This window comes from Durio zibethinus, chromosome 4, assembly GCF_047325235.1.
Source record: "Durio zibethinus cultivar Kanyao isolate XHJ-2024 chromosome 4, ASM4732523v1, whole genome shotgun sequence".
Classification (NCBI taxonomy): Eukaryota; Viridiplantae; Streptophyta; class Magnoliopsida; order Malvales; family Malvaceae; genus Durio; species Durio zibethinus.
This window is the reverse complement of record NC_143165.1, coordinates 6,709,633-6,991,110: the sequence shown is the minus strand read 5'-3', so window position 1 is coordinate 6,991,110 and position 281,478 is coordinate 6,709,633. Positions and strand designations below refer to the sequence as shown.

Sequence of the window (281,478 nt, the reverse complement as noted above, 5' to 3'; positions counted from 1 at the left end):
ATTATAATTAATAATACAAATCGAAACAAAATGAAAAATCGATATATATTTAGACCTTTAAAACAAACATCTATTTTGATAAAAAAAAAATTGAGTATTTCTTTAAAATAAACTTAAAATAATTTTCAATTTTGATTGGGTCGGCTCAAATATGTTGTGGGACTTTTTCCAATTACCTTCGATTGGTCCAATTGGGTTTCACTTTAAGCTAATTTTTCTCAAGTCCAATTTTTATTAATCTAAAAAAGTCCAATCTAAATTTGATTTTGGGTCATAAAGTTTAGAGAGCCGAATTTATCATGTAATCCAAATTCAATTTAAGGCCCAATATCATCAAACCCAAAAATTCAACAAAGGGAATACATTTTTACTAATTTCTTTCCTTTCTTTATTATTTGCTTATTTTTCTATTTATTAAATTTTTTCCTCCCTCCTCGATTTCTTTTTCTTTTTCTTTTTCTTTCACTTCCGTTTTTTCCTTTCCCTCCCAGTTGTCGTGCATTTAATGCACTATACCCATCTTGTCAACCCCTGCCAGAGTCTCTGACACTTAGCCTAATTTTGCAGCTTATATTCTAGGACTAGAAAGTCACTGCCGATGCGCCAAAGTCTTCCTCAATCCAATAAAATATGAGATTTGAGTTCCAAGTTAGCTTTATAAACTAAGCTCTCAAACACTGGAAAATGGAGGACAAAACTTGCAACATTGGAATCCATCATTGCCATTATCGTCAACCTAGCTCCAACACTGTCATAGCGTAAAACCACAGCCGGCGGACTTCCATGTCACCATTGCCTCTGAATCTACTACGGCCATATCATCACCAAAAAAACAAACTACAGCTACCCAAAAAACAATAACTGAAACCCATATCCGAGGCCTATCTCACCCAAGACTCAGCAAATGACCAAAAATACCTAGCAAAAAATATATATATTCAATCAACCACATTCCCAAAAGGAACTAGCACAAAAGAAAAATCGAAAATAAGAAAATTTAAATCTAGGTTATTTGGGATTTTTTTGGTAAATTGGTTGAAGAATGGTGTTTAGGAGATTGAGAAGATTGTCTTGGGATTCTTTTGAAAATTTTTAAGGTTGTCAAAATCTTGAAAATTTTAAAATTTTCGATGAATAGGTAAAATTTTTTTTGTCACTGAAATCAAGAAAACCGATCAAAAACTGGAAAACTTTCAGTTTTTCAGCTCCAGTTGAAATTTATGATGACGACATGGCGACAGCCGATCGAAAATTGGGTTTGGGATTTTTTCCGTTGAAGGATTCGATTTTTTATAGAGAGAGTCTAGGAGGAGAGAGTCTAGGAGGAGAGAGATAGGAGAAGAAGGATAATTAAAAATAAAAATAGATTTACACCATTTATAGTCTAATAAAAACGACAACGATTGGCATCTCTACCCACGCTCCACGGTCGATCTATGCTTCGAGCCAAACCCGTTTGAAAGTTTTTTCTTTCCTTTTTTGATATTTTTTCTTTTTGTTATTTTTTATTTAATTATTTAAAATTAAGTAAAATGAATAAACAATCGTTTTGGAAAAAAAAGTAATACTTTTAATAAAAATATAAAAATCAAAATATATAATAATTTTTAGTAAAATTAATAAAATAAAAAAAATTAAATCTTTTTTAAAAAATAGTTATTAAGAAAAATTCAAAGAGTTCTATTTTCCTTAATTATTATAAGTAAAAATATTTTTGAAATTTACAAAGTGTTAAGATAATTCAAGAAATCATTTTTGCTAAAAATAAAAATGTTTAGAAACTATAAACAACAAATCATTGATTATTGGGATAAATCTTTTAGAAAGTAAATTTTAGGAAAATTGAATTTTTTTTAAATTATTTCAAGTGAAAACAAATTTTTTAATTTCACTAAAGAGTTAGAATAATTTAAGAATCATTTTTTCTAGAATAAAGATTTTTTAAGAACACAATAAATAAATAAATAATTATTTGGTTAAACATTATAAAATATAATTTTAAGGAAAATTGAAAGAGTTTAATTTTCTTTAATTATTATAAAAAATATTTTTAAATTTTCCCAAAGAGTTAAGATAATCTAAAAATTTTTACCAAACAAGGATTTTTTAAAAAACAATCAAAAGAAAAATATAAATAATAAATTATTATTTTATAAATCTTTTAAAGATGGAAACATTTAAAAAATTGAAAGAATCTTAGTTTTCTTAATTATTACAAAGAAAATTATTTTTTGGACTTCACCTAAAAACTGGGATTAATTGTAAAATCAATTTTAAAAATAAAATTTTTGTTTGGATAATAACAAAATAATAAATAATTATAAATATTTGCAAAAAAATAAATAAAATATTTGCAATTAGTTTATAATTGTTTAAATCATACATGCAATTAAAAATATCTCATGTTGAAAATTTGAGAATATTCAATTTTTTAAAAAATTTTCTGAATAAAGATATTTATTATAAATTTTGTCAAAACGTAGGAAAATTTATAGAATGACTAAATTAATAAAATTTTACAAAATAAAAAAAATTTTGTTAATAAATTTTTAGGGAATTAATTTTAAATATAAAAAATTACCATATTATCAAAATAAAAGGATAATGCATGTTTAATTGATACCATTCATCGAACATGCTTTGTTAAGGTGCTAATATTTTTTTTTATAATCGTACTCTTGAATCTACTTTAATTTCATAGATCAAAATATCATTTTAGTAAATCTTAATTAATTTTAAAGGTTTCATTAAAAAATGATCTTTTAAGTGATCAATTACACATAGTTAAAAAAGATTTGTGGTAACTTTGAAACTTTCTTCAAGTTTAGCAATTGAGTTCCCTTAAATAAAAAATCATTATAGTAGCTTGATAACTCCATTAAAAACGCTTGAGAGTTAGGCAAAAAAATTTTAAACATATGTTATCCAAACTTTAATTTTATGATCTTTCCAATATTTAATTTTAATTCTTTTTAAAAAATAAAAATTCAAAAAAAATTGATAGTTTTACTTAGTTTTTGTTATTTTTATGATTATTTTTTTTTATTTATTTTATATTATTGAAAGTAAATTGTGAAATGTTTAGATTATGGACATTATTTTAATTAATTATTGTTATCTTCCCTCACACATGTATACATTTGTATTTATGCATGAGCTTTATACCCCAACTCTCAAATCTACGCTTTCGTGAGATTTTAATGTCTCATCTTAAATTAGCGAAATACTTTTATTCAGATTAAATTATTTTCGTTTGCAATTCATTATGAATAAAGATCAAAAGTGTAGACATCCTATTTTATTCAAGGTGTTTTTAATATTTTTTAGTTTTGAGTCTCGAAATTTCATTAATAAATTCGGATTTTAATTCGGTTTTACACTAGCTCATTTAAACTTGAACTTGCTATTTAGGCTGTTTATTTGATTTGGGATTTTGGTCTTAAACCCACATTAAATATTTGATTTATTTTTTTATTTTATAATTTATTTTTAGAAAATTAGAAAAAGTCCAAAAATTGAAAAATTAAAAAGTATATTGGATAAGGCCAAAATGGATAAGATGGGAATTGAAGATAGAATTGTTTTGGGATTGAATCCCATTTCAAACCGAAATCTGAATGAGTTGTGATTGATTTAGAGTTCTTGAGAGAATTGAACTAATGGAATATAAAACTCTACAGTTATGTGAAAAAGTATAAGGGGGGAAGAGAGACTCGGCAAAATAAAAAGGAACTCAAGAGTAAGTAACAAAGAAAATCATAGAAAATTTTGAGTGACATGGTTTCGGCTTGAGTTAGTATTTGGAGATTTTAGTTGATTCATCAAAAATGAAAAGAGGGTTTGGCAGGATAGGCTTTTGAAGGTTTGGTCAGAGATCAAAATTGAAAGGGATAAATATGTTGGAAAGTAAATTTTAGGAAAATTGAAAAAATTCAATTTTCTTAAATTATTTCAAGTGAAAATAATTTTTTAGATTACACTAAAGAGTTGAAATAATTTGAAAATCATATTTTCGTGAATAAAAAATTTTTTAGAACCCAATAAAGAAATAGTGAATAAATAATTATTTGGTTAAACATTATAAAATATAATGTTAAGGAAAATTGAAAGAGTTTAATTTTCTTTAAATATTATAAAAAAATATTTTTAGATTTCACTAAAAAGTTGAGATAATCTAAAAGTTTTTACCAAACAAAGATTTTTTAAAACAATCAAAAGAAAAATATAAATAATAAAGTATTGTTTGATAAATCTTTTAAAGATGGAAATTTTTAAAAAATTGTAAGAATCTTAGTTTTCTTAATTATTATGAAAAAATTTATTTTTTGGATTTCACCTAAAAATTTGGATTAATCCTAAAATCAATTTTACAAATAAAATTTTTGTTTGGATAATAACAAAATAATAAATTATTATAAAAATTTGTAAAAAAAATAAATAAATAAAATACTTGTAATTAGTTTATGATTGTTTAAATCATACATGCAAATAAATATATCTCATGTTGAAATTTTGAAAATGGTCAATTTTCCTAAAAACTTTTTGAATAAAATATTTATTATAAATTTCGTCAAAATATTGAAAATTTTATAAAACGAGTAAATTAATAAATTTTTACAAAATAAAAAATGTTTTTTCATAAACAAAATTTTAAGGAATTAATTCTAAATATAAAAAATTGCCATATTATCAAAATAAAAGGATAACGTATGTTTAATTGATACCATTCATTGAACAGACTTTGTTAAAGTGTTAGTGCATTTTTTTCTTGTAACCGTATGTTAGTGCATTTTTTTCTTGTAACCGTACTTCTGAACTCAATTTTGATTTTGCAGATTAAAACATCTTTTAGTAAATTTTAATTAATTTTAAAGGTTTCATTAAAAGATAATTTTTAGATGAACAATTATACCTAGCTAAAAAAAATTGGTGGCGATTCCAAAATTTTCTTCAAGTCTAACAATTGAGTCCTCTCAAGCAAAAAATTATTATAACAGTTTGGCAACTCTATTGGAGATATTTGAGAGTCAAGCCCAAAAAATTAAACATGTGTTATCCAAACTTTAATTTTATGGTTTTTTCAATATTTAATTTTAATTTTTTTTAAAAAAATAAAAATTCAAATTCAAAAAAAGAAAATCAACAGTTTTATTTAGTTTTTGTTATTTTTATGATTAATTATGTTTTTTGTTTATTTATTTTATATTATTGAAAATAAATTGTGAAAGGTTTAGATTATGGACATTATTTTAATTTAATTAATTGCTATTATGTTCCCTCACGCACATGTATATTTGCATTCATGTATGAGTTTTATATTTCAACTCCCAAATCTATGCTTTCGTGAGATTTTAATGCCTCATCTTGGGTTAGTGAAATACTTTAAATCAGATTGAATCATTTCCATTAATAGCCCATTATAGGTGAGGATTAGGAGTGTAGACATTCTATTTTATTCAAAGTATTTTGATTATTTTTTAGTTTCGAGTCTCAAAATTCCATTTGTAAATTTGGGTTTTAATTAGGTTTTACACTAGTCCATTTAAACTTGAATTTGCTATTTAGGCTGTGGATTTGATCTGGGACGTGGTTTGGGTCTTAGACCTACATTAAATATTTGACTTATTTATTTATTTTTTTAGTTTATAATTTATTTTTAGAAAATTAAAAAATTCCAAAAATTGAAAAATTAAAAAGTATATTGGATAAGGCCAAAATGGATAAGATAGGAATTAGAGATCCCATTTCAAACCGAAATTTGAATGAGTTGTGATTGATTTAGAGTTCTTGAGAGAATTGAACTAATGGAATATAAAACTCTAAAATCAAGCGAAAAAGTAGAAGGGGAGAAGGGAGACTTGACAAAATAAAAAGGAACTCAAGAGAAAGTAACAAAGAAAATCATAGAAAATTTTGAGTGATTGGTTTCGGCTTGAGTTAGTCTTTGGAGATTTTAGTTGATTCATCAGGAATGAAAAGAGGGTTTGGCAGTGTAGGCTTTTGAAGGGTTTGGTCAGAGATCAAAATTGAAAGGGAGGGGGCGATCGGCAAGCAAGAAAGGGGAGGGGGGAACCAAAATAGTTGGAGAAGTTTGAAATCAATTTTCAAAGTTTCACAGGGGAGAACACAATACACAGGGGATCTGACATCGCCACCTCCACTCAATTCCCATCCTCATCTCACCATAGTTCAATCAATATTATCGTGCAAAATACAAATTGAGTTATTTCAATCTTAAACTAAAAATTTACTCTAACAATATTTTTTATAGAAGCTCTAACCGGATCAAACATATCATAAATTTGAAAGTCAAAGAATATAGGAAGAGACAAAAGCACTTTTACCCCCCATAAATGTCGTGCTTTAATTAGACGAATTCTCCAAAAGCTTAAAGCTTTAAAGACGACACTAAGAAAATTCTCTCCAAAATCGAGCAAACGGTTTATGGTTCTAATTGCGTTTATCTATGATTAATATCATGACTGTAGACGATTATACTCTTTTGTTAACCAATCGTTAGCTAACATGAACATGATTTAAATAAATAAATTAATAAATAAATACGACCACAAACATGGTGTTAGATTAATTAAGGTAGCTTTAATCTCGACAAAAGGTATTTAAGAGGCCAAATTTTTACTTTTGTTTTTAACTTTTCAACCTTTCCTGGGTGTAGCACTTTCTGAAAGTGGGCTAATGTTAATTGCGGTTGTGTTTTAATTATAAGTCAAATACTATAAAAGTTTGTTTTCCAATTGTTAAGAGGGCAAAATTTACTTATATTTCACATGGGTATCTTTTGATAAGGACTTTTTTTTTCTTTTACCAATACTTGTTGGGTCTATTTGGAGATATGCCCCATCTGCTTGACGATGTATTTTTCGAGATGATCGCAACTTAATATATGATATGTATTCAATGTGAGTTTGAATTTTTTTTTTTATGATATGTATTTTGCATGAAATTTATTTGGTATTTTTGCATGAATAATTATAATATATATTTGCATGATATTTTTGTATGAATTTAAGTTGCTTGCATGATTTATTAATTTATTTGTACTTGTTATTTTCATGATTGCATGATTATTTTTGTATGATTTATTATAATATTTTTGAATGATTTTTTGCTCTTTTTTTTTATATGATATTTCTATTATGATCTGCATGACTTTGGTATGATGTTTATTATATTTGCATGATTTAATTTGTATGATTATATGATATTATTGCATAATATTTTAATAAAATATTTTTATGACAATATTGCACAAATAAATAAAAGGAATGAGAATTGAAATTTGATATAATATTTAATAAATCTAACAACAAAGTCTCTTTAAGTAAATAACAAATTTATCTTAAATACTTTTAAAGTGAGAATTTTTTTTTGGAAAATTTAAAGACCTTTTTTCAATATTTTTAAATATCGAAATTAATAAATAAATCATTTTTATTAAGACTTAAATAAGATAACATGTAATTAACTTGGTATCAATTTTGATCGTAATGGGATACTAAAACCTTTTCTGCATATAATCGATTTTCGAACTTAGTTCTGTTAATATAGACTAAAACTTATTTTTTTTTAGCAATCTTTAATTTAATCTTAGGACAACCTTAAAAAGAATAAATTCACATAGGTGACCAATCATACATAGATAAAAAAGATTTGTGGTAATTTCATAATTTTTATATCTAATGGATAAGTTCTCGAATTTAAATATTATGACACATTTTATAAAGTGATGTTGTAACATTGAAGAGATTGGAAGGAAACATTGCTAAAGAAAAGGTATAGCATAATAGTACTTACGTATAGTTACTTCATGGATAAATAAAGTAATCTATTAAGACTAGTAAATATACGTATCTCATTGCAAGATGGTTATTTTGTTGTGATCTTAATGTACCTTGTAAGCCTTGCTTTAGTCATGTTGGCATAGAAATCTTAATGCTAGATAAAAGTGGCACGCGGGGTGCATTGGGTGTGTTAACGTGGAAACCTTAATGCAATGTAAAGATGGTGGGCAAGGCACATTAACCATGTTGGCATGAAAGTCTTAACGCAATGTAAAGATGGCTTGCGAAGCTCATTGAGCATTTTGGCATGGAAACCTTAACACAATATAAAGATGGCTCACAAGGTGCATTGAGCGTGTTGGCATGGGAACCTTAATGTAATATAAAGATGGCGCACAAAGTGCATTGGCATGGGGACTTTAATGCAATATAAGGTAGATTGAATTGCATGGTGGAAGTGCAGTAAGGTGATAAGACACTGTCTTTCTTCATTAAAATTTTTTGTGTATGAGAAAGGGGCTAATAAAACCCAAATACACAAATGAAAAGGAAAGTATTTTCGAAAAGTAATAAATTTAAAAGACATGTTGACCTAGTGGTAGACATTATCGAATATAATACTTTTTCAAGCGGATGGTGTTCCCAGTCTTTGGTATAGGATTACCCCCATGTTTTCTAGTTTGTATGCCCCAAATCCCAAATCCAATAACAATAGAGTTTTGTATGATCCTTCTCAGTTTGGAGACAACTTTTTCCTTTCCCCAGCTAACTTACTGGCTTTACAGTTTTTGAATACTAGGTCACCTTCTTGGAAATATTTGTGCTTGACTCAAAAGTTGTATTACTTGGTGACATGCTAGACTTTGGCAATCATCTTTACTTCAACTAAATCTCTTGTTTCTTGTAATAGGTCTACGTTGGCTCTCAATGTTTCTTCATTCTATTTAAGGTCAAAGTGTGCTATTTGAAGAGTGTTCACGCCTATCTCGGAAGGTATCATCGTCTCTGTCACATAAGTTAAAGTGAACGGGGTTTCTCTTGTTGAATAGTCTAGTGATGAAAAAGGTAAAGAGTGTGAAAGAAGCTTTAAAGAGAAGAATGCTTAAATTTTACATCCGTGAACCTCATTTTTACCTTATATATGAAACAAAAGATAGTGACTTAATTGAGAAAGTTAACAGTTGATAATAAACCTACGTGGAGCTCAAGAAAGGTTCATGTGAATGACTGCAAATTACATTTAATAATCTCAAGTAAACGTAGGCTGCATTTAATTCTCGACAAGTTGAGGCCAAGTGCACAGTTCTAAAGTGATGTCTTGATGGGATATCAAAAAAATGTGTCGGGCAAGTCCTTCCTTAACGAAAGGCAAGTTAGTTTTATAGTGAGAGATCTAGATGTCGACCTTTACTAGAGGTGACATGATAGTGTATTAACTAGGCGATCCAAGAAAGTAAACTTTGGTAACTGAGTAAATAAATATAACATTAATATCTCTCTTATAATGAGAAAACACATATCATACAATATCTCTCTTTCTCACACAAACTGTCACACACAATCTCATGCATCGGACGTCTTACTTGTGAATTTTTTGTTTAGTAATCAATACCAAATCATACTTGGTGATATGGAGTTTATATTATGAGTATCTTTGTATGCAAGTTATTTGCTAATAAGTATGTTAAATACTTACAATATGATAGTCATAGTTCCTTTATTCATTTTCCTTTCTTTTGTTTTTGTGAAGTAGTTAATGCAATTGCATTTTATTTCAATTAATTTTTGGGAATCATTAGCAATAATTAATGATGCATTTAGATTAAAAAATTGATAATCTTCATCAATATTATGAAATGTAAGGATTTAGAAGTTAAGACCACTTTAATTGAGATTGTTTGATGGAAGAAACGGAAGTTAAAAAATGAGGAATAGTTGGCATGCGGAGGTCCAACTATCTGGTTGAGACATATATTTGCATAGTCATAAAAATAAATTCGATAATTTTAAATATAATATGGTAATACGATATATAAAAATGAAAGTAATATGATTTAAAATTTTAACAAAAAATTATATATATGTTTGATAAAAATCAAAAAATAAATTTTGTATATGATGTGTCACATTAATTATATCACAAAAAATTCAGAATTTATATATATTAAATATAAAAAAACAAATGTAGATATACGAATTGTTAGATTTTATAAAAACAAACTTTAAGCTCGTCTTCTGTGATGCCCTTAGTAAATGGGACCCGGTTAGAATCTCATATGCCTTATCTTATAGCTTATTTTACCTTCTATATCTATAATCTTAGCTAATTTGCTTGCCTTCCTCCACCACCACAGCTTGGATTGCAAAAATCTGCAAACAGAACTTCTATGTAATTCTGAGTGGGAACTCCTCTAAGTAAATAAAGATATTATAGCTGGCTTCAACCGGATCATTCTCGAGCGTTTTGCTAGTGTCACAAGAATATGAGTTACAATAAAAAAATGCATTTAATCAGTCTTGTAAATCAAATAGTATGTCATAAGTGGAGCAACATTTCAACTTTCAATGGTATATGTCAAGTTCTATATTTTTTTTCTAACACATATTCAGTGGGCAGGAGCCATTTTTCTTCACTATTAAGCTTGATAGCTATCTTTTTAATGAAAAGAAGGAAACACATGATGTACCTCTCCAATTTTTGAGAGGCAATACTATTTGTTGAGGTTGCAAAGTATTTTGATAACTTTGCAACAAATATGCAAACAAAATCTTATTCCATCTATCAAGTACTTCCTATAAGCACCAATTAATATTTTGTGAATGGTAGGTTTGATCAATGGCGGAGCCAAGTTGAAATCAGAGGGGGCCATGGCCCCTCCAAAGATTTTTCAAGCCCTCTAATATATATTGATATAATGTATATAATTTATAAGTGTTCTTTTTAAAAGTTAAAAATGACTCCCCTAAAAAATAAAATATTGTTTTTTGTGATTTTAAATATTTAGACACTTGAGATTTTAGATTTAAGTTTCATTATATGTGGATTTGTTTCAATTTTATATTAAATTTGTATAGTTATTTTATAATTTATTGATTAATTTATTTGTTTGATTATTCAATTATGTAATACTTAATTATAATTGTAATTTGTACTTGTAATTTTAAAAAAAAAACTTTTAAGACAAAAAAAATCAATTCTCAAATTCTAATTAATTTGTAAAAAAATTAATATTTATAGTTTAGTTCTCATTAAAAATAAATATATTTATTAAATATGATCCACATTAAAATGTCAAAACTATTTTAAAAAGTTTACCAAAAAATTAAAAAAATGTGAGATTAATAAAACAAAAAGAAACACAAATCTTATATTCTAAAATTCTGAACCCAACACTAAGTTTTATTTCTTAAAAACACTAAGTCTTATCTCTTAAAAGGTTCAACCCCATGCCAAATCACTATAGTTATTGCAAAAGAATGTGTATTTTTGTCTTCTTAGAGCAATGGTGATACAATGATGATTAAAACTTCTTTCATGGTAAGATCACTATATTTCTAGCTTCTAATTTTGAAGTCATTAATAATAAATTATAAGTTTTTTTAATTTTAAATAAAAAAATTTTCAATATTTATTGAGAGAAAATTTTAATTTTATTATCTATATTGAGAGAAAACTTGTTAAAACTTTTTAATATAATGATTTTCATTTTATGAAAGATTGTTGTATACAATTTTAAATAAAATTATTTGATTTTTTTATTTTAAATAATTAAATATTTTGTATTTCAATACTTAATTTTTTTTATTTATCTTATTTATGATTATAAATGCCATATTTTACTTAAAATTTTATAATTTTTTATAAAATAATAACATATTATATGTTTAAGTAAAAATTTTCTAATTACAAGTATCATTTAATTTGATCCCTCCTAAGATCAGTCATTGAATTTGATGGATCAAATCAACCCGTTAATAAGAGATTTCAAAAATCAACAACCGAATCATATCTTGAACAGAACATTACAAAAGTCAATCGGTTTTTTACAATGTTTCATATAATTTTTAGATAAGTTAAAAATAAAAGTCAAACGAGAGAAAAAGAACGTTAAAATGTAATAAGCATTTTGTCTCCAAAAAATTGAAAATTTTAATAAACAATATTGATATCTAATAATCATATCAAGTATGATAAATTAACAAGAAAAAATTTTACAATTACATTTTTTTATCAACAAAAAAGAGTCAGAAAAAAAAAATTGAAACCTTTTAACCCAAAAAACATGAAATGCACCTTTAAACTGCCACTGTAAAACAGTAAAAAAGAGTAACTCATTCCACTCATTTTCAACGCTCCTTCACTTGTAACTAGACTCTCTAACTAATCAAACAAACCCTAAAAATCCTTCTCCCACTCTTTAGCTTAAACCCTCGATCCGTAGCTCGATCGGCCTCCGGCAAGCACCTTCTCCGCCGAGGATATGTCACCGAATCCGTCCCTCACCGGAAAGTCGCGGTCTTGGGCGCAGCCGGGGGATCGGCCAGCCCTTGGCTCTCCTCATGAAGCTTAACCCTCTGGTTTCTCGACTTGCTCTCTATGATATCAACAACACTCCCGGCGTTGCCGCTGATGTTAGGCACATCAACACTAGATCTGAGGTCCATATATATATATATATATATATATATAAACTCATTTTTTTAGATTGTGCTATGTATATAAGCTTGATATTAGCTGTCTTAGTTTCATGTCATTTATTTATACATATATTCAAATGTATCTTTGTGGCTTAGCTCATTATTTTTTCAGCCTTTTTTCAAGTGTTTTTGGCTTCATCAGTTTATCTATTTGTCTTTGATTCCTTTTTCGTTTGATAATCTCATTTCCCTTAACTTCTATCACCTTTATTCCTTTAGCAATTTACATCCTTTTTGTGTTTGCTTCAGGTATGTTGGTGAAGAGCAATTGGGGAAAGCTTTGGACGGATCTGATATTGTCATCATTCCTGTTGGGTGCCAAGAAAGCCTGGTATGACTCGTGATGATCTTTTCAATATCAATGCCGGAATTGTCAAGGGTGCTTCTATTGCTAAGTATTGCCCCAATGTGAGTGTCTATCCTTTTTCTTTTCATTGGAAAAACTGATGTGGGATAACTGTAGAATGATAGAAGAAAATAAAACTGGATTTTAGAATCTGCTTCAATAACAAGTTCTGTTTCATTAACTGATCATTGTACTTTTCTCCCTGTCCCTTTTGCTTAAAGTTAACAGACAGTTTTGATAATTGAAAGATATTGCTTGGCTTCAACAAATGATTTCTTTCTGTTATGAGCCTCCGTAAGACTATAATTTTTTCCAACTTTTTGCTGAATGGCCCAGGCACTTGTTAATATGATTAGCAACCCTGTCAATTCAACTTTTACGATCACAGCTGAGGTTTTCAAGAAGGCAGGGATATATGATTAGAGAAAATTGTTTGGTGTAACTACCTTTGATGTGGTTAGGGCTAAGACTTTTTACGCTGGGAATGCAAAAGTAAACGTGCAGGTTTGTTTAATTCTTGACTTGTCGAAGTTCTCTTACAACAATCCTGTTGACTGGTATATATTACTGTAAAGAAAAAGGGAAAAAACTAATTCATCTTTCCTCCGGCCCCACTTTTTTGTTACAAAATAATAAACAAAATTGTTAATTGAGGCTTATTGAGGATTTCTAGGGTCCAGAAATGAAGTTTTTAACTAATTCTTCTCTCTTTGGTGAAAACTCTTTTGACCCTAAACATATAATAGCATAAAATAATTTGGATTCTTGCTCTTGACAAATTTCTTCACTTGCTTGCAGATGTTAACGTCCCAGTTGTTGGTGGTCATGCTGGAATAACCATTCTCCCACTATTTTCTCAAGTACTTTCTTGTTCTCCTTATCCCTTTCTTCATTGATTATATTTTACATCTATCTAATGCATGACATAGTTATGCTCCTTTCAGTTTTTGTTGATCATAGTCTTTGCTAAGTTTTAGTTGCAATTTAAATTTTTTAGGCCACACCAAAAGCCAATTTGGCTGAAGAGGATTTCAAGTCTCTCCCAAAACGAACCCAAGATGGAGGCACTGAAGTTGTGGAAGCAAAGGTTGGAAAGGGTTCAGCAACATTATCAATGGCGTAAGTATTAGTTATCACTTCTTCACTTGTGAGTTTTGATTTCCTTGCAATTGTATGTAGTCATAAAATGGAAGTATATGATTTTAGTTTACTTCATTCTAGCCTGACTAAGTTTCTTTTGTGCAGTTATGATGGAGCCATTTTTGCTGATGCTTGTCTTAAGGGACTGAATGGCTTTCCTGATGTAGTGGAATGTTCATTTGTGCAGTCTTCTAAGGTGATTGTCCCCACACGCATAGTTCATTTCTTAACATTGCCTTGACATCTCTTAAGTTTTTGTCCATCTGTTGAGCAATGGTACTTGTGCTCCACTCCACTGTGTTGGTGTGTGCGTAGGAGAGTACCAAGGTTTGGATTTATGATCTCTGCTCAAACCCTTCCACCATAGACTTAAGGCCTTCCTGTGCTACAGCTTTACCATCCTTTTTCCCCAACTTGCTTGATTGCTTTGGATTACCTTGAATTGTATCGTAAACTCTATCCCTGATTGCAGGTAAGGCTTGGAAAGAATGGTGTAGAGGAAGTTTTGGGGTTGGGTCCTGTCTCTGACTACGAGAAGTAAGGCTGGGAGAGCCTTAAACCAGAACTGAAAGCATCCATTGAGAAGGGAATCAAGTTCGCCAACCAGAGTTAATCTCAGCTTTACCATCCTATTTTTTGTCAATATGATAGAGGGATCAAATGGTATAGTTCTTTTGTTGGTAGCTAGGAGGATTAGAAACATGACTATTGCTTTCCAATTGGCTGTTTTTGCATTAATTGCTGCTTCGTCAATCTTACTGATTAGTGTACCTGTTGTATTTGCTTCTCTTGATGGTTGGTTGAGTAGCAAAAATATTGTATTTTCCGGTACATCTTTATGGATTGGATTAGTTTTTCTAGTGGGTATCCTTAATTCTCTTATTTCTTGAATCCTATCCATTCTGGATCCAAAAATGACCCCTCCCACGAATTTTTCAGATTTTGAGATACATTCAAATTCAAAATTCAATAAAATAATATAGAAGTATAAGTTCCCCAACTTGCTTGATTGCTTTGGATTTATGATCTCTGCTCAAACCCTTCCACCATAGACTTAAGGCCTTCCTGTGCTACAGCTTTACCATCCTTTTTCCCCAACTTGCTTGATTGCTTTGGATTACCTTGAATTGTATCGTAAACTCTATCCCTGATTGCAGGTAAGGCTTGGAAAGAATGGTGTAGAGGAAGTTTTGGGGTTGGGTCCTGTCTCTGACTACGAGAAGTAAGGCTGGGAGAGCCTTAAACCAGAACTGAAAGCATCCATTGAGAAGGGAATCAAGTTCGCCAACCAGAGTTAATCTCAGCTTTACCATCCTATTTTTTGTCAATATGATAGAGGGATCAAATGGTATAGTTCTTTTGTTGGTAGCTAGGAGGATTAGAAACATGACTATTGCTTTCCAATTGGCTGTTTTTGCATTAATTGCTGCTTCGTCAATCTTACTGATTAGTGTACCTGTTGTATTTGCTTCTCTTGATGGTTGGTTGAGTAGCAAAAATATTGTATTTTCCGGTACATCTTTATGGATTGGATTAGTTTTTCTAGTGGGTATCCTTAATTCTCTTATTTCTTGAATCCTATCCATTCTGGATCCAAAAATGACCCCTCCCACGAATTTTTCAGATTTTGAGATACATTCAAATTCAAAATTCAATAAAATAATATAGAAGTATAAGTTCCCCAACTTGCTTGATTGCTTTGGATTTATGATCTCTGCTCAAACCCTTCCACCATAGACTTAAGGCCTTCCTGTGCTACAGCTTTACCATCCTTTTTCCCCAACTTGCTTGATTGCTTTGGATTACCTTGAATTGTATCGTAAACTCTATCCCTGATTGCAGGTAAGGCTTGGAAAGAATGGTGTAGAGGAAGTTTTGGGGTTGGGTCCTGTCTCTGACTACGAGAAGTAAGGCTGGGAGAGCCTTAAACCAGAACTGAAAGCATCCATTGAGAAGGGAATCAAGTTCGCCAACCAGAGTTAATCTCAGCTTTACCATCCTATTTTTTGTCAATATGATAGAGGGATCAAATGGTATAGTTCTTTTGTTGGTAGCTAGGAGGATTAGAAACATGACTATTGCTTTCCAATTGGCTGTTTTTGCATTAATTGCTGCTTCGTCAATCTTACTGATTAGTGTACCTGTTGTATTTGCTTCTCTTGATGGTTGGTTGAGTAGCAAAAATATTGTATTTTCCGGTACATCTTTATGGATTGGATTAGTTTTTCTAGTGGGTATCCTTAATTCTCTTATTTCTTGAATCCTATCCATTCTGGATCCAAAAATGACCCCTCCCACGAATTTTTCAGATTTTGAGATACATTCAAATTCAAAATTCAATAAAATAATATAGAAGTATAAGTTCCCCAACTTGCTTGATTGCTTTGGATTACCTTGAATTTTATTGTAAACTCTATCCCTGATTGCAGGTAAGGCTTGGAAAGAATGGTGTAGAGGAAGTTTTGGGGTTGGGTCCTCTCTCTAACTACGAGAAGGAAGGCTTGGAGAGCCTTAAACCAGAACTGAAAGCATCCATTGAGAAGGGAATCAAGTTCGCCAACCAGAGTTAATTTGACATTATTTATGATTTCTTTCATTGGAACAATGAAAATTTTGCAGTTTTGTGGCTGCTGTTGTTGTATTTCATGCTGCAAGCAGCATCAGCTTATCTATTCTTTACAGGATAGGCTTTACGTGTCATAATTTTCCAACAATAATTTCCAATGGTATGTGACAGGTGAGGGTTTGCCTAAAACTTTTTCCATTTTAGGTGTAGAATGTTTCATTCATACGAGTATAAAATTGTGAAATCACATTTGTTCACGACAGATTATACCTTGAGTATCTGATTTTGGTGAAAAGTTATTCACTATCCTTTACCTTCTTCTCTTTTTTTCAATATTTTAAAGATGTATTAACTTGTATCAAAATTATATCTAACAATTAGTGAATAAAAAATACAGGTTATTTTTACCAAGTTCAAGATTTTTGTTAAATATTTAAATTTTGTATCTTTTTAAATTTTTTTATATGATGGCATCGTATGCTGTTTAAAATTGTATGTCAAACTCATAATATATTCTGAAAAAGAAGGGAAAATACGACTGCTCATTGCAAACAAATTACTCTTATTCTTAAACCAAACCCTAAACCTGATGTTGGCTCAACATTTTTAAGAGAAGTTGATATTTCATCTCAAAAAAGATACAAGTGGCTAGTAAAGTACGGAACGATGACCTACAGAAAACCTTCTAGCCACAACTATATTAGCAACTATATTACAATTTGGTTTGAAAAGACAGATTACGATTAGATATGATTCCCATGATGTAACTGAATGAACCAGCTTTGCACAACTTCAGTTATACAAAAATTTCAGTGTTGCATGCGATTCATCATCCCTATTAAAAGGTTAGAATAGAAGAGACTTCATTATGCAGTTCGACAAGAAGCTCACATTGTAAAAGTTGTTGGTTGCTACTTGGTAATGATCTTGTTGGTTGCTACTTGATGATCTACAAAAGCAACAAGAAGCACATTAACTCAAGCCTTGTCTCCAAAGCAGAGAACAAAGATACTGCATCCTATATATCATCTAAAATAAATCAGCATCTACATGATGTTTTCAAGCTCTACCGCGATAAACATACCATAACTAGAGTGTAGGTTAAGCCCAATTTAAGTTTAAAACAAACTCAAGATGCATGCACACTATGGTTAAAACAAATATTCATGTCGAATTTAAATTCTCAAAATTAAAAGTGAACTCTGAATTGTGTACATAGGGGTTCCGATAGAGTCATGGTAAAGGTCTTGGTGATGTAGCCGATCATGTGATGGAAGACAGGAATAGATTGGGATGAAACATTGTCAGCCACAGATACAAAGATCTGAAGTCAACATTTGTTGTCAGTAATAAGTAACTACTACTTCCTAGTCCTTAACACAGTGACCGAGAATATTATCAAGGATATATCATTTTCTCCCTTTCCAAACTGCCTTGCAATCATATTTATTCAGTTAATCAGATATTACTTCCCATATTCTAAGGAATGGTTATATAGGTGTGCTCCATTAAAAAGCATAAAGGGAAACAAGACTAATATTTAATTCCAATTGGGCTCCAGCTACCATTATGACCTTGAAAGGTAGGTTTCTAGTTTGAGTGAATTAATCTTTGGAAACTAATGGAAACTGTAATTTTTCCCACTCAGATGAGCCGAATGCTAGTACCATTAAAAAAAAACTGCACAACTTATGTGAGAAATGGGGATTGAAAAAGTTCATTAGCCAAGATAATGATCCTTACTTCAGTTAAGTCCATTAAAAAACAAGTTGAAACAGGTTACTTTATCCAGATGAACTATCACTGTCAGAGTCTGCATGAAAGTATTAGCATCTAAAATCTGGAATATACACACCCATAGGAGCATAACAAAAGAAAAAGTTTAATATTTACCACTTGATGAGGATCCAGAGCCACTGCTAGAACTGCTTGAACTACTTGATCCACTCTTGTTATTTTGTAGCCTTTCTCCACGAATTGGAGGTGATGTGGAAACAATCCTCTTCACTGCTTTAACAATCCAACCAGTTTACTAATAAGTGAATGAAAATTTCATCTTCTTCAGAACCAAAGAAGTGGGAATAGACCAAAGCAGAGCAAATTCTTGTCGGTTCAAAGTGATTACCTGTTTCAGCCACTTTTGATACCTCTTCAGCAGGTGGTTCCAAATTCTGCAAGAAGAATAACAACGTTCCTAGTGAACAATAATTCTAAACAGGCCAAACATCTAGATTTTCAAATATCACTTGTTCATCATCTTACAGTCTCCTGAATATTATGGTCATCTACATTTGCTTGAAGAGCAACTTCAGCTTTTTTCTTGTTTTTGCTCAAACTCTTCTTATAGTTGGTCACAAATCTATCAAGTTCCCAAAGCGTTTCAGGATCAACACTGTCAATATCCACCTCAATCTCATCTTCTTGCTGGAAAAGTGCTTGATTCCTCTTCTTAATAATCTGGACAATGCTATCAAGTTTCTCTGAAGGCAAGTTCTGAAGGTTTACACTGAGTCTCTGCTTCTCCTCATAAGTCATATCCCTCTTATCAGGATCCTTTGGCTTGGGTTTCTTTGGTAGTGCAATCCTACCAGTAGGAGTCAATTCAACAGCTCTTGACTTGGGATTAACGGGCATTGTCATGGATTCTGATCTCTCTAGAGCCCTAGCTTCTGATGATAGTGGCAGAACAGGGGCAGGAGCGGGAGGAACATGAGCTTGTACTGGAGCTAGAGCTGGAGCCGGCGTAGGAATTCGCCTTGAAGTTGGGGTTGCCAAACTGTAATCATGACTCCTTTCAGACCTCTTATTAAGATTATACTCAGACTCTATAGCTATCCACTGTTCTTCAAATATCCCTGACAACGTATCTGCCATAATGTGCACATCCTGTCCTTTTGGGTTATACAGCATTGCATTACTGAAAGTTAGTCTCACATCCTCTGCAAACTCCCTAGGTGACTTGTACCAATTCTTGTTCAACCTAGTCTTCACTGTACCCAAATCCATAGGATGCTTAACAATTGAATAATAATCATGCAACCCAAGTCCCTTTACATCCACCGGTTTATTAAACACCCAACCAAACTTATGTTTCATTAACTTCCCTAACAAATTACTACAACTCTTAAACAACTGACTTGAAAACTTCTCCGTTGCAATCCCACCTCCCGTTTGACCCCCATTAGTCTTCCCAACATTCGGTTTCATCTTCTTATTACTCTCCATAGGCTTCAATTTCTCCTTCTGTAAAACAAACTCGGAATTCTTACAATACTGATTTGCCTTCGGGGTTCTCTTCTCTTTATCCACAAACTCACTTCCATCACCACCATGGTTACTATGATCATGCTCTGGCACAGAAACAGATAATCCATGAAAAGGCCTTGTACTAGACAGTCCTACAGAACCAACGTCAGAATTCACTCTAACTAAACCTCCGCCACCTCTATCAACATTGTCATTCCCTGAAACCCGCGAATTCGCATACCCCCCACTAAACCTACCTTCTTTAGCCTCAAATGTCTTAACTAAACCCCTAACTTGCTCAAGTTCACTAGCTAACTTCCTCTTCAAAACTTTAACTTCATTCTTGGACAAAACATTCGAGTTAATCTTAACAAGGTTATCATATTTAACATACCCAGCTGTTGCAATCACATTGGTAACATTCTGTGCACCCTGCTGCAAACGATTATGGCTCGACGAATCGTCAGATGCCACGACATCGAGGGGTTGCAGTGACAGCTTCCGAAAGGAGTTGTTATCATCAGTTGTGGTGGTAGTGGCTAGAGTTTGCTGAGAAGATTGCTGAGGGACAAAGGTGGGATTTATGGGTTTGTTGTGGTTTTTTCTGGTATAAACTTTGTTGTCCTTTGATTCTTCACCTTCAATTTTCCCAGTAGCCATTCATATAAAAAAGAAAGAAGAGAAAGGGCCCAGAAAAGATCAAATTTGTAACACAAAAAGAGGGGGAAAACACTAATTTAAGCAATACCCAGGGAAGCTAAAGGCTTAAAAATGGGGGGGGGGGTTTTGGGGGTTATGTTGGGGTTACGGAAAGATTAGGGTTTTTGACAGGAAGGAGAGCAGGGAAATTTTTTAGGGTTTTTAACAGAGGCAAAGAAAATTGAAAATTAGCGTTTGGGGTTTGGTTTTTTCCTTTAAATTTTGTAAATAGGGAACTTGGAGGGATTGGATCCGTACGATTCCTTTCTTTCTTTTTGTTTGTTCTCAGAGTGGAGAAGAGAGAAGCTCACGATCGAGAGAGAGAGAGCCTCAGAGATGAGTTAGCGCACGCGCTTGAGAGAGCGAGTGAGGTAAAAGCGAAAGAATGTCTAAGGAAGTTCCACGACATATGGCCTTCGTGACATTAAAATATAGTTGTACAAGGTTCAGAAGTAGACTTCACTTTAGCACTTGAAGCTTTGAAATCAATGCTGGTGGTGTTGACAAAAACTCAAAGTCGGCCATGTGCATCCCCATTAAACCTTGCAAAAGCTGGAGGAGATCCGGTTGAAATGGCACATTGCAGTCATATCATTGAAACTGCACAATATTCAAATTGATAAATAACCAAATTGAAATTTTGTTCTAAACTGCTGGCAGCAATGGGTTTGGAAAATCAAAACTGCAGATCCTTCTTGTTCTAGTTGCTTCTCCATCAGATATTCAACTATTTTAACTATAGCTATCCTCTTTACTTCATTTTATCTCTTCATTTCGCCGATTCGACATGTGCCTGAACCATTCTCTTGGGCAGCAGGGCAAGCAAGATTCAGTGGTGACCTTAATTAGAGATCAATGCCAAATTTCTGGAAATAATTTTGAGAAGCTTAAGCTTGCAGTGCTCTCCAAGACATGGCCCATTGGTGCAGCCCCTCGTGGCATGGAGCATCATGCTGCGAAATTAGACAATGCTGTTGCTGCTAAAGGGCATGACATTCATGTTTTAACTGTGCCTTCTGATAGAAAGCCTCAGCTCGACACCCGTGAAGGTAATCTTCATATATACTTTGCAGCTAATGATCATGGTTCAGTCAATTGTTCCATAGGTTTGAAGATATTTAACAAAATAAATGCCAATGGAGCATTTGATTATGTGCATCCTGAGCGTTTCCCTGCCTCTTTAACAATCAAAGGCTTGCAATTCTACCATTAATTTAAAAATATTGGTACCATGTAAATATTCGGGGTTGATAATTTGTATAAACTTGCTATTCATGCTGTAAAAGAGGTTCAATTTCTCTAGCCTAAGCAAAATGCTTAGTTTATTGATAGGCCAAAGACTACAAGCTATTAGTTATTATCACAGTGCTATAGCTTATAGATTAATAAAAAAAAAAAAAAATTGGTTACCATAATTACAAAAATTACTTCAATGTCCATCTTATCAAAATTATAAAAATACCCCTAATATAATTAATTGAAAATTACTATAATACCTATTATACATAATTACAAAAATACTTTTATGAATACTTCATAGTAAGTTAACATGTGGTCTTTTTTTTCAAAATTACTATAATAACTCTATTAAATTATATATTAAATTTTAACATAATATAAAATTAACCACATATTAAATTATTAATATATCCTTACCATTATTTTATAAAAATTTGACATGTGATATTTTATTTAAAAAATATTATAATATATCTATTAAATTACATATGAAAATTTAACATAGCATTAATTACGTATTAAATTACTAAAATACTCTTGTCATTGTTTTATAAATATTTGACATGTGGAACTTTGTTTTAAATTTACTATAATATCCTTATTAAATTATTTATTAAATGTTAAATAACATATATTAAAATAATTTCCATAAAAATTACTATAACACCTCTTTGTTAATTTATTTAATATGATGTTAATACGTATTCAAATTTACTATAAAGTCTTTCTATCATAATTACGATAATATCTCTCTTTTCATAAATAGTCAAAATTATTATAATGCCTTCTTACAATAACTACGAAAATATCTCTCCTACCATTATTAGCCAAAATTATTATAATACCTCTCATACCATACTTACAAAAATATCCCTACACCTTAATTAGCCAAAATTACTATAGTATCTCTTATATTATAATTACATAAATGCCTTTGTAAGTGCTTCATAGGAAATTGACATGTATTTTATTTCAAAATTACTATAATACTGCTATCGAATTACATATTAAATTTTAACGTAATATAAAATTAATCACATATTAAATTATTAAAATATCTTTACCATTGGTTTATAAAATTAAACACGTGACATTTTATTAAAAAAAAGAACTGAATGATCAAATAAGCTAGATAATTATATTTTTTATTAAAATTAAAAATTAAAAATTTTAATTTTAAAATAAAAAAATTTAATCCCTAACACGGTGAGAACCATATACTAGTTAATAGGTTAATAAAAAAAAAAATTGAATCAAAGGTTATAAAGTATAGTTACTGTTTGGGTCAAAATCTATTTCCAATAAGTTAGTAAAAAGAAAAAATTATGTCAAAAGCTATAATTTACATGTTAGTATTTGAATCAAAGATTATAGTTAAATAGTAAGATAAAATAGTTTAACCAAAAGCTATATACTATATGTTATTATTTAAGTCAAAATCTATAATTAATATGTTAATAAAAAAAAATTTTAAGTCAAAAATTATATATTATAGGTTATTATTTGAGTCAAAGACTTTAACCAATAAATTAATAAAGAGAAAAATTGTCGACAAACTTTTGGATTTATTGGCATGATATTAGAGTTGACACTTAACAATTGTGGATTAGAAAAAGTTTATATGTGTAATATCTTTTTTAGTTAAATAAGTATGAGGGTAAAAGGCTCATAGATAAATTAGGAATTTAAAAAAAAATAAAATGAAAAAGTTTAAGTTTCTTTGCCGTTGTTTGCTGCAATGTTTATTCACTTCTCATCCAACAACATTTTTTCTTATATCTATGCATACGATAATGGAAATAAAAGAATTTGCTTGGCCATATTTCCAAGTTCCTATGATCAACAATCAATATCTTGAATAATTGAAGCCAATGATCAAACTGTATCTCAGAGGATTACAAATTCGGAAATTATCAGAGGAGCAGTCAAACTGCAGTTGCTGATTCTAATTTGCAGATACTATTTTACAGAACTCCGACGCTAAAACATCAAACAGAAACCAGCTAGATCTAAAGCAATGCAACGCAGGCCTCCATGGAGGAAGATGTGTGGCAACGTCCTATGTACAGCACACTGATGACTAATCTGGCAGAAGAGGTAACCTGTCCACACTGTAGGGAACCATTTATGCCATAGCAGTCAAAATTGTCAATCTCATTTGCATCAGCAGCCAGACTAGAGCTTTTGTCCTCGTTCATTATAAACACTTTGCCGACTTTCTCTGCCTGTAGTCGGTATTTCTTCTGAATGAGCTCCATTTGTTGAGATATATGTGGGCGGGTCTTCAAAGAATAACTCCAATGATTTGCTACAGAGAGTTAATATATATAATTGGTTGTCAATTTGTCATGGAGTTCTGATCATAGTGTCTTATGAATGAACTTTCCCAACCACACAATAGAAATCCATGAAAGTTGGGCCTTGGCCTGAGGGTAATATAAGAGACAAACATATTTTAATCGCTCAAATTGGGCTTGGCTAAACATGAAAGGTAAAAAAAATGAACCGGTTGACTTAAGTTAAATCCAAATTAAAATTTCAGTATCTGCAATTTTTTATTATATTTTTTTTCTTTAATCTCTTTTATATTAAAAATAATTTATTGAGTTTATGCATTGATAGGTTGGCTCGGTTGATAAGGTGTTCATTTCGATTTAAGTAATCCTGTATTCAAATAATACCAGTAACTTAATACTATTTAGAACAAAAAAAATTAATCTTCAGTATATTGCGAATTAGAGCAATCTAGTCTTGAGTAAATAACAAGGTAATTGTTGAATTTGGGACTAATAAGAAAGTAATGAATTTGTTTTGTTAGAAGAAGCGTGTGCAGTTTGCACAATTTCTGCTTTCCATGCAGCTGATATTTATGGTAGCCAAGTTTTCAAGGAAACTTCTTTAATTTCCCTACAGATTAAATTACTATGAGCATTTATTATTGTAAAGTCATTTTCATCCTTCAAAATTATTTCATTGTTCTGCTTGGTTTCTAAATGTAAACCACGATAACACGTTCAAAAAACCAAGGACCTTTTCTTTCTAAAACTTATAAGAAATTATATTTTTTTCCTGCTTGTCAAACAGGTTTTCTTAGCTGTCATAATCAAATTCTCTAGACACGTAAAAAAAACCCAAACTTAGGTGACATGGACAAGCACTGATTAAAGAGAGGGAGAGGGAACATTGCTTGATGATTTCAATTGTTTAAGATATTTCAGTATGAAAGTAAAAGGACTGAAAGCAATTGAGAAAGTTAGCTAAGCCCTGACCTCATTGGTACGTATTCAAGCATTGGCTTGATCTAGAGAATCCTGGTCTATTAGCCTATCTAATAGCAGTAATTTACTATTAACCTTATACTAACATAATATAAGAACTTGTTTGGCATGTTCTTCTGCAGTTAGTTTTCGTTTTTTTTTTTTTTTATAATACGATGAAATATTCTCAAATTTTGTGTGAATCTAATCTCCTCTTCGAGTATATTGTTCCATGTCAAAAATTAACTTAATATGTTTTTTGGTAAGAACTTGTTTGGCATAATGTTTCATATCAAAAATTAGCTGTCACTTTTTTTGCTCCGAAGCAAGCTAATTGTAAAAGAATGTTGCAATTTGCTAAACCAAACTTTTCCTGTTCCATATTTATGATTTTGCTTAAGTTGTTACAGTCTTTCAAAGCAAAATATGACACTTTCGGCGGGAAAAGGAGGTGGGAAACACTCATGGCATGGACAGGATGAAATCTGTCACTGCTAATAGGAGCAAGCTGTTGGTTTATCCCAAACCATGATAACATACTATCTTTAAACCAGCAAATGAAGAAAGTGAAAAAAGGAGAAAATAATGAAAATTTTATTATAATAACTTGTATATTATAAGGAGGTTTAAAGCCTATTTATATAAAGGTAAAATGTTACAAAATAAAAAAAAAATTAATAGAAATAATGACTAAACCAATTCCTATAATCAACTAAATCAATATCTAATATTTTTTAAATTAATATCAAATTAATCTAAAATATTACTAAAATAGTTTGAGTAAGCAGATAATGACAAATAAAGTGATAGTCAATTTCAATATGTTTAATACGCTCATGAAAAACATCCTTATGAGTTATTTGAATAGCACTTTGATTATCACAAAATATAGGAGTACTAGAGTGATAAGAAACACCCATATCCTGAAGTAGCCATTGTAACCATAAAAGTTCTGATGTGGCATCTACAAAAGCCTGATATTCAACTTTAGTATTAGAGCGAAACACCACAGTTTGTTTTTTACTTCACCAAGAAATAAGAAAAGAACCAAGAAAGAAACAATAGCCTATGGTAGAACAATGATCAGTAGGATTTTTTGCCCAATCAGCATCACAATAACAATGCAAGTCCAAAGATGAACTAAAGAAAAAATGCAAACCATAGAACATAGTACCCTTGACATATCGTAAGATCCAAAGGACCGTAGCAAAATGAATATATCAAGGAGTAGACAAAATTAACTAACCAAATGAATAGCATAGGCAATGTCTGGATAAGTAACTATCAAGTATACAAGACTACCCACCAGAGTTTGATACAAAAAATGATCTAAAAATGGTATACCATCAGAAGGAGAAAGTTTCAAATTCTGTTCAAGTGGTGATAATGCAATTTTGCTATCAGTTAAACTTGCTCAAATAATAAGATTAGAAGCATACTTTATTAGAGACAAATGTAAGTTAGTAGAATCACTAATGACTTCAAGACCTAAAAATAACTCAAAAGACTAAGATCTTTCACCTCAAACTTAGAATGAAGAAAAGTCTTCAAATCTTGAATACCATTTACGTCATTACCTATAATGATCATGTCATCCACATAAAGTAAGAGAAGAGTAGTACCATTTTCAATAGTTCAAGTAAAAAAGGCAAAATCATGATTACTAGATGTAAAACCAAGTTGTGTAACAATGGTACTAAACTTCAACAACCAAGCTCTAGGGGTTTGTTTAAAACCATATAGAGCATGTCAAATATGATAGATCATATTAGAAGGTACAGATGATCAAGAGTGGCTTCATATTGATTTTTTCAACAAGATTATCATTCAAGAATGTATTTTTAATATTCATTTGAAAGGTTGACCACTATTTAGTTGCAGTAACAACTAATGGTAAATGAACATATATGAAATGTGCAACTAAGACAAAAGTTTCTTCATAGTCAATACCATATTTTTGTGTAAAACCTCAAGTGACAAGATGAACTTTATAATGTTCTATTGATCCATCAGATATAGTCTTGATCTTATAGACCTACTTACCATCAACCACTGACTTATCAGAAGGTCGTTCAATAATACCCCAAATATGAGTTTTCTCAAGAGTTTGAAACTCCTTAGCCATTATTTGCTGCCACATAGGATTAAAGATAGCTTCATGAAAATTGTGAGGTTTATGTAACATGGCTAAAGCATAATAACAATGAAAATCATGAAGTTGAATGTTGGGTTTCCTTACCCAAGTGAAACAATGAAGTAAAGGTAATATCTATGGGGAAGGGACAACTATATCAATAGAAACCTTAGTCAAATCAAACATAGTAGAAGTGAAAAAAAAATGGATCATTGTTTGAGTCAGAAGTATCTATAATAGTCTTTTCATTTAAAGAAAAATCAAAAGATAAATTTGTAAAAATATATAGAGAATAACATTGTGAATGTAATGAGGAGACATTAGTGAACTTTTTATATTCTAAAAAACTACATGTCTTGAAATGTGAAGATATTTAAACATTAGATCATAACACTTATACCCTTTGCGTTCTATGTTATAACCCACAAAACAACATAATCTAGCTCTAGGTTCAAGTTTTATCATTTTATGAGTAAGAAGTAAAACAAAACAAGCACATCCAAAAATTTTGAAAGAATGATAATCAGGTACCTTATTGTATAGACACTTATAAGGAGATCATATGCTTAATACTGGTGTGAAAACACGATTAATAATGTAAACAGCAATGAGAGCAGTTTCACCCCAAAAATGTTCAGGAAGAAAAGAGAAAATGTGAAGGGCATGAATTGTATTAAGAATATAATGATGTTTTCTTTCTACTCGACCATTTTACTATAAAGTATATGGGCAAGACCTATGAGAAAAAGTCCTATCATCCTTTAACAAGTTACAAAACTCATTTTTGTATATTCAATAGCATTGTCAGACCTAAAAAATTTTATTTTTCTAAAAATTGAATTTGTTTCATGTTATTGAATTCACAAAAAATGGGTAAAAGTTTAATTCTTTATTTGAACAAATATATCCAAGTATAATAAGAGAAATCATCATTAAATATAACAAAGTAACGTGAACCTTCTAAGGTTGGTATGTGAGTCGGACCCCAAATATCAGAATGGATTAAATCAAAAGGAACAGATAAGATAAAATCATTTTTTTAAAAGATAAAGCACTTTGCTTTTTAAGTTAACAAGACAAACAATCAAAAATATCATGAAAAACATTACCTAAGACACTAGTGGAAGTAAGTGACTTTATTTGAGAAATAGATACATGTCCTAGCCTAGAATGCCATAAATCTAAAGAAACTAAAGAATTGTTTGTAGTTACAGTAAGTAAATATTATGGAATTTTCAAAGTTTCAAGCTCAAACAATGTTCCAACCTTATGCCCTATCCTAACTTTTTGACATGTTTGAAGATCTTACACAATACAACCATATCATTATGAAAAATGTAAATCAAGACCAAAGTCACAAAGTTGGCCAACAGAAAGTAAATTTAAGATAAGATTAGGAACAAGGTAAGTGTCGGATATATATAGTTTTAAAGTTTTAATATTACCAATGTGACTAGTTTTTAAGATAAATTCATTTGCTGTTTTAATGATTGGACTATTAGGTACAAATATCTTGCTCTTAAACAAAGAAGGGTTAGCGGCAATATGATTTTCACAGGCAATATCAAACAACCAAACATTACTTGATATGGCAAAAGACATGGTAGGAACATGAAATCAAAATAATACTTGATTGAGCAAAGTTTGAAGATCAGTGGTGGAGATTATAATGGTCTTAAAAAAAGGCTTAAAAGTATTTGGTTCGATGGTTATTACCACAGCAGTCTTGTTAGTGCGAAGAACATGAATTAGACTACCATTATAAGGATATTTAGCTTTACATTTCTAAATGGGATGATTAGTCCTCCAACATAGTGAATAAGACTTATAAAAAGTAGAACTAGCACTTTTTTAAGAAGCAGCAGTAATAATAGTATCAGTATTATGAGTCCAACTCATACTTAATCAAGTTTCCCCATATATCAATTTCATAAAAACGTTATCCATAGTTGATAAGGGATGCTGACATAAAAGTGAAGACCTGATATTCTCAAATTTATCTTGAAATAACATTAGAAATTGAATATAATGAATTTGATTTCGATAAGTAACAAAATTACTAGCATCACTTTCATTTTTGAATTTTGGCTCAAAATTTTCAAGTATTTCCTATAAATGTTGCATTTTAGAATGAAAATCATCAATCGACTAATCTGGTTCTTGATGAAAGTGAGATAAAGTAGTCAAAATATGATATTAATGAGCAATGGATAGTAAAGCTATACCATTTGACAAGAAAATATCAAGCAGCTTTAGCAAGTTCAAATCGCCCAAAATATACATTGATAGAAGCAACTGTGGTGTTGGTGAACCATGTCAAAATTCGATAATTCTTACTTTTCCATTCCTCTAGTCGATCTGTAAATTTATCATTAGATTCTTCTTCTTTTCTTTATGGTGCTTTGTGTTCTCCAGTAACAACAAGCCATAATTTTATTCCTTTTAGATAACTATGCATAGTCATAGCCCACCTATTGTAGTTATTTCCATCAAGCATAATGAAAATTAGTTGTACATTTTTTTGTTGAATACTTGCTATTAAGTTCTTAAAAAAATGGAGATTTAAGAAGTTATGAATATTGATATAAAAGATGAATCTTGAATATGGAAAAAAAAACCCAAAAAATTGATACGCGAAAGCAAAAAATGAAATTTAGAAAGGAGAATAAACCAAAGATGAGAATAAGCAAATACTAGTTATTCCAAGGTAATTTACCTTTGGAATGAACTATGAAATTGCTCTGATATCATGAAAAAAGCAAAAAAATGACGAAGACTTTATTATAATGACTTGTGTATTACAATGAGACTTAAAGCTTATTTATACGAGGTAAAATGTTACAAAATAAAAAATACAATCAATAGAAATAATGACAAAGTCAATTCTTATAATCAACTAAATCAATATCTAATATTCTCTAAATTAATATCAAATCAATTTAGAATATTACTGAAATATTACTAAAATAATATCATCAATCTAAAATATTATCAAAATATTAATAAAATATCATTTACAGTAAGTAATGCGGGATTTTTGACTTGATTTCACATAATATTGTATCCCTGTGACTTGTGGATTCCAGGTTGTGAGGGGAGGGGTGGGTCAGAAACAATAGTTGCGTAAAAACACCGGAGAATTAGGGTAACAAAAATTGAAGGGTGTGAAGGGTATTTTGTGTCACTGTCCCACAGCACATGAAAGTGACCAAGCACCTTGATATGAGTATTACTTGCATACCCTCTTTGAAGAAACTCTTGCCATGACTTAAAAAGTTGGATTGCAGCATTTCCATTGATCAGCCTCACTACCACACACATCCTTCTTAAGACTCACTTTTTTGCGGATTTCTCTTTCTCATTGCTGAAGAAAATGTAGATTGTCTTTCAATTAATTTTGGGACCTAGTTTGATTCACATCTTGTAAATGCTTTTGCTTGTCGAAAAGCTCCCTACAATGTCAGTCTAGGTGACAAGTTGGTCGCCTTTGATCTTACTCACTCAATTATGAATATTGATCCAAACTCATCAAGTAATTAGATTAGATGCAATTCAAGCACTTTTTTTTTTTTTTGTGTGTGTTTGAGATTTTTAGGCTTTGATAAGAAACCAAGAGTCCAGCACAAATCACGCATCTGTTTACCTGATCACCAAGATGAAATTCTTTCACCTCACTCCAAAGAAATCACCATAGAAAGACGTTGATGAAGCTCTCTCATTAATGCATAGGCTTCAAGTACGTACTTTTTGTCTTCAATGCCATGTGAAATGGGGAATTTTTAGACAGAAGCTGGAACAACCAAACAATCAGATAAAGTTTCCCATAGGCATGTTACGACAACTGTGCAATTGTAACGAAGAAGACCGGCATTGATTGCAACATAAAGGCATCATCTAGACGCGTCAATATATATTTGGTTGTCGATTGCGCACGAATTGCCTCAAACAGCTGGACACATACATTCAAAAGAGAAAAAAAAATAACAAAAATACCACAGCTGAGGGCTAGCTAGCTGCTGCTATATATGCGAAGATTTAAAGAGAAACAGCGGTAAAGTCACATTTTGAACGTTTGCCAAGCACCAATTCACTACACCTCAGCCCTGGAAAGGGACCCCATTTTTATTTTTGACCAAGCAACTGTTCAACAATTAATTAGATTAGGTAGCTCGATGAAAACAAACTAGGGTTTTAATTGATAGTGCTTCTTTTTTGTACTGTATATTCATTTTGATAGCACTAATTAATTTTATCAATGTCTTTATCAGGCCTCTTAGCAATCAGTCATTCTCGACCAAGTTTTCAAAATCGTATTCGAAAAGACTAGGCAGTTAACATAAAAATTAAATGCTGACATTATGCAGAAATTGTCATTAATTTCATAGCCTAACGTAAATTATAATTGTGGAGATTTACATTTAACTTATAAAATATTATTTATTTTTATTAAGAAATTTTATAATTTTATATCATAAAAATACTTTATAAATATGGATTCAATATATATATATATATATATATATATATCATAGTGAATGCTTATAATATCTAAATATGAAATCTGGGCATTGCATAACATATAGTGACAACCGAACTATTTGATTTAAATGTTCCAAACCTTTGTCTCAATGGCAAAAAAAGGGTTTGATATCCTCAAGTTTCAAGTTCAAATCTGATCATATATAATTTTGGTTCAATTTTATTTGTCAAGTTGTAAACTAGTTTTGTTGGTCAGTTTATTTGTAAGATTTAATTTATTAATTTTTATATGAAATGTAATACTTGTAATCTTTACTTGTATTAGTAATTTCATCAAATGAAAAGTGCTGAAATTAAAAATGGAATGGAACAGGAGAGTGCCTGGAAAGTAAAACCAGGCAGATTTTTGATGCTATGATAGCCAACTGTTCAATACTTCAATGCACAAGTTTAAACTGATACAGGTTGGGGCTTAACCTATTCTTACATCTTCCAACACGTATTGTCAAGATTGATAGTTTGTCTATTTTATTACAAGACAGACAAACAAACCATCTTCTCCTTTTTTGTCGTTGATAAAAATTTCCAAGTCCTGAATTTTACCGTCAAATTCAGCCTCAAAATCACGGAACGTCCACCTCATTTTAAAGGCTTAAGATGGAGTTAATGTAATAACATTTTTTTTGTCTCATATTCTGGAACTTCCAAAAGATATGTTCGAGCAAATATATACTGCAGTAATTTGCACCAGTAAAAATCAGAGAAAAAAGTTAAAAAACTGGAAATTTTCTGTTTTTTTTATTTAAAATTATCATGAATTAAATTTTAATTATTAAAATTAAGATTTTAATCTTTTATCAACAAATCATACATTATGAAGTTGTTTGTTATCTTAGAATTGTGATTTTTTTTTTAATTTGTACCGATCTTTGGTATTGGATCACGAGATAGAAGTATCCATGGCCTGTGTCATGTGGATGAAATTGTAAATCATTTTGTTTTATCAAAGATAAATTCTCTTCTTTTCTTGTTTTCTCTCTACTTTTGCATCTTTTTTTTCTTTTTACAAAAATTAAAGAAAAAAACAAAGGGAAAAAAGAACTTACAAAAATCAAAATATGAAACATCACTATCAATATATTACCATTTACAACCAAAAAGTTAAGTTTTCTCCTTTTTTTTCACATTTATTACCATTTGAGCAAGAAAAAATGCTTTATTTTTCAAAATTTTTAATTGAAAAATATATTCTATCACCATGCATATTAATTTAATTATGATTCATGTTATTATGCTTATTCAAACTTTATTACAAATTAATTTCTACCTAAATTATAATGACCAAGTCTTGGAAAAAAAAAGTTGGAGATTTCCAAAAGAAATTATTAAAAAAAAAAAGCTTGAAACTTAGTTAATTGATTAATGTAATTATTTTTTAAAAATAATAAATTTAGAGTTTAAATTTTAATTCATGCAATCTATATTTTATTTATATCAGATTACGTTTTTTTACCACAATTAAACAAATTGTTTTTGAAATTAACATAACTTAATTGTCATATAATCATTTCTATTAAATAAAATATGCAAAAAAAAAAAAAACTTAAAAAATATCCAACAGAGTTGACTCTACTCTTAAAAAGCATTTCTGCAACAGAAATTAGATTTTTTGGCCTTTTTATAAAAATTGAAAAGAAAATTGTACCAATCATTTCGAGTGGGGCAATTGTTCACATGCCTGAGGGCTTCAAACCCAAAATTGCGCATATTTCATGATGACCCACATAATCAACCACCACGTGGAGACCAGTGCCACGTGCTCCCTTCAACAAGACAGATAATCATATGATGTTCAAAAATTAGATGAACCTCCTTTTTGCTTTTTACAAAGCGGACCAACTTAACTTGCAATAAACTTAAAGACAAATTAAAAAAACACCAATTAGAAGTTGGGCAAGCAAAATTGAATTTAATTTTAAAATTGAAAGTTTTAAATTTTAATTTTAATTCTAATCTAAAAAAACTAAAAATTATGCATTCAAAACTAATAGTCGTAAAATGTCACTTTTAAAATATTTAAAGTATTTAATTATAAAAACTATAATAAACAAATTATTCAATCTTGCAAAATTTTAATTCAAAATCTGACAATTAAATCCATTATCATTTCTTTAAATTAATTTAATTTTTTTTTGTTTAAGATCTTTCAATGTTCAGTAATCATTTTAAATTTGAATTATTTTGAAATTAAATTAGATCAGATTTTATAAGAAGATAAATTTTTTAAATATTTATTTTTTTATTCACAAAACTTAAAATCGAAATTTTATTTAAAAAAAATCAAATTTTTTATCACTCAAATCAATAAATATTAATTAAGATAAAATTTGTATATTGTAAAAATCATGCATTTGAGGATAATTGACTATTTTAAAATCAAATTATATCAAATCTTATAAAAAAATAAAATTTTCAAACGTTTATTTTTTTAATTCACAAAATTTAATATCGAAATCTTATTTAAAAAAAATCAAATTTTTTATCATTCAAAACAATAAATATTAATTAAAATAAAATTTTTATATTATAAAAATCGTGCATTTGAGGATAGCCTCGATAAAAGATCATGCATACAATTTGAATCCAATAAAAATAAACGAATTTACCAATTGAATCTAAGTAATTGCTTTTGAAAAAAGAGTTCCATGGCTAACACGGCTTAACGGTTAGCCTAACTTTTACTAAGACTTTGGCAGTTATTTTGATCACGAATGGCAAACTGGGCTCGTCTGGTCTGGTCTGGTCCGGTCGGGTGTCTCTCTTTTGTAAAAGATGAATGGGCGGCGAATAACTGAAAGAGACTACACGTAACAGAGTCGCACAAAATTGCTGACATCTTTGTCAGATGGGGCAAAGGATAACTAAACCACTGGATTTTATTTGGTCATTACATGGAGTTTGTCCTCTATTCCTTTTTACTATCACTATTTCAATGCAAATTCTTTTTTAATTTTTTTTAAGAGTTTAAAATTAGATTCGATGTATAACCATAATTTAAAATTTAATATAAATTAATTTAATTAATTTATATAATAATTAAAATTTATTTATAAATATAATAAATGACATTTAATAAATTCACGATTCAAATTTTAGAGCTAGAATCCCTCACATTATTTTTAGATTTATTTTTTTTACATTAAAAAATTTAAATATAAATTTTTAAGAGGATACTCAATTCCTTCTCTAATCCAAATTTTTTGAAAAATAAATTAGATGAAATTTTTTATTTGAAATAAAAATTTTCATGATTTAGTAAATATTTTAATGAATAAATTTGTAAATAAAATCTTTTTTCTTTTATACCTTTATATGTGATAGTAGATTTAGAGATTTACTAGTGGTTTACTATATATGACTTGAATGTTATTCATTATGATTCATATAAGTTGACCCATGAAATTTCTTTTGACAAATTAGGATCCATGGTTATAAGCTTGAAAATTGTTAAAAATGTAAAAAACTAATACAAATAATTGAGACAAAAATGGTGAACAAATATAGTTATTATATCAAATTCATCTCATTGATAAAAATTTATATTTTTTTGAATAAAATTAATATTATTTTTTAAAGTAATAATTTTATCATTTTTTATAATTTAAAATTATTATCACATAAAAGTTTTAAATATTTATCAAATACGATAAATTAAATTACCATAATTCTTTTGTGATCAATCTTTTCTCTCACATTAAAAAAAAAAGAAATTAAATTATTAAACTGTTATCCAAGTATTAAATTAAAATTAGTTTAATTTCTTCATTGTTTTATCAAATCCAAAAACATTTTGTCTTGATACTTTAAAAACATTACATTCTTATATTACCAGAGATCATGCATATTTCCCATCTTTTGGATAAAAGGAAAAATGAGCACACCTCCCAATCAAATTGTACTACTTTAATCTATTTCTCTTTACAACCTTCTAGATCAATGAAATTTGTTTTCTTTCTTTCTTTTGTTGTTTTCCAAAATAAAATAAAATATTTCTTTTTTTTTTCCTTCTTTTTATTATTGTTTAGTACGTTTGATTTTCTTTGAGATTTCAATTGCTTCAAAATGGCTGCCTTGTTGAAAATATTCTCTTCAAATATACCACATGACAAGCCACACTCCCATCAAATTTGTCATCAACGAAAATACAAGCTCGAATTCTCACCCCTATGGTTTTTAATTAATTGAATATGCAATTTAAATTAACAAAAATACTATACTATATAAAGTAATAATCAGAGAGAAAAAGAAAAGTTATTATTTTTTTAATAAAAATTAAAACAAAACAAAATTCTTATTTCATTTACAAATAGTACAACTAATACTAGTGAAAAATTAAAATTAAATAAAAACAAATAAAAGTAATAAGTACTAAGAATGTTACAAATAATTAGACTAATTAAAATATTTGTATGCTATTTGGTGTGGCAATAATACAAATTGAGCATCTGGCCAAGCAAAGAGGGGTAAGAGAAATTATAAAAGGCCAATCATGGAAGAGAATTGGTCATGGTCTCCTTGTCACTTGTCATGAAACAACTTTCTTAATTTTAGTTTGCAATAATTAAGCATGAGGCAGGAGATTTGGGGTTTTCTCTCTTTTTTTAGAAGTCCTCTAAGTCCATCTCAAATAAACAAAATTTTAAGTACAAAGAACTTGGAATTTTTTATGAAATAATAATTAACACTAAATTATTTAGATTCTTTATGCAAAAAGAACCAACCAAATCATGACATAATTGTCAATAATTTTCAATAAATTAAAACCTCAATCATAATGAGAAAGCACCATGCTAATTAATTAATAATTTATAAACCAATTATAGTACTATAACCCCATAAATAAAACTAAGACCACATCTTAGCCTAATTTTAAATTTTGCATTTTCAACTTCACCCATTTGCATGCACACTAGTACATGATTTTTTTTTTTTTACATTGTAGACTTTGTGGATTATCATATTTCACTTAGAAAACCAACTTTTGATTCACAATTCATCCATTAAATTGAGCTTTCAAAGAAGTACTCATAGTGAAAGATTCTTCATGAAATTTTACATTTTAAAATGAAAAAAGTAGTTATAACTTTCTATTTTTTAAATGAATTTACTAGTCATGTTAATCATGGATTTACTTCTAATTTTTAAAAGTAAAATTTGTTATTTAAACTATACTTTTATTTCTCCATTAGGAAGTTAATGAGAATTTAGAAATAATAAAAATTCTAAATTCAAATTGTAATACTCTATGAGGTAAATGGCTTCACAATTAAAACAAAGGGGGAGACTATAAAAATAGACCCTTTTCCCCTTTCATTCTTTTTTTAATGAAATTATTTGGTAACACCTACTTTTTTTTTTTTGCATTATAATCATTTGTCCACATGTCTAATTAATTAAATTAAACCTCTTTTTTTATTTTATTTTATGCAAGTTAGCTAATCTTGCCCATCTCTATGCTGACAAATGGTGTGAGATCTCAAAAATTGGACTGACCCGATGGTGAATTAATTCTTAATTTATGCTAACGTACACATGATTTCATAATTCGCAAGAAAAAAAAAGACTTTATGCTAAATGGGGAATCCAATTAAGATTTGTTTAATTTAATTTTTGGCTTCCTATACACACGACAGAAATACCATTGTCTAAAAGTTGATCAAACAAGGATTAAAAAAATATGCTTCAAGAAATCTATAATAAAATATCTTGATTATCAAAAGATAACAGTAATAATAATAATAATAATACTCTAAACCCCCCCCCCCCCACCCCCCAACGATACAACATAATCCAAAGTTGTAACAGTTAATATTTTTGTTAAGAACAAAAAATCATCAGTCAATGGAATCACTGTCTAGATTTTATCATCAGTCTTTGTCTAGGGAACAGATCTTATAAAAGAAAATAATTCCATCATACTTGAGAGACAATCGTTAGTTCACCCAACCAATGAAAATAAAAGCTTTGTGGAAACAAAGAGAATGTTGTGTCCTGAACAACAAAGAATTGAAATTCTCAAATTAACAAATCAAAGATATTAAAATAAAGTAACTATTTGAGATATGCTTCATTGATTCTCTGATTCTTACCAAATGAAATAAAATATTAGATTCAAATAATGTAATTTTTTAAAAATTTTGTATTGATTTTATTTAATTATATGTTTATTTTTTCTCTTACGTGTATCAATCATTATCAATAATATGTCCTTCATTTTTTAATAAAATCAAAGTTATCTTTAAATTTTATTTTAATCTAATTTTTTTTCTTAAATAATTCGAAAGTTTTTTTTTTTTTTTTTTCATCTATTTGATGTATATAAGATTTTGCTTATGAAATATTAATTTTTACCAAGATAAAAGTTTGATTGACAAGAAAAGGAAAAACCATCTTTATCAACTAGCAAATTTGTGAATGAATAATTTAATTAGAAAATTCTCCTCTTCCGAGAATAATGGGGAGGCAAAAGAAGTAAATTTTCACATTTCAACGACTCATTGAATAAGGCAATTGAAAGTGTGTCTCACGTCTTAAACCTCATGAAAATGAGGTGTGGAGAAGAGTCTTCTTCCCAATATGCTATACTGAGAATCTTGAATGTGATTGTGACTCTTGTAAGGTAGATGTGCACTAGTAGGAAAAAAGGTTGTTCAAAGAAATGTGGTAGAAATTTCTTTTTAAAAAGAAAAAAGTAGAGAAGAATTTGTTTTCCATGCATTTTTCAAATTAAATAAGCTAAAGGATGTGAAAAGAAAATATATTTTTTAAACTTTTAATAGTAATCAAAATTAATTACTTGATAAAAAGAGAGAATCCATGAAAATTGAAGAATGATAAAAGATACCTAGGTTATTTAGCTTAAGCATATATGAGGAAAACTATTCCATTCCAAAACAATGCAAGGCAATTGCTGCCTTTGGTTCACCTTGGTCAGTGAAAACAAGAAAATGTAAAAAGGCTGGCCATTTAGATGCTATGTTGAGTAATCCAACAATCCCAAAAAAGGGTGTTTGGGAGAAGGGAATTTTGTGGGAAAGATGATGTTGTTTCTTTTAAGCGAAGCAATAAAGAGAAAGCAGAAAAAAGCTGTGAAAAGGGGTCAATGTCAAAAGTTGTGATGGTGGCATATAAAGGATCTATCCATCCATCTGATCCAATCAAAACAAAGCATCCGGACAATCCCTTGAACTCTAACCAACGGTTCTTAACTTACCAGGTTAAGAATTTCTAAGACGGATTGAAATTTCTAATCTCATCAGATCAAATCTATAGTTAGTAAAAAAAATAAGATAAGGGTTTTATTGAGAAAGGTGACAAAGTGGAAAAGGAATCCAGTCAAGTTTATTGCTGATTGAATGAGGACTGAGGGAAGAACAGCAGCAGATGCAGTGATGAGATCACAGAGATCTTTAATCTCTTCTCTGACCAAACACTGCCACACTTACCAGTGGCATCATCAAGGCTTCCTATAGGCCAAGAAAGTGTTCCTCTTCCCTATATTTACTCTAAAAATAGTAGAAGTAGTAGCAGTAATGAAAAACTTTCAAGTTAGTATTTTTTCCCAAGAAAGCCCTAGCTGAGAAAAATTTTGTTTCTGATTGCAGTTGGGTTTTCCTGGTCAAGTTGAGTGTTAACCCATTAGAATAGTTTGGTTACTGAATATTATACTACATAAAGAGGCCCACTTGCCAAAAGCTGAGTTTAGAGAGAGAAAGAGAAAGAAGGAAAAAGGAAAGAGATGGGTTAGGCTGGGAATAGAAGCTGGTTTATAGCCTTCTGGGGGGGTGTTTTTCAGGTTTGGTTTCAGTTTTATTTGGGAAGGGGGGAGGTGTTATTGTGGTGATGGAATTAGAAACATTGAATGGCAGGGCCTTTTGGGAGAGGCAACAGTATCAGGTTTCATTGTGGTGGCAGAAGCACAGACAGCAAGAGGAAATTGGGAAGCAAACAGAGGGTAAAGAACCAACAACCCACTAACAAAAAAGGTGTCCTCCATTAAAAGCTGGAACAGGAAAAGCACAAGGACCTGAGTCTGGATCCTCGAAGGAATCATCATCAGCAACAACAGCAACAACATCATCATCCTCGTCAGCATCAAAATCTAATTCTAAATTCAAGTCATTTAGGAGTAGAAGGGGCAGAAGAAGAAGAGTTGCCAGGAAACCTACAGGAAAACTTAATTTCTCACCATCAGCAATATCTCCAAGAAACCCAATCTCAACAACAACAAGGCCAACATTTGTATGCAAGTCTGGACACTCAAGTCCTTCAACAGCAGCCACAAGAGTATCCACAACCACCCAGGAAACGCTATTATTTCCCATCCTCTTCTTCTTCAACTTTTGGTTCAAAATCAACCGAACATGCGAGAAAAATGGGAGATAGCCACCACCAAGCTGCAACATCGTCAAGATTGGGGATAAGGCACACTGGAGGCGAGATCGTTGAGGTCCAAGGAGGTCACATTGTTCGATCAACTGGAAGAAAAGACCGTCACAGCAAAGTTTGTACTGCCAAAGGTCCACGAGACCGACGAGTCCGTCTCTCAGCTCACACTGCTATCCAGTTCTACGACGTCCAGGACCGCCTTGGTTACGACCGTCCTAGCAAAGCTGTGGATTGGCTTATTAAAAAAGCCAAACCTGCCATTGACGAGCTCGCTGAACTACCCCCTTGGAACCCAGGAACTTTCACAAAACCGAATAACCAAGAAGACCAAAACACAACAACAGCAACTGACAATGATAAACCCTATCAGTTTGACATCCACCACAGTGGAAACCTGGTGGAAAACCTTGCTACTGGGTCTGGTACTCACAGAAGAACGGCTATACTAATGGGAAACGAAGTTCAAAGTCTTCAGCAACAAGAAATGGGAGACAACCCGAATAATAATTCGAGTTTTCTTCCGCCTTCTTTAGTTTCTGATGAGATTGCAGACACAATTAAGTCCTTTTTTCCGTTGGGAGCTTCCAGTGAGACGCCTTCTTCTTCTATGCAATTTCAGAATTACCCACCAGATTTGTTGTCCAGGACCAACAGCCATAGTCAAGATCTGCGGCTTTCGCTTCAGTCATTTCCGGAGCCAATTCTTTTGCACCACCACCACCAAGCTGCTACAGCTCAGGCACACCATAGTGAACCTGTTTTATTCTCTGGAACCAGTCAATTATGTGGTTTTGATGGGTCTTCTGCTGGATGGGAGCACCACCACCAACATCCGGCGGAGATTGGAAGGTTTCAGAGATTGGTTGCCTGGAATAGTAGTGGTGGTGCTGCTGATACTGGCAGTGGCAGTGTCAGTGGTGCTGGTGGCGGTAACGGTGGTGTAGGAGGATTTATCTTTGGCACTCCACCACCACAGCCTCTGCCTCCCGCTTTTGGCCAAAACAGCCAGTTGTTTTCTCAGAGGGGACCCCTTCAGTCCAGTAACATGCCCTTGGTTCGTGCTTGGATAGACCAGCCAATTTCCACAGCCGACGAACACGAACACCATCATCATCAACATCACCATCAAATCCCACAAAATATCCATCATCAAGCTGCATTATCTGGCATTGGATTCACCACATCCGGTGTATTCTCTGGATTTCGCATTCCAGCACGAATTCAGGGCGAAGAAGAGGAGCACGACAGCATTGCCAATAAGCTGTCGTCTGCTTCCTCTGATTCTCACCATTGATCGAGTAAAAATTCGAGAAAAGCCAAAGTCTTTCCCCTCTATCAGGTTTTGTTTTGTAGTTCCTCTTTCTTATTTCTATTTAGATTTTAGTGAACAGCCCAATTTTTATCTTATGTTGTACTTGCAAGCCTTTCTTCTTATTTAAGTGGCCTTTCAGGACTAGTTGATTGTTGACTGTGAAATCAATGAGGAGATGTTATGATGGATTCAAGACCAGTTTGAGGGAAGATTTTGGTCACTTTGAAACAATGGCCTATGCCGTGGGAAGAAGAAATCTGGGTGGATTTCAGGTTATTCGATCCCCGGTTTGTTTAGTTTTTATCAGTTGATTGTGTTGTAGCTTTAATCTTATATTTGAGTGGGCTCTTGGGGCTCAACTATGGTTTCTCTTTTTGTTGGACTTCTGATGTGTTTCATGTTACTATACTTTTTGTTTGTGATGTTTTTGTTGGTTGCTACTGTTTCCTTAGTTGCAAACCTTTTTTTTTTTTTTTCTTTTTGAAATTGTTAAGATTTGAATTCTGATCACGAAAGCTAAGAGTCTAGCATTTTACTAACAGGTCATGCGGCTGTTGTCAGTGCAAACCTAGTTTGTTCCCTCAATTAGGACACTCATTTAGCAGAAGCTGGCATTCTGTAGAAAATTCTTATGAATAAGGTACCACAGATCAGCTAATATGGAAAAGTCTTTCACAATCCTATATCCCTTTGATCTGATATGGAATTAGAGAAGCAAGCCAGAATCTTTCATCTGTTTAAAAATTGTCAATATTTCATGTAGATGAAAGAGAGAGTTCTGCTTGTGATTTTGTTTTGTTGCTTTATTGCTTTCTTATAGAACAGATTGTTCCACAGCAACTTCCCTAAACCTGCAAAAAGAATTGAAAGAATAGCTAATCTTTTTACATCCCTATCGATGCTTGGCATTTTGGGGGCATTGAAAGAGAAGTCATTTTCTGTGAACAGTAGGATTTGTTGGATAGAATAGAGTGGTAGCTGATTCCACATCCACTCTTCCCCTGTATGAAAAGAATTGATAATTTGAATCCAAAACTTGGTCCTGTTGGTTTACGCAGTCACTTTAAAAAGTAGTAGCTTTGATATTCAAATTCTAGCATATGAAAATTTTTTTCCGTTATTCCTAAGTTATGATCTCATTTGTGTAAAAAAAAAAAAATGAAGATAATTTCTCCCACTTAATTTACAACCTTGTTCTTTTAGTTCCATTTTGCTCCATGTTGCTTTGTTTTAGATGCCTCAGCTTGCAATTAGCCTAGTTTGAATGCAAAGATCTTGAAAACAACAAAGAATTCTAAACAAGGCTAGAAATTGAAAACCCAATTTATCATAATAGTTAAAACTAAATGAAGAATAATCAACTCATCACCATCCTTGACATCTCAATTGCCAAAATTAGCAGAATTATATAGCCTATTGGACCTGTGTTACTTCAGCTCCTCTAGGCTGTAATATGAAAGATGGAATTGGTCTAAATTAACATGTCCTGAAGCATACATTAGCATTGAGACCAGGTTGCAAAGGAACCTAAGTTCATATACTTGAGCAATCAATGAGCATGCTGGATAAATTTAGCAAATAGACCAAGTAGGGGCTAAGTGGAGTGCATCTGCAGGAGGAACCATGAAAGAGGAATGGGATGAATACAAGAAGTTCAATTATGAAAGAATAGTAGAAATACACAATAAGGTTAGATACCACCAAAATTTTGGTTATTGCCCATCAGTAAATGGTCCCCCCACTGGTGCCTAATAAAAATATTCTTACTTTCCTTAGTAGAATAAAAAAAGATGGACCCATATATTAAAAAAATACTTCCTCTTCTATTGATATTTGCATTTTGGTAGGTGGTATTAAAAGTGGAGATAAAAAGATTTTTTTTTTTTGAAAGAGATAAAAGAAATCTTATATCTTTTAAATTTTAAGTTAGGTATCAACTTAAAATATACTCAACTTAAAATCAATCGATATTAGATCACATATGTTAAATTGAAGGTAATTTAGGTATATAAGCAATGTGATCTGCATACTATCAATTGATTTGATTTTAGATTGAATGTCTATCTTAAAATTTAATATGATATCAAAACTAAGTTTTGTTCACGTTCATTAAATTTTTTGTGATAGGTGCATTATGTGTACAATGCAAAATCCATGTGGTATGATAGATCTGTTATGTTTACACGTGAAGTTCATACCATATGATGCGTATGTTGTCCTTATGTTGCATTATACTTACAATCGAAATTCATGTTAAAAGATAAACTTATTGTGTTTACACGTGAAATTCATACCATGTAATAAATTCTCACATCTGTTCAAGTAAGAATCACTTCACTTATTGTCAACTAATTTAAATTGAATGCGGTCTTAAAATCTAACTGTTGATACTTCTTTATAGTAGTTGAGGAGTACAACTCCACAGGTTATATAAACATTAAACACTGCATACTATTTTAGATGAATGGTTATTAACACAAACAACAACATAGGAAATCAAAGTACCCTGCCTTTTTCTCAACTAATTTTATAATATAATAATATATAAACTTGTACAGTGGATAATTAAAGCTGGGATTTTTCAGACTGTACCAATAAAAATTTTGAGGTGGAGGGGTGGTTGAAATGTAGAGCTTCTTGTTGGAATGTAGTTGGGCTTTACCTATGATGCATAATGCAATGTAGCAATGAATAATTATATGAAATTAATGCACAATGGAATAATATGAAAGTTAAAAAAAAATTGTGTTTCATCCTCAAATTTCTTGAGGCAACAAATCCTGCCTGTTATTGTATGCATTGCATTGCAAATCCACACAAATACAAAAAGAAATCATATTGAATCACTCATCATTGACAAGCCCCGGGGATATCTTGATTTCAGCCATCGGTTGGGGCAACTTTTTTCACTTTTGGAGCTACTTTCCCATTTGGCAAAGCAGGTTTCAGTGAGGATGGAACTTTCATCTCCTTCTCTGATTTACTTGACTGCCTGGCATGAGTTTTTCTTGGGTGGATTGGCTGAGAATGAACCCTGACCTCCCAAGGCCTTGCAGCTATCCATCGCTCCATCCAGCTCCAACCCCAGTTTTCTTTTCCCAGACCATACGATGCTTGGCCAAGATATTGGCTTGCATTTGCCCGCCACTGCGAACCAACACAAATGATTTTAATTCCATCATAACATCAAAGTATTAAACTTGAATTTCACAGCTAGTAACCTGATGGGAGAAGGCGTAAGCCATTGCTCGTTCACGCTTAACTGCAGCTTCTTCTCTTTGCTGAATTCTGGAAAGGATTTCCTCCATAGTTTCAGAGCCACCACACCATTCTACCTGTAAGCCAATATACTGTTAAACAAAACAGCCAAACTACTACTTGAATCACGGATATCAGCTTCTCATTTTCTTTTCTTGCTCGGCAAAAAATAGATTGGGTCAGCTACAAGCATTCAACCACCAGTTATTATCTGCTTTTATCCAAAAGTTTTACGATTTTGGCCATAGAAAAAGTCTCGCAAATACAAAATTAAGTCTCTCTCTCTCTCTCTCTCTCTCTCTCTCTCTCTATATATATATATATATATACTGCTGTAAATCCTCACAATATCGCCGAGATTGGGGTGCTACACACTCCTTAACTAGGTAATTAGAAGTAATTAATAAAGTAGGTAACAATCATTTTTACCTCCAGCTCATGAAGCTTAGCCTCAAGTTTGATCTGATTTTCCATTTTCTTTTGCTTAAGCCTGCCTTCTGTAACCATACATATTCTCCGGGCTCTGATTTGAGATTGTACATTGCACCAGGAATGTAAATAGCTTAGTGTGCTTGATGTTTGCTTTTTAACTGTATGTCCCTGGATCAATATATTGAATCTCCCAGCATCCCTTAAGCGGCGAACTGCTTTTCTTGCCTGGAAAAATGTAATAAAAAGAATAAAATCATTAAATCGCAGAGAAGATGGAGATTATTAAGAACAATACTACAAAATCATATTAATCGAATGTTTATTATGTATGAATGTATGAGCTTGAAAATTCTTAGGATGTAACCTTTCAGGCAATGTGGATTAGATATAAATGTGATGTTTTGGTCCAAATATGATCATCAAATTCAAGCATCAGCTTCAAATTATGCTAAGGTTGTTGGGAAAACAAATGTTGCAAAAAGAAGCCTGGGCAGTAATGACTCTACAGATGATCATACATGTCAATTGCATTTTTGATGTTGATATGAATAACATCGCGATAGATTAGTATACCCTGTATGCGCGAAAAGCCTTCTGAATTCGAGCGGCAGCCATCTCTTCAACTGGCATTCCAGGAAGACCAGGACTGCTTAGTGAACCACCAGTTGTTGCTGGACTCCTAGCCTCTTCTGGAGCCTCATGACTCCCTTCACCACCACCATTTGATTTTTCATTAGCTGAGTGTACCTGTATCGATGGGGTCTGAGAGCAAATTAGAGAAGAAGAATTACAGAAACAAAGATCACAGTATAGGCTTGAAAGACTTGAAAAACTTTTAACAGTATGTTGACAATTATCAATAGCAACATATCAACATTTAATAGTGTTTAACTATTCTACCTTTGGTTTTTTGGTGTCTGACTTGGATTTCTTTATACAAATGATAGATCTAAACCAGTTTCCTGAACCCATCGATGCTTACCAAGACGCAGAACTATAGTTTAGAAACTGATGAAATAGACCTGGCACATAAAATCTTCCTGGCTGATTAGAGAATACCTCATATATATAACTGATAGGTGCACATTGAAAGGATGGGGGAATGTGAAGAATCAAAGAACTAAACTTTTGAGCAGATTGATCACAAAAACAAAATATCGATATCATCACTACAAATTTCTAACTTACCTATGATAAACAAGGCAATGAAGACATTCCTAGAGAGTTCGAAATCGAATGATTCAAGCAAATAAATTAGCAGTTCCCGTTACTATTTAGAGCATGAAAATACTAAGATATAAATAAGCAAACACGGAAACAAAAAGACAATAAAAGTGCAGGCTATGAAAGCAAACACACCAGGATGAAGGAACAATATGGGACTTGGCAGAGGTTGTGGTGGGGTGTTGTTGAAAAACAAGTTTTAGTGCAATGCAAGAAAAGAATAAATGGAAAAAAAATAGGAAATGTGCGTGCATGGTTAAGGGTTCACTCTCTTTGAACGGTACATCAAATGACCGCTTAACCAATTGACACAGCTGTTTGATCTTTTGGAGGATCAACAGTCAGTATCCAGGAAGCAAAAAAAGTTAGAAGGCAAAGAAACAAATAGATCTGGCACTCTAAAATGATACAATGTTATCCCATGAAAATAATAGTAATAATAATAAAAAAATAAAACACTAATATGACACTATTTAAAATTTTAGTATTAATTATATATAAATTTAATAAAATAAAAATATATATTTTATATTTTTTGTATGAACATAAATTCTAACATATAATTTTCTTTAAAATAATAATAAAAATACATAAATTTTAATATTTTATATTATATAAATACACGAATTGTTAATTTTAGAAACAAAAAGTCAGGAGTTTCTCAAGGTAAAACAAATTACCTGGGCCTTTGCTAGGATACCTGGTTTAAGTTCGCTTAGCTTGCAAGGCTCATCAAAAGTAGCACATCCCCATCATTCCTCAAAGTTTTGGCAACTTTCTCCTCCAGGTTATCCTAGGATCAACTGAAATGAAGAAACAACATTTCAAACTTCTCTTAGCATTGAGATTTTTTTTCACTGCTTATGGCAACTTTTTTTTCCTGAAATAATTTATTTATTTTAACTTTTTTTTTTTTTAACAATTAGTGGTGGAGTTTAAAAAATAGATGAGGCTAGACCCTCACCTTGCTTGACAGCCCACAATTGGGCCACGAAAATTTTTATGAAAAAAATAGTTTTGTTTGATTACAACTCCTTTAAAATTGAGGGTCAAAGTCCCTAAACAATTCAGCCCAGAGGTTTCATTAGGGCAGGCATTTGAGCTTCCATTTCTTATGAAATGTAAAACGTATTTAAAACCGACAGGGATTTCGCCTAATTGACAAAATTTCCCATTTCTTTGAATCATATATGTGGGTCAATTGTTACTAACTACATCAAATTGCTATCCCCTAAGATCTCTTAGGCTTAGCTTCAGATTTTGTTTTCCAAAAATTGAAATAAAAAATAGAAACACTATTTCATCATGTAGCTCGAAAAAATTATATACTTTCCTCTTCCCTCTTCCTTTAATTTTCCTTCAAATTTCTTTTTTTTTTTTCCTTGGAGGAATTCTCCTTGAAATTTCGTTTCTCTTAAATTATTTAACAAACCAACCCAAGGAGGTTGAGATATATCTACTTATTAATAAGATTATGCCGTTAAAGGTGTATAGCTACTTTACCTAATTAGCCTGTTTATTGTTTATGCAAAGAACTTGAGATCCAATCCCGTTTTCATTACTGTAAGAAGATTATGAGATGAGAGAGTTAACATTTTTTGTTTGTATTTAACATATTATGATTTGAATTTTAATTATTAAAATTAAAAGTTCAACATTTTATTAAGAGATCATATAATTATTGCGAGATATATATATGTTTTTTTAATTTAGCAAGAGTACTCATTAAAAAAATTCCTCTATTCTCCTAAATACTTCAATATCTTTAATAATCCAATGTTTTAGTTAATTATAGTATAACATACTTCTTAGGCCCACAATATTAATATACTTTAAAGCTCAAGGGTCTACAAACGTACCCTCAATTATTGTTGAAACTTGATGTCTTCAACTCACATCCACTTGCCATTTTCTATAAAAAAAAAGATAATAATGGATATCCAAGAACTCATAGTTCATACAAGCAATTAACAACAAGAGAATAAAAGAAAAAAAAAAAAAGAACAAAAATGAAATATGCTGAAAGAGAATCTTATTGATAGAAACCCTAAATGGGGTCCTTATATTGTATTTTGTATATCTAACAAAATTTTGGCATGTTATATGACAAGAAGGATGTTATCATCAATGAAAATCAAAGATAGAGAGGGGATGGGTTTATTGAAGGCAAAAAAATTTGCTTTCTCTACAATAAATTAAAAGATGGTTTGTTGTGGCTAAGGTGGGTCCAAAATGGAAAGGTAGAGATAGGATTTGCTCATTTGGCATGAATAACAAGAGATCTCAAGTTTCTATCTATATCTTTGACCTCTCAACTTGTGAATTTTCCCTTTTTTTTTCTTTGGTTTTTCTTTTCATTGAATGTAAAATTTTCCTTTATATTTTTCTTTTATCAGCAAAATTTTAACAATTATGATTATAACAAAAGTACTTAATAAGGGATATTTTGATTGAGAATAATTACTTGATACATATGATATTGGATTATAAATTAAAAATGAATCCGTCTTTTATCCTAGTATTATAAATGTTTAATTTGAATTTTTATTTTTATTTTCTTAGTGTCCATGATATCATTTTATATTTGCTTTTCTTAATTCTTTTACATTCAAATTTGAAATTCATCTTACCCTTTTCAAAATAACATTTTTCATATCATGGAAGTGGGTGAATCTAATACTCTAATTCTTCTTCTTTCATATTAGGCTAAACTTTTTTCTTTCTTTCTTAATTTTTTTTCCCATCTGGTTGGTGGAACTCAAGAACCTAATTATGAAAACAAACCATCATTGAGGCTAAGAAAATCTATGCCTAACTAAAGCAAAACCAATCAATCAGTTTCATCTCCACCTTTTGTAATCCAAATGTCAGCAACTTCCTTATTAAAGGAAATTGAAGATGAAAACAACCCTATATATATATATATATATGTAATATTTCCAATTTAGTATTGTAATTAGATAGTAATTGAATGTATTTGATCGGATTATTTTTATTTAAAGAAATTTTATTCAAATTTGATATTTTGAATTTGATATTTAAATTATTCAAATTCACGTAATCAAATTTAAATTATTTTAAATTTAAATTATTAAATTTTAAATTAATAATCCAACGTAACAAAGTTTGATTCTTTATGCAAATATGAAATACATTATTGATTGAGAATAGAACTAAAATGTTAGACAGCCAAACTCTCAAAGTGAAGTAAAACACAAGTGGGCATTGTACTTGAAAGGCATAAAATAGGTTGTGAATTCCATGCATGTGCAGGGAACAAAGTGAGGGTCCCACATTTAGGACCAAAAGTTGCAAAGCGAGCAAGAGATGACTGGAATGAAACAAAACAAAACAGAACTAAGGTGACATTGCCAAGTAACATTGGGAACTTAAAAAAAAAAGAACCCAAAAAAAAATAATAATAAAGAGAGAGTCTAGGAATGAAAAGAGGAAGAGTTGGAGCGAGGATTTGGGCGAGAAATGAGTGAGAAAAATATATTCATAGTAAGCTAAAGATTTGCATGTTTTTGAATTTTGACAAAAAAAAATGAATGTACAACATTTTAGTATATAATTTTTTGATCTGATCTGTCTCTCAGACAAACTAGGATTTTGAGAGAAAATCTGAAACCTCTCAGATATAGTGATCCTTTTCTTTCCACTCGCTTTTCAATATTTCACCTGAAATTTTGGCTAGGCTTATGGGTTTGTTCTCTTGACTTCCAATAACTGAGAGATTTTGGGTATCTTTTTCTAAACTTTGTTGCGTCTTCTTGTATATTTTCTCTAGATTTTCCTCTTGATATCCTTAATAATTTGATTTCAAAATCCTTGTTTCTTGATTCCAAAGATTTCACCTCTCTAAATCTCTTTTCATCAGTTTAAAACAAAAGGCTTATATGAAAACACCAACAAAAAGTTCATATATAAACAGTAACATGCATGTGAGTACCAGGCTAGGAATTGTTGGCATCTTGTTTCTGACAAGTTTTTGAGATTTGGGTGTTTGTGTAAAGTTTTATATCTTTGGGTTTTTGTTCAAATTTTTTTTTGTGAAAACTTTTGTGTTTACCATATATATGGAAGCTAGTAAAAACAATGGCTGACCAAGAAGATCAAACCCAAAGGTATAGCAATAGCAATACTAGCAGTGGTGGTGGAATTGGAAACAATATAGGTAGGTCTTCCAAGAAGCATAGGCCTAAAAAAGTACCCCAAAGGGGTCTGGGTGTGGCACAGCTTGAAAGGATAAGAATAGAAGAACAACAAAAGAAAGATGCAGCCTTAGCTGTAATTTTGCCTTCCCCATCATCTGTTATTTCACCACCACCAACTCATCATAAATCATCATATCTTTCTTTGCCAACCCCAAGTTTCCATCCTTCAAATCAAACTTCTTCTTCCGCTTCTTCAATTCCATTTCCTGCTGATATTTCACCACCAAATCCAATATTTAGGCCACCTTTATCTGTTAAAAATATTGATATTGTCAGTACCGCAAACACTGTTCCATTGACCAGTGGTTCCCCTGGGTGGCCTCCTGGTGCAGCAGTGCTTCCAGGGAATGGCAGTGTCAATAAATTTTGGAGTTCTTGTGAGTATAAAATTGAAAAGGAGTGTGCTGGGTTGGATCCAGGATTGGCTTTCAGGACAAATTTGAGTTTGCCTTATGAATCTGAATCCATTTGGCCTTTGCCTAGTTTGATGCAAAGGGCACAACCTTTTCAACAACATTATTCTTCAATGGTAAGAAAATTTATTTATTGTTGGTAGAAAAAAAATTAAGATGAATTAATGGAATTTCTTTATGCAGGTGAATTTGTCATCAAGAACTTCATCAACATCTGAACTGAATTTTCAGATGGAGCCCCCTTCAAACCAAAGCTATTATGGAAATTGTTCACCTTTATTGCCTGAAGAGGAGAAGGTATATAGCAAATTATACCTTGTAAAATTGATGTGATTTTTGGTCTGAATTTTACACCATTTTGCTTTTTTTATTAATTATAAAGGGCTCATCACTTTTCATATTGGGAAATTGACTTCTCAATTCAACTAAAAATGAAAAAAGAACTAGATTTACACTAGTTAAACCAGAGATCAATACAGAATTAGGTTTCCTTTCTTTTTCTTCTTTTCTAGAAGTCTTAGAAATGCAGCATTCTTCCTCTTTTAGACCTTGATATTTTGTAATAGTAACAAGGTTGCTTTTTGTGTGTGAATTTGGTTACAATAAATTGTAGATGGTTGGCATGAAGAGATCATATCCCTTCTCTCTAGACAATGCTCCAGGCCCCCCTATTCACATCAAATATCCTCCCATTGTTCATTCCATCAATGGAAAAGTTGAAGCTGCTTCAGCCAGCAAAGATAGCACATTCAATTCCGAACCTAGCACTCCGAATTTCAGGTTTGATTTTAATTTTAATCTTTTTGATGTAACGAAACTTGAGATCTAAGATTCAAATCTCGACTTTTCTTTTGTACCTTTCTCATAAATTTTCTCCATTTATGTTTTCTTGTATCATTTTCAGGGTCGGACCTTCATGTTCAATCTCAAATTTGGAATCAAAGTTCAAGAAAAGCATCAAACATGGGGTATTTGATGGAGATTTTCTCACATTAGCTCCTCCCACAACTACAATGTGTTCAAGCTCAAAATCCAAGCACCCTCCATCCAATTGTGAAACGCTTGACCTCGAGTCGTTAGTTTATCAAGTAAGCTTAAACAACAAATTACATCATCTCCCATTGTCATTAATTTATGCTTTTGTATGATCCTTTTCTTCTTCAATTGCTCATATAATTTTGTAAATTTGTTAAAGCCAAGCTTTGAAGAATCAAGTATCCGGCAAGGAACTATAAGATTGAACCAGTATCGACCTTACTATAGCTTCTTTCCACAAGCAATGGTACAAATTGATCGAGCAACTACAATAACAATGATCAATTGTAAAGGTGGAGAAGTAGGAGGACATATTGATCTCAATTTGAAGCTATAAAAAGTTTAAGAGATCATATCAAATCTCATGTGCCTATTTCTTTTGTATCTTTAAGGGGCAAGTTTGTTTTTTTTTTTTTTTTAAATGGAGAACATACCAAGAATCTAAATCTCCCCCCGTATGATTGAGCAAAAAAAAAAAATTATATTGAGCTTTTGACTCATTATTTAAAGGTCATGTATCCTTAACAAGAATTGAATTCCCCATTTCTTAAGGATTTTTATGTATACACATCATGTGTTCGTGTGATTGTAAATAAAAATAATTAAATTGACATATGTTTATCAGAACACAATTAAAATCGTTTGCATAAAATAAAAAAATATAGTAATTAAGTTTGTAGAAAATCATCCAATTTTTTATATCATCCAGAGGAGAATAAAAATCTAAAATAAATTATAAAGTTTGCGTCTCAATTTAAATCTTGATCAAACGAAGAGAAAAATATGAATATAATATTTTTTTATAAATAAAATCATAATCTAAAAATATTAAAAAATTATAAGTGATAAATTTAAAATTTTTAACATATTAAATATTATTTATTATAAATAATTACATAAATTATTTAAATTAAATTTCAAGTTTGAAAATATTAAGTTTTGGTAAATATGCTAATTACTTGCTAGTATGATTACGGGCTTCGGGAAGGAATTGGAATTCCAATTTTTTTTCATTTAGTTTGTTGGTTTGGTTGGTAAACGTGTCACGGGTCGAGATTTAAACTTTAAATTTGTGTAGTTTCGGGACTCGGACATTCACCCTTCCGACATCTCAAATCAGCCTTCCTGTCACGGTTTACACCTTTGTGAGGTATTGTTCGCTCTGACCCCCTGACCTCACAGTTTTGTCCTACAAAAGGTGCCTCACAAGACAGAGGTGGTGTGAACCCTTTTATACCCCAGTGACCCTCCTATTATATTCGATGTGGGATTCAAGACTCTTCCTTAGGTCCGTGACATTCTCCCGCACCCAACCTCGTGACGCCCTCGTCACGAAGGCTAGCCACCCTACCTGTCTCCCTTGAGGTGCTTGGCGTGGATCGAACGGTTTAGGGCTAGCTCTGATACTACTTGTCACGGGTCGAGACTCAAGCTCCGAACCTGTGCGGTTTCGGAACCCGAGCATTCACTCTTTCGATGTCCCAGATCAGCATAACCATCACGGTTCACACCCTTGTGAGATATTGTCCGCTCTGACCCCCCTGACCTCACGGTTTTATCTTACAAAAGGCGTCTCACAAGGCAGAGGTTCCCAATGACCCTCTTATTATGTTCGATGTGGGATTCAGGACTCTTCCTTAGGTCCATGACAAACGGATCATACAGAGTGTCACGGGTCGAGACTTAAGCTCTAAATTCGTGCAACTTCGGGATCCAGGCATTCATTCATTCGGCGTCTCAAATCAACTTACCTGTTACAGATCACACCTTATAAAATATTGTCCGCTCTGACCCCTTAATCTCACGGTTTTGTCCTACAAAAGGTATCTCACAAGAGAGAGATAGTGTGAACCCTTATATATATAAGTGACTTTCTTTTTATATTTGATGTGAGATTCAGGATTCTTTTTTAGATCCATAACATTCTCTCCCATCCAATCTCGTGACATCCTTGTCATGGAGACTAATCACCTTATCTACCTCCCTTGAGGGGTTTGGTGTAGATCGAACGGTTTAGGGCTGATTTTGATACCATTTGTCACGGGTCGAGATTTAAGCTTCGAATCCGTGCGGTTCTGAGACTTGAATATCCACTCATCCGACGTCTCATATCAGTCTACCTGTCACGATTTATACTTTTGTGAGGTATTATACGCTCTAACCTTTTGATCTCATGATTTTATTTTACAAAAGATATTTTATAAAAAAAAATGATGTAAACCTTATATACCTCAAAAACTTTATTTTTTATATTTGACGTGAGATTTAAAATTTTTCTTTAGTTTCGTGGCACAGAGATTGGCACCTTTATTGGTAACAAGCTTTAGCACGTGGGATTTGTGGGGATCTGATCATGCTTTTAGGAACTTTGTCTTGTATTTGTAAGATGGGTCCCCCCCCCCCCCAAATCTGACCCTTCATTATCTAAGTTGCAGATTGGTGACGTCCATGAGGGTACACGCTGGATTATTATAAAGAAAATAAAGACAATAACATTGTTAAAAATGTAAAATAATTTCAAAGAAAAACTTTGCTTCATATTAAAAGACTTTAAGGAAGATTTTCAACAAAGTTTTATTCAGTTAAATGAACCCTCTTAGGACAGGGTTTTCATCTTTTGATTAAAAAAATATTATGTCATCATTTATATGGAGACGATAAACATAAAATATTTTTTTATTGTTATCAATTTTATATATTTTTTATTTTAAATTATATTATTTTTTTTATATTTTTTCATACGATTTTATTTAAATTTACCTAGATTACTAAGTCAGCACAAATCATTTACAATGATTACAAGCAATGATTTAGATACCAATTTGAGTAGACGAAGACTTGCTATCGTAGTCCAACATTTTTAAGTCTTCTTCAATAATTAAAGCCAGTCGTTTTCTAGTGGAGCTATTATCTCTCTGGAATTCAATTCCCTAGCTTCATAAAATGTTCTTTTGATTCCAAGTTTCTGGCAAGATCAGCATCTGCTACCACAAAACAAAAATGTGCTTTTGATTAACTTGTATGATCTTCTTTTTCTTCCTTTTCATGTTATTCTTTTTCTTCCAGAATTGGGACTGGTGCAGTTTGGACCAAGAAGCAGCATGAAAATCAGCTCGAATTCTGACCGGAATTTCATCTTTGATTACAGGCACGCCTAGGATACTTTGCTTCGATCGTCTTTAACAGCTCAAATACTGAGTGTTCCACGGTTCCAGGTACTGTCTTTTTTCACTGAAATCTAGTTTAATCAAGTAAGATCTGCTATGTTACACTATACCATACGAGCAAAAGAAAACAACCAAGTGTTTGCCATTTGCATTGGTTGAAATGGTTTTTTCTCCTTGCAAAAAACCAGATTCTAACCTACAGGATAAAAAAGACTAGACCAACCCAAATTTTGCATTTTTAAACCCCCAGATTCTAAACTAATATCTGGTGTGATTTGTTCTAGACAAGCATATCATGTGTCTACTTATTTCTATTTAATATATATATATATATATATATATATGTTATGTGAGCTAGAATGATCGTAATTTGACCGATGCTTCGTTTGGATAGACAGTGAAAAGATTTCCACTGCACCGACAGCATAGTTTTGCCACTGGATCCATCCAAATGAAGCATAAAGCCTAGAATAAGGTCTTTAGATCGCCCAAAAAGAAACAGAAATCTTACACAAATGGAGCTATTTAAACTTTGGTTATTAGATAAACTGAGGAACATTGCTCCGAAAAACAAATACATCACCAGGTAACCAAAACAATAATCCAAAATAGTCTCTCTGAAAGGCAATGTCAAAGGGAAAGAGTCTCGGTAGTTTATAAATAGGGAAAACCATGAAGCTCAGAACAAACTGCTTATCTCCTACACTAGATCACATTCATGAACCTAAGACCAACCAAAGACATAATCAAGAACATAAACGAGCGCCAAAGAAAATGGATAAAGAATGTAAGCAACCCAGCATGTCCAAAGGGGGAAAGTAGTGCGGAAACTGGCAAAGGCACCCATCACGATGCAAACAATAAGAATAACCAACACTTCAGATGAGAAATCCCATGTCAATCCCCTGATGTAAACAAGTGCCAGGAAAACTGACAGGCAGAGGACGTTATTCATGGTTACTGCTCCATAAAGCTGCATCAAGAAACTTGGAGATGAGAATATTGTATGCTAGATTGATGATCAATCAGATGATTATCAACTTTCTCAACAAACAAGTGAGGTAACAAGAAACAAACCTCAGAAAATGTTAACGATGCAGTCCTCTGCTTTTTGCGGCTAGAAAAGATAATAGCTGATACAGCTTCACTAGAGTTGGTAGCCAATGGCAATGCAATAAATGAGATGAAGAAAGATGGAATACTTGTGGCATCAGAAAAATTATCAACAGCATCTACCAGTGGATCTGCAAATGCAGCTGCAATAATGGTACCTAGCAGTAACATTAGTACTGCTTTGAAGGAGATCCACCTAGGGTTTACAACACCCTCAACAACCTCATCACTTTGTTCCTCCGACCCCAACAAATCATGTTCTCTCTTGGTTTGCTGCACATTCACACAATAATTTGAAGAAGTAGGTCTGTGTAACTTATAATATCTAGAGAAGTCATCAGTGCTCAACTTACCTGGTGAAATCGATCAAGAATCTTAAACGTTCCTGAATTAGATTCAAGATAAGCACCCCCAGTTTGCTTTGCCTCGTTAATCCACTTTGTGATTCCTTTTACAAACTCATCCTCTTGAACAAAAGAGTCACGGGAGGTATCAAAATCTGCCATTACTTTTTTCACAGCATCATCCTTATCCAAGTCTATCTCTTCAAAACGTATTCCTATAATCAATGCTTTCAGTTCAGAAAGTGAAAGAGCACCATCATGATTCTCATCAATTGTCTCAAACAACCTGCCAGATGTTTAGAGAGTCGGTAAATGTTAAAGTACATGAAAACTGGCAGGAAGAACCAGCAGAAGTGACAAGCTTTTCTTAAATGTCAAAATTCAAAACTAACTTTATTATAATCTCTGTATTAGGTTCACCATCATCAGTAAGAAGCTTTCCTAAAGCATGCTTTCTCAAGTGTTTTAAGATTCCTGCTATGACATGTTTGTGCTTCACAAAAGCAATTCGTCTTCTCTGGATCCAAGGCTGAAAGACCTGCAAATACATATATCATAAGAAACACTTATTAGAAGAGTAAAAGTTTCATGAAGCTAATATCAGTAACTAAAAAAAATCTGTAAACAGAACAACCATGCTTTACTATTAGAATATTCCAAACCTCAGATTCAGCATCTAAACAACTAAAGACATGTAATGAAAAGTCTACCAACAGTGCAGTGCAGTAGACATAAGACTTCACCACTGGATAAACACATTTCAACCACGCAATAAGAGATTATCAGATTTTATTGTCTTCTTCATGAATGGGTATGCCAATGATCAAGAATATAACATATGATAATGGAATTCCTCCCTGGAAAACTTGTTAACCTGATAAACGCAATAAGAAACCAACATTGAGAGTGATATGATAAGTGCAATCAAAACTGCTAAGTGTCTTCCGGAAGTTGAATTGAGAGCTTGGGGTAGTTGAACAATAAGAAATGGGACAACCGATATAGCCATTATCCTTGCAGCATAGCAAGTCCAAATATCAGTACTGACACCAGTCTCTGCAATATTGGACAAACTTTAGATTAGCTAAATGGGCTTGGCGACTGCAAAACGCATGCTACAACAACTCCTCAACCAGTCATAGCTAACCATCTAATAATAATGTTAAGCAGAGTTGTGCACCTGTTGGGTTAAATCCTTTTGTATTTGTTCCATCAACTGCAACTGAATCACGAAGATCACACCTGCCAACAACAACACAGGATCCCCATATCACTGTGAGAAGCATGACAGTTGACCCAGCTAGCAACCCCATTCCTACGGAGACCTGACTTTGAGCAGTTTCGGCAGTTCCAGAAAGTCCAGATACTGGGAAGAAAAAAAGACAAGTCAATTAAAACCATTGTAGATGTAAAACTATAAAGTACATGAGGCCAGGTGATATGGCATGATAACTTCCAAACATGCAAATCCATATAAATGTAATCAAAACAAAAAGGAGAAGAAAAATCATACGCATTATTTTATGAAAACATATTATATTTCTGTAGTTGGATAAACCATTAGAAAGAACACCTCCAATAGTAAAGTAAATATCTTTCAGGCTTCAGCTAAAGTTTTGTTATTCATATATGATTTAGAACTTCAAATCATTTAGTTGTGAGAAGAATGAAGCAATTAAACAATTTCATTTTTCCAGCATCCTCCGTACTAGTTTGAAGTTGAATTTGCTTAAGTCTGCAAACAATTCATATATGATTTAGAACTTCAAATCATTTAGTTGTGAGAAGAATGAAGCAATTAAACAATTTCATTTTTCCAGCATCCTCCGTACTAGTTTGAAGTTGAATTTGCTTAAGTCTGCAAACAATCTTAACTTTAAACTTAGATCATCATAAACAGGAAATAGACCCAAATGGATAGTAAAGTTTACATTCTCAGCCAGCTCTCAGAATAGAAGAAGCCCCATATAAACCATCAAAAACTCCTCAAGTGTCTACTTCATGGAAATTGCAGAACCAAATGAGACGAAATTGTTTTTTATTTTATTTATCCTTTAAAAAAATCATATATTATTTATATTGTTGAATTACCCATTACAAAGAAACCTTCAATCGAAAAGTAATCATCTTTCATCTAAATTTTTGTAATTTAAATATGATTTAGAACTTCAAATCATTAGTTTTTTGCTTTGAGAAGAATGAAGCACTTAAAATTTTTTCAAGCATCATCTATCGTATTCTAAACTTGAATTTGCTCAAGTCCAAACAAGCTTAACTAATCAAATGAGCAGCAAAGCCTTCATGTTTCCGCTAAAGTGTCTTGAAATAGCAGAAGCCCATATAATTATCAGTAACTCTTTTAAGTATATAATTCCCACAAATTACCAAGCATTGGAATTGGAAACAAGAAACTTGTTGGAGTTTGCTCAACCCCCACCTTTTTGTTTTGTTAATAAAACCCATGTTTTTAAGTCAGAAAAGGGTTACTGAAAGTCCCTTGAAAGACACATTTGGCAATGGCAGAGATCAGCAAACAGCAAGAATTGATTCCCTCCACCCAGATCCGTAAGCAAAAAGTACAAATACATAAATAACAACCCAAAGTATACAGGATATTCCAATAAAAAAAACAAATATAAAAAAAATGAAAATGATATTACATATAATATGACAAAATCAGTACACTAAGAAAGAATCAAACTTTCAGTGAAGAATCATCCTTGAAATAAATTTAATAAAAAAAAAAACGAAAAGGGTAAACAGTAAATAGAAAAATCAACCCGAAATTTGATAAATTAAGACCTGAATTTTCGATTTCCTTTCATAGGAAAAACACAAGATCTAAACTTTTTCAACTTTCCGCTCTTTTGAATCCACTTTGTGATTAGTCAAACAATGAATAACTCGTCATTAAAACAGAGCATTAACACATTTTTCTCGTCAACCAAACAACAGAATAAAATATTTCAAGAAAAGAAAAAAACTTTAGAGGTACCAAGAATAAGCATTGCATCGGGAAGAGCTCCCAGTATAGGCAAGAACAATCCTCCGACAATCCCGGGACCGAGGATCTCAAGCAAAAGCTCACTTCCATTGGACAAGTATGTAGCAGCTAAATACATAAGGTATCCATAAACAATAATCAAAAACAAGTTCCCAAAAACCGTGGTGGTGCAGGGCAAGAACCCATACGTCTGTTCACACGATTCCTCCGCCGAAACAAGCGGCTCGAGGAGAAGGTAAGGTGGGTTTTCAACGGTGGAGATTCCATCCGAAACGAGATCGGTTGGGGATGCACGGCCGGTAATGAAGCGGGCGTTAGATGGGCAACAAGAGAAACAAAACAGGAACAAGAAAATGAGTAACAGACCTTTTTGATTCATAGTTTTTTTTCTGTTTTGGGAAATTGAACAAGAAATGTAACTGAAGATTTGATTTATATAAACATATATATATATATATATATAGAGATATGTATTTTCGAAATAATGACTTAAATTTTATAAAAATTTTATTTTGTTTAGAATTTATTAAATATTATTCGGTAGATAAAAAAATTTTAATTAATAAATTTATATATTTATAAATAAATGAAATTTTTAGATACGATAAAAAATATAAAAAATTATAAAATTTTATTGGTGATGTCATAAAATTAGAAATTTATATATTAAAAGAGTCTATATAAATATAATACAAAAAGTACATATGAATATATATTTATTTGAGTTGATAATATTTTATAAAATTAAAATAAATTAAAAATATTTATAAGTATTGATATAATTGATATAATTTTATGTTTGTAATTTTTTATAATTAATAAATATTTTTATCCATTAATATAATTCAATTGAATTAAATTATGATAAATTATTAATTTTTATATAATTAATTAGTTATTTAATTTTACTTTCGTTAAGATGGATATTTAATTGGATTGAGAGGTTTTGACCAAGGCATGACGTATGAGAATGGGAATTGGGGGAGAGTGAGGGCAGCGTTTGAACCGTGTTCAAGGACGGCGAGGCTGTGAGGGAAATCCCTTTATTTTATTTTATTATCTAAAGATTTTGGTAAGTAAATCTAGTTTAATTTATTTTATGTTGCATTTCCATTCTTATCCTTTCTATTTTTACTATTTATTTATATTATTAATATTTTTATTAATAATAACAAAAATAAGTAAAATTTTGAATGCATAAATCAAAAAAATAATATTTTTATTACTCATCAATAATATTATCAACTCATGAAGAATTTTAAATTGAAATTTTGAATTTTAATTGTGATGTTTATATAAAAGGTTAATATTATGAATGACTCCTAATTATAGTGAATTATTATTTAATATGATATTTAAATTTTAAAAAATTTTAATATGATATTTCAACTATAAATTTATTAATTATTATGATATTTATTTTTAATGTGATTAACTTTAAATAATAACATATAACAAATAAAAATATTCAAATATCACATTAAATAATAAATTTATAATTTAGATACTATATTAAAAATTTTTAAAATTTAAATATCACATTAAATATTTTACTATAGTTTAAAACCATTCATAACACTATCCTTACGCAAACTTATATATATGTATTAGATAAGGGATAACATATATTAGTGTAAAATTTTTTAATTTTATATTTTTTTAACAATTGATTTTAATAAATCCAATTAACGAGAGAAATAAATTAAAAACAAATTATTTAATCTAATCCCTTAAGGTTAATTTGGAACACAAAATATAATAAGATAAGATAAAAATAAGATTAGATTAAATAATATCATCTTATTTTATATTTAATTTATATAATGATTAAAATATGATAATTTATTTATTTATCAAAATTATCTTTCCTCAAAGTTTATACAATTTAAATTATTAACAAATTTTTAAGGGTGTAATTGAACATATTCTAAATTTAAATTTATTTTGTTTTATCATTTTTGGCCATAGAGTTTTTAATTAATTACAATAGTTTTTTAATCTTAGCAATTAAGTAACTTCTAATTCATTTGGCCAAAAAATATTTCTAATTAGAGTGTTTAGTCTTAGAAAAGGAAAATGAGATAAAGTAAAATAAATATCTGTTTGATCCAATTAGAGATATTGGACAGAGTGACCGGAACCATTGACATTGGAGAGTGACACAATGAATTGAGTCGTTGGTGGTGGAGCCATGGAGGACTAATACAAAGTTTTACATGAAATTTTAAAATTTATAATATCTAAATAGATATAATAGAAGGAAAAAAATTTTATCCAATGAGAATTAGACATCAAAAGATGCAGCATTTCCTTTTGAATTCGTTGGGAGGTTGTGAGTAATTTTTTATAAATTCATTAAATCCAGCGTAAATACATTTGTTTAAATCAACTCGAAAAAAGAATATAGAATAAAATAAAAAAAATTATTATTTAATTAAAAACAAAATAAAAATAAGATTTATTAAAAATTTTATTTTCGAAACAAATTGATAGGTTTCTTTCTTATCAGTCATTCAAAAGAAACCTAAATAACAATCCAATTTATGTGAAAACCACTGAAATGAAAAACCAATTGAATTTGCTAATTAATACACATCACAATGTGATAATTCGAATCAACAATTCAAATGAAGCATAAAATAACAGTCTAACTCATTTGAAAGCAATTGTAAATGAGAAATTAAAAGAAGTATGAAAATTTTGTTGGTTGTCATGCCGTAGATAATTGTCCTCCATTTTTTTTTTTCTCCGACCAACTTCCCTATGGGCAATGGAAAGAATGATACGTCAATCTTCATTGCCGACACTTATCAATATTGGATATGTTGTGCTAGTGCGTAATGAGAATCGTATTACACTTTGAGTTCCTTTTCTTCTGGATTTTTATCTTAAGTTTTGAGATGCTGAATTTATGACAAATTTTTTTTCTTGCCCAATATATTCCATAATTAGTTCCATTCCTTTGTGACTTTTTGGATTACATTTGATACACAAAATTATGATAAAATAAAATAATATAATATTATGAATAAAATTAAATTAAATGATATTAAATTATCTTATATTTAACGTATAAAAAAATTAAAATAAAATAATTTATTTATTAATCAAAATTATTTTTTTAAAATTTATATAATTTAAATTATTGATATAATTTTTAAAAATATAATACAATATATAAATTTAATCTTATAAATTAAAAATAATCTATTATTTTTAAAAAAAATTATTCTATTTTTTTAATAATTCAATCATTTTATTTAAATTCATATTCAAATATTGCATAAAATAATTAATATTCAATCATTTAATTAGTCTTACGTGTCGATTATAGCCTTAGAGTTACCGACAATTCAGCTCCTGACAAAAGTTCAAGAATAAAAAGGAAACGTCATTGTTGAGTTGGTCCACCATGGTGGAAAAAATATAAGTGAACATAATTTTTTATTTAAAATTATTAAAATTAAAATTTTAATATTTTATAAACAAATGACAGGATCTATTAATCGAACCCAATTCTTTGTATATTGTCATAGTCATTGATTAACACATTTTCAATTTATTTGCATAAATTATTATTGATTTTTTTTTATTATCATTTAGGTACTGTTTATTTTACGAAAAATAATTTAAAAAAAATGGTATCTGAAATCAAAAGTCAAATTCTTTAAGAAAAAAAAAAGACAAAAAGAATTAGATTTTTTATTAGAATTTCATCGGATCAGATTTGGACGGTGTGATGTAACGTGCGTAGCCTTCGGATTCACTTATTGCTACACGCGGCGTCACGATGGATTGGCCAGGACTGTGATTTGATGAGTTATTTGGATTTACAACAACTAACCAAATTCATTTATTATTGGAATAATAAAATAATCAAAGCAAAAAATTTTAATTTTTATATATAAATTCATCTTTATTTTGGAAAATAAAAAGGGTGTTTCTTTTAACTCTAGGTTATTATATATTTTAAAATGTTAATTTTGTTAATTAACAAGTGTTTATGAGTATAGATTTAAGATTCATTTCAACGGAATCGATGCGTATCTTTTTATATTGATGCTCGAAAATAATAATTGATTTTAAAAAAATAATTTTAAATATAAAAATTTTAATTTTAAATTTATTAAATATTATTTTTTAAATTATTGTTAATCAGATGCAAATCACATTTGACAGATTGGTAAGGATTCCCTCTACTCCTTTATTTACAAATCCTAATGTTGAAGATTCATGGACCTTTTTTGTTCTAGTACTTCAATTTGAACCTAAAAACTACTCAATATATTCTAAAATTTTTATTGTAAAATTAACCTTTAATAAAATTATTTAAATACTTATTGCTCTTTTTTTTTTTATCTTTCACATCATTTTCTTGTTCTTAGTAAGTTTTGACAATTTATGTTTGAAAAAATAGTTATTCACCAAAATTTGATTTTTGAAATTGAATAAAAATGATTGAAAATTCATTTTCGAAAACTTCTTTAATACATCACAAATGCATTTTCGAAAGTAATTTTTTGTTTTAGTTTCTTTGTTGTATTAAGTATAAGAAGGTAGATTTCAATATTTTGATCAGTGTTTGGCATAGAAAATATTAGATATACTTTATCGTGATCTCAAAATGGGTCTCTAATGATTTTTTCGATGTATAAGTTGTTTAAATCTAACAATAGAGACCTTTAATCTTTCGACTAAGCAATGTCCATTCAATAAAGTAAGCAAACTATTAAAGGTCCCTACTATCGGATTTGTCAGTCTGTTGATAACATTGTTAGGGTTAATGTTTCTTACGATGCCAAATTATTGTGCCATGAGCAATGGCTTCCACAAACATCTTCAATGCACCAAAAATCTATTTTCAAAAGCCTTTTTTCGAAAGCCTTTAAAGGCTTTTGAAAATGGATGTCATGAAAACCATTAAGAAATTTCAAAAATCCACTTCCTAAAGTTTTTAAAGGTTTTTGAAAATGGATGTCTAGAAGCCTATAAGGGATACCAAAAATGAATTTCCTAAAATTTTTAAATGATTTTGAATATCCATTTCCAAAAACTTTCAATAATTTTTGGAATATTCGAATTACAATCCAAAACTTAAAATTTTAAATATTACGAAACTAAATACAAAATCAAATAAAAAAGCAAAAAAAACAAATGATTAATCTTTGATCCTAAGCTATCTAACGTCAAATGGGTGATTGAGGCTTAATTTGAAACTTAATCCTTTAAGGTTTTTAGGGTTTTCGATTGGAAGAGATAGAGAGAAGAGATAGGGTGTTTGGGTTTTAGTAAAATTGTGTTTTGGATTTAGAGTATATTAAGTAAAAAATTAGATATTAATAGTAATGAGATGTATTGAAAAGAAGTTGGGTTGCAATAGCAAATCTCCTTTTGTTCATGTACATCTTTTTTTTTTTTTTTTGGAGGACAATAATTAACTACATGTTAATTTTTTTTAGTTATAATACTGGTTGCCATTTGTAAAAGTCCATCAGCCAAATAAAACTTTGGAAAGTCCAAATGCGAACTCTATTTGGACAAAGCCTAAAACAAAAGGGAAAAAGATGCAATCAGACTAATTAATTAGATATATATATATATATCATAAGATTTGCATAAAATGTTAAGTTGATAATTTTAATTATTAGAGTTCAATTATGATAATTTCAAGTAAAAAAAATGAGAATGGATTCTCTTTTATCCTTCTATTCATCTCATTGATATTTTTATTAATTTTTTTACATATTAAAAAATTAATCTACCAATAAGATATTGATTTAATGGCAAGTAAAAGGTCTTAAAATTTTGGGGTTTTGATTTAAATCTCACTTTGTGTGAATTTGATTAAATTTTATATTATATTTGTTTAATTTTGTTCTAATTTATTAATTGATTATTTAGTAATATTATATATAAATATAATATTTTATTATTATTATAATTTTTATTATACTTATAATTTCAATTTTTAATCTTTTTTTAAAGGTTTCAAGCTTTTCTAGAAAAATAAAGAGAGATATTATCTAGGTATTTACTTTCATTTATCATTCAAAAGTGTTAATTTCAACTAAAACCTTTTCAGTATATATAAGATGTTTCCAATTTGGGCTTCATCAATGCCTAAGAATATTCTGAAACTTATGACATTTTTTTCAATAAGATGTTTACAATAAAGGATTTGACATTTTTCCAATCTATCTCATGAAAAAAAAAAAAAAAGAAAGAGAAGAGAAGGGAGAAAAGAAATTAAAATTATGAAAATATCAAACTAAACACCATAAAAAAATTGGATTAGACAATTTGGTTAGGTGTGGAATGTGGGAGTCTTTCAATTCCATTGCAACCAAAGGTCCACTTTGTGGGTTTCAAATCCCATTCCTTTGCCTTTATTGGAAGGAAGTGGTGGTGCTGGTCACTGACATTTCCAAATCTCCAACTACTACTTGAAAAATTGACACTCAATCATTAAAAAAGTAAAAAATCCCATGCACATTTAGGGACCAAAGCAACTGATTTCTTTCTTTTCTTTAATAACTTAGTTTGAAATCCAAAAAAATTTAGTTGTAAGATTTAAATTCCATTTCTGCTATCAGCCATTCATTTTGGGGTACACTTGAACCTGAAATAATGTAATATCTCTCACTTAAACTCAAACATTTTTCATAAAAAAATGGTCTTTATACATAACAATTTTATTTATTCCAAAGGAACTGAAATTATTGAAACCTACTTTACCATATTTTGATAATGTTTTTATAAAATAAAAAAATAATATTAAAAATTAAGTAATGAAGTTTTAGTAATAAAAATTTTAAATTCTTAGATATGACTTTTGGACCAAATACTAGCTTATAGCATATAGTATTAGGTCAATTTTTTATTTTTATTAACCTAATGGTTATTGTCATAAGCCTATATAGTAATCTATAACCTATAGTTTTTTGTAATCTACTTACTATTAAGGGTGAGAAAAAACTAAAAAAAAATCAAAATTTGATTCAAAATCATAGTGTTCAGTTTAATTTAGACCTTTTTTTTAATTTGGATTGAGTTGGGATATTAAATGTATATATTAGATTCAAATCAAAAAGAGAAAAATTAAAAAAAAATGAACCAAACCGAATTATATATTTTTATTAATTTTTATATTTTTTAGATTTTTATAAAATAATAATAATTCTTTATATATAAATCTATTTAAATATATTAAATTTCTATTAAAATTGTTATGCCCTAATCTTAAAAATTTAGGACATAACAGAGTCACATACTTATGAGAGAAATTCCACAAGCATGTAAGGCAACATATATGATATTAATCAAACTTCAAAATACCATATTAATTCAGAATCAAACTCCAAAGGGTCTTCAAAAGTTATAGTTTACAAAATCGAATCTCTGAAATTCACATGTTACCCTTGATCAAAAAATACAACAATATTCAAATTTTATTATATCAAGATACTCACATTACAAGCAATATGATGATAAAAGATAGATGAAGTCTTGCAACATAATCTCTTGTCAAAACTAAGTTTTGAAAATGTAAATATTGAAATTTGAAAGTAAGAAAAATTAAAAGAACGCGTATAATGATTCAACAAGTAATCGATATCCCCTCAATTAGATTAAGTATGATATAAACCATTTAGGCCAAAACATTATCTAAATGATTCGAATATATTTTGGGTAATTTTGCATTCATAAAAATATTTTCACAAATCATATTCTCAAAATCAGATTCTTATATTACAAAGTGAAATAAAATATCACAAAATTATAAATTTAATTATTCCCGTAACATACTATAACTACACTTAACTCTTGTGGCAAATGTTAGAATCATAATTACCTTTTTAGTGTAATGGGAAAAAAGTATATTAGAAGCAACTAGATCGTTGCATTGAACAGAACAAAATCACAAATTTTGTTTTAGTACAATGAGACAGAAGTATATCATCAATGACACGATAAAACAAAAACTACTATTTTTAACCTGTGGCATAGTCCAAAACTAGTTTCTAGATCACAAAACACATATCAACATGGCCAGCAATTAACCCTATTGGTAGAGTTAAAATATAGCCATATTAGGAGACAAAACTAAAAAATATACTTTTAGATTACCCAACATAGACAAAATCAATATTCGTATACTTTTTCATAATATAATTCGTACATAATAAATTTTGTAAGTCATTTCAAAGAAAAATTGACCTAATACTATATGCTATAAAAAATATATTATTATGAGATCATATTTGAAAATTAAAAAAAAAAAAACAAAATCATATCTAAATTCATGACAAAGAAATCTTATATATATATTTTGCATGCTTAATCTGATTTGCAAAACAAATGAATAAAATAATATACATTATATATATATATCAACTCTAAACATACTGAGGCTAATTTTTAAAGAATAAAAAACAGAAGGTATATCAAGCCGCTTACTCGAACTCACTAAAGACAGAAGCTAAAGAACAAAACATTCAAAATCACTCATAACCTATTAATCCAACAATATTGGAGTCATAAACCAAAACTTATCTGTTATCAAAGTAATGTCATGGCTTTTTCAGTGGACATTCTATGGTATTAATAGTGTAGCAACCTTTTTCATTAATTAAAGTAATTCTAAAAATAATTTTTAGTAAAAGGGATTTTATTTTATAATTTTAAAAGAATACTAAAATATCCATAAATTGAAATAATAGGCTAAAGACAAAAGCAATGTCGAACATAGTATTTGGATGAATAAATCATGACATTACTTTAAATTTAGCTTTGTAAAACTTCTTAAGAAAAATAAAATTTTTTTGTAAATTGACAACTTAAAGATACACTTACAAAATATATTAATTCATGCAAAAATTGAATAAAATTTATAAAATCAAAATTTATATTGTTTATAATAAATTAGATCAATTATTAGGCAAAAATCATTTTCAAAATAATCTAAAACTATTTTTTATAAATTGTTAAAATTAAAGATTTTCAATCATATACTTTATTTTAAGCACTTATATCTAATACGTTATATCAAATCCAAAGGTGAAGCCAATACTAATTCAAAGTTTATATGTAATACTACAACTTATAATTTTGTTTCACTTAAAAAGACACTAGAAATCATAGGTTTTAAAGGCCTAAAGTTTAAAAATCATTACAAAATTACCAAAAATTTTTTGGTTTCATAACTATTTGGCTACTTCAGGACTTTGATTCTTTTAGCACAAAAATCCTCTAACGGAGTCACTTATACCAAAATCAAGATCACATTTCATGCTACATAAACTCCCTAAAGAGTCGACCGAAAAGTTTATTGAAAAGTAGAGTTTTGGCAACCTAAAGTTGAGTTGTCATAATTGTTAAATACCCATTTTTTTCAACTTTAAAAAATCAATAACTTTTAAAATGCACAAACAAATGAGGAACTATAAAGTCCATTATAAAGGTCTTGAAGAGACCTTTCCATAAGTACCAAATATGCCATTGAAAAACCATCGAAAGGTTGTTAGAAAAAATAAAAAGATTAAAGCTAAGTTTTAAGTTTGTAGGAAAATTGTACAAAATTCAAAAGTTTAAAAGGATTGTATTTAATCTTACTATATTTTGCAAAATCTAAAACCCCAAGTTTAAAAATGGAAATAACTCATTTTCCCTCATTTTTTTTCTGATTTCTCTTCTTTCTATGGATTTCAAGAGAAATATATATATATATATATATATAACCAAGTTTTTGGAAAATTAGATTTTGACCTTTAAAACTTTTACTATTCATTTTAGTCCTTACCAAAATAAATTTATATAATTTAGTCCTTCAAGCAATTTCATCCGATAATATACCAAAATAAAACAATAGTAGTAAAATATAATATAATATAATATACTTTTTATAAAATAAAAATAAAAATAACATAACGAGGATTTTGGGAAGGGTATTACAAAAATAATATATAAAAACAAAAAATTAAATTTTAAAAATATATAAATCTAACCTGTAAAATTTAGTTCAATTTGGATTGGATCATATGAAATATTCATTTGGATTTGGATTGGATTTTAAAAGTTCATAATACTATCAATTTTTCGTAAAAACAAACCAAATTCAATTCGATTCGATTCGATTCAAAACGTTATCACCTTATTTACTATAGTATTTAGCCTAAATAATAATCTATAATCTATTGCTTTTGGAATAGTTTTTTCATTTTTTAACTCATTGGTTTTAACTTTTGGTTTTAACTTTTGGCCCAAAAACTAACTTATAGTGTATAGCCTTTGATCCAACTTTTTCATTTTATTAATCTATTGACTATGGCCTTTAGCCCAAATACTAACATATAGCTTAGACCCTTTGACCTAACTTTTTCTTTTTACTAATATTTGACGACAATTTTTAGTCTAAATAGTAACCTATAACATATATCTTTTTGTCTAACTTTTTTTTATTAAAATATTGATTATAACTTTTGGTCCAAATATTAATCTATAATTTTTAGCTCAAGTTTTTCTAATTAACCTATTTACTATAGCCTTTGGCTAAAATATTAACATATAACATATAGCTTTTGACCCAAGTATTTTTTTATTAACCTATTTGCTATAAATAACTTATAACTTATATATTTTAACACAACTTTTTCATTTTGCTAACCTCTTAGCTATAGCTTTGGGTCCAAATAATAACCTATAGCCTTTGGCTCTGTTTTTTATTTTTATTAAACAATTAGTTGTAGCAATTGACCAAATAATAACCTATAGCATATAGCATTGAGATCAACTTTTTAATTCTATTAACCTTTAAGCTATAGTATTTGATCCAAAATAATAATTTATAACCTATAACTTTTGATCTAACTTATTATCAACTTTTTCTATTTATAAACGTATTAATTATAACTTTTAACATAGAGTAACTTGTCAATCAACTTTTTCATTACTAACCTATTGGTTATTACCTGTAGCCTAAATACTAACCTATAACCTATATCATTTTGCTCAACTTTTTCTTTTTACTAACTTATTATTTATAGCATTGAGGCTAAATACTAACCAATATCTATAGCATTGGGCTTTTCTTATGGTTAAATAGAAAAATGACCTTCGTATACATTTTCTATCAATTTAGTATCTAAAGAAATAAAATTGTTAGTTTTTTATTCTAACTTTCATTCAATCATCCACTTTGATACCCGAGCTAACACCGTCAATCAATTTGTTGATATGACATAAATATCCAATAAAATACTAACGTATGTCAAAAAAGTTCAGTTAACATCACATTATAAATTACCAAATTAACATTAAAAGAAACTTTCAAAACATTTTTAAAAAATTCTATTTTTTTAAAAAAAATCTAAAATATTTTCAAAAATTATAAAATATTTTAAAACAAAATATTTTTAAAAAAAATTAAAGAAGTTATGAAATTTTAAAATTCCAAAAAATCTCAATATTTTAATAAAAATCCTAAAAAAATTCTAAAAATTTTAATAAAAATAAAGTTTTCTTAAATTTAAAAAAATCACAAAATCCTAAAAAATTGAAAACAAAAAATCTAAAATTTTAAGAGAGTTGTAAAACTTTTGAAAATTTTTGAAAATTTTCATTTCTTTATTCTTACAATTTAAAATTTTTTAATATATTTTTTGAATTTTTCATAATTTTTTGAATTCTTTGGATTTTTTTATTAAGATTTTAAGGTTTTCTTATTTTTATAGCTTTTTTAAAATTTTAGGATGTTTCAGATTTTCAAAATTTTTTAATTTTTAAAATATTATAAAAATTTACCAAGTTAAAAATTCAGATTTTTTAATTTTTAAAAAATTTCAAAATTTTTTTAGATATTTTAACTTTCAAATTTTAAAAGTTTTTATCATTTTTTAAATTTAAAGAAAATTTTATTTTATTAAAATTTTTATTTTTTTGAATTTTTTTAGTTTTTTAGATTTTTATATTAAAAATTTTAGATATTTTTAAATTTTCAAAATTTTTCAAAAATTTAATTTTTATATTTTAAAAATATTTCAAATATTTTATTTTTTAAAATATTTCAAAATTTTTAAAAATTTTTGAAAATTTTTTTTAATATTGATGTGACAATCGATGATGTGACATTTATTGGACTTTTTTTATACTTGCAACATCTTATTAGATGTTTATATCACATTAGTAAGTTTACTAACGGTGTCAATTCGAAGTATTAAAATAGATGACAGAATGAAAATCGAAGTACTAGTCTGAAAATTTTATTTCTTTAGGTACTAAATTGACAAAAAATATATGGCATATGGACTATTTTTATATTTAGCATTTTTTATTAATAAACCTAAGGCTATAGCCTTTTTCTCAAATACTAACTTCCATCCCATGACTTTTGACCAAACTTTTTCTTTTTATTATTAAATTATTGTTTATAGCCTTTGCCTAAATGGTAATTTAGAACCTAGTTCAACTTTTTCTTTTTACAAACTTATTAGACTACAGAAATAGGCCCAAATAGTGACATATAACATATAGTTTTTGGCTCAACTTTTTTATTTTTTTAAATTAATTGACTATAACCTTTATAAAATGCTAACATATAGAGCCTATAGTATTTGACTATCACCATTGGCCTAAATCCTAACATATAGCCTATAGGATTTGGCTCACCTTTTTTTTTTTACTAATTTATTGGTTATAGCCTTAGACCTAAATAATAAGCTATAGTTCATAACCTTTACCTCAACTTTTTCTTTTATTAAGTTATTAGCTATAGCCTTTAACCTAGATAAAAACTTATAACTTACAACCATGGTCTAACTTTTCTTTTTATTAAATTGTTTGTTATAGACTTTGGTCTAAATATTAACTTATAACTTGTAGCCTTTGGTCCAATTTTTTTTCTTTTTATTAACCTTTTCGCTTTAACATTTGGCTCAAACAGTAACATATAATTTATAACCCATAACCTTTGGCCTAAATACTAATTTATAGCTTTTAATTTTTGGCCAAAATATTTTATTTTTACTAACCTATTGGCTATAACATTAGGCTCAAAAACTAAATTATAGCTTACAACTTTCGGCCTAACTTTTTTTTTTTGGTAATCAATTTAGTTATAGCCTTATGCTTAAATAGTAACCTATAACCTATGCTTTTTTTTTTTTTAACTTATTGACAATACCTTTTGACTAAATACTAAGTTATAACATATAACTTTTGGTCCAATTCTTTCATTTCATTAACTTATTTGCTATACCATTTGGCCTTTACCTATAGCCTATAACATTTTATTTAGCTTTTTTTTTATTAATTTATTAACTAGACTCTTTGACTTAAAGTTTTATTTTATTAACCAATTGGTTATAATCATTTGTCAAATTACTAACTTATTACATATAGCTTTTGGTCTAAATTTTTTTTATTAACTTATAATCTTTGGGCAAAATAATAATCTATAGCATATAACTTTTGTCTTAATTTTTTGTTTTATTAACTTATTGATTATAGTTTTTGAGTCAAATAATAACTTATAGTTTACGACTTTTAGCACAATCTTTTTCATTTTTAATTTATTAGTTTTAGCTTTTGACTTAAATACTAACATATGAGATATAGACTTTTGGTCAAAGTTTTTATTTTATTTTATTAACATATTGGTTATAATATTTGTCTCAAATACTAATTTATAGCTTATAACCTTTGTTACAATTTTTTCTTTTTATTTATTTATTGACTATAGTATTTTGGTAAGATATTAATTTTTAACTTATAATATTTAGTCCAACTTTTTTTAATTAATTTATTGATTATAGTTATAGGTCCAAATAATAATCTATAACCTATAACCTTTGTTATTAGGTGAAAATTATTTGATATACTATTTGTCATAACGTCTAGATCCGGGGATCTATCGCTAGACATTGACTTAAGGGAGTCGCCACCAATTTTTTTATCTAGGTGCGATTGACCATCTAAGGAATCTGTCCTTTCAGGGAACACCTAAGTTTAAGGGTCCCTAAAAGAATAAGTTCAAGTCTACTAACCAGAACAGAGTTCGGGAGTTCGGTTACGTGTGAGGAAGGTTATAGCACCCTCACAACGCCCATCAAAAGATGGTACCAGCTTAAATTTGTGTTATCCAAAAACCTTAAAATTTTACCAAGTAATTAATTATTGGAAATTATTCTCAATTGACTCTAATACTTTTAGCAGAAAATTGAGAGAATTCTCTCACCTCAGGAGTATGCAAGAAAACTACTGTTTCACTTACAGCGGCTCCGTCGTCGGATTATTTAAAGAAAAAAAAAATCAAAATTAAGATATAAAGGAAGGAAAGAATTATTGTTCTTGTGCAGGGAAAATTGATACTATCAACTTTTCCCCAAAAATATTTTTTTGGAAATTTATTTTTAAGGAAAATTGATACTTTTAACTTTTCCGCAAGAATATTTTTTTGAAACCTTGATTTTCAAGGAAAATTAATACTTTCAACTTTTCCTCACAAATCTTTTTTTTTCTTGAAAATTTATTTCTAAGGAAAATTGATACTTTCAACTTTTCCCTAAAAATATTTTTCAAAAATTTTGATCTTCAAGAAAAATTGATACTTTCGACTTTTTCCCAAAAATATTTTTTTTTGAAAATTTACTTTTTAAGGAAAATTGATACTTTCAACTTTTCCTCAAAAATATTTTTTCTTTGAAACTTTGATTTCCAAGGAAAATTGATACTTTCAACTTTTCCTCAAAAATCTTTTTTTTTTTTGAAAATTTATTTCTAAGGAAAATTGATACTTTCAACTTTTCCCCAAAAATATTTTTTGGAACCTTGATTTTCAAGGAAAATTGATACTTTCAACTTTTCCTCACAAATCCTTTTTTTTGGAACTTTGATTTCCAAGGAAAATTGATACTTTCAACTTTCAACTTTTCCTCAAAAATCTTTTTTTTTTAAATTTATTTTTAAGGAAAATTGATACTTTCAACTTTTCCTCAAAAATCCTTTTTTTTTAATTTATTTTTATTTAGAAAAAAAATAGAAAAATAAAAAAATAAAAAAAAATAAAAAGTAAAGAAAAGTAAAACAAAAATAAAAATAAGATAAAGATAAAAAATATTAAATAAATCTAATCTAATAAATAAAAAATAAATAAATTAAAAAAATTAAAAAAAAAAAGAAAAAACCCAGAGCAGCTCGGCTATCGGCTCGGCTCAGCTCAAGGAAGAGAAACGGCTCGAGGAGGGCGACTTGGAAGCTCAGCTCGGCTCGACTCGGAGGGTGGCAGGCACGCGCGGGTCAGGAAGCGGGTCGACGCTCGGGTCGGGTCGGATCTCGGCAAAAGGCGCGGATCCTCTGGGTTACTTAAGGCCAAAACGACGTCATTTTGAAAGGGTATAAAAGGCACTTTCCTCTGTTTTTCGGTAGAACCCTTCTCCTTTCTCTCTCTCTCTTCTTCCTTTTTCCTTTCCCTTCTCTCTAAAAACTGAAGAACACCGGTGGAATTTTCGTCGGATTCTGGAAAAAGTCGTCGGAATCTGAAAATTTCGCCGAAAGTTGTCGGAAGATCACCGGTTTCTGGGATTCTTCGTCGAAAACTTGGTTGGTCACCAAAAACTTCAAGGTTGGCCGAAATTTTCGCCGAAAAATTCAAACTTCACCGAAAAATGCAATCGAAATCTGGAATTTTCCAGAAATTCCCAGAAAAAAATCACCAAAAATTCTAAAAAATTTCTGCTAGCTCCCAGAACACTCTTAAACTTTTCTTAGCTTCCTATACGCCTTCTATTCTCTCAAATCAGTAGCTTTGCTCACTGTTTTCTGTGTGTTCTTCATCTGTTCTAGGAGGTGCCTTTTATAGGGGTTGATCAGGAGTTCCTGATCAATCCCAATTCCTCCTTGGACGGGGATTCAATCTTTGAATCCAATTGGACTCTTCTGATTGAATTCCCCTCCACAGTGAGATTCTTCAACTTTTAATCTTAGCCCTCCAAAATAAAAATCAAAATAAAAAAAAATACTAGATAATTAGAAAAGATAAATCAAAAGATATTATAGCATAAAAAAATAAGAAAATAATATCTGATAATACAAAAAAATCAGATAAAATTGACAGATAATTTAAAAAATAAAAGAAGATAAACCCAAAAATATATTACAAAAAAAATAATAAATAAATAATAATAATAATATAATAATAAATATATAACTATATACATATAAATCTATTCTAAATAAAAATAAATAAATACAGATATACAAAAAAAGAAAAAAAATACAAGATAAAAAATTCAATTGGGCCTTACCTATTTGGGTTAGGCCCAATTGATTTGGGCCTGGACCCAATTGGGTGTCTACAGCTGCCCCTCTTTGCACATTTTTTGTGAAACAGAAATTGTGCAAAGACGTAGACACCCAATCCAGACTCAACTCAATATTGTCATTTTTTTGTTTTTTGTATTTTTTTGTTTTTTTTTTGTTTTTTTTGTTTTTTTGTTTTTTTGTTTTTTTTACCAAAGTTCCTCTAAACGGAGGCTCAACGACTTTGAAAAGTAAATTGCTCCTCTAAACAGAGGCACCACGACTTTGAAAAATAAATTGCTCCTCTAAACAGAAGCACCATGACTTTGAAAGTAAATTGCTCCTCTAAACAGAGGCACCACGACTTTGGAAAGTAAATTGCTCCTCTAAACAGAGGTACCACGACTTTTGAAAAAGTAAATTGCTCCTTGACAATCATGTCCAAAGGAGTTTGAAAGTTGTGTTTGAAGGAATTTCAGGGGATTATGCCCAAAGGTCTTATAAATCAACCCTGATACCAAAAGACATCCTATTTCAAGGATTAGGAACTTACCTGACAAGCTTTTTTTTTTTCAATTCTGTAAAATATCTTCATATCTGTCTTCTCCATGTGGGATGTTGGAACACCCTTGCTTCTTGAATTTATACACTATACTTTCCTGAAAGTAGTGTATGCTATGCAAATGCATATGAATTTCAATGCATGCTATGCAAATGTTGGCCAAATAATTCATATTCAATGTATGGTACTCAAGCTTCTCAAGCTCTTTTTTCCTTTATTGGGTGTCAAGCCCTTTGATTCTTCAAGGATCCAATTGCACTGCTCTTCTAAGATCCAACTAGTGTAGCTCTTAATTATTTCTTCCATTCATATTCTTCCTGTAACAAAAAATCTCTTCCCAAGTTCAATGTCTTAACCAGGAGCTGAACATCTCGATTCTGCCTTTATCACTCTTGATTTATTCCATGTAATGTAAAAATCTTTTTATGTTGTTATTCATTCACCAATCATTATTTCAAACTCAAAAAGTGAGAATGTATTTGCACATTTCTTCCATTGTGGGGTACTAAGAAGAAAGGGATATGAATGGTAGGGAAATAGTCATCAGAAAAAGGCCCAAAGAATGAAATAAAATGCTTTTTTATTAGCAAAATGTTGGCAAACTTTGGCCAAAAAAGAATTACAAGGATAGGTATGGGGACAAAGCCTAAAATGAACAATCAGATAATCATGATAACACATCTCAAAGTTTTTTTCTGAAAACCCAACCCTCTGATGTATTCAACAACTTGGAACTCTTCCGAATTTGCTAGCCTCCATATCAGCGGACTTTCAAATTCGATGCTGTATTCTCCTTATCTAAGTCGCCTTTTCAGGTTTTCAACTTAGACAAACCCTCTATGACTCAAACCGCCCTTTTAGGGTTTTCGCCTTGAGTCTTCATTTTTCAATTTTTTTCTTTTTTTTTGTTTTTTTTTTCATCATTTTTCATTTTTTCATTTTTTCTCATTTTTTTATTTTTTTTCAAGCATAGTACTTCTTCACAGCATCAAAATTTATAGGATGGGGTAAATCATTTCCATCCATCTTGGTCAATATCAACGTTCCACCCGAAAAAGCCCGTTTCACCACATACGACCCTTCTCAATTCGGAGTCCATTTTCCTCTACTATCGTGTTGGATTGGGAGAATTTTTTTCAAGATCAACTCTCCTTCCCGAAAATAACGGGGTCGAATCTTCTTATCATGAGCCCTCATCATTCTCCTTTGATATAATTGACCATGGCACAGTGCAATCAATCTCTTCTCTTCTATGAAATTTAACTGCTTATAACGTTCTCGAATCCATTCAGCTTCTTCCAACTCAACTTCTTTTAAGACTCTCAGAGAGAGGATCTCTACTTCCACTGGTAGTACAGCTTTCATCCCATAAACCAAAGAAAATGGGGTTGCCCCATTAGAGGTGTGAACTGACGTTCGATATGCATGCAATGCAAATGGCAACTTTTCATGCCAATCTTTGTAAGTCTCAATCATCTTCTCTAAAATCCTCTTTATGTTCTAGTTGGCTACCTCAACTGCCCCATTCATTTTCGGACGGTATGGTACCGAGTTATGATGCTTGATCTTGTATTGAGCACATATTTCTTGCATCATCTTATTATTTAAATTTTTAGCATTGTCTGAAATGATTCTCTCCGAAAGTTCATATCTACAGATGATCTCTTTTTTTATGAGCTTGTAAACCACGGAACGTATCACATTTGCATACGATGCTGCCTCTACCCATTTTGTGAAGTAATCTATCATCACAAAAATGAATCTGTGCCTGTTAGAAGCTTTTGGGCTAATTGGACCAATGACATCCATGCCCCACATTGAAAATGGCCATGGTGGTGCCATAACATGTAAAGTAGATGGCGGAGCACGAATCCTATCAGCATATATCTAGCATTTATGACATTTACGAGCATAATCAATGCAATCGTTCTCCATAGTCAACCGATAATATCTCGCTCTCATGATCTGTCTTGCCATCATATGTCTACTAGTATGTGCCCCACATATTCTATCATGCACCTCTTCAATGATTTTTTTACTTCAGTTTCATTTACACACCTCAATAGTACTTGATCCTTACTTCTTTTGTAAAGAATATCCCCATCCAGGAAAAAGCTCATAGCCAATCTTCGGATGACCCTTTTATCATTTTTTGTTGCATGAACTGGATACTGTTGATCTTTGACATACTGTAAGATGTCATAATACCTGGGCTTTCCATCTTTTTCCCCTTCTACGTTAAAACAGTACGCTGGTATATCCTTAACATCTAACTTGATGGGCTGAATGTCGGTATTATCATTAATTAGAATCATTACAGCCAGAGTAGCCAATGCATCAACAATCACATTCTCTTCCCGAGGTAAGTGATCAAACTGGACATCTTCAAATTGTTTTGTTAGCTCTAAAATGTACTTATGATATGGAACGAGTTTTGAATCTCTCGTCTCTCATTCATCTTTTAATTGATATATGACTAGAGCTGAGTCTCCGAATACTTTTAGCACATTCACTCCTCTATCTATAGCAGCTTGTAAACCCATGACACATGCCTCATACTCAGTGATGTTATTTATGCAATTAAAATTTAACCTCGCTGTTACAGGGTAGTATTGTTCTTCTAGAGAAATCAAAATTGCCCCAATTCCATGTCTCAAGGTATTAGCAGCTCCATCAAAGTACATTCTCCAACATTTATGCTCCCCTTCCTCCAGTTGAGAAATAGTCATTAAGTCTTCATCAGGGAATTCTAGCTTCATCGATTCATACTCTTCAGTAGCACGATCTGCAAGAAATTCTACTATAGCGCCCCCTTTTATTGCTTTTTGGCTCACGTATATGATATCGTATTCCAAGAGCATTACTTGTCATATAGCGATTCTCCCAGACAAAGAAGGTTTTTCGAAGATATACTTAATGGGATCCAGTTTCGCTATGAGCCACGTAGTATGGTAGAGTATGTACTGTCTGAGTCTTTTAGCGGTCCACGCTAATGCACAACACATTTTCTCCAATCAAGAATACTTGGATTCATACTCCGTGAACTTTTTACTCAGATAGTAAATAGCTCTCTCTTTTCGACTAGCCTCGTCTTGCTGCCCCAGCACACATCCCATCAAATTTTCATATACAGTTAAGTATAAGATTAAAGGTTTCCCTGGAACAGGTGGCACCAATACTGGAAGATTTGATAAATATTGCTTAATTTTATCAAACGCCTTTTGACATTCTTCATTCCATTTTCCAGGATTATCTTTACGGAGAAGCTTAAAGATGGGATCACATTTGTAGGTAAGCTGAGAGATGAACCGAGAAATGTAGTTCAATCTCCCCAGAAAACCTCAAACTTCTTTTGGTGTGCTAGGAGGTGACAAATTCTAAATGGCCTGTATCTTATCGGGATCGACTTCAATTCCTCTTTCACTGACTATGAAGCCTAGCAACTTCTCTGACTTTACCCCAAAAGTTCACTTGACTGGGTTTAATTTTAGCTAAAATTTTCTCAACCTCTCAAATAACTTTCTGAGGCTGGTGACATGATCTTCATCCCCACAAGACTTTGCAATCATATCATTTACATACACTTCAATCTCTTTGTGTATCATGTCATGGAAGAGTGTTACCATGGCCCTTTGATATGTTACCCCGGCATTCTTTAACCCAAAAAGCATGACTTTGTAGCAGAAAGTTCCCCACATGGTCATAAAAGTAGTCTTTTCCATATCATCTGCAGCCATTTTTATCTGATTATACCTCGAGAAACCATCCATAAAAGAGAAAATCGAATGCTTAGCTGTGTTATCTACCAGTGTGTCGATATGAGGTAAAGAAAAGTTATCCTTTGGGCTAGCCTTATTCAAGTCCTGATAGTCCACACACATTCGTACTTTTCCATCTTTCTTAAGAACTGGGACTATATTGGCTACCCATTCTGGATACTTAGCCACTTGTAGAAAACCTGTATCAAATTATTTTTTCACCTCTTCTTTAATCTTTAGTAGCATTTCGGGTTTCATCTGTCTCAGTTTTTGTTGAACTGGCTTACATTCTGGCTTTAGAGGTAATCTATGCTCTACTATTTTTGTGCTCAGCCCTGGCATATCTTGGTAAGACCAAGCAAATATATCTACAAATTCTCAAAGTAGGTTTGTCAATCGTTGCCTATCTCCAGCTGAAAGTGAAGTGCCCATTCTAACCTCTTTCTTATTTTTTTCATCTCCCAGATTCACTAAGTCTACTACTTTCTGATGAGGCTCAATTGGCTTATTCTCTTGTTCAATCATTCTCATTAGGTTTGGAGGTATAACATATTCTTTAGAATTTTTTTCATTGTCAAGTTCATCAGTATTAATCGAATTCTCAAAGCTAACCTCTTGATTGTTATCATGATTATCTCCATATTCATTTAAAGACCTGAAATTGAATGAAATGGGATATGTTGGCAAGATGTGCTTGGAAAGATGGAAATAATGAAGGCATAAAAAGAAATGAATGAAAATGCATCCTTTCTATTTTTTATTAAAAATAATAAATGATGAATGGCCCAAACAAAAAAAGATCATCCCATAGCCTTGGGCAAAAGCTATTGAGATGTTACAATTACATTGTGTCAAAATCAAAAGTCAAAGGCATTTCAATGGCACTCCAATTGTTCAGCTCATAATCTGGTGGACAAAGGCGAACCCACTCCTCTTGATTAACCCTCACTTCATCTTCAACAGCATTAATGGTTAACTGGGTAAAATCGTCTTCCACACTTTTCCTTGTATCTGGGTTCATGAATCCTCCAGGTCTGAAGGTTTCATACAAGTATGGGATAAACATCAGTCTTGGTGTCTTTCTTGATGGTCTTCTTTTGACTTCCCACTCTGCCATCTCATAGCCTAGGCTCACCCTGTCGCTATTGTTCGTTATTGTCGGAGGTTTTTTAATTCCTTGTAAATTTTTGCCTAGCCCAAGTCCTGGATACCAGCCTTTGTTGATGATTTGGCTCACCACTATCTTTGAAAAAGGCTGACTTTGAAATCTTTCACCTACAGTATTGACCAATTCAAAAGATCGATAGGAGCATTCCAATGCTTCTTCAGTAGCCTCTACATATGAAGTGTTAAATGGTTGAGTCATCAGCATGTCTTCCTCTCCAACTACTACTACCAATTGACCTTCTACATTGAACTTGATCTTTTGATGTAAAGTAGAGGGCACAGCTCCTGCCATATGAATCCATGGCCTTCCTAACAAACAGCTGTAGGATTGAGAGATATCCATCACTTAAAATTTTATATTGAAGGTGCATGGCCCAATTTGTAAAGGCATTTCAATATCCCTCAGGACTTCTTTTCTGGTTCCATTAAAGGCTCTCACAATCATCTGACTATCCTTCATATGAGAGTAATCAATGGGTAACCTTGCCAAAGTTGACATAGGCATGACATTGATGGCATAACCATTATCGATAAGGACTTTGGCTATGATATGGCTCTTGCACTTGACTGTGATATGCAGAGCCTTGGCATTTCTCTTTTCCTCTAAAGAAATCTCATCATCACTTAATGAAATGTGATTTGACATGACTAAGTTTTCAGCCAGGTGATTCACATATTCGACAGACACGTTATGTGCCACGTATGCCTAATTCAACATTTTCAGCAAGGCATTTCGATGTGGCTCTGAGTTCAGTAACAGTGATAACAATGAGATTCAAGCTGGCATTTTATTTAACTGTTCCACAACTGAATATTCGCTATGTTTTACCAGCTTCATGAATTCACAAACCTCCCTTTTTGATACTGGCTTTGACTTATCTTCTTCAGGCTTTATCTCTGGATTATTCCGTCTTTCTCTTTCTTTAGCCTTCTCTCTTCTAGCCTTCTCTAGCATTTCTGAGGCGTAACATCTCCCACTTCGAGTAATGCTTCCTACACCAGTAATATTGGAAGCATCAAATTTTGAGACCTCTTTTTTTTACCCCTGCACTACAGTGTCACATCCATATCTCCAGGGCACAGCTTTATCATCTTTGTATGGAAAAGGAGTCGAAACTTTAAAAGTTACCGACCTAGAGAGGAGCTTGTCTATGACTGATTTTGGTTTGTTTCCACACCGAATTGTCACTGGTTTGGGAAACAGCTTTTCAAGCCTATCAGTCATGTACACCTCAGTATTCTTCAAGCCTTCTTTTTTTTCGTAGACCTTCATCTGATGTGAATCTAAGAGTTTTTGCACCTCTCGGTGAAACTGCTTATAAGTCTCAATGGAGTGACCTCTTACCCCACTATGATACTTACAACTAGTACTAGCTATATATGCTTCATGATAGCTGTGTGGACTTACCAGTTATATCATGTCTACTTTTCGTAAGACATCAAATAATTGATCGAGAGGTGTCTTAATATCTACCATTTTCTTCTTCACATGGCGCTCCTGTTCTTCACCTATAGCATTCACATTATGATTTGGCAAAAGATTGCCACTAACATTTGGTGTAGTCATCCCTCAAGTGTCAAAGCAAATCATCCCATCCTTGATCAACCGTTGCACTTTGTATTTCAGGGTAGTGTAATTTTTGGTGGAGTGACCAGCAATCCCATAATGGTAGTCACAGTGGGCGATGGGATCATACCACTTGGGGTAAAATGGCTTGAGGGGTTCCAATTTACTTGGAGCAATCAAATGATTGTTGTAGAGCTCCTTGTATAATTCCGTATAGGTCATGGGAATAGGGTCAAAAATAGGTCTTTCACGAGTGGTTCGTTGCTCCCGTGAGCCATCAACAGGGTTAGTTAGGCGAATTTGTGGTCTTGGGGTAGGTTGAATGTTAGAACTGTACATGGTATTTTAGGGTCTATTAGAGGTTTGATATGTTTGGTATGTTTGGGGGTATGGTGGTTGTGTAAATGGTTGGTATGGGTGAAAGGCAGTATTATTTACAGCAGAGTGATATGGCAGATATTCTGGTGGAGAGTAGGGCGAATAACCCCTGAGCTGCTGTCTATCAAAACTCACAGCCTGAGCTTCAATTTTTTTTTCTTCGGAATTTTTTTGCTAGATGCTTCATTCCCTTTTAGCTTACCATTCTTGATGGCACTCTCAATGATTTCTCTCGAGATTATCATATCGGTAAAATTCTTTGTTGCATTCCCTATCATCTTTTCATAATAGGAAGGTTTTAAAGTGCTAACAAATAGCACTGTAGTTTTTTTTTCGGTCAGAGGAGGTTGTACCTGAGAAGCAACATCTCTCCACCTCTGGGCATACTCTTTAAAAGACTCGTTTGCCTTTTTCTCTAGGTTCTGTAAAGATAAACGATCAGGAGCCAAATCGATGATATGTCGATATTGGTTGATAAAGTCATGTGCCATATCGCTCCAAGAGCAAATACGAGTCCTGTCCAGCTGAACATACCATCTGGCCGTAGAGCTAGTAAGACTGTCTTGAAAAACATGCATCAAGAGTTTCTCATCCTGTGCATGAGCTGTCATTTTCCTGCAATACATGGTGATATGGGTTTTGGGGTACTTTGTACCATCATATTTTTCAAATTTCGGTACTTTGAACTTATGGGGGATAACCACATCGGGAACTAGGCAGAGCCCAGCAGCATCAACTGACCCATAAAAGCTAAATCCTTCCACAGCCCTTAGCCTTTGCTCTAGCATGCTAATCTTAAAACTTTTTTCAGTTTCCACTCTCATCTTTTCCTTCTCCTTCTCTTTTAAATCATATAGATCAGGAATTGGTTCTACTATCTTTTCAGTGAAGACAAGATTTATATAGCTGTTATACTGCCCTGGGTTAAAAGTTGATGGCATTCCAGGATATGTTGGATATGCGAAGTGTTATGGCGGGACTTCTTGGGCAGACTGGGCTTGAGGTGGACCAAAACTTGGAGGGTACAGGGGGTCAGCTATTTCTTGTAATGAGGGAATTTGCTGACTTGTACTTTCTTCAACTCTTTTTCCTTTATTCATGTTATTAAGAGCCTCCAGAATCTTGCTCAGCTCACTTTCAATCTTCTCTTGTGCTTTTTCTAGTTTTTCAAATCTATGGAAACTTTCTTCCTTCATTTGCCTTGCTCTAAATCTTGTGTTGTATGGATGAGCAGGGTTTTCGCTAGATGAAGCTATCCTGGAACCTTGAGTACCATACCTTAGAATTAGTAAATTTACATGATCATCACATGGTTATTTTGTTAAGTGTAATGAATGAGAATGCAATGAATGAAAAATGCATGTATGCAAAGAACATTTGCCTTAAAATGGTATTCAACTAAAAAATTTCATTTATTCCAAAAAACTTTGATCTACATTGAGTTTATCATCCTAGCATTATAGCCATAAAATTGTTTGATCTGTTCATACTGGACCTTGGCTTCTTCTATGAAGTTCAAGAGATGCTGTCCATGTTCTCCTACTGGGGTCACCACTTATCTTAATGCCTATGCCTCTTCCACCATCTCTCTTGCCTTACACACCCCTTTATGAATTTGGCTTGTTAAATGCTCAATGTATTTCTGCCTTCCTAGGTTCTCTCTTTTACCACACCAGACTTGGTATGATAATTCTCTATGTTCTCTAACCAATGCAATGATGTGGTCTCCTTGTTCTTCCAACCTTTGACTTAGCCCACTCAAATAACTGTTTAGCATGTTAATCTCTGCCTGTGCTTCAGTACTTTCTTTTTTCAACTCGGCATACTCTTGTTTCAGTCTTGTATTTTCTTCAGTCAGCTCGGCAATGTCTAACAGTCTTGTGAACTTTAACTTCATAATTTTCGGCTCTACCTTTCCACTGGGCTTTTTCTTCTTGAAGTTATTGAATCTCTTTCTTTAACTTGATCTTTTCAAACTCAAATTCTTTTGTTGTCAGCTCTAACTCTGATGGTATCTCTTCAAGCTTTTCTTCTGTCGGTGGTTGAGAGATTTCATAAGTGAATACCATTTTTTGTCTTCTCTTTGTTCTCCAAACCAAGTAACCTGGAGTGACTTTTTCAGTGAATGGTCCAGGACTCACTCTTTAGAGATTTTTCCATGCTTTGATCATCTCATTCATCCTTTGAAATGCTTTAGGCTCACTGTAAGAGAAATTCAACTGATGAAGCCCATAAGTCATAGGAATGAACTATTCTCCCCCCAATTGTCTTCTCACTAGGAGTGGTGCATAATTCGTCACTCTCCATAAACCCAGAAGTGGAACCACTGTACTATCCCCACATTGGTATAACATAGGCATTCGATTCATCCATGGGGCTAACCATCTTACCCTGGCACCTTTCAATTTTTACAAGAAAGTTATCCATTCTTGTTTAGACTTCTGCTTTGACCACCCACTTTCGCAGAACTCTTTGATCGGAAAGCGATTACGGATATAAATCTTTGAGAAAACACCATTTCCTTGTTCAAAATGGCTTTTCATCCACACGTACAATAGCTGTATGCATCCTATGAAGCGCCCTCCATTCCGATGATAATAACTCAAAGATCTGATAGTCTCTGCTAATATTACTGTTGAAGGATTACAACCATTGATCACACTTTCAAAGAAATCAACCACCGCTATCTCAATATGTCCCAAAACTTTTGAGAAGATCACCAGTCCGTATATAGCCAAGGCAAATATGTCTAACCCCCGTTCTTCATTGGCATGTTGCATCAGAAACTCATGAAAGAACTTCCAAGGTAGGCAAACCTGTTCCTGTTTTTTCTTTGTATGAGAATCCACAACTTCTTTGTCTATCCCCATGAGTTGAGCCAGACTTTTACGAAATCCTGACTTATGTTTTTTGACATATATCTTGTCAGGAGTCTTTAGATGCAAACCCAATAAGATCGAATATTCTTCTATGGTGGGAGTCATATCAGCTTCGTTAAAGATGAAACACCTATATGTAGGATCTCAGAATTGTATTGCAGCTCTAATTAGTTGATCATCAATAGCCACTGCTAGAAGGTGTGCTATATGCCTATGTTTCTGACAAAACTGCTCTTATTTTGACGGACTCATCTTCTTCCAGATATCCACCAAATCTTTTAAATTATTCTGTTTAAAGAGGATAGATGTTTCTTGAGACAGAGTAGACTCATACCCAATTGGTAAGCAATCTCCCATCTTCAGTTGAGTCTTTTCTGATAGGGCCCTTACTTCATTAGGTGTCTCACAGGGTGCTAATACTGATGAAGAGCAAACTAAGCGTTCATTGGTGTCCATGAAAAAAAATTTTGTTGAAGATAATTTTTCAGGCAAATATTCTTTATGCAACTTTATGATATGCGCATGAACCAATGCAAAAGGAAAAAAAAGGTTAGTATACCCAGAAAAAGAATAAATAACTAAATAAATTTAAACATCACACAAAGTAAAAGGGATGAATTCTATGCTTTTGGTTAATTCTATCAGGGAAAAGTGATGGCTCTATCTATGGGTTAGGCACTCTTAAGGTTCACTATATGTGGTTTTAAGGGTCAAAGTCTAAAGGTCCTCATATTGCTCCTTACATCCTTGTCCATCACAGACTAGTAAGGCACATTAATCCTCACCTATTACAGGCTACAAGCGAAAAAGGTTCAATTTGAGTGGGAGTATTTCGCTAGCCACTGCGAAGGCATTAGACCTCACGAAAGCAATAGGTACTTTACTCCCTCCTAAAGGGACGAAGCTCGGGTATAGAGCTCATGTTATGCACATGCACATGAATGACATAATCAATAAAGTAAATAAACATGAATGAATAATAATACATATATACAAAATGGTTCAATTTTATTAGGCTTTTGGATAACACAAATCATTTGCTGGCCTGACTCTCAAAGTCCCCAGTGGAGTCGCCAAGCTGTCATAATGTCTAGATCCGGGGATCTATCGCTAGACATTGACTTAAGGGAGTCGCCACCAATCTTTTTTATCTAGGTGCGATTGGCCACCTAAGGAATCTGTCCTTTCAGGGAACACCTAAATTTAAGGGTCCCTAAAATAATAGGTTCAGGTCTACTAACCAGAACAGAGTTTGGGAGTTCGATTACGTGTGAGGAAGGTTATAGCACCCTCACAACGCCCATCAAAAGATGGTACCAGCTTAAATTTGTGTTATCCAAAAACCTTAAAATTTTATCAAGTAATTAATTATTGGAAATTATTATCAATTGACTCTAATACTTTTAGCAAAAAATTGAGAGAATTCTCTCACCTCAGGAGTATGCAAGAAAACTACTGTTTCACTTACAGCGGCTCCGTCGTCGGATTATTTAAAGAAAAAAAAACAAAATCAAAATTAAGATAGAAAGGAAGGAAAGAATGATTGTTCTTGTGCAGGAAAAATTGATACTGTCAACTTTTTGCCAAAAATATTTTTTTGGAAATTTATTTTTAAGGAAAATTGATACTTTCAACTTTTCTCCAAAAATATTTTTTTGAAACCTTGATTTTCAAGGAAAATTGATACTTTCAACTTTTCCTCACAAATCTTTTTTTTTCTTGAAAATTTATTTCTAAGGAAAATTGATACTTTCAACTTTTTCCTAAAAATATTTTTCAAAAATTTTGATCTTCAAGGAAAATTGATACTTTCGACTTTTTCCCAAAAATATTTTTTTTTGAAAATTTATTTTTTAAGAAAAATTGATACTTTCAACTTTTCCTCAAAAATATTTTTTCTTTGAAACTTTGATTTCCAAGGAAAATTGATACTTTCAACTTTTTCTCAAAATTTTTTTTTTTTTGAAAATTTATTTCTAAGGAAAATTGATACTTTCAACTTTTCCCCAAAAATATTTTTTGGAACCTTGATTTTCAAGGAAAATTGATACTTTCAACTTTTCCTCAAAAATCCTTTTTTTTTAATTTATTTTTATTTAGAAAAAAAATAAAAATAAAAAAATAAAAAGTAAAGAAAAGTAAAACAAAAATAAAAATAAGATAAAGATAAAAAATATTAAATAAATCTAATCTAATAAATAAATAAATAAACAAATTCAAAAAAAAAAAAACCTGGAGCGGCTCGGCTATCGGCTCGACTCGGCTATCGGCTCGGCTCAAGGAAGAGAAACGGCTCGAGGAGGGCGGCTTGGAAGCTCGACTCAGCTCGGCTCGGAGGGGGGCAGGTACGCGCGGGTCAGGAAGCGGGTGACGCTCGGGTCGGGTCGGATCTCGACAAAACGCGCGGATCCTCTGGGTTACTTAAGGCCAAAACGACGTCGTTTTGAACGGGTATAAAAGGTACTTCCCTCTGTTTTTCGGTAGAACCCTTCTCCTCTCTCTCTCTTCTTCCTTTTTCCTCTCCCTTCTCTCTAAAAACTGAAGAACACCAGTGGATTTTTCTTCGGATTCTGAAAAAAGTCACCGGAATCTGGAAATTTCGTCGGAAGTTGGCCGGAAGATCACCGGTTTCTAGGATTCTTCGTCGGAAACTGGGTTGATCACCGAAAACTTCAAGGTTCGTCGGAATTTTCGTCGAAAAATTCAAGCTTCGCCAGAAAATGCAATCGAAATTTGAAATTTTCCAGAAATTCCCAGAAAAAAATCGCCAAAAATTTTAAAAAATTTCTGCTAGCTCCCAGAACACTCTTAAACTTTTCTTAGCTTCCTATACGCCTCCTATTCTCTCAAATCAGTAGCTTTGCTCACTGTTTTCTGTGTGTTCTTCATCTGTTCCAGGAGGTGCCTTTTATATGGATTGATCAGGAGTTCCTGATCAATCCCAATTCCTCCTTGGACGGTGATTCAATCTTTGAATCCAATTGGACTCTTCTGATTGAATTTCCCTCTACAGTGGAATTCTTCAACTTTTAATCTTAGCCCTCCAAAATAAAAATCAAAATAAAAAAATACTAGATAATTAGAAAAGATAAATCAAAAGATATTATAGTATAAAAAAATAAGAAAATAATATCTGATAATCGAGAAAAATCAGATAAAATTGACAGATAATTTAAAAAATAAAAAAAGATAAACCCAAAAATATATTACAAAAAATAATAATAATAATATAATAACAATAAATATATAACTATATACATATAAATCTATTCTAAATAAAAATAAATAAATATTGATATATAAAAAAAAAGACAAGATAAAAAATTCAATTGAACCTTACCCATTTGAGTCAGGTCCAATTGATTTAGGTCTGGACTCAATTAGATATCTACACTATTGAAAATTAAACATCCAAAGAGAATTTAGTTAAATTTCTTTTGCAAATAAGTCTACAATTATGCAGGGATTTTAGAATCTAAATACCCTCTTACTTTTAAAAAATTAATAAAAAATTTCTCAAAACCGACAAATAGGAAAGTACAGACATTTACTTTAATCAATTACAGGTTTGAATTCTTGCTTGTCAATTCTTTTAGTCGGGTACAAGTCCTGTGCAAAAAGATGGCTATACAATTTACAATTCAACGGTCTAAAATAATCAGGGAAAGAATAAGACATGATAATCATTATTAAAAAATAAAAAATAAAACATTTTTTGACTTTTATTACAGAATATATATATATATATATATGTGTGTGTATAGAATACCCTCGGGACTTTAATAATTTGAAAAAGAAACGAAATAAAGTATTTGGGGCGTCGGCAAAGGCATTATTCAAGTCATGATACATGTAATTACTAATTAAACCTCTGAAAAAAAGGCCTGTTAAGATATTAAAAGTAGAACGAACATATTGAGAACAAAAAAAATGAGGTAACTCATCTATGGTTCAAAGGTAAAATTTTATTTAAATTCATAATTTTCAAAGAATAATGAAATCTTTCCCCATTTATACTAATAACGTTATGCAATTTACTTTATTTTTTACAAAAAAAAGTTACAATTTGATAATAAAAAAAAAATTATAAATATAAAAATATAAAATTTAAATTTATTGAATATCACATCTTAAATATAATTATATGAAAAATTGAACTAAAATCTTAATTTAATTTAATTTTTTTAAAAATACGTGAAAAAAAAAATCTAGAATTGAATTGTATAATTAACTAGATACTGAATTTTAGACATCATAACTAGGGAAACTCTAGGAATGACATCCACAAGGGACCCATCACTCCACATACAATCACCACAACTACCACTTCACCAGAAAATCCAGGTCAGCTCCCTTGCATATACAAAGGCCAACCGCACAGAAAAGCCAAGAATACTGTTCATGAACACTCCACCATAAATCTACATTTTCATAAACTTTATAAATATGTTAAGAAATTTGATTTTGGCTAACACATAGAACAATTGTTTTTGTGTATATATCATAATTAAGCATAAGTTTCACTTGATCATTATTTCTCTTTAAAGCTGGCTAAAATGAAAAAAAATGAAAGCTTCAAAATGTAGAATTTGACTTAGTATGGATAGTAAAAATTAGGGTTGAATAAATCTCGAGCTTATTTAAGTTGTTTTATGTAGTGAGCTAACATCTAGCTTTGTGGTTTAAATTTTAGTACCTACAAGTCTACAACATTTTTCTCAATCTACTTTGCATCACAACGATTTTGGAGACTTCTAGACAAATTTAATAAAACAAGGAATTAGTACTAATATTGTTTAATTAATTGTGATTATCACTTAAGAAAACTTAAAATTTTAAAATTAATTAAAACTTTTTAAAAAGATAATTTTTAGGTTTGCAAAAAAAAAAAAAAAGAGTTTTGAAGTACGGTTATGTATGAAAAAGAATTAACCATTGTATGACATCCATTTTAAAAAATAATATCAATTAATCATGTGTTATTTTTTAACCTTAACAAAAAAAGCTTAATTTTTGTATTAAAAAAAAATAATTTCTTTATCTTCCCTTTTTTTATCATAATTTTGTTTTTACTTATTTTTATTTTTCTTTCCAAAATTTATTCAATTAATACACATCACAATCTGATAATTCGAATCAACAATTCAAATGAAGCATAAAATAACAGTCTAACTCATTTGAAAGCAATTGTAAATGAGAAATTAAAAGAAGTATGAAAATTTTGTTGGTTGTCATGCCGTAGATAATTGTCCTCAATCTTTTAAAAATAATAATTGATTTTAAAAAAATAATTAAAAATATAAAAATTTTAATTTTAAATTTATTAAATATTACTTTTTAAATTGTTGTTAATCAGATGCAAATCACATTTGACAGATTGGTAAGGATTCCCTCTACTCCTTTATTTACAAATCCTAATTTTGAAGATTCATGGACCTTTTTTGTTCTAGTACTTCAATTTGAACCCGAAAACTACTCAATATATTCTAAAATTTTTATTGTAAAATTAACCTTTAATAAAATTATTTAAATACTTATTACTCAATTATTTTTTTTTATCTTTCACACCATTTTCTTCTTCTTAGTAAGTTTTGACAATTTATTTTTGAAAAAATAGTTATTCACCAAAAATTGATTTTTGAAATTGAATAAAAATGATTGAAAATTCATTTTCGAAAACTTCTTTAATATATCACAAATGCATTTTCTAAAGTAATTTTTTGTTTTAGTTTCTTTGTTGCATTAGGTATAAGAAGGTAGATTTCAATATTTTGATCACTGTTTGGCATAGAAATATTGGATATACTTTGTCGTGATCTCAAAATGGGTCTCTAATGATTTTTTCGATGTATAAGCTATTTAAATCTAACAATAGAGACCTTTAATCTTTCGACTAGGCAATGTCCATTCAATAAGGTAAGCAAACTATTAGAGGTCCCTACTATCGGATTTATTAGTCTATTGATAACATTGTTAGGGTTAATGTTTCTTACGATGTCAAATTATTGTGCCATGAGCAATGGCTTCCACAAACATATTCAATGCATAGAAAATCTATTTTCAAAAGCTTTTTTTCGAAAGCTTTTAAAGGCTTTTGAAAATGAATGTCCGAAAACCATTAAGAAATTTCAAAAATCCACTTCCTAAAGTTTTTAAAGGTTTTTGAAAATGGATGTCTAGAAGCCTATAAGGGATACGAAAAATGAATTTCCTAAAGTTTTTAAACGATTCTGGATATCCATTTCCAAAAACTTTCAATAATTTTTGGAATATTTGAATTACAATCCAAAACTTAAAATTTTAAATATTATGAAACTAAATACAAAATCAAATAAAAAAGTAAAAAAAACAAATGATTTATCTTTAATTCTAAGCTATCTAATGTCAAATGAGTGATTGAGGCTTAATTTGAAACTTAATCCTTTAAGGTTTTTAAGGTTTTCGGTTGGAAGAGAAGAGATAGAGAGAAGAGATAAGGTGTTTGGGTTTTAGTAAATTTGTGTTTTGGATTTAGAGTATATTAAGTAAAAAATTAGATATTAATAGTAATGAGATGTATTGAAAAGAAGTTGGGTTGCAATAGTAAATCTCCTTTTGTTCATGTACATCTTATTTATTATTTTTATTATTTTTTTTTTTGGAGGAGAATAATTAACTACATGTTAATTTTTTTTAGTAATAATACTGGTTGCCATTTGTAAAAGTCCATCAGCCAAATAAAACTTTAGAAAGTCCAAATAAGAACTCTCTTTGGACAAAGCCAAAAACAAAAGGAAAACAGATACAGTCAGACTAATTAATTAGATATATATTTATATATCATTGTAGACATCCAATTTGGTCCAAGCCTGGATCAATTGGACCTGATCCAAATGTGTAAGCCCAATTTAGCTTTTATTTTGAAATTTTATATTATTTTTATTTTTATTTTATATTTTTTTCCTTTGTATTTTATGTATTTATTATTTATTTATTTATTATTACTATGTATTAATATATGTATATCTTTATTTATTTATTTATTTTTGTTAATATTTATATATGTATTTTATTTATCTAGTTTATATTTATTATTATATTATAATTTATTTATTATTATTATTTTTATTTTTATTTATCTTGTAATATTTTTTATTTATCTTATTATTATTTTTTAATTATTTGTTATTTTTTTATTCATTTATCTGATTTTTTTGTTTATCTGATTTCTTTTTTTTTCTCTTTTTTTGGGTTGAGATTGAAGACTTTGAAGAATCCTACCATGAATAGGGATTCAATTAGAATCCATATTATATTCAAAGATTGAATCTCCATCCAAAAAGGAATAGAGATTGATCAGAAATTTTTCTGATCAATCCCTATAAATAGGTACTGGAACCAAAGGAAGAACACACAGAAAAACAGTGAGAAAAAAAAGCTACTGATTGAGAGAAAAGGGCGTATAGAAGATTTTTGAAGGCTAAGAAAAGGTTTAGAAGTGTTAGAACAGCTATAGGAATCGAAAAAAAATTTGTAAAGATTTTTGGCGAAAATTTTTTCTGAAAATTTCTGGAAAATTTCTAGATTCCGGTGATTTTTCCGACGAAAGTTGAATTTTTCGACGATAATTTCGGCAAAGTTTGAAGTTTCCGACTAGTTGCCCAGTTTTCGGTGAAGATTCCCAGAAAACCGACTAACTTTCTGATGAACTTTCGACGAAAAACCTAGATTCCGACAAAAAATATTCTCTCTTCGGTCGTTTTAGAGAGAAGGGAGAGAAAAGGAAGGAAGAGAGTGAGAGGGAAGAAGGTTTCTGTCAAAAAAATAAAGGAAACAGCCTTATATACCCTCTCAAAACGACGTCGTTTTTGCGTTAAATAACCCAGAAGATCCGCGCGTTTTGTCAAGATCCGACCCGACCCGAGCGTCGATCCGCACGTGTTCTGCCTCCCCGAGCCATTAGCCGAGCAGAGTCGAGCCGACGTCCTGAGTCGTTTCTCTTCCTTGAGCTGAGCCGTACTCCGAGCTGTACTCCGAGCCGCTCCAGGTTTTTTTTTATATTTATTTATTTTTTTATTTATTAAATTAGGATTATTTAATGTTCTTTTATCTTTATTTTATTTTTATTTTTGTTTTACTTTTTTTTAATTTTCACATTTATTTTGTTTTATTATTTTATTTTCTTTAAATAAAACCTAAAAAAAATATTTTTTGGGAAAAGTTGAAAGTATCAATTTTTCTTAAAAATAAATTTTGAAAAAAAATTTTTGAGAAAAAGTTAAAAGTATCAATTTTTTTCAAAAATCAAAGAATCCAAAAAAAAAAAAATTTTTGAGAAAAATTGAAAGTATCAATTTTCCTCGAAAATCAAAGTTTCCAAAAAATATTTTTGAGGAAAAATTGAAAGTATCAATTTTTCTTAAAACTAAATTTTCAAAAAAAATATTTTTGGGAAAAAGTTGAAAGTATCAATTTTTCTTAAAAATAAATTTTCAAAAAAGGTTTTTGAGGAAAAGTTGAAAGTATCAATTTTTTTTAAAAATAAATTTTTCCAAAAAATACTTTTGGAGAAAAGTTGAATGTATCAATTTTCCTTAAAAATAAATTTTCAAAAAAGGTTTTTTTTTTAGGAAAAATTGAAAGTATTAATTTTCCTCGAAAATCAAAGTTTTCAAAAAATATTTTTGGAGAAAAGTTGAAAGTATCAATTTTTCTTAAAAATAAATTTTCAAAAAAGGTTTTTTTTGAAGAAAAGTTGAAAGTATCAATTTTTCTCGAAAATCAAAGTTTCCAAAAAATATTTTTGGGAAAAAGTTGAAAGTATCAATTTTTCTTAAAAATAAATTTTCAAAAAAAGGTTTTTTTGAGAAAAAGTTGAAAGTATCAATTTTCCTTAAAAATAAATTTTCTAAAAAATATTTTTGAAAAAAAGTTGAAAGTATCAATTTTTCTTAAAAATAAATTTTCAAAAAAATAAATTTTTGAGGAAAAGTTGAAAGTATCAATTTTGCTCGAAATTAAAATTTCAAAAGAATATTTTTGAGAAAAAGTTGAAAGTATCAATTTTTCTTGCACAAAAACAATCATTCTTTTCTTCCTTTTTATTTTTTTTAATGTTAAATAATCCGACGATGGAGTCTCTGCAAGTGAAACAGTAGTTTTTCTTGCATACTCTTGAGGTGAGAAAATTTTTTCAATTTTTTACTAAAAGTATTAGAGTCAATTGAGAATAATTTTCAATAATTAATTACTTGATAAAATTTTAAGGCTCATTGGATAACACAAATTTAAGCTGGTACCATCTTTTGATGGGCATTGTGAGGGTGCTATAACCTTCCTCACACGTAATCGAACTCTCGAACCCTGTTCTGGTTAGTAGACCTGAACCTATTCTTTTAGGGATCCTTAAACTTAGGTGTTTCCTAAAAAGACAGATTTCTTAGGTGGCCAATCGCACCTAGATAAAAAAGATTGGTGACGACTCCTAAAAGTCAATGTCTAGCAATAGATCCTTGGATCTAGACGTTATGACAATCATAAGATTTGCATAAAATGTTAAGTTGTTAATTTTGATTATTAGAGTTCAATTATGATAATTTCGAGTAAAAAAAATAAGAAGGAATTCTCCTTTATCCTTCTGTTCATCTCGTTGATATTTTTACTAATTTTTACTACATATTAAAAAATTAATCTACCAATATGATATTGATTTAACGGCAAGTACAAGGTCTTAAAATGGGATTTTGATTTAAATCTCACTTTGTGTGAATTTGATTAAATTTTATTATATTTGTTTAATTTTATTCTAATTTATTCATTGATTATTCAGTAATATTATATATAAATATAATATGTTATTATTATTATAATTTTTATTGTACTTATAATTTCAAATTTTAATCTTTTTTTAAAGGTTTCAAGCTTTTCTAGAAAAATAAAAAGAGATATATTCAAGGCATTTACTTTCAATTTATCATTCAAAAGTGGTAATTTCAACTAAAACCTTTTCAGTATATATAAGATGTTTCAATTTAGGCTTCATCAATGCTTAAGAATATTCTGAAACTTATGACATTTTTTCAATAAGATGTTTACAATAAAGGATTTGACATTTTCCCAATCTATCTCATGAAAAAAAAAGAAAGAGAGAAGAAGGGAGAAAAGAAATTAAAATTATGAAATATCAAACTAAACACCATAAAAAAATTGGATTAGACAGTTTGGTTAGGTGTTGAATGTGGGAGTCTTTCAATTCTATTGCAACCAAAGGTCCACTTTGCGGGTTTCAAATCCCATTCCTTTGCCTTTATTGGAAGGAAATGGTGCTGGTCACTGACACTTCCGAATCTCTAACTACTACTTGAAACTTGACATTCAATCATTAAAAAAGTAAAAAATTCCATGCACATTTAGGGACCAAAGCAACTGATTTCTTTCTTTTCTTTAATAACTTATTTTCAAATCCAAAAAAATTTAGTTGTAAGATTTAAATTCCATTTCTGCTATCAGCCATTCATTTTAGGGTACACTTGAACCTGAAATAATGTAATTTCTCTCACTTAAACTCAAACATTTTTCATCAAAAAATGGTCTTTATATATAATAATTTTATTTATTCAAAAGGAACTGAATTTTATTTAACCATATTTTGATAATGTTTTATAAATTAAAAAAATAATATTAAAAATTAAGTACTGAAGTTTTAGTAATAAAAATTTTAAATTCTTAGATATGACTTTTGGACCAAATAAATTAGGTCAATTTTTTATTGTTATTAACCTAATGGTTATTGTCATAAGCCTAAATAGTAATCTATAACCGATAGTTTTTTATAATCTATTTACTAGTAAGGGTGAGAAAATTTTGAAAAAATCAAAAATTGATTCAAAATCGTAGTGCTCGGTTCAATTCGGACCTTTTTTTTTTAGTTTGGATTAAGTTTGGATATTAAATATATATATATATATATATATTATGTTCAAATCAAAAAGTGAAAAATTAAAAAAAAATCAAACCGAATTATATATTTTTATTAATTTTTATATATTTTAAAGTTTTATAAAATAATAATAATTATTTATATATAAATCTATTTAAATATATTAAATTTATATTAAAATTGTCATGCCCTAATCTTGAAAATTTAGGATATAACAAAATCGCATATTTATGAGAGAAATCCCACAAGCATGCAAGGCAATATATATGATACTAATCAAACTTCAAAATACCTTATTAATTCATAATCAAACTCCAAAGGGTCTTCAAAAGTTATAGTTTACAAAATCAAATCTCTAAAATTAACATGTTACACTTGATCAAAAAATACAACAATATTCTAGTTTTATTACATCAAGATACTCACATTACAAGCTATATGATGACAAAAGATAGATGAAGTCTTGCAACATAATCTCTTGTCAAAACTAAGTTTTGAAAATGTAAATATCGAAATTTGAAAGTAAAAAAAAATTAAAAGAACGAGTACAATGATTCAACAAGTAACCGATATCCCCTTAATTGAATTGAGTATGCTACAAAATATTTAGACCAAAACATTATCTAAATGATTTGAATATATTTTGGGTAATTTTTATTCACAAAAATATTTTCACAAACTATATTCTCAAAATCAAATTATCATATTATAAAGCGAAATAAAATATCACAAAATTATAAATTTAATTACTCTCGTAATATACTACAACTACACTTAACTCTTGTGGCAAATGTTAGAATCATAATTACCTTTTTATTGTAATGGGACAAAAGTATATCAAAAGCAACTAGTGTTGCACTGAACAAAACAAAATCACAATTTTCCTTTTAGTGTAATGGGACAAAAATATATCATCGATGACATAGTAAAACAAAAACTACTATTTTTAACTTGTGGCATAGTCCAAAACCAATTTCTAGATCACAAAACACATACCGACATAGCTAGCATTTAAACCCATTGGTAGAGTTAGAATATAGACATATTAGGAGATAAACTAATAATATATTTTTAGATTACCTAACATAGACAAAATCAATATTCATATACTTTTTCATAACATAATTCGTACATAATAAATTTTGTGCATTATTTGAAAGCAAAATTTCATATTTAGAAAATCGATGGATATATCAATATATTATTATGAGATCATAGTTGACAATCAAAGAAACAACAAAATCATATCTAAATTCATAACAAAGAAATCCTATATATACATTTTGTATGCTTAATCCGATTTGCAAAACAAATGAATAAAATAATATACATTATATATATAAACACCAAACATACTGAGGCTAATTTGTAAAGAATAAAAAATCGAAAGGATATCAAGCCACATACTTGGACTCACTAAAGACCGAAACCAAAGAACAAAACATTTAGAATCACTCATAACCTATTAATCCAACAATATTGGAGTCATAAACCAAAACTTATCTATTATCAAAGTAATGACATGGCTTTTTCGGTGGCAATTCTATGATATGAATAGTGTAGCAACCTTTTTCATTAATTAAGCCACTTACTTGAACTCATTAAAGACCGAAGCCAAAGAACAAAACATTCAAAATCACTCCTAACCTATTAATCCAACAATATTGGAGTCATAAACCAAAACTTATCTATTATCAAAGTAATGACATGGCTTTTTTGGTGGACATTCTATGGTATGAATAGTGTAGCAACCTTTTTCATTAATTAAAGTAATTCTAAAAATATTTTTTAGTAAAAAGGATTTTAGTTTATAATTTTAAAAGAATACTAAAATACCCACAAATTGAAATAATAGGCTAAAGACAAAATCAATGTCGAACATAGTATTTGGATGAATAAATCATAACAGTACTTTAAATTTAGCTTTGTAAAACTTCCAAAGAAAAATAAAATTTATTTGTAAATTAACAACTTAAAGATACACTTACAAAATATATTAATTCATGCAAAAATTGAATAAAATTTATACAATCAGAATTTATATTGTTTACAATAAATTAGATCAATTATTAGGCAAAAATCATTTTCAAAATAATTTAAAACTATTTTTTATAAATTGTTGAAATTAAGGATTTTCAGTCATATATTTTATTTTAAGCACTTATATCTAATACGTTATATTAAATCCAAAGGTGAAGCCAATACTAATTCAAAATTTATATGTAATACTAGAACTTATAATTTTGTTTCACTTAAAAAGACATTATAAATCATAAGTTTCAAAGGCCTAAAGTTTGAAAATCATTACAAAAATGCCCAAAATTTTTGTGTTTCATAACTATTTGGCTATCTTCAGGATTTTGATTTTTTTAGCACAAAAATCCTCTTACAAAGTCATTTATACCAAAATCAAGATCATATTTCATACTACAAAAAACCCCCAAAGAATAGACCAAAAAGTTTATTGAAAAATAGAGTTTTGGCAACCTAAAGTTGGGTTGTCATAATTGTTAAATACTAATTTTTTTCAACTTTAAAAAATCAATAACTTTTAAAATGTGCAAACAAATCCATTGAAAAGGTCTTGAAGAGAACTTTTCATAGGTACCAAATATGCCACTGGAAAACCATCAAAAGATTATTGGAAAAAATAAAAAGATTAAAACTAAGTTTTAAGTTTGTAGGAAAATTGTACAAAATTCAAAAGTTTGAAAGGATTGTATTTAATCTTACTATATTTTGCAAAATCTAAAACCCCAAGTTTAAAAATGGAATAACTCCCTTTCCCTCAAATTTTTTTTTCTGTTTCTCTTTTCTTTTTTTATGGATTTCAAGAGAGAAATATATATATATATATATATATATATATATATAACCAAGTTTTTGGAAAATCAGATTTTGACCCCTTAAAACTTTTACTATTCATATTAGTCCTTATCAAAATAAATTTAAATAGTTTAGTCCTTCAAGCAATTTCATCTGATAATATACCAAAATAAAACAATAATAGTAAAATATAATATAATATAATATACTTTTTCATTTGATAATATACCAAAATAAAACAATAGTAGTAAAATATAATATAATATAATATACTTTTTATAAAATAAAAATAAAAATAACATAACAAGGATTTTAGGAAAGGTATTACAAAAATAATATATAAAAACAAAAAATTAAATTTTAAAAATCTATAAATCTAACCTGTAAAATTTAGTTCGATTTGGATTGGATCATATGAAATATTCATTTGGATTTGGATTGGATTTTAAAAGTTCATAATACTATCAATTTTTTGTAAAAATAAACCAAATTCAATTCAATTTGATTCGATTCAAACTGTTATCACTATTATTTACATAGTATTTAGCCTAAATAATAATCTATAGTTTATTGCCTTCGAAATAGTTTTTTCATTTTTTAACTTATTGGTTTTAACTTTTGGCTCAAAAACTAACTTATAATCTATAGCCTTTGATCCAACTTTTTCATTTTGTTAATCTATTGACTATGGCCTTTGGCTCAAATACTAACATATAGCTTAGATCCTTTGACCTAACTTTTTCTTTTTATTAATATTTGACGATAACTTTTAGTATAAATAGTAACCTATAACTTATATCTTTTGGTCTAATTTTTTTTATTAAAATATTAGTTATAACTTTTGGTCTAAATATTAATCTATAATTTTTTTCTCAAGTTTTTCTAATTAACCATATTTATTATAGTCTTTGGCCAAAATATTAACATATAGCATATAACTTTTGACCCAAGTTTTTCTTTCTATTAACTTATTTACTATAAATAACTTATAACTTATATATTTTAACACAACTTTTTCATTTTGCTAACCTATTAGCTATAGTTTTAGGTCCAAATAATAATTTATAGCCTTTGGTTTTGTTTTTTTAATTTTATTAAGCAATTAGTTATAGCAATTGACCAGATAATAACCTATAGCATGTAGTATTGGGATCGACTTATTATTTCTATTAACCTTTAGGCTATAGTATTTAACCCAAAATAATAACTTATAATCTATAACTTTTGACCTAACTTTTTCTTATTAATAACTTATTGGTTATACCCTGCCTAAATATTAACTTATAGCATATAGACTTCGGCTCAACTTTTTCTATTTATAAACATATTAATTATAACCTTTAACATAAAGAGTAACTTGTCAATCAACTTTTTCATTGTACTAACCTATTGGTTATTACTTGTAGCCTAAATATTAACATATAACTTATATCATTTTACTTAATTTTTTCTTTTTACTAACTTATTATCTATTGCATTAGGCCTAAATACTAACCAATATCTATAGCATCGGGCTTTTCTTATGGTTAAATAGAAAAATGACCTTTGTATACATTTTCTGTCAATTTAGTATCTAAAGAAATAAAATTATTAGTTTTTTACTCTAACTTTCATTCAATTATCCACTTTGGTATCTAAGCTAACACCGTCAATCAACTTACTGATGTGGCATGAATATCCAATAAAATACTGACGTATGTCAAAAAAGTTAAATTAACATCACATTATAAATTACCATTTTAACATTAAAAGAAACTTTCAAAAAAATTTAAAAAAATTCTAAAATTTTTTTAAAAAATCTAAAATATTTTTAAAAATTATAAAATCTTTAAAAACAAAATATTTTTTAAAAATTAAAGAAGTTATGAAATTTTAAAATTCCAAAAAAATCTCAATATTTTAATAAAAATCCCTAAAAAAATCTAAAAATTTTAATAAAAACAAAGTTTTCTTAAATTTAAAAAATCACAAAATCTTAAAAAATTGAAAAAAAAAATCTAAAATTTTAAGAGAGTTGTAAAATTTTTTTAAAAATTTTGAAAATTTTCATTTCTTTATTCTTACAATTTTAAATTTTTTATATATTTTTTGAATTTTTCATAATTTTTTGAATTCTTTGGGTTTTTTATTAAGATTTTAAGGTTTTTTTTTTTAATTTTTATAGCTTTTTAAAATTTTAGGATGTTTTAGATTTTTGAAAATTTTTAATTTTTAAAATATTATAAAAGTTTGCCAAGTTAAAATTCAGATTTTTTAATTTTTAAAAAATTTCAAAAAAAAATTAGATATTTTAACTTTCAATTTTTAAAAGTTTGTATCATTTTTTTTAATTTAAAGAAAATTTTATTTTATTAAAAAAAAATTTTTGAATTTTTTTTTATTTTTTTGGATTTTTATAGTAAAAATTTTAGATATTTTTAATTTTTTAAAATTTCAAAAAATTTTAATTTTTATAATTTTTTAAAATATTTCAAATTTTTTATAAATTTTTAAAATTTTTTGAAATTTTTTTTTAAATATTGATGCGACAATTGATGATGTGATATTTATTGGGCTTTTTTTTTACATATGTATCATCTTATTAGATGTTTATGTCACATTAGTAAGTTGACTAATTGTGTCAATTCGAAGTACTAAAATAGATGACAAAATGAAAATCGAAGTACTAATCTAAAAATTTTATTTTTTTTGGTATTAAATTGACAAAAAATATATGGTATAAATATTTAACTATTTTCTATTATTAACCTAAGGCTATAGCGTTTTTCTCAAATACTAACTTATATCACATGACTTTTGACCAAACTTTTTCTTGTTATTCAATTATTGTCTATAGCCTTTGCCTAAATGGTAATTTATAACCTAGTTCAATTTTTTCTTTTTACAAACTTATTAGACTACAGACATAAGCACAAATAGTGACATATAACATATAACATTTGGCTTAACTTTTTCATTTTTTTTTAATTTATTGATTATAACCTTTATAAAATACTAACATATATAGCCTATAGTCTTTGATCCAATTTTTTTCATTTTATTAACCAATTAGCAATAGTTTTTACCTCCAAATACTAACTTATAACTTATAGTTATTGGTTTTATTATTTATTGGTTAAAGTTTTTGGCTCAAATATTAACCTAGAATTGATTGTATCTAGCCCAACCTTTTTTTTTTTTTTTTTACTAATCTATTGGCTATTTCCTTAGGCCAAATAGTAATTTATAACTTATAGCTTTTGGTACAACTTTTTCTTTATTATTAACCCATTAGTTATAGCTTTTATCCCAAATTCTAACTTATATTATATAGTTTTTTATCCAACTTATTTTTTTCTTAATTTAATGGTTATATCCTTTAGCCAAAATAATAAGTTATATTTTATAGCTTTTGGCCCAACTTTTTCTTTTTATTAACCTAGTTGTTATAATTTTTGACTCAAATGCTAACATATAACTTGTAGTTTTTGGCTCAATTTTTTTTTATTAACCTATTGTCTTAGTATTTGGCTCAACTTTTTTATTTTATTAACTCATTGACTATCACTATTGGCCTAAATCTTAACATATAGCCTATAGGATTTGGCTCACATTTTTTTTTTACTAGCTTATTAGTTATTGCCTTAAACTCAAATAGTAAGCTACAGTTTATAACCTTTACCGTAACTTTTTCTTTTATTAAGTTATTAGCTATGGCTTTTAACCCAGATAAAAACTTATAACTTATAGTCTTGGTATAGCTTTTCTTTTTATTAAATTATTTGTTATAGACTTTGGCCCAAATAATAACTTATAACTTATAATTTTTAGCTCAAAATTTTTTTTTATTAATCTTTTAGCTTTAACATTTGGCTAAAACAATAACATATAATTTATAATCTATAGTCTTTGGCCCATATATTAACCTATAACTTTTAATTTTGGCCAAAATTTTTTCTTTTTACTAACCTATTTGCTATAACATTAGGCTCAAAAACTAACATATAACCTATAACTTTTGGTTTAACTTTTTGTTTTTGGTAATTAATTAGTTATAACCTTATACCCAAATAGTAACCTATAACCTATACTTTATTTTTTATTTTTTTAACTTATTGACTATATATTTTGACCAAATACTAACTTATAACCTATAACTTTTGACCCACTCTTTCATTTCATTAACCTATTTGCTATACTGTTTGGCTTTGACTTGTACCCTATAGCATTTTATCAAATTTTTTATTTTTATTAATTTATTAGCTATAGCTTTTGACCTAAAGTTTATTTTATTAACCAATTGGCTATAATCATTTCCCAAATTACTAACTTATTACGTATAGTTTTTGGCCTATATTTTTTTTATTAACCTATAATCTTTGGGCAAAATAACAATCTATAGCATATAACTTTTGTCCTAATTTTTTGTTTTATTAACTTATTGATTATAGTTTTTAGTCAAAAGTCAAATAATAACTTATAATCTATGACTTTTAGCATAATTTCTAATTTATTAGTTTTAGCTTTTGACTCAAATACTAACATACGAGATATAGACTTTGGTCAAAAAATTTTTTTATTTTATTAACATATTGATTATAATATTTGTCTCAAATACTAATTTATAGCTCATAACCCTTGTTACAATTTTTTTCTTTTTATTCACTTATCGACTATAGTATTTTGGTAAAATATTAATTTTTAACCTATAATATTTAGTTTAACTTTTTTTAATTAATTTATTGATTAGAGTTTTAGGTCCAAATAATAATCTATAACCTATAACCTTTGTTATTAGGTGAAAATTATTTGATATACTATTGAAAATTAAACATGCAAAGAGAATTTAATTAAATTTCTTTTGCAAATAAGTCTACAATTATGCAGGAATTTTAGAATCTAAATACCCTTTTACTTTTAAAAAATTAATAAAAATTTTCTCAAAACAGACAAATAGGAAAATACAGACACTTACTTTAATCAATTACAGGTTTGAATTCTTGCTTGTCAATACTTTTAGTCGGTACAAGTCCTATGCAAAAAGATTGCTATATAATTTACAATTCAACGGTCTAAAATAATCAGGGAAAGAATAAGACATGATAATCATTATTAAAAAAAAAAACAAAATAAAACATTTTTTTATTTTTGTTACAGAACAAATATATATATAGTGATAACAACCGGTCGGATCGGGATAAATTTTTATTCGTTTCAAATTTTATCCGATTTTAAACATATAAAACTCGTACTCGTATCCGATTCGATAAATTTTTTTATTTTTAATACCCGAACTCGATCCGATATTATATAAAATCAAATCCGATCCGATCCAAAATTAATAAAATATTATTTTAAATATAAATATAAAATTATATATATATAAATATATAAAATTAAATAAATAATTAAAAAATAATTTATATCGGGTCGGGTCGGGTTTGCCTAAAACCCGACCTCGACCCGAACCCGAACCCGAACCCAAAATTTTTTTTTTTATCATATCCAATCCGATACCCGATTTTTTTTAAAAAAAATTAACCCTAAAAAATCGGATCGGATCGAAACCTGTCGATTTCGGGTATTTTTATTTTATATATATATATATATATATGTGTGTGTATAGAATACCCTCGGGACTTTAATAATTTAAAAAAGAAACGAAATAAAATACTTGGGGCGTCGGCGATGGCATTATTCAAGTCGTGATACATGTAATTACTAATTAAACCTCTGAAAAAAAGGCCTGTTAAGATATTAAAAGTAGAACGAATATATTGAAAACAAAAAAAATGAGGTAAATCCTCTAAGGTTCAAAGGTAAAATTTTATTTAAATTCATAATTTTCAAAGTGTAATGAAATCTTTCCCCATTTATACTAATAACGTTATGTAATTTACTTTATTTTTTACAAAAAAAAGTCACAATTTGATAGTAAAAAAAATTATAAATATAAAAATACAAAATCTAAATTTATTGAATATCACATCTTAAATATAATTATATAAAATTGAACTAAAGTCTTAATTTAATTTAATTTTTTAAAAAATATGTGAAAAAAAAAATCTGGAATTGAATTGTATAATTAAATAGATACTTAGACATCATAACTAGGGAAACTCTAGGAATGACATCCGTAAGGGACCCATCACTCCACATACAATCACCACAACTACTACTTCACCAGAAAATCCCCAGGTCAGTTCCCTTGCATATACAAAGGCCAACCGCACAGAAAAGCAAGAATACTGTTCATGAACACTCCACCATAAATCTACATTTTCATAAACTTTATATATATGTTAAGAAATTTGATTTTGGCTAACACATAGAACAATTGTTTTTGCGTATATTTCATAATTAAGCATAAGTTTCACTTTATCATTATTTCTCTTTAAAACTGGCTAAAATGAAAAAAAATGAAAGCTTCAAAATGTAGAATTTGACTTAGTATGGATAGTAAAAATTAGGGTTGAATAAATCTCGAGCTTATTTAAGTTGTTTTATGTAGTGAGCTAACATCTAGCTTTGTGGTTTAAATTTTAGTACCTACAAATCTACAACATTTTTCTCAATCTGCTTTGCGTCACAACGATTTTGGAGACTTCTAGACAAATTTAATAAAACAAGGAACTAGTACTAATATTGTTTAATTAACTGTGATTATCACTTAAGAAAACTTAAAATTTTAAAATTAATTAAAACTTTTTAAAAAGATAATTTTTAGATTTGTAAAAATAAAAATTTAAGTTTTGAAATACGGTTATGTATGAAGAAGAATTAGCCCTTGTATGACATCCATTTTAAAAAATAATACCAATTAATCATTGTTATTTTTTAACCTTAAAAAAAAAAAGCTTAATTTTTGTATTAAAAAAAAAATCTTTATCTTCCCTTTTTTCTATCATAATTTTGTTTTTACTTATTTTTATTTTTCTTTCCAAAATTTTCTCTTTTTCTTTTTAATAAACTATTATTTCATTTTTATTTGAAAAAAATATATTGAAATCTTATTATTGAAAAATTCTCAAAATATTTCAGTACATTGATAACATTAAAATAAATTTTTTCACTTAAAAATTTTTTAAAAATCACTATTCAAATTTTCTTATAATCTCACCCTCAGAAACTCATATTTTTAGTTAATTAATGCAAGTAATATTCATTCATTATTATATATAATTCTTTTTTTTTTTTAAAAGACTCAATTTTTTTTTCCTTCAATTTTTTAATTAAAAATATGTAAATAAAATTTTTTGTATTAAATATCTTTCTAAATACTCTGATATCTTGATAATATTTTAAAAAAATATTCTTATCAAGATATTTTTAAAGAGCCACTATTTGAATTTCATTAATATCCCATTATTGAAGAATTTTATTTTTTTATTTTAAAAATTTTTTTTAACTCTTCTTCTTTCTTTTTAAAATATATATTTATTTAAAATTATAAAATTTAAATTTAAATAAAAAAATAAATAAATAACTTAACAAAAATATATAAAAAAATAAAAAAAAATCCTAAAAAGATCAGTCAAAATCGATCACCGGTTTGAAATAATTCATTATCGATTTGAACGGTTTAACATGGTTCAGCTGATCGTTTTTAAGCAGTTTGGAGCGGTTTGATTGGACCAATCCAAGTCTGGCCAACAACAACAATTATTATTGGAATAATCAGCAGTGTTGGTTATTAATAAAATATTGAATATTTAATTTTAATAATTAGTGTTTACTTTTCTTAAATTTAAGTATAAAAAATTAATATAAGATTAATAAAATAATTTTAATTTTTATGTATTAATTCATCTTTATTTTGGAAAGTAAAAAGGGTTTATCTTTTAATTCTAGGTTCTATATTTCAAAATTTTATTTTTTAATTAATAAGTATTTATAAACATGGATTTAGGTTTTCATTTGGATGAAAGCAATGCATTAACACTCAAAATAGCACTTGATTTTTAAAAATAATTATAAATATTACAATTTTAATTTTAATTTTAATTTTATTAGATATTATTTTTTAAAGATATTTGCACGTACATATTGTTAATAAGATGCAATTTAACATTTGAAGGTTCTGTAAAATTCCCTATTCCCCTCTATACAAATCCTAAATTTGAAGATTTATGACTTTAAGCCAAAAATAAAAGGGAAAAAATACAACTTGATTAATTAATTAATTAAATATATATTGAAAAAGTATTTAGCCAAAAGAAAGATAACCCATTATGCATTTTTTATCATATCTTATAATGATTAATTACGTATGATCTGATGATAAACTATTAAATTTTAATTTTAATTATTTTCAATCATAATAATATTAAGTATTAAAAAAAAATGCGAAGGAACTTATTTTTACCCTTTTATTTAACCCATTGATATATTTATTAATATTTACTATATATTAAAAATTAATGCTCTCTTTTTTTAAAAATGTTTTAGGCTTTTCTAGAAAAAATAGAGATATTATTAAATTATTTACTTTCAATTTATCATTCAAAAGTGGTAATTTCAACTAAAACCTTATTAATAATAAGATGTTTCCAAGTAGACTTCATCAAATGGCTAAGAATATTTTGAAACTACAAGGATTTGACATTTTTCAATTTGTCTCGTGAGAGAGAGGTATTAAATATTTAATTTAAAATTAATTGATAGTAAATAAAATAATTTAATTTAAATATAAAATTATAAAAAAATTTAATATTTATTAGATGTAAGATAACGGATTTCAACAAAAAAAGAAAAGAGAAAAAAATTAAAACTTATGAAAATATCAAACTAAACACCATAAAAAAAAAATTGGATTAGACAATTTGGTTAGGTGTGGGATGTGGGAGTCCTTCAATTGCATTGCAGCCAAATGTCCACTTTGTGGGTTTCAAATCCTATTCCTTGACTTCATTGGAAGGAAGTGGTGGTGCTGGTCACTGACTTCCAAATCTCCAACGACTACTTGAAACTTGACAATCATGACAGAAATAACAAAATCCGATGCACATTTAGGGACCACAGCAACTGATTTTTCTTTAATAACTTATTATGAAATCCAAAAAATTTTACTTCATTTATAAAATTTAAATTAATTTAATTTTAATTATCAATAATATTTTCATTAATTTATAAATTTAATTCAAATTTTCATTGAGACATACGATATGCTTTAATCTAAAAATAAGATAACATCTTCACCTAATTTTTTTTTATTAAAAAATTTCATACATAACAATTTTATTTATTCAAAAAGATGAAAATGATTAAAAACCTACTTTATCATAGTTTGGTGTTGTTTTATAAACTAAAAATATAATATTAAAAATTAAGTATTGAAGTTTTAATAAAAAAATTTAAATTGTTCTTTTTATGTAAAAATTGTTCAATAGACTATAAAAAATCAGACAAGGAAAGAGAAATCGATTAAACATCTTTTGAAAATATGTATACGACTGTGCAGAGATTTAAAATCTAAGTAATTAAAGCTTTTCTCTTTTACATTTTTAAAAATTAATAAAAAATTTCTCAAAACAGACAAATAGGAAATTACGTATATTTAGTTTAATCAATTATTACTTTGAATTCTGCCATGTCCATAATTTTGTCGGCCCAAGTCCTGCTTAAAAAGATAAGTACGTAATTTATAACTCAACGGTCTAAAACGAACGGGGAAAGAATAAGATATGATATTCATTATTAATAAAAAACAAAATAAACATATTTTGACTTTTATTGCATCTAGATTTGGTAATATGAATTTTTATGTTGTATTTGATATTTATAATAATATAAATTATTAAAATATGAATATAATATAAATCATAAATTATATTTAATTCATAAATAAAAATATAATATATTTATTATATATTATATGTAATACGATATGATTAATATATATGAATAATATTAATTTATATAAATAAATAAATATAACATTGATATACACGATTAGATAATAGATACATATCATAAAACATCATACTCAATTCAGGATATTCTAACCTATTAGCTTTAAAGTATTCAAAAAATAATAATAATAATTTATAAGTTATATTTTAATAATATCGTATCATGTAATATAGAATAAATTATTTAATTTTTATTATTATTATACATATTATGTAGAATATGTATTATTTTTAATCTCTTATTTTAACTCTTATAATTTAATATAATTACATATCATGATTTATGTTATTAAGATGATTATATAATTTCTTATAATTATAAATATTATTTATTATCATTATAGTATATTATTGTATATTTATATGATTTGGATTTACTTTGCTTTATTAATGAATATATTATTAGATGTTACTTGTTATTAATTATTAAAAGTATATTTATCTTTCTAAATTCTTTTAGTAATTAAAAATTATTTTTTAATCTTATTATAAAAAGTTACAAAGAACAATATATATTTAATATATTAAAATTTATATATTATACATACATTACTAATATAAAAAATACTTACATATTTAAAAAACATAAAAAAATTTATACCCATTTAATATGCATTTAACATATATTATATATATTTAAATTTTAACATGTATAACACTAATATAACAATTATAAATGTATATATAACTATATTAATTTTTAACATCAAATCCAAAATGATGAACTACTAAAGATTAAAGAATAAAATCAAAATGTATTGTAAAAATATTACTATTTATATTATTAATACAAAACTAATTTTATAATAATTATTAAATTGATATCATAATTAAATGTTTAAAATAATTTTTTTATATTTATATTAAATTAAAATAATTATAAAAAATATGTTAAATGTATTTTTGTGTAGAGTCATGTGTCAAACATGTTTTCGTATAATATATTTTATTTAAACGTATTTTTTGTGTCTTATATGTGTTTAGATATATTAATACATATAAGACACGAATTGTGTGATATCAAAATTCATGTCAATATAAATAAATATAAAACATATTTTTTAAAACATATATATGATTTTTTATATTATTTTTATATCATATAATCGTGTTGTATCTAAAATTATTATATCTAATTACAAGACAAATATATATGTATAGAATACCCTCCTGACTTTAATAATTTACAAAAGAAATTAAAGCACCATATGAAATAAAATACTTGGGCCGTGGGCAATGGCATTATTCAAGTCATGATCCACGGAATTACTAATTAAACCTAAAAAAAAAGGCCCGTCAAGATATTAAAAGTGGAACAACATATTGAAAACAAAAAATGAGATAAATCCTCTATGGTTCAAAAGTAAAATTTATTTAAATTCATAATTTTCAAAGTACAATGAAATATTTCCCATTTATGCAAATAACTTTATGCAATTTATTTTTTAAAAAAATCATAATTTAAAAATAAAAAAAATTACAGACGCAGGAATTTAAATTTCAAATTTATTGATTTTAATTTGATTTTTTGAAACTATGTGAAAAAAATCTCTGGAATTGAATTATAAAATTAAGTAGACCCGAGTTTTAGACATCATAACTAAGAAAGGGGAGGCTTGAATTTGTTTCAATTCTCTTTTTCACTCTTGTATTTATGATTAGAATTACAAACTTTTTTATTAACTCTTAAACATAATCTAAAACATCATTAAGAACATAAGCTAGAAGCAAGGACAATGGATATAAAAGAAATGCTAGGAATGACATCCACAAGGGAAAAGTTGAACGAAAGCTCGAAATGAGACCCATCACTCCACATACAATCACCACAACTAGCACTTCACCAGAAAATTCCCAGGTCAGTTCTCTTGCATAGACCAAGGCTAACAGCACAGAAAAGCCAAGAATATTGTTCATGAACACTCCATCATAAATCTGCATTTTCATAAACTTTATATGATAAAAATTTTGATTTTGGCTAACATATAGAATAATTGTTTTTGTGTATATTTCATAATTAAGTATAAGTTTCACTTGATCATTATGTTCTCTTCCTATGTTAAATTTAGATGATAAAATAATAATTGAAGGGAAAACAAACCTCAGAAAATGTCAAGGAAGTAGTTCTTGGCTTCTTATGCCAAGCAGCTTTGATTGCTGAAGTTGCAGCCCTAGCATTGGTTGTGATTGGTACCAAAATAAATGAGATAAAGAAGGATGGAATGTTGGCAGCCTCTGAGAAACTCAGAACACTATATATCAAAGGCTCTGCTAGAACTCCCAATATAATAACTCCAAGCACCATATACATTATAGCCTTAATCCATGCCCGTTTTGATGCATAGACGACTCCATTGCTTCTCTCTTCATCCACCAATTTATCTGTTTCTTCCCAAGTTTTCTACATTACATGAAGTTATATGTATTTAGTCATATTAAAGAAAGTTATATCTACTATATAGAAAGAAGGTTAATCTACTTACATTTTGTTACATTGTAGATAGGTTTTTAGTACATTAAATGGTTAATGGTATGAATTTGGTAGACTTACTTGGTATATATCATCTGGAGACTCAATTGATGATGGAGCAGCCAGTTTTTCAGATGTTTTAAGCCACTTTGAAATTCCTTTGATGAACTCCTCTTGATCTATTCTCTGATCTCCACTTGTGTCAAGCTCTTCAATTACTTTTGTAACAATCTCATTTTCATTTAAAGGGACTGTGCCAAACTTGACATCCGAGATTAGTTCCTTCAATTCATCTTGGGATATGCAATTATCTCCATCGCTATCAATTTTTTCGAATAACCTATTACACATATTTATGTTTGGAATGATTAGTAGTATGAAACAATTTTTAAAAATACTGTATATCAAGTCATATGATTGAATTTCAGATCCTACAACTACAACCGTTCAAGACCCTATAGCCTTAGACTAAACTAGTTGCACTGTTGAGAGCAAATTTATGAGCACTCCGTACTATAAGTTTAAGATATACTTGTGTCAATTCGAGCGGAAAAGCCAAGAAGGATACCTATTGTCTGCAAAACTCAGTGTTCTTCTTAACGGTTAGGAATTGAATTTTAGTTATTGAAATTAAAAGTTCAGCATACTACCAACAAACCATTCGACTGTTGATGTCTGTAAAAATACTATCAATACTGATAGATCACATGCTTCTGCAAAAGTCAATTGATATAAGGGAAGAAATTGATACAGATGTATGGCCTAATTACCTTATAATAGCAGGCTTATCGGGTTTGCCATCGTCTGTGAGAAGGCTTCCTACACTATTGCTTTCGAAATGACTTAACATTTCTGATATTATATTTTTCTTCATTTCGCGTTCTTTTCTTTTATATTCAATCCAAGGTTGAAATACCTGTACAAAAATTTCAAGAGAACAATAACCACCCAAAATTATAATGGTCGGAAAGGAATTTTCAGTGTGTTAACGCGTCGTTTTGAACTTGGGCCCATGGTCGTCCAAATGAAGCATTAGTAAACATATATCATCTTTATACTTTTAAATGCGTGGGGAATCTAATCTATTTTATCCAAGGATGCATATCCAAAGAATTCCATAAGACAAGATTGTTTACCCGATAAATATCTCTCAATGATTTTTGAGAGTAGTATCGTTTATCCATTGCTTTCTTTGCTTCGTCAAGCCATTTGGTGAATCCATTGATGAATTCATCTTTAGTTATTTTTTGGTCACCATCAAGGTCAAATTCTTTCATTACATCTTCTATTGCTTTCTCCTTATTGATGTGTGATCTTGTAAACTTGACTTCTAGAAGTAGTTCTTTAAGTTCCGAGGGTGATATGTAGTCGTTGCCATCTTGGTCTAGTTCCTCGAATAGCCTGCAATGTGCAATTGTTTGATTCCGTTGCCACGAAACAAACAATAAAACACTTCATGAAAACTCACCTCCTTATAGCATTTACATTTGGTGCCCCATCATGTGTTAGGATTCTTTCTATGGCATGTTTTTGCACATGTTGAAGAATTCTTAATATTAAATCTTCATGTTTCACAAATTCCAATCTTCTTTTTTGAATCCATGGCTGGAAAATCTGCAACATTGCTCAAGAGGGCAAAGTCCAATAAGTAAAAAGAACAGAGCATGTTAAAAGCACTACCCCAGCTTCCTATAGTATTACATGGAAGATATAGGGGTGGTAAACAAATTGAATATGAACGATTTTTATTATGTTTGTTTAATTAACAAATATTAAAATATTATTAGTGATTGTTTGTTAAGCTTAATAAATAAATAAAAATCAAATATGTTCACGAACTATTCATCAAGTGCTACATTATTTTACACTCTCAAGTGTAAGTGAACAAAACGTTTTGAATTTTCTCCTTTTAGCCCCCCTTGCCTGCATGCCTAGACTAAAACTTGAACTTCTATTCTTCTCAAAGACGATCAGAGGACAGAAGAGTTTTTTTTTTTTTTTTTTCATTCTTATTTTTATTTAAATAATATTGTGCTTGAATTGGGGAATCTCATACCTGATAGCAGAAGAACAGGAGTAAGAATACAACTGAAATTGTAAGAGCAATCAAGATCACTAGTGTCTTTGCAGAAGAAGAAGGAATAATTTTCAAGAGTTGAATGATTAAAAATGGTGTCACAGAGAAAACCATGATCCTGGCAGTGTAGCTAGTCTCTTGGTCAGTGGTAATTCCAAACCCTATAAACCAATAACACAATAAAAATTAAATGAATTTGAAGAAAAAAATGATATAAAAAATGATAGATTGAGCTTACTGGTTAATAAATGTTGTAATCTGTTAAATGATAAAATTCTAGAGTTTGAATTGGTAGAGAGGATGGAATACTGTGCTCCAATGTAAAGATCTTGACTTCCAACAATCAAACAAGTTCCCCAAACTATAGTTAGAAGCAAAATTGAAGAGCCAGCTAACAAGCCAACTCCCGTGTAAACATACTCTTCTGCAACTTCTTTAGTGTTCATGAGTCCAGAAACTGAAAGAAATTAATGGAAATTAAAAGAAAATTAGAAAGAGGCCAGGATTGCAAATGTTTGGATTTAAACTCTAGAATATTACTTTTTCACATAATTGCATGAACCGATAGAATTAAATTTTGGGTTCATCTAGTTAGCTACTTGAATATTAATATTACTGGATGTGTAATTTATTTACTATCTAATGAACCAGTTATACCTTGCAAAAGTGAGAAAATGAATAAAAGGCTATAAATTTCAGAAACATTTAATTTTGACAAAATAATTTCTTTCTAGAAGGGTAGATTGCACCAATAGCTAGCTAATTGAAAAGAAAATAAGAATAAGACATTATTTTAATTAGTTAATTTGAAAATCAACATAATTAGGTGAAATTATCATGTGTATTGATATCCTATAGTGGCAATTTGCGTGTTAATTTCAATTTTGAATGCCTCCAATCTTGAAAAATAGGTATATATTTGGACCAAAAGATCTCCAATTTTAAAAAATAGTTATATATTTGGACCAAAAGATCTATGCTAGCTGTTAATATTATTTTGTAGTTATCTATTTGGTTGCGCTTATCACAAGTTAAACGTGTCTTAAGACTCTTCTGTGATTTGGCTTTATATGATATGGCCAATTAACTTCTAGCTTTAAAACAACCAATTAATAATAATTTTAGGTTAAAATTAATAAGATTATATATGCATGGATCGAAAAGGATTAAGCATAAGCAAAACTTAAGAATACTCCTGATCATATTCATGGAATAAGGGAATGATGCACTCTTAATAATTGAAATGATCTTGTAGATTTGATTGGTCTGGATATTGCTTCCACAACTCTAATATTAGGTTATTTAGATTGAACTTAATCAGACGTGCCAACCAGTCATGAGCTAAATCGATCATATATTGAATATTAAAATGCAAATAAATAATAATCTAGCATTGACTCAAACATTTCTTACAGGTTGATATAGGTATCTGAAGTTTATTCTATTCTTAATTCAGTAAGCAGGATTCAATCGCTGACGGCCTTAAATACAATATATATGTTTATTGATCGTGTTAATTAATTGAAGTATATGGCCAGGCTCCCAGCCTAATTTAAAACTGTTAAAATATTGGTAAATTTTAGCTGTTCAGAAGGTATGAATGATAAGAAAGAGATGAAGAATATGAAGAACATATTGGTGAAAAAATTAGGTTATGAATGATAAGAAAGAGATGAAGAATATGAAGAAAATTCAGGCATACCGAGAAGTATCAAGGCCTCAGGAAGGGCACCGAGGATGTGAAATGCACTTGCACCAAAGAAACCAGGCCCAAGAATCTTGAATATCTGCTCACCACCTGAAGCCAGGTAGGATTCTCCATGGAAAAGCAGATATTCATACACCAAAATCAGGAAGAGATGCCCATAAATGCTATTTGAACATGGCAAGAAACCATACATCTGCTCACACTCGGAAGAAGAATCCGTTTCTTTGAGAAACAATTTGGAAGAATGGTTGGTCTGAACATGATCAATTCCATCTGAAACCAGTTGAAGAGAGGTTTGTGGAAGAGGACGAGCTTTAACAACAATGATTACTATGAAAAGAGCTAGAGGAAAGTGCATAGTTTTTGCAATTTTCCTCATTTTTTGGTTCTAGATTGAAGAAAGTGGTGGATGAGAAGAAAAAGCCTGCATAAAAAATATATTGCCTCTTCTGGTAAATTATATTGAAGTTTCAAGTCAATGTAGATCAAGTTAAAGTTTATCAACCAATACTTCAAGTCAATAATATTGAAGTTTCAAGCCATTGCTAGTAGCTCAAACTAAAGTTTATCAACTAATGCTTCATGTTAACATACGTCAATATCTAAAAGTCAACGTTTTAATTATTTATTAATTAGTATAAGGTTTCCTAATCTGATATAGTATTGAATTTTATATCTCGAAAAATAACATTCTTGATTAAAACTTATCTTACAATAAACTTGAGCCGATGGCTATAATACCTTTAAACTATTTTATAAACTTGACTTGGTGGAAAGGAATTTCACCGTGCCATTACGTTGTTGTGGGACCCTTAACCGATCATCCCATTGAAGCATAGAGTGGTCACATTTGGAAAGAGAGATTTGGAAAATGGACCGTACATACATTATTTTCCCCTTATCCTTGGATGCAATTACGGGAAAGAGGATAAGGTTATACAGACATCCTATTTTATTCGGAATCATTTTAAATATTCCAGAGTCTCGAGTTACCATTGAGATATTGATTTATAATGGGCTAGGTTTTAAGATTTTGATTGGGCTTTAGGCTAACTTGTTTACTTTTGAATTTATCATTTGAATTTTAGGTTTCGTTTGGATTTTAAACCCAAACCAAGCCCAAGTTCTCTTGTGTAATTGTTTTTATTTATTTGTTTATTTTACATTTATTATTATATTTTTTTAAATTGCAAAAAAAAAAAAAAAAAAAGAGAAAAAGGATAAACAGAATGATAACCTATGATTTTGAATTTGGATTTGGATTAAATTTTTTTTGAAGATAAAAGTTATTGGATTAAAGTTGAAATTAAAAGAGATAATGTAGGACAATCCCATGGAATCGAATCCCATATTTATCTTGACTTCTGCTGAGACTCAATCCTTATTTACGCAGTACAATCAAGTACAGTCAATGGGGGGCGAAAAAAATTCCAGCCAACCATAGCAGCATCGCCACCACCGCTGTACAGAACCACCAGTTTAGTACCGCCATTACCTCTCTAACTCCCACATCAACAGCAATCCACCCTTACTGACACAGTCCACCACTTGCTATCCTTCTACTATCTTTCGCCAATCACCCCATCCACTCTACGACCTTCATAACCTTCACCAACCCCAACCACCTATGCTGCTTGACTGCCTGAGGATGATCACCATCAGCAATGCCCGAGGACCCTTCTCACAGCCTACAACCAGTGTTTAAAGCCTTAAAAAGGGAAAATCCCAACCCTCAAATCCTTTTCATTACCAGTTAAACAACAGCACGTGCATACAATCAAAGGCGGACAATAATAACACAAAGCAAACACCACAATAGCCCTCCACTGTTGAGATCCGGTCCTACCACCACCATCAGATACTCGCCAAATGGCCGTCCGTAAGCCATGTCGCAACAAAAAAATAAGCAAACATGGGCGGCAAACAGAGAGGAATTACACGCTTTTGGTTGAAGGATTTTCGTGGATTTCTGGACATAAAAGCAAATAAAGCAAAGCATTAGAATAAGGCGGTTAAATTAGCAAATCCACTGCTGACGACCATAACAGTAGCAGAATGTCAGTGATCGGCTGGAAGTGACTTGAGCATTTGAGAATTCGAAAGGTCAAAAGGAAGAGGAGGATGAGGACAACAACATAGTGAAAACTTAGCTCCATCCGACGGTGGGAAGAAGAGAAATGATGATTAAAAGGGCATAACTTTGAGCTCAAATTTATGAAGTTGTAATGAGTTTCTGAAGAAACCAACTAGATCACACAAAGAGGAGACCAGGGTGAACTACCGGGTGAAATTTAGGTGTCAACGGAGGTTGGTCGGTAATGGCTCACGATGGCGACGGCGAGATAGACGACGACCATTTTAGAGAGAAACGAGAGCGTAGGGCTTGTAGAGAGAGAAAGTTGTAGAAAATAAGAACTTGAATTTTTTTTTTTTTTTTTTGGACTTACATAGAAGCCTTAAGTGTTGCGTTTTGGCAATTGACCCATGGGTCAGGTCCGCCCGACCCAACCCACTCCTCCAGGCTTCTGAATTTTCACGAAAATCGACCTGGAGTGAGTTAGACTGTTTCGAACCGAAAAAAACTATACAAAATACAACCAAACCATTATTCAACCGGTTTGAACCGGATCAAACCGCTTGAACTAACCGATTCAGCTTGAGCTGTTGACCAAAGGTGACTTTTCTGATTTTGGGTATTTTTCCTTTTTTTCCTTTATTCTTTATTTTTTTATTTTCTTATATATAGATTAGAAATATTTCTAAAAGATTTGATTAGTGGAAAATAAATGAGATTAAGAATGGTTTGAAATTCAAATTTTGGAGGGTTCAATTACTTTCTAAAAAATAATTATTTTTTAATCTTATCAAATTATTAGAGAATAAATTCAAAATTAAATTATACCAAACTATTGAAAGGTTTAATTATTTTATAAAAAATTTTAATTCTATCAAACTATTTGAGGATTTAAAATTTAAATCTTTTATACTATGATCAATTCCGAAATTAGTTATATATATATGATCAACAACAAAAAAAAAAAGAAATGCAATAGCTAAATGATGGTATATAATATCAATCATAAACTTTGCGTTTGTGGATGGAATCCCTCGAGAAGGGTTAGAATGGTAGTTCCTGATCCTTGGGAGGTACCAAAAAAATGATTACTTGAATCGGGGATTTGAGCATAAATATGAGTTAAATCTTACAAAACTATTGAAAGATTTAATGAGTTTTCTTAAGATAAATTCATAAATAGATTTTCAAATAAAAATCGCATTAAATTATTAGAGGATGTGCATCGAAATAAAATCTTATCAAATTATTGAAAAGTTTTATTGATTTTGAAAATAATTAATTTCTTAAGGCACATTAATGAATCTGATGATGGAGTATCTTCAGAGCAAGACACTAATCTTTATGAATACTCTTGAAATGAGAAAATTTTCTTAATTTGTTGTTAAACTATTGGAGTAATTTTAAGGTTAATTTTTTATATTAATTTATTTTCTAAAATTATAAAAATGTTTTAAGATTTTGGATAACATGAATTCAATTGGTACTATCATTCGAATAGGCATTAGTATATTATAACTTTTCTTACACGTAACCATATTCCCGAACCTAGTTCTAGTTTTATAAACTAGAGTCTACCTTTTTAAATATATCCGAGTCAAGCTTGAGATTGAGTTAAGTGACTAATCGTACTTGAATAAAAAAAATTGATGATGACTCTTAAAATTGTGTCTAGCGATAGGTTTACAACTTATATGTTATGACAATTTGGTAACTTTATTATGGAATGCTAAGAGTAAGGCTAGCAAATGAGTTCGTGTTATCCAAGCCGAACTTAATAAGTTTAATTATTTTTTAAAAAAATTTTTTTATTATATTTTATTTAATTTTAACCATGTAATATTACGTTATTTATTTGCATTTCATGACATGCACTTTATACTCAAGCTTTGTCCCTTAAGAAAGAGTAAAAATACCCACGTTTTAATGAGATTTTATATTCTATATGAGCTAGTGAAATAGTTTCACCCACATTGAACCTTTTTCATTTATAGTCTATGATGGGTAAAAATTGAGGTGCTTTACTAGTCTGTCATGAATAAGAATTTGACGAGCAATTTGGGAACCCTTAAATTGTGAATCCAAAATACATATAGTAAAATATAAGAAGCCAACCTTGGGTTAGAGCCATATTTACCGATCATTAGAATATAATCCTAGTTAGGACATGTGAGTGGACTTTTCAAGTTTCATTTGTATCAACCTTTTGAAACATTGAGAATTTTATTTGGTTTCTTATTGTTAAGTTGTTATATGTTAGACTTTAATGCAATATCATTAACATATGCATTCCCCCATACACCATAATGTGGAAAACATTAGTATACGCATTCATTTATCCTTTTATACATTGTTATGCATACATTCATGTGTTTATGCATTATAATTTGTTATGTGTCAAGCATTCAATGTATGCATATGTGATTCTTAAACCAGTTAGGATAATCTTGAAAATTTCTTTGCATAAACACTTAATAACATAAGCATGCTAATTTAGGTATACAAGGTTCAAAGATAACTCGATTGTTCAAAAATCTGATTCAACCCACTCGCCATCAGTATAATACTCGAACTTAAGCAAGACGAATAAGGCAAGATAATGCCATTCACCTTGAGAAAGTGGAAAAGACCCAGAAAGAGCTTAAAAAAAAACTAAACAAAATAATAAAGGCTTTGAATAAGTTGAATAAAAAGAAGGTTGTGGAAGAAAACTCCACTCCACAAGAGCATCCATCATCAAATGTTGTTGATCCTTTGTACCCTTTCAAGTATGGTGCATACCAGGCCCAGTCCTTACAAGGTATTCTTCTACAATAATGTGCATTTTCTGCAAGATATACCTATCATCAAATACCTTTCACATCAATTCGAGGTAGTTTCAAAGCTTTATTAATCATGTTTTCATAAATAAAAAATAATCGAACCAATTCAAGTTCCCAACTTAAATGATCCAAAAGAGAATGAGAAGTTGAAGCTAAAAGCAGTCTAAAGTTTAGAGGACTTGAAATCTGAACAGAAAATGAACTTTCTAAATTAGAGTCTACAAGCTATTGTGGGGATAGACTTTTGTGGCTTTTTTATGCAATTGACCTTTACTTGGTCCTAGATATTATAATCCTACCAAAATTCAAAGTCTCAAAGTTTGAAAAATATGATGGTACAAAGTATCTAATAACTCACATCACTATATATTATCAAAAAATAACTGCTTATACCATGATGAAAAGCTATTAATATATGTTTTCTAGGATAACCTTACTAGCTTTGCTACTAGGTGGTACGTTTAGTTAAATAAGACCCGTATTCACTTTTTAAAATAGCTTACTTAGGCATTTATTACATAGTATCACCACATCATATACTTGGCTTTTGATCATCTTTCTTTGTAGAGTATGGAGAAATAGATGACAGAATCATTTAAGAATATGTTCAAAGGTAGAGGTATATAGCTATTCAAGTCCAACCACTTTTAACTGAGAATAAGAGTATAATAATGTTTATAAGTACCCTGAAAGCATCTTGTTATCAAAAAATAATAAAGAATATAACAAAGAATTTTACTGACATGATGATCTCGTGAAAAGCATAAAAATTGCCATTAAGAATGGGAAGCTTAAAAAAAGATAAACCTGTAGTACAAAGAAAAGAGTGATGTCCAAAAAAAAGAAGCTAAAACCTAAGTTATGAGTTTAAAAGGCCAATAATTCAAAAACAATGCTTCATATCCACTATTGTTTATCTTGCTTACTACCCCACTGTTAATAGTATTACACAAGTCTTATAGTAACCTGTTTCATGACCAGCTTACCCACACACTTACTAATCAGCCTTTCAAACACTCGCTTACCAACTAGCCTTTCACACATCTGCATATGGGTCTACTTCTATCACTACACCAGTTTCAAGATTTAACAACTGAGCAAGTGGTTTAAAGAGATCTCGAAATAACTAAGAGAGAGCTTGTATTAGACCGATCTCTATAACTTATACTAAGCTATTTTCAGAACTGGTTAAAAATCATTTGGTATCGTTAGATTATTTGAAACTATTAAAACCACCTTATCCTAAATGCCACATATGATTATCATAATAGGAATATGGATCATTCCATAAAAAGTTACCTTACTTTTAGCCATAAGGTACAAAGTTTGATTTGAACAGGTTTAGTGAGTTTCAATGAATCATGGGGAACTAATGTCAATAAAAATCCTTTGCCTAATCACACAGGGGCATAATTTTGGGAAAGATAAGAAAAGTTAAGATTGGCTTGGAGCTGCTTGTCATTTTAGAATTTTTTTTAGAGCAATGCAAGGATTTCTTTTATGTATTATGATTTCATGTGTTATCATTTTAATAAAAATGACAAACATAATGCATTTCATTATTTTTCCTCTTTTATCCAAATCACTATTCTATAATCTATTGTTTCCCATATCCTTTTTCCATTCTCATATTCCAATTGATGAATGTTTAAACAATGATAACAATAATCTTAGGATTTAATTTTAGAAACTTATTTACATTAATAAACTTGATTTGTGGAGATTGTTTGAGTAAAAGAAGCAAGTTGTGCAAAGAAAGTTAAAACTGACAAGCAAATATTATTCATGAAAAATGAAATAGACATGTCTTAAAAGCATCCACGAGTCTATTTTTGTTCGATAAAAAAGCATTCACATTTAAGATGAAAAATGGTTTTTTTTTTGCCTTTTATTAAATCATCTATTGCTACCCCATTTGAGTCAATTATGATTTCTTTTTCTAAAGAACCCTAACTAATGATCACTTTCCACATTGAAAGGCAATTTTGGTAAAAAAAAAAACAAAAGGTCACAAGGAGTCTTAAAAATAAAGAGTAAAAAAATGATATTTGGACCTTTCACAAAAAAAAAAAGTAAATGACATGAATGATATGAGGGACAAGGTAGAAAAGAATCATTTTATGAATCCCTCTTGGAAAAGAATAATGAAGAAGAAAAAATGACAAGTGGGAATGAAGAATGAAATAACAAAAAAAAAAAGTAGAGTGCCAAATTGTTTCACATTATGAGAAATGATCTTTTAGTTTGAACCTCTTAAACACATGTTTTGAGTCAGTTTTATCAACTTTTTTCTTACATTACGTGCTTTAAAAGTCTATTTTGATCAAAATATGAATGTTTGAATTAAACGATCATATAATAAATTAAGGCATGCTTGTGATATAACAATGAGATCATGATTTATTCTCGTGTTTTAGAGATTGATTTAAAATGTATAAGAGATATCAATAATGGATTAAGTGAAAAAAATAAAAATAAAAATAAAAAATGAAAAATGAAAAATGAAAAAGGCCTAAAAAAAAAAGAAAAACTCAAATTAAAAACTCAAAAGGGTGATTTGGGTAAAAAATATCTGAGTTGAAAGTAGAAAAGGCAATTAGGTAGAGGATCCTACAAAACTAGGGCAAGATTTTAGAAGTTCAAAAACATTTAAGAATTCAATTGAATGAGTTTTTGAAAAATTTCAGGATTAATGTTAAAAATTGTATAAAGATTCATTATTTGGATATTGTTATACCATCCAAACACTTATGCTAGTAGTAGGCATTGAATTTGCTTATTTGCGTATTTATTTTTTTACACGTTTTGTCTTTGTATTCATTATCATTATTTTTTTTTCAATTCACCTTGTTTTTTTGACATTTTTGCATCCTAATTAGGAATAGAGGAAATGTATAGTTGCATTATGTTTGTCATGAGATTGGAATGATAATGAACAAATGAATGATAATATCTATAAAAGATTTTTTCATTCCTTTGAAAGAAACCTAAGATGATAATGAGTAAAAAGAAAATAAAAAAATGAAAGAAACCTGAAAAGATTATTTGAGAAGGCAAATGTGGTAACCAAGTGATGGATAAACGGATTAGTCAAATAACATGTAAGTTGTTACCAGATAACATGGATCAGTTAATGAAATTTGTGAATTAATTCTGAAACTATTAGTGTTGAAAAGCTAAGAAAGAATATATAAGATAATGGAGTTTTGAGAACCTTATTACTAAAATTAAAATTTCATAGCATTAATTTTCGTAACATCTAAATTATATGCATTGCATTTATGACTGTTATTTCACATATAAGAAATTTTTGATTTTGAAGTTGAACCCAATAAAAGGTTATAGAAGTTTTTTGAGAAAATGTTGATCTTTAGATAAGAAAAAGTTATTCTTGTTTGAAAAGAATATTTAGTTGAGTTATTAAACAATGGATAAAAAAGATATTTTGAAAAGATTTTAAAGTTTTTGAGACTCTATTTAGATGAGTTTTTTTCATCACAAGATTTTTTTTTATAAAAATCTCTAAACTTTTAAATGTGAAATTTTGAATTTTGAATGTGAATTTCTAAAATTTTTTAATGTGAATCTTTAAATCTTGTATGTGAAGTTTTAAATTTTGGATGTAGTTCTCTAAAGTTTTTTGAATAAGAATCTTTAAAATTTTGGATATGAATCCCTAAAATTTTCAAATAAGAATCTTTGAAATTTTTTATATGGATCCTTAAAGTTTTTTGAATGAAAGTATTTGAAAATTTGGGATATAAACCCATGAATTTTTCAAATAAGAATCTTTGAATTTTGAATGTGAATATTTAAAATTTTTAAATGTGAATCATTGAATTTAGATGTGAGTTTTAAAATATTTGATGTGAATCCCTGAATTTTTTAAATGTGAATATTTGAATTTTGAATGTAAATCTCTAACAAAAATATTTCAAATGTGAATTTTTGAATTTTGGATGTGAATTTCTTAAAATTACAATTGTGAATCTCTACAATGGCAAAATTTTGAAATTTCATTTGCATGCCTTCAATTATTAAGAATCTGAAAATTTTACAAATCTTCAATTTTTACTAATAAAAAATCTAGTGAGTCTTCAATTCTTGTGAATTTGAAATTTTTATAAACCTTTGAATTATTGCGAATATTTGAGTTTTTGTGAATCTTTAAAAATCTTAAGAAACCTTTGAATTATTGCAAATCTTCGAGTTCTTACGAATCTTTGAAATCTTGTGAAACTTTGAATTTGTGCGAACTTTCAAATTCTTGTAAAATTTTGAAATCTTGTGAATCTTAAAAATCTTGCGAACCTTTGAATTATTGTGAACTTTTAAAATATTATGAATTTTCGAAATCTTGTAAATCTTTGAATTTCAAAATATGAACCTTTGAATTTCAACAAGTGAATCTTTGAATTGAATTGTGAATCTTTAAAATTCAAATTGTAAATCTTTTGGAATTTGACAATTCCTATTTCATAAAAAATGCATAAATAAAGGCAATTGTAGATATTTTATTTTATCCGGATCATTTGGAATGTTCCTAAGTCTCGAGTTAGTGTCGAAATATTGATTCATAATAGTCTAGGCTTTAAGAATCTAATTGGGCTTTAGGCTAACGTGTTTGGTTTTGGGTTAACCATTTGAGTTTTGGGCTTAGTTTGGATTTTAAACACAAACCAAGCCCATTTACTTTTTTTAAATTGTTTTATTTGTTTGTTTGTTTGTTTGTTTATTTTGCTTTTATTATTATATTTTTTTAGAATATTTAAAAAAAAGAAAAAATGATAAACTAAATGATAAACTAAGATGTTTGAATTTGGATTTTGATTAAAATTTCCTTACAGATAAAGTTGTTAGGATTAAAGTTGAAATTAAAAGAGATAATCTCAAAAAATTTCATGGAATTGAATTCCATTTTTTTTATCTTGAATTTTGTTGAGACTTTCTCCTTATTTAAGCAACAAAATCAAGCACATTTAATAGGGGAAAAATTCCAGCTAACCATAACGGCATCTCCACCATTATTGCACGACACAACCAATCTAGTACTCACATTACCTATGACTCCCGCATCAACAGCAATCCATCTTTATTTACACAGTCCACCATCTATTATCCTCCTACTATCTTTTGCCAGTCACCCCATCGCCACCCTACTATTTTCATAACCTTTTCAAACCACAACTATCTTTACTACTTGAAGATGATCACCATTAGTATAGGTACCACCACCCTTGCCAATAATAGAAACCATCAAAACAAGCAACACCAAAAATCAAGTAAAATCACTAAAACTCATTCAATTGAAACTTCACATGACCAGCACTTACTGTCATCAATAACGCTTGAAAGCCTTTCTTACAACCTACAATAATGTTTCCAGCCTCAAAAAGGACAAAATCCCAACCCTCAAATCCTCTCCATTACCAGCTAAACAATAACACACGATTTTCAACAAAGACACACATAATCACAGGTAATGAATAACAACATAAAACAAACAACCCGAAACAGACACCACAATAAACTTTTACTATAGAGACCCGATCATGCCACCATCATCAGATCCTCGCCAAACGATTGCCCATAAGCCACACTGTAACAAAAAAAAAAGCAAATATGGTAGCAAATAAAGAGAATTATGCACTCTTGGTTGAGGGATTTCCATGGATTTTTGGATGTAAAAAGAGATAAAACAAAGCATAAGAATAAGGCAATTGAATTAATAGATCCATTATTGGGGGTGATAGCAATAATAGAACGACAATGATCGACTAGCGATGACCTAAACCTTTGAGAATCTGAATGGTTAAAAGGAAAAGTAGGAGGATGAAGACAATAACATAATGAAAAATCAGCTTGATCCAATAGTAGGAAGAAGAGAAATGACAGTTAAAATGGCATAACTTTGAGCTCAAATCTATGAGATTCTAATGAATTTCTAAAGAAACCAACTAGATCATGTAAAAGAAAAGACTAGGGTGAACTACTGGGTGAAATTTGGGTGTCAACGGAGGTCGGCCGACAATGGCAAGACTGATAGCGGCCATTTTAGAAAAAAAAAGGAAAGCATAGGGTTTATAGAGTAAGAAATGGTTGGAGAAAAATAAGAACTTGAATTTTTTTTTGACTTATATAGAAGCCTTAAGTGTTGTGTTTTGGCAATTAACCCGCGCTTCAACCAGTAGGTCAGGATTACGTGATCCAACTCACTTCTCTATGCTTCTGAATTTCCATGAAAACCAATTTGGACTGAGTTAGAACATTTTGAACCAAAGAAAAGGGGATAAAATACAATTAGATCATCAATAAATCGATTTGAACTTGATCAAACCGCTTGAACCAAGCTAAATCAGCTTAAGCTGTTGATCAAAGTTGACTTTTTTATTTTAGGTATTTTTTTATTCTTTATTTTTTTATTTGGTTATTTTTCTATTCTTTTTTATATAGATTAGAAATATTTCTAAAAAGTTTGATTATTAGAAAATAAATGAAATTAGGAATGGTTTGAAATTTAAATTTTTGAGGGTCCAATTACTTTCTAAAAAATATTTTTTTAATCTTATCAAATTATTGGAGGATAAATCACATAATATATCTTACCAAACTATTAAAAGATTTAATTATTTTGTAAAAAAATAAAATTTTTAATCTTACTAAACTATTGAAAGATTTTAAATTTTAAAGTTAAATCTTATCAAACTATTAAAAGATTTAATAAAGTTTTCTTAAGACAAATTTATAAATAGATTTTCAAATAAAAATCCTACAAAATTACAAGGGATGTGCATAGAAATAAAATTTTACGAAACTATTTGAATATTTTATTTATTTTGAAAATAATTAATTTTTTAAAAATATATTAATAAATCCGACGATGAAGCCTCTTCAAAGCGAGACATTAATCTCCATAAGTATTTTTGAGCTGAGAAAATATTTTTAATTTGTTACCAAATTATTGTAGTAATTTTAAAATTAATTTCTAATATTAAATTTATTCTTTAAAATTATAAAATTATTTTAAGGCTTTGGATAACACGAAATCAACTGGTATTATCTTCGAATAGGCATCATGAAGGTTTTATAACATTTGTCATGCGTAATCATATTTTCGAACCTAGTTTTAATTTCATAAACTGGAGTATACCTTTTTAAAAATATTTGAGTCAAGTTTGAGAGTTTTCTTTAAAACGAGATACATTTAGTTATGTAATCAATTGTACCTAAACAAAAGAATTGATAACAACTCTTAAAATTATGTTTAATGATAAATTTATTGATATATACGTTACAACAGATCATAACAATCCAGTCCTAGGGTTCATTGCATGAACGTAAGGGAAAACAACCAAATTCCACAAATAAAATGTTAGAAATGCTTTCCTATCATCAAATTTTGACTTCCACGCCAGAGATTTAGCTATTTCGAGCAATGATAGTTGCAAAATTATACTATACTTCCTTGATAAGAAAAAAAAAGGGGGGGGGGAGTAAGTAAGATCATAAAAAGGAAATGTATATCCATGGTATATTCAAGCAGCTCTTCTTGAAGTTTATATATCTACATTTTTTTCCTTTATTTTCTTTTTTTTTTCAACTATTATTGGAAGATATAGAACTTTCTCTCCATCTTTATTTGTTTTAGAATTATGCATAATTATGTTTAGAGATATTAACTATACGACTGTTTGAGAAAAGAATTCTTTATAGAGGTAACCAAAACATATGTCTGAAAATCAGTATCAATAAAATGACCAATCAAAATTTTGATACATGCATATGACACTATAATAGAGATAGTGACTGTTTGGTAGAAGAAAGGGATTTAACTCTATAACTAAATTAATTAAAGTAGCTAGCAAGTTTAAAGAAAAATGGTAGTATTGGATAAAAAATGAAAAACCAAAAATGTAAAACTTGTTCAATATATAGAATCTTAAATTTTCGTGATCAAAATATTGGACCTGAAGCAATAAACACAACAATGCAGAAGTAATATATCGCAATAAACCCACAGCAATAGACAATAATCAATAATCAACAATGCAGAAAAAATAAAGTAAACTAAGATTTATGTGAAAAATCCTTCAGTGTAAAGGAAAAAATTACGGACTACCAGAAAAAATCTTCACTATCAAATAATAGATATACAAAGTTATTCTCTAGCTAAAACTAGAGCTAATCAACAACTAAAGAAAGACAATTAGAGAAATCTTACCAAATAGATAACTCAACAAATACACCCTAAATTTGTTTCTAAAGAGCTTTAAACCTGATCTTCACCATTCAGAATATAGAACTCTTAATCATAAATATGCTGACTAAGTTTCAGCTTAATTGGATTACGGGTCGACTTTCGTTCAACCGACTCTTCCTTCTCTTTTTTCTCTCTATTTTTCTTGGCTTTTTTCTCTTCTTGGTTTGCAATACCACCTTAAAATAGCCCAACTTTTTTTTATTAAATAACTAGGGCTCTGTGTAAAAAAAAAAGGCTAAGGTCTATAGCCTTTGATTAGTCCAAACCCAATTATATGGGGCTGGACCCTACTTTCCTAACAATCTCCTCTTACAACCCCATTAGAAGAAGATTCATCACCATAACAGTTTCATTTAGAATTTACTTTGGCTAAGAAACTTATTCTGATTAAGTTACTACAGAGCTCAAGCTTCTCCCTAAAAAGTATTTTAGTTAACATATATGCTACATTCTTATCAGTATGAATTTTTTTCAACAGCATTTACTGTTCCTCAATCACTGAATGTAACTGGTGATAGCTAACATCAGTGTGCTTTATTTTAGCATAGTACATGGCATTTTTACTCAAATCTAAAGCATTCTAGCTATCACGAAACATCACATACTTTTTTTAATTCAACCTCAATTCAAGAAAAAATATTTTATCCAAAGCATTTCTTTATCTACTTCAGTTGTCGTAATATACTCAGCCTCTATAGTTGACAAAGTAATACACTTCTACAACTTAGACTACTAAGACACAGCTTTTTTTATAAAAGTGAAAAAATATTCTGAAATAGATTTTCTACCATTAAGATCACCTGCCATGTCAACATCAGTAAACCCTTTCAAAACTGATTGTAAAACTTCATAACTCAAGAACATTTTTGAAGTACCCCTCAAATATCTGATAATTCATTTCACTGCTTCTTAATGAACTTTTTCCAGATTAAAAAAAATTTTGCTCATTACACCAATTGCATGAGCAATGTCAAACCATGTACAAACTATAAGATACATTAAAGAACCAACTATAAAAGAATAAAGAATACTAGACATAGCTAATTACTTTTCCTTAGTCATCGGATAAAATTTCTTACTAAAATGAAAATGATTGACAAGTGGACTGCTAACTAATTTAGCATATTGTATTTTGAATCTACTAAGCACTAGTTCAATATACTTTTCCTATGACAACCATAACTTTTCATCTCTTCTATCCCGGATAATATTTATATCGAGAATCTACTTTGTTGAACCTAAGTCCTTTAAAGAACTTAGATAATTATTCTTTTAACCTACAAACCATACCAGCATCTTGTCCTACAATCAACATATAATAAGAGAATAATGAAATTACCATCAACAAATTTTTTGACACACACACAAGGATCCGCTGTCGTTCTTTTATAGCTATGACTCACCATAAAAGAATCAAATTTTTTGTACCATTGTCGCGAAGCTTGTTTTAAGTCATACAAGTTTTTTTTTAATTTACAAACTAAGTGCTCTTTCCTTTTCACTTTAAAACCCTCAGGTTTATTCATATAAATGTTCTTCTGTAAGTCACCATGCAAGAATGCAGTCTTGACATCAAGTTGCTCAAGCTCAATATTCAAACTAACCGTTAATCCTAGTACCATTTGAATGGAACTTATCTTCATAACTAGAGAAAATATCTCATCAAAATCGATGTCTGGTTTATGAGAAAAACCTTTCACCACCAATTGAATTTTGTACCTCACTAGCTTACTACCATCTTTTGTCAACTTGAACACCCATTTATTTTTTAACGATCTTTTCTTTTTTGAAAGTTTAACAAGATCATAAGTACCATTTTTTTGTAATGACTCCATATATTTTTTCATTACTTTTAATAAATGCTCTCTATTTGGAGTAACCTGTATATCTTGGAAGCTCTCTGGTTCTCTCTCATTGATAACTAAAAAAAAATTTAAACTTGGATACCTGGTAGATGACCTATGCTTTTTAGTAAATCTCTTCAGCTGAAACTCTACATCACTTGATGTCGAAGGTAGCTCTCACTGCTTAACACTCTCAAGTAGAAAAGATTGCTTTTCTTACTCAAAACTAATTACATCTGGCTTATCACTAACTATGGCTGGCTCATTTATATCCCCAAGTTATGTTTCTTACTCATTTTCACCATCTGTGGCTTTTTCTTATGAAACCCTTATCAGTATTGAAACATCATACTTAATAGTAATTCGTGTAGTCTTTTCATTTTTCTCGAGATCTGTTATAATTTTTTTCATAGAAGACTATATTTTTGCTTTTGATTATCTTTTTCTTCACTGGATCTTATATCCTGTAGCTAAATTTCTCATTATCACATCTTACAAACACATATTGTATGGCTTTACTGTCAAGCTTTGACCTTTATTTTTTCAGCACATGCATTAATACTTTACACTCGAAAACTTTCAAGTAAGAGTATAAAACATCTTTCTTTATCCATACTATTTCTGAAATGTCAAAACCCAAAGAAACTGATGGTGATCTGTTAAACAAATAACAAGCTGTGTTGACTGCTTCACCCAAAAATGACTTTGAAAATTTTATCATCCTCCACATACATCTGACTTTTTTTATAATGGTACTATTTATCTTTTCAACTACACCATTATGCTATGGTGTTTCAAGTTTTATCATCTTATGCTTGATCCCATATTTTGAATAGTACTCTTCAAAGTCTTTGGATGTGTATTCCTTACCATTATTAGTCTGAATATACTTCAAGGGTAACCATGTCATCCTTTCCACCATGGCATGAAATTTTTAAAAATACTGCAATACCTGACTTTTGTTTTTCAACATATACACCCAAGTCTTACGTGAAACATCATCAATAAAAATAATAAAATACCTGCTACTACCTAATGACTTAACCTCAATGGGACCACATATGTCAGAATAAATCAATTTTAATCAATTTTCTTTTTTCTGAGAACTCTTACAAAAAGAAATTTTACGATGCTTACCAAACAAATAATGATCATATGAATCAAGAGACATACCTTTGGTCAAGGGAATGAGAGACTGTCTTACCAAAACTTGTAACCTCTTCTCACTCACGTGTATCAGCCTCTTGTGCCATAAGTTTGCTGAAGCATTATCCTCAATGGTATTTATCTTGTTGCCATTCAATTACATCCATGTTTTGTATATTGTACAACAGTTTTTTCTTTATAACTACCATAGATCTTTTGAGAAGTTTTCATAACCCATTCTTTTATCGACTCTCATATCCTTCCTTATCAATGACATTAATAGCAGGCAAGTTCATTATCATATTCAAAATGTGTCTGACATCCCTCAAAGTCAACATGCAGCTTGTACTAATTTGTATAATAATATCATCAATCTTAACGATTTGTGACACACTTTTATTTTTCATCTTGGTGCAACCTAAGTCTCTTACTTTATAAGTTGTAAACAACTCTCTCTTAAAAATACAATGATATGTTATTTTTATGTTAACTATCCACTCAATGCCTAGATCACCAATATAATTATAATTACCATGTGTATAAATCAAAGTAACTGAATCACTATTTGAATTCACTACTGCAACATTATCATCATTTAAACTCTTGCCTTTCTCATCTTGCTCTTGCTTCAAGATTTTACAATGTCGTTTTATATTACCTGTTTTATCATAATAGAAATACTTCATTTTATCTTTGGACTTAGATCTATATTTAGATTTACTATGATTTTTTGAGTTTTGACCTCTGTCGATATTTTTACCCATGTTTTCTATTACCAGAGCTTAATTTCAGTGTCTACATCTTTTCACCTTGCTTTTTCATTAAACATACTGTCATTTACCATCTCCAATGTCATCTTGTAATCAAGAACTGAATTAAGAATAGTCACAACTAGAGTATTTCAACTGTATGATAATGAACCCAAAAGAAACAACACATTTATTTCATCATCCATCTAAAGCTTCATGTAGTCATCCGATTAAATATATCTTGAAAATTACTCAAGTGCACTGTAATTGATCGTCCATCCCTGTACTGTAAAGTTAAAAGCTTTTTAACAAGCATAACTTTATTCATATATATTTTTCTCTCATACAATTCTGTCAATTTTTTTCAAATAGTGTGACATTTGTCTCCTGTGTTATATGATGAAACATACTGATATTAACCCATTTTTTATTGTAACCAGCATCTTTCTACCTAACTTTTTTCACTTTTCATCTTTCATATTTATTGGTTTAACCGAATCACCTAATATCGGCTCATACAAATCTTTACAGTATAAATAATCTTCCATCATAGACTTTCAAATTGAATAATTTGTTACTGTTAATTTTATCATAAAATATGTATCACTCTTCATGATCTCAAACAAAATTTACTTCTGCCTTGCGCTACTTCTGTATCGATGTTTTAAAATAACATTTGTTCTGATACCACTTGTTGGGCCTGAAGCAATAAACACAACATCGCAGAAGCAATATGTCACAATAAACCCACAGTAATAAACGATAATCAATAATCAACAACGCAGGAAAAATAAAGTACACCAAAATTTACATGAAAAATCTTTTAGTATAGAGAAAAAAATTACGAACTACAAAAAAAAATCTTCATTATCAAATAATAGATATACAAAGTTCTTTTCTAGCTAAAACTAGAGCTAATCAATAACTAGAAAGAAACAATTTGAGAAATCTTACCAAATAAGTGACTCAACAAATACACCATGAATTTATTCCTAGATAGCTTCAAACTCGACCTTCACTATTCAGAATGTAAAACTCTGAATTATAAATCTGCTGATAAAATTTTAGTTCAATCGAACTATAGATCGACTTCCGTTCAACCAACTCTCCTTTTTTTTTCTCTCTATTTTTTTTAGTTTTTCATTTTTCTTTTCTTGGTTTGCGACACCACTTTAAAACAGCCTCACTTTCTTTTATTAAGTAGCTAAGACTCTATATAAAAAGAAAGAACCAAAGCCTATAGCCTTTGATTAGTACAAACCTAATTACATGAGACTGAACCCCACTTTCCTAACACAGAATTCAAATTTTAATGCTTTAAAAAATAAATAAATAAATATATATATGGCATCATATATACAAAAATTATTCAATGGGTGCTTTATTTATTAAAATTTTCAGCATTCATCAACTATCAAATGAATTTTTTATGATTATTAATTTTAATTAGTTAATTTTTTTTTTTTACATATTAGTCATCTAGCTTTTAAACTTTATGATCAATCAATTGGTTTTTACTTTCAAGTTTAATATTTTTACATATGCATATACATAAAAAGTTAAACATATAAATTTTTACATAAATAAAAAATAAATTATTTAAAGATATTTTTGACAAAAACTCTAAAAAATTTTTAATAATAAAATTTATAAATTTAGTTGATAAAAAATTGATCATGCATCCCTCTCAATCATTTGCCAATTTTTTGTCAAAAGAAGAGCTAAAGGAAAAAGACTAATCAACCCAATCATATGTGGTCAACTTTGGGTTAAAAACAAAACAAAATACAATGCCGCCTCGGGTGCAGTAATTTATCATTTTAATATTCCTAAACAAATAATTCGTGAACATAAAACAAAATTAATATAAAAAGAAGAGAAGAGAAATCAGTTTTTTTTTTCGTTCTTTTGACAAACAATCGGACACTAACCACCAGTTGTCACTGACAGAACCCCACACCTTCAAGTCTCCACCATGTTTTGCCTCCTACAATTTTAAAAAATATTAAACTATTTATTATCACCATTAAAAAAAAAAAAAAACAAATCTTCCCTCCAAAAGAACAACAAATTAAACCCTAACCCTAAAAAAAATAAATTGTCACTCTCCTATCTTAGCATTTCACATGTCCCTTTTCTTAGCCCTTCAAATTTTTGTCCAAGGGACCCTATACTATATAGAAAGACAGCAATTGGGAAACAAATCACGTGAAAACCTAAGTGCCTTCCCAATTGTTAGATAGCCTCATCGGGTTTTTTCCATTTTGCACCACAGCTTTTCATTGCCTTTCCTTTGATTCTTAGCTATCTCTTTCTCTGATCAACTTATAAGTTGTTCTTCATTCTGTAGCAGCCGTGGCGGCGGCTACTGTTGTTGTTGTTGCATTGGTGCATGGTGGTTGTTATTGATGGTGGTGATGCTAGTGCTAATTTTCTTGAGGCTTTGTTGTTGTTGATATACTTGTCTTAGTCTCTCAATTTCCTTCTTCAGTGCTTCTTGATGAGCTGATCAAAGATTTAAAACATTTAAATAAAATTGGATAAATCGATTAACTTCATAATATATGTAATTATTCGGTAATGTATTAAATATAAACAAGTGATACATAACATTAAAGCAATATTTAACAAGCAAATATCCCTTCCAAAAAGTTTGAAACTCAAAATATAATGCCACCTTTTGAGATAGAATTAAAATGTCCTACATATATAATACATCCAAAATAAGGAAATTTGGCATGCTATATGAAAATAAAATATGCCACAGACTTTATATAAAATTCTTTCTAATAATAGCATTGAAGAAAATATCTTAAGAAAAGGACTGTCATTGGTTACTATTACTAATATTATAATTTACTTCAGATTCACACATCTTTCAATATAAAATGTTTTACTCATCTAGAAATAAACAGTAAAAAAAGCAAAGTGCATAGGGTAGGAATAAATGTTTTCCACTACATAAAATGGAAAAAGGGGGTTCTAATGAAGATCCAAAGGTTTAAATTCAACATCTCTGGAATTTGCATTTGGAGAATTCAAGAAGGAAAAGACTTTATCTTCTTAATTTTGGTCAAGCAATTTTTTTTTTTTAAATCCAGGAAAATTAGTAAAGAAAAATTTACAAATACTAGAGATCAGATATCAGTCTATGAGAATTCACTTCCTAAGAGAAGTGAGTGATCAGCAATTTGGATTAAGTTTCAGATTCTTGATCAAGATATTTTGAAACTTCTAAAAATGATTTATGAGTGTAAAAGTGTGAATTGAAATAATAATGTGTAATTAATACAAGAAACAACTAGTATTTTGGGTTTTTTTTTTTTTTTTAATGAAATTACTAGTATTTTGTTAAGTTAGGAAACTATTATGAGCAAGAAAGTGTGAACTTTTATCAGAAAAATGGAAAGAAACAAAAGAACTAATTATAAAAAGTAACAATTATTGTCTAGTGGGTCAGCTTTAAGTTTGACACCATAATTATGATATGGAACTTACATGCCTCCATATATGAGGGATGGAAAAGCACAAAATTTACCTTCAAAATTACTATTTCCATGTTTCATTTAAGAAAGAAACCATGTTTAATTAATTAAAATTGTAATACTAATTAATAATTAATGGAAAAATCATACCATCTTTGAAAATCTTGTCTTGAGCCAAAGCAGCAATCCTTTGCTTTAAAGCACTATTGTCAACATTGAGAATCAATCTTTGATGATCCAAAAATGCAACCCTTGGTGATAATGCTGATACTTCAGTCTTCATTTTGTATCAAAGAAAAGAAAACAAATTTAAAGAAAAAATCATAAAAAAATATTTTAAAAATTGCAACTAAAAATCCTTTTAAATAAACTATTTATATAAAAGAATTATCAAAATTACAAATTAGTATAGTTTATATAATTATGTATAGTAATTTTAAATCAAAATTAATTAATTATTTAATAAATCTAAAACTTCATTATCTGGATTATAACATCTAACAGATCTAAAATTTAAATTATGTAACTTTTTTTTATTTCAACCTGCAACCCTTTTGTATCAACAAAAATTAATTAATTTATATATAAATTTTTTTATGCATGTACCTGTAATGTTGTTACGCTCCTTTCAAGTTCTGAAACATATTGCAGCTTTCTCACTCTTGATTTTTGAGCTGATTGCCGGTTTGCCAGAATTCTGATCATCACCCAAGATAAATAAAATTAGTTGTTTGGATAACGTAATTAAAGAATTTTTAGCTGAAGCCTGCAAATTAAAAATTTCATTGTTGCAGGCTGTTTAAGTACAATGGGTTTTAATTTTTGCTATTGTTTGATTTGTTGTTCTTACCTCTTAACCCTCTTTGGATCAATGATTGGATCGCCATTGGAGGTCGTTGGAGGTTGTGGTTCAGGTAATTCACAAGAGCTCTCTACCTCTCCTGGTTCAGTTTTTGGCTGTTGCAGATCCAAGGATGGAACTGGCTTCTCATCATTGTTGCTATTTTGATCAGACGTCGGCGTTGAAGGGTTGGATGAAGGTACCGTTGGCGCCGGCACGGTCACGACGACGTCGTCCGAGAACATGGACATGAGCTGCTCATCATCCAGGCGATCAAACACATTTGTTTCTGTCATCATGGCTCTTGACTCATCCCCACATTCTTCCTCTAATGGTTGCTCGAGGAAGGCTATCGAGTCGCTTATGGAACGACGGCGTGCCCCACGACGTGCCGACGAGAATTCGAGGAACTCGTCAACCCATGAGGGCTGGTGGTTTCGATTGTTAGAATCATTCACAATGGCGGTGGCGGTGGAAATGAAGTTTGCCTTTGTGGGCATTGTTTGATGAGGAAAAGATGGCCAATTTTGAGTCATGTTGGGTATTTTCGGAGGTAATTGTGCCATTCTAAGCTAATGTCCCAAAACCACACTCAATATAAAGAAAAAAATTATGGGTGTCTATACCACTATATATATATATATATATATTTATTAGATATATTAATTTTAAATATAATTAGATGACATTTAAAAAAAATATATAAAAATAACACGATTCAAAATTTTAATAAAATTATATATAAATTTATAAAAAATAAAAAAATATATTTAATATTTAATTTATCGATATAAATTATAATATAATAATTTTTATATTTTATATATATTAAATATAAATAAATAAACATAAATATATTAATTATTAAATCTAATATTCATATGAAGGACATTTAATAAATCAAAATTTTAAATTTTAATACTTATAATTTTTTTTTATTTTTAAAGTTGATTTTTTTATAACAATAATTTAATATTCATGAGTACGAAAACCAAAGCTAATCTTAATCAACAAAAACTAACAACTAACTAGACAAACCAACACAACAAGATGTGATGATCCAAAACAAAAATCATATCACAATCTTTAAGGCAATGATATACTATATTTCTTTCTCTTTAGCCATTTTTTTTACAATGGGATTTGAGTCATTTATATATATATATATATATAATTTACTTTTTTTATTTCAAGGACCCCAAAGGCTTTGGAGAGGGGTAGTGGGTCACATGGGAGGAGATTTAGGACAGCTAGCAACAGCTGGTGTTGGGGTCGGAGGGAGAGAGGGGTTTCTTCCACTGGGAAAGTCGCAGTGTGAGTTTAATAACTGGAGGAATCAGTACCACCACATGCCGATTTGACCTCCTTCCTTGCCCTTGGCATCAACTGTATATTTTTTTACATAAAAAACATTATCTAATCTTTCCAGCATAAGCTATCTACATTTCTTTATTATATGCCCTTTTTTTCTTTTTCTTTTTTTATTTTAATTTTGGATGAGCCCTACACATCCACAAGTTCTTTGGCATTGATTTTCATTGACTATATATATATATATATATATATATCTTTGCACACATATTTAATTTATTTAAGTTTGATTTGGATGCCTAAAAAGAAAAATTCAATCATAAAATATGATTTTTCGATCAAATAAAATGACTCTCGTCATGTATTTAAATTAGACTTTAATTATAAAAGAATTAAAATTTATTTATCGATATGCATAAATTTATGAATTATTAGTTTATATACTGATAGTAAATTTTTTTTTTCAAACATGTTTTATCTATATATATATATATATATATATATATAGATGGCCCATGTCTTGGATATTTTAATTTGGAATAATACTTATTCAGAACCATTCAATAAATTCTATATCTTTTGTGTGGTACCAAATTGATGGTAAATTATTGTTATTGAAAGTTGCTGACAAACTTAGGTTAAAAGAGCAGAAAAAAAGATATAAATCAATTTCGTATAACAATATCTAGATGTGAAACAAGAAAAAAAGTTTTATTAAGACTAGCAAGTAATTAGAAGGGTTTCCGAGTAAAAGATCACTAATTATTCCATTTATCTTTACATACGTAAATGCATGTATTTGTAAAAATCAATACTTTATAAATTAAAACGTGAAATTTAATTAATTAATTTATGTAATTATCTTTAAAATATGATTTTTTTATATTTTTTTATATTCAAATATCAATATCTAGGATTGTTTTTCTATTTTTAAATTATGATTTTCTTAGTAAAAAATTACAAATTGGGTACAAGACATTTTGTCGACATGGGGAATAAATTCTAATGGAAGAATGTACTTATATATATATAAATATATATGGGAAAATATATAGGAGTTTGGGGTATGGATGAGCTGTGAAAGAAAGTGAGCTTTTAAGAATCATGTCCTCCTTTCCATGTGAACTATTTGTAACAGCCAACCCATTTATTTGCTTTGTCCTCAAACCATACTCACATGGAGGGTAATGTGGAACTTTTATTTTTTTTCTCTCTCTCTCTCTTTTCTTGATACCTTTTTAGTAATTTAAAATATAATATAATAATACATTATAAATATAATATTAAAATAAAATATAAAATGATATAATTTAAAATTATAATAATAATTATATATAAATTTAATAAAATAAAAAATTATATTTTATATGAATTATAACAAATAATTTTTATATAAAATATAATATAAATATATAAATTTTAATATTTTATATGATACAAATATACGATTAGATAGCATTTATGTTGAGGTTCTTTTTATAATCAAAAGTGCTAAAGAAACACCAATCATGATTAGTTGAAAAGTTTAACAAGGCATGTTCAGTACCCCCTCTGTCAAGTAAAAGTTTGTCCCCAATTATTTTTATCCAAATTTTTTTTTTTATAATGTACTTGTAAATTCACCAACTTGACCACTTTGATGTCATTAAGTACTTAATTACACTTTAATGTGTTTAATTAACAATTAAAATAACTCAAAGTATAGGACCCAGCTGGCTGGAATCAAATGTTGTATACTGTTAATTAATGCATTCTTTTATCATTATCACAATTAGAAAATTAACTATCATACTTGATTTTTTTATACAATTAAGCGTATTTTTAAATTTTATTATTTAATTTTTTTAACGATTTTAAGAATAAATTTCTTGTATCTACATAATAGAAGAATAATTTAACAGAAAAAATAGTCAAATTGTTAATTCTTCTAATAAAATTGTCATGTGTTAGCTAGGCAGGAAAAATTGGAATAATTTCAAGCATTTTAAACCATCATATTATATTTAAGAAAAAAAAAAAAGCAAAGGAAAATAGAGTAACCTGGAGAGGAATTTTAAAAGGCAAAAATCAGTCATTGTCATGTTCCAAGGCAGGAAAAATTGGCAGCTTTTTATGTTTATACCCTGCATTGATAAAAATGGATTTGCATGTGCAAACCATGACTACTACTATCAATAACAGAAAATTCTGCTTTTTTTTTTATTTTTTTCGATACAATTTTTGGGATCCCAAAAATTATTCAAGTGCCGTGCAGAAGATTGAAGAGCGAAAGGGAAAAGACTGGTGAAATTGGGCGCAGAAGAAAGCAGTATTGCACGTGGGAGGAGGGAAACTAAAGGCCTACTTTGTTCAATAATAATAATAATAATAACCCAAAAAAAGACGTCTAAAAATTACAGTAAAAAAAGAAATTAAAAAAAAAAAATGTTGTAAATGTAAGTAGTTAACTTCATTTTGCAGCTCTAAGTTGCCTTCTATTGAAATATAATTAATTTTTATTTGATTTAACTGTTATTTTTGTTTTCGAGGAAAGAAAGGAATGAAATTAAAGAATGGATATTTTTAAAACAACTTTTGTGGCTTCACAAATTTTTACTTATACGTCGAACAGATTTTGTTAATAATTTTATCAATTGGGTCAATTTGTGATTAATTGAATCGAAGAACAATTAGGATTTTATCAATTCAGTCAACCTGTGGATGGTAAAAGTATCCTTAGGGTTTCAACCATGGACATTTCTGCATAGTTTTTAGGATAGGCCATATGGCCTTCCAACCTTTTCCGATATGGTTCAACTTGAGAGATCGATTGAAATGCTTCCATCATACTTGAAGGAACCTATACTGAACCATCCTTAGCCAGTGTGCAGGCCAAAGAAGCTACCGGGACCTGGAAGTATAGACTTAGTTTTGAAACGAACTTTTAAATTCAAAGATTTGAATAAAGTTTTATTTAGTTGATCGATGAGATTCAATTTCAAAATAATGTGATAGCGTAATAAAAATATTTTTTCTATCAATCACTCAAATGAAATATAAGTCAATACTCAAAAATATTTTACGAGGACTTCGGAATTTAGAAATTAGGTAAATACCTTAATTAAGAAGTGCAATATTGAGACTTGGCAAATTAGATGGTAGATAGCTATGTATAGTCTCAAGAGGGAGTTCAAGTTCTTTGAAGAATGGAAACATAATGTCATTCTTCTTGAAGGAAGTCTTTTGAAGTTAGGTAATGTATGCTTATTTATGTTAGATGGATTTCAGATAGTGTTGGATATGAGTATGTTGCGCCTGAAGCAATAATCACAACAATATAGAAGCAATAAACAACAATCAATAATCAAAGACGTAGGAAAAATAAAGCACATCAAGATTTACGTGAAAAACCCTTCAGTGTAAAGGGAAAAAATCACGGACTACCAAAAAAATCTTCACTATCAAATAATAAGTATACAAAGTTCTTATCTAGCTAAAACTAGAGCTAATCAACAACTAGAGAAACAATTGGAGAAATCTCACCAAATAAGTGACTCAACAAATATACCCTGGATTTATTCCTAGAGAGCTTCAAACCCGATCTTCACCGTTCAGAATGTAAAGCTCTGAATCATAAACCTCCTGACAAGGTTCCAACTCAATCAGACCACGGATCGACTTCCGTTCAACCAACTCTCCCTTCTCTTTTTTTTTTGCTTTTCCTGGCTTTTCTTCTTTCTCTACTTGGTTTTCAACACACACTTAAAACAACCCCATCTCTTTTTTATTAAGTAGCTAGGGCTCTATGTAAAATGAAAGATCAAGGCCTATGGCCTTTACTTGATCCAAAACCACTTACATGGGGTTGGACCCCATTTTCCTAACAATCTCCCCCTCTAGTCCCATTAGGAGGAGATTCATCATTATAGCAGTTTCATTTGGAACTGACTTTGGCCAGGGAACTCATTTCGACCAAGTTACTGCAAAGCTTAAGCTTTTTCCTAGGAAGTATCTTAGTTAACATATCTGTTATATTCTTATCAATATGAACTTTCTTCAATAACATCTGCTGTTCTTCAATCACTGAACGTAACCAATGATATCTAACATCAATGTGCTTTGTTCTAGCATGGTACATGATATTCTTACTCAAATCTAAAGCACTCTGGCTATCACAAAATACCACATACTCTTTCTGATTCAACCCCAATTCAAGAAGAAAACGTTTCATCCAAAGCATTTATTTACATGCTTCAGTTACTGTAATATACTCAGCCTCTGTAGTTGACAAAGCAACACACTTCTGTAACTTAGATTACCAAGATACAGCTCCTCCTGCAAAAGTGAACAAATACCTTAAAGTAAATTTTCTACCATCAAGATCGCCTGTCATGTCAGCATCTGTAAACCCTTCTAGAATTGGTTGTGAAACTCCATAAGTCAAGCACATTTTTGAGCTACCCCTCAAATATCTAAAATTTCATTTCACTGCTTCCCAGTGAACCTTCCCTGGATTAGAAAGAAATTTACTCACTACACCAACTGCATGAGCAATGTCAGGCCTTGTACAAACCATAAGATACATTAAAGAATCGACTGCAGAAGAATAAAGAATACTAGACATAGCTAGTTGCTCTTCCTTAGACATTGGACAAGATTTCTTACTTAGATGAAAATGGTTGGCAAGTGAACTGCTAACTGATTTAGCATGTTGCATGTTGAATCTACCAAGCACTCGTTCAACATACTTTTCCTGTGACAACCACAATTTTCCAGCTCTCTTATCCCGGATAATTTTCATACCAAAAATCTACTTTGCTGGACCTAAATCTTTCATATCAAAGGACTTAGACAATTGTTCTTTCAACCTACAAACCATACTAGCATCTTGTCCTACAATTAACATATCATCAACATATAATAATAGGATAATGAAGTTACCATTAGAAAATTATTTAACATACACACAAGAATCTGTTACTGTTCTTTTATAGCTATGACTCACCATAAAAGAATCAAACTTCTTGTACCACTATCGCGGAGCTTGTTTCAAGCCATACAAGCTTTTCTTCAATTTGTAAACTAAGTGCTCTTTCTCTTTCACTTTAAAACCCTCAGACTGATTCATATAAATGTCTTCTTGTAAATCACTATGCAAAAATACAGTTTTAACATCAAGTTGCTCAAGCTTAAGATTTAAACTAGCTGCCAATCCCAGTACCACTCGAATAGAACTCATCTTTACAACTGGAGCAAAAATCTCATCAAAATCGATGCTTGGTTTCTGAGAAAAACCTTTTACTACCAATCGAGCTTTGTACCTCACTAGTTTGTCACTATCTTTTTTTAACTTAAACACCCATTTATTCTTTAATGGCCTATTCCCTATTGAAAGTTTAACAAGATCATAAGTACCATTCTTTCGCAATAACTCCATCTCTTCTTTCATTGCTTTTAATCAGTGCTCTTTATCTGGAATAGCCTGCATATTTTAGAAGCTTTCTGGCTCTCTTTCACTGGTAACTAAAATAAAATTTAAACTTGGATACTTAGTAGATGGCCTGCGCTCTCTAGTAGATCTCCTAGGCTGAAACTCTACATCACTTGATGCCGAAGGTAGCTCCCCCTGCTCAACACTCTCAGGTAGAGAGAATTGCTCTCACTGCTCACAACTAATTGCATCTGGCTTATCACCTACTGTGGCTAGCTCATTCATATCCCCAAGTTTTGTTTCTTGCTCATTTCCACCATCTGTGGCTCTTTCCTGTGGAATCTCTGTCGGTGTTAAAACATCACACTCAATAGTAATCCATGTAGTCTTCTCATTTTTTTCAAAGTCTGTTATAGTTTTTTTTTCATGAAAGACCACATCTCTACTTTTGACTGTCTTTCTCTTTACTGGATCCCATACCCTGTAGCCAAATTTCTTATCACCATATCCTTCAAACACACACTGTGTAGCTTTACTGTCAAGCTTTGATCTTTGCTCTTTCGGTACATGCATGAATGCTTTACACCCAAAAACTTTCAAGTGAGAGTATGAAGTATCTTTCCTTATCCACATTCTTTTTGGAATGTCAAAACCCAAAGAAACTGATAGTGACCTGTTAAGTAAATAACAAGCTGTGTTGACTACTTCACCCCAGAATGACTTTGTAATTTTACCATCCTCAACATACATCTGACTTTTTTCACAATGGTACGATTCATTCTTTCAGCTATACCATTATATTGCAGTGTTCCAGGTTCTATCATTTCATGCCTGATCTAATGCTTTGAACAATACTCTTCAAAACTTTTAGATGTGTATTCCCTATCATTATCAGTTCAAATATACTTCAAGGGTAACCCTGTCATCCTTTCAACCATGATATAAAATTTTTGAAAATACTGCAGTACTTGACTTTTGTATTTTAACATATACACCCAAGTCTTACGTGAAGCATCATCAATAAAAGTAATAAAATATCTGCTATCACCTAATGATTCAACCTCAATGGGACCACATACGTCAGAATAAATTAATTTCAATCTATTTTCTTTTCTCTGAGAACTTTTACGAAAAGAAACTCTATGATGCTTACCAAACAAACAATAATCACATGAATCGAGAGACATACCTTTGGTCAAGGGAATAAGATACTGCCTTGCCAAAACCTGTAACCCTTTTTCACTCATGTGTGCCAGCCTCTTGTGCCACAAGTTTGCTGAAGCATTTTTTTTAACGGTATTTACCTGATTACCGTTCAATTGCATCCATGTCTTATACATTGTGCAGCATAGTTTTTCCCTTGCAACTATCATAGATCCTTTGAAAAGCTTTCACTGTCTATTCTTTTGTTAGCTTTCATATCCCTCCTTATCAAGGACATTAATAGCAAGCAAGTTCATTCTCATATCTGGAATGTGTCTGACATCCCTCAAAGTCAACATGCAGCCTGTTCTAGTTTGTACAACAATATCACTAATCCCAATAATCTACGACACACTCTTGTTTCCTATTTTGGTATAACCAAAGTCTCCTGTTTTGTAAGTTGTAAATAACTCTCTTTTAGGAACACAATGATATGTCGCTCCTGTGTCAACTATCCACTCAATGTCGAGATCACTAACATGATTATAATCATCATGTGTACAAATCAAAGTAACTAAATCACTATCTGAATTCACTGTTATAGCATTGCCATCATCTGAACTATTGCCTTTCTCATTTTTTCGCTCTTGCTTCAAGATTTTATAGTTTCGTTTTATATGACCCGCCTTACCACAATAGAAACACTTCACTTTACCTCTGGACTTAGATCTATGTTTAGATTTATCACGACTTTTTGAGTCCTGACCTCTGTCGATATTTCTACCCCTGTTCTCTGTGACTAGAGCTTGATTCTCAGGGTCTACATCTTTTCGCCTTACTTTTTCATTAAGCATACTGTCCTTTACCATCTCCAATGTCACCTTATAATTAGGAGCTAAATTAAGAACAGTTACAACTAGAGTATTCCAACTGTCTGGCAATGAACCCAAAAGAAATAACGCTTTTATTTCATCATCCATCTTAAGCTTCATAGTAGTCATCCGATTAAATATATCTTGAAAATTATTCAAGTGCTCTGTAACAGATCATCCATCCCTGTACTGTAAAGTTGCAAGCTTTTTAACAAGCATAACTTTATTCATACATGTTTTTCTCTCATACAATGCTGTCAATTTTTTTCAAACAATGTGAGCTTCTGACTCCTGCATTATATGATGGAACACACTGATATCAACCCATTTTCTTATTGTAGTCAACGTTTTTCTACCTAGCTTCTTTCAGCTTTCATCTTTCATATCTGCTGGTTTAGTCGAATCACCCAATACTGGCTCATACAAATCTTTGCAGTATAGATGATCTTCCATCATAGGCTTCCAAATTGAATAATTCGATGCTTCAATTTTATCATGGAACCTGTATCACCTTTCATGATCTCAAATAGAATTTTTTTCTATCTTGGGTTGCTTATGTATCGATGTCTCAAAATAATCATTGCTCTGATACCACTTGTTACGCTTGAAGCAATAATCACAACAATACAGAAGTAATAGACAACAATCAATAATCAAAGACTGAAGAAAAATAAAGCACACCAAGATTTACGTGAAAAACCCTCAAGTGTAAAGGGAAAAAATCACGGACCACCAGAAAAATCTTCACTATCAAATAATAGGTACACAAAGTTCTTCTCTAGCTAAAACTAGAGCTAATCAACAACTAGAGAAACAATTAGAGAAATCTCACCAAATAAGTGACTTAACAAATATACCCTGGATTTGTTCCTAGAGAGCTTCAAACCCGATCTTCACCGTTCAGAATGTAGAACTCTGAATCATAAACCTCTTGACAAGGTTCCAACTCAATCAGACCACGGATCGACTTTCGTTCAACCAACTCTCCTTTCTTTTTTTTTCTCTGCTTTTTTTTATTTTTTTATTTTTTTTACTTGGTTTTCGACACACACTTAAAACAACCCCACCTCTTTTTTATTAAGTAAGTAGAGCTCTGTGTAAAATGAAAGATCAAGGCCTATGGTCTTTACTTGATCCAAAACCACTTACATAGGGCTGAATCCCATTTTTCTAACAGAGTATGTGTTCGACATTTTTTTACATTAATTTTGAAAATCAAAGTGTGTATGAATCACATTTGAAGGAAACATATGCGAGTGGTACCATTTAATTTCTGCAAAGAAATTAGCTTTTTTTTTTTTTTTTTGGCAGTTGGAAATAAATTACATAGCATTTTCTGGTGGATGTGATAGAAACTCATCGTATGGGCTCATTATAACTCTGGTCTCAGCTATCTCAGATGATGACAACGAAAGAACAAAATTCGTCTGAGCAAGAACAAGTTGAAAACTATCACAAGAAAACAACAATGCATATAAAAATCAATTTTGGCTCAGCTTTACTCAGTCAAGATTTATGATTTTTTTCAATGCTTCGTATTGGTTCTCTTGTTTTTACAGCTTTACCAGCATATATCATTTGTTTGTGCTGTCTTTTTCATTGATTTTTGGATGTTTGCTATGGTCTGGTAGTTCATTGTATCCAACCTGCAAACTACCAGCCACTCCTTTATCAATGGATTTATAAATCCAGAAATTGCATTATGACTGAAAAATCTGTCACAATAATGGCTTATGTCCGTCTCAATATAAAGAAAAATTGTGATGAAAATTTTCTATTGCGGATATCCTCTCATTACTGATGATCTGTTACAGTTTTTTATCCAATTCTGTCACAAATTTAGCCACTGAGAGAGCCAATTCAACGCAGCGATCAGATGTGTATACGTGTGTTTCTTCATATACAGTAGCAAACAGAGTTTGTACATTCATATACTGATTTTGAGCCAAGACAAACATAGCACATAATTATGAATCGTTTGCTGTAAATCAACTATAGTGGCTTTGACACCCAGTCTCCAGTTGAGTCCATTCTGCAAATCAGTGCTGTTACCATTTATTTTTTTGAAAGAAAAATGGGATTTCATTCCCATCCAGCATTGGAAATAATCACGATCCCTGAAGGGAGCACATGGACAGGTTCTACGCATTAAACATGATTCAAACATAAAGGCCATGGTGTCAGTGATCTTGTGGGATCGATCCTGCATCATTTCCGGGACCAACGGCCTGCAAGTGAAAAGAGTTGTCAAAACGGACCGTTGATCCAAAAGTAGGCAGTTCGATAGAAGAATAGAGGGCTAGAGGGGCTAGTCAGCTAATTACAGCTTGCAATCTTGAAGTTGTGCTCGAGATGTTTACCTCATATGTCCTGGTATCTTTGAAGAGTAGTACCACAAGGCAGAAACCTTTCAGCTTTTGCCTGAAACCAACACATCATAGAAAATTTAGAATTTGAAGGCTGAATTAAAGTCTTCCCATATGCTGGTGCAGGAACTAGTTCCGAGTTTACAAAAGCAAGCCAAAACATAAGAAGAAAATGTCTCTACCAGCATTCAGATATCCTTTGGATACAAACCCATATATCCAAATGTATTAATGAAGAAAAACATAACAGATGCAAGAAAACCGCATTGCACAAAATCATACTCCTTCAAGAGTTATCCATATTGTAGAGTGCTCGGTTCACAATTCCTGTAATCAGGGATCAAATCCTGATAATATTTGACAAATATTATAGTCAAACTATACCAACCAAAAGGACAAACAGCCAAAAAGAATGGTACAGGAATCACCTCATATCCACCATATATTAGGCACATAAATTCACTCGTGCAATTACGATGGTAATATGCAGGTCGGGATGTATGTTCAGCCACGCACCAACCAGGGGGAAATGACAAAATCAAGCAATGCCACACCTGGTTTATCATTTGGTGCTATAAGAACTGCGACATTGTCACTCATATCAAGCTAAGAGAATTAAATACAAGCACAATTGAACAATAAAAATCATGTCTTTAGAGGAAAAACAACACATGAAGACAGAGTCCATGTACTTAACTGTATTTATTGATGCATCCCATGACTGTAGTGGCAGATCCAAAATTTTTTCTTGAGGCGTCTATTTAGTGGATGTCTATTGAGTGCTAGATCTTGGTTGGTTATAAGTTGTAATTAGATATTGAATAATGATCGTGAATGGAGTAATTAGAGAATTAAGATATATTTAGAGAAAATTTGTGAGGATGTCAAAAAATAAATTTGGGTGTCAGAGACAAAATTTTCTCTAAATTTTTTTTTTTTTTTCAACTTTTAAAATGTGCATGGAGACCCTAACTAACTATTTGCATCGGCCATTGCAAGACCAACTAAAACAGCGTTGTAAGGGCAGAATCTGCTAAGATGATACTGAAAGCAATAAGATTTTGATTTAAATCAGATCACCAAATTTTGTCATAATCAAAATCTTTTTCGTTTTTGAATTTGCCTGCTGTTAAAAAGAATTTGGTTGATAATTGTTCAATAAATAATAGGTTTTTAACAAATTGACAAATTTATGTGAAATTAAGATATATAATTTTGAAAAGTTCTTTTTTTTTTTAATTTCCAACATGTATTATTTATTATGTAAATTTGCTACTATTAATTATTATTAAAATTTATTATTAATTTTCATCATTTATTAACAAATAAACATAAGTTGGGTTTTGGCGGCATGCTTGTCTTGCCCTTTTCGGTTTCCGCCTCCACATCACGACAGCGAAAACTCCTCTGTTGATCGCCGCTTTAAACCGTAGCCAAAGACGGAACTTTGGGTTGTTTTCTTATACCATTGCTAAAGCAAAGCAAGACCCAGAGAACAAAAATGGAGAAACTTGGAGCTAGTTCAGAAAAACCCAAGACCCATAAACGAAAGCTAGACAAAAGGGTGATACTATCATTGACGAAGCCTTCTTTTCTTTTAACACTGGGAAGAGTCCATATTCGATGGGAAAATCGACAAAAGCTGTGTTATCTGTTAGAGAAACTTGTAAAGCAACATAATTGGGCTGAGGCAAGTGGGATTTTAAGCTTGTTGCTTAAGGGTACTTCGAATGCTTGTTCTGCTGATTTGAATCGCCTCAAGTATTCGGTATGGTTGAATTTTTTTTGAGTTTCCTATGCATTTATTTGGTTGTTATCATGTTAAAGTCATGATCTTTGGTTATGTTTGAGTCTTTAGAAAATTCTGTTAGTATCTGTTTTTATGTTTAGGGTTGATTTGGTTGTTGCTTTTACTGCTTGCTTTTCACAGAACAATAGGGGGAAATGTATTGAAATTGAGTGAGCAGATATGATTTAAGTTTAATTTTAAAAATTTTAACTTTTTTGTATGACTATTATGTTATAGAATGAGTGTAGCATTTTTGTTATTTTGTTTATTTCGGCTATATAGAAATATTAATGAAGCAAAAGAGCAATCAGTGACCAGGACAGCTTTAGTTATTGAATTATTTTGTGCTATTTTTTGTTATTTTCATGTCTTTGACATTATTCTAGTTCAATTATTTGCATATGTTCCCTTTGTTGGTACAATCTTGATATGTTTTTGTGTTTTAGGCTTATGCATAATATGTATTATCCGCTTCATATGTCAAAGTTATTTGTAAATTTGTTGTAAGAAGGCCTGAAGCAGTGCCTCATGAGAGAGCAAATGGGTAGGGGAAAGACTTTACACGAAAGAGTAGCAGTTGATATTTTCTCATGAACTTCGAAAATTAGGCTAATAGCAGCAGAAAACAGATGCATTTATTGATTATATTATTGCATGCTAGTACAGCATGATTTTGTGCTTTGTATGTTTGCTTTTTGGGTATCTAGTTGAGGATAAAACTAATGATATGTGTAAGTGATATTTTTAGGTTTCAATTAGGCTTCTTAAACACATTGAGGGGGGTCATGTTGACATAAGAAGGATCAGGGACATCTATGAGATTTGGATGAGCAGGATCAGGTCCAAGACCGTGCAAGTAGAGGTATAGTTTGACATCACTTTTATTTGGTCTGCATGCTACCCGTTTTTAAACATAGATCTTTTCTGGTTGAACAGGAGCAGATTGCACTTCATTTGGAGTTCATGCTTTTCTGCCTTACACATGGGAATCTTGGGTGGGCTCATCAAGCTGCTTTAAGGTTATCTTTCTTACATAATTGTGCATAAGCATTTGGGGTTGATATAGAAGCATTATCATATGCTGTGCCTATTATCACCTAATTGCCAATCATTGTACGTTGCACACATTGTTATCCATCACACAAAATTAGGAAGCTAGTAACAATCTTGTTGGCAAAAGAATTCCCTCAACTCTAACTGTCAAGAAAGAGTTGGGTGCAATGATTGTAAGCTTGCTCTTGAACGTTCACATCTAATTGGATATTTTAAATCTATTGTCTTTTAGTCATACTTAGATAGCGCTTAGCTTTTGATTTAGGTTTACCTTACCTTTAATCACTTAACTTTGACCTGAAAGATATTTCCAGATCTTTGTGAGGATAGTTTCAAATTTTGGTTGGTTTGTGTAGCAAAGAAAATTTCTGATTCAATTTGAAACCCATGTGTCCTAAATTTTGGTTAGAGTTCCATGTTGGTTAGTTTCTTATGTGGTGTGATAATAATGCTGGAATATGTTCACAGTAGCATCATTAATGTATTTATACATAAGTTTTGTAATGATTGTCATATGAAAATAAAGGTGTATTGTCTTTGGAATATAATACATGAATATATTCAGTGTTTGATTGACTTTTATGAAAATTTCCTCCCTCAGCTTGATGAAAGAACATGACTTTAGTTGCCACCCAATGTCAAATTTGGTCATGGGCTTGACGTTTTGTCAGCTTTGGTATTCCAATCTCACTGAAGAGGTTAAGATGAGAGATTCAAACCAGGATTACTTCCCTCAGCAATCAGACACTTCAGGATCAAAATTTAGCAACCAAATTGTTAGCACAGAGGAAAATTCTGCAGCTTATACTCTTGATGCTGTTACCTCTCAATATAATTCAGAGACATCTGTCATGAAAGATAAAAGAAAAACTCTGGTGGCTGATAGCCAGCTACACAGAGAAGTTCCTGTTCAGAATGATGTTAATCTACAGAGTGCACATCTCCCAAAAGAGGTTGAGCCGCTGGGCTCCTACCAGAACTCTGCTGAAAATGAAGCTGGTTTTTATAATGACAGTGGCTATACATGTGATCCTTCAGTTTTCTCTGCCCTTGGTGAGTTCTGAATGCTCTATATGTTTTTTTAACTGTCATTATAATACAAGTCTTTACTTTTGGTATTCTTCTTTAGACTCTGCAGTGAGATATCGAGCACATGTTGCCTGTGCATGCACATCCAATGTATATTTTGGATAACAAATAGTCTTTAGATCATGTTTGGTGCATAGAATGATGGACAATGTTTGGTGCATAGGATGATGGATTGGATAGTATGATAATGATTCTATATTATGTTTGGTTTGTATCTAATTGAAAGGGATAGGATTACAAGGAGGATTATCATCCTCTTGGTATAGGATGATTCAATCCTCCCAAAGTGGAGAGGATTATTTTTAATTTATGGGATAAACTTACATGTCCTATTATATTCTGAAAAATTATATCAATAATTTAAATTGTATAAACTTTGAAAAAGGATAATTTTGATCAATAAATAAGTTATTCTATCTTAATCTTTGAACATATCAAACATGAGATAGGATGACATTATTGAATCTAATTATATTCATAATATCATATGATCCTATCCTATCATAATCTTGTGTACCAAACATGACCTTAGTGCTTCATAACAGATTATTCTTCCCTTTTTTATTTGTGTAAGTAATTGATAATTCCATTCAATTGTCGATCAAATGGGAAATATGGTAGAGATCCAAAAAAAGGGGAAAATTGGACAGGAAGACTAGGTGCTTGGAATCAAAGGAAGAATATAGAACATGAGTGAGAGAAATAAAGATCCAGCTAATACCAATCTCAAAAACATGGATATGCATCTGAGATGGTAAAATGTTCTTTTGCTGAAGTGTAGGAGATAACCTTCCTATCTTCCTCATCCCTTCTATTGTCTTGCTTTATATATTACTGTTTTGGATATTCATCCTTCCTGGTAGAAGGATGGTTAACATCCACTAACATGGATACTCCAATTTAATTGTATATATGTCAAATGCCAAGTGACAATTTTTTGACAGGCTGAAGAACATCTTTGCAATTATGAATTTTTTGGATGCGTTTTATGATTTTTTTACAAATTTTCTATAATGGTATCCTTATGAGATTTTTTGGCTTTGATAATTAATATTGTTTCATGATCCTATCCAATGCCTATGGCTTACTGAAATTTCTCACCTTTCTTGTTTCAGAGGGTCTAGAGTCATGGTTGATGCCTTTCCAGTTGCCACATTCTAGTGAAAACTTTGCATATTTGCATAGACAAATGCTTAATAATCATTATAATGATGCTGTGAAGTATCTCCGCCTTGCTTTTCACTCTGTACCCCCTTTATCAGCAGCCTTGCTTCCTTTGGTGCAGGTAAAATTTTGTTTTCCTTACAACTTTTTTTTAATGCTTTTGGAATATCTTAATCATTAGCTGGAGCATCCTAGAGATTCAGATATATACTAGTCAAAATACAAAATGGAATCTGTAGAATATTATTGTAGAGAGTTTTAAAACCTTTATGCAGAAGTTATTCAATCTTACTGATTCAAATGTGATTTTTTTTTGTCCATTTTATGCCAGTTGTTGCTGATTGCAGGGCAAGTGAATGAGGCCCTAAGTGAAGTCAAAAAGTTCTGTAACAATTCAAACATGCCCTTTCCATTTAGGTACTGACCTCCCAAATAAGTTTGTTTTCCCCCTTTTTTCCCTGGTTGCGAAGAAGTGAATTCAAATTGGAAAATATAATCCCAAAGTTACTATATTTCATTTGAGCTTAATTCAGTTAACTTGAGAATAACAGAGAAGTAATATGAACAATTAGTGACCAGAGGACTCACCTAATGATTATAATTCAGGTATTTATTGTGACTGTTAATTCTGGTAATAATCGTGTAGGGGAAATATTATATCTGAGGCTTAGAAGTTTTCCTTCAGTAGAACAGGCTTGTTATATTAACTGTTTTCTACATGCTCCCCTGGAATCTGTACTTCCAGGAATACTTTCTAAATATCATGGAGAAGATTTAATTGTACCTGCAACTTGCTAATGTTTCCAATTGGTCCTCTTGTTAGCTTTACAAAACACTGATGTGCTGATTTTCTGCAGATTAAAGGCTAGTCTTTTAGAGTATTTTTATTCTAATGACTCTGTCGTGCTCTCTAACTGTTTCGAGGAGATTTTGAAGAAGGATCCAACATGCAGCCACTCATTGGCAAGGCTTGTCAGCATTCATCAAAATGGTATATTATCAATTATCTTGCGTAGGTAGACCAGTGCTCACTTCATCTGGCATTTGTTTCCATGCAGTGACTCTATCCCTTGTTGGGACACATGGCCGCCACCATGGCCCATCCTTCTCCTCTTCCTCTTTTGATCTGCTTTCTCAATACTTGAACTTGGATTTTGACAATTGATACCTTCTCTCTCTCTTAATCATCAATGTTCTTGTATACATAACTCGGGTTTTGGTATTCTTTTCAGGGGATTATAGTCTGGAATCCCTCATGGAGATGATTGCTTTGCATTTGGAAGCTACCTATCCGGAGTCCAATGTATGGAGGGAGTTTGCCTCATGCTTCCTCAAACTATATCAATACGAAGAGGATCGATTGTCAATATGTCTCAATGGGAACAAAGGTGAACAAAAAGCAAACCTCTCTGTTCAATACAAAAGGATGCCAAAAATATTTACCGAGGGAAAATCAAGAAATGCTTGGAGGCTATGCTGCAAATGGTGGTTAAAACGTCACTTTGGCAAGAAAATGCTTGAGTCAGAAATTGCTTCAGGTGTGTTACCATTTCCCATCATAGAATGTCTGCACCGATGTGCTTAATTCTTACTATCTCAGGTCTCATTGGAATTTGAACCCCATGTTGATTGAAACAACTATTGACATTATAGTTTGTCATGCTTTTAATTGCTATTATTTGCATGGTTGAAACCTTCAAGTCTGCTCCTTCCGAAAAACTGGTTAACCTGGTTAAATTGATTATCGCGTATCACATCATTGTCAAGCTTCACATGGTCATTCTCTATGTTGCATCTTTCATATTTAACTATACATCTCTCAAAGAAACCCACGTGCTTCATGATCCTTTTCTTTTTTTCTTCCTTTTCACTTCCACTAAGATGAATTAGCTTGGCAAGATTGGTTAATTCAATTTTTGTTGTTCTTGCTTGGAACAGGGGTCTTGGAGCTTTTAACATACAAAGCAGCATGCGCATCCCATTTGTATGGTCAAGAGTTCAACTATGTTGTAAAGGTATATGCTCATTTACAGGAACAAAATGATAGGGACCTACTCAAATTCCTAAAAATACATATGGAAAATTCTGTCAGATTAAATTTGAAATTTCAAGAGAAATAAATAAGATATAATTTTCATTTAAGAATTGTCTGTTTCGTTCAGTTCTTCTTAGCTCATTATATTAATGGTGAAGGAAAGTGGCATTGTAAATTGTTCATGCTTTTAGGACAATGTTAAAACATCATGAAACACAACCAGTACAAACATGGAATGACAGAAGGAATGTGAAGTAAAAAGAACAAATATTTGATGTTTCCGGTCAAGAATCATTTGGATTGTTTTGTTTTTCGGATTTATTAACATTTTCCCATACTTTAAATCCTCGAGAATTTTCCTTCAATCTGTTCCAACCTTTTTCCCCATCAAATTTCACCATTACAGATCAACTTTGATTCTTCCCAAAGCCTGCCGAGTTAACTCTGATTGACAATTTAAATATGATACAATAATATAATCAGATATAACAAAAATAATATACAATATAATGATATGACACGATATTAACATAAATATATGAAAAAAAGCGTAATTTAAAATTAAAAAAAATTATGAATTTAATAAAAATGAAAATATATATTTTTTATATTTAATGTTATCAATGAGACGGATCGACGACTATTCAAGTTTAATTGGCCCAATAAGTCAAAATTGGCCCGATCATCACATCCAATTGCCTGACCCGACATGAGTCCGACGCGTTACCCCTTGCCCAATCTAACCCCCCATTCTGTTTTTTGCAATTTCAAAATCTCTCTCTAATGCCACTGATATCTGCCATTAGATAAAATTTCCTCAAAAATCTAATTAAAAAAAAAATCGATAAAAGAACCGGACCCGGTGACCCGAGATGGCGGCGTACAGAGCAGACGACGACTACGATTATTTGTTTAAGGTGGTGTTGATCGGAGATTCGGGTGTTGGAAAATCCAATTTGTTGTCTAGATTTACGAGGAACGAGTTTAGCCTTGAATCCAAGTCCACAATCGGAGTCGAATTCGCCACCCGAAGTATTCGGGTTGATGATAAGATCGTTAAGGCGCAGATTTGGGACACCGCTGGACAAGAAAGGTGAATTTTAAAACTTATTTTCTATTTTGTACCATCACTCTTATTTCTCTTTTATTTTGTTTTCTGTTGGTTTTTCTTAGTTTTAAGGGTTTTGGAATTTTGAGAGATTTGAGGTAAATGAGGTGTTTTCCGTGTTAGGGCATTGGATTAGTAGAATGGGTATTTGGAATTTTGGATTTTGGGGGCTGTTTGTTTGCTGAGAAAATGTAGGAAAATTACATTCAAATAGTTCTCTCATATTCTCATTTTTGTGTGTTTTGTTCAATTTTTAAGGGGTTTTTGGACTTTCTGGTATTTTTGGTTTTTTTAGAGATTTGGGGAAAAAAAAAGGTGTTGCTTACATTAGTGTATTGCTTTGGTGAAAAGGGTATTAGGAATTTTGTGTTTTTTGGGAGGGTTGTTTGGCTGCTGAGAAAATGTGGGAATAAGTTGCATTCATATTTTTCTTTTTAATTTTAAAGCATGTGGACCTGGATTTTAGTTATTTGGTGAAAAATAGTTTTCTTTTTAGATTGGTGTATTGATTTAAGCATATGTGAAAGCCAATTTTCTTGATTAGCATGTTGCAAATTCGATTTGGTTTAGAAATTAACAATGTATTAGATTATTTACAAAATCCCACGGTTGGTTTATGAATGGATGCGCCGCAAAGGAAATTAGAGATGGGCCTAACTCATTAATGTTACAACTTGATCCATTAATGAAAAAGTGGAATAAAGCTACTTCTCTTAAATGTCCTAGTTGATTCATCAATCTATATTTTTAAGCATCTTTAGAATATAGGTTTGTTGAAGATGATATCCTTTTATATAAATGGAAATATATAAATGATTTTCTACCATCATTTTAGTTTTGAATACCTTAATCACACTTTATCCTATAAATAGAGATGTTTTCTAAGCTTTTTGAGAGTTAGATTTCTTGTTATATTCTTTTCAAAGATACCGGGCAATTACAAGTGCATACTACCGAGGAGCTGTTGGTGCATTGCTTGTCTATGATGTCACTCGACATGTTACATTTGAGAATGTTGAGAGATGGCTGAAGGAACTACGTGATCACACAGATTCCAATATTGTGATTATGCTTGTTGGTAACAAGGCAGACCTGCGACACTTGCGCGCTGTTTCCACAGAGGATGCTAAGGCTTTCGCTGAGAGAGAAAATACCTTCTTTATGGAGACATCTGCCCTTGAGTCCATGAATGTTGAGAATGCATTCACTGAGGTGCTAACTCAAATATATCGTGTGGTCAGTCGAAAGGCTCTTGAAGTAGGGGATGATCCTGCAGCATTGCCTAAGGGACAAACCATCAATGTTGGAACCAAGGATGATGTTTCAGCCATCAAGAAAGTTGGCTGCTGTTCTGCTTAAATGTTAGGTGATTTGGGGTGTACAAGTTTCGTCTATTTTTCATCTCTTTAAGCACAAGACATTCCCCATTATGTTATGGTCCTTGAGCTTCCCCAAGATTTGAGGTTGAAGTCAAAGAAAACACAGCATCTTCCAAGTTTCCTTCATTTGATTTCAGTTGCTTTTTCATGGTTCTTTTAGGTTTTTTTTCTTCATGTAACGTTCCATTTCACAGTTTTTATAGTTGTTGTATTTGATTGCTTTAGAATACATAAGAGTTTTGTATTTTCAAATGATTTTGATCAGTTGTGGATGATAACATTTGAATTATAGGAATTCCTTCACAGGTTCCTTTGGATTTAGTTGGAGTGTGTTGTAATTAGTATACAAATTGGAAAGCAATTTAGATACTTGGAGGATTTTTGAGTGTTGAAGATGAAATAATTGAAATAAAAAACTTTTAAAAAAGGAAAAATATTTTGAATTTGCATATATCTCAAAGTATACAAAGATATGTAAAAGTATCTGACAGAACAGCTTACAAAATATGTTGCTTTAGGGGATTTAAAGATTTTAGGGTTTAGGGTTTCCAAACTAAAATTAACATATATCAGGAAATATAACACATTAAACAGAAAAACTAAAGAAAAGAAAAAAAAATAATGAAAAACACATTATAGCTGAAAGTTGATATTACAGCATGAGACTGCATAATGAGAGTCTGTACAATTGTTGTTAATTACAGAGCCAACAAATAAATGATTGACAGTCTGTTAGATATCTGCAAGTTCATGTACAAAATACTTGGACAATACCAGTTTAGTTATGGTAAACAGATTAGTCATTAGAGGAAAGCTTCCTCTAACTGATTCTGCCACCATCAACCATTTATGTAATTTATTACTTTAGCTGGAATAAGTCACCCCATGTGTTATACATCCTTGGACACTGTGGCTAATGCCTCAGTTTTGCAGATGGGGCATACATTCTTGACGAACAGCCATTTTCTTAAGCAACCTGCATGATACTCGTGTCCGCAATCAAGAGTTCCGATTTTCTCTTCATTCTTATAATCCTCCTGGCAAAATTCCAGGAGAAATAGCAGATTCCATATGTTAGGAGTGAATTGAGACGGGTGATGAAAAAGCGTGCTTCAAACCTGAACAAAGAGATGGGTAGTTTAAGCTCTTCAACAAATAATATTACCTGGCAAATAATGCAAGAATCAGGTTCTTGATCAATGGGTGCCGCCTCTTTCAGATTAATATTAGTTGCGAATGTTGAATAAGTTCTTGTTTTCAATTTACTCATAACGGTTTCCTCTGACAAGCCAGTGTTCACGTTGCCAATCCGCTCTCCGAGTGCAAGTAGCTCCTGTGGTCATTTGGAAAATTTTCCAGTAATCGGTCAGTAAAAATAAGATCAAACCATGAAAGACAAAACGACATTAATGAACTTTAACTTACCTCATAAGACATATCCTCTATATCCAAGCGCATATCCCTGTGATGATCAATAAAATTCCCTACTTCTTCATAAAACTCTGGGAACTCCAGCACAGCAACTCCCTGCACCAAATCAGCTAAAAAATATCAACGTATTTATAAACCAAAAAATAACCAAAAAGAGTCAGCTATATATTAATTCCATTTTCCTAGTTTCAGAAAAGAAAACAAACAGTAAATGATCAGAAATAACATTGCAGAAGTGAAAATTAGGTAATTACATCAGGTGGAAGAACTCTCAGGTGAGGAAGATTGCGATGTCTCAGAGTCGTCTCAGGTACAACAACCTCTCGGCGAGAATGATATATCCTAAATCCAGTAGGTGGAAATGGTCCCAGATGCCTACGACCCATCTCCAAACTATCCTGTGAAGGATTCATGGTGCTCTGTGAGGCATAATTTGCAGGAAAGTGATATGGAACTGCTGCTAATTGTGGATGAACATTAATGCTGTGGCCTCTTACTCCTTCAATAGGTGGTGCAGGGTGATGGTAGTTATGGTTCCGAAGGTCAAGGGGAGAAGAATGTGAAAAGTTTGTGGAACTTCTATGCCTAGTCTCCATAGGTCCACCAATATTGCTACCTGCACAAACACAAGTTAGTGAAGTTTCCAAAGGCAACCAGCTTAAAGGTAAACGACATCAATTACATGGAAGCTGATTTAAAAAAAAAAAGAAATATATTTTTAAAAAATTGTTTAAGAAAAATTGAAATTCCTAACAAGGAGTTATATTAAATAGACAAGAACAACCTCAGAGGAAAGAATAGAAGGATGGGGAAACTACCATGCATAAAAGGAACACCAGGAGCCTGAGTCCAAGCAGGGGCACCTCCATTGGTTATTGTTGGATGAAAGGGCTGGCCCATGTAATTTCCTTGAAAAAATTGGTTAGTACTATGCATCAAAACAGGATCCACTGCAGTTGCCCCTAATCTGTTCCTCATACTTCTTTGAGATCCTGCATCTCTAATTGGTGGAGGGCCATTCCCTCTATACTGAGGAATGGTGAAGGATGCAGCATCTGCCGTGCCAACCCCATCAGGATGCCTAGAATTTAATTGCGAAACTGAGGAACTAGAGCTTGATGAGGCATTAAAATGCTGAAAATTTCCTGGGATCCCTTCAGAATTCTTTCTCTTATACAAGCCTCTAGCATTATCCATGAAGTGGCAATTACTTGCATATTCACCTGCAGAAACTCCAAGGAGACTGCAGTTGCCAGAAGATGGCATCTGGTCTGTAGGTCCATGATTTACAGGAACACCAGACGAATGGGTAGCCACATTGGGAATGTAAAAGTTGGATGCACTTCCAATACCAAGATCAAGATTTGGGGAATAACGATGCTGAACACCAGGGTATTGGGGCATCCCAAAGAACATAGAGCTTTCATAATGCTCTGGTAAGGGATGAGGATCAAGACTAGTTGTGTTCCCTGGGGCTGTGACCGCCATCTGGATATCAGGTGGCGGGTAGTTTGTTATGCCACCCAAAAAGATGCAGGGTTCATGATGGAGATATCCCTGGCCTTGCTGATCCATTTCTAAATCAATCATCTGACTAGGGCATTGCATATTTCTTTGGCCCATGCTGTTCCGATAAATTGTTGCTGCAATTTGTCCCTGCTTCAAAGTCAAAGAATAAGAAAACAACTCAACCCAATTCAGAATTATAAACGATAATATATGTTGACATCTAATATACCGAAGAAAAGAAAATTGATAACTGGCCACCATGCATTTGTCCATTTACTAAAACATAAAAATACAAAATGAAGCTTGAAAAATATCAACAAAGCCAAAAGTTTTGAATCATCAGAAGAAACATGACGAAATGAAGCGTTGGAAAATATTCAACCCACAACTGAAATTGGAATAGTATCTCATTTATCCAACTTAAGAGCTGAAATACAAGACATGGAAAGCATTACATGCTAATAACACCTTCTCATCTATTCATTTGGATGCTCCTATTTCACTAGAAACATAAAGCATTTCCTTCCAGCAAGTATATCAAGAATATAAAAAAAAATCCACTTTTTACATTGCAGCACTCGCAAACCAAGAAAGGGTTAATATAGCATCCAGGACAATGGCATAGATCTCCTAAAACATGGAAATCCTCTAGCTCTCTTAGCTATTAGATTTTCCACTAGTTTAACCTAGCCAAAAAAAAAAAAAAAAAGACTTGCACAAATGAAGTAAAAACTAATTTTCCACTACTGAAACAGAGACTCAAAATGATTAAAATCCGCAGAAACAAGCGTTCCCTTAAAACAAAAAGTTTCTTTGACATCTTCTCAACTGTCAAAAGTTCCAAACTAATCTTCCAATACATAATATCATACATCTCCTTCCTTCTTGTCATCAACCACACAATAAAACACCATCAACATGACCTAAACTTTAATTTTCTCTTAAAAATAAACGCAAAAAATAAAATAAAATTCTTGACTACCAAAATTGGCATAAAATAATAACCCATCATCAAAAACCCTCAATCAACATAATCTCCTATATCAAGCTACGTGAAGGGGAAACTTCCAATATTAAACATGCTGATCAGAAAAATCATAATCATTGGTTAAATTAACCAAAACAAAAAAAAGATTTCAACTTTTTATTCATAATTATCCTCAATCCTAAAGGGCTCCTCCTTTTATTAGAACTTTGAAGAAACCAAAAAAACAAAACAAAACAAAAAGTTTGAAAAAACAAAAGAACGTTCTTAAAATAAGTCTAAATTTCACACAAATTTGTCAACAATTATCAACCAAAATTTGTTACCAGCATGCAAATTCACAAAAGGAGGAGGAGCAAGAGAAGGAGAAAGGAGAAGAAATGGGTTTCTTTGCCGTACCTTATAATCATGAAAATATCACAGCCCAGAAAGAGAACACCAGCTTATCTTAAAGAAACCCTAAAAGAACCCAAAGAAAAAAAAAATCAAAACTTGTTGTTAGTTAAACACGCATTAATCAAAATTCAGACAATGTAGAACCCTAGGGATTCAAAGCTTAACCGTCCAATTAAAAATCTTGAAAAAAATTTAAAAATTAGAAAAAAAAAAAAAAAAAAGAGACAGAGACTAACCGAATTGAAGCGAAATGAGGGAAAGAAAAAGAATGGAAGAATCTAGAGATCTGAAAGACAATATTATTTAGAACAAAAATACGGAGAAAAAATAACGAAGAGAGAGAGAAATTTGAGAGAAAGAGACAGACATATTTCTACTTTTATAAACAGGAGCTCTCTGTTTTTTTTTTTTTTTTTACCTCCACATTAAAATATATGTAATAATTTTTTTTTATTATCATTATCAATGCATCATAGATTTTTTTTTTAAGGTAATTTATTGTGAAAAAAAAAAATTAAGGCCATACATAAAGTTCCTGCAAGTCACATGACCATCAAAGAAATTAGAGAAGGAACTTTGGTTAGTCATACGTGTATTCCTCACCATTTGTTTTTACTAAGGTTTGCTGGTGGTTATATAATTATCAATGTTAAATCCTAGTTAATAGTGGCGAGAAAAAGATCAAAAAATAAAAAATTGATTACAAGTTATAATGTTGAATTTGTTTTGGATTGATTTTTTTTTTATTTGGTTAAGATTAAATTTTTATATTAGATGCATATACAAAGTTTAGATAAAAATAAAAATAAAAAATCAATCGAATTCAATATTTTTATTAATTTTTATATATTTAAATTTTTATAAAATAAAATAATTATTCTATATCTAAATTTATTTAAATATATTAAAAATTATATTAAAATAATATAAAAAAGTTAAATTTCAAAAACCAATTAATTAAATCAAACTATTAAAAATTAATTTTAATCATGTTAGTTTCAAGAAAAGATCAATTCAACTTTTAAAATAATGCTATATATTATTTAAAAAAATCAAATTGACTCTAATCTAAACCATTATTATCCTTATTAACTAATTGTCTTTATGTTCAATGAAGTCCATGCTCTATGCCAAATTTAAATCCCAAGATTTATCTTTTTTTTTTTTTACAAAGAAATATATCATTTCGAATAGGATAAAGAATTGTAAATATTAAAATTTAAATCTTAAATTTGTTAGATATTACCTGATAAAAATAATTACATGAATTAATTGAATTAAATATTTAATTCATTTTAAATTTACTTTTAATTTTTTTCTTAATTAATCTTAAAAGGACCCAAATTTTCTTCAAATTGTTATTGTTTATAATAGAATAAATAATTTTTATTTAATTTTAAAAACATATTATTAAAAAAATATAAAAAAAACATATATATATATATATGGAGATTTGATTATGAAAATTTTAAGAATTTAAGGTTGAAATTATCAAAATCTTGAACTAGATGAATTACCAAAGTTAAGAACATCCCTTAATTATTATCTAAAATAAAGTTTTCTAATTTCTCTCTTATTATTAGAAAGGTTTAAGATAATTTGACATAAATAAACATGATAGTTCAAATCCAACCATCCTAAACTAATTAGTTTGGGGTGTGTGTGAGTTTATATGAGTTTCATATTAACCCAAATTAATCGATTTTATAGTTAATGGCGTATGTTGTCCTTGCAAAAAACAAAAACCAGATTTATGCATGCATGTGTGTGACTCCACTGAGGCACCTTCATGGGCTCACCAAAGGTGGCCTATCGAGTTTCTCCAGGTAGTAGGTTAAGGCCTCCGGCTCGCGTGGGGCAAACCTCTCTACATCAAGAAGGTTTGGGGTGTATTTTGTGAATTTATATAAGATTCCGCTTTAATCCAAACTAACTGATTTTGAAATTAATGGCATGTCTTATCTTCGAAAAAAAACTCAATCATCTCATAAATTATTATAGGGTTAAATATAAAAATAATTTTTAAATTATACACTTTTTATTAGTTTGAAACATAAAAAAATAAATCTATAAGATTAATACCTAAATTTTCAATCTATTATCACGTTGTCTCTAAAATTAACATCATTAATCAACTTTGTTAATATGGTATGAACTTTCAATAAGATATTGATACGTGTTAAAAATCTAATTAATGTCATTTTATAAATACTACATTAGCATAAAAAAAATTTGAAAAAAAATTAACAATTCAAAATTTTTTAAAAATTCTTTAAAAAATTTTAAAAATTCTTCAAAATTCCAAAAAGAATTTTTAAAATTTTATAAACAATTTTGAAATTTTTTTGAAAAATTTTAAAAAATTCTAAAACAAATTTAAAAGTTTTTAAAATTTATAAAAATTAAAAAAATGAAATATTTTTAAAATTAAAAAATTATGATAATTTTAAAAGTTCAAAAATTGTAAAAAAATCTAACAAATATAAAAAATAAAAATTTTAATAAAAATTAAATTTCATTAAATTTAAAAAATACAAAAACTTAAAAACCGTGAAAATTTTAAAAAATATAAATATGTTTTAAAATTAAAAAAATAAAATTTTGGAAAAAATTCTAAAAAATTTTAAATACCTTTTATAAATTAAATAATTTCAAAAATCTAAAACATTCTAAAATTTTTAAAAAATTCTAAAAAATAAAATCTTAAAATCTTAAATTTTCAAAAAATTTAAAAAAAATTGAAAAATTAAACAAATTTATTAATTTTTCAAAAGTTTCACTACATTTTTAGAGTTTTTGAAAAAAAATTATTTTTTTTAATTTAAAAAAAATTTAAAAAGTTTTTAGAATTTTTAAAACTTTTGAAATATTTTAAAAAATTTTAAAAATTTCTTAGAACCGTTTTAGATTTTTTTTTTAGTTTTTTTTTTGAAATTTTAAGAATTTAGTTAGAAATTTTTTGAATTTTTTAATGATAATATGATACTGATGATATAAAATTGATTGAATTTTTTAACATATATTAATATTTTATTAAATATTCATATCATATTAAAAAATTTGATTAATGATATTAATTTGAAATATTAACGTGAGAACAAAATAAAGTTTAGATATTAATTTGATTGTTTTATATTTTTAAGTATCAAATTAATAAAAAAAATATATAATTCTGATACTAAAAATGACATATTAAAGCTTTCCAAATAAATAGGTTTGAGCCTCCATCTTACGTAAGGCAAGCCTCCCTGTATCGATGAGGTTTGGATATATGTACAAATTTATGTGGGATTTTACGTTAACACAAATTAATCAATTTTAAAATTAATTAGGCGTTCTGTCTTGGAAAAAAAAAATTCAACCATCTCACAAATTATTATATAATATGTTTATGGTTGGAATTTAAAATTTCTATCTAAATCTTTACCTTTTGGCTTGTCCAGAACTAAAGTAAATTCGACCAATGGCTCAAAAAGTTAACCTTGCCTATACAAAAGGGACTCGTGAATCACCAAAAATCCAAGTCCGAATTGCGGGTTGTCCAACTCACGAGTCAAGTACACTGTCGTTGACAAAAAAAAAAAAAAAAAACCCTATAAAAATCCCAAAAATAACTTTTTAATATATTTTTCTTGCAACATAATCATCCACCTTTCAACTTTTTTTTTTTGATACTATAGTCAAAGCATCGTCATGTTTTATTTAAATTTAATCTCTTTTTAAATTGATTAAAAAAAATTGCAAATGTAAGATTTAAATTTCAAAAGTAAAGTTAAATGAACTAAAATTTAGATTTTTTTAAAAAATCAATTTTAAAAATTATAATATTTTATATCAATTTGATGTATTTAAATTTTTATTTATAAATTATTTTTTACAAAAATAATCATGATTAAGTAAACTTTTTCATACCAAGTAGATTAATTCTCGTGGATCACTTTTGATCTATTTAATTTCTTACCTAATGTAGCCAACCTAACAAAAGAAAACAAAAAAAAAAAAGAAATAATAAAGAAAAATTATTTATTATATTGATAGTAAATTGTTTTAAATTTAAAATAGAGATTAAGATAATAATAAATATTTTATTTTTTAAAATTAATTTTTTAAATATATAAAAAAATGTATTATCATTTTAATTTTATTTATAAAATTAAAAAAAAATCCTATTATCATATATTTGATAATTTTTTGCTAATAAAAGCAAATGCTGTTGGCCATCGACTTTATTTTTGGGTGTACTTTGATGGGCAAAAGGCATTGATTAGGCTGCCAAAGGGTTGGGTTTGGGGGAGAACTGTCTATAGTGGAGGAAAACAGGCCTAACAAAGGGTGTAATTTTGATGATGATGTGATAAAATACCGAAGGCATATTCTTCAATTCCCCCTTCCAAAAGCTTACAATTTTCAGCACATTTTGGCATGTGGGTCCTCTAATTCCGAGCCAGAAAATAAAAGTTTGAAAGGGAGATCCCACTCTTTGTGGGCGCGGCTAGCAATCCAACATGACTTGTTTTCCTATCCCATTTGCCTACCCTCCAATGAACAAAAAATCTAATTATGTACATATTTTGCCCTTATCAAGATTTGGCATGAAAAATTAAATCTTCACTGCAATGGTAAATTAAAAAAATTAAGTATAAAAGAATATGTTAGAGAAAATTACTTTAGGGGGTTATAAAAGTAACTTTTATATAGATTTAGGGAGATTTTAAGATTTTTTTTGGTTAAGAGGGTACACCCCTTATAAAAAAAAAAAAAAAAAGGAAATTTTGATTCGAAATCAAAATTTTTATATTCTTATAAAACTTACTTAACCATTAAACCAACAAATGGAAAACAAAATTTTGAGAATTTAAGCAAGAGAAAAAGAGAGTGAAAGGAAAAAAAAAAAAAGATGGAGGACATCTTAAATTAAAATACTTATACCTTATTTTAGAAGAAGATAACAAAAGAAAGGTGGAGATATCCTCTTATTGTATGAAATAATCATTGAAACATGAAATAAACTATGGGGGTGCTATCCACATAGACCTGAACCAAATACACATGTTAATAGAATACATTGAATCATATAGGGTACTATATGAAATAATGCATTGAATCATTAAGGAGAGGGAAAAAAATAAAGGAAAACGATTGGACCACCATTTATTAGCTAATTTGGTAAATTAATCTCATGTCTTTAATTAATCCTGTTGAATAATAATAATTTTTTATATAAAAGAGATCGGAGTTTTAAGATAGTGAAATAAATTATAAATATTTAAATTTTATTTTAAAAATTGAAAGCTAAACCATGAGAAAAATTCTATCTTAATAATTCAACCTTACTTTCTAAAAGTCTACCAAATTTCATCCCAATTCATGCTTGACATTATCCCACATCAATTTCAATAGTTTCATATTTGCCTAACTTATCTAATTTGCCATGGAATAAAATTATTCCAAGTTCTAAGAAAAAGCCCATCTACCAAATAAATTTGAATCATATACACATGATAATAGAATAGATTGTTTGCTTTTAAATTTGTTTATACAAATCAAAAACCCATTTATGTTTATCGTTTTAATTTTTTAATATGATCAAAAAAATATTTTTAAAATTTACTTTAACCTAATTTTTTTGGGAAATGATCTTAAAGGTTTATTAAACATTACCTAATTTGTGCTTGAGATATATTTCTTTCCTGTTTTATTGAAGAGAGTTGAGGTTAAAAAGGTGCAAAGGAGAGTTTAAGAGGAAAAAGAGGTTCTTTGCATGTAGCCGTCCAATTGAAATGAACTAATCTAATTAACAAGGAACGTTCCTTCTCCAGCTTGTAATTTGGTTCAATGTGTAAGATCAAAGACGAGATTCTTTCACTTTCTTAATTCCCAAAAAAGAAAAAAAAGTTGGATTATTGTGTTGGCTTTTGTCGATTTTGAATGCTACCTACACCACCATCTTCAACTTCCTGTATTTGGTAAGGTTCCATGGACTTAGAGCACTATCGGCTTCCTCTTTGGAACCTACTTTGGAAACTTCCTCTTGAGTGCTGCAATGCGCTGACGTGACTCAAGCTAGTGTCCCCACCTCTTCCCCGCAAGAACCCCTCATTGCCGGCCCCTACCTCATATATGCGCAAGTGTTATAGGCCATTATCATCTCTCCGCAAAACCGACTTATTAGGATATGCCATGCCAACGTTTATATGTTCAATGATTTTTTTTTTCTCATTCAACATGGATTAATGCACCATGCTTGTTCCCTTGGAGTGCTTGACATGACACAGGCACATATATTATTTATGGCTTACTAATTTTTTTCTACTGCCTATACGTTGGGTATGTGTTTTTTTGAGAACTTGTGAGGTTGTACCCCTTTCATAGATTGAATGTCCTCCTTTTCCTTTCATATATCAATGTCTTTTCAAGTAAAGGGCTTCCTGTGAAACATAAATTTCATGTGAAAAGAGGTAATCCCTTGTAATGTTGAGTGAAGATGCATTATCATTTGTTTAAAAAATCTACTGAGGTATGCCTAATGCATGCCCTCAAAAACTTGAATTTTGGGCATAATGCATGCTTTTTTTTTTGTCTCAGGAGCAAAGGATTTTCAAGCTGTTCAAAAGAAAGTGGCAGAGTTGATCAAGGGAAGGATTCTCGTGGATTTTCCTTACCTGCTTTGTTGTTTTATTGGTTGTGTGAAGTAGAAAACTGTGCAACCCTTTCAAACTAATATGTATTCTCATTTTTTTCCGGTAGACAATGCCCGTGCAGCCGTGCTGCGATGCTCCTTTACCAGAAAAGCAGAAGAAACACAAGCAGAGAAAGAAACCAAAGTCAGACAGCAACCATGTTCCTTTATATTCCCTAGTACATCTCAGTAGGATCACCTTCATGGGGATTTACAGAATTCATGCCAGGAAGCCTCCGACTCGAAGAAACAAGTTTTAGAAAAAATAAATAATAAAATAAAATAAAGTTTATATTTGATACACTATTAGTATATAAATTTTATGTTAGTGTATAGATTTTATACATTATTAGTATATAAGATAATGTCACTTTATTAATGAATGAATACCAACCTTAAATAAATATAGAAAAATTTAATTTTCTAAAAAAGCTATAATTTGATTCATCTTATTAATGAGATGACATCATTCAATTCATTGATAGTGTATAGAATTTACATACTAATATTATATTAAATATAAATCCATAAAAATAATAAAATGTTTTTTGAATTTGAAGCATAAAAAATATTTTATTTAAAGAGAATTATGTCTTTAAGATACAATAAATATTTAAAACTTTTCAAATAAAAATAGTAAAAATGGTTATACCAAAATATAAATTTATAATGAATGAACATATATAAATTTTTATTCAAATATTTATAATTTTTTGTATAATTATAACCTTTATAAATAATAATTTATTTATATTCAAATAATTATGATAATTTATTAAATGATAATTGTTTTTGATTAAATATAATTATTTAAAATATAAATAAAATTAATATAAAAATTAATTTTATTAATCAATAATTAAATTTTTTTATCTAATATAAAATGTATTACAGTTTGAACTATCATCAATAAAAATGCAGCATCGGACAATGATTAGCAACAGATGGCTAATCTCTTTAGCTATTATTTATCTGCATTACAATTTCTACAATGACCTATTTTATCAAATTTGTCCCAAAGTTACAGAATCTCTGTCAAGCCTAAAGAAATTATGTTGCTCGAGATTAAAGATATTCATAGGTTAGATATACTGCATGTTGACTTAGGCTTGGTCTGTTCTAATTATTTGGAACTCAAATTTTTTCATATAATAAATCGTACGATTCATGTCTGGCTAAATAATTTTTTTTTTTAAATAAAAATAAAAAATAATATTTTTTCTTTTATTCAAATTTAAAACATAGTTCTTAGTAAAATGTATGCAAAACATGAAGTATGAAAGACATATATTTGAGTATTAATCTTAAATATTATATTTTAAATAATATAAATAAAGTTTTTATTTTTAAAATTATATTCATTCATTAATTTTGTCTACATTTGCCCTTTATTACCTGCTTAAAAAAATAGATTTATTACCGACGAAACTGTAACTATAGAACGCACGGAATCACCTGATTTGGCGACAAATTTAGGGTCAAATCGAACCAACAGAAAAACACTTTTCTTTTTCTAGTTCTGTCAGAATTTCTCAACCGTAGTCAAAACAAAATCTTGTAACTTTCCCACTAACCAAAACCCAAAGCATTAATCAAATTTTTATTTTCAAAGAAAGTCAAAAGAAAAGAAGCCCGCGCAAGAGAGAGTGGGAATAGATGGGTCGGCCTCCGAGTAATGGCGGCCCTGCCTTTCGTTTCACAACAACTGAGGTTTTTATTTTTATTTTTAAGATTTAGAGTTACATTGTGTGCATTGAATATGGATGTTGGATGGGAATGTTTGAATTTTTTTATTTAAATTGTCAAATGGGTTAGTTAGATTGCTTGTTTTATTCAATTTATTTCTGGGTTCTTGATTTAAAGTTGTATGCTGCCTTTGATTATTTTGATGCATTGGGTTGTTTTGATAGATTGTTTAACAGTTGGTTTAGATATCATTGTTCTTTGTTAATGGTAGTATTAGTTATTGCTAGGATTTATTCTTATGTTTTAAATGTTTAGACTTCTTCAAGGTTTTACCTTTTTTAATCTAAAATTAGGATGGGCTCCAGCAAAGTCTGGGGATACTCCTGACTGTATTACCAAGATAAATATAGTTCTATGCTCATGCTGTTAAAATTGGAAACTTTGATGTGGGGGTTAAATGATAATTCTCAGTAGGTAATTTTCCTGATGGAATTAAAATCAAAAGTTGCCATTTTGGTAAATTCAGATTTTTCTGAGTTTAAGGTGTGGTGCTTTTTTAATAAAAATATGGATGGGAAACATGAGGTTATGAGAATATGCCTCCTCTCTGTATTTACTTCTAAATATGTGAAAAAAGAAAGTGATTGTAAATGGAATTCGGTGTAACTATCATTGTCTGTCTGTACGAGGGGCGTTTGATTATGATGCAATGTAATTTTTAATCAGCTGCTTCTTTGGTTATAGATTAAGGTAATAATGAAATTGCTGTGTATGTGAAATAACGTAGTATAGATTTTTTGTTTAGCATCTTTTCTCCTGTGTTTTAATTCTCTAAACAGTGAGTTTGTAAAATAATCTCTGCATCAAGGTTGAGGAGATGGACACTGTTCTCCAAGAGCACCATAATCAAATGCCAGTTCGGGAGATCCTTGTAAGTCTTGCTGAGAAGTTCAGGTGTGCACTAATTTCCTTTAGAACATTATCTAGCATGATGTTTAAATCTTTCCTCCTTATAAGCGCTTGTAACTGTAAGGAAATTTTCTTTGGTTTTAGTGAGTCAGCAGATCGGAAAGGGAAGATAGTTGTGCAATTTAAGCAAGTAAGAACTTGATTTTGTTTTTGTGTAATGAGGACATATTTATGGTCCTTTACTCTGGAAAACATTTGTGTAGGTGTGGAATTGGTTCCAAAATAGGCGCTATGCAATAAGGGCAAAATCAAGTAAGGTTCCTGGGAAGTTGAATATTACATCTATGCCTCGGGATGATTCAGTTCCTGTGAGAAATGTGCCTCAACCTGTTGCTGCTCCCATGCCTCCCCCTATGACTGCTCCAATTTCTGCTGCTATGCCTGCTTCTACTGGTAGAATGGATTCTGATTCTGTCTTTAATGTCCTCCTTTCTTTTTCCTAAATTTGGGGTTACTAATTGGATCCTCCACAGTCCATATAGTTATTTATGTGAGATATTGAATAAGAACGTAATGTGGCACATTGTGTCTGGATGCATTCTTATGTTGTAAATGTTTGTAGTGTTTAGAAAGAAACTAGAGTTCTTGACTTTGAGGCTTCCTGGCCTCCCAATGTTAAACATCGTCTTCATGTCATCACACTTTAGATTAATAGCCCTTATTTTCTGTGCTCAGTTCCGGGTGCAGGAAGGCATATGTCAGAATCTTATATGGAATTCGAAGCTAAATCTTCAAGGGATGGTGCTTGGTAAGTTTGCGATTCAGATTGGAAAGTTAGGAGGCAGATGCTTCCGTTCGCCTTACCTACATTTTGTTACTCTGATAAACAAATAATATGCAATCAACCCAATTCTCATAATATCCTTTTTTCAGGTATGATGTTGCAACTTTTTTGGCCCATAGATATTTGGAGATGGGTGATCCGGTAATTTTTTCGCCCAATTCACTGCATATGCCAGTACAAGTACTTATTTACTGTCACATGAGTTACATAAACTACCAACTAATTACCATCTTCTTATTTCTTATATTTAACTGATCCCGTCTTTCTTTTTAGACCTGAAATTTGTTAGATGGTGAAACTATCAATCATTACATCTTTTTCTGTTTCACTTTCAAATAAAATATATGGTTCTCATCTATAAATTTTATAATGGTTTATGAAGAACTCAAGAATACCACAATTTGTACTACTATTTGCCTTCTAAGAGAAAGATTCTAATATCTTTTTGTCTTTTGCAGGAAGTAGAGGTTCGGTTTGCTGGTTTTGGACCAGAGGAGGATGAGTGGGTTAACATTCGCAAACATGTCAGGCAACGGTCCCTCCCATGTGAAGCATCTGAGTGTGTTGCAGTTCTTCCCGGAGACCTTATACTTTGTTTTCAGGTGGATATCCGTAAAAATTGCAAATCAATGATAACCTGCAAGCAATCCTTAAGAGTATATATTTCTTTAATCAAACCTTTTCTTAGATTTAATTTTCTCAATGCTCTCAAAATTTTCAGGAAGGTAAAGATCAGGCTCTTTACTTTGATGCCCATGCCCTTGATGCGCAAAGGCGGAGGCATGATGTACGAGGTTGTCGTTGTAGATTTTTGGTGCGCTATGATCATGATCAATCCGAGGTATTAGTTAATTACTCAATTACTCAATCATGATCAATCCTATTATGCAGGGAACACTAGACATAAGTGTCGGAGACATCCCCCTCACCACTTTCACACACACCCCACACAAACATTCAACATAAAAATTAAAAAAAAAAAAAAAAACTATCTTGTTAAATGATTACCTATGTAATGGATTGTTAGAGTCTTGTATTTTGATGGATCTCAAGATTTTCACTGTAATAACATTGACTTTTATCCCTTAGGAAATTGTACCTTTAAGGAAGATTTGCCGCCGGCCTGAAACTGATTACAGGTTGCAGCAACTGCATGCCTCCAATAACTCGGCATCCACTGATCAGCAGAAAACTAGCACAGATCCTTCCTCAGTCACTGCACCAAAGGTTGTTAGCTCAACTGAAACAATGCAGAAGCAGCAGAATCCAGATCTACCTAGGACAGCCCCGGTTTCACATCCTAATGTTTCTTTAGCTGCGCAAACTACAAATCCATAATAATAATAATAATAATAATAAAAATGCTGGAACCATGACTGACAATGTAACGAATCCTGGAATTTCCCCAAATGGTCCTACATTCACCGGTAGTATAGCAAGTTAACTTTGAAATTTTGTAATTTGTTCTTTCAGCTGTTGGGATATGGTTTTCATTGCTTGCTCCCTATTTACTAGGATGTTGTATATAACGTGGGAATTTTTCAGAAACCTCAGCAACCTTACAACATTGATAATGAAGTCTCAGAATCTGGGTTGAAGTTCAGCACGTTTCTTAAGCTTGTCAGCTATGGGTTGGGAGCAGGTCCCTAGGGCTAATGTCCTTAACTTGAGAACTGGTATGATGATGTCTGACTATTCAGAATTTATCCATTAATTCAGAAGTCAGACTTCATACATCAAACCTAGCCTAATGATCATAAATCATGAGAATCCAATCCTATCACCTATAGCCCTAACCAAGCCCAGGCAATGGCTTCTAATTCCTAATCCCAACTAGCCAATTCCAAGCGAGTGGTCCAAACTTGGACCACCTAATCTTGAACCATGTGGCAAAACATTGACTTGACTCACACATGGCAAAAACTCTTGATTTTGGATCAAAATCCTCTTATACCATATCCCTTCACTTTTGTTTTGACATTACAGTAAGCTTAACCTTGAATTTGGGCATGATTTAGGATGCCAATCATATACTTTAGACCCCAATTTTTTTAGTAAAGAATCTTAACCTCTAAGTTTCAATACTTTTGTCTTGTTCTTGTGTAATTGTTTTGGTCAAAACCCACACTCCTTTTCAAGTAAACCCCCTAACTTCAAAGTGGTAATGATAAATAGTTGTACATGAAATGATTAAAATTAATATTCAACCATTCCCATCAGCATCATTCACCCTAAGTCACGTGCATCCCTTTGGTTTCTCTTCGGTCTTCACCTAGTCCCTCTACCTCCCCTCCCCCCATGTGCTTCCCCACATCAAAAGCCCCAATTTTGCCCCAAATATTTTTCACTATTTCCATTCTTTGTCCTTTTTATCCACCATAAAAACGGCTACTTTCTAGGGCAGTTTGGCAAGAAAAAGAAAGAAAGAAAAGATAGCACACACGGATGGTGATTGATATTCCCAAGACACTTTCCCTTACCTTCCTACGTACCCCCCATTTCTCTTTTGTCCAATCCTAGTCTTGTTGTCCACCATTTTATTAGATGATCTGGCCACGTTTTATGATGGTGCAATTTGCAATATGGCAGGGGAAGCCTTCCCTTCCCTTCGATTCACGGTTTCTATTGGCTCATTAGGTTTTCAAGGGCGACAAGAAAATTATCGAAACCAAGAAGAAGAGTTATGGTTGTGGGACTGCATGAACCAAACTCTACTGAGACACAACACATGATCATTTTCTGCAGCCTGAAATCCCTTAAGCTTAGCTTTTATGTGTCAAGACACAACCAAACTTTGCTGAGACTTCACTCTCAGCCTGCCTACCATTTGCGGGAGGTTTCTTGGTCAACTTTTAATGATCCAAAAGAATAAGTTTCCCTAAATTTTCCTAGAAAAATCAGGGTTAAAATAGTCATTTTAACCACTCAAAGAAACTAGATAAATAAAACACACTAACACCCATGTTATGCCGCACGGAACCAGAAAGAAAAGCTTACACTTTGCTAAAGACAAAACAGCATTTCGTCATCTTCCATTAAAAGTTAAAACCCTCTTCTTTCCTTTTCATTTGCTTTCATTTCTCTCTCTCTCTTCCAGTAATCTTTCTTTCTGTAAAAAAAAAAAGAAAAAACACCCAAGTTCTTTAGCTTTTCATTTGGGTTTGTTCCTATTTGTAGTGAAATGGTCACATCATAGTAATAAAAAAAATACAAGGTCATGTCACAGTAAACCAAGAATAAGAATAATGGATCCACAGAGACCCCATCGAAGTACTAGCATCAACAACAGTAGCAGTAGCAGCAACACCGCAAGCAGTGAGCTCTTCATCTGTTTCACTTCTCGCCTTTCTTCTTCATCAATGAAAATCTCTTCAAAATCCAGCCTTAGTCCTGGTCGTACTAGGGAGCCTTCACAAATCTCTCTTTCTTCATCCCTAAGTAGGAGATTGAGAAGTAATGGTAGTATGAAAGGTGGTCAAGCTTCACCTATGTTCCCTACAAATGGCAAAAAAAGAGGCTGTGCTTTTGAAAACCCTGAACCTTCTTCTCCTAAGGTTACTTGTATAGGACAAGTTAGAGTCAAGACAAAGAAGCAGGGCAAAAAGTTTAGAGCTTGCAGATCTAAAAGAAGAGGGGAAGTTAGTTTCAGAAAGGTGGATCATAACAATTTCAACAATGGAAGCAGCAGTCTTGATACAAGTAGTCGTCAGGATTACAACAGGGGTCATTTCTTGAGCAATAATAGTCATCATCAGCAGCAGCAGCAACAGCAACAAGAATGCAAGAAATGGGTGCATTTGCCAATGACTATTTGTGAAGCGTTGAGGGCATTTGGGGCTGAATTTAACTGCTTTTTGTCTTGCAGGTCTTCTCGTATGGCTAACCAAAGGGACAAAGAAGAGAAAACAGGGGGATCTGGTGGGAATAATGGGAATGGAAATGGGAGTTCTTCTTGTGGGGCTGTTTTTGCAAGATGGCTTGTGGCAGTGCAAGAAGGGGAAGGGAAAGAGAGGGAGATTGAGTTGGTTGTTGGTGGGGAAGAAGATGAGAGAAGGGAAAGCAGTGAGATAATAAGAAGTAGTCAAAGGAGACATGTTTTTGAGGATATTGAAATTAACGATTGTGGTAATGAAATTTTGGGTGATGAAGAAGAAGCTAGGGGGAGTATTTGTATACCACCTAAGAATGCTTTGTTGTTGATGAGGTGTAGATCTGATCCTGTTAAAATGGCTGCTCTTGCTAATAAGTTTTGGCAAACTCCATTGCCTAAAGATGAAGAAGAAGAAGAAGAAGAAGAAGAAGAAGAAGCTGAAGAGAACGTGGAAGAAAAGGAGTTCCAAGAGGATGCTGTGAAAGTGGAAAGAGAAGAACATCAAGAAGTGAGTGAAGTGAGTGAAATGCTTGTTTCTTGTGAAGCAACTGAGGAACAAGAAATCCCAGAAGCTGAAGCTGAAACAGAAGCAGAATCTGTTTTGGCAGGGGATGAAACTGTAGTAGAAGAAAGTTTGGAAAGAAGCTTAAAAGAAGAAACAATTATAGAATATCAAGAACAAGAAACTGAAGTAGAAGAAGAGCAGCAAGAATCAACAATAAAAGAAGAAATTTTGGCAGAAGTTTCATTTGATCTTGAGCAGCTACAGGCTGAAGAAAACGCACCAGAAATGGAACAAGAAAATGAAGATGGCCTTGAAGAACAAGTGCAACAAGAAGAAGAAGAAGAAGCAGAAGCAGAAGAAGTGGACGAGGGTTCAACTTCAACAATGGGGGAGAAAGAAACTGAGACAACCCAAGAAATATCCGAACTTGAATGCGCAGATACCCGACAATCCAACATGGAAGATGAGTCAAAGGAGAATGAAAGTCAGCATAACTTATTGCCAGATTGTTTGCTGTTAATGATGTGTGAGCCAAAGCTGTCAATGGAGGTATCCAGGGAGACTTGGGTGTGTAGCACAGATTTCATCAGGTGGGTACCAGAGAAGAAAAAACAACCAGTGGTCAAACAAAAGGACGGTCGAGATGAGCCCAAAGGAAGAATCAGCATTGACTCTAATCCTGCGCCAATTTTGTTTCAGCCTCCTAGGTCTTCTTGCTCTTTCCCGGCTGCTCCACCGATGGCTACGGCGGCTGCAGCTAATGGAGCTGGCGGTGGTGGGTCTATGACTACCATGATTGAGCAGAAGCTTGTTGGAGGTAGAGGGTGTAAGCCTTTTATGCTCACGCGCTGCAAGTCAGAGCCAATGAGGTCATCAACTAAGCTCACACCCGATGGCTTTTGGAAGAATAGGAAGCTCGAGCCGACTACACTTGGAGTTGGGGCAGCTGGAGTTGGTTTTTGACGAGCCGTGTTTGGTAAAAACGCAGTGAAAGGTTAAAAATATTTGCTATAACTGGTAAATTCAGGGGTAAGTGTAGTTTTTGGTCCTTTTTGGGTAGTAAAAATATCCTTGTGGTTGTTTTTATTTTTTCAGCTCTAGCTTTGTCTGTAAATCATTTTTATTTGAAGCAATTTTTTTGGTTTTTTTCCCTTATTTCAGGTCTATTAAAACTGTAAAAGCTGTAAAACAGTTATTTAGCACTCATTGTTTTTTCAGTTTAGGGTAACTTTTCAGGGGTAGCACGGTAAAATATGTGATTTTGATTTCTGATCTTTCTTATGCATGATTTATTGACGTTTGACAAGCTGATGATGATAGGATTAAACAATAGCATGTTACCAATGGGCTGGCGAAGGTCCACCAAAGGTCAATTTTGAGCCTCCATGGCTGGGACAATGAAAACAATGGGCAAGGCAAATGATTTGATGGGAACAAAATTATTAAATGGTTTGTTTTATGGATGTTTTTAGGTCTAAATAAATTCAGGGTTGGAGGAAGAAATTGTCAAATTGGTCTAATTTTTGGCGGATAAGAATTTGAAAAAGTCATTTTGAGTTGATGAACTTAACTTTGATTTCTTACTTATTCATGATTAGTTATCATGGCAGCTAGGAAATTACTTGAATTTTCACCTCAGAAGCACATGATTTCCTATCATGAACCAGAACATATCAAACAATTGTCCCAACATGGCATCATGGTTTAGTAAATCTTTGTTTTATGCATATGAAGATGTGAAATTCAAATCTTTATCATTTGCAGTATTTTTTCTGACTTCCACTTTGTTTAAAAAAAAAATTTCACAATTCCAAAGGTCAATCATACCAAGCAATGTAAGCATCAAGTTTCAAGACAACAAAATTAGTGCTATCTTTTTATTATTTTTATTTTTTATTTTTTAACAGAGTTTTTCAGCCTTTCCCAGACCAAGTTTTTCTTCCACCATAGCCTCAACTTTGTTATTCTTTTTAAGATGAGGACAAGCACAAAGTGAAAATAAAGAAAGCCAAAAAGATGTTTGCCAAAGTGGGATTGTGTGGGTTTTTGTTATTTCATTTTGTGCACTTTCTGTTGGCCTTATTGCATGTTTGCGTTTGAGCAAGACATTGTGGCCTCTAAAAGATTCACTCTGGCAAGAAAATCCCATATCAATGTTTGTTGCTTCGGTGATTGTGGTGCTGCTTTTACATATGCTTGACAGAAATGTGACTCCATTGCATAAGTTTGAACCAACCAATTACCAAAACCTGTTTATGAAGATCAATGAGGTGTTCACTGCAGTACCAAAAAGATCAGATGCAAATGAAGGCCAATCCAGGTGCTCTATGATTAGTTATCCTTGCCAGTATCATGGACAACAAAACTATAGTCAGAAAGTAATTTCAAAAACAACAATCCAAAATGAAGCAGCAAACCATTAAGGAAAAAAAGTAGGTTACTCCATTTTTCTATGTTGAATTGATTTCTGCAGAACTTCCAGCTTCAAAAGCAGCGGTTCCTCATATTAATGTTTCAAAGTTGTCTAGGAATCTTCATGGCTTACAAGAACAAAATCATGGGAAACTGCTGCATTTGCTAATCTGCATAGCCATAAGGATCAAAGCTGGCAATCTTTTTATGTTTGTTTGAATATTGTGCATATTAAACAACTATCTGCAGTAGCAGTTATGAAGTGCATCACATTTTACAATCAACAACAACAAACAAAACTTTTCCCACTACGAGGGGTCTGCTTCATGGATTATACCACTCCATTACTCTTTTTCAGGTGTCCTGAAATTACAGTTTATAGCCATAAGGTAATAGCTGCCTGGAGGAGTGAATGCATACGAATAAAAAACAGAAGGTTGTGAATGTGAAACAGCATAACTATCAAGAAAGGATGGTCATAAATATGAAACAATGTAACAATGCATTTAGATTTCCTCTTTGTAAATGAGTTAAAAATACAAAAGCCTATTTCTTCCACTATACTGTTGATTATCTCTACCACTATTGTTTACCATCTCGACTCTGATCCTCCCTCACCCGGCTACTGGTCAATTCGGCCCCCTCTACACCATTTCTTTCACCGAACTTAGTGAGCCCACGTTCAACTCACCTTTACTCTCATTTTCTTTACTCATGGAACCGTCCATGAAGGAATTTATGGCAAGTTGACCAGAATAAAGGAATAAGCCAAGACAATTGATGCCAAAAACAAATGTTGCAAGGTAGCACAATCCATTCACAATAGTCCTGCAAACAAGCATATAAAGGATGAGAACCACAAAGATTTACAGCCAGGAGCATGAAATGAAGTACTAGCAGGAGCTGCCTGATGGTTACCGTTATCTGATGTACCTGAAAAGCATAAAGATGAAAAATGTTTGAGAAAAAATGAAACTGTTTAATTAAATACTCTGAAACAGGAAATGGCACCATATACTACATAAGAGATACCGTATGAGGTCTTTCACAGTCCATACTGATTAATTGTCAAAAAATGAAACCCTAGAATTTTGTAACCGAATATTGTTTTTTCAACAAGGCATCATGAAGAGTGTAAAGTGCAGATGTTGTCTACTACCAGGGAACTTCATTAAGTGCTTAAAAAAAACATTAAGGTATGTTTCCCTATTCAAAGTGAATCACCTCACCTTGTTTTACCAAGCAAAATATATATTTTATATGTGCTAGCTATAGTCACCCATGAAAGATCACATCAAAAGCTACATCAAACGGACTTGATGATATTCTTATTCACATGGGAGACACATGAAATCACCATCCTTTATACTTCATGAGCATTGTAATAGTTTTTCCATTCAGTCAAGAATATTGTGGACAGCAGTACAAAATATCTAAGTTGTCCTAACACGATAAATCCGAAAAGGAGGTTGCAATTGCAATCCCTTCCTTGCCAACAAGCCAACATACGCAAATGCAAAGAAGCCAGGTATGTTTATAGGTCACTACTCACCAACTCAAAGAATTAAGCAACTAAAACAAATAAGAAATATTAAATGCAGGAACAGATAAGGACAATGAAAGGACAAACCGAGAAATTATCAGAAACGGTCTGGCGGTTAAGAGCTGCCTCAATAGTAGTGGTGAACTTATAAAGAACAAGGGCAATGACACCCGCAGCTATGCTTCCCAACAATGCCTGAACTGGTGAGGGTGTGGACGACTTAGTTTCAATTGAAACTGACCCTATTGCTTTCAAGCTATCTGGTGCGTCTTCCTTCAACGATTTCTTTGTCCCTGATAGACCTCAATCTCTACAGACAGCAAAGCTATTTTCTTTAATATTCAACAAAAGTCATAATAAGACATTTGAAAAAAGAAAAAAAAAAGAAAACAACTGGAGAATGACCAACTCTTTTAAAGCTTTCATGGCACAAAATTAACAAACAAAACAGAACAGTGAAACCCAATTATCAATAAAGTTTTTAACTTTAATAGGAGATTGAAACCCAGTTCTTCAACTTAAAAATTTGACAAAAGCTCCAAAGCAGAGAGGAAAAGTATTCTTTACAGGTAACCGGATACTCACAAGCTCTTTAGCATGCTTAGCACGGCGTCTAAGGGACCGAAACAGGAAGAACCCAATGGCAACAGAGAGCAAAACACTGGTGGCAGTTTGGAGAGGAGTGGGGTCATCATTTGTAGCAAATATTGAAGAAGAAGTAGAAGATGGTGGCAACTCAATTGGACCCTCTTCTTCTACTGCTTCTGCTATGGTGGTGAAGGGTTCTCGAGCTTGAGCTAACAATGGCCCAAAGGTTGACTTTGGAGTGGGCAAAGAAAGGGGAGAAAAAAAGTACGTTTTTGAAGAAGAAAGAGTGGGGAAGAAGATGGGTTGTGGAAGGGAGGGAGAGAGGGAGGGGAAGGGGGGGGGGGGGGGGGGAAGGAGATGGAGAGATTGAAGCATTTGCAGTATTACTTTGTAGTGGGAAGTGAAATGAAACTAAACCGTTGAAGTTAGATTTGTCGTGCGGCCCGTCGATCCCGAAAGTCCGAGGTTTGCAAATGAATATTAAATTTTTATAAATAACTTTAAATAAATAAATGAGATTTAATAAAAAAATTTAAATTTCATTATTTAAGGTTAAAGTTCAAATTATTTGATCTAAAATTTAAAAATTATTTTTTATTATAAAAAAATAAAATTTATTTATTTTATTTTTTATAATGAATAAAATTCATTTATTTTATTTTTTATAATACAATAATTATTTTTTTTTACAAAATGATGATTCAATTTTAAATTGGATTTAATAAAATTAAATTAAACTCAAATTCAAATAATTTATAAATTTAATTAAATTTAATTAAATTAATAATTTATAAAAAATAAAAAAATATTTTTAAAATTTTAAATATTAATGTTTGAATGAATTTAAATTTTATTATTATATGTAAAAATGAACTTAAACAAAAAATTAAAATTAAAATATCAAATCGGACCAAGCTTAACCTTATTTAAAATTTTGTAATATCATATCAGATCCTATTCAAACCCAATGAGCAGGTCTAATTGAACTGTGTAAAATATCTGTTGGATATTGTCGCTGTTTGTCTTGGATCCCAGGTTGAAAGTGTTCTGTTTCATCTCTAACTCCCAAAGATTTTTCTTTTTTTTCCTTTGATTTTAATAATAGAAAATTCTCTCATTAATTTTTTTATTTTTCTTTTAATGGAAAATCATAAGTGAAAAATGAAAAAAATATGAAATTTTTATTAATTTCATGTATTGGTAAAATGGGTATATATATATATATATATATACTTTTTTTTTGGTGATTAACAGAATGAAATGAATGTTTGAAGGATAACGGTAAATGGTAGTTACTTTTATGTAAATTTGATAATTTTAGGAATAATACGAAATTAAAATGATAAGAAAATATTGGCAGTGCTCAAAATAGTTTGACACAGTCACATTGATTATTTGGAATATTAGGAGTCTTGAATGGAAACTTTGGGGCTTTTCATCTTTTGAGAACAAGATGAATTTTTCACTTTCTTTCATTTTTTTTCATATTGGAGTAACAAGAATATATTCAACATTGCTTCCATCTATCAGCATTAAAAACATAACATAGTTGTCATACTAAACAAAACATACTGCATTACTTTTGGTTTTAGTAAAATCTATTAACCACCCAAACTACAGTTACCAGTCACAAGGTGAGTGGTAATAGCAGAAAGTATCAGGTTACCAGAAAATTAGATGAAACCACCCACCACAGCTTTTGAAAACTCTGAAGCTACTCTTTTTCTATAGATTTATAGTGCTATAAAACTTTTGTCACTCCTCAAGCACATTCACTAACTCGTATTCAACTAGAGAGAGATTGTTATCCTCCTTGACTATGAATTTTGCAGGCTCGGTGACCTCAACACGCCCCCATTTGTCAACTGCTAGCCTCATTGATCCCTTAAACATGTCAATCTTTGCATTCCGGAGAATAACAGTGGCACCGGGCTTCATCAGGTCAACTGAGCATAAATAATGTTGTCAATATAAAAAAGAAGACTACAATTACGCGAAATATATAAACCTTAGGTTATATATGTATGCTATGACATTTCGAGACATATAGATCACTTTGCACAATGCTTTTATATTAACTTCTAAACAATCAAGATGGAATATGTGAAAATTTATCCTTACAAAAAATATGAACCTGGCTATAGGTTTGATAACAATTCAAACTGTCATTACAGTATAGTGGGCCAGATTCCATATATGTGTATATATGCGTGCTTATACATATATAACTTTAGATCAGCAGAAGTTAAAACTAGCAGAGTGGGATTGTAAATGAAATTTCGGATTTATATCAATCACATTCATAAGTCTTTCCTTGCAGAATGCCGATGAAAGTAACTGAACAACTAAATCACCAAAGGCCACAAAGTATTGACAATCCGGTTTTAAAAGTAATATTACAATGCAACCACAATCTAGTGTAGCAAATTAATGTTACGAAGAAAATAAAAACTGACGCCACAAGGCTGATTCTTAGCCCAATATCATGTATCAAGTGCAACAGTTGCATCAAGTAGCATTAAAAATTTCCTCAGTAAGTCAGTAGATAGCATTAAAGCCTAAAGGCCTTCAAAACATAAGGATAATGGATGTTCATCTGTAAATAAACAAATATCTACCTTCATCTTTTATTCTACCTTTAAGTGTTTTAAAGCAGGATGACAGATAATTATCATAATTTATTTCCAGGACAGAGAGCCTGGAAAAGGCTTAGACAGAATTAATCCTGATTGAGAAAACATAAAAACAAAGAAACAGAAACAACTGCTAGATTCAATGTCTGCACTTGTCGACAATAACAAATACAACAACTTGCAGCCTTAAGTTTTCTCAACAGTTAGGATGCTAGTGCACCTGACTTTGGAAACATAGTTACCAATCTACCTTAAGTCTTTAACATCTTCTGTAATCACAATTAACAAACTATTCACATTAAAGAAGGGTTGATAGGGGCTGAACTTTGAGTGGTCACCTTAAAAATATGGATTAAACAAAATTCTATAATCATATGTAACGCCTCCAATCCACACAATCCCACATTAGAAGAATGTGTGGATTAAAAATGATATATATGTAGAGATCTAAACCCAAACTTGTGAAGCGTCTTTTGTGGGACAAAACCATAAGATTTTCGGGTTAAAGCGGACAATACCTTACAAGTTGGGTGCTGGTCTCCACATCATAGAAGTCTTTTTTTCTCTTAATTAATTCAGAGTTAAAACAAATGATATTACAATTTCACAACTATTAGAAACCTCATTCCATTCTAATCAAAATTACTAACCATTTCTACTGTAATTTCCTCATTTACCCATCTCAAAAAGCACAACACCAAGAGGTAACAACCCATACTCCCTTTCTTTCCCTCACTTTTTTATCCTTGTTCTCACCAAACATACACAACCATGTGCACACACAGGTGCTTCAAAAATTAAAGCACCAAAAGTCAAAACTTTCATTTCCATTTCCAATCATCTCCTTTGCCATCCATATTTTATTCTCTCTTACACCCCCATTCTGGCATAATGTACATGAAAACAAAATAAAACAAAAACATCAACAATTTTGATGTCCCCAAAACTTTCAAGCCATCATCCCCTCATTCCCCATCTAACCCCATCAACTTTCCATTTTCCCCCACCAAACAAACAAAATCCATCCAAAACCTACATAAAAAGCCATCATTTCTATAAATTCAAATGCAAAAATATCACATTTCATAAAAAAAAAAAGATATTCATTGAAAAAAAAAAACCACCTTTTTACATAAGCTCAAATATGAAGGTATCAAATTTAGCAAAAATACTCACATAAAACACATATTCATTGAAAACCCACATTGAAAAACACATATAAACACCAATAAACAATCATTTTCTTACATCAACTGAAATAAAAAGGCATCAAATTTAATATCCAAAAAATTTAAAGATACCTTGATCATTACGAGCTGTGAAGACTATGGAACCAGTTTCATCCCCAATAAGACACTCAGCGATGCGGGTCTGGCGGAGATGTTGGGAAACAGACCGACCCTTTTGTAAGACAACGTTGGAAGAGAGCACTTTGACAATCAAAGTGTGGCCGCTTGTCCCAGGTTTCAGTTGGTCCACTTTGGTGAACACTGGCTTCCTTAGCCCTGGTTTCGCTGCCGGTGCTGCATTCCTCTGTTGGGTTGCCATTGGAGATAGAGAAAGCAAAGAAAAGGAAAAAGAGAGAGAACCCTTAGGTTTTGAAGAGGAAAATGAGAGATTTTTGTTTAACAAAATTTTCCTTTTTCCTTTTTCTCTTTTCCTCTTCTCTTTTCTTTCATTTTTTTTTCTTTTCTTATATTTCTTTGTAATTTTAGAAATGAAACTAATTTATTAATTTTATTTGGATAATAAAAAAGTAATGAAAATGTACTTAATTAAGTAAAAATTAATTATCATAAATTATATATATATAAATTATATTTTTATAAATAATTATGTGATTTATTGATGAAATATTTAAATTTTAATTTAAAAATTAAAAAAATTAAATAATTTTTATTAAAAAACTTGTATTAATTACTTTGGGTGGGAGTAGGACAATGTTACAATATTTTTTAATATTTTTTCTACAAAAATTTCTCTATTTTCAATTTAATTGATTATTTATATTTTATCATTCCCATTTATTTTTATACAATCTCAAATTTTTATCTTTTACAATTAAAAATTAAATGTTCACTTTTAAGTGTTAGTGCACAATTGCACATAAAAAAAAATTATCTTAAGTAAACCTTTTTAACACACATAAATAACAAAATTTGGTATAATTTATAATTATTAATTCAATGAAAATGTTGCCTTTTGAATCATAATTTTCTTTATCTTTTAAGGTTCCTCAATGTCAAATTACACTTTGACAATTGTTTTCTAACCCAAAGAAAATTATGTAATTTCTCATGCAACTATGGCAAGATTGAGCTATTGGCTCCATTAGTAGTAGAAAAAGGGTTGCTTTTCCTCCACCAAAGCAAAATATTGGCCCCTTATCTCCATTAGTAGAACAAGTAAAAAACTGCAAATAAATTAATAGACAGAATCATATGCTTTTCTTAGTGGATGGTGTAAAGCAAAGTATCATTCCTTGACTCCTACTTTAAATTTCCTTCATGTGGTTGTAAATAAGAGGTAAAAATTCAAGTTTTTTTGTGAGTTATCTAGGTTCAACTCATTTATTGTCAAATTGAATTTAAGTTTGAATTATTTCGATAATTAGTCGAACACGATTTTGCGTATTTTATTGCTCAACTTAAAAGATTTACAAGCGTAATTGGCCTTTATATTTTTAATATATAAAATAAATATAAAAATATAATATTTAATGTTAATATTTACAATTTTATCAAATTTAATCAAGAGTATCAAAATTGAGTTGGAATGATTCAATTAAATTATAAATCAAATTTAAATATAAAAAATAAAACTTAATCGAGCTCAAGTTGAACATATGGAGTTTTTGAGTCTGATTTGCAAATATTTCAACTAAACTCAATTAAACCCTCAGGTGAAATGACACCAATAGCTGCTTGTATGCTTTCCAAAGCTGTAGATCTTGGCGGTTGTCAATTGCTTACAGTTGCTTTAATCACAATAACAAACTTTTGCTTGCACCTGGATGCCTAAGGCAGGAAGGATTCTTTTGCTATATTCTTAGAGGCAAAGGGCCATGAGGATGCCAGATTGCCAATTGTCCTGCCATAGAAAACTATCCATATTCCATCACTCTCAATTTCCAATTATATGTCTTCTAAAGGCCTAGCTTTATCTCTGAATTTGAGAATTTTCCTTCATAAATAAACAGCAACCAGAGTCCTCTGTTATAAACTATATGACAACTACAACATTGTTGTGATACAAATCACTGGGGATAAACCAGTGAGGTTTTAATAGAACACATCACAAATCACTAGACGTCTCAAGTTACTGAGAGAAGTCAAGATTAAAAAAATTAATAAAGCAATAGTACATCAACCACATGTCAGTAACTCACACCAATGAACATACAATCAAATTTTATATCTCAAACTTCACAATATGTTGAAACCAAATTAGAAGCTTTCCTCAGGATTGGATGAACTATAATCGATCTCTTTATGAAGAAGAGCAGACGGTAATTCTACAGTGGCATCTTCACCTGAATGTTTTTTTTAAAAAAAAGGTAAATATGTTAATGGAACTAGTTGACATTCCAATGGAACTAGGTTCACATGTCACTATTCACAAAAAGTAGAAAATGATGCAAAATCGGAGGAGAGTATATTAATATTTGAAGATCCTTTATATAATCAAGGCCAAAGGCATCAATCCTTTTCTGACATAACTTGAAAGAAAGAAAAAAAATAAAAAAAACGTGAACTACATTGATCTCTGTTCTTTTAAGTTGTTATCAGTGTACATAAAGTTGTAAGAACCCAAAGTTTAGTTTAATTAGTTCATGGAATCAGTCTGACGGTATTTAGCAAGTTTGAAGTTCAAATTTTAGTACACGTAACTCTTTCCCTTATCCTCGTCTGCGGCAAAGCCATCCTTTCTTTTTTCTCTAGAAAGGTAAATAATGTATGTATTCACTGAAGGTATCAGGCAAACTAACAAACAACAAAACCAGGACAACAAATTATACGCTCACAACGACATCACTAGCATAGGAAGTTCGAAAAAAATCAACTATCTAATGACAGTAATGGAATGTATTAAACAGCTAACGGAATATCCAACAAATACTCAATTGACAAATCAGAAAACAGGATCAAAAGTCTCACAGAATTGCAGCTTGTCAGCTTCCTTCTCCGTTAAAACTTGCTAACCAGAAACAACATATTTTACTTCTTCATTGCCAATTAAGGAGGTCCAAATCACCTCCAGGAAAATTATAATAACAAGAAAAGCCCCCATACGAGACAAAAACAGATGATAAGAAACAAAAGCTTTGTTTTGACCATGATTTCTGTTTCAACCTCAAGAAGCAAGTCCCCTTAGCTCATCAGCTTTGTTGGCTCTTGGTCTGGAGTTAATTACCATCATGCACCAAGGGGACTTTGCTAATTAAAAATTAGTATTTAAATATAAAAAAATTAGTTTTAATTACAAACAACTAGAACTTTCTAAAACAAATATTATAAAAGTACCTGAGAATTATGAGTATTGGTCATTGCCATCTTGAAATGTGATAGAAGGAACATGTTGGACCTTGTAGAAATCGTCTCCTCCTTCCACCAGTTTATCCTCGAATGCCTTCGGCATTGATTCAATCTTCAGTTCTTGGAGGGTTGTAATGAAACTCAATCCATCTGGAACCATCTTCATATTTCTGCAATCTGCAATCTCCAAACACCGTAGATTAGGCATGGCTCCTTCATCCACCTTCAGCTCCTCCAAATTTCGAAGCTCCTGAAGGCTTAGAGAATGGAGTCTAGGAAAACCTAGTGCAGAGCAAGTCATTTTCTCTCCAAGGAAGGATCGACAACATAATTGAAGAATTCCTAAGTTAGGCAGCTTCTCTATTGTTGGCATTGGATCTTCATCAAGATTAGTACCGGATAAGGAAATGTAAGTAATATCTTGAGAGAAGTGGTGGTACTCTGGTAACTTCCCGATATCCACGTCGAACTTCAACTTACAAATACAAACACAGCTGGAAAGGAGGTGTGCCAAACGTCTTGCATCTATTGTATCATTACTGAAAATAGATAAGGACCGAAGACATTTACTTCCTAAGATGGGAGAATTGTCCACATCCTCCTTAAAATCTTCAATATCGAAGTGCCCATGAATCTTCAAGTCTCTAAGATTTGTCATGCTGAAGAGATCTTTTACATAACAACTCCTGGTGTCGAAGTTAACAAGTGTTTGAAGGTTTCTCAAAGTACCCAACTTCAACTTTGGTTTACTTTTACAGGACTCAGGAAGATACAGATGTCTTAATTGCTCCATCCTCCATATCACATTAGGTACACAAACATTGACAATACCTCTTAAATCCAAGGTTTGCAAGCACCTTAAATTGCCCAGAGACGATGGAACCCTCATGCTCCAGATCCAAAGATTACTTAGACGCAAGAATCTCAAATGAATGAGATTACCTATATCACTAGGAAGGTCGCATCCCGCATAATTACGTTCCCCTTCAAAGTCTAGTACTCTAAGCAATTTGAAATTGTTGAAAATGTATGTCCAAATTCCCCATAATTCAGATAAGATTGGGGCTCCCAGCAATGGATTATTGTCACGTACTATGCAATGATTTGCACTGACATGGTTTATAACGTAATTTAGCAACTTCTTTGGTGAAGAATTTGTAAGTAACTCATATAGAGAAATGTCTATGAAGAAGAAAGCTGATCGAAGACAGGGATTTCTTATGCATTTTATGCAAAGAAAAGAATTTGTAACAACTCTACGGGCACTCAGTGTAGACAAGGAAAAATTGTTGCCACTTTGATCTACATTTGGATGATCAATGATACAGAGAAGATTTTCCATTTTTGCCTTTGAGAGGCAGAGATCCCTCATGAGGTCATGCATGCGACAAGTTTCAATATATAAGGTTGCATCTCTTTTACCAATTTGAATCATGTATCTTTCTACAAGCTCAAATAAGTACCTTTCTGCTACATCCTCTTCAACTACCCCTTGATTTATTTCATTTTGATTCAATGAACTAAAACCTTCTGCCACCCATAATTGAATCAATCGCTCTGCAGGTATCTCATAATCTTCAGGGAAATGGCTTAAATAAAGGAAACATGGTTTCAAATAGTGTGGCAGTTCATCGTAACTTAAGGCCAACACTTCCTCAACCCCTTGGCCTTTTATTCTCGACTTGACACTTGCATGCATCTTGTTCCATTCATTGAATGAAAACTTTGTAACCAAAATTCCTCCTAACACAATGATGGCCAGCGGCAACCCTGCACAATGTCTAAGCATACCCTTCCCTAACTCTTCCATTCTTGAGTCAACTCTACAGTCTGTAAAAACAATATAAAATAACATAAACGAAATCATCATCATTGCATATATCTTTCAAAATAAGATTACTTTAATGGATAGTTATTAAAAGAAAGTGTTAAATAGGCCTTGTAGAAAGTGAGATAGTTATTAATTACCAATACGCAATTAGCATTTTTAACTAGAATCGTGTCCATGCATTCCAACCATTTCAACTAAGTTAAGGTAGAGCGCTAATGAAAAGTGTCTAGAATTTGCTAAAAATGTCTAGCAAAAAATATGCAGGCTTGTGATTTCTAATTTGGTTTTGTGTTTCCTACATTATGATATATTCTAAAGCATAATAATTTATGAATCTGAAACTTAACTCGATTCATACAATTATTTATAAAAAAAATAATATTTAGTGGGAGTCAGGTTCAAATTTTAACACCCGTCCCTATTTTTATATTGCAACTAATATTGTAAAAAAGAAACATAATAATTTATACTATTTTTTAAATTAAAGGTAATGCAACCAAAACATTTACAAGAACTTATTGCAACCAAAACACTTGTGCACCACCTATATAAAAATACTCAAATCGATAATATAATTAACAAGGATATCAAGATTCAAATCCTCTAACTACTATAAAGCTAACAGTGTATTCTTTTTTACTGAAGCTTGCTTTAATAGGTTATATTCCGTCATATTTTTTTGTACCTATTTGATTTTTGTAAACTTTAAAAAAATAAATTTAGAATATAGATTACAATAAGAGATGTTCATGGGTTAAGTTGCATATATGAGGTTGGCATCCCTAAATGCCAAACCCCAGCTTGTGCTCATCAGCTTGTCTAAACCTATCCATATATGTGCGCTTATAAATATATATATATATATATATATATATATTATATATATATATAAATTATTATTAAAACAATAGATCAAGTCAAGTTGAGTCTAAGCTTGAATATCCAATCTACGGCCCACTCAAGTTGAGCCAAGCTCTTGACCCTGGCATTCAGCTTAACCCATGGATAGTTCTAATTAGAATGGTGTTATTTGTAAACATTTAAGGTAGAATAATTTGCGATATTGTTAACTCAATAAAGATATTACCCGTAGAATCTCTTCCAGGAAATGCAATCTTTTGAAACAATTCCCAGCTTTCATCATCTTTTAAACATTGCAATTCATACGGGTAACCTCTTCTATCTGCATATGAAACTATCTCTTTGTTTCGAGAGGTAAGCAATATCTTGCTGCTTGTCCCACTTTCTGGAAAGGCAGGTTTTATGTTATCCCAAGCCTCGATGCTCCAAATATCATCCAGTATCACCAAACATTTTTTATCCTTCATGAAGTCAAACAATTTCCTTGCCAATTCTTCATCACTCTTTTTGCTATCTCTCTCATTGATGGAGGTAAGGCTGGACAGAATGTCTTCCCAAACTCTTCGTCTCTGGCACTGTTGAGAAACATAGACCCAAGCCAAGTGATTGAAATGGCCAATGACCTGGCTATGCTGATATATTTTCTTTGCAAGAGTGGTCTTCCCCAGACCACCCATTCCACATATGGAAACAACCCTGCAACCACTTTTGTCATCAACAAGAACTGAGACCAATTGGTTGATACCATCATCCAATCCAACAATATTATCATCGATGATATGAGGATAAGGCCGCCTCGACTCTCGCCTTTCATTTGAAGAACTCGATCCTTCTCCAACCCTCAACTCTTTTATGCCATATGCCTGCAATTGTCGGGTCAGATCAGTGATTCTTGCTATGATTGCTTCAATGTTTGACCTGGTTTTGTGGAGCATCCATCCCTCCTTCAAGATGCAAGCATATCTTTTGATACGATTTGAAAAACCACCAGTCCTTTTGGATGCAATCTTTAGAGCAAAAGTCTCGACAACATCCTCAGCATCATAAGCCAGATCTCTGATTTCAGAAACCCAGAGTTGTACCCTCTTATCCTCAGCTTGTTTCGCATCTGCCTCGATTAAGAAGCTTTGCATCCATCTGAGCTCTCTTTGCAAACGAACAACTTGCTCCTCCACAACCCATAGATATATTGCTTCATCGGTTAGCAGATTGCCAATTCTTGTGAAAGCAGAGGCCACAGCAGACCAAGCCATAGAGTTCTTTCTAGAAAACAATTGCAGGAAGAATTGTGCGAGATCTGATCACTTGACAAGGAATTGTATTCTTTTCATCTATTGTTCAGTCAACTTTGGCGAGCGTGAATTGTTGGCTTCCTTACTAAAAGTAGTTCAACAGATGCCAATGATGACAAATGCAACCATGAATAATTAATTGATAATTAATGCCAAGTGTGAAAAGATAGATTTGCAGCCGTAAGAGGAAAGAATAAGAAACCACAAGTCTCTTTCTAATTGGAAAAGGAGGACTAGGAAAATGTTCGGAACATGGAAGAGTTACTAACATATTCGTTTTCAACTGACTTTGTCTGTCATATCAAAAGGATTAGTTTTCAAAGGTAGGACGGAAGAGTAAGAAGCTGAATATTTAAATAGAAAAGGATGACTTAGAAAAATGAGTAGAAGACTTCAGAAAAATGTGTGAAAGACTTTTGCTTTCTCATGGATGCCGAAGTCGGCAAAGGGCAAGGAGAAAAGTAACAGTTCCTTTAAATTTCAAGTTGTACTAGCTGCATGTCCATATGCGCTTGACTGTGGATTGATTTTTTTTATTTATAATTAATAATATTAAATTTAATAAATCAACGCATAATTTTATTTATAATTTTTGAATAAAAATGGTAATTAGTGAAAATTTATTAATTAATTTGTAAATAATATATGTATTTTATTCTCATAATTAGTATAACAAATCAAAAGCAGATTCTTTTTTTTTTTTAATTTTATTTTTCAAAACATAATTAAAAATATTACAATAAATCATTTTAAAAAAACTAAAAATAAAAGGATCAAGAAAAAGAACAAAAAAATGAAAATGAACCACATAGGAAGCCACATGGATACCTCTACATCAATATTGTAAATGATCGAGTAAGGGTGAATTTATACTTAACTTAACTCTGTTTTAATATTAAATTATTATTTTTTATATTCAATTTCGATTCAATGTATATATTATTTACGTCCGATTTATTTTATTAAAAATAAATTCAATAGAATAACATTCAAAAAAAATATAATTTTTAATATAAATTATGTTTTAATTATATATAAATATAATATATTATTAAATTAATATATTAAATAATAACTTCATTAATATAATATATACAAATAAAATATTTATTCTTATTTGTACCCGAAACGAAGTGAGACGGATGAGACAATGCATTCGAAACTTGCTTCCCGATCAACCTCGATTTTAAAAATGGAAAAGTCTTCTACCTTAGCTTGGTTTGGATTTTAAAAACGATGCTTAAATGAAATCAAGTTTAAATTCGAAATTTAATTTAATTAATTTATATTATTATTTTTAAATATAATATTTAATATTTATAAGTTTTTTTTTTGTCTTCTAACTACTGTCTCATTGTATTAAAAAATAAAAAAAAAATCTACTTAAACTAGTGTAAATTTTATAATTTTTTTATATATGGATCAAAATTATTAAAATTTAAAATATTATTTTAATTCAAATTAATCATAAATTTAATTTGAATCAAAGATTAAAAAAATATAAAATTTATGTTACTGTAAGTGGATCCTTACTCAAAATAAAATAAAAGCATTAGATTTAAAAATCTTCAAGTTCTAAATAATAAAACTAAGATTTTGAAATTCAAAATTCAAAATTTAAAATTAAATTTAAAAAAAAAAGCCAGCCTAATGAAATAAAATTTAAAAAAAAAACTAGCCTAATGAGATAAAATAAAAAATTAATAATAAATTTATTTGATCCATTATTGGAAGAAGCATTATTATATTTGTTCATTTTAATTATTAAATACAAAAATTTATAGTATTTAAATAATTAATATTAATATTAATTGCGTGCAAATAAATAAACTTTTTAAGTTTTTTACGGACAAACTTCTAAAAATTATAAAATATAACTTATAAGAGTAGTACTCAAAGTTAATTGTTCAATTAAATAAAAAAAATTTTAAAAAATAACATTAATCATCAATAATTTTAAAGGAGAAAGAGAGACAAAAATACTAGAAACACAAAAAAGAGAGGTGGGAAAAGAAAACAAAAAGCCTTTTTTTTTATTTTTTAATTTAAAAAACAATATTGTCAAGTGTGAAAAGGTTAAATTTTAATGATTCATTTTTAAAATTTTTTTATTATATTTATAAAATGCATATCATTCTACTAATTCATAAGAATATAAAATTTTCAATGTTAGTGCATATGATAATTTTTATTTAAAATAATATGCTTGAAAGAAATCAAATTCACAAGGAATTGCATTCTTATCATCTATTGTTCAGACTTGAAGAGTGAAAAATAATATTATTTTTAATATTATAAAATATTTATATATACATAAATGTATATATTAATTAATTTAAAACTTACAAGATATATCTAAAAATAAAATTTAATCTTATGAATCAATTAAACATAATATACATTTTAATATCTCCTGAACTGAAAATATTCAAAATAAAATATTTGAAGTTTGAAAATTAAATAACAAAAACATAAATCTGAAAGAAACTTTACAAAAAAAAATCCACCACTTATGATTCTAAAGAAATATGCGGTAACATGTGTTAGAAAATGTGGAGTCCAGCCCCATACCAATATAAACCTCTCTATCTTTTAATTTGATAATTTTCTTCCATCCTAGCTATAAAATTGAGCAATAAACAGTTGCCAAAGTCCTGTCATCTCTGTTATATGCTATTTTAGGACAACTACAAAGGAATCGATTAAGACACTGTTACTGCCTTTTGATTATTTTTTATCAGTGTACTTACAGTTGGAAAACGAATAACTATGATCGAGATACAAATTTAGCTTCCAAAACTCAATTTTAAAAACAAAAGATTATCAAATACAAAGCAAAATTGAATCGCATTAGCTGTCAGTCATGTTTAATTAAGAAAACTGGTTGGAAATAGATTCCATTTTATGTTTAATTAAACTCTATGGAAATAGATTCCATTTCTCCTGAAGAAGATGAGGTCAGTTTCACAGTTCTGGACTTCCAAATCGAGTGAAAGCGATGATTTAAACACCATTTTTTTTATTTAGAATGAGATTATGCATCTGCTCTTGAAAACAATAATATTCAAACAACAGAGTTCTCAATTGCTTGAGAAATGTTGAAATCGGCTTCATTAATCACAACAGCAACTTTTACTTGCTTAATGAAGCCACTGAAGGACTCATTTGTAATCATCTTTTCGTTCTAGTGAAAAATCTGCAAGGACTGCAATTAGCTGTAACTCTTACGTTAAGAGCGAATTATTACAATTTTAACCACTGAATATATACACACAAGACAAATTTGTATCTCCAACTTTACAATTATAGCTTCGTATGAAAATTTACTGACAAAAGATTATTTCTCCATTCCAACTTGAAGTGGTCCGAATTACCTTCAAGAAGAACACAACAACAAAACAAGGTCTTACAACAAGTAATTAACTTCAAAAATTGTTACAAGAACACTGCTTTTGCTGAATAATGTACTAAAAATAGGATCTAAACATGCAAAATATTTGTAATTACAAAGAAAAAAATAAAATTTAAAGTAGGGATTACCTGGCAAGAATCAGAATAACTAGTAGCTCCAGCATTTATGATAGAAGGAACATGGCGGACTTCGTAGAAATCTTCTCCACCTTCTGTTGGGAAAAAACAACAATACACACGCGCAGCAACCACACACAAAATAACAAGCTCAAATCAAGAATAAGAAAACACAAATATATTTGGTTCAGCCCAACTCAAAATGGCCTACTCCAAATCTAATCCACTATCAAATAAATCTTTACAATTGTGAGACTTTTAGAATGAGAAAAGTCTCCTAAAACTCCTTACTCAAAACTTAACCCAAAACCCAATTACACCCTTTAATAGCCTACTCACTTAGCTATTCTCTTGGTGTCTAACTCTCTGAGGTTACAAACTAAAACCAAAACATCTTATTTATAAGGGTGAAACCCTTTATACCTTTACTAAATTCCCGATGTGGGATACAAGACAAACTCAAACTTACTTAACTTTCAATGTGGGATTTTGAGATTCAAGGCAAATCCCAACAAATCCTCCCTTGACTTGAATCTCCAAACACTTCAATAGTATCTGCAAAGCTAACATGCTTACCTTTCTTCTTTTCTTTCATCACAGGCATCTCAGCAACTGAGCCTCCATCAAACATGTACAAGTGATTGACCCTATTCCCTTGTAGAATCACACTACCATTCTTGTACACTTTTAACCAATCATTACTACCATAAAATGTGTATCCCCGAGAAGATAACTCACCTAAAGCAATCAAATTGTAGTGACAATTTGGTACATACCTTACATGACGAAGTGTCCTAATAACACCATTGTGAGATCTAAGGCGAACACTCCCAATGCCTTGAATCTGCACCTTTTCTTTGTTAGCAATCACAATATCCCCATACTTTTCATTCTCATTCAACTCCACAAAGCAGCTCCTATCATTGCAAACATGAACTGTAGCAGCTGAATCTAAAACCCAACCTTTGTCACTTTTCAAAGTCTGAGTCTCATCCACACAAGTTGTCAAAACAACATCATCATCATCAGACACGACAGCAACAGTATCACTCTTTTCTTCATCTGATTTCTTCTCATCATTCGCCCTTTTAAAAGCAGCCATATCCCTTCTCAGCTTCCTACAGCGTACTTGGATATGTCCCTTCTCACCACAATAATAACATTCTACATCACTGTAATCTCTGTCTCTTGACTTAGATCTCCATCTTGATCCATCAATCCTCTTTTGAGTCCTCCCTCGATCAAAACTCTTTACAGCTAGTGTACTCCCCCCAGGTGATAAGTTCTGAGCTCCCATAAACCTTTCATTCTCACGCAATAGAGCAGTTACATCATCCAACTTTAAAGTAGACCTACCTACCAACACAGTCTGAACTAAAGGCCTATAAGACTTGGGCAAAGATGCCAGCAAAATTAAAGCCTTCTCTTTATCTTTTAACTCGTTAACAGAAATCGCTAGCAATTGAGAAACCAATCTATTAAACTCATTCAAGTGATTATGAAGACTCATACCTTCTTCCATCTTCAAAGAATACAGATCCATCTTCAAACATAATCTATTAGTCAACGACTTCGAAGCATAAATACCTTCAAGCTTATCCCACAAACTCTTCGGAGTACTCTCAGTCAACACACTGTACTTTACTTCTGAAGCTAACGCCAATCTAATAGTACTAACAGCCTTCTTCTGAATCCTATTCCAATTAGCATCAGACATTCCTTCAGGCTTACTACTCTCCAATGCCTGATCCAATCCTTGTTGTACTAACAGATCTTGAATCGTACTTTGCCATAACATAAAATTACTCTTTCCATCAAATAACGGAATCTCAAACTTAGGCATAGACATACCAGACATACCTTCTTCAGACATCTTCAAACACTGCTTCACGATCTCTTGGACCCACGAACCTAGAACCTCGAACCTGGAACCTCGCTCTGATACCACTTGTTGGGAAAAACAACAATACCTACGCGCAGCAACCACACACAAAATAACAAGCTCAAATCAAGAATAAGAAAACACAAATATATTTGGTTCAGCCCAACTCAAAATGGCCTACTCCAAATCTAATCCACTATCAAATAAATCTTTACAATTGTGAGACTTTTAGAATGAGAAAAGTCTCCTAAAACTCCTTACTCAAAACTTAACCCAAAACCCAATTACACCCTTTAATAGCCTACTCACTTAGCTATTCTCTTGGTGTCTAACTCTCTGAGGTTACAAACTAAAACCAAAACATCTTATTTATAAGGGTGAAACCCTTTATACCTTTACTAAATTCCCGATGTGGGATACAAGACAAACTCAAACTTACTTAACTTTCAATGTGGGATTTTGAGATTCAAGGCAAATCCCAACACCTTCCACCAGTTTATCCTTGAATGCTTTTGGCATTGATTCGATCTTCAGTTCTTGGAGGGTTGTAATGAAACTCAATCCATCTGGAACTATCATCATATTTCTGCAATCTGCAATCTCCAAACACCGTAGAGTAGGCATGGCTCCTTCATCCACCTCTAGCTCCTCCAAATTTAGAAGCTCCTGAAGGCTTAGAGAATGGAGTCTAGGAAAGCCTAGTGCAGAGCAAGTCATTTTCTTTCCATTGACAGATTCAAAAGCTAATTGGAGAATTTTTAAGTTGGGCAGCTTCTCTATTGTTGGCATTGGATCTTCATCAAGATTAGTACGGTACAAGTAAATGTAAGTAATATCTTGAGAGAAGTGGTGGTACTCTGGTAACTTCCCTATATCCACCCCCAACTTCAACTTACAAATACAAACACAGCTGGAAAGGAGGTGTGCCAATTGTCTTGGATCTATTCCTTCAGTACCCCAGCTCGAAATAGATAAGGACCGAAGACACTTCTTCCTAAGATGGGGGAATTGTCCACATCCTCCTTAAAATCTTCAATATTGAAGCACCAAAGAATCTTCAACTTTCTAAGATTTGTCATATTGAAAAGATCTTTTGCATAACAATTCTCGGTGTTGAAGTTCACAAGTGTTTGAAGTTTTCTCAGAGTACCCAACTTCAACTTTGTTTTACTTTTACATATCTTAGGAAGATATAGATGTCTTAATTGCTCCATCCTCCATACCACATCAGGTACATGAATAAATTCAGAAAACATTCCTCCTTCACTTCTTAAATCCAAGGTTTGCAAGCACCTTAGATTGCCTAGAGATGATGGCAACTTTGACCTAAAAAACCCAAGATCCCTTAGACTCAGGAATCTCAAATGGATGAGATTACCTATATCACTAGGAAGCTTGCATCCCGCTCCTTCACCATTTCCTTCAAAGTCTAGGACTCTAAGAAATTTGAAATTCTTGAAAATGTATGTCCAAATTCCCCCGAGTTTAGAATATATAAGACATTGTGCTGAACAAAACATAATCAAAGCTAGTGGAATAAAAGGATCATGTTCTTTTTCAAAGTATTTTTTAATTGGCAGGGGAAGAGACATTTCAATTGCCTCATCTGGGAAGAATCTATTGAAAACCAGAAATGATCGAAGATGGGAACTTCTAATACCTTGTATCCGAAAAAAATGATGAGCATCAACTCTGCGGACCGTACAATTTGTAGATGACAAAACATTTTTGCCATGCGGATCTGGAATTGGCTTTTCCATAATGAATAGGAAATTTTCTTGTTTTGCCTTTGATAAGCAAAGATCCCTCATCAAATCATGCATCTGAACGGTTTTGATCTTTAAGGTTGCGGCATCACTTTTTCGTACTTGAATCATGCACCTATCTACAAGCTCATTTAAGTAACATTCTGCCACATCTTCTATTATTTCCCCTCCATTTCTTTCTTCTTGCTTGGATGAAACAATACCTTCAGCAACCCACAGTTGAATCAATCTATAAGTATGTATCTCATAATCCTCTGGAAAATGACTTAAATAAAGGAAACATGGTCTTAAATAGGGTGGCAAATCATCATAACTTAAGGCCAACACTCCCTCAATTCCTTGTCCTTTTCCTTTCTGTAAGTATGACTTGATATTTTCATGCACTATTTGCCATTCATTTAATGAGTTCTTGGTAGCCAAAATTCCTCCCAGCAAAATGATGGCTAATGGCTACCCTGCACAACGTTTAACCATTTTTTTCCCCAACTCTTCCATTCTTCCATCAGCTTTATAATCTGTATAATACCAAAAAGAATTAAAACAAGAATTAGTGATCACACCATTGCTTTTAAATTATGAATTTATTTTTTTGATTATCACTTGAGCTTAATTATTAGAATCAATAGTTGGAATACCAACAAATTCCAAGTTTATATTTCCGTGCAAGCTTTTCGAAAAATCAGATATAAATTTGACAAAAATATAAAATATATTTTGTATTTGGCATATAAACATGAATTTTGACACAACAATTTTTATATTTTACACCTAATAAACTCTTATCTCATAAATTTCATCCATCCCATCAGTTCTCAACTCCAAATCTTTCAATTTTGGAGTATTAAATTTTAATACTAATGAATTAATGCAACCAAAATATTTAAAAGCCTATTGCAACCAAAACACTTGTGCATCACCTATAAAAAAAATAAATAGATAATATAACTAAGAAGGATATCAAGATTCAAATCCTCTAACTATTACGAAGCTAACAGTATTTTTTTTTTTGTACTTGAAGCTTGGTTTAATGGGTTAAATTTCGTCCTATTTCTTTGCACCAATTTGATTTTTGTAAAAATTAAAAAATAAATAAATTTGGAATAAAAGTTACAATTAAAGATATTCATGGGTTAAGTTGCATCTGGTGAGGTTGGCATCCCAAAATGCCAAACCGAGCTTTAACTCAATTTTTCTAAGCCTATCTATTTATCTGCATTTATAAATAAATATATTATTATTATTAAAAGAGTAGATCGGGTCAAACGAGTTTAAGTTTAAATATCTTATCTACGGCTGGCCTAACCCATGATAGATCTAATTGGAATGTCGCAATTTGTAAACATTTGAGGTAGAATAATTTGCAATATTGTTAACTCAATAAAGATATTACCTGTAGAATCTCTTCCAGGAAATGCAATCTTTTGAAACAATTCCCAGCTTTCTTCATCTTTTAAACATTGCAATTCATACAGGTAACCTCTTCTATCTGCATATGAAACTATCTCTTTGTTTCGAGAGGTGAGCAATATCTTGCTGCTTGTCTCACTTTCTGGAAAGGCAGGTTTTATGCTATCCCAAGCCTCGATGCTCCAAATATCATCAAGTATCACCAAACATTTTTTATCCTTCATGAAGTTAAACAACTTCATTGCCAATTCTTCATCACTCTTTTTGCTGTCTCTCTCATTGATGGAGGTAAGGCTGGATAGAACGTCTTCCCAAACTTTTCTTTTCTGGCACTGTTGAGAAATATAGACCCAAGCCAAGTGATTGAAATGGCCAATAACCTGCCTGTGCTGATATGTTTTCTTTGCAAGGGTGGTCTTCCCCAGACCACCTATTCCACTTACGGAAACAACCCTGCTGCAACCACTTTCCTCATCAACAAGAACTAAGACCAATTCCTTGATACCATCATCCAATCCAACAACATTATCATCGATGATGTAAGGATAAGGCCGCCTCCATTCTCGCCTTTGATCACTTGAAGAACTCGATCCTTGTCCATCCCCTAATTTTGTCACATCATATGTGATCCGTTGCCGAGTCAATTCTCTGATTCTGGCTGTGATTTTCTCTATCTCAGACTTGGTTTGGCTGAGCAACCATCCCTCCTTCAGGATGCAAGCGGTCTTTTGATGGTATTCGAGATGCCTCCTCTCCTCTTGGATGCAACTTTGAGAACAAAATTCTCAATGATATCTTCAGCATCATAGGCCAGCTCTCTAATTTCTGCAACACAGGTGCGTACCACCTCAGTATCAGCTTTTCTTGCATCTGCCTCTTTTAAGAAGCTTTGCATCAATCTCAACTCCCTTTGCAAAAACTCAACTTGCTCCTCCACGCCTAGCAACGATGCTGCTTCTTCAGTTAACAGCCCCCCAATCTTCTGCACAACACCGGATATAGCGGACAAATCCACGATTGCACAATTTTTTTCTGACCAAAGGAAATTTCTGTTAAATCTTTGTTCTCTGATAACATTGGTTATCCTCATTGCATTGCTCAAAGTTTTAAGTGTAGCACTAGAATCCTTGCTTCAGCAACACGTTTAAGTGATTCCCCATGTCAAAGCACTGCGCACGGAAAGTAGGATTCTTACTCCATTGATGAGGCAAGTGATTCTGAAGAAGGTAAAAGAATAACAAATAAACTGAACGAATCCTGTCCTTTTGCTGTTACCATTCTTTGCTGCAAGTTTAAGCAAAGAACAAATGGGGAGATTATAAAGTTTGTTCATCAAAGAATATTGTACTAATTGCCAAAAACAAAGTAATCAGAGGCAAGGGAAAACCAACTTGTTTTGAAACCTTTTAGGCCAGTGTTTTATGTATTTGGACTTGGAGATCGAGACGAACCTTTGAATCAATATCCATACTGAATCTTTTGTTTTTTCTTTTACATGGACAAGGGCTAACAGCCAAAAGTCCATGCTCTGAGATCCAACCTTCTAACTTGTTTATCTTGATGATATTCAACAAAAGATTTTGGATTCAATTGGACAATGAAGTGTTAATGATTGAACTAAAAGGATTGCAAAAAATTAAGAGCCAACAATCCATTGTATACCATAAAGATTGTAGAGTATAAGTATTCAATTGGACAATTTCATTACACATACGGAAGAGGACTTTGCAGATGATCTATAACATTTAAGTGGGAATTTTGCCATAAAACAAATCATTTTTTCTAACATCTGCGAGTGTTATTAACAAAACAACATTATTCTTTTACAAAAGAAATGCCTGCAGCAATAATAGTTGCTGGTTTACTGTATGAGGCTTAAGGCCATGTTGGATAGCTTATACTTATAATATGGCAGAATTAGCTTGGTGTTCCTGTGCCTTTCATAGAAAGTCTTTAACCTCCCTAATGCTTCTTTGAGAGAGTGTGGATCGGCAGCAAAAGTGATTCGAAGCCAATTTTTAACCCCACTGCAGTACCTGCACCAGACACATGCTTCTAAGTTCTAACTAGAGCTACTTCATTGCCTAAAAATCTGAACTCAAAATTTCATAAAATCCCCCATCATTTATATCACTTTTGCTTGTCTTTGTTCTCAAATATGAAGAGGATTCCATGATACACTGATTTCAACTTTCAAGTATAAATCATGGAATTTATACAATCAGACTAACGCATCAACACTAATCTGCAGGAAGAATGATGACAGATTCTTCTTTGACTAGCCTGAAGCAGAAGTCAATATCATCGGCTATGTCTTCCAGACTCAAAAGATTAAGTTTAATCTGCAATGCATATCTAAATTAGCATAAGTGCATTTGCAAATCCCTTGGTTTCAAACAGAAAGAATTGCAAATTAAATTAGTCCATTACCATGATAGCCATAGACCCCTTCTCTCTCTTATTATCTTCCCAAAATGATATGTATTACTTTTTAATTGAATTTCTTATCGTTTATTTTTGGTTAGAAAAAGAAATCCCAACAGATAGATCTCTTCATCCCATATGCAATTTTGAAATCAATTTCAGTATCACAAAATTAATAACTCATTAGTAAATCAAATTATTTTATTTTATAAAAAAAATCACAATTTGATAATAAAAAAATAAATTACAAGTTTGATATTTAAATCTCAAACTTATTTTTATAGTAATTATATAAATCAATTTAACGAAATTTTAAGTTAAAATCAAAATAATCTTTATTGATAATTTCTTCTTTATATATGTGTAAATATTTTGTTAACAAATGCTTTTAATTTATTTAATATATATATATATATAAAATAATTTTCATAAATTATGATCTTAATCTGGCAAGGAGGGGGAGGACGAATGGTTGTTGTCCTCAGAGGGAGTCGACGGACGTGTTCTGGATAAGCTGTGCTTGTCTTTATTTATTTATTTAATTTTCTGTTCTAACCGTGGCTTGTCGTCCATCAAAACCTCCTGCTTGCTCTCACACAACTTTGGGGAGTATGACATGTGATTGGCAGCAGAAAATGGAATGACAACCATGCCTTAACACTTGAATATGGAAGGTAATTAATTAAAACTATACTTGAATTTACACTTCAGCCTTGTAATAAGAGTTGGATTCCAATGGAAGAATTTACTTATTTTTCAACATTTTTCAACATATTAATCATCACAATCATCACTTTTGTATTTGTCGTTTAAATACATTTAGATTTCATGATAATTTTCATTGAACCAAGTTGGTAGATCAAAACAATTAGGTAAAAATTTTTAGGTAGTAGTAGTAGTAATTAGGTAGAAATAGTAGTAGTATTAACGAATCGATAAGATAAATAAATTTTATTACATTCGTGATTTATTTGTTTAATTAAAAATTTTTAAATTATTATTTATTATTATTTGTTAAACTTAATAAATTAATATAAATAAATAAAAATTAAATACGTTTATAAATTATTTATCAAATAATTTTTTATTTGCACTTTTATATTATAAACGAATCAAATATAAATAAATTTTATTATGTTTGTAATCAATTCGTTTAATTAATAAATTCTAAAATATTAATTATGATTATAATAAATAAAAATAAACAAATAAGAACTAATTTTATTCACAAACTACTTGTCAATTTATATTCAATTTTCATAAAAAAAAACCATAATCAAAGACCCGGTCAAATTTTTGGATCTTGGCCCAACCTAAAGGGCTTCAGAATTTCTACTCTAAACTATGACCCTAGGAAAAGGAAAACTTTGTACAATCTAATCTTATAGAATGTTGGGCAAATTTACGATTCTTCAAGATGTAGTATCAATCAATTTCTACCCCAAAAAAGTATCAATCAGAGATGAGAGTTAAATCCAATGTCCCACATATTTAAGATCGCATCAACGACATATTGTCCTATCAAGAACATGTTTATCGTTGACCATGTTGCATAGCAAAATCAATCAATTTTGCATTGTGTCGACCAATTGTGAGAACGTCTGATTGATTTGATTATAGACCCATATTCTTCAATTGGATTGTCGTAATTGAGATTAATTTTATCGAGTGATTTTTTATACATCTACTGGTAAATTCTTGCAAACATGAGAATTTCCACAATTGGTGAAATTGAAGAATATAGTTGAAATATGTAGCTAAAATTGGGTTCAGTCTGAGGTTGATGAAAAGCTTTCCAAAATGGTAAAGCGGGTTGAAGATGATGATGATGATGATGATCTATCTGCAATGAAGTTTTAGATGCTGCATGCAACAATAGAATTCTATACTTTCTTAAAAGAGTTTTTACCTTTGTTTCAAAGGAATATTTTGAATACAATTCTTAAACATCAATTTGTATTTAAGTGAGATTCCATATATTTTTATTCTCATCGGCAACTTTTTAAATTTCTTTTCAGAGTTTAGCAAGTATTCTCATGGCATTGAAATCTACGTTTTTGTTGGTGTCGAGTTGTGTGAGGGAGGGGATAAGATCCTGAAAGCATAAAAAAAAAAAAAAAATTGATCAACAACAAAAATCATGAATTTTTTCGACATTTATACTTTCATATTCAAGTAAGTGCTCGATCAAAAAATAGGGCAAAACAAAGATAAAAGGCAAGTATGAAAGCTAGGGTTTCGGTTAGTTTAGAAATATTTGAAAGGAATACTTACACCTGTGCGATAAAGACACTGGACTTATATGAACCGAGCTTCGTGTGAGGGGATTAGGGTTGATATCATAAACTTGAGTTGAGCTGCCAATAGACGATCCAATCGAGATGTGACATGTCAACTGATAATCACATGAAATGACAAAATTAACGTAAAACTTAAAACCTTAGGTTAACTTGACGCGTTAGTTTGAATAAAATGATAAAATTACCCTCACTTGACAACTAAACTAACATCTATTGAAGAGAGAGAGGCTCAATTTATCCTTTAATCCTAAAATATTCTTAACAATTTTAAAGTAAACAGATTTAATTTTTTTTTAGATAGGCGATTTTTATATATTTTAATTAAGCTTCACAATTCAGTAAGAGTTTGATTTTTTTACTTCTCTTATTTTACCTAAACTCGAAGAAGCATTCAACCTATTCAAATTCAATTAAAGATGTATTTGAATAGACAATAAAATTAATTTTATTGATATTAAAATAGCGGTGAGATGAAATTAATTATTATAATAATCAAATTAAAATTAATAAAAAAATATATATTTAGATTTAAAAACAATGCTGGTGGGAGATAAATTATAAGAAAAAAATAATTATTAAAAATATCAAATTAAAAATTATATATAACTAAAATTTTAAAATATTTAACTTTTATAAAATTAAAATTTTATTAAATTATTTTGAAATCAAATAATAATTTTATTAATAATTAAATTTTATTTATTAATTTATTATAAGAACAACAATGACAACAACAAAATTTATTATATAATAATAAATTTTATTTTTATCTTAAATAAACAAGATTATCTTATAATTTTCAAATAAAAAATAGAAAAAGAAAAGTTATGTCGTAGTTTAAAGGAGAAAAAAAAAAAAAAAAAAAAGAAACAGCGGTGGTAAACTGAAGCTGTAACCTTCAGCGACAAATCAGCCTAAATCACGTCTCACCAAAATATCATTTGGATTGAAAAACTGTGATGAGCACGATTTTTATAACAACTGCATTCCCGGTGTGAGCACGTTGTAATCCAAAGATAATGTTCACTTGTTTTTTTTTTAAATTTCAAACGGATTAATGAATTTAAATTTAAAAGTAATTAAAACAAACTTAATTTTATGTGTATAAATTTAATATTTAGAAATCAAACTTGATCAACGAGAGATTAATTCAAAGTTAAATTATTTTTCTCTCGTTAAAATAAATTAAAAAATCTTGCCGAAGGAATCGAATTATTGAAGTACACGTAATCAATTCCAAGTTGTGAAATTACCCCACGAAATGTCGCCACGTTACCTGATCCCACCACGGTTGTTGACGTGTCACGATCAAGGTGTACGGGGTCCTTATTTCTTGGTACTGCCACTGTACAAAATTAATAAAATTACGCTACAGACTTACAGCGGTTTGGGGTGCGTAGTGCACAGTTGTTGGGCGCATTTTAGCGGAAAAGAGAAGCGGTGGCCCAAAATATAGAAGGAAATAAAATGTGGGGCCTGACGCGAACTACAAAGCGCCGTTGGTGGAGGGCGGCGGGGCTTACTTCACCTTGTCGTCACGGGCGATCTGCTAGGTAATCTCTCGGTTAACGAGCGTTTTGTTTTTTGTTTTGTTTTTTTGTTTGAGTTTAAAATTAAAATTTAATTTTGAAAAAAAAAAAGAATTTAATTTAATTTTTCTTCTTTTATAAAAGAAAATTTCCTTTTGTGGGTTTTGTTTAAAAGTCAACTGCCAATCTCTGGTTATAAAAGAGTATGTATTTAGTTAAAAAAGCAACTATAAACTATTGAACGAACAATTATTTGGTTGCAACGGAATGAGCTGGAACGTTAATAAATAGAGTCGGAAGAGAGTAAAGTATTTTTATTTTTATTTTTAAAATTTTAAATTATATTTATTTTTGTATTTATATTTAATGAATATTTTAAATTTATTTTTATTTTTATTTTTGTAAATATTTAATAGATATAGATAAATTTTTTATTTATAATTTTAAAAAATAAAAATATATTTTTTTAACTTTTTAAAAATTTTATCTTATATATTTATGTAATTTTTTATAAATATATTAATATATATATTTTAAATAAAAATATAGTAATTTTGTTTGATTTAAAATAATAATTTATATTATTTAATAAAAATATATTTACTAAATATATATAAATATATATAAAATACGAAATGAATAATATATCATTTGTCTTTATTTTTGTATTCAATAAAAAATTTAAAATCATAACTATTTTTATGTCAATGTTTATAATAAATATTCATATCTATTCTTATTATGATAAAAAAATTAAAATTTTTTATTAAATATAAATAAAATTAGCATCCCTTAAACTAAAAAAAAATCAAACTATTTAATTCAATCATGAATAATTTGCAAAATTAAGAATAATATTGAATAAAATATTTATTAAAAAATTTGTGAATAAATTAAATTAATGTTTGTTTATTAAAATTAATAAATAATTATAATTTAGGAAATGAAAGGAAAAATTTGTACGGATTGTGGGTAGGGCCAATCCTGGATAAAGAAAGGAAAGTGGGTGGCCGGGGCTTAGCATTTCGATGAAGAAAAGAGGGGTTGAAAACCTGAAAACTTGAAGGTGGGCGGCCAAAATTGGAGAAAGATCATGGGGAGGATTTTTCGGCTTGTTTGGGTAACAACTGCGAGAGAAGCCTTGACAACTAGAAGAAGAGAAAGGCACGGAATTGGGCAAGTGAAATGAAAGAAAGACAGAAGAAAAAATTTTTTTTAAAAAGGACAAAAAAGAAAGACCCAAGCATGCAGATTGATGAGATGATTTGATGTAAAGCCTGTGATGTCTCAAAATCCGAGCATGACGCGTCAAATTCTCATAGCATCAACCTCTGATTGGTGATGGATGGATGGATGGATGTGATTGCTTGAATTGATGCATGCATGAAATTCTAATCATTTCATGACTTGATATTCCAATCCCCCGAATCCACAAAAACCAAATTGCTTTTAAAAATAATAATAAAAAAATTTAAAACCAAAAAGCCAAATACCTTTTTTTTAGTTTTTTCTAAACAAAATTTTTAATAAAATACATTAATGAAAAAGATACACATTTTAATTATTTTTAAAAAATTAATGAATAAATTAAATTAATTAATATATAATTAAATAAAATTTTACATCTAAACTTAAATTTAAAACTTAAAACATACATTTAGCAATTATATTTAAAATATCACATTCAATAAACTTAAAATTTAAATATCAACATTTATAATATTTTTATTTTTAAGTTGCATTTTTTATAAAAAACAAATAAAATTTAATAATTTAAAGGGTTAAATTAAGATAATTCATGAAAATAAAAAAATAAAAAAAAAGAAACAAGAAAAAAAATTAAAAATTAAAAAAAAGGGACCGATGCAAGGAGCCTGTCGGTATATATGAAGTGTCTTGTAGCTGTAAAATCAGCAAGTCTACCTCACCAACTGCTCTCAGCATTTTTTTAATTTCTGTTTATTCCCTGTTCTTTTTTTTTTAGGAATTGTCTGCTTTCAGTAATTTTTTTTGTTTGATTATAGGGTTTTCGATGAAGACAAAGAGAGCCGAGAATTGGGGTTTTTTCCCTAAATTATTCTTAATTTTTGGAAAATTAAGCATAATACATAAAAACTAAGTTCCATCGTTATTTAGGAGTTTTTCCGTACGAAATTGTCGCATGCCTAATTTAATTTTTTTTATAAAATAATAATCTGATTAATTAAATAAATGATTATTGCATGTAACCATTAAGTTGTAAGAGGATTTTTTTTTGTAATATTATGAATTCATGAGATTTTCAATCTGATATACAAAACAGAATGAACAGTTAAAATGGATCAATCAAAAAAACATGAAATAAATTTCATAAGTTACAGAATCCTATTGTCTTGCACTGGAAACATGAAATTTTGATTATTTTAATTTAAAAAAAAAAACAAATGATTTTGTAGGAAGATCATAATCTAAATAGTTTATGTTATAAATAATTTATAATATTAATAAATAATCGATTAAATTCGTTTTTTAATAAAATATTTTTAAATTTAAATTTTATCAATAATTATTTATTATGGTCATTTCGAATTTTTAATTTTTTTATCACAAAAAAAAATAACTCATAGTAAAATGCTACCATGATTTCAGGACCAGAAGCTTCACTAATTTTGTCTTATTTACCCGTTCGAGATAAGTGCTGCTTCCACCGTTTTATTTAATTGGGAGGGCCAACAGTTCTTTGCTACTTAAGGTGAGAGGAAAAAAAATCGAAAATTAATTTAGATAGTAATATTTGATTTTTTTGTCATTTTAATTTAAGAAGTGAAAATATTTTTATTATATTTTTAAAAATCAATAAATAAAATTAATTTAAATCAAAATTCAATTTGATTAAAAAAATTTTAATTCAATATATGAGAAATTGAAAAATCACTTATTAATTGTAATTTTTATTCAAAACCAAATCAAACGAAATTATTAATTTTTATTAATTGTAAAAAAAAATTTATTTATAAATTTATACTTGATATTTAAATTGCAAGAGGAAGACAAAAATCTGATAATTTATTTTACTCATCGAGTGCGTGAATTTGATATGATTTCTCCAGCAATAAAGCTAAGTTTAAATCATTTTTCATGTCCTTTTATTGATGTCCACACTTCAGTCTGAAAATTTCAGAAACATTTTTCTACTTTTTTTTTCCTTTATATATATATATATATTTATTTATTTATCTTTGGCTGGCTGAGAATGTCACCTAATCTACTGCTCAGCGTTCAATCAAGCGAGAAAAGGCAGAGGCACGAAACTGTAGAAGTTGTCTGCCAAATATTGCTACCAAAATTAAAGCAAATTCACATTATGTATATATATAAGAACAACAGCAAAAAAAAAAAAATTAAAACTTAAATTAATTAATTTATATTTTTTTAAAAAAATATTTTTAAATGAAATTATTTAAAAAAGCTTTCTTTTTTCTCTTTATATCCTTTTTACTTTTAAATACTCACTAACTTTTTTTTCGACAGTTATGAAAATTCTTTAAAATATTTTTTAATTAATTTTTTTAAATTTTTAAATATAAAATTTTAATTTATTAGATATAAAAATCCAATAAATTGTAAAATTTACCAAAAATTCATATATGAAAACGTTAAAATTAAAATGAAAATTATAGTTAAATAATTTAACTTAAAAAATAAAAAAAAAAGTGTGACAAATAAAAAATAAATTGGTTTAAAGCCTCTCAAAAAAATAGTCCCAAACCATTTCATAGCTAGAAGGGCACATGCCTTAAAGAAAAAGCAAACCTTTGCAACCTTGCTTTTTGCTTGCTCCCTGTGGAAATCTTTTTGTCATTTTTGTCAAACTGGGGTTGTACCCTCAATGCAGAAAAAATTCATACATAACTATCAATGCGAAAAAAGTAGCAAAAGTTTACTGTGGAAATAGTGAATCCTCAGTCTCCTCACATTATCACATACTTGCCCAAACCATGGCTTTTTCACTTCTGGCTAGGGTCACACTAAAACCAGCACAAATCAACAAGAAAAAAAAATGATCCTCACTTGTAATTATTAGTATTTTTTTTAAAAAAATTGAAAACCAATGTGTGTTTATATCTAGGAATGTTTATAATTTAATTTTGATGGAATTAATTTATTAAATAAATTTAATTCAATTAATCGATTATTTATTAAATTAATTTTAATTAATTATTAAAAATAATTTTTAAAAAATTTTATTTTTTGATTAATTTAATTCAAAAATCGAATTAATTAAAATATTATAAAACTTATATATAAAATAAAAAAATATAAACTTGTCTATACCATTTCAAATTATTTGAGTTTTTAATTTAAAATTTTTTATGTTTAAATATTTTGTTGATTGATTTTATTTTATTTGTTTTAAATATGAAAAAATAAAATTTTAAAATAAAATATAATTTAATTAATTTAATTTTAAAAAATTTGATTGAAAATTAATCTAATCATCCAAAAATACCTCAATTAAGATAATAGTTATAAAACAAATTTGAAATTTGTTCTGAATATAATATTTTTAACTATTTTTAACTTTAATTAATATCTATAAACACCCATTAATCATTTATAATTGTTACTCTTTCTTAAGTTAATTAAAGAAAAGTTTTTTTAAAAAAAGTTTTTTGTTTTTGTTTTTGTTAATGTAAGAGGAAAGAGGAGGATTGAGGGGGGAGAGAAGGTGGCGTGTAATGATAATGTCTCTGTCAACTGTCAAGTTGATAATTTAATACTGTACTGTGCTGACAATGAGATATGAAGCAGCTTTATCGATCCATGGTGAAAATCGCATCCTCTCCCTTTCCTCTCCATCTCTTTCCTTTTCGTTTCGCTCCATTTCTCTCTTCAAAAAAGGGCCTTTCCACCATTAAAACTACTTTCTGTTCCCTCCCCTTCATTTTCTTCACTGACAGAGAATACGTGCACATTTTCTCACGCACGCACGCATACTCAAAACACAAACCCAGAGCTCACTCTCCGCTCAGTCTTATACATCAGCCTCTCTTTCACCCTTATCATAACTCATTGCAAATAGGAAAATAGAAGAGAAAGATTACTGCAGAGGACAGAGCAGGGAAAAAAAAATCATCACCCATGTTATTATTTTTGCCTTTTTCCCCCATTGACACGCCAATATAACATCCCCCTCCCTACCCTTTTCTCTTCGTTCCTCTTCCAAACTCGAAACCCTTTTTTTTTTTGCTCTTTGTTGTGTCATAACCACTCTCTTCACTTCATGATGTTCAACTTTGGTTTTGAAGTTTAGGGTTTTCAGTAGTTTGGTTCAAGCTTTTACTTTGGCTTTGTTAAGGGTTTGGTTTTGGTTTTCAATATGGATAGTTACCATTATTTAGACAATGGTGATACTCAATTACCTCCTGGCTTTCGTTTCCATCCAACTGATGAAGAGCTCATCACTTACTATCTCTTGAAGAAAGTTCTTGATAGAAGCTTTACTGGTAGAGCCATAGCTGAAGTTGATCTGAACAAGTGTGAACCATGGGAACTGCCTGGTAAGTAATCATTAACATTTTTCACGACTACCCTTTTCTTTGTTACACAAATTATTATAGTAACAATGACGGTAACCTTTTTTGTGTTTTGTGTATTGGCTATGTAATACGGCAGAGAAGGCAAAGATGGGAGAGAAAGAGTGGTACTTTTTCAGTTTGAGAGACAGGAAGTACCCAACTGGATTGAGAACTAACCGAGCTACTGAAGCGGGTTATTGGAAGGCTACTGGAAAAGATAGGGAAATTTATAGTTCAAAGACTTGTGCACTTGTTGGAATGAAGAAAACTCTGGTTTTTTATAGAGGAAGAGCTCCTAAAGGAGAAAAGAGCAATTGGGTCATGCATGAATATCGCCTTGAAGGCAAATTTGCTTACCATTATCTCTCCAGAAGCTCCAAGGTCTCTCTCCCTCCCTCCCCCTCTCTCTCTCTCACCTGTGTGCTTTTGTCTGATAAGCTGTTAGGTTGTTGTCCAACAACGAGTTCTAAACTTGTTGATCATCTAATGTTTGAAGTTTTTCCATGAACTTGAACTCTTAACAATGTTTTCTAATGAGGGTTTTGATTAAATGAGGTTAGGCTTTTACTAAATTCTTGTTTCTTGCTCAATCTGTGGTCGATATGGTCACAATACCCGTACTGTTTTGCTAAACTTTTGCCTCCCTAAAGAGCTGAAATCTTCTCAAGCAATGGTGTGTGGATTGTAGTAAGTTCAGGGTAGTTATGGTTTTGCATTCAAATGCAAAGTATTAATGTTTCAGTATGCTGTTTTTATTCATTTAAAGAGCTGAAAAAAATTTGTTGGAAAATCTTTATAGCATTTGCACTGCCTTGCAGACAATGGAAAAGCTTCCGTCTTCATTGGGATTTTAATACCCACGATTTCTGCATCATTATTACATACAGCATTTATACGTCATGTCTCATGCACTTATTCTAATGTGAAACAATTCCTATTATCAATTCACTGCTGAAAATATAAGATTTTTACTGTCATGATTCTTGTTTGAACTTTGAACATGATTTGAAACTCTCATCTATGATAAAAGCATTGTTATATTACTGTTCTTTTTGCCTGTTCTCCATGAGCTTTCCAGCTATATTTTTCAGGTTAACACTGAAAATGCAAAGATGTAGCAGTAATTTGATATCTTAGAAAGTGTTTTTTAGTATTTGGACTTTTAGCAATGAACTGAATCTCACTAATCTGTCTGTTAAAAGCAAATGTTAGCTTTCTATCCATGTCTTTGCACTCCAAATAGTTTTTCCTGTTAACTTTTTTCAGATTACTATTGAAAATGCCAAGATCTCACAGTATTCGCAACTCAGTAAATCTCCTAGTAAAATGTTTTCTTATTGTTTCTTTGATGGATGATTGCCATTTTTTCTTATTTTTTGCTCATTTAATTTCACTCATATTTGTACAATTAACCGCTTTTTTCCTGGTAATTAGGAACTTCTATCAGATGAAGTACACTTTGATCCTTAGATTCACTGTTGCATTAACCACCGATTACTTGGATGCTAAGGTTTCTATTATTCCAGGATGAATGGGTCATATCCAGGGTCTTTCAGAAGAGTGGCACCGGCAATGGTGCAACCAGCAGCACTGGCGGAGGAGCCAAGAAGACCCGCATGAGCACCTCCATCGCTCTCTACCAAGAACCAAGCTCTCCTTCGTCGGTCTCCCTTCCACCTCTCTTGGATCCCACCACAACTGCTATTGCCACTACCGCCGCTTCGCTCACTGACCGTGACAGCTGCTCTTATGGCAGCCATACCCAATCTGAGCACGTGTCCTGTTTCTCCACCATTGCTGCTGCAGCTGCCTCTGTTGCTGCCACTGCTACCACCACAACTGCGCCTCCTGCCTTCCACCCTGCTTTCGACCTCGCACTACCTTCTCCACCCCAAATGTACAACACTTCTGATTCACTCACAAGGTATTCAAGAAACGTGGGTGTTTCAGTGTTTCCAAGCTTGAGGTCTCTTCAGGAGAATTTGCAGCTCCCTTTCTTTTTCTCCCAGCCAACATTGGCTTCCCCACCACTTCACGGTGGTTCATCTGTGAACTGGGCGGCTTTATCCGAGGAGGTTAACGATGGTTCTGGTGCTGGAGGCAAGATGTCCATGGCTCCAACTGAGCTTGATTGCATGTGGACTTACTAACTGTAAAACTTGAGGAATTTCCATTAATGTGTTTAAACTTTTACATTATCATTTCTAAGTATGTTGTCATTAGGAGTAGCATTGGAAAAGGACTGCAGATTAGATGGAATATAATGTGCTTTATTACTATGAATTAATCTTGGTTTTTGCTGTTCAGATGAAAGTGACTTATCCACAGCTGGTAAGTATGTTTCAAATGTGCTGTGATCACAACAGTCAATTTCCCATTTTTTTTCTGGCAAAATCTAATTATCATACCCTGGAAAAAGATTGGCCTTTGCGTTTCTGAGAAAGTGACTCATTGTTTCATGTCATCAAACAGACAAAAACCAAAAATAACCTTATTCCACGAGAAAAAATTTTGATGTTTTTCTCTTGCATTAAATGTTACTCCCAAAAGAAACGGATGTCTATCCAATAAAACATTAAATGGGCAGTGGAATTAGGTGTGTTAGGTGTGAAATTTCGGGGTCCCCAACTCTCCCATTTCTATCAAGTTCTGATCCAGCTTCTTTAATCACATGGGGCGGCTGATCAGTCTCAGCTGTGAGTTTAGCCATTGGTATTTGTGAAAGGACCCATAGCTCTCTTTGTCTTCCTCTACTTGAGGAAAGGGACAGATTTATTACCCTCCTGTTGACATTGTACCCTTTTATGTCAACATGTAATGATATTGGAGGGAAGCTGAAGGGACCATTTAGACGGGGCATGACTTTGTGAGCTTTGTAAATGATGCTGTCCTAATGTTTTTTTCCTTTGGACCCATCGTTTTCTTTATTGACTTCTTAATTATAGAAGCACTACATAATAATGTATAGAATAAATATTTGCATGTACTTCACTTTTGTTTGGTTATCTTTTATATTAAAATATAGTTTATTTTTTAGGTGAGATCGATTCGATTTTGAAAAACAGAAAATTTATTTAACTGATTCCTTTAAAAATAATGGAATTTTTTTACTTATTTGTACTAACCGAAAATTAATCAAATTGACAAAAAAAGAGAAAATTTTCTCATTGTTATTGTTTGTTGTTATATGGTGAAGCCCTATATTCCCAAACGAACCCCAACTAGTGGGGTTGGCTCGTAGCTAAATAAAAAAAATTATTAAATTTAGATGAAATTATTTATTTGAAGTTTTTTTAAAAAATAATATAATAAAAATTTTAAATTGATAAATTAATAATATGTAAAAAAAATAAAAATATATCTTATAATTTAAATTTAATTTCAACTGTAAAAATTATCTAAATTTTTATTAAAAATGTATATTTAAAAAATTTTATTGAATTTTATTAAATTTTATATAATTAATTTATATAATAAAATCTCTCAATTTCCTGATTTTAATTTTTTATTTTAATTTTTATTTAATAAACTTCAAAAAATTAGAAGCATCATTTAAATTTTTCAAAAAAAAAAAATCCAGCCCCATGCACAAATTCGTGAAAAAAAATTGAGGAAAGTAAGAAGAGTGGAAATCGATAGAGTAAAACAAATTGATTTTTGTACAAACATAACTGATAAGAAGGGGTTTTTTTTTTTTTTTAACATTGATTCGGTTCAATGTCTATCCAACTTGATCACCCCTTTCGAACAGGACAGAGCAGCAAGATGAGTTAGATTTTCACAACACTGGAACCATTTGTCACAATCATCATTAAAGAACGAAGAAGTTTGGTTCATCTTTACACAACTTGCAATTTAGCAGTTCTCTCCAACTTTTAACATCATTAGCTCATGAAATTCATAAACCAAAAAAAAAAAAAAAAACCCAATATTACATTGCTTATTCCCAAGCTACATGTAAATCCTAAACACAAATGACAAAAAATGTAAGAAGATCAGCTTGATTGCCTGAAACCCTTCAACATTGTTTCAGAGTTATGAAGCATAGTACAAATTAAAGCAATTTGGCAGGTGGAAACAGCAATAAAGAAAATCTTTGGTTATGATGAGAGACTGTCCAGCATCTTTGTTTATAGTAAGGTTGGAATTGAGCACATGATAGGTGAAATGATTGGCAATGCAATCAAAACAGTGACATTTTAGGTAATTTGGAAGGCAGTTTTTGATAGGGTCCTCTGACAGCATTTGCATGAGAACAGCAAGCACGCCCATGGCCCAAATTGGTGCAAAGTTTTGGAGATGATAACTGGCTCTGCCCTGGACCTTCTCTTTTTTGGTAAGGGAAATTAGGGAAAAAATATTTTGGGGTTTGAAAGAAGGATTGAAGGTAAAAAGAAGAAAACAACCAAGTTGCTAAAAGCATTACAAGGTGGGACTTGGATGAGTTTTGAAGACTAAATGAAGATGGGACTTATGAGGTTTTGAAAGTATAGTTTGTTTTTACTTGTCTCTTTGTTAAAATCATAAAAAATTTCAAATATTCAATATCTTTTTCCATCCCCATACCTAGCTTTTTTCCTACATATCATCTCAATTGGATATACTATCATCATCCATGGTAAGATTTGGCTTTTCATCACATTATAGCTTAGTTACATATTATTTTGTTTAAAAACATAAAAATAATCATGTATATTATAATAGTTATACAAATTAAGATTTTAAAGTTGCTTAAAAATAATAATTTGTAAAATATTAGTAATATTTATTTATTTTATAATGAAATATAATTAAATTAATAAATATATTTAGTGATAGGTAAATTATTTTTATAATATAATCAAATAAAAATATTTAAATTAGAACATAAAATCATTCGATTCAATTCTTAATAAAAGAACAACAAAAAATTATATTATATAATAAAATATTAAAAAAATATAAATTATTTTTAAATTTGTTGCAATGAATATTAATTTGAAAATATAACAATTTATAATATAAAATAATTATAATTTTAAAATACAATAAAATTTTAACTCATATATTAAATAAATAAAATTAACTATTATTAATTTTATAATAATTTTTCTTGATGTTAAAAATTTTTTATCTTTTTATATGAAAATTATATTACTTCTAAGATAATGATCCGATCACTTTCAATGATTCAAAATCACCATCACATAAAATCATTGAATGTTTACCAAATAAAATGATTTAATCATTACATGTAAATCATCATAATTTTTAGAATAATCATCCCATATCAAACATTACCTAAATATCTTTTTTAACAAAAGAATTTGTAGTATAGAAATTCAAATTCAATACCTACTGGTGCAAAAGAAAGTATTGGATGCAAAACCTATGAGGTAGCATCAGATAACCCAAACTGTTATTTTATTTGTTACACAAATTTCTGTTTTGTATTTTAAATTCCTCTCTTCAAACACATCTTCCTCATCTCTCTCTAATTTGAGGATCATGCTACGTTGAATTGAGTGTGTAAATTTTTTGGATATTACCAAACACTTCTTCAATGAACCAACATGTCCAGTTGTATCACTCCCAGAATCTGTCTCATTAATCATTCTCATCTCTTTCTGTTTTAATGAACTTGCTCAATAACTAAATTGTAATGCTTTCAGCTTTAATGAATGGTAGGAGCACTGCATAGCATAATCCAGCTTGGATCATCTACTTCGAGAGTAAAATCCAACAAGGAAGTCTTATGAGTTGTGTTTTATAATTTTATTAAAAATTAAATAATTTTATAATTTTATTAAAAATAATAGTTAAAGTTAAGTTTGTTCGATTCAAAAAATCAATGAAAGACAAATATAATGAGACAGAAAGAGTATTTTAAACTGTTTTTGAAATATTATTCTTATTGAAGATGGACTATCTCATTATTTGCATAAATAAAGAAACACCATTTGGTGGCTGATGGGGGGCTTGTAGCGGTGCAGGCAATGGAGGCTGACAACAACGGCATTGGATTTAGAAAAGTTGAAATCGTGCAAAGGAAGGGGAGAAGGAGAAGAACATCATACTGAGATTTGGAGCGATTTAGAGTGGCAAAAGACGGTGATTTTTGGGGTTGAGCCTGCCGACTTCGATGTCAGATCTAGGACAAACCAGTGAGTTTCGTACAAATCCATTTAGAGATTGTGAAAGAGGAAAAAGGAGTATTTGGGGAAATTTTGGATCCCTAAGACGCCGACCGACGGCGAGCCGCGTCCAGCCGGCTGCTGATTGGCGGAAACTGGTTTAAAGTTGGGTTGGAAAGAAGGGAGAGCATTTCGGTTTTACTGAGAGCAAGTCGAGAAAAAATGAGGAAATTAGAAAATTTTTTAGATTTTAAACAAGTAGGAAGAGCCTTCAAAACGGCGTAGTTTGGGAGAGGAAAATAAGAAGGCAACCGTGGACCATGACCCAAAAAACCAACCCGAAAAAATAATTAGTATCTACATCAAAGAAAAGTTCGGTTGATAATATGATAAAGCAAGAATGATAAACATATAAATATTTTTTTTAATTTATAAATAACCTGTGCTTTTCACCTGTTATTTGAAATTTTGTAATGTTAGTCTACTTTCTGGATATTTTATTTTAAGTAGATAAGGATTAATACAATAATTTTGTATTTATTAATTAAAATTTATAATAAAAAATTAATATATTTTTATACCATAAATAAAAATATATGTTAAGCTATAAATAAAATATAAATATTTTAAGAAATGCGTAAGAATTAAATTTTCATATATATAATTAATTTTCATAATTAATAAAATATAATTATATTAATATTAATACATATATTATAATATACAAAAAATAAAAATTATTTAAATAAATAATTACTTATTATAATTTAATTTAAAATTAACTCAATAAAACATTTATAAATATTTCAAAAATCCCTCTGCAGAGCAAGGCCAATGTTGGCCCTTGCTATTAATTAAGAATGAATGCAAGAGACGGATTTAGAATGGTGGATCAATCTTCATTTAGAATGTAGATGGATTAAGAAAAAATCCAGTGGATTTACAATGTAGCCCAATTCAAAATGGTTCATGGGCTTCACCCCACAACTCTTTCCATCCTTATCACCACCATAAACTGTGTGCACCTCTAGTGCCTGTGTCACCTATCATAGAAACTGAGATTTTGCCATAGCAGTGAAGATGGGAAGGGTTTTTGTGGTTGAGCTTGATGGAAGGTCTTATAGATGCAAGTTTTGTAGAACTCACTTCGCTCTCCCTGGTGATCTTGTTTCCAGGGTACCCACTTTTTTTCTTCACTCTGGCTCTCTACTTTTGTCTTTCTGGGTTTTTCATTTTTCAGCCATTTGTTTTGCACTTAAATTAAAATATTTCTTTTTTGGTGGTAAAAGTTGGTTCTTTTAGCATTTATTGATGGAAGTAAGTTTAAAGTTGAGAACTTTTTATGTGTGGATCCTGTTGTTTAGCAACACTAGAAACATGATAAAAATATTGTACTATTGGCTTTATGATGGTTGTTGATGATAATTTGTGAAATGAATTTGTGTTTTGTGCAAATGTAGTTGGCATTTAAGGAAAGATGATATAGGAGAACCTCAAAGTTTAGGATTTTGGAAGCAGGAATTAAACAATGAAAGTTCATGTAGAATTTATTATTGCTTTCAGTGGTCAAATAGGATTCAAATTAGTAGTTTTATGATCAAATTTTGTTGAGAATCAACTACATGAACCAAAATCACCCTAAATAAAGGCCTCATGTTCTCTTAAGATGGGGAATTTTGTTTGATGTAATGCCTTATCTAAGGGCCTCATGTTCTCAAGATTACCAAAACTACATATATTTTTCCTTTACCAGTTAGCTGTTGTTTGATGGGTTGGCTTTTATTTAACTATTTTCTGCATCTGTTGTGCAATGAAGTCTCTGATTTACCTTTTAAAGATGCATTGCTTTGTCGGAATATATTGCTTCTTGGCATTGTTGTCTGCAGAAAAGAGATCTTGAAACCTTCCATGTTGAAAATCTTTGTTATACCATGTCTTTCTCCCTTTCATCTTTTTCTATATCATAATGGGCTATTCAAAGTAGCACCACTTCTGCGGCAGAGAAATCTTGATAGTATCCAGGTTATGGAAGTTTATTCTTTTATGATGGAAGCCCCCATAGCCATCCTATCATATTTGGAGATGTTTTCCACCTTTTCTATTGACCCCATGAATAGAAGAATTACTAAGAATGTTTCCACTTACCATTCAAGACAAAAGATGATATATTCAATCCTGAAACTAAGCAAAATATGAATGCTGCACTTTGGAAGCCATGAGATTAGGTAAATACCTTTGGTATCAAAGATAAAGTGGCTGCTCTGAACATGTTTGTAGATCTACTGCAGAGTGCAGACTATAACTTTTTATTACATATCTGTTAAATTCATGTTGTTATGCATCTTTTTAAATAGTAATTGGTTCACTGTTGCTTTCTTGTGCATATCTCTGTTCTGTTTATGTATATACACTTAGCGTCCCTCAGCCGCACACCTTGGTTCTGAATTTTTCATTTTTCTCTTTAAATTCTAGTATATACAATCAATGCAGTTCAACTTTATACTATATTGCTAACAACTTCTTTTCCATTTTCACCATTTGTTCAGTCTTTCCATTGTCGCCATGGCAAAGCCTACCTCTTCAATAATGCGTAAGATCTCAGTCTCTTCAAAGATTGATGGACTGACAATTTTTTTGTTGACAGAAAATTGATTGTGTTTTACTAATCTTTTTTGTCTTTTATAAAAGATTGTGCAGTTTTTATTCAACCATGATCTCATAGTCTTTTTTTTTGTCTCTTCTAGCTGAAATAATTTGTGAAATACTGAAATTTTTGTATCATACCACCATGATATTTACAAAAGCCATGACTCTTCAAAATCTCATAAGTAACATCTACCTCTGAAATATTTCATAATCAGACGAATGCTTTGAGTTGCTTATCATTCAGAGTTTCAAGCTTCAGGGTGAACATAACAGTTGGAGCCTTGGAAGAGAGGCTGATGCTTTCTGGAATGCACACTGTGGCAGATATATTTTGCTGCTGTTGTGGACAAATTGTTGGCTGGAAATACGTAATATCTCCGTCTGACACATGCACATGCACACACATGCACATACACATATTTATTCATAATCGAATCTTGCTACCTTTGCTTTCCCATGATATTCCATCTTTGCTGGGCAGGAGGTAGCACATGAGAAGACTCAAAAGTACAAAGAAGGAAAGTTTGTTCTTGAGAGGTACTACATTTACCTTTGGTTTCATTATTTGTTCTTTACAAAAAACATCATGTAGGTTTATCTGCTCTTGGCATGGAACAGGGGGAGGATTGTCAATGAAATTGACTTCTCTTCGGAAGTATACATCGATACTCGTCCCAGTATGAGTGACGACGAAGATGCCTGAAGTAGATCTACTAAGAGCAGATGTAATCTTGTACATATCCAACAATAATGTAATAATTGCTAGGGAAACTTGGTATTGTAATTTTATTCCTTTGAAAAAGTACTTCAATTATGTTATATAAGTTTGATGTCTTTTGTTTGTTTCTTTAGCTACTCTCAGTTCCTTGATGCTTCTGATACAAACATTTTTATGCTCTTTCAGGCATATCACTCAAGATTCCACATCCAACTTTAACATGAGAACATGATTCAAGCTTATCTTGGTTTCTTTATTCTTGAGACTTTTGCCTAAATGATAACAGAATAACTGATTCCTCCCTCCACTTTTCCTCTTTGTTAACCATTTTTAGATGAGGATTATTAATCCTTATAAGAGACATCTTATATAAATATATAAAAACCAAAGTTTTTTACAAAAAAGAAAAAATTTAATATAGATAATCTACATTTTCAACAAGTGAAAAATCTAAAAAATTGACATGTATTCTTTAATAACGGATTTTAATAATTTTAAAAAATTAAATAAAATTAAATAAAATTTTATTTTTATTTGTCTTAAATTATTCTCAATTAAATTAATAAAGAAGGTAATAAAAGTTTAATCGCCATTATTAACATATAGAATAATTTTGTTAAGACTTTTCAATTATAAATATTCAACTTTGAATTACATTGGTGCAAAAGGTATTCACTTTCCAATATTTAATTCAACTTTTTGAGATATGAATAGGTTTTCATTCTCAATAGACCACCATTTTTTGCATTGACATTTTAATTAATGAATGTAATTTTAGTATTTAATAAGGTAATCTATTAATCTAAATAAATATATAAATTATTTAATATCAAAATTTTAAATAAAAATAAAAGTCTAATTATTTTTAAACATATTTTTCTCTATAAAACATATAAATTTTTTTTTTTTTAAGAATCATACTACAAGTGATTAATTACCATATAAAATATTTTAATTTGAAGGCATAATTTACTCCTAATCAAAACTTTTTAAAACATAAAACATAGACTTTTCAAATAAAAACGAAAAACATATTGATAATTAAATAATCCATTATGATTGATTTGCTTAAATTACTCTAAATTTTACAAGAGTTTCCCTATTATAAATAGAGAATCATCTTATATTAAGATTGTTCAAAAGTTCACCAAAACCCTTTAAATACATTTGTTTAGTTGTGATTAGGTAAATCTTTACTCAAAAAATTTTATTGAATCTATTATATAGCAACCAATGATTTTTATTTGTAGTTATTTTTAGTTTGATTTAGTTTTTCAATCATGATTAATAATAAAAATGTATTATTTTTATTTTAGGTATTATTTCTCATTTGTTTACCTTTTTCAACCCATAAATGTTTTTGCTTTATCATATGTGGTATTACTTTTTTTTTTTGTTTATTTTTTATGCATATTCAATTAAACTTCACTTATAATTTATTTATTCTTAATGATTTTAAGTGATTTACTTTTTCTATGGGCTTGAATTTCATATTGACATGAATCTCTCTTTGATTTCAAAATATTGTATCGAAAATTTTTATAATAAAATAAGATAAAAATATCACATTCCATGAAATAAGGAATAAAACATAGATATATATATATATATATTTTTTGCTTTCGCATTACGATTTTATCTTTCAGTTGTAATTTTTTCAAACATCATGTTTATTTATGTTTAATATATGCGATTTTATTCTATTATATATATTTTTTTTATTTAATTTGCTTTGCATGAATCAATAACATAAATTTTTTTTTTTTGTACAACTACATAAGTTTTAAATTAGAATGTTAATTGCTTTCACTTATGCCATGATTGAATGTCTTTTGTCAACAATTTTATCATGATCAACTATTTGGTCATAATTAATTTAATTGCTATTGAATAAAAGAATTGAATAAGAAATATCTTATGTGTTTAATGTGTATTTTTTAATATATGTATCATTGTTTGATGATTTACAAATTTTAAAAATAATAATTTAGACAGTTTTGCTATTTAATATCCATTATGATACATAACAAACAATTAAATAAATTTTATTGTTAATGAAAATTGTTAAAAGACATAAGTGTCTCTTTATTTTTAATTTTATGATATATAATAAGATAAGTTATTAAAATTTTAAGGTAAGTAATATACTTATTTTCACCAAATAATTCAAAAATATTGATTCAGTATAATTTTATATTCAACATTTTATCATGCACTTTTTTTTTTACGATATTTATATTCAAATTTTTATATTTCAATTCAATTCATACAATAATACATACTAAAAATATCTTACCAAATAAGTGTCAAGACAATTCATTTTTCTTATGCAGCTAAATTCTATTAAATTTGTTAAATTTTCATGTTATAATTTCTCAAAAAAAAAAATCAATAAAAAATTATATTTGAAAAATATTTTGGACAACTTTCTCTATTTTGAAAAAAATAGTGAAACCTTAAAATAAATAATTGATTTTCATTTGCAATGATTTTTTTTTCTTATAATCTTATGTTGACTTAAAGCATTTCAATAATTTTCTTAATTAGGTAAATTAAATACTAATTTTGATTGAAAGTTCACTAATCAAATAAATATGAATTTTGTTTTAACACATAAAAATTTAATAATTTTGATATTTAATTAAAACATAAAATAAAAAGAAAAAAAGAAAAAGTTATTTATTTATGATTTACTTTACATAAAACGGTTTGACCATAAAACGACAAGCCGGTTTGATCGTGTCAATAACTCACTAGTTTTCATCCGGTTGTTAAGGTTGCCGCAAACTCTTCCAAAAAGACTAAAAAAAAAAAAAAAAAGCTTTCTTCTTCTTCTTCTGTCTTCCAATTTTCTTTTCTTTTCCATTTAATTTTTCATGAATTAACCTTTTCTGTTTTGATTTCTTTTCTACTTTTTTGGTTTTTTTTTTCTTGCAGATGGGAAAATCAAAGATGGGAAAATCATCTTCTTTGAAGAAAAAACGTTCCAAAAATTCATCTCAGGTACTTTCTTCTCTCTCTCCCTCTTTAAATGTGAACGATTTTTCTTTTTCTTTGACGATTTCTTTTTGTGGGTTAAATTTTTGGTCAGTTATTACCGGCAATTTGTAGTTTAGTGGTTTAAAGATTTACCCTTTGCTTGGATGCCTAGAAACCTTAGGAATATTGAAGAAATGTGAGATCTTTTAGCTCATTTTTTGGTATTTTGTTCTTAGAAGATTGAAAATTTAAAACTTTGGCTTAATTGGGCACTAGGAAACTGAAAGTTAAGAAATTTGGACTGATATTTTTGGTATTTTCTTCTTATAAAATTTTAAAAATTGAAATTTAGTTTAGTGAGTACTCAATTGGGTGATTTGATTGGTTATTGGATGACCCTTTTGTTAGTAACTAAAAATATCATTTAATGTTTGAATAAAAAGTTTGGCTGAAAATGGGTTCTTAATTTGATTCTCTCCCTTTGTATGTATGCCGATTTTTCATTTTAGTCACGAATGAGGAAGAGAAATAAGGTTAAAAGCAGGAGAAGCAAGTCCAAGAAGCTTCGACGTCGACATGATGATTCTATTTCTTGTTCGGATGATAGTGATTTGCGAAGTATGGTGTCTGTTTCATCCTCTAGTTCTGAGGATGATTATGGAAGTCGCCGGTCCAGGTCTCGTAATAGGAAGGATGTGAAAGGTGGTAAGAAGAGGGCTAGAACGCAGTCCTCCAGTAGGGAAAGTAGTGAGGATTCTCCTTATGTAAAGAAACGTAGAAGATCAAGGGGGGATGATAAAAGGAAGAGAACAGGCAAGAGGAAGAAGTCTATGAGAGACTTGAGCGTGAGTTCTAGGAGTAGTGGGTCATTGAGTTGCTCAACTTGTTGGAGTGGCAGTGATGAGATCGGATATGAGACAAGAAGGGGCAGATCAGAAAGGAAGGAGAAAGATAGAAGAAGGTTGGAGAAGGATAAAAGAGGAAGCAAAAGGAGTAAGGACAGATCAAGGAGTTGTTCATACAGTAGATATAATGAAGGCAATGATAATCCGATTGAGGTGAGAGTGATGGAGGAGAGCAATTCAAGACGGCTGAAATCAGTAATTACTGTTGTTAAACATGAAAAGGAAAGCAGCAGAGAGTTGAAGACTGATGAACCTAAAGAAGAAGTATATGATTATGATGATTACCCATCCTGCAGAAGCAATGATAGTAATGATGGCTGTAGTCGGAGGGAGTTACCTCAGCATTCCCATGTCGTATCCGAGACTAAAAGGTCTTTAGATGATGAACAAGGAGAAGTTTCTAACATCAGAACAAGCAATGTTGAAAAAAGTGGCAAGGATGGTAAACCTAGGTATGATGCCTTGAGGGAAAAAAGAAAGGTTTCTATTCCTTTAAACAGTGATGATATGGAATCAATTTTAAGACAGCGTGCACTAGAAAACTTACGAAAGTTTCGTGGTGGGCTCCAGACAAACATAAATCCGCCTATTACTCAGAATGATAAGAATGATGATGATGTTAAAACACCATCCTCTGCAGACACTGACCTGTTTCAGATTACTGTTCCTAAGGGAGATGATTCTAGAGTGGCGATGGCAAACCAAGTGAGTCAACCAATTAGACAGCATCCAGTTAGAAGAGACTCTACAACTCTTCCTAAGAATGATAGGAACACATCATATCTGAATGACGTTGGAAAATATTCTGGGACTGTGGGGAGTGATGTTGCTTCTCCACCAGCTCTGGTGGTTCCTGCTGGTGTTCCTAGAGTAGAGTTTAATACAGTTATTAATACTGCTTCTAATAAGTCAAAGTTGGTTATGTCACAAGCCAGACTTGAAGCAACTGATACTTGCATTACTCAGAAAAAAGAAGCTGCTGCACAGGAACCTTCTCAAGCCAAGTTGGTAACCAAGACGAGTGTGAATGAGGGTGGTTTAAAAACTGCCCAAACTGTGAAACCCCCCGAAGACAATGCAGCTTTTGTTTCTAATAGGCCGAAGTCCGTTAAATGGCAAATAAGGTCACGAACCAGACTTGAAGCACCTAACACTCGCATTGCTCAGAAACAAGAAGCTGCTGCACAAGAACCTTCTAAAGCCAAGTTGGTAACCAAGAGTAGTGTGAATGAGGGTGGTTTAGAAACTGCACAAACTGCGAAACCCCATGAGTACAATGCAGCTTCTGTTTCGAATAGGCCAAATTCCGTTAAATCGCAAATAAGACAGGAATCACCTAATACTTATACCACCCAAAAACAAGAATCTGCTCAAGCTAAGTTGGTAACTGAGAGTAGCGTGAATGAGGGTAGTTTAGAAACAGCCCATACTGTGAACCCCCCAGAGTGTGGCAATAGTGGTGGTAAAGTTAATGACACCCATGATTCTGCTTTCAATAAGCCATTTTCTTCTTCCATATCTACCTCTGGAGGCATTAGCTCAGATAAACTGGAAAATGAGACCAACGATGGTTCACAGTTTCAGCAAAAGACAATGTCTGTGATGCGGGGTGGGGAAATGGTACAGGTTAGGTTTTAACCCGGTGGCATTGATTCGCTGATTTCTTTACATGTTATTATAATATTGTTAATTTCTTTTTCCAGGTGAGTTACCAGGTCTATATCCCTAAGAGAGCCCCTGCTTTGGCTAGGAGGCAACTCAAGCGCTGATGTTAAATCTAAAGAGTTGATTCAAGGAGGTAATTTTTGTGATGACTTGAGAGTTGCAGACAACTATAATTTTGCCTGCAACATCAGTTGGAGATATTTCTGCTGATAAAGAGTAAATCATAGTCGACCTTCTGATTTCTGATTGACCTCTAGTACAGCAGCTATAGCTTTTAGAAGTATGGAACTAGATGGTGCAGTATATTATGGTAACATTGGGTTCTATAGTACATTTCAGTGTTATAGTAATATTTTAGCCGACTTGCTTAAATATTGGATGTACTGATAACTGCTGCTTCATATGGCCGCTCGGGGGATAGATTTTTTCATCCTCTTTTCTTGGCAGTGTAGTATACAGTGGATGACACCCCCTTTTCTTTTTAATGAAACTCAACTATGAATATGATTTGAGGAAATAAGTTTCAATCGTATATTCTTTTATATGAAAGAGGCTGCATTACATGTTTTTTATTATTATATAAAAGAAATTGCAATCTAAGAATAAGAGAAGAGATAGCAAATGCTAGGAACCAAACTCTAATTTTGTTGGATATCATCATAAGTCTTAATGATGATTGCGTAAATCAATTAAGCTTTGAATTCATTTCAATCGTAATTTAGAACTAAGCCAAAGCAAGCAGAATCAAACTTGACACAACAAAATTTGACCATATTTCAATTCAAGAATTTTCCTTAAAAAACCAGTTACATGTTTTAACAATGATATACTAACAACGGATCTGGTACTCCAAATCGAAAGTAATTGTCTACAAGACATTCTGTAAGACCAATATTGTAATAAACCAGCAAATGCCCGTTCGATGCCAATATCTTAAACTGACCATTCTTAATTCTGCTTGTCTAACCACTAAATGTCCTTCAGCCGCCAGTCAGAATTGTTTTCTTTCTACCACTTAAACAAGCCCAATCATCCATCTCTGACACAGATATGTCGTCCAAGAGTGGGGAATATCGATCCATAATGTAGGGAAGCTGCATAAAACAAAACTGAAAATAAGGTCCAAGCACCTATGTATTAATAAAATGAAATAGTAACATTTTGGCGGTAAGACTTTGCAAAGACACATCAGAAGTAAATATGTGTTCATGTTGTCTCAAGTTCATTTGTTTGGTCTAATCCTGAATTGATCTATTGTTCACCCTTGGGTAGCATTTTTGTGTTCAGTAGTTTGCAGCTATTGTAAACCAGTAGAACTAATGGAGCCTGAGCACCACACCAAAACATCCATTTGGTTTTTTTTTTTTTTTTTTTTTTTTTTTCATTTTTTTAATATTTGACACTGCTAGAGATTGAATCCTGAACACTAAAACTAAGAGTTCAATATTTTATCAACATACCACGATTGTTGGCCTTTTTTTTTTTTTTTTTTTTCATTTTCAGCTTACAACACTGCTTGAAAAGTTAACCTCTACTGGAAATGTGTATATACACAAAATCAACCCATAAAGGCCATTTTTTCTTGCTGATTAGCGATCACTATAACAAAATTGTAGTCCATCCCCTTCAAAGGTGGGGGGACTTTTGGGGTTACTTCTTTGGGTTTATTATGATGTGCTCTCTGAACATAAGAAATTTCTTAAGATAAAGTTCTAGGTAAACATGAACTTCCCACTATGACCAAAGCCATAATTGATATGGCCAACCATTCTGATCAAACATCTAGTTTCCTATCATGCCAATAAAGTTAATAACTTAAGCTGGGAAAATACCTGCTCAGATAGAATACCGGAAAGGCCAATTGCTGCCCCAGGCTTAGCATGAGAGATAATATCATCTGCTAATTCTAGCAAAGGATTTAAAAGTATATTTGCAATGACCACATCGTATTTTTCTTGTTCAGATTCAACCACCTTCTCACATGAAGTCTGCTTTTCAACATATTTATGTTCATCAATTAAGGGGGAGGAAGTATTGCCAGAAACCAGGTGTAATTGCAATTTTTCCGGTCCTATGTTGTTCAGAGCAGCATTTTGACGTGCAGATGTTATTGCTATAGGATCTATATCAACTCCAACAGACAAAGAAGCACCAAACTGCAGTTCACATCATTATTGAGAAATTAGCATGTGAGAATCAGCTGACACAACATATTACTACAGTATTGATAAGAATCCTAAATCACATGAAAAATGTGAGAAGAAAGGTGTTAAGTCACATTTGAGTGTACAATCTCATAGCAAGATGAGAAAAGTAGGAGACACATACACCCGGAACACATTTGAAACTCAAAATTTATCAAATATTTATCCAAGATCTCTTACAACCAATAATATCATAGAACAAATGGTGATGTAAATGGAAGGTAACACCAATATCAGTACCTAGAAATGTTTACTCATAACTCAGATTGACAAGGTTTATTATAGTTAACGTTCGAATCATATGATCAAGAGTTAAATACCTTAAGTGCTGCAATTGCCAAAATACCAGAACCTGTGCCATAATCCAAGAAGTGTTCTCCTCCTTTTATCAATCTCTGTAGCAGCAATAAACACAATCTAGTGGTTGGGTGCTCCCCAGTTCCAAAAGCCAATCCAGGATTCAAAATAATATTTGTTGCTTGAACATCCTAAGGGAATGAAAACAAACACATTTATACTTGTTCAACTCACCAATAATACTTAAAAAAGTAACATTCTTCTATGTGCATAGAAAATAAGATTTTATTTTGTATGAACATGGAGGCATTGTCCTGGAGGAAACTTAAAGACTTACATGTGTGTGTATATATACGCAAGCTCTGCTTATAATAGATTCTTAGCTAACTTGCAATATTGTCCTCACTTAAAAGGAGTTTAAAGGCCCACTACAGAATAAATAGGCCAATGGATTCTGAAATGAATGGCAAAGAAGGGAGTTGTGTATGTATGATACATAAAGACTGCAACAAAACCTTAAGAGAAGGTAATTGGATATAACCATACTGGGGGAGTCTTCCACTCAGGAACAATCCAAAGTCCTTTAGTAACTTCAATTGGATCAAATGATTCCTGTATCAAACAGAAACAAGGATTCAAATTATATTATCAATGAAATTGGATTTTATCAGTAGAACTAGACATGTAAACCAATTTGGGAACACCTTTAATCATCCATAAACCACTTACACAATAAGATCCAAAAAATGAATGGTTTCAAAAGTTAAAGTAATGATTGAATACGCTAACTTGGCCTTTTAAAGGAAAAAAGAACTTTAAAGTGATTTAGAGCATTATCAGAATCATTACTTCATACTCCCTATTTCCTTCTTCTTCTTTTACATAAATCATTACATAAAGGGATAATGTCCTATATGGCCCCTGAACTATTTTAGTTTGTTGGATTTTGTACCTAAACTAAAAAAGTTCCTAAATAGGTAGCTAAACTCTGAAATCGTGTATCAATTTGGTCCAAGAGTTAACTTCGTCAGCCAAGTTGCTGACTTGGCTATTTTAGCCAATAAAAATCCACCAGTACAATATTGTTTGAGAATAAAAATCCGCCATTAACATTCTGTTTTCTCCAAGTGAAAGCCTCCTCTCTGACCTAACATTGTGTGAGATTTGCTTAAACCAGTAAAAATTCTTCATGGGTTAGCACTAAAACTGAAAGAAAGTTGTCAAATCAACCCAATGAAGAAACTAAAAAAAAAAGCAGTACCCAGATTTTGTGGCAAAGAATGATTGTTTTAAACGTGAGCCCAATGCTTGAAGTTTTGAACTTGGAAATTTAACGAAGGTTTCTCATATAGCTACATTTTGAAAATATTAAAAATTTATGGGTTATGATTATGAAAACGCATATACTAATATCTCTATAATTCCAACTACAAGCATCATAATTTGAATTAAATCCTTGTATTTTGAAACAGAAAAACTTGACAAAAGTAAAATGAAAAACAAAAGTTTTGTAGCTAAAAAATGTAGCTTTTTTTGAACTGAGAAAGAAAGAACAGATGGAGTACTGATGGAGAAAGAAAGAATAAGAAAAAGAACAGAGTACTGATAACTGTTCAAAAATAAAAAACAAAAGTTAAAGTATCAAATCCAACAAACTTCAATTGTTCAAGGATCAGGACATTATCCTTACATAAATAATGTGCCGATAACGAAATTAAAATTTAATTAATCATAAAACTTTTTTTTTCTCAATTATTTTATGTTGCAGGTGCCTTGAAGCTAAATTGTACTAGACCAGAGAATGAGAAAAGAAAACTAACCTGAGTTTTCTTTATCCAGTCATACTGCTCACCTGCTTTAACTTCATAACTTGGTATCTCTTTTAAGCCTATAGAATCAGCAGCCTGTGAGATGCATACATCCACATCTTCCAACTCAGGAAATATGGACTCAATGCATATCTGCATAAGAAATACAAAATCCTTCAAAACATTCTTCAAAACTCTTCTTAAACCCATTAAGAAGCAAATTGACAAGTTTGGTCACTCATTCTTCTTGCACAAGAACCTTAAAAACAATCAAATCCCAAGAAAAAAAATCCATACTTTCCAATCAAAATCCAATCTTTAAGAAAAAAAGAAAAAAGGGTAACCTCATCAGAAGTGTCACCATTGTCAAGTTCACCCACAGTAGTTGAACTTGCACCAAAGCACATAAGAGCTTCAGAAAACATATCCTAAACAAGCCAACACCCCCCCCCCCCCCCCCCAAAAAAAAAAAAGAAAAGAAAAAGAAATTAATATACCATTCACTTTATAAGGAAAACCCAAAAAATGAATCAATGAATTCAAGCTTACAGCAATATCATTTCGACATCGAATACGAACAGAGAGATAAGGAGATAGTAAGGTAGAGGATTGAGGCTCAGTTACTGAAGTGTAACAATTAGAAAAACGAAGAGAAATCTTTGTGGGAATCAATGGTTGCCTTTTGGGGTAGATGTTTGTGAAGAGGAGAGTGAGAGGTGGGTGAATGAAACGGCGTGAGAGAATGGAGAATCCATAGCTCGAAGTTAAGGTAAGGTGTTTGAAGAAATTACTCGATGACATTATTTTTTTTTTCCTCCCAAGATAAGATCTTTGGGATTTTTTGGACGTTTAATAAGTTGGAACGTATGGCGGTAAATGGGTCCTATAAAAACAAAATATCTAATTGAAAAAAAAGAGGAAAAAAATAAGAACAAAAGAAATGGTCTTCTCCTCTAACCCATTATTGCTCAGCGTTCCTGACCCCACCTCGAATCCTGGCTGCGCGACTCCGGCTATCTCGACGACCACCAGACGACCGCGGCTGCCGCCACCACTAGCACCTCCGTGACAACTGACTCAACAATAACCATCCCAATCACAGGCTTCCTTTTTGGATTTTGGTCTCTTTATTTTCTCATTTATGGACTCTGCTCTCTCTCTTCACACTTAACCCATTCTCCAAGCTCACCACCACTGATTTCTCCGGCGAAACTCCGTAGTGGACTAAAGGGTTTTTCGGGGATTTGGGGTCCTATTCGTTTCCAGCTTCCGTTTCTCAGGCGAGGCTCAGGGTTCATGAGAATGTTAAGCGTTATTCCCGGAATTATGCCTCACTTGTTATCCTTTTCTTTACTTGTTCTCTGTAAGCTAAAACTTTCTTTGTTCTTTACACTTATTTGTGAATTTTAGTTATTGGTTTTGAGAATTATTTTCGTTCTTTTCTATGACGAGGTAAATTGTTTTTCTGTTTGTTTCCTGAGAAAGTTGTGGGAAAAGAAAGAACCTTAGATAGGTAAGATAACTTGTTTTCTTTTTTTGTTAATGGGTATCAGCAACTAGTTGCACTTGTTGGGTTGCTATCAAGTTTGGCACTTTGGTATCTTTTCAGGTTTTTCAGTGATAAGTGGGGTTTGGATAGGTTTCCTGTCACTCAACTGGTCTTGATTCGCATGGCACAATTTGGTGAGTTCTCACATTTCAGCACTTTAGTCTTCAGCAGAGGAAATATTGTTTGTGATTTTAAGAAGATTTCTCCTTTGTGCTTGTAGAATTTATTTATAGAGCTTACTCCATGACTCAATGCCTCCTTTTATTATTACGTTTTTGCCAATGATTACCATTTGGGGGGTTAAGCAAAAAAGTAGATTGACCTTGGAATCTTAGTGAAAAGAAAATATGATTTGGATGAACATTTTTTTTTTTTTTGGCACAAAGAGGCCATAGCCTGAGGATGGCGGAAAGGGTTTTAGGAGCTAGGGTTCAAACCTCGGACCTATTGGATATCATCTTTTAAAACTGATTGCATAAACCAATTGAGTTTAAGATCGGGTTTGGATCAGGTTCAGATCAGCATTTGTCAGGACCTATTCGTAATAATGCTATCCATGAAGCAAGTAGAGCATGTAGGAAGGCTATTTTCTTCTGGTTTTATAACATTAACCTCACCTCATCTTTTGCAGCTACTGCAATTATTTTGATATGGTTGAATGTTCAAATGGCTCTATGCTGTGCCCTTGGTGTCAGTTATATCAGTATGCATATTCTTTTCTACTTTTTATTGATGTTTGTCTAATTTGTACGAGCTTATAATTGTATGTGCCTTGCAGTTATGATTTTGCATACTGCATTTTGAAAGCTGACTCCAGTAAAGCAACCTTCTCGAGGCAGATGGAAATAGGAAATTGCATCAAACTGAACAAAAAAAAGATGGCCAACCCACAATTTGAGATTTTATTTTGCGGCTATAGATCAACAACTTTTCTTCAATGAGGTAGGCAAACAACCTCTGTAAAGCATAACTGCGTACCTGCTGGATGATGCTTGAACGAGTGGTATTACTCAGCACATGTAAAATGGAAGAAGAAAATGCATTATTACACAATGAATATGTGATAATCGCTATTGTTTTGGTTTCTATCAATCATTTGCTGATGACTCCTCTATAAGGAACTTTTGCTGGTTTAACTTCGTATAGCACCTCTTCCTCCCCAGAAGTTGGCTAGTTCATTCAGAGTTTGCAATTAAACAGTGCTCGGCACTCAAAGTCCAAAATTTTGCTACATGAGAACTCGAATCAAATTTCAAGAGGTGAATATGATTCAGTTCATAGATTTTGTTTTTCCTGTAATCTTAGGTTGTAAGCAACCCTATCAGTCACAAATTTGTAACTAAACCATCATGGATGGTTGCCATCTAGAGATTCAAATTAGAAAATTTCGTGGAATGGTTTGTTGATGTTGTTGTTTCATGGCTGAGTTCTCCGATACTCTTTCAGTTACAGCTGTTCATTTTGAATCTACCATTTAGTGTAATATGCAGAGGTGTAGAGTCTAGACAGCCTTCCATGTTGCCTGAAATCCCATTAGCCAATGGGTTTGAATGCACTGGAGACTTTATTGATGGCTTGCTTGCCTTAAAGAACTTGGCATAGATCAAAGCATATCTTTTACTTGAAAGGTTTCAAGAATCTACATGGCCAAAGTGGAAGTATTTGTGCCAGTGGCAGCTGTAGGTTGCCTTCATATGAAACTTGGAAGGATCCATTGTAAAAACTTCTGGCCACAGAATTGGTTCAATTGAAACTTCAGTTAGATCTCTAAGATTATATGTAAGATTTGCTCTCTTCATCCATTAAAGCATGAAAGGCTGCCCCTAATAATTCAAGAGGGCACCATCAATAACCGAAGTCAAGTTAATTGAAAAGGTGCTCACAGTCACAAGGCCTCCAATCTTGGAGCCGGTAAAGTTGATCCAAACCTGAATATCCACCCGAGTATGTGATCGAACCCAAACTAATCCAGATTAACAAAAAATAGCCAAAAGTTTGAAGGTGAAACAATCAGAATCCTAAATAAACCGTAATCCAAAAAAATTGAGTTCAAAAACAATCTGATCCGAACTTGACCCATCTATTTGCCACCTCCATCCAATATATTCATTCATGAAAATTAAGGACAACAGAAGAAAACTATAAAATGTAAGCAAACTCACTTGCAAGTTTATACAAAGAGATTATTTTTACTGAATGATTAATGTTAGTGAGATTACATCTTGTAATGTGATAATTGCAAAACCTAACTATACATCGATGCTGCCACTGCAAAACAAAAATGTATAAAAATAGAAAATTTAATCATAATGGATAGTAAATGCACAAGTTTCTTAAAATGTTATGTACATCAAAATCATATGAAATGCAGAAAAGTTAACACTAGAGACATAGTCAATCTCGTATTTTCCTTCAGGTTGGGTTGAGATCCCGCTATGTTTGGCTTTGCCATCTGCGTTACATGAGAAGATTTCAGAATGGCACATTGTAAACAAGACTTCATCTTCAAAATGAAAATCATTTGTAAAGGGAATAATAGTTCAACAAACCTTGAAAGTAGAAATCTGGCAAGAGGGCTCAAGTTGGAATTTGAATGAAGTTCTTTATGCTGCTGTTTTTTTCTACTGTCAGTTTCCATGTTTGTATTTTGTGTGTCTCCAGGAGTCGTCTTGCCCTTGTTGAACATGCGAGCTGCTAGCTCCTGCATATCTTTCAATGAAGATTCCTTCGAGCTGCAAAATTTTACCTCTGCTTGAGTGAAAGGGGATGATACTGTGAGATATAAAATTTATTTTCTTTGAACAAAAATTTTCAAACCTTGCCAATCGCTCCAGCAACCTGCGAACAAGAGCTTCACAAGATCCAGGCTTTGTACGCTCCATATTTACGAGAGAATTTGTAACTGCATGCACAACTGACCCTTCTGAATCATCAGCAATGACCTACATTGTATGCATTGACAAACTATTAAGATGTAAACAAATCTAAAGCAGACTTAATAAATACAGGCAGCTGACAGTAGACAACTTCATCAAACAACCATGTCCAGATGATGGCTTTGAGTAAAGACATAAATTCACACAAACGAGCTCTTAACATGAATTAATGACTTAGAAACATGCATTCTTTGGCACAGGTCCAGTCCATATAGATCATGGGCAAGGACCCTTATTTACTAATTTAATCATCACCTCTTTCAGACTTCCTCCTGATTTTACTCATATTAAGTTGCTCCTCTACCTCAAAACAATCGTAGATCAATGTTCTTTTAGTCAAAACCATTTTCAATATCCTATCTCTTATTCCTGGATTTTTCCATCTTCTATCATAACCAAATATATATTTTTTTATTTATTACCCACTCACTAAAGTTGGTATGGAGTCTTGTTTCACTCCCATCATTATATGAATCACTCATTTGATAAAGATCTGGGTGAATGAGAGTCTGCACAAAGATTAAGTTCTATGTACAGCATACTCGATATAGGGAAACCTATATCATTACAAGCATCTTAATACAGCCTTTGGGTAGCCAACAGCCACATGACCTGTTGGTAGAGTGATGACCTCTTAGTTCGAGTAATCAGAGTTCAAATCTTGATAGCCTCAAGTGTAAAAAAGAATGCAACCTCTGGGCTAAAGATTGCTTAAATTGGAAGAATATTTCAAAGTTACCTCTATCACACTAATCGAAAGGGAAAAAAACTAAACTAAACTAAACATCATTTGGTGCGCACCTCTTTCAGGGAAGGGATAAGCAACATGGATAGTGGTACAGATGATGATGCTATCTTTGCATTTTCTTCATCATCACTTGGTTGTCGTAATCTTGGAAATAATCTTTGTGCATCAAAATATTCACGAGAACTTCTGGAATAGAATAATAATAATCAGAGATATTAACACAACCGAATAACAACCAAAGCTATATAAAATTCTGCATTGAAGATATGGAAAGTTAGCTCTTTGTCAGGCTTACCTGGAAGAATCAGAACTGCTACTCATTTGATCTCTTCTTCTGTTTTCATGTGCAGGGCTACTGATCTTGCTCAGTGCAGACCTGTCCCTAGCATTTCCTTTCCTCAACCCAGCTTGAATTGCAGCCTTAGCCTGAACCGACATATTAAAAGATGAGCCTTTCAACAAAAACCATGATCATACACTCTGTATCTAGAAGCTAATAATAAATTCAAGTTCCATGGTAAGCTCAGATTTCTACAGGAGGAATTTCAGTCTCCAATAATAAATTTGTTATACGACAAAAGGTTTTAGAAAAACTCCAGCTTGACAAGGATTTATGTATTTGATTGTAGATAGAATTCAGAACAATAAGTAAAAGAATAAACTATCAAACAAGTGAATGTTAGAAATAAATGGTAGCAAAAATAGTCAGAACAACAAGTGGAAGTTATACAAATATCATAACACATATCAATATCGTTTATTAATCAATGAAACATACACTCTAAAGCCCGTTTGATTGTCATTCACAACTAAACACGAAAAATCTAAAATGGTTTAAAGCATAATAAAACTGATCAAGAAAGATAAAAAAACAAAAACAACCTCTGCAAGATTTGCTGCACTATCTTCAACTGATGCACTTGAAGTTCTTTCTTGAATTCCTAGCCTGGATTTTGGAGTTCGAGAAGAATCAGAGTCATCATGTTCACCACGGAAAACAACAGTTCCACTGGTAGATGCATCTTCAAAAGAAGCATATTCGCTGCTAGACTACACAGCACATTGAAATCTAATAAAATCAATGGCTGGGACACAAAAGGCAACAGGGACTTTATCTACTGAATATTTTTGTGAAGACAACTGAGAAGGAAGTGAAGGACGCTTACAAGAGAGCTTGGGTTATGAAACAATGCAGATGATTGAGATCCTCTAGGAGATCTTACAACAACAGTTCCCGATCCACTGACAGACATTTCATCCTGGGAATAAAGCAACAAAAGCAATGTGATAAGATCTGAGCATAAAAATAACATATAGTTAAGTTTAAGAGACATACAAACAACAGATTATATGAAACTGGCTCTAGCTTAACATAAATGATTGGTGAATACATCTAAGTGTGGCATACAGGAAAAGAATTCTCAAAAAGTTTAATCATATTACTACATTGCATGCCAACTTAATCATATGTTTAATTCCACTGTTAATTTCAGAAAAACGACAGTCCTAGAAGCCCATAGATCACCCCATGCAACAGAGCATTTTATTAAGGGCATAGAACAAAAGGGAAAAAGTTTTGATGCCAAAAGCCACAATGCAGTGAAAAAGTTTGCCATTGCTTCAAGTTTTGTGTGCACGCAGTGTGCGTGCGTGTGTGTGTGTGTGAGAGAGAGAGAGAGAGAGAATCTTACATCATGGTAATTATCCTGATGTTCATCATAGTATGACTCTCTAGGGTCTTTTCCAAAGGAAACTTCTGGGATTTCATTAAGCACAATACCACTCTCTGGAGTTCTTGGTATAGCTTGATTATATGCAACTTCTACTTTCCTTTCTCTAACCTGAGGAGGTCTTACAGCACTTCGGACAGTACCTGTACTCTGTGGTCCACCAATACTGAAGTCCCACCCAGCATTTTTAAATGTTTTCCCCTGGTTACTGCTTATCAGAACAAGTCAGCAAGAATCCCATCACAATCAAGAAAGTACTGCTAATTAACACAATCAACCCACCTAGCTCGAACAGTTTCTTCGCCTCTTATATCTCTTGAAATCTTCACAGTGTCGTTTGACTCTCCTATAGCTTTGGGGCCATTTCTGGGGGTTTCTGCATCTTCCTTTAGTTGGTACCTCGGGCACTCTCTATTAAGAACACAAAACGCAAGCATCTTAACTACAATAACCATTGTAAGAATGATACCTGAACTTAGCATCCCCTTGTCATGACATTTCAGAAACATGACCAACACCATAAACATAATTTTGTGTGACCCAAGGCGTTTTGACACCTCAACTCTGTCAGATACAGATTCCTATCAAATGTTGATTATGAAACACTGAGTACGAGATGGCACCTAATTCTCTCCAGAAGCCTCTGACTCTTCCTAGCATTCCTGATAAAACGATGGTTGAGAAGTTCCTTGGCGCTAGGCCTCTGAAATTAAACAGATTAAAGAAAAGCATAAGGCAGTTTACAGCATTCAGAAAAAATTAAGCCAATAAACCCAGGATCACTCAACTTACACCCATCAGAATAGTTTTAGAAGTGAATACATTAACAGTAACATTGCAATTTAATTGGAAGCTGACAGAGTTTAGGGAAAACCTAGATAGCCTAAACAAATAGAGGGATATGCAAAAAGCATGATTGCTTACCTCAGCAGGCGCTTTCTTTAAACACAAGGAAACAAATTCTTTCATAGGCCGGGAAAAATGCTTATCCAACTGCAGGATAGAAATTTTGATTACATTTAAACTGTGAAGCATGATCATCCATCAAAAGAATAAGAAACATGAGAATAAATCATTTCACTTAAATTTCATCATTATAACAAAAACTATTGACATTACCTGAGGTGGATTTTCTCGAGGTATTATAAAAAGAACTCTCATAGGGTGAAGGTCTGACAGTGGAGGTTCCCCTTTGGCCATTTCAATCACAGTTATGCCCAAAGACCATATATCTGCCTGTATCACCGAAGAGTCCAAGTGATGGAATGCTATTATTCAACAAGACTTAGAAGACAAAGATATTGCACACTGTGCATAAGTGCCTGTGAGGGAGAGAATGTGCAGATGGATGACAGGTGAAAGCAGCAAAACATGTCAGAAAACTAAAGAAAAAACACTCCAAAGGCACAGCTTTTAAGAGTACCTTCTCATTGTATCCTTCTGAATTCTGAATGACTTCTGGCGCCATCCAGAATGGTGTTCCTACAAAAGTCTGATATTTTCAACCATATTAGTTAATTGATGATCATATGACAATCACACCATTTGATACACTGTTTGCATAAAAACAGATAATGAATTGTGGGGTAAATGGAATGCAAGCAAATTTTAATCCTTCGATAAATATCATTCAAGTTTCTTTCTAAGATAACCATGGCCCTGGTGGCAGTGAATGCATTGGAGGTAAAAATCACATGGATGGCGATAGTACCACAATACCATGCTAAACCAGTCATTTGACAAGGCTGTTTACCTAGAGAAGACAATTCCAGATTTGATGATATGGAAAGATACAGATAATAGTTGGAAATGGAGAGTACCATACAAAAAAAAGGTTGCAATCCATAATCAGTTGCTTTCACTACCGATTTGAACCCCACCAACATACTGATATTGTATCCTTCTTTCCTTTCTTGAACACCTAAAACCTTACTTTTTACATATTAAAAACTAATTTTTCATTTTTTTCTAATTGATGCCTTTAAAAACTATCAACAATTCTCAAGAAACCAAATTCTAGTATAAAATACCTTAAAGTGAACTTTTCGAGAAACTTGATGTCAAGTTTCTGAAACTTTGTTTTAAAATGGAAAGAGCATATATCAAAGCTTGCCGTAAATTGAAATCCAAAAAAAGAAGGTGTTATAATTTAGTAGCTAACGAGCATATAGGAAGGTGAAGAGAGAGAGACACCATCACCAATCAAAGACTTGTCTACATTTCTTCTCTTTTCTCTTAAAGAAACACAGATGAACCAAAAATTAGCTTTTTCTAGAGAGAGAGAGAACAAACAGCCAGAAATCAGTGTCACTAAAGGCATAGAGATTTAAAAAAAAAAAAAAATTGCAGCAGCCAAAGCTTGGAAAGAGAATTCATGCTTATTGGAAAAATGATGTATATTTAACAGAACAAAATACTTTACCTTCCTCTGTGATATTGTCCTTGTTAATTGTGCTGAAACACCAAAATCTGCAACCTGTTACAAGGACATAAACTTACTTCCAACAGACAAATGCATATACCTCCACTTATTTTATACATATAATCATAGCCGCTATACACAAAAAAAATTCGTGCTAAATGTGAGCCTATTTGAAAGGAAGAAAAGTACCTTAACATCACCATTCTCAGTCAATAAAATGTTTGCCGCTGCCAAAGAGATAGCATAAATGTTGTCAGTGATGAACAAAGAATAAGTCACTAAATCCAAACAACATTTAAAGATATTAGATGAAGGCTGAAAACAAATGAGATGTAATTTGAAGCGGAACCTATACCTCTAAAAGTCTCTAAAACCGAATGTTTTAAAAATTTTCTTCTTATCTATATGACAACTATATTTATGACTTATAAGTGGACCAAAAGAGTGAAGAAAAACAACCCTTGATATCTCTGTGAATCTTTCCTTCATTATGTAAGTATTCAATTGCATGCAGCAAATCGCGTGAAATACAAGCAATTGACATTTCATCTAGCGGAGGGCCTGATTGGAGCTGTAAATAAAGAATCGTCATTAGCTTTCCAGGAAAACTAAATATTATTCAGGAATTATAGTGCATTAGATCAGATATTAAACAAGCGCACCCAAGACAAATATAAGGAGACAAAAACTAGTTCATGCAACCACAGTCATATGATAAAATTGGCAGTTGCATCCGCACCAAAAAAATTGGTGGTTGTATGGTACCGCCCAAAAAATTCAAATCAGTGATTGTGTGCGGCCAACACTAGAACAGGAAAAAAAGGGCCACCAAGGTCTACAAAGAAAATGCCTTGGATTGGAGCTAAAAGCACTACTACAGAAAAGATGGCAGCAAGTCCTTCAAAATTTTGCAATTACTATTACCTACTTTAGTTGAAGTTTAGCAATGAAAGGTAGTTCTATAGAATCTTTTATCATGCGGTTAATATTTTAAAATTAAACAAGATCATTATTAACAATTCTCTCCCTTTGCCACTGCTCCTACCTCCCCTCACCCCCACCCCCACCCCCCAAAAGAAAAAAAAAAAAAAAGCAATGGAAGTTCAAAGTTAATGGACTATGACCCATGTGGAAAATGTGGTTAGAAAAGTGAAAAGGAAAAAGCTTGGAAATCAAGTTCCTGGGCTCACTAAGAAATACAGAGAGCGATACTAAAATCCACTCTTTATCATTTAAGGCATAGTCTTAATCAATTTCTTCCTTATAATGGTACATTGAATGATCTTTGTTATGGCCACTTCCAAATTTACTAATATCTTGGTCAAAAACACTGTGAAACCAAGAAAAGTAAAACAGTTCATGTAAATTGGGAAGCAAAACTTCCTAGTTAATCTTCAATCAAATATCATGCGGCAAAGATAAGCAAGTAATAGAAGTAACCTACTAGGTCAGCAACTGAACCACCAGCCATGTATTCCATTATTATCCATAGTTTAGTTTGGTTAAGATAGGAACCATAATACTCTGTGATGTATTGAGAACGGCATTGAGACAAAACAGAAATTTCCTGAAACAAAAAACAAAACATATGAAAAACCTACTAACCTATCATTAAAGACTTAGGTTACTAGCTCACAAGAAATTAAAGTAATACCTTCTGGATGTCCTCAATTTCATCCTCACTGCAGAATGCAAAACAAAGGCAAATATAAGAAACAGCTAAAAAACCCAGAGCAAAATAAACACTAAGTGAATGAAAGAAGTTACATGCCCCATCTACTTGCTAGTAAATAAAGGCACATGCAAGTTGATGAATTACAATTCACATCGAGGGATGAAATCAATAAAGGGAAGATAAATTAGATTTGCAGAACATGCACAAACTATAGATGCAATTAATTTATTTATCAAGCAAAAGTGGTTTTGTAACCAGAAAACCACACACATATACATAGAGACCCAGAGTAAGAGAGGAAGAGAAGGAGCAAGTGAGCAAGTTAATACTAAACAAATGAACAATAAACAGAAGATCATATACAAGACTTTCTTGCTCATAGCAAGCCCTGCCTCTTGACACTTGAATGCAGAATAAATCAAATAAAATTTAACAAAGGTATCCACTTACGATTCCTCTAAATCAATAACTTTAATAGCAACTTCTTTGTTCAGTTCCTTATCAAACCTGCAAACAGAGAAAAAGAGAGAGAAAACCAGAGGGAACCAAGGGTGAGGAAATTTCAAATTCAAAATTCCAAATCTCAATAATTTCAAAATCCAAAGCTACCAAAAACAGAGACAATAGAGGCACTTATAAGCTAAACCCTAAACCTTAAGATAAACACCAAACACCACATATAACCCTAAACTACCTAGAAATTACAATAAAACTCATTTAAGAAAAGTAATTAAATAAGGTCCTAGAAAGATTTTAGTCTTCAAGCTTCTCTGCATCCTGCATCACTAAGAAGTAATATTGCTGTGTAACAAGGGCCAAATAAATCACTGACTATTGCAGTAGGCCAAGTAGCTTTTACACCAAAGGAAAAATTGTTTGGCAATCACAAGTTATATATGTGCATCAAATAAAGAATTTTTCAATCTTAAATAGGTGTATAGATGGTTTAGTAAGGAACAATTTCACATGAATAACAAATTCCATAAGACAAAAAGTTTATCTATTTGCCTTTAAGTTCTCTAATGGGCCTTTGGTCTCTTCAATTTGATTACAAGCATAATGTTTTCAGAGAAAGAAGTTTATTTCTTCAAATAATCATCAACTATTACGATTTCAGTTAACTTCTTTACATGATAAACAACAATTGTAAATCTAAATTTTTAGAGAGTAGATTTGATAAGTTTTAATCCACATTTTGATCTTGAAATCATGTATATAATTTAGGAAAGGGGGAATTTTCATTTCATTGATAGATTATCAACCAAATTTATTGTTTTATGCCTCTTTAAAACAACAATATCAGAGGGACCACACCCATTAAATCCCTACTTAATTATGAAGTTCCATGATTCCATCACATGACACACAAACTGAATCTTCTTTTTCTTTTTTTGTCTCTCTCTCCCTCTCTGCAAAGATTTAAACAAAGTTCTACAATGTGCAACATAACACATTCCAAGTAACACCATCACATTCACTTTAAGTTCTTTTCTCATAACAAAATGTAAATAAACAATTCAAATGCACTCAAGCAGTATGATAATAAAAGAAATAGAAAAGACTTACACTTTATAGACGTCGCCAAAGGATCCCCTGCCAATCAACTCCAACTGACTAAATCTAGACCCTGCTGCTTCTTGTAATCCTGCAATATCAGCCATTTCTACACACAAACGCCTTGGACACCAAAGATCAAATCCACCCCAAAATTCAAGCCCTCAAAACATTCACATTCCAGCGATTCTTCAATTAAAATGCGATACCCACTTCCAAATTGCCAAAACCAGCCTCAAAAACCCAACCCCTGAAGCAGAAATGTAAAACAAAATCCATTAATATCCTCAGATAGAAGTCACACCTATAAATAACAAAAACAAAAGCATACCCCAAAAAATCCCACATTACAAGATCTAAAAACCCATTAAAAAACCCAAAAAAAATTGAAATCAGAAAATGCACATAAGCTCTTACACTCAAAGCAAAGCTTAAAAAAATTTCCTTTTTCTGTTAGGTGAAAGAAAGGATATGTTAAAGGGACAGGCGAACAAAAACAACAGGAATTGTTGCAAACAAATTCAACAACTGCCCATTGCAAGTTTCACTCTCTTTTGATAGTGAAACCACAACACTCCCACGTGTCTTACAAAAAAATCAACAACAACTGGTTTTTCGTTTCATTAAGTTCTTTTTTTCTATTGGGAAGTTGTCTTTTTTTATAATTTTTACCTGTTGGGTTTTGGCAGATCTTTCTCTTTCGTTCTTTCGATGTTTGTCTCCCTCTGTTTTCGTCGAGAGTGGAATTTTTAAGCTTGAAAGAGATCGAAAAGAAAAGTGTCTGTTAATGGAGTTTCCCTGCTTTCTGTTTTTTTTTTACTGGCAAATTTAATTTGTTGATAATAAAAAACGCACCGTTTTGATTATTTTTTCTTTTTATGGACATGAACGTCGACGTTGCAATGAACGGGCCGGTATCTTTTGCCTGCTTTTTATTTGTTCTTTTATTTCACTCAAATGGGCCGACCCACAGCCCATGGCTAAACTGGGCCGTGCCGTTATCGACTTCTTTGTTTTTTCTTTTTTTTTTTTTTAAATATTATAGTAAAAGAAAATGTTTTTGAAAATTTAGAGCATTTGAAACTTAACTTTGCACGTTTTAAAAGGGAAAGAATCTCATATCTAATAGTCAAGAATTAGATTATGATTTACAAGGATATTTTTTTTCTATCAAAGCATCCTTTTTCAAAATATAAAATCATAAGAGTAAGCCTTTGAACTCTTAGAACAAACAATATCTTATAGCAAATACAATCTAAAAATCCTTAAATTAATAGAGTTGATTTATTGCATATCAACAACATGAAATAAATTTTCATTATTAGATAATCAAAGTCATTGTTATATAAGTTATGATTTTGATTTATAAATTTAAAATGGTTTATTTATTTCAAGTGCTTCGAAACTTAAATATTATGAAAATTCACATTTAATTTAGGGAGTATTATTAATTTTAATCTGAAAGTTTTATAATTTTATCTCATAAAAGATATATTGTAAGTTTAAATTTAAATTTCTATTTATATATCATATCATATATTTAAAATTTTTTTATAATGGATTGAGATATTATAAATACATCATGAATTGAGCTATTTAGTGAGAAAAAAAGAACTAATAAATACCAATAAAAGTTTGGAATGGAAAACCCTTTTTAGACATGAATTCCAAACCCAAAATGCAAATGATTGATCCTTTACACTTCAATTTGCCTATATCGTACTTGAAGGATATCAAATTATTCGAATGATGAGATTGTTGTTCATGACAATTCAGGTTTTCAAAATGAAACAAATAAATCGAAGTGTACATAAATTCTTCATTGTTCTTCAGCTTATAAAATTTAACTAGCTTTAATGTGTGTTCAAGAAAATCTAGAATTCAGACAGCATTTTTTGTGCAAAAGAATTTATGTGAAGTTGAACTCGTTACCATGATGCATATTTCAATTTGCAAGAGCAATGAGATTAAAAAAAAATTACTGATTGATTAACTAAGATCCAAATCATAACCTTATGTAAATTGAAAAATGATGACATACCAATAATTGGGAAGATTTGGACTCGATTTTTGACATTGATCTACCATTAACACAAATCATGTAAGATCACCATTGGTTTTAAATTCTTCATGATCATTCATCACTATTCCCCTAATTAACATAACAATTTGTGAAGTCAATCAAGAGGTTGTGTCTAAATGTTGGCATTAAAGTATGTTCACCATTTAAAAGCAACGCTTTCCCTTTTTTCATTGTTTTTAAGTGGTAAGAGGTTTCTAGATTTTACTCGTTACATCTCTTTTGAAATCGATTCAAGTAAATTTATTTATGTTAGATCTAATGAATTTATCGAAAATTATCTTCTCACAACCTTTCAATTAATTCGAACCCAAACAATGTATTATTTGTCACTTAAACCCAACCATCTGTTGGTCTCTTTCCCCACGTTAAATATGCTAAAAACAATTCATGGCAGTTGGGATTTTAAAGAGCTTAAATGTTTCAATGAATTTTTGGCTTACAGTCTGGTTTTCCACATCAGGAAAAAAAAAAAAAAGACAGATCAAGAGTAGTAATAGCATAGGATTGAAAACACATATAACCTAAATTTGGTGAGATCATTAAGTTGTTGTACCAAAAGGTTGGAAATAAATCTCTACCTCACTGACTGATCACCGTTAAGTTTTAAATGCTCCATATAGATTTTCTGATCCACAATTTCTGATCAAAAATGGACACGTTATTTTCCGCATGATCAATGTGGAAAGAAATTCATGGTTACGGACAACTTCAAAGAATAGAATTTGATTAAAAATGTTTGGTGGGATTGTACTAGTAGAGTTGAATTTGGTTGGTGGAAGATGGTCTGGTGGATCCTGCTAAATAGCAGTCTTACTTTGATCTAGTAGGCTGGTTCTGGTTTAGGATCTCAGAGCAATATAGCTTGCAAAAATCAAACCTACCTGCTGATTATGAGCCAAAAAAGAAAAATGATGTGACAAGTAATTTCCCAATTCAACCAAATTCAATCTATAGATCCAAACTTTAATAGTAAAAAAAACCTGAACAGATGTCTGGGTTTTAATTGGTTGCTTGTCCTAAATTATTTTTTCTTGTTAGCCCATCAATTCGTAACCCTTTTCACCCCTAACTCAACGTTTTAAACCTTTATTAATATGTTGCATCTTTAATTAAAAAAAAACTTTTCTATTTTTCTTTCATGATTAAAAATGGATTCTCATGTCTTTCTTTTTTTCATTTGGGAATATGGGTTATCATGTCTTTTCTTTTAGTATTTGACGTTGTCATGATATGAATTATAGTTACTAAAATTAATAATTCAATACTCTATCAACAATTGACGTAGTTGTAAGTGGTTTTTATGTCTTTTTCTTTATCAAATTATGTTATTCTACTAGTTTTCAAACATTTCACTCAATCCAATTGTGAATAATTGCTCAATGAACTGAGTTTTTTAACCTACTATTCTTTCAAATAAAATAAAAAAGTTATTCTTTATTATAGGTTTTTCTGTATCTAGGATAGATTTGATGAGGACAATTGTGGAATTCATATCTTTGGATTGGACTTGGAAGGGGACAATATTATTAATCTTAAGTCTTAACTAAACATTTCTGATTCAAATTCCTTAATGATTTTTTGGGCATGGACCACCTGCCATTTTTTCTAACACAAATTTTTAAATGCTTTAGATTCAATCATAAAATAGCATCTACGACATGATAATAGTTTTTCCCATTGAGCATCTAGATGAAGTATTAACCAATGAAATCTCCTAAAGCTTTATAAATTGTGATAAGCATTGGCTTTACTCCAAATCATTCCTAGGTCTACCATGAAATAATTAAGAAATTAAATGAAATTTCTAAGACATATATTTGCTTGGAACCAATAATTCAAGGTCAACATTAACTAGTGAACAAAGGGAACTTGTGAAACCTAATAAGCTAAATTTGGTTTATTAATCAACATAGTTAAGATGCACTTTGACTTGAAAATACAACTTTTATAGCATTTATTAGTGGATTATTATGTTTAATCAACATTTTTACCTATAATTATCTAGACTTAATTATTTTATTCATTCTTTGTATTCTTTTAAAATTCACAAACTCCTTTTCTTAAGTAATTATTCTTTTGTTAATCACAACCTAATTAATAAGATCATGATATTGCCTTATTTATAAAACTCAAAAGCAATGCTTATATTAATTAAATTAATTAGTTTTTCATTGCAAAAAGAAATTAGATATTATATGAGGAGAAAAGAAGATTTGTTTTGCTTTGCTTTCCATCCCCATGAACTAACATTATAATATAGTTATGTGCTTATGTTATTAATATAAAAAATTAATTGCATGTTAAATAAGCATCATAATTAAATTAAATGTTTTAAATAGTTTTTTATATATTTATATTAAATAGTTATATAATTAAAAGTTTAAAATAAATTTAATAGCTTGCATGTTATATTAAAATTAAATGGGTTTCATACATGTGTACTGTATCATTTTGTATGTGTCTATATAGTAACACAAGAAGATACGATTACGTAATCATGTCATAAGCGTATCATTTATACATATCGATACGACAACATAATTAAGACAAAATTAATTAATCGTGTCTTAAGTGTGTTACCTGTGTTTAACATGAAACACAATGAAAAAAGTGTTGAGTGATAAATATGTCGATACGATTAAGATATTAAAAATGATTACACAAGATTTATACACAATTTATATCCTGTATCATGTCACTATGCCATACCTAAAATTGTAAGCTAAATTTGGTTAATAAAGAAAGTTAAGATGCGCTTTGACTTGAAAATACAACTAATTAATTTTATAGTCAATTCACCGGTGGATTAGTTATGCTTAATCAACATCTTTACCTATAATGAATTTTTCACATGTTTTGCACATGTAGTTAACTTGTTTAAGTATTTGATTGCTTGGCTAATTTCTAACCAAAATTCCACACGTTAAAAGAGGAAAGAAAAAGATGGAAAACAAAATTAATAATATTGTGCAATACAAGTTAAAGGATTATTATTCATAAATTGGCATCAAGGGGCTTTTTTTTTTTTTTGTAATTATAAGCAGATTTATAAGATTGTCACGTATTCATCCAATAATTTTTTTATATTTTTCACAATTATATAATGTAAGCTTATAATACTAAATTCCAAATAATATAGATAACATATATATATATATAATTATACATAAAAAGAATGTTTGGTTTTCGATTAAGATTTGAACTATTACAGTATTTCACGACAAAGAACATTTATTCCAAGGGTTCCTAACACATTAGCAGCCATTGAAAGTGTCACTTGAGGTTATGTCTTTTTTTTTTTTTTCGATATCTTTAAGCAACATTGTAGGGATATGAAGTGACCACGTAAGCCTACACTTCAAAAAGACTACAAATATTATTATGTTCATAGCATCTATCTAAAACATACAGATTAATAATTGTAATCACACCAAAGTTTGAACTAATTTATAAATGTCATCCAAATTATAAAGTGATTTGTTTGAGAAATTATGGTATTCACTGACAATAAAGGTTTTTAAATTTTATTATCGAGATTAGCAGAATACAATCTAAAATTGTAATAATGGAGGTCAGTTAAAAGTAAAGATATGAGGTGTTTTCAATATTTATATTCTGATGCTTAAGTTAGTACTCGATAAAAGAGAGAAAAAGAAAAATTTTAGAGAAAAGATGAGAGAAATCAAACACACATACCTATAATAATAGGGGTTATTTATACTTGAGAGGGTGAGATTGCTAGGCCTGAATGGTCCGAACTCTGAAAGTTTGATTTAAGATTGACAGAATTAGTTCAATTTGTCATGATAGGTGAAAGTCTAATTGAAGAATAACAAATCAGTACGTCTATGTGCGTTTAGGTAAAGAGTCGTCTTAAACAAGCTAACGTGAATCTTTATATTTTGGATCATTTTGATATATCAACTCATTTTAAATGACTATAATATCCTTACTTTATCGATAAGTCACCTTTGTATAAAAAAATTTTCTTTTGCCCTTCCCCTTATAATCATAAAATATCTCTAACAATAAAATATATGATAATCTCTTAATTTTTTTTGTGATATTAAAAAAATTTCAGATTTAATATATCAAAATAAATTTTAATTATTATTTCATACACGAAGTTCAAATACTTTCACCAAACATAAATTTTTTATGTATTTATAATATTGAAAGAGCTTTTTGTCTAGACACCTTATAGGATTCTCAACTGTACCATGTTAATGCATGAGCTCACGTGATCATAAGTTCTTTAATAGTTGCAAGTTGGAAAAAAGAGGGATGGTTAATTTTTTAAAGAGGTTTGTCCAGAGAAATTAGAAATTAATAATTACTATACTTAATAAACAAATCAAGGCTAAATTAAAGGAAAATGGAGAGGTCCCACAAACATAAAATAATTGTTTTTTTTTTCCAAAGGAATTTACTTTCATCAACATTTTAAAATTTTATATTAGACATTGTTGATTGATGGATCATGCAAAAAGCAAAAAGGGTTTAGCAATATTTTTTATAATTTAATTCTAATCATGAATTTTTTGAGGGTTTAGTTCAAAAGTTGCATTATTTTTCATTAATTAGTGCATTGTTATTTATTAATTAGTTCAAAAGACAACATTGTAATTATCATGCTTTTTGGTAATTTCATTGGGAAATTTATCATAGTTAATTTTTGAAAAATTATTTAGTTTCAAAGTTAATTTGAATATATTATTGATTTGAGGTCTTTTGAATGTGTAATTTTTACACTGCGTTGTGAATATTGTTTCATGATTAAACTCATTCTTTTCACGCATCCTTTAAAGTTTTAAATAATTTCACATAAAAATTTATAAAATCTTCTTTGCAATAAAAAATTTCATTTAACAAATTAATTGATTCATAAATAAAATTTTATAAATTGTATTGCCTAATTAAATTATAATCCCAAGTTTCTTTTGAAAGAAAAAGCTTAAAATTCAAATCCTCCTTGTCTGCATAACAGAACAAACAATTAAAAAATGAATATATATATTTTTAATCCTTTTGAAGCAAGCTCAAATATGCCCATAGTTTGCAATGTATAGCATATGCTAGAAGAAGTGAGGCCCATATCTATATCTAATTGTGATGTTCATATATAGTATGGACACTATTGTAAGAGCTTCAAAAAAAATCATTTCTAGCTTTTAAAACTATGTTTCATCTTCAACCCTAAATTTGTGAGATACTCTCCTATGCTTTTGTGTTCTTTAGTCCTTTGACATGATCTAGCTAGCCAGGCAAACTCTGATCCATATTTGTTAACATTATCTTGGAAAAATATATATAAACCAAGTTTATAAATATCAAATAACCTACCAAACATTTTATATTTTTTGCACAAAGAATATCACATCTCAATAATAAAAAAAAAATTACAAGAAATAAATTTTGAAATGCATTTTACCATTGCTATGTAATTCTAATAAAATTTTCTTATTCACGGTGATCATGGTTATGATTAGATGTATGGTAAAAGAGCTTTCATCGTCGAAAAATGTTCAAATTGAATTTAAGCTTTAAAATTAATTCCCTCACGCTGCACATCTAAAAGGAACCTATGTCGGCAATTAAGATTTGAATTTTTTTTTTTTAGAATATATACTTAGATTCAATTTATGACATTAAACCTCGACTTTTTGAGTTGCTTGTAAATCAAAAGTACAATTTAAAGATTTGAAAGTTGAAATGCCAAATTAAAAAATGGGTGGACAAAATGTGAGAAGTACATTTGGGATTGACCTTATAAACTATTTTATACTTTGAAACTTCTTTTCTTTTTTTCTTCTTTGGGATATTGGGGAATATAGGCAGTTTACGAAATTTTCTTCTTCGAGATGATGGGGGAATATAGGCAGTTTACGAAATTGTCTTTCTATAGATTTTCAAGATTATTGTAGAATTTCTGTCCTTTGTTACTATCATTGACTTGTTTAAATATTTTTGGGTCATAATCAACAGCTACTTAAAACTGTTTTTGACGCGCATCAATGCCTGATTATGCTGCGATACCTTTGAATGGGGACCAAAATTTATCTGTTCAAACATAAAAATGAATGTGGCAGCCGTCCATTTGGGAGAAAATTTGAACAATATTTAAAGTAGTTTTTTTTATATAAAATACCAAACTTAAGAAACTTCTTGAAAATGCTCAAGGAAATGTATGTTTGATTTTTTTCAATTATTTTCATGAAAATTTATCAAATACATCGCAAATGAAATTTTTTAAAAAACTTTATTTGCGGAGATTTTAATCTCATTCTTTGAAATCCTTGAATCAAATGTTTCCTATACATTTTTTCTTGGTTATTTTTTTCTATATGTTTCAATCAACTTTTCTTGCTTGGTTGATAAGTTAATTATTTTGGTCAAAATTATTGAAGCTTGTCGTTATTTTCTAGATGGGTAAATGTTGTTAAAAGGTCTACTATTTGAGATTGAATTTGTGAGTTTATCAACTTTGTTCATGTGCATATATATATATATATATATATATATGTACCTGAAAAAAAAAATTTCATGTTCATGAACCTAAAACCTCATGATACAGGCATTACAGCAATGATCAATTTCTTTTTCTTTCTTTGGTACAGTTGGGGATTAGGATGGGAAAATCCCACGTTTGAACTTTAATTTTGGAGGTGAGATGTATCTACTGTTAAATGTAAAATATCAACCACTTCTCCCCTACATTTTACGTAAAATTTAGGTTTAAAATCGTAAGATTTGTTAATAAAATGTTAAACTCTTAATTTTAATAATAAAATTAAATAAAATCTGTAAATAATATTGATTATATTTTTTAAAAAATCAAGATTTTATACTGTATTTTTTACTGATAAAATATTAAATTCTTAATTTCAATTATCAAAATTCAATCTTTAACAACTTCAAGCATAAAATAAAAATCAAAAAGAAAATTCTTGGTATTAAAAGGGTTGGGTGATTCAACTTCATATGTGTTCCAAATCAATCTATATTCTGAAGTAAAAATTGAGAAATGTTCACCTCCAATATCGAACACCAACCAATGCGTTAAAAAATACATGGGGGATTGAAAGCAAAGGGAATCTTGGCTGGCAGCCATTGAATTGAAAAGAGATTAATATGAAGTTTTATCCACTAAACATGACAAGGAATTTTTATTTGGTTGATTGAATTTAGCCCAATTTCATTACAAAATATTATGACTAAAAACAGAAGAGATTTGAGATGAATTGTATGTTGCAAATGAAATGGTTTGTAGTTTACTATAATAGGTTGACAAAGTGATAAAAATCAAAACAACATTTATTTTTTTAAAATTATCCTTACCTATATTTAGGGTTTTATTTGGACTTAGTGCTAGTGCTTGTGCTTGGTCAAATTGACCTTTTATTTTATTTTATTTTTTTTCTTGCTCATAGTTTTATATACATTCTTTTTGTTCATGCTCTTATTATTTAAAAAACAACAAAAAAAATTATTTGATAATTTTTTTCTATCAAATTAAAGTGAAGATGTCATCAAATCTTCATTGAATGAATGAATGATTCATGGAGTCTAAAATGCTACAAACTAATAAATATGTTTTTAGGCAAGAATGGAGTTTAATTATCTTAAATTAGTTATCAATTAAAATGAAATTAGCTTTTTTTTTGGACAATAACACCAAAATATAAAAAAAATATATGTACAAATAGTAAAAAAATTAAAAATATAATGATTTGAATAATTCAAATAAAATATACAATTTTTTTTAATTTTCAAAATTTTTAATTTATCTTTAATTCTTAATTCTTACATACTTAATTTATCAAAAAAAATTACACGTTTAAATTTTTTCGATTTCATAATTTCTAAATGTTTAATCATACATGAAAAACAAAATTAAAAATTTATGATAAACAAAATAAAGCCAATTGAGAAAGGCCACAAGGCAAAACAGTAGAAAACAGTGTAAAATCGTTCGTAAAACAGGTGATGCATTGTATTGGATCAGCTTTGTTCAATTTTTTTGTTTCTTTTTAGAAAAAAAAGAAAAAAAAATATAAAAATAATTAGGGTTTAGGGTCAGCCAATTTGGTTAGGCAAAGCAAAAAATTATTTAGAATTAATTATTTTATTTATTATTTTAAGGGGATTTGAAGTGGGACCCAATAAAGATATGGTCGTGGGGTAACAGCGGGCGGTCAATCCGGAGCCTTCGTTTGTTTATGATTTCCATCTTTGCCTACCCAATCGCGTCACTACACGCGCTAATCTAAATATACTATTTACTATTGAATTTTTTATTTTTTTATAAAAAATAAAACCAATTTCATGTGTTTTATCTAAAATTGAATTTGTATGAAGAAAAAAATACTGCTTACATTTCATAATTTATTCACTATATATTCATATATTTTATTAATTATTTTTAAATGAATAATGACAAAATTTTATCATCAACAAAAATTTATTATTTACTTTTTCCTGTCCACATTTAAAAAAATGAAAGAACTAACAATATATTTTTTGAAAAGAAATCAAATAGCATATTTGTTTTTAATAATAAAACCAATAGAATGAAAATTTAATATATTATTATTTTTTATTAATAGATAAAAATTTTTCCTTTTTATAAAAAATAAGAAATATTATCTAATACACTATTGGTGAATTTGAAAAACAATAATCAAATTAGAGGATTTTATATATTCTATATTATGAAATATCATATATTTTAAAAATCAATAAATTAATATAATAAAAATATGCATGGTATTTTTTAATTAATTTATAAAATTTAAAAACTTCACCAATTTTATTTCTTAATATATTTTTCTAAAGCTTCCTATATCGAAAATTTTGGATGTGTTGATGTAATTTATATGAAACTAGCTTTTTAAATCCGTACAATGTACAGAATTTTTATTAAATTTTTCATAATTTTAAATTTATTTTTTAAATATTTATCTAATATATAATCATATATTTATAAATATTAAGTTATAATTAAATGATTATTTATACATAATATATTATAAATGATATTATTCATCTAAAAGAAGTCTAAACTTTTGTAAATTTTTAAAAATTATAAATTTTTTTTTTCATTAAAAAATATTTTCTTCAATTTATTTGTAAATACTACAAATTTTACTACCACTTTTTTCTTGTTTGATAAAAAATAAAAAATTAATATTTAAATAGTTAAAATTAATAATTATTTTTATCATAATGTTAATTAAGTGGTGTATATATATATATTTGACTGAACAACAAATCACAATTATTAATTTTGTTATAATCATTTACTTTTTATTAGTTCTTATTTTTGACATATTTAAGTAATTATTACATAAATATATTGGGCTAATAATTATTTCTATATATGTCAATAAAATAATTTTTTAGATAAAAGGGAAACAATAATTCTTTATGTTATGTTGAAAAACTTTTTTTGAAATATTTTTTTATTTTTAATCATTTTTAACATAATTGAGAGTATTTTTTGTGAGATAGATATGATAGTGATTATCATTTTTCTCATATCATCCATTGTAGACAAAGAAATTCAATAATAAAAAGTATAGCAAAAGGAAATAAAGAATATTAATTTACATATTAATTTGTCAAGATTAAATATATACAATACTAAAAGCAAATATATTAATAAATTAACATAGAATAAAAATATTGAAGAAATAAATAAAACGAAAAATATATAATACAAAAAGTTAATTATAATCAATCTAAGCAAAATTTAAAAAAAAGTTAGGGACTAAAGAGAAACAAATAAATTAACCAAATATATAATATAGAAATATTTGAATTAAAACATAAATAAAACATTATATTTGTTTTCAAGGAAAAAACATATTTTTATCCAACTTTTTTATCAATATTTAAATATCTTATATTTTCATATAAAGATGTAAGCTTTTATTACTTTAAAAAAAATGCTTTCTAGTCAATAATTCATTACCTTATTTAAAAGTATTAAATTTAAATAATCTATTAAATAATTTTTAATTTTTAATAGATTTTGATTTGAATTTAAATAATTATCTAAAAATATTAAATTTAAATAATTTATTAAATAAAATTATTTGACAGAAAATAAAATTTTATTAAATATATATATTTGGAACTACAATTAAATTTAAAAAGAAAAGATAAATTAAGATTTAATATATTTGAATTCAAATCTTATGTAAAAATTTCAATGTTAAATAGATATTGATTTTAATTTAAATAATTTATTAAAAAATTTTATTAAATAAATAAAATAATATAAATATTATTCTATATGTAATTAAAAGAGATTATCTATCTAGGAATCTATATAAACAATTTTAATCATGTGATCATGTATGTTGTAATATAATATATATATTAAATTTCATGTTAACTTAAATTAATCAATTTTGAATCTTATACCTAAAAATAATATAAATATTATTCATTGTCCATGCGAGTGCTAAGTCATAGGCATCTCATGCTTGATTTCTTAGATAAGTGGGGTCCAACATTTTGCATTGGATAAGCTTTTTAAGTTTGAAAAGTTTAGATATATATATATATATGCATAATTTATATGAGATTTCATATTAATTCAAATCAATTAATTGGAATTAATAACGTATATTATTTATAAAAAAAATATTTTTTATTTTCATACAAATTTTTTATGGAAAATAGTAAGTAGTGGAAAATTTTTTCCTAATGGTGCGTGGGTGAAAAAAGCGCGTGTTGGTGTACGGGAGGATTCGAAGGTCGGGGACGCAGTGCCCCGCAATTCGAGCGTCCACTTTTCTTTACGAAAACCGATGCACCGACTCACTGCCGATGTCACGTGCGCACGTGACCCCTTAATCTCCCAGTCTCTTTCTCAGTCACACGCCTTTGTTGGGTTATTTTTTCTTTTATATTAAACTCCGTTTAAAATCTATTTAATTTAATAATTACTTTGCTTTGTTCCTATTTCATATGAGCACTCCCTAGTCCCTACGCTCCCTTTTCCCACACTTTTTAAAAGACGTTTCCACCCTTATATATTTCCCATTATTTAAGATTTTTTTTCTCTTAATGTAACTTTTTTAAAATTAATTTTTTGTTTTGAGGTTATTTGATGATTATATAATGTTATTCACAAAATCTATACCTAAATTATTTATAAAAAGGAAAAATGGATAGAAAAACCTTTTGGGTATCTGAAATTATCAAAATTAAAATTTAATTATTAAAATTAAAATTTTAATATTTTATAAGGTGATCAAATAATTATTATGTTGAAAAAAAAATTAAATTGGTAAATTGGTGATTTATTTTTTCTTTGAAATGGTACTTTTTAATGAAAGCCAAAATTATGCAAAAAATAAAGGAGCAATTTGAGTTATTGAAATGGTTTTGCTAGAAAGTAAGTTATGATAGATTTAACAATTTATGAATTTATATAAAATATTAATAATTTATATGTTTTTATTATAATTTATATAAAAATTATGTATTATAAATTTTTAAAAATAAAATATATTCTTTTTATTTTATTAAATTTATATATATTTTTACTAGAATTTTGAATTTATCATCTTTTTATACTACATTACTATATTTAAATTATCAAATCTAAACAAAATTTTAAAAAATAAAACTCAAAAGCAAAGTGGCGCTCAAATGGGTAGTTAATTTAATCTACAGCCGTACAAAATTTTGATGATGACAGGAATAAGCCTTGTCCTTGCAATCTGACATAATAACATTATCATATTCACTATTAAATTACTATTATTAATCTAAATCGAATCCTCGGCACATCACCTCCTCTCCCATCACTTTTTACCAGTTAAGATTCTGTGCCATCCCCCCTGCTCCTATTTACAATCTTCTATAAAAAATAATAAATAAAACAATAATAAAATATTAATTTTTCAGGTGAATAATTAAGCCAATTTAATACAAAAAGGCGCACAGGTTATTGAATTTTATCTTTATTTAATGATATTAAAGATATTTAGTACTTGCATGTCAAAATCTTTATTTGGATTTTTTAAGAGTATTTTTAAGTTAAAAAAATAAAATATTTTTTTTGTTAAAAATTGTTAATAAATAATAAATTTTTTTTTTAATTTTTAGATCAAACTAATGTATAAAATCGATTTTACATATTTAATATTATATTAATTTGATCATGTTATTAATTTATTTTTAAAATTTTTGAACTTTCATTTATAAATAAAATTATTCAAGTATTATATATTTGTTTTATTTTATTATTTTTTACTCTCTTTTTAATTTTTTATATTCGATTTATAATTTTAGATATTGTAATACAAATATAAAAAATATTATTTACTTTTACTTTTAATAGTTCTTTTTTTTTTTAATAATTTTAAAATTTTACCTCTTAACTTGAAACTCGATATAAACAAGAATATATGATTTTTTAAATGATTTTTGGTGTGTAAGTTAGAAAAAGTTGAGAGAAATTTGGCTTTAATTTGTATAATACATCCGATGAAGTAAAATGAATAATTAAGTCATTGGTAAATTTACATAAATTTATCAATAAAATCATTTCATTTTTTTTATTTTTATGATCTATTTTAGGGAAAAAGGTGATTTTTTTTTTTGTTTTTGTGCCTTTATTATCATCACAATTCACAAAATCCAAATCATGACCCCATTTCGTTTCACCATTTTATTTCATCATTGCATTCACTTTTGTTAGCCAAATCATACAATGATAAACAAATTATCTCAAAAAAAAAAAAAAATCAAACATGTTCTCACCAAAACTCTCTTTTAGCTTGTATCAACTTTCAATCATATTGAAGAAAAAAAAAAAAGAAAACAAAAAGTTTTTCACAAAATTTAAATATTGTAGACATTCTTATGAAATAAACTAAGAATAAAGAAATTCATCTTTATAATTATAGCAAATTGCAATTCTTTTATTTATATATCAATATGATTCACCTATGTAACAAATTTCATATCATGTAAGTGTAATTGGAAATTTGATTTTACAAATTTTTTTTATGAAATTTTGATATGATTTAATTATGATCTTTTATGAACCAATCAAATCAAAATTTTGTGATAATCTCATGAATCTAGTTTCAATCTTACTAAACATAAAGAGTTAGAAATTTTTTATGCTTTTTTTTTTCCAAAAATTTCAAACCCAAATCAATACAAAACAAAAGTGGTAGGAAAAAGTTCCATAGCCCCAAAACAAAAAGGTAGAAAAAGAGTTACATAGCTCCAAAACAAAAATGTTGATAAGAGGCACACACATACTAGCTAGTTCACAAGTTTTACAACAAAACAAAAACAAGTTAAGAGCCAACCAAACTCTACAAAGATACCTAACTCTCTCTTACAATTAGATTTAATAATTTATGTATTAAAATCGTGTTTAATTTATATTAAAATTATAGTATTATAATTTATATTAAAATATAAATATAAAAAATATATTTTTAAATTTTTATCATATATATAATTTTTAGATTATATTATTACATTATATTTAAAATTATTAAAATTTTTTAACAAATACTCCCACGTATAATTTGAAATTTCAAGCTGTCCCTTTTACACTTTCATTTAAATTTAATAATTTAAAATATAATATAATAATATGATATAAAAATAATATAAATAAAAATTTTAAAAATAACTTAACTTAAAATTTTAAAAAAATTATAAATAAATTTAATAAAATAAAAAAATTATATTTTATATTTTTATAAAAATATATAATACGTTATTTTTATATAAAATATAATATAAATATAATATTTTATATGTATTGATATAAGAGAAGCTGACACGGTTGAGAACAAACGAAAGAAATAGCAGTAAAGATAAAGAGGGAGAGAGAGAGTGAAAGAGAAGAAAATACTTTTGCTTTGTGGTTGATAACCAGAGAAAGAAAAGCAGTGATTGTCAAAACAAAGAGATAAAAAAAAAAAAGAAAGAGAGAGAGAAATGAAAAAGAAGGTACACACAAAATAAATAAGCTACAGGCCATCTTACCAAGTTTATAATCGCAGGAGAAGTGGGAAAGGCAGTAGCAGTGTTTCAAAGGGAGTTGCTTGCATCAGAGAAAGGGGAAAAAAAGGAATACATATAATTTCTTACATATAAATATAAACACTTATATATATCGAGAGAGACAGGGAGGGAGAGAGACAGAGAGATGGTGGGCTCAGGATCAGCAGATAGGAGCAAAGAAGCTGTTGGGATGCTGGCCCTTCATGAGGCACTTAGAAATGTCTGTCTCAACTCAGACTGGACTTACTCTGTCTTCTGGACCATCCGTCCTCGCCCGTATGTTCTTTTTTGTTCATCCCTTCAAATCTTCGACTTTTATTTTCTTTGTATTTATATGCTTATCTCAAACAAAAGCTTCCATCTTCAAGTTGTGTGTTTTTTCAGATGTTTTACTTATTTGGGTTTCTTTGTTTTGCTGTAGGAGAGTGAGGGGTGGTAATGGTTGCAAGGTTGGAGATGATAATGGCAGCTTGTAAGTATGCTTGGTGTTTTTTAGCCTTTGACTTTTTTTTTTCTTTGTTTGGTTCCTGGGAAAACAGAGGAAAATGAAGGAGAAACAGGGTTCAAGTGTTCTGAACTTTTGACCATTAAGTGAATGGGATAGTTTGTCTTATTTATCATTTTTTCTTTACACTTGTTTCAATTTCACCAATAAAAAAGCTATACATTACTTGTTTCCATTCAGAAACAGGAGAGAAAAGTTTGGTTAATGAGAGATGGGGAGATATTGAGCGAAATTTGAGTTAGTAATTGATTTTATGAAATGGGTTTTTGTTAATTTCTTATTTATAGGCATTTTCATTTTTAAATTTAGCAAATTTATGTTGAATTTTGTGGTAATTTTTTTTTCTATTGAAAATATTTTGTGAAGGATGTTGATGTGGGAAGATGGATTCTGCCGAGGAAGAGTTACAGATTGTTTGGAAGAGATTGATGGAGAAGATCCAGTGAGGAAAGCTTTCAGCAAAATGTCCATTCAGTTATATAATTATGGAGAAGGGTGGGTACTGGGTAGGTGTTAATAATTTTTATTTTTGGTTGAAAAATAAATGGAAAGAAAAAAATTTTTTTGTTTATTTCTTGGTATGTGTTTTTGATTGGTTGAAATTTGACTTTATGAACAGGTTAATGGGAAAGGTTGCATCAGATAAGTGCCATAAATGGGTATTCAAAGAACCAACAGACTGCGAACCCAATATCTCCAATTATTGGCAGAGTTCTTTTGATGCTGTATGCCATATACTCCTCCTTTTTCACTATATATTTTTTTAATTTCAATTGTTTACCCTCTTTTGAAGTTTGGGTTCAATGGCCAACAGCCGAGTGGTGTCCGTAGAACGTTGGATTCTTAGTTTTCTGGTAACCTATAAAAAAAGAAGTTTGGGTTCAATGATCAAGTATATGATGACAATTATACTGTGGCTTTTGTTATTTGGTTAGATGGTGTATATTTATGATTGATGGTAACCTTTCCCCTTTTGTTGTTATTTAATTGCAGCTTCCTCCTGAATGGACTGATCAATTTGAGTCAGGCATTCAGGTCAGCGTAGAAACAACTTATTTTTCACTGTTGTTAGTCGTATTCTGGTTTGATTTTTCCCCTTGTTTGTCTAGTCATTGAGACTTTGGTGATTCTTGATTTCTCTTGACTAGACTATTGCTGTGATTCAAGCTGGTCATGGTCTTCTCCAGTTGGGTTCCTGCAAGATTGTGAGTCTGATAACAAAATTTTCTAATTACTAGTTGTTTAGTTGACAATAAAGTAGCTTTTGAAAATTTAATTTACGGGTGTTTTACGGTTGATTTTCAAGATCAAAGTCAGGTCTTCGGTTAGTGAATGGTTATTGTAGCTGAAATTTATGATGATTTTGATCTCATAGAGATGCTGTGTGTATCTTCAGATACCTGAAGACCTCCATGTTGTGCTAAGAATGAGGCATACCTTTGAATCTCTTGGCTATCAATCTGGTTTCTATCTCTCTCAGTTGTTTTCGTCAAACAGAAACAGTTCCTCTTCGTCTACAATGCCTTCGAAGCAGTCTGCCATTCCAACCCGGCCTCCTCCTCCTCTCTTCAACTGGAACCAGAGGCAGCTTCCACCAGCGACTCCAATGCTTGCTTCACCTAATTTTCAGAACCCGGGTAGACTTGGATTTCCGCAGGCCAAAGATGAGACCCACATGTTTCTCCTGCCTCATTCATCTGAAACCCGAATGGAAGATATGATTGGTGAGCATGAAAATGACGTAAAATGGCCTAATGGGTTAACTTTCTTCAATGCTCTCGCTGGACGAACTGAAGATGCCAAGCTTTTATTTAACCCGGAGAGCTTAAGAAACAAACCAGACCAAAACCACCATCCACTTATTCTTGAAGGAAAAGATTCTAATCAAAATCCAGATGCTGGTGCAAACCCCAACGAGTTCTTGAGCTTGGACAGTCATCCAGAGAACATTAGGAAGATGGAAAACAAGTTTAAGAGGAGCTTTACATTACCTGCAAGAATGGCTACATCTTCATCTTCGACATCAATAGAGCATCGCCAACATCAACCTGTGGAGTATAGGAACAACGAGGCAGGGATGTACACCGATGTTATGCCAAACTTCTTGGAATGAAATTTAGAAGGTTTGTATTAGAGGGACAATAGGATGAGAATTTGTTTGTAGTCCAAGGTTGTGTTCCTTGGTTGCTGAAATTCCTATGTTTGTTTTAATGTCCTTTTACATCTGTCTCTTTAATCCATTAAACCGAACTTTCTAATCAGTTGTTGTAGTTTTTTCTAACATAAGATTTGCCCTTTAGGTTTCCTTTGAACATTCACCCTAAAATTTGAACTAGAATAATGTCTCTTTACTGTTGTTCAAAAGCTGCAAATGCTGCACTCACAAGCATCAGGATTTTCAATGAAATTCTAGGGGGAATGCGTTCATGGATCCAAGGCAAGTCAGCAAGATTCATTTGAAATTAAAGAAAATGTTGGGCAATGCAAATTTTCAATATACAATGTTAGCTTGGCCTATGGTTGCTTCGGTACCAAGCATGAGATTCTTGCAGAGAAAACATTGAAGATCTTAATGGTTTTGTCTAAACAAGAAGTATAATTGAGGAAAAAAAAAAAGAAAATCGTTATTATTTTTCTACATGTATCACTATGAAAATGAATGTTTTATGTCTTAAAAAGGAAAAAAAAAAAAAAACAAACCTAAATTTGTTTGATGCTAGGTCTTACAGCCACCTTAAATGTTTTAGTTTACAAGCAAGAAACTAAACCTGTATTTTCATATACTTGAAATCTAAATAATCCATTTCTTTTTACAAAAGAGATAGCAGCTTGATTGTTCAAAGGGCTTAAGGTGATCTCTACTTTCCAATTTCTAATAATTTTAAGCTTGTTAAGAGCCAAATTATGCTGGTGCAGATTGGCATATAGTGCTATTAAGTATGCTTTTATAAATGAAACATGACACTCTTGACACTCCCCAATCTTCCTTTGAACAAAATATCAGCCGTTGCAGGTCTGCAGCAGATTACAAATCCTGGATAATCCTAGAATCTTGCAATGAATTTCCACAACATTTTAATGATACCAAAATCATGGAGAAACCAGCAAGAATGCAGTATTATTCATATCTTTTCCCTGATATCATATCTTCAATGTTTTTCTTTTTCCACTTGGCAAGAAAAATTGTACCAAAATTCCAAACAAATGATGCTCATAGCACAAAACCAACATAAACAAGAAAAGTTTGGAAAAATATTAAAAAAAAGAGAATAATATGCAGTCATAAATTATCCAACACTCAAATTTCCTTGCACCACATCTTGTTTCCTGGAAGGTTCCATGGCATGACATTCTCTACCGGCCAACAAAAATAACTTGAAAAATCTCAGGCAAGGCCCCGATCTTCCCCTAGTGGTACTCTTTTCTTGATGATGATCACCTTGTTTCTTAGCTCTCAAGGCTTCTTTCACCACAACCCCATTGTTTTTTCTCTTGGAGACCTTACGTTTCAGAACAGGCATTGGTGTAATGTACTGCCATCTCTGAGAATCCCCATATAGCACCATTTTGCTTGGTTTATTATATGCGTGGATTTTGCTATGGTACAACAGTCTCCCTTCTGAATTGTCACTCGAGCTTGTTCTAGCACTGCTGCAACTTCTTCTGCTGTTAGTGCTGTTACTTCTTGAAGACATCAATGAATCCTTGCTGTTGATGCTGCTTGTTCTGCTTGTCCCCCGAGAACAATCAGCTGCAACCATTGTTGCAGGTTGGAAAGGAAAGGCATGTGGCAAAAGTCGGCCATTGAAGAAAAGATGATCAGCTGGTGAGGTTCTATATGGAGCCTGAGAAGGTGAATCCGGGGTAAAACACCCGAATTCGAAGTCGGAATCTTGGTCTTGATTTGGGGTGCTAGGGAAGGAGAATATCTCACCAGAGCTAGACCTTTTCCTGCGATTTTCCATCTCTCTTGGGCGAGAGTTTGGGGTGCATGAGTAAGTTTGTGTACATGCATATATATCAGGGAAGCAAGCTGATGATATTGAAAGTGTGATAGCTAGGACCAAAGATGAGAGAATCATGTGTTATGTCTACATGGGACAGCTCTAGGCCCCTTGTTGGGTGATTCTGATGAGTTTTTTTTTGGTGGTGTAAATCATGAAGTCATTCTTGCCAACTCAAGCACACATGGAGAGCTAGGCGTTGCAATAATATTGTTAATGTGGGATATTCCCAAATGTGTGTCTTAAATGATTCAAAGTAAGTTTTATTCATCTTTGATCAAAAGTTAAGTTATAGTTAAATGATCTGAATCATTTTGATTTAATGAATTGTATACAATTGTCTTCAAAATAATATAGTAAAGATTGAATCTATTTGTTTATACTTACTATATAATTCTTTTCATTTTTTGTACAAATTATTAGTTCTTCGATTCTTAAAAGATTCGAATCCAAATCTCATCTTACTCTTATCACTCGAGCTAATGTCATATTAGGATCAATCTTGCCGTGCTATAGAATTGGCAAAAATGAGGCACCTAAAGTTTGATTAAGATTGAATCAAACATGTTAAAAATTACAGCCAATTTGCTTTACTTATGATATCTAGTTTGATCAGATTCAATGGCATTCTCTTAGCCTTTCTACATTCACTTGCTTTTGTTTTTATGAGTTGACACAGCCTCCCAAAAATACTCTTCCATATAAACCCAAAAAGACTTTTTAGACCACAGAGAGCAGAGACATTGACTACTTAATTGCCAACAAAATTGCTAAAAAAATGCTAATAAATTCTTACTTGTTTGATTGTTTAGGCTCTCTCAAGACCATGGCTATGATGGGATCAACAAAGCAAACCTTTCTTTGTTTTTGTGGAGACAAAGGCTACGGAAGACTACTCAAAATTAAAAAAAAAATCTATCAGTTGATGATTGGTTCAAAAGATAAAAAGAATTTGTTTTTTTTTTTATTATTTAGATTTGAATTTATTGAAAAGTTATGATAAGATAATTTTTTAATAAATTAATTAATTCGACGTAAATGAATTTACTTAGATCAATTCCAAAAAAAAATATTAAACAAAACTCAAGAGTCTTTTACTGTTAATAAAAAAAATCTAAAATTTTTTATATTTTAATATTTTTCAAATAAAATTATAGCTTGGAGATAAAAAAATACAAAATTTAAAATTTAAATATCAATTTTAAAAAATAATTACATTGACTAATTCAGCTGTGCTCAAAATTTTTTATATTTTAATTTCATTAAATACTTTGCATCCCTCGTAGAAATGAGGACAAAGAACTCCTTGAGAAATTTCCTGCGTCTCCCATTTGGGTTTCTTTGGAGGAACTTTTGGGCCCATTTGAGTTCATCATGCCAAAGGACCACCAGCAGTCAGCCAAATTTTGGTCCACTTTCACTTGTCCCACAAGCAAGCAAGCCATTTCTTAATTCTTTACTTCATTGATGCTCTTAAGCTTAAGGCTGTGGAGATGGTAGGTCCATAGGAGTGGGTTTAGCTGACTCTTGACTCTTGTGCCAACTTTTGACCAGCAGCTGCTTCTTTCTTTATTTAATGGGCTTTTCTTTGGGCTAAATTTTAAAGTTTTGAGCTCAGATTAAAGCTTGATCATAATATAATGGGCTTCTTTTTTTAGGTAAAAAAGAAGCCCAATTTAATTACATATAAAAGAATAACTTGAACACGTCACTTATAAAATTAAATTTAAAAATTTTTATATTTATATCATATTTATTTTGTGTTAAATATATATATATATATAATATAAAAATTATTATATCATAATTTATATTGATACGTCAAATACAAATTTTTTTTTTTATTTTTGTTAAACTTATATATAATTTTTATTCAAATTTTAAACTCCATTATTTTTATATTTTTTCCAACATTTTCATATAGTATCATTACATTATATTTAAAATTGTCAAATTTACATTAAATAAAATGTTTGATAATTTTGATTGATATTTAAAGAAAACTAAAATCAAATAATTTATTTTATTATACAAAATAATAAAACTATTTAGTTTTTTTTGTTTTTAAATGAGGATTAAACTTAAATATTAATACATTTTGTAAATTAATTGGGATTTGTGAATTAAATTTTTTTATCTCAAAATTTTAGTTTTTTATTCACAAAGAAGTTTTTCTTGGAGGGAATCATTTTTATTTATTGGAGGGACCTTGTAGATTAAAGACATATCTAAATACAAGAATCGATGGCCCCATGACAATAAATAAGATATTTGTTTAATTGATACTTGGAAGGAATTATACATTTAAAACATTCAACACTGATTAAATTTATCATAATGGTTATAAATATTTGTGACAACCCATCTTTGTAATGTACAAAACTGTTATCCTTTAGTTGTTCAACATTTATAAAAGGTACATTGCAAGTTCATGCACCAAATTTGTAGCTCATTAATGCAAACTAATAATAATAATAATAAAATTCTTTGGGGATGCAAAATTGACTTCAACATTGACAGATTGACTCCAAGGTTTTGAGATAAGCAAGCAGATGAAGGGGAAAAAGTAAGTCTTGAACAAGGAGCCAATCTAAATAGAGTTAGAGCTTTGAGTGGGAACTCCACACTATCATTAGTGCCAAACTGACTTGGGTTAATCTTTTCTTAATGATGGTTTCATGATGAACAAAACAAACATAGAAAAAGAAGACATATTTTTGACTAAATGTTTTGCATATTCGATAAAATCTTAGACTAAAATAATATTCGTCCTATCATTTTTGTTTTTTACGTTTATTTTTTTCAATGTGGTAATAATCTATTGATTTAAGTCTACAATCTTATGTATTAATGAGTTGATTTACTTTTAAATTGATAAACCCCACTTTTAAATTCATTCAATAATTATATATCATATAAAAATTTCAAATATTTGGAATAAAGTTGACAAGCAAATATCATGACTCTACATATGTTGATTGTATTTTTGATGTTTTAATTAGAGAAGATTGGTGTAATGTTGTTGGAGGTTGTATGATCTAAATCTATAGTAAAAAATCACAATCAGAGGGCATCGGAGTTGTTTCTTAAGGGCATACTCCAAAGCTCAAGTAGTGAAGTATATGAGGAAGAATGTGGACAAAGATAAGGTGTGTGAAGGGAGTTACAATGAACGAAAAGTGCTTAGGTATGAAGTGTTTGTATTGTCTTACATATTTGTGCTTCCTCATTACCTTATATATATGAGACAATAAATGGTGACTTTACTAGAATTGTTGATAATTGATGAGAAATATACGTGAAGCTCGATGAGTGTTCACGTAGGTAGCTATGAGTCACATTTAATAATTTCAAGTAGGTATAGGTTACTTTTAATGATCTTGGTCAAGTTAGAGATCAAATGTTTAGTTTTGATATGATATCTTGATGGGATGTTACTAGGGATGTTGGACGAGTTCTTCCCTTAGTGAGGGATGAGCTGTTCCTTTGGATACTAATGACTTGGCAATTTAAAAGTGCTCTATCTTAGTTAAGGGAGCTACAATGAATGAAAAGTGCTTAGGTATGAAGTGTTTGTATTGTCTTACGTATTTGTGCTTCCTCATTACCTTATATATCTAAGACAATAAGTGGTGACTTTACTAGAATTGTTGATAATTGATGAGAAATATACGTAAAGCTCAATGAGTGTTCACGTAGGTAGCTATAAGTCACATTTAATAATCTCAAGTAGGTACAAGTTACTTTTAATGATCTCAGTCAAGTTAGAGATCAAATGTTTAGTTTTGATATGATATCTTGATGGGATGTTACTAGGGATGTTGGACGAGTTCTTCCCTTAGTAAAGGATAAGCTGTTCCTTTGGATACTAATGACATGGCAATTTAAAAGTGCTCTAACTTAGTGAAGAGAGCTACAATGAACGAAAAGTGCTTAGGTATGAAGTGTTTGTATTGTCTTACGTATTTGTGCTTCCTCATTACCTTATATATATATATGAGACAATAAGTGGTGACTTTACTAGAATTGTTGATAATTGATGAGAAATATACGTGAAGCTTGATGAGTGTTCACGTAGGTAACTATGAGTCACATTTAATAATCTCAAGTAGGTACAGGTTACTTTTAATGATCTTAGTCAAGTTAGAGATCAAATGTTTTGTTTTGATATGATATCTGGATGGGATGTTACTAGGGATGTTGGACGAGTTCTTCCCTTAGTAAATGATGAGCTGTTTCTTTGGATACTAATGACATGGCAATTTAAAAGTGCTCTATCTTAGTGAAGGGAGCTATAATGAACGAAAAGTGCTTAGGTATGAAGTGTTTGTATTGTCTTATGTATTTGTGCTTCCCATTACCTTATATATATGAGACAATAAGTGGTGACTTTATTAGAATTGTTGATAATTGATGAGAAATATACGTGAAGCTTGATAAGTGTTCACGTAGGTAGCTATAAGTCACATTTAATAATCTCAAGTAGGTACAAGTTACTTTTAATGATCTCAGTCAAGTTAGAGATCAAATGTTTAGTTTTGATATGATATCTTGATAGGATGTTACCAAGGATATTGGACGAGTTCTTCCCTTAGTGAGGGATGAGCTGTTCCTTTGGATACTAATGACGTGGCAATTTAAGAGTGCTCTATCTAGATGACCCAAGAGATTAAGCGTATTGATCAAAAGTTGACCGAGTAAATAGGCATGACAAGATGAAAATATTTTCATATTATTTTAGTTGATTTTAATTTTAGCAAGTAGTTACTTATCATGCTCAAATTACTTTGGTAAAAAAAAAAAATCTATATTGTATCATCTTAAAGCTATGAGGTGCGAAGTGACTCAAAGTGTAATGATATTGGGTGTGTTAGATTTTTTAGATTACCCTTTTTAATGGGGATTTTATGCTTGTCTTTTTCTTGAGAGTTTTGCTTGTATGGTCTGCTCTATGATCTTGAACACAAACATAAGGAATTATTCATGTTCTATGATTTTTTTGAATCAACCCCTTTACATAACTTCGTCCCAAAACATTGGCTAAATCATGTATCCTATGCTAGATTCCTTTATTTATAGCTTATTCTTTTTTTTTTTTCCACAAAGGATACAAGTTACATAGTTAGATGATGTTTGAAAAGAATATAACCTCTATAGGGGGCGTTTAGTTCGCGAAATTATGGATTATATGAGAAAGTGTGATCTTCGAAAAAATACGATACTTAGGTTTTCTTTCATTTTTAGGGCATCCTGCTTTTAGATTCACTTGTTTGGTTATAAGGGAATCTACATATATTAAATCCTGAATAATTATATTAATCTCCTTGGCATATATGATGGTAATTTAAATAATCTAATTTTTAATTGAAGAAAATTATTCAAGACATTTTTTACAAGAAAATGTGTTGAATAATCTTTACAAAAAATTGAATGGGTTATTTAAGGTGTTTATGACCAAAAAACGCCTTGAATAATCTCTTTCAATTAAAATGAGGGGATTATTAAAAGCATTTTTATCCAAAAAGGCCTTTAATAATCCCCTTCCATTTTATTTTGAAAAACGCCTTAAATAATCCCTAAAAATTTTTATGAGAGGATTATTAAAGGCGTTTTCTAAGCAAAAATACATTAAATAATCTCCAATAAAAAAATTAGAAAGGATTATTCAAGGCATTTTTGGTCAAAAACGCATTGAATAATCTTCCAATAAAAACTGAAGGGAATTATTAAAGATATTTTTAGTCAAAAATACCTTGAATAATCTCATTTAATTTTTTTGTAAAGGATTATTTAAGGCATTTTCTGAGAAAAAACACATTAAATAATCTCTAATACAAAATTGAAAGGGATTATTGAAGGCATTTTTGGTTAAAAATGCATTGAATAATCATCTCATAAAAAATTGAAAATGATTATTAAAGGTATTTTTAGCCAAAAATATTTTCAATAACCCCATTAAATTTTATGAGGGAATTATTCAATGCATTTTATGGGCAAAAATGCATTGAATAATCTCTAATAAAATTTTTTTTTGGGATTATTCATGACGTTTTTGTCCAAAAATCCCTTAAATAATCACCTCATAAAAATTGAAGTGAATTATTGAAGTCATTTTTGACCAAAAATATTTTGAATAACTTTTATTAATTATTTTTTTTAAGGATTATTTAAGGCATGTCTAGGCAGAAACACATCAAATAATTCCTAAAAAATTGGTAAGAAATTATTGAAAACGTTTTTGGCCAAAAACGCCTTAAATAATCCTTTACAAAAAAATTTAATGGAAGTTATTCAAGGTATTTCTTACCAAAAATACATTCAATAATCTCCTCATAAAAATTTTTGAAGATTATTTAAGGCGTTTTTGGTTAGAAACATCTTGAATAACCTCATTCAATTTTTTGTAAGAAATTATTGAAGGCTTTTTTTATGCCAAACGCCATATATAAACCAAAATTTTTACCAGCATAAACTTACAACTAACTTGCATTCATTTTTAGACATATTTTTCAAAATGGTAATGGCTATTTCATAATTTTTTAGTCTGGTCAAATTTGAAAATAACGCTACTTTTTCTTCGAAATCCTAGAATATCATATGGAGAGGTGGGTTTTTGATTTCGGACTTTGGGTACTATTAGAAATATGTCAGATTTTTTCGAAATTAGATTACCTTAAATCAAACATTGAAATCAAATACCTAACAATAAGATTCCAAAAAAATATGTGTGGATTCCCCTAAACCAAATGCCCCCTGTAATGTTAAATTATTGTAAAAAATGTATAAAATTATTATTAATAGATTTTGTTAGGGGTATTTTTAAATCCAAATGGCAAATCGATTTTGTTTTTCATTAAAGACTATCATCAATAGATAGCTATGGTTAATTTTGACTTTTGAACCAACTTGATATGTAAGATCAATGTAACATGTATAGTGCTATGTCAGTTTAACTACATTACTAGTTTACCCCACAGACGCATTATTTTTCACTTATAAATAGAATCATCCAAAAACTATCAATCTAATTTAACTTTTTCTTACATTCCTATTTTTCTCTCCTTCCAACTTTTCTCATTCTGACTTGAACATTAGAGACAAATACAGAGAACCCTTCCTGCCTTTGTTCTAACTGTTCTCTTTGTTAGAAATAGTAACTCAAATCTCATAAGAAATTTATTTAGGATTGGTTAGATATTACTTGATGGACAATAATACTTGCAGAAGAAGAATTTTAAGAGGAAATAAATTCTTAATAGGTAAGTTTGACTTGCAGAAGAAGAAATCTATGAGGAGATAGATTCTTAATAGGCAAGTTTGTATGCTTATAAATAAATAAAGTCTCATAGGATTAGGGATGAGAAAAAGATGTAAGAGAGTTATAAGATTTTATGGGATAAACACCTTATAAGATTACTGAAGATTTATACTTTATGAGTGTGTACATTTATATGTTTGTGAGTAAACTAAAACAGATTGAGAGGATCTACATAGGTATGTTGAAAGGATGCACATGAATATGTATTTATTTGGATTGAGAATACTCCATAGAATTAAAAAAAAAATTGAGAAGATCTATGAATATTAATAGTGAATGATTATTTTGATGTATATTTGTAATTTTTTACAATTAGTAGATCTTATTTTTTATCCTTAGACGTAAGTTAGTTGGATCGAACTACATTAAATTGTTATCTTTTGTATGATTGATTGGTTATTTGATTTCGTTTCTACTGATATTTAATTAAATTGAAGCTTTTAATCTAACAAGTGATATTAAAGCTATTGTGATCTCTAACACTTTTTTTTTATAATTTCAAGATTTTAACCCTCCACTTGATGCTTGATACTAACAGATTTATATTCACAAATTGTAATTACATACTATAAATAAAACGTTTAGTTGGATGTAATTGATGAATTCAAAAATTGAAAAATAGCAACAAATGTTAGATTTAAGGGATTAAGAGAATTTAATTGTTTGATTTTAAATTCGATAAAAAGTAATATAAAAATAATTTTTTATAATTTTATTAAATTTAACATAAATAAATTCGTTAAAGCTGGTCAAAGAAGAAATATGCAAAAATGAAAAACCCCTTAATGCTAAAAAACAAAAGGGTTGAAGAATGGTGGTGATATTTGATAATGGAGTTGATGGGTGTCATTTTTTCCAACCATTTTCCATTTTCAGCCCCTTAATCACGGTTGTCAATTCATAAAAATAGAAGATGGATGCTATGTCGACAAAACAGTGAAATTCAACCAATCACGTTTTATCATTATCCAATCAAATTGATATTTTTCTTTGCCCTTGTATTCCAACCAATTGACTTTTATCCCTTTCTTTAACTTTCAAACTTAAATTTAATAATTTAATATATTTTATGTTTTCATGATATAAATTTTGATGTATAATTTTTATAAAATAGAATATAAAAATAAAAATTTTAATATTTTATATAATATAAATATACAAATAATCGAAAAGTAATTTGTACATTTATTTATTTTTTTTAGTCTTTATGGGAGTTTACAGGAACCAAAAGTAAAGACCAAAACATGGAAAAGAAGAAAAAAAGTTGAGAAAAGACAAAGGCGAGTGTGAAGAACGCGTCATGGAGTTAAAGCAAAGAACGCGCCGTGTCAACAGTTGATCCTAGTGCAACAAACACCTGTCTCCCTCTTCTTGTTCTTACACTTCTCTCTCTTAGCTTCCTCATCCTTAACTTGTTTCTGTCTGTCGGTCAGGCCTTTCTTTTTTTTTTTTTCCTTCTCTTGGCCACTGTGTCATCACACCTTAGCCCTCTCAACCAAAAAAAATACTATATATATACTAGCTCTTTCGCTTTAAGGAAGCTATGATTGGCAGAGAAATCCTCCTTAAGATGAAGGTATGCTCTTTACTTTTTTGGGTTTTGTTTGTGTTGATCAACTTATTTCTTTCTTATTTGAATACCCTTTGTGTGCTCAGGTTATCCCAATTTAACATTGGTGGGATTGCTTTTATCTCCAAATGACTATTGATGTTCTTTTTTTGTTATGGTTAGACTTTGCATGATCTGTTGTATCTTTTTTGGTACATATGAAAGGATAACAATCATCAAGCAAATATTTGGGTTTTGATTTGATCATTTTGCTGTGTTCTGAAATGATGGGCAATGACATGATTTGTAACGACTATGGGGAGGAATCTATGTAACCTGTGGTTGTTCTTCTTTGGTAATGGAATGTAATAATGTTTAAATTTGAATAACATGAAAAACAGATGATCTTTTATGGTCTTTAGCTTTGTTTTTAATTTTTTTTTTTTTTTTTTGAAGAAACCATTTGCAAGATCATGAGGTAATTGATTTTGGGTGATGGGGTTGAATGGAATTTTCTTTTCATGAAAATTATAGGAATAGTTTCTAAGAACTAGTTTATGGTATTTTAATGTGGTAAATTTGGAAGAACTGGAGGTTTTAGACCACTGATTCTCAGTGATGATTGCGCATGACCAAACCTTGTGCCTGAGTTTTTGCCTTATGCACGTGCCAATACCGCAGAACTGGCTTGGCTTGTTAGATAAACAAAGGCTAATTTTATGATGTTAATTTACTGTTTACTTAGCTGCTTATATTGATTTACCGCAGGAAAAAGTACAAGAAAAAGTTGGCTTAGGTTCCACAGCTGAATCTGGAAAAGGGAAAAGTAAGATGTCAAAGAACATAACACATGGTTATCATTTAGTGAAGGGGAAAGCACATCATCCCATGGAAGACTATGTTGTTGCAGAATTTAAGCAAGTTGGTAACAGCGAGCTTGGTTTATTTGCTATATTTGACGGTCATCTGAGCCATATTATTCCTGATTATTTGAAGTCACATTTGTTTGATAATATCTTGAATGAGGTAATGTTTAATGGCTGCATCTTGTCCTATATTTTTCTGCTGCATCAATGTGTCTGCTCTCGAAACTTATAACAAGTCATAGTAAATTGGTGTTTCATAATCATTATCATTTTTTCTGGCAAGTATGTGCCTTAGATTCCATTTTCTGTCAAGCAGCCTGACTTTTGGACAGAACCAGAGACTGCAATTAGAAAAGCATATCATATAACAGATACAAATATATTGGAAAAAGCAGTTGATTTGGGCCAAGGGGGTTCAACGGCAGTCACAGCGATATTGATCAACTGCCAGAAGCTAGTAATAGCAAATGTTGGTGATTCTCGGGCTGTTATCTGCAAGAATGGTGAGGCTGTACAGTTATCAGTTGATCATGAGCCCTCCACAGAAAAGGAGAGAATTGAAAATAGAGGTGGTTTTGTGTCAAACTTTCCAGGTAATGGGTGCCGATCTTTGATCAAGATTAATGAACCTTTTTTGGTCGTTCTACTCAAGGTTATGCGCTCATTTATCCTGATATAAAAAGCTGTAAGTTCTGTTGTTATTTCAGGGGATGTTGCTCGTGTTGATGGGCAGTTGGCAGTGGCAAGGGCATTTGGTGACAAGAGTTTAAAGAAACATCTTAGTTCAGAGCCGGATGTGACCGTAGAAATGATTGATGATGATACAGAGTTAATAATATTGGCAAGTGATGGTTTATGGAAGGTTGGTCCTATCTAAATGTGTCATAATCCTAAGACAATTGACTTTTGTTGAAACTGCAAGTTGCACCCAAGATTGAACTGTCTGTTCCTTCAAACTGATTCCAGGTAATGACAAACAAAGAAGCTGTCGATGCTATCAGGAACATTAAGGATGCTCAGTCTGCAGCAAAGCACCTAACTGAGGAGGCTGTTAAGAGGAACAGCACAGATGACATCTCCTGCATTGTTGTAAGATTTTAGTGATCTTAAGCGTGGGAACTCTCCTGCTTTCATATGATAACAAACTCCTTTCAAATGATGTGCATGCACCTTTGTTATGCTAATAGAATGTTATGCATATTTTGTGTCATATTAGAAGCTTTCTATACATAAGCAAAATGTACCGAAGCTGCCTAATGGACTAGATGAGATTCAGATGTAAACTCCTTATTTTTCTGCTCAATATACCTAGCTAGTTGCTTCTGTCATTGCATCAACGTTCATTTTAAGTCAATTGGAGTTGGGCCAAGTTTTATGGAAGTTGAGACCTAAGATTGGTTCTTGTTCATTTAGTATAGACTTTTGTCACTTTTACTCCGTCAAATACAACAACCAGTTCACTTTAGATTCAATTTTAGAGCGTTGAATTTTTTAACTTGATTCGGATTGAATTTAAGATGGATCAAAGCTACCAAATGGTCCATAACCACTGCGTATAAAGACCACATTTTCAGCTAACACTGTTCCTGATTGAAATGAGGAAAAATTAGAGGAAATAGTTAGTTATTCTATAATTGCTTATTTCAGGTAGAACAAATAGCCAGAATAACCTATGTATGCAATGCCAAATGATTTTCTGTAACAAATCAAAGTCAATTGGTCAGGACTCCTTCCAACCTTATAGAAACTTGACAGTGTCTGCTTTACAGGTATACCCTCCCGACTAAGATTTCAATGAGTAAACAATCAATGAAGGTTCATCGTTGAACAGCCTCATTTCCAATACTATTCAACTATGAAACAACTTCGTCAATTAATGGTCTCTGCCTTGGATCCTGGTCTAAGCATTTGCAGGCAATTTCAAGCATTTCTAACAGCTACTTTTCGCGATCCTTGTCCCATATTGATGAATCTATAATCTCTGATCCCTTTTCTCAGATTTCATCTGAAACACCCAAGACACCAAATCCCTGCAATATTTTCCTTTGCATACTTCCACGGGCCTTCTACTGGTAAGAAGCTGAAGAAGAACGACACCAAAACTGTAAACATCACCTCTGCAGGTTGCAGTTTGTGTCTGGCTGTACTCTGGAGGAATATAACCCAATGTTCCAACTAAGTCTGTTGTGACATGGGTATCATATGGGCGGAGTAGCCTTGAGAGACCAAAATCTGCCAAATGAGCTTCAAAATTTTCATCCAAAAGAATGTTACTAGATTTTACATCTCTATGAACTATGTTTGGTTCACAAACCTTGTCCAAGTAAGCCAACCCGCGAGCTGCTCCTTGAGCTATCTTGAGTCTCACATCCCATTTGAGAATTGAAGACCATCAACACTCTCATGCAGCCAATAATCCAAGCTTCCATTCTCCATATAGGAGTAAATTAATAATCTACCATTGCCATGCTTACAATAACCTTGAAGGGAAACAAGGTTCTTGTGCTGAGCTCTTGAAAGGGCTTCAACTTAAGCTCGAAATTCGCGTTCCATCTGAGCACAATCACTAGAAAGTCTCTTGACCACAGCTTTTGTACCATCTGGAAGGTAGGCCTTGTAAACCAGTCCAAAGCCACCACAACCAATTATATTTGCTTGACTAAAATTGTTTGTAGATTTTAACAAGTCTGTAGCTGTGAACTCCTTGCAGTTTGAACTTTGGTAAAGAACCAACTTTGATGAGCCAAGAGCTTCAGATAACCTGTGTGACCTGCTGAGTTCCTTGTCCAAATCATCAATTGGTTCCTCCATATCCCTCCTTGACATTCTTAGTAGAACAATAGCAAGAAGCAACAATATCCCAACTCCCATACTGGTTGTTATTCCAAGAATGCTGCTTCGACCAAATTTTTTGTTTGAGCCAGATGGAATAGCTGGCTTCAGCATATTGTCAATATCATGACAAGGAGAGACTATTTTCCCACAAAGTCCAGGGTTCCCCTCAAAGCTTGAGCTAGGAAAGCTATAAAACTGTCCACCAGTTGGAATCACACCCTACAAGTGATTGTATGCCACGCTAAATTTCAACAAAAATGTGAGCTTGGCAAATGACTGGGGAATTGACCCGAGCAAGTCATTGTATGACAAATCTAAAACTTCCAAGTTCTCCATATTGGAAGTGGAAATAGGGATGATCCCAGAAATATTATTCCGGCTCAAATCCAAGACATGGAGCTGCTTTAATAGCCCAATTTCAGGCAAAATTGTCCCATTTAATCTATCATTGCTCAAGTATAACGATGGGGGAAAACTTGAAAGCTGGTTGTATTGAAGTCCACTAGCACTCTGATTTCGCTTTACATACAATGGGATCCCAGCGAAACATGCAACAGTGGCTAAGCTGGAATTTGAAGAAATGAGGCTCTTTAGCTCTGTCAATCTCTTTGGGATTTCTCCAGTGAGAGAGTTATTTGAGATGTCCAAGTAAAACAAATTCTCCATCTGACCAATCCAAGTTGGGATACTGCCATTTAAGTGATTCCATGACAAATCTAAAACTTTGAGCTTCTTGCAATCTGACAACCAATCTGGTATTTGGCCTTTCAGAGTACAATTTCCAGGTGCTAAAACCGTTAAGCTCTCAAACCCACTTACATTTCTGGGAATTTCCTCTCTATTTAAATTCTTTGTGAGGATAAGAGTGGTAAAATTTTTGCATTGCTGAAGCACAGATAGAGCCCCGGATAAATCAGTAAAACTATTATTCGACAGCGAGAGAAACACGAGTGATCCCTGATTGGCAAAACTCTCAGGGATTCGGCCACTGAATTCATTCTTTGCCAGGCTCAAAACATGCAGTTCTTTACAATCAGGCAGGGAAGTGGGAAGGGAACCGGCAAAATGATTGGTAGCAAGATCAAGTGAAAAAAGATTAGGCATTCCAGTGAAATTGAGATCATGAGGACCACTTAACGAATTGTTTCTAAGATCAAGTACTTGAAGCTTTAAGCAGAGTGCCAGGGATGAAGGCAATGGACCAGAAAACAAATTTGAGTGTCCACATAGCAGCTCTAACTGTGCCAGGTTCCCAAAGACATAGGAAGTCTACCTGAAAAGTGGTTTCCAGCATTAATCAAGGATTTAACGCTAGAGAGCTTACTCAATTTCTTGCTTAATTGTCCTAAGAAATTGTTCCCAGAGATAGAGAGTCGCTCCAATGATGACATTGAGTACAAAGAATCTGGAAGATAGCCTGAAAGGGAATTATAGTCCAAATGCAACTGTTGTAGAGATATACTGCAATTGTCTAGGCCTTCAAGACTCCCCACTAAGCGGTTCATTGATAAATCAAGAACCTGAATCCGTTTGAAGTAACTGCAGATTTGAGAACTGACTTGGCCGGTAAATGAATTGTTGCTCAAGTTGAACACAGCAACATCTGGAAACCTTCCAAGCTCTAACAGGTCCCCATTGAATGAACTGCTTGAAAAATTCAGCCATTGAATTGAAATCAAACCAGAAACCGATTTAGAAACTGGTCCTGACAGCTTGTTATAGCTCAAATCAAGAAAGTCAAGCTGCTTCAAGTTTGAGAGCTCTGAAGGCAATAAATCTATAAGGTGATTGCAAGAAAGATCAAGCCTTTTCAGCTGATCTAATCTGGCCAAAGAGCTTGAAATTTTCCCTTTGAGACCCCTTTTAGGCAGAATCAAGCTGGTTACTCTACTTGAAGCTAAGACATTACTCTTATTTCCACAAACAACACCATCCCATTGGCAGCAAACAGATTCATTATACCATGCAGTGATGATGGACCCCCCCTGCGAGGTTTCCAGCAAATTCTTTTAGTGCCAACAAATCATTTGGATCACAGGATTGGCCTGAGGTTTGTAGGCTCAGTGCAAAACAAAAAAAGCAAGCCAAGAGCACGCAATTGAGGAAAGTCATTGGAATAAACCCCAGCACCACCATTTCTGAAAAAACAAAGGAAAAATCCCAAGACAAATTCAATCAATATGACATAATTGACAATGTTCACTTCTTTTCATATGCAAAGAAAAAGAAAGATAACCCAGATAGAGACTTACATGCCCACATTCCAAAAGCAATATCCAACAAAAACTCAACTTGGCAACTTGGAAATCAAGCAACCAAGGATAAATATATTGATATCAACAACCCCCACCTGAAAAAAAAAAATCAAATCCCAAGACCATAAATCAAGAAATTCAGAACTTAAGTCCGCACATGAGAAAGTGTTTTAGTAAAACACTACTGCCTGTAGAAAGACATAGAAAACTCCTAAATGAAGCAACTTTACTCACAAGTCACATCCCAAAACACACCCTTTCAAAAACCAGCAACAAACAACTTGCAAACAAAGCGACAAACACTTAACAGAAGTCCAAATTGTTGAACAAAAACGACCTTTTTAAAGGAAAATGAAAAAGACGCACTGCTGAGAATCACCTGCCAAGTAAATCAGTCACTTTTATAGTAGCCAAGATTGAATCTCTTAATTGAAAAAAAAAAGTCAGATCCCAATAATCAAACAGCAATAAAAGAAAAAGAAGAACTTTTATAAGCCAAGAACCTCCTACCAACCATCTATGACTGTGTAGCTTGACTTGTTGGTGAGTAATAGTTTCCAAAGAACCCAACATAAAAAAGAGAAAAAAAAAAAGGAACGAAAAGCAAAGGAAAGTTCCTATCTTTGGTGCTTGTTTAGAAAGAGAATTTGTATTTTATTATAAAAACAAGAAGCAAGGTACATTGGACTTGGGAGAGTGATTTGAAATGTAAAGACATCGAGCTGACTTTTGGCACCACAACATGATTTTTTATTTTATTTTTTTCTGTTTGTCTTAGAAATGTAATAATACTGAGGTTGGACGTGTTTCTATGTGTGCGGTCTATCTAGGACTTGACATAGATTCTACTCTTACTTTTCTTTCAAATGCGTGGACATCACTGCCACTTACTACTATTTATTTATCATGGTTTTTATCGTAACAAATGTTGATAATAAATGATTCCATTAATAATATGAAGTAATTATGTAATAAAATAATTTATCTTATTATTTTTTATTAAATTATGATGTTCGAATTTTTTTTTAATTTGATTTCAATATACTCATATAAATCAAGAAAGGAAAAGCTAATATAAAAGAGCAAGGATTAGCGTTGATAAAAGTAACCTAAGTTTGAATTTTTTGTTCAATTAGTCCAAATCTAAATTTAATA

At 30.6% G+C, this 281,478-nt stretch overlaps 26 protein-coding genes, 1 long non-coding RNA gene and 3 pseudogenes across 52 annotated transcripts; 14 read left to right on the top strand and 16 right to left on the bottom strand.

The window, feature by feature from the left end:
* The first annotated feature begins 13,528 nt into the window (after positions 1–13,528).
* On the top strand, positions 13,529–15,282 carry LOC111288517 (malate dehydrogenase, mitochondrial-like). Its single transcript, XM_089760201.1, has 6 exons — positions 13,529–13,559; positions 13,645–13,706; positions 13,844–13,965; positions 14,092–14,182; positions 14,459–14,649; positions 15,144–15,282. The coding sequence occupies exons 1-5, from the start codon at positions 13,529–13,531 to the stop codon at positions 14,525–14,527; spliced, it is 375 nt and encodes a 124-aa protein (XP_089616327.1). The 3' UTR covers positions 14,528–14,649; positions 15,144–15,282.
* Positions 15,283–17,099: 1,817 nt separating this feature from the next.
* On the bottom strand, positions 17,100–20,938 carry LOC111288171 (transcription factor GTE3, chloroplastic-like). Of its 4 annotated transcripts, none has more exons than XM_022878943.2 (5): positions 18,815–20,899; positions 18,678–18,723; positions 18,446–18,559; positions 18,296–18,365; positions 17,100–17,501 (listed from the first exon to the last, which is right to left on the bottom strand). In XM_022878943.2, the coding sequence occupies exons 1-4, from the start codon at positions 20,456–20,458 to the stop codon at positions 18,337–18,339; spliced, it is 1,833 nt and encodes a 610-aa protein (XP_022734678.2). In that variant the 5' UTR covers positions 20,459–20,899; the 3' UTR covers positions 17,100–17,501; positions 18,296–18,336. The 4 variants fall into 4 exon arrangements, with proteins under 4 accessions (XP_022734678.2, XP_022734676.2, XP_022734675.2 ...); XM_022878942.2 differs by having other exon boundaries at positions 17,362–17,501; positions 18,446–18,562; XM_022878941.2 differs by lacking the exon at positions 18,296–18,365 and having other exon boundaries at positions 18,815–20,938.
* A 17,883-nt stretch (positions 20,939–38,821) lies between these two features.
* LOC111287609 (transcription factor TCP4-like) lies at positions 38,822–41,806 on the top strand. The gene is made up of 2 exons (XM_022878262.2): positions 38,822–41,393; positions 41,506–41,806. The coding sequence occupies exon 1, from the start codon at positions 40,041–40,043 to the stop codon at positions 41,346–41,348; it is 1,308 nt and encodes a 435-aa protein (XP_022733997.1). The 5' UTR covers positions 38,822–40,040; the 3' UTR covers positions 41,349–41,393; positions 41,506–41,806.
* Positions 41,807–44,061: 2,255 nt separating this feature from the next.
* IQD10 (IQ-domain 10) lies at positions 44,062–46,494 on the bottom strand. 4 transcript variants are annotated; one of them, XM_022878632.2, is made up of 6 exons: positions 46,416–46,494; positions 45,957–46,078; positions 45,630–45,818; positions 45,054–45,281; positions 44,588–44,701; positions 44,062–44,513 (listed from the first exon to the last, which is right to left on the bottom strand). In XM_022878632.2, exons 2-6 carry the CDS (start codon positions 46,026–46,028, stop codon positions 44,247–44,249), a joined length of 870 nt encoding a protein of 289 aa, XP_022734367.1. In that variant the 5' UTR covers positions 46,029–46,078; positions 46,416–46,494; the 3' UTR covers positions 44,062–44,246. The 4 variants fall into 4 exon arrangements, with proteins under 4 accessions (XP_022734367.1, XP_089615449.1, XP_022734366.1 ...); XM_089759323.1 differs by having other exon boundaries at positions 45,630–45,803; positions 46,416–46,492; XM_022878631.2 differs by lacking the exon at positions 46,416–46,494 and adding an exon at positions 46,245–46,409.
* A 3,003-nt stretch (positions 46,495–49,497) lies between these two features.
* On the top strand, positions 49,498–52,567 carry LOC111288110 (uncharacterized). The gene is made up of 5 exons (XM_022878875.2): positions 49,498–51,026; positions 51,094–51,207; positions 51,524–51,690; positions 51,815–51,998; positions 52,106–52,567. The coding sequence occupies exons 1-5, from the start codon at positions 50,379–50,381 to the stop codon at positions 52,280–52,282; spliced, it is 1,290 nt and encodes a 429-aa protein (XP_022734610.2). The 5' UTR covers positions 49,498–50,378; the 3' UTR covers positions 52,283–52,567.
* Positions 52,568–53,060: 493 nt separating this feature from the next.
* LOC149519073 (uncharacterized) lies at positions 53,061–55,628 on the top strand. Its single transcript, XR_016341455.1, has 3 exons — positions 53,061–54,964; positions 55,094–55,160; positions 55,507–55,628. It is a non-coding gene; the product is annotated as an uncharacterized LOC149519073 (long non-coding RNA).
* Positions 55,629–55,634: 6 nt separating this feature from the next.
* On the bottom strand, positions 55,635–60,008 carry LOC111287154 (sodium/calcium exchanger NCL-like). Its single transcript, XM_022877444.2, has 7 exons — positions 59,565–60,008; positions 57,750–57,935; positions 57,444–57,625; positions 56,962–57,107; positions 56,579–56,855; positions 56,190–56,498; positions 55,635–56,085 (listed from the first exon to the last, which is right to left on the bottom strand). Exons 1-7 carry the CDS (start codon positions 59,950–59,952, stop codon positions 55,837–55,839), a joined length of 1,737 nt encoding a protein of 578 aa, XP_022733179.1. The 5' UTR covers positions 59,953–60,008; the 3' UTR covers positions 55,635–55,836.
* Positions 60,009–111,366: 51,358 nt separating this feature from the next.
* On the bottom strand, positions 111,367–116,626 carry LOC111287155 (sodium/calcium exchanger NCL2-like). Of its 2 annotated transcripts, XM_089759320.1 has the most exons (9): positions 116,061–116,626; positions 114,597–114,815; positions 114,338–114,519; positions 113,750–113,895; positions 113,418–113,682; positions 113,052–113,197; positions 112,363–112,621; positions 111,913–112,212; positions 111,367–111,746 (listed from the first exon to the last, which is right to left on the bottom strand). In XM_089759320.1, exons 1-9 carry the CDS (start codon positions 116,443–116,445, stop codon positions 111,498–111,500), a joined length of 2,151 nt encoding a protein of 716 aa, XP_089615446.1. In that variant the 5' UTR covers positions 116,446–116,626; the 3' UTR covers positions 111,367–111,497. The 2 variants fall into 2 exon arrangements, with proteins under 2 accessions (XP_089615446.1, XP_089615447.1); XM_089759321.1 differs by lacking the exon at positions 114,597–114,815 and having other exon boundaries at positions 116,061–116,581.
* An 18,089-nt stretch (positions 116,627–134,715) lies between these two features.
* Positions 134,716–137,905, bottom strand: LOC111288421 (basic leucine zipper 34-like). Its single transcript, XM_022879303.2, has 4 exons — positions 137,297–137,905; positions 137,053–137,143; positions 136,597–136,723; positions 134,716–135,466 (listed from the first exon to the last, which is right to left on the bottom strand). The coding sequence occupies exons 1-4, from the start codon at positions 137,851–137,853 to the stop codon at positions 135,327–135,329; spliced, it is 915 nt and encodes a 304-aa protein (XP_022735038.2). The 5' UTR covers positions 137,854–137,905; the 3' UTR covers positions 134,716–135,326.
* Positions 137,906–149,719: 11,814 nt separating this feature from the next.
* On the top strand, positions 149,720–155,625 carry LOC111288303 (TAF RNA polymerase I subunit A). The gene is made up of 9 exons (XM_022879133.2): positions 149,720–150,157; positions 150,927–151,040; positions 151,115–151,197; positions 151,833–152,284; positions 153,436–153,605; positions 153,816–153,901; positions 154,342–154,475; positions 154,717–155,022; positions 155,423–155,625. Exons 1-9 carry the CDS (start codon positions 149,891–149,893, stop codon positions 155,602–155,604), a joined length of 1,794 nt encoding a protein of 597 aa, XP_022734868.2. The 5' UTR covers positions 149,720–149,890; the 3' UTR covers positions 155,605–155,625.
* Positions 155,626–156,254: 629 nt separating this feature from the next.
* LOC111287010 (ras-related protein RABA1f-like) lies at positions 156,255–158,328 on the top strand. The gene is made up of 2 exons (XM_089759319.1): positions 156,255–156,612; positions 157,554–158,328. Exons 1-2 carry the CDS (start codon positions 156,392–156,394, stop codon positions 157,984–157,986), a joined length of 654 nt encoding a protein of 217 aa, XP_089615445.1. The 5' UTR covers positions 156,255–156,391; the 3' UTR covers positions 157,987–158,328.
* A 297-nt stretch (positions 158,329–158,625) lies between these two features.
* LOC111287009 (putative E3 ubiquitin-protein ligase ZFP1) lies at positions 158,626–162,789 on the bottom strand. 4 transcript variants are annotated; one of them, XM_022877147.2, is made up of 7 exons: positions 162,564–162,721; positions 162,331–162,390; positions 160,256–161,093; positions 159,935–160,053; positions 159,692–159,835; positions 159,432–159,533; positions 158,626–159,339 (listed from the first exon to the last, which is right to left on the bottom strand). In XM_022877147.2, exons 3-7 carry the CDS (start codon positions 161,058–161,060, stop codon positions 158,974–158,976), a joined length of 1,536 nt encoding a protein of 511 aa, XP_022732882.2. In that variant the 5' UTR covers positions 161,061–161,093; positions 162,331–162,390; positions 162,564–162,721; the 3' UTR covers positions 158,626–158,973. The 4 variants fall into 4 exon arrangements, with proteins under 4 accessions (XP_022732882.2, XP_022732881.2, XP_022732877.2 ...); XM_022877146.2 differs by having other exon boundaries at positions 158,626–159,043; positions 159,172–159,339; positions 159,692–160,053; positions 162,564–162,719; XM_022877142.2 differs by having other exon boundaries at positions 159,692–160,053; positions 162,564–162,789.
* A 6,987-nt stretch (positions 162,790–169,776) lies between these two features.
* LOC111288025 (protein SAWADEE HOMEODOMAIN HOMOLOG 2-like) lies at positions 169,777–173,904 on the top strand. The gene is made up of 9 exons (XM_089759318.1): positions 169,777–170,716; positions 171,561–171,646; positions 171,746–171,791; positions 171,865–172,054; positions 172,337–172,409; positions 172,535–172,586; positions 172,904–173,047; positions 173,167–173,286; positions 173,535–173,904. The coding sequence occupies exons 1-9, from the start codon at positions 170,663–170,665 to the stop codon at positions 173,781–173,783; spliced, it is 1,014 nt and encodes a 337-aa protein (XP_089615444.1). The 5' UTR covers positions 169,777–170,662; the 3' UTR covers positions 173,784–173,904.
* A 1,377-nt stretch (positions 173,905–175,281) lies between these two features.
* Positions 175,282–178,137, top strand: LOC111287831 (uncharacterized). Its single transcript, XM_089759317.1, has one exon. The coding sequence runs from the start codon at positions 175,412–175,414 to the stop codon at positions 177,782–177,784; it is 2,373 nt and encodes a 790-aa protein (XP_089615443.1). The 5' UTR covers positions 175,282–175,411; the 3' UTR covers positions 177,785–178,137.
* Positions 178,138–179,695: 1,558 nt separating this feature from the next.
* LOC111288760 (uncharacterized) lies at positions 179,696–181,739 on the bottom strand (annotated as a pseudogene). Its single transcript, XR_016341919.1, has 4 exons — positions 181,362–181,739; positions 180,864–181,086; positions 180,141–180,166; positions 179,696–180,061 (listed from the first exon to the last, which is right to left on the bottom strand). The product of XR_016341919.1 is annotated as an uncharacterized LOC111288760 (transcript).
* A 1,129-nt stretch (positions 181,740–182,868) lies between these two features.
* On the bottom strand, positions 182,869–185,661 carry LOC111287381 (uncharacterized protein At4g28440-like). The gene is made up of 2 exons (XM_022877902.2): positions 185,299–185,661; positions 182,869–183,310 (listed from the first exon to the last, which is right to left on the bottom strand). The coding sequence occupies exons 1-2, from the start codon at positions 185,543–185,545 to the stop codon at positions 183,120–183,122; spliced, it is 438 nt and encodes a 145-aa protein (XP_022733637.2). The 5' UTR covers positions 185,546–185,661; the 3' UTR covers positions 182,869–183,119.
* A 1,101-nt stretch (positions 185,662–186,762) lies between these two features.
* Positions 186,763–192,741, bottom strand: LOC111298848 (putative disease resistance protein At1g50180). Of its 4 annotated transcripts, none has more exons than XM_089759315.1 (3): positions 191,451–192,741; positions 188,521–190,362; positions 186,763–187,180 (listed from the first exon to the last, which is right to left on the bottom strand). In XM_089759315.1, exons 1-2 carry the CDS (start codon positions 192,475–192,477, stop codon positions 188,528–188,530), a joined length of 2,862 nt encoding a protein of 953 aa, XP_089615441.1. In that variant the 5' UTR covers positions 192,478–192,741; the 3' UTR covers positions 186,763–187,180; positions 188,521–188,527. The 4 variants fall into 4 exon arrangements, with proteins under 4 accessions (XP_089615441.1, XP_089615440.1, XP_089615438.1 ...); XM_089759314.1 differs by having other exon boundaries at positions 186,763–187,100; XM_089759312.1 differs by lacking the exon at positions 186,763–187,180 and adding an exon at positions 187,186–187,529.
* Positions 192,742–195,608: 2,867 nt separating this feature from the next.
* Positions 195,609–200,134, bottom strand: LOC111301099 (disease resistance protein RPH8A-like). 2 transcript variants are annotated; one of them, XM_089759311.1, is made up of 3 exons: positions 198,412–200,134; positions 196,057–196,136; positions 195,609–195,890 (listed from the first exon to the last, which is right to left on the bottom strand). In XM_089759311.1, the coding sequence occupies exons 1-3, from the start codon at positions 198,713–198,715 to the stop codon at positions 195,840–195,842; spliced, it is 435 nt and encodes a 144-aa protein (XP_089615437.1). In that variant the 5' UTR covers positions 198,716–200,134; the 3' UTR covers positions 195,609–195,839. The 2 variants fall into 2 exon arrangements, with proteins under 2 accessions (XP_089615437.1, XP_089615436.1); XM_089759310.1 differs by having other exon boundaries at positions 195,807–196,136.
* On the bottom strand, positions 198,868–200,086 carry LOC149519072 (putative disease resistance RPP8-like protein 4). The gene is made up of 2 exons (XM_089760200.1): positions 200,077–200,086; positions 198,868–199,946 (listed from the first exon to the last, which is right to left on the bottom strand). The coding sequence occupies exons 1-2, from the start codon at positions 200,084–200,086 to the stop codon at positions 198,868–198,870; spliced, it is 1,089 nt and encodes a 362-aa protein (XP_089616326.1).
* On the bottom strand, positions 200,073–202,496 carry LOC111298845 (putative disease resistance protein At1g50180). Its single transcript, XM_089759316.1, is given in 3 exon segments — positions 200,073–200,207; positions 201,083–201,823; positions 201,826–202,496. Coding segments are annotated over 3 exon segments (1,170 nt in total). The 5' UTR covers positions 202,190–202,496; the 3' UTR covers positions 200,073–200,142.
* A 2,812-nt stretch (positions 202,497–205,308) lies between these two features.
* On the top strand, positions 205,309–215,144 carry LOC111288576 (protein CUP-SHAPED COTYLEDON 2-like). 2 transcript variants are annotated; one of them, XM_089760312.1, is made up of 4 exons: positions 205,309–205,359; positions 212,751–212,892; positions 213,008–213,291; positions 214,437–215,144. In XM_089760312.1, exons 1-4 carry the CDS (start codon positions 205,324–205,326, stop codon positions 215,058–215,060), a joined length of 1,086 nt encoding a protein of 361 aa, XP_089616438.1. In that variant the 5' UTR covers positions 205,309–205,323; the 3' UTR covers positions 215,061–215,144. The 2 variants fall into 2 exon arrangements, with proteins under 2 accessions (XP_089616438.1, XP_022735250.2); XM_022879515.2 differs by lacking the exon at positions 205,309–205,359 and having other exon boundaries at positions 212,168–212,892.
* Positions 215,145–220,040: 4,896 nt separating this feature from the next.
* LOC111298849 (Yippee family putative zinc-binding protein) lies at positions 220,041–222,520 on the top strand. 2 transcript variants are annotated; one of them, XM_022893547.2, is made up of 5 exons: positions 220,041–220,199; positions 221,570–221,613; positions 221,929–222,037; positions 222,151–222,206; positions 222,288–222,520. In XM_022893547.2, exons 1-5 carry the CDS (start codon positions 220,104–220,106, stop codon positions 222,370–222,372), a joined length of 390 nt encoding a protein of 129 aa, XP_022749282.1. In that variant the 5' UTR covers positions 220,041–220,103; the 3' UTR covers positions 222,373–222,520. The 2 variants fall into 2 exon arrangements, with proteins under 2 accessions (XP_022749282.1, XP_022749281.1); XM_022893546.2 differs by having other exon boundaries at positions 221,914–222,037.
* A 2,633-nt stretch (positions 222,521–225,153) lies between these two features.
* LOC111288541 (uncharacterized) lies at positions 225,154–228,478 on the top strand. Its single transcript, XM_022879464.2, has 3 exons — positions 225,154–225,390; positions 225,876–227,897; positions 227,975–228,478. The coding sequence occupies exons 1-3, from the start codon at positions 225,325–225,327 to the stop codon at positions 228,038–228,040; spliced, it is 2,154 nt and encodes a 717-aa protein (XP_022735199.2). The 5' UTR covers positions 225,154–225,324; the 3' UTR covers positions 228,041–228,478.
* Positions 228,479–228,686: 208 nt separating this feature from the next.
* On the bottom strand, positions 228,687–233,225 carry LOC111298843 (uncharacterized). Of its 3 annotated transcripts, none has more exons than XM_089759309.1 (7): positions 233,204–233,225; positions 232,590–232,673; positions 232,258–232,398; positions 230,984–231,049; positions 230,461–230,628; positions 229,769–230,092; positions 228,687–229,030 (listed from the first exon to the last, which is right to left on the bottom strand). In XM_089759309.1, the coding sequence occupies exons 2-7, from the start codon at positions 232,668–232,670 to the stop codon at positions 228,917–228,919; spliced, it is 894 nt and encodes a 297-aa protein (XP_089615435.1). In that variant the 5' UTR covers positions 232,671–232,673; positions 233,204–233,225; the 3' UTR covers positions 228,687–228,916. The 3 variants fall into 3 exon arrangements, with proteins under 3 accessions (XP_089615435.1, XP_022749279.1, XP_022749280.1); XM_022893544.2 differs by lacking the exon at positions 233,204–233,225 and adding an exon at positions 232,795–233,167; XM_022893545.2 differs by lacking the exons at positions 232,590–232,673; positions 233,204–233,225 and adding an exon at positions 232,795–233,168.
* LOC111287301 (PRA1 family protein H-like) lies at positions 233,181–234,783 on the top strand (annotated as a pseudogene). Its single transcript, XR_016341453.1, has 4 exons — positions 233,181–233,612; positions 233,799–233,928; positions 234,426–234,497; positions 234,573–234,783. The product of XR_016341453.1 is annotated as a PRA1 family protein H-like (transcript).
* A 1,280-nt stretch (positions 234,784–236,063) lies between these two features.
* Positions 236,064–245,659, bottom strand: LOC111287302 (uncharacterized). 2 transcript variants are annotated; one of them, XM_089759307.1, is made up of 21 exons: positions 245,532–245,659; positions 244,872–245,109; positions 243,756–243,812; positions 243,285–243,312; positions 243,075–243,197; positions 242,090–242,201; positions 241,820–241,857; positions 241,631–241,684; positions 240,632–240,700; positions 240,328–240,444; positions 240,133–240,201; positions 239,832–239,911; positions 239,491–239,619; positions 239,170–239,416; positions 238,645–238,737; positions 238,361–238,528; positions 237,774–237,904; positions 237,532–237,664; positions 236,612–236,736; positions 236,344–236,526; positions 236,064–236,246 (listed from the first exon to the last, which is right to left on the bottom strand). In XM_089759307.1, the coding sequence occupies exons 2-21, from the start codon at positions 244,964–244,966 to the stop codon at positions 236,228–236,230; spliced, it is 2,070 nt and encodes a 689-aa protein (XP_089615433.1). In that variant the 5' UTR covers positions 244,967–245,109; positions 245,532–245,659; the 3' UTR covers positions 236,064–236,227. The 2 variants fall into 2 exon arrangements, with proteins under 2 accessions (XP_089615433.1, XP_089615434.1); XM_089759308.1 differs by having other exon boundaries at positions 237,532–237,661.
* A 15,107-nt stretch (positions 245,660–260,766) lies between these two features.
* On the top strand, positions 260,767–263,845 carry LOC111288335 (protein RICE SALT SENSITIVE 3-like). 3 transcript variants are annotated; one of them, XM_022879178.2, is made up of 7 exons: positions 260,767–261,267; positions 261,413–261,463; positions 261,863–261,991; positions 262,116–262,221; positions 262,490–262,531; positions 262,645–262,701; positions 262,893–263,845. In XM_022879178.2, the coding sequence occupies exons 1-7, from the start codon at positions 261,137–261,139 to the stop codon at positions 263,607–263,609; spliced, it is 1,233 nt and encodes a 410-aa protein (XP_022734913.2). In that variant the 5' UTR covers positions 260,767–261,136; the 3' UTR covers positions 263,610–263,845. The 3 variants fall into 3 exon arrangements, with proteins under 3 accessions (XP_022734913.2, XP_022734917.2, XP_022734915.2); XM_022879182.2 differs by having other exon boundaries at positions 260,783–261,267; positions 261,863–262,002; XM_022879180.2 differs by lacking the exons at positions 262,490–262,531; positions 262,645–262,701 and having other exon boundaries at positions 260,886–261,267.
* Positions 263,846–264,783: 938 nt separating this feature from the next.
* Positions 264,784–265,640, bottom strand: LOC111288758 (uncharacterized). Its single transcript, XM_022879746.2, has one exon. The coding sequence runs from the start codon at positions 265,576–265,578 to the stop codon at positions 264,784–264,786; it is 795 nt and encodes a 264-aa protein (XP_022735481.2). The 5' UTR covers positions 265,579–265,640.
* An 8,397-nt stretch (positions 265,641–274,037) lies between these two features.
* Positions 274,038–276,561, top strand: LOC111287202 (putative protein phosphatase 2C 39). 2 transcript variants are annotated; one of them, XM_022877543.2, is made up of 5 exons: positions 274,038–274,394; positions 275,136–275,393; positions 275,550–275,826; positions 275,941–276,095; positions 276,200–276,561. In XM_022877543.2, the coding sequence occupies exons 1-5, from the start codon at positions 274,362–274,364 to the stop codon at positions 276,332–276,334; spliced, it is 858 nt and encodes a 285-aa protein (XP_022733278.1). In that variant the 5' UTR covers positions 274,038–274,361; the 3' UTR covers positions 276,335–276,561. The 2 variants fall into 2 exon arrangements, with proteins under 2 accessions (XP_022733278.1, XP_022733277.1); XM_022877542.2 differs by having other exon boundaries at positions 274,219–274,394; positions 275,529–275,826.
* Positions 276,562–276,910: 349 nt separating this feature from the next.
* On the bottom strand, positions 276,911–280,805 carry LOC111287201 (phytosulfokine receptor 2 pseudogene; annotated as a pseudogene). The gene is made up of 3 exons (XR_016341452.1): positions 280,703–280,805; positions 280,321–280,418; positions 276,911–280,206 (listed from the first exon to the last, which is right to left on the bottom strand). The product of XR_016341452.1 is annotated as a phytosulfokine receptor 2 pseudogene (transcript).
* Between the last annotated feature and the right edge of the window lie 673 nt (positions 280,806–281,478).

Coding starts and splice junctions, on each gene's coding strand:
- LOC111287381 (XM_022877902.2), bottom strand. CDS start 185,545: ATGGCAACCCAACAGAGGAATGCAGCACCGGCAGCGAAACCAGGGCTA. Junction 183,311..185,298: donor CACAGCTCGTAATGATCAAG/GTATCTTTAAAT, acceptor ATTTATGCTCAG/TTGACCTGATGAAGCCCGGT.
- LOC111287609 (XM_022878262.2), top strand. CDS start 40,041: ATGGGAGATAGCCACCACCAAGCTGCAACATCGTCAAGATTGGGGATA.
- LOC111288517 (XM_089760201.1), top strand. CDS start 13,529: ATGAAGTTTTTAACTAATTCTTCTCTCTTTG. Junction 13,707..13,843: donor TTCTCCCACTATTTTCTCAA/GTACTTTCTTGT, acceptor TAAATTTTTTAG/GCCACACCAAAAGCCAATTT. Junction 13,966..14,091: donor TCAGCAACATTATCAATGGC/GTAAGTATTAGT, acceptor TCTTTTGTGCAG/TTATGATGGAGCCATTTTTG.
- LOC111288025 (XM_089759318.1), top strand. CDS start 170,663: ATGGGTCGGCCTCCGAGTAATGGCGGCCCTGCCTTTCGTTTCACAACA. Junction 170,717..171,560: donor TTCGTTTCACAACAACTGAG/GTTTTTATTTTT, acceptor CTCTGCATCAAG/GTTGAGGAGATGGACACTGT. Junction 171,792..171,864: donor TAGTTGTGCAATTTAAGCAA/GTAAGAACTTGA, acceptor ACATTTGTGTAG/GTGTGGAATTGGTTCCAAAA.
- LOC111288110 (XM_022878875.2), top strand. CDS start 50,379: ATGGCTGACCAAGAAGATCAAACCCAAAGGTATAGCAATAGCAATACT. Junction 51,027..51,093: donor AACAACATTATTCTTCAATG/GTAAGAAAATTT, acceptor TTCTTTATGCAG/GTGAATTTGTCATCAAGAAC. Junction 51,999..52,105: donor TCGAGTCGTTAGTTTATCAA/GTAAGCTTAAAC, acceptor AATTTGTTAAAG/CCAAGCTTTGAAGAATCAAG.
- LOC111288576 (XM_022879515.2), top strand. CDS start 212,712: ATGGATAGTTACCATTATTTAGACAATGGTGATACTCAATTACCTCCT. Junction 212,893..213,007: donor TGAACCATGGGAACTGCCTG/GTAAGTAATCAT, acceptor GTAATACGGCAG/AGAAGGCAAAGATGGGAGAG. Junction 213,292..214,436: donor ATCTCTCCAGAAGCTCCAAG/GTCTCTCTCCCT, acceptor CTATTATTCCAG/GATGAATGGGTCATATCCAG.
- LOC111298849 (XM_022893546.2), top strand. CDS start 220,104: ATGGGAAGGGTTTTTGTGGTTGAGCTTGATGGAAGGTCTTATAGATGC. Junction 221,614..221,913: donor GCCTACCTCTTCAATAATGC/GTAAGATCTCAG, acceptor CTTATCATTCAG/AGTTTCAAGCTTCAGGGTGA. Junction 222,207..222,287: donor GGAAAGTTTGTTCTTGAGAG/GTACTACATTTA, acceptor GGCATGGAACAG/GGGGAGGATTGTCAATGAAA.
- LOC111287202 (XM_022877542.2), top strand. CDS start 274,362: ATGATTGGCAGAGAAATCCTCCTTAAGATGAAG. Junction 274,395..275,135: donor AAATCCTCCTTAAGATGAAG/GTATGCTCTTTA, acceptor GATTTACCGCAG/GAAAAAGTACAAGAAAAAGT. Junction 275,394..275,528: donor TTGATAATATCTTGAATGAG/GTAATGTTTAAT, acceptor TATGTGCCTTAG/ATTCCATTTTCTGTCAAGCA.
- LOC111298848 (XM_089759315.1), bottom strand. CDS start 192,477: ATGGCTTGGTCTGCTGTGGCCTCTGCTTTCACAAGAATTGGCAATCTG. Junction 190,363..191,450: donor TCCTGGAAGAGATTCTACGG/GTAATATCTTTA, acceptor TTGTTTTTACAG/ACTGTAGAGTTGACTCAAGA.
- LOC111288758 (XM_022879746.2), bottom strand. CDS start 265,578: ATGATTCTCTCATCTTTGGTCCTAGCTATCACACTTTCAATATCATCA.
- LOC111287009 (XM_022877142.2), bottom strand. CDS start 161,060: ATGGGCCAAAGAAATATGCAATGCCCTAGTCAGATGATTGATTTAGAA. Junction 160,054..160,255: donor TGGTGTTCCTTTTATGCATG/GTAGTTTCCCCA, acceptor GTGTTTGTGCAG/GTAGCAATATTGGTGGACCT. Junction 159,340..159,431: donor TAGAGGATATGTCTTATGAG/GTAAGTTAAAGT, acceptor AAATGACCACAG/GAGCTACTTGCACTCGGAGA.
- LOC111287010 (XM_089759319.1), top strand. CDS start 156,392: ATGGCGGCGTACAGAGCAGACGACGACTACGATTATTTGTTTAAGGTG. Junction 156,613..157,553: donor GACACCGCTGGACAAGAAAG/GTGAATTTTAAA, acceptor TTCTTTTCAAAG/ATACCGGGCAATTACAAGTG.
- LOC111288303 (XM_022879133.2), top strand. CDS start 149,891: ATGGAGAAACTTGGAGCTAGTTCAGAAAAACCCAAGACCCATAAACGA. Junction 153,606..153,815: donor CCTTGCTTCCTTTGGTGCAG/GTAAAATTTTGT, acceptor ATTTTATGCCAG/TTGTTGCTGATTGCAGGGCA. Junction 153,902..154,341: donor AACATGCCCTTTCCATTTAG/GTACTGACCTCC, acceptor GATTTTCTGCAG/ATTAAAGGCTAGTCTTTTAG.
- LOC111287155 (XM_089759320.1), bottom strand. CDS start 116,445: ATGAGGAAAATTGCAAAAACTATGCACTTTCCTCTAGCTCTTTTCATA. Junction 113,896..114,337: donor TCCTGTTCTTCTGCTATCAG/GTATGAGATTCC, acceptor GCAATGTTGCAG/ATTTTCCAGCCATGGATTCA. Junction 112,622..113,051: donor GATAAGCCTGCTATTATAAG/GTAATTAGGCCA, acceptor TATGTGTAATAG/GTTATTCGAAAAAATTGATA.
- LOC111298843 (XM_022893544.2), bottom strand. CDS start 233,046: ATGTCATCGAGTAATTTCTTCAAACACCTTACCTTAACTTCGAGCTAT. Junction 232,399..232,589: donor ATGGTGACACTTCTGATGAG/GTTACCCTTTTT, acceptor TTTCTTATGCAG/ATATGCATTGAGTCCATATT. Junction 230,093..230,460: donor TGGCAATTGCAGCACTTAAG/GTATTTAACTCT, acceptor TGTGAACTGCAG/TTTGGTGCTTCTTTGTCTGT.
- LOC111287154 (XM_022877444.2), bottom strand. CDS start 59,952: ATGAATCAAAAAGGTCTGTTACTCATTTTCTTGTTCCTGTTTTGTTTC. Junction 56,856..56,961: donor AATACAGAGATTATAATAAA/GTTAGTTTTGAA, acceptor AACATCTGGCAG/GTTGTTTGAGACAATTGATG. Junction 56,499..56,578: donor TTCTTGATCGATTTCACCAG/GTAAGTTGAGCA, acceptor GTGAATGTGCAG/CAAACCAAGAGAGAACATGA.
- LOC111287831 (XM_089759317.1), top strand. CDS start 175,412: ATGCCGCACGGAACCAGAAAGAAAAGCTTACACTTTGCTAAAGACAAA.
- LOC111288421 (XM_022879303.2), bottom strand. CDS start 137,853: ATGGCACAATTACCTCCGAAAATACCCAACATGACTCAAAATTGGCCA. Junction 136,724..137,052: donor GGAGCGTAACAACATTACAG/GTACATGCATAA, acceptor TACAAAATGAAG/ACTGAAGTATCAGCATTATC. Junction 135,467..136,596: donor AGACAAGATTTTCAAAGATG/GTATGATTTTTC, acceptor ATCTTTGATCAG/CTCATCAAGAAGCACTGAAG.
- LOC111287302 (XM_089759307.1), bottom strand. CDS start 244,966: ATGGCTGATATTGCAGGATTACAAGAAGCAGCAGGGTCTAGATTTAGT. Junction 240,701..241,630: donor GGACAATATCACAGAGGAAG/GTAAAGTATTTT, acceptor TGAAAATATCAG/ACTTTTGTAGGAACACCATT. Junction 239,620..239,831: donor AGGCTTCTGGAGAGAATTAG/GTGCCATCTCGT, acceptor TGTTCTTAATAG/AGAGTGCCCGAGGTACCAAC.
- LOC111288335 (XM_022879178.2), top strand. CDS start 261,137: ATGGTGGGCTCAGGATCAGCAGATAGGAGCAAAGAAGCTGTTGGGATG. Junction 261,992..262,115: donor TTATATAATTATGGAGAAGG/GTGGGTACTGGG, acceptor CTTTATGAACAG/GTTAATGGGAAAGGTTGCAT. Junction 262,532..262,644: donor AATTTGAGTCAGGCATTCAG/GTCAGCGTAGAA, acceptor TCTCTTGACTAG/ACTATTGCTGTGATTCAAGC.
- IQD10 (XM_022878632.2), bottom strand. CDS start 46,028: ATGGGTTCAGGAAACTGGTTTAGATCTATCATTTGTATAAAGAAATCC. Junction 45,819..45,956: donor CAGACACCAAAAAACCAAAG/GTAGAATAGTTA, acceptor ATTTGCTCTCAG/ACCCCATCGATACAGGTACA. Junction 44,514..44,587: donor CTTACGCCTTCTCCCATCAG/GTTACTAGCTGT, acceptor GTTGGTTCGCAG/TGGCGGGCAAATGCAAGCCA.
- LOC111288171 (XM_022878940.2), bottom strand. CDS start 20,458: ATGGCTACTGGGAAAATTGAAGGTGAAGAATCAAAGGACAACAAAGTT. Junction 18,724..18,814: donor ACCATAATATTCAGGAGACT/GTAAGATGATGA, acceptor TTCTTCTTGCAG/AATTTGGAACCACCTGCTGA. Junction 17,502..18,445: donor CTCTGGATCCTCATCAAGTG/GTAAATATTAAA, acceptor TTGCTTTTGTAG/ATCATCAAGTAGCAACCAAC.
- LOC111301099 (XM_089759310.1), bottom strand. CDS start 198,715: ATGCCAACAATAGAGAAGCTGCCCAACTTAAAAATTCTCCAATTAGCT. Junction 196,137..198,411: donor CAAGGATAAACTGGTGGAAG/GTGTTGGGATTT, acceptor TCCCAACAGAAG/GTGGAGAAGATTTCTACGAA.
- LOC111288541 (XM_022879464.2), top strand. CDS start 225,325: ATGGGAAAATCAAAGATGGGAAAATCATCTTCTTTGAAGAAAAAACGT. Junction 225,391..225,875: donor GTTCCAAAAATTCATCTCAG/GTACTTTCTTCT, acceptor TTTTCATTTTAG/TCACGAATGAGGAAGAGAAA. Junction 227,898..227,974: donor GGGGTGGGGAAATGGTACAG/GTTAGGTTTTAA, acceptor TTCTTTTTCCAG/GTGAGTTACCAGGTCTATAT.